Here is a 270,064-nt window from a genome sequence, read left to right as displayed (position 1 = left end):
AAACCATACCTGATCTTGTTGGACTTCCTGGAGAAGCTGGTCCTTGGCCTACTCTAGTGCTCACAACTCCCGTAGAAAGTAAACAGTTCGCAGCTAAACTGATGTCATTTCTAAAGAATGAAGGCAAGACCATGACTGATGTTCAAGGCCTACTCCGCCCTTCATCCCTTGACATGAACACTGCACTAATACATGCCATCAGTTCCTTAGTGGAAAAATGTAACACAGCGCCTGCTGATACCCATAGTTACCGAAAACTCCGCCTGTTCTCTGGAATAAAACCCACTCCTATTGGCGAAGAGTACGATGACTGGGCTGAGCAGACAATGAACTTGTTGGAAGAGTGGCAATGCAGTGACAATGTGAAGAAACAGAATAGTAGAATGCCTGAAAGGTCCCGCTGCTGACATAGTGAGGTTTCTAAGAGCACGGAACCCTGATACCACTTCATATGACTATATGCAAGCATTGGAAACAGCATTTGGAACAGAGTCCTGCTGACCTCCTCGTCAAGTTCAGACACACATACCAAAATGAGGGTGAAAAGCTGTCTACTTACCTGTTGAGGCTAGATAAACTGTTACACTGTGTTTTTAGGAAAGGAGGCGTGGAACTGTCCGACATGAATCGACTGCGCATCGAACAAGTTGTGAGAGGTTCATTGCAACAAGACATGATCGCACTTTGCATCCGTATGACACACAAACTGCGAGATCATCCCACTTTCAATGAGTTGTTGAAGGAGGTGAGAGAAGAGGATATGCTTCAAAGCAGAAATTATGCTAAGAGCACAGTGATGTCGAGGTCTGTAACGTCAGTTTCCAAGTCTACCCCTGAAAACAAAGTTAGTCCTGAAGTGGAGCAGTTGAAAGAAGACTTCAGTGTCATGAAAGATGAAATGCTCAGTCTCAAAGCTGCTACAGTGGTATCAGTCAGAAACCCACAGACCACAATCAGAAATCCCTGCCAAGACGATGGTGAAAGGGTTACAACTATCTGACTGATGTCAGATTTTCTCCTGCTGGATCCTGGATTTTGGTTAAAAAAAAAAGTTGCCCTTGTTTGCAAAAAATATCCTTATTTCCAGTCTTATTCAACACCACTAATGCATGTGAGAACTCCATCACATGTCAATAAACCCTGAACTGTGGTAGATCTACCCTCACAAATTCACCTTTTCAACCCACGTCACCTGGCCACCTCCATCCAGGACCATCCATCAGGAGTTCTCTCGTAACATCGAGCCCCCCCTCCACACCACCACTGGTGTCTAGGCTCTGGGGGGGAGGGGGGGTCCTGATTTATCGGATGGCTTGACTTAGTGGTGTACTTCCTGTTGGGGTCTAACAGCTACACACTGTTTTCTGTTTCACAACAAAATAAATCACATTAGTTTAATTCCAGTGTTCCTCTTTGAAGAGAGTCCTGAAAATGCAGGACCCCCCCTCCGCCCACGCCACATGTAGGTTTTACGGCAGGCTGAGCCTTTGGTTATTCCTCTGTATTTTACTGGAGCTGGAATTCATCTTGATTTTTTCATTGGTGTAGATGTGTGCTGGGTGTTGCTGTCTGCATTTTCTCAATACTCCTCTTCATCGCAACTCTGCTTTGTCTGATTTTCACTTGTTATTTTTTCCTTAGTTGAACAATTTCAGGCTTAGTTTTTACAGGCTACTCACTGAAATACAGTTCTTTCAAATTCAATAAAACATTTGACAATTTTTCCATAAATGCCTGTTAAAGGGTTAAAGGTTATTTATCTTAAAAGTTGGATTCTCGTTTTGGTGATACTTTACAGAAACAATATTATTACTCTAGAACAGTGGTTCTTAACTTGGGTTCAATCGAACCCTAGGGGTTCGGTGAGTCGGTCTCAGGGGTTCGGCGGAGACGGAGGTCAAGACAAAACACTCAACACGATGTGTCGGGTGTTTTTGCCGAAAATACACGAATCACTGTGTAAGAAAGTGGTCGGACGAATACGTGCAATGTGAATTTACATGTACTGTATAACGGAATGTGATGGGAGTCAGCGTTCTGCATGATTTGCAATGTCAAGTTGAGCAACTCTAGTCTGGCACTGGCAAAAATAAAGGAACACTTCCTTAAGCTGCATGGAAAACAACAGAAACAGACTTTGCTTTAAAAATGACATAAAAGTAGCACTTGCCAAGGTGAAACCACTCATATCTAAACTGGTCTCTCAATAACAACAGAAGTCACACTGATTTGCAGGTAGGTCATTTCATGTGAGTTCAAGCACTGTCTTGGTTTTTGTTCTTTGAAAAAGGTGACGTTAATGCACAATTCATTAAATACATCAGTAAAACATATACTTATGTCTTAAATTTGAAAAAAAAAATTTTTTTTACTGAAGAAGGGTTCGGTACCTCCAACAAGGTTAAGAACCACTGCTCTAGAACCTGACATTAGAATCACAGATGGTGAAACTAAAGCTGGTGATTTTGGCCTGTAGAGAGCTGATAGGCCGTCTACAGCAGGGGGTGTGGCCAGATTTACTGCTGCAAACCCTGATAATAAATGTATCATCAGTAAAGTAAAAACAATTCATTTTGAACGTCTCTTCAATCTTGACATGACACACCCTCCTCTGCCTCTGATACACACACTGGGATGCTTGTTCTCAAGTAGTCAAGTCTTTCATTGAGAGAAGCAGGCAATGAAGAGAACACACATTTCTGAAAACAAATCAAATAAAAGTAAAGTGTTATTTAATTCCAAAATGGACCAATGCTCCAAATTAAAAGCGATGATTTATTTGCCTATTTAGTCAAATTATGTTGAAAAAAAAATCACACAAATGATTGGAATGCTGTGTTTCAGTCTTATTCGATTTAAAATTGGATAGAAACAATTACTCTCCTCTGTCCTGCCTTCACTCTCTACTCCGGATAGGGCACCCCTTCAATTTAACTCTCTCACACATAGACAGACAGTTTCACCCTGAGTGGCTCAGGATATTACCTATCAACTCGAGCTTGATTCATTAGTTCTTAATTGGTTGTCATGTCACTGACCAATCGTGTGACAGCACCCCTGAGGGCCGGGTAAAACAGAGGACACCAGAGACAGATAGGGAGAGCAAATGTGTGTCCTGAAGGAGGAAAAGGATCTGAAGGAGCCAATACTTCACCTATAGGGCAGACACACACACACACACACACACACACACACACACACACGCACACACGCACACACACACACACACACACACACACACACACACACACACACAGAAGCTGTTTAAACGATCATATCTGTACAGGAAAGATATGGCTGTGATATGAGCAGAATCTTAACAAAAGCACGTTCTGCCCCTTCAATGAAAATGTGTTGTTGTTGTTTAACAGAAACTACTAGGACTACGTTTTTCTGATTATTCTAATGTTTATATGCATATTATGAGCCCTGACTTTTCTCATTAAAGCTCTTTGAGCTGCATTTGTTGAATTATTCATGAGTTGAACTTGAAGTAAAACAAAACTGGGTGTAAATTTCTATCCATCCATCCATCTATCCATCCATCCATCTATCCATCCATCCATCCATTCACATAGATCCAGGTCAGACTCACAGACGCAGCAGACACAATTTTTAGTTTGTTTAAAATGTAAGGAGGGAAAGAAGGCAAATTTTAAATTCTTAAAAAATATGAGGTCATAAAAAGTTTGTTATCCTAAAAGCTATAATTTAATCATGTCAAGAACAGTAACTGCACACACGCATGCACACGCACACAGACACACAATAATACATGTCTATATTAAAACCCGTATATTTGAGCGTAATGTGTAATGACCTTGAAGTGCTTTATGATTTATTTAAAGACCAATAGAATCAAAATAAGACATGTGAGATTGTTTCTATGAAAATTAAAAAAGTGAAAGTATTACAGCTGCACATTTATATCTATAGCTCCCTCCCATAGTGGACTGGGTAAGAGGTTGGAGTAGAAGTTTCGTGCCAGACTTTTGCTTAATTACCGGTAATTGCAGATAGACAGATGAAAGAAAAAGCACATTACTTGGGTGGCAAAGGGGATGAAATTGAGATGATGACCTTGACCTTGAGAAAACTAGGTCAAAGTCAAATTTCAACTTTTTTACACTCAGGAACAGGATAACATAGAAAGATGAGGGAGAAGGCCAGTGTGAGTAAGACCATAGATCAAGGCTAGTGCTTTTATCTATGAAAGTAGGTCAGGGTAAAATTTTGAATCAAGGTTGCTGTGGGATGTTGCAGTCCCTGACTGCCTTGGTTCTAGTTAGATTTGGAGCAAACAACAGTCAGACTAAGAGCATTGACCATGTTCAGGTTTGGTTGAACAGTCAGTCAGGGCCGAGGGGTCCAAGGATGTCTACACCTTCCTGTTTCTGTTTACGCGAGCCTTAAAAACAGATCTGCTTCTGTTTCAGTCTCTCTAACGTGTTTGTTTTTGCTGTTGAATATTTACCAGCAAACCAAAAAGTCCCACTGGAGCAGCAGTTCACTGAAAGGAGGCACAAACTCTACAATCCTGCAGTCAGTAATTATTAAGAAGTGACTTCCAAACTGTTGTGGTGGGGTTTCGTTTTTCTTAAGGACAGGAGACAGTGTAAAATACAAGATATTTATTTGTCAATTCAAATCATGTATAGTTTGAGAAGCAGTACAATAATATCATCCACAGGTTGAGTATGAGTCCAATAATATCGATGCTATTGACAGACAGACAGACAGGTTCAACAAACAGACAAGTTCAACAAATACTTATCTAAGCATGATGAGAGCTCTGGAGACGATGAAGAAGTCCTCCGGTGTGTTGTTGCAGAATATTCTGGGTACATGAAAAACTTTACAGACAAGAGCTGCAGCGGAGTTCCAGGTACAAAATATGAAAAGGATCACACATCATTTATACCCTAAAGGTGTGACTAGGGGGAGGTATTAACCTCGGCCCATCTGCTTTCAAACAGTTCTTTATGGGCTTTCAGTTGGTACATCATGACCTCCAGGCGTTACCAAAAATATCAAGTCGACAGTTTCACAAAACTATTTGATGACATAACATAATCAGTCACGTGAACCCTGTGAGGATCTGCTGCAGACATTCTCTGGATGACCCTGTGCAGAAACATACATTCTAATTTCAAGTACAGTATATGAAATGATCTGGCCAGCTGCTTCTGTCAGTGTCTAACTTCTTCAAGGATACCCACAGTCATGCAAGCATTTCCAATTATGGTCTAACAGGAATTATTTTCATGCAGCGTCTTCATGACCTCGAGACATCCTGACACACACAACAATCCAGATCTTTGGTTCAATTAAATGATATTATTTTATTATATTATTTTATTTTATTGTATTAAAACTTTCCACCACATACCCCCCTTCCATGGCTTTTAAGCCATGGACCAAAACTGGGAAATATAATAAAATGCAATAATCCAATTTTTAAAATATATGGCGCAGATCAATGGCTACTGTCTCACTATTCTTCACTACAGACGGAGGCGAAAACCCCAATGATTACATTCTTGGGGAACAATTCCTCCGTGACCCTCACTGAGCGATCGCTTTCTTAGCCTGCAGAGAAGACAATCCAAACTTAGTAGCCTCCAAAACATTTCAACATGAACATTTCATCTATAGATGTATCATTACTAAATTTTTAAATAATTCATTACTCATTTTATTTCATTATTTAAAAATAAGATTTTTAGAAGGATTTTAAACTACTTATAAATCAAGTAAACACACTTCTAATATGAATTATGACATTCTGACATCGGGACGAGTGGAATCTATACATCCACCCCCCTTTGCAGTCAGACTTCCCCTCACACCGGTGGGTGAGTTCTGGCAGGAGTCCCCATCGCCGCTGTGCACGTTGTAGAGGGACGCTTCACTCATTTCCGTCATCTTCATCACTGGAAGGCTCTCCTTTCGCTTCTCCCATGTCGGCGCAGTCAAGCACTGGATACAGGTCTGATATTATTTTATTATATTATTGTATTATTTTATTGTATTAAAACTTTCCACCACACTGTCAGTCACACACAAATGCTACAGGATGTACAAATACTTATAGATTCAGATATGACTTGCCTCTACCAATGTAAGTGTCCCATAAATGTATTGACAGAGGAATGGATCTGAAGGGGTTGGTATGTTCAAACAATTCATCCACAATGTACGCAGCCATGCTGATATTTTCAGTTCAAGACGGTTGTATCCGCTCAACAGCAAATCACAACCAATGTTTGGTGATGATGCTTTCCAAAAGAACATGTCTAAAGTATAGCTTGTCTCAAGAGTTTGCAGAGAGTACTGGCAGCACTGGCCATCTTTCTCTCAGTTCACTTTAAGTCAGCTTTAATTACAAACTCAGCAAACAAAAGGCACTCGTTTATACATCTATTTTAAATTTCACACACTTCTAAAAATGCTTGAAAAAATCGATACGTGTTGGGAGAAAACAGGGCATTGCCACAAACACTGTACCACAAGAATACAGTGCTGTTAACTGTGGCAGGAACACTTAGAAACACTAACATTATTTATGTCCACAATGGGGAGAACAGCACCAGGATAGAAACGGTGATGAGATGGTAGAGTGCATTCACAAATCACGACCCAGTGGTACAGGTGGACTTCACATTACAAACATAGAAGACTTCTCAGGGGAATATTTAGCAGCATCTCCATCAAAGTTCACTGCAACTAATAATAGCAGGGAAGGGCAAACTATTTGACAAGTTGTTTATTCCTAATTTTGGACGTTCCAAGTGGTTGAAACCCTCTTATGACAAATCTGAGTGTGTCCTTATCTGCCAATAAGAAGATGAGTATCCTGCATAAACAACTCATCTCTAAAACGATATCAAAGTGTCCTGTAGTCAATAACGTCAGTCCAGAAGGCCTCAGCTGATGCAAAAGGTGTAGGCCATCTCTAGAACAACCTGATTATGGGAGTGGAGAATAATTAATTATGGACTATTCTATTATGACAGACCATTAACAGACTGTGTCCACTCTTTTTACTTTGTTCAATAGCAGGTTGTTTCATGAAGACGGTTGCAAACCCGGATAGATGTTAAATTAATGATTTCATTTTCACAACATCAGGTGAGTTACCTGTGATGAGCTTTTGTGTTGTAGCCATCAAAATGAGTAGGTTCGTATTAAACTGGAATGCAAGGAATTACAGAGTTGAATTCAACAAAGTGACTCCTACTCTCTAGATAGATAGACTTTATTTATCCCAAACTGGGAAATTCAAAAATCATCCTTGTTGCTTGCCATTATGTTGATTTAAAAATGTATAATTTCAATTCCTGTGCCCATTTTTTAAGGTGGTCTTAAGAACGTGATACTGTAGTTTGTTTTGAGGTACATCAACACCATTTCATGAACATTTGTCAAAAACAATTTCAAAATTAATAGCCTTATGATGTACTCTGCAAAACGTAATTCACTTTCATCCATTTCACTTTCTACTAATATCAAAGCCTTTGTGAGGAACAGTTAATCTTAAATGATCAAGTAATCTCCCCACCAATATATGTGAATAAGCTCACTTGAAAACCTCACGCTGTCATGCTTTCCGGGTCTACCCGGAAGTTCGGGCCGCTAGACGAGTTAGCTCCGTTCTTCACATTTGTCCATTTCTCTCACTTTCGGAGCTGTTTTGGCTTTGTCAAGCATAGCGGTTTATATTCTTTGATTGTGACGGACCTCACGTTGTCATGTGGGGAACCCAGATGCTTTATTCACCAGGACCAAGCTCCTGTAACGGCGAAGTGGTCTTCGTCTTCTCGTTCGTCCGTCCCACACACACGGAGCCGTTAGGCTTCGTGGGACGCAGATTTTTTTTTTCTTGTGACGGCAAAGAAAAACTAGAAAACAAAGCACAATATTACTATTTTATTGTGGAATTTCCACAGGTTCCCGCTAGTGTTTGTTTAATTGAATGAACGGACAAATACTCAACCTAAACCATATTTCAAAAACCACTATTCAACACCACGATAAATATTAAATATGAATAATTTATCTTTTTATTTCAAATTCATGTATTGCTTCAATAATATTCATAGAATCAGGATCATAATACAAAAAGTAAACTATAAAATGTCTGCAAGGTTTGGCACATTTGAAGCTATTTTAAAAGCATCAAAGTCATTAATGCATTTATTCCTTTATTGTAAGCATTTGAACCAATTGACATTTCAATTGGAATAGATAAATAGATAGATATACTTTATTTATCCCAAACTGGGAAATTTAGGAATGTAATGAATGTAACACTTATCTGCTGTTAATAACCAATATAAGCACTTACTATTTATCATGTTTGCAAGATGAACTGAAACATGTTAACATGTTGAAACATGTTAAAAGCATCCAAACTCCACATTGCTTCATTGAGAATTGACTCCTTGTTCAATTAGTCAGACTTAATATACCACCATATCAGCCTTTAAGATAAACAGACCATAAATACTATGAACACATGTTGCCTAGTAGCAGGCAACATGAAGAGAGTGCTCTTTGGTACGAGCTGGTTTATGAGAGTCATGCCTATTTTTTGTCTTTAATCAGTGTTTTTATGCCTGTAATGAAAATGGCCCTGCAGGGAGGCATAAAGTCTATTGAAGTGAATTGAATTGTTCTCTGTGATCTCTGGCTACCAGGCACAGACAGGCCGTTAATAAAAAGGCTATTTGTCAGTCTGTCAGCGCTCGCTCCTCCAATCAATGAAGACTCAGAGTCAGGAAACGCAACTGCAGGAGGACGCAACAGCAAGGAGGAGACAACGAGGACAGGTCAAGAAGGACACAGTGAGAAAGAGTTGAGGATAGGGCACCAAGGAGCAACGAGGACAAGACAAAGAGACAGTGAAGAGGACACACCATGAAGTGTTCAACAAGGAGGAGACAATAGGGAGGAGAAACCATGAAGAGGCCAACAAAGATGGAGACAATGAGGAGAAGAAACCATGAGAGGTCAGTGAGGAAGACACCACAAGGAGAAGAAAGAAACCATGTAGAGGTCAACAATGAAGAGACAACGAAGACAATTCAATGAAGAGACAGTGAGGAGTAGGAAACACCATGAAGTGGTCATCAAGGTGGATCACTGTCACATTGTTTTTGCTGGCTACTTGCTCAAGGATGTTGATCTTGGCAGTGGTGAGACCTTCGAAATTGAGCTGGAGAAGCACTAGCACCGGAGCTGTGGTCGGTAGTCGTGAAGACATTAGTTTTGCTTAAGAGCATGCAACCTTGCAACTACTCTTTGGCTACTTGCTGGGGAGGCCACGTGGAGGCTGTCTTCTTCTCCCCCATCGAGGTGGAGACAAGGAGGAAATGCCATGAACAAAGAAAAACACTGAAGAAGTTAACAAGAAAGAGCCTCCAGGAAGGAGGCACCAGGAAGGAGTCCTGCCTCAAGCCCCCCCACCCCCCCACCCCCCAAGTGATCCAGGATCTTCATCTGCACCCAGCACCCATCTATTTAAAACTTAAACATGTCTCCAGTCCTCCTTTCTGCCATCATGCCAAAACTAAACATTCACCTAAAGCATGATAATCAAATGATCTCAAAGTTAGGATAAACAAAATATTGATTTCAACATATGTAATATATTAAAAAATACTTAAAGTAAAACGGTTTCCCCCAAAATTTAAAATAGAGCAAAGCTATAGATCATCATAGGGACGATAAAAAAAAAATGAAAATAAACGTTAAAATTCTGAAATGGAGGAGTTTACAGATGAATGGAGGGAGCAGCGAAGAGGAGGCAGAGGAGAGGAGGGCGGTCAGGAGAACAAACTGAGAGAAATCCCAGGAAGACTTTCTCTCATAATTAATAAATGAAAGATGTTGTTAGTGCATCTGATCAATAGAGTTGTTAGGGAGAAGGAGCGATTGATCGGGCGACGGGATGAGGGGATAGAGGGTGAGGGTGAGGCGGAGGGGGAGAGGTGGATTATGCTATTCACTCTTGTGGCTGTTTCGAATTTTCACCCTCATTGAGAACAAAGGAGTCTCCTGAGCCTCATCAGCACTGATAGACACTTAGCACCATCCTGACCTTAATAAGAGAGGGTGGGGGTGGGGTTGGGGGTGGGGGCGAAAAGGGAGGGATAGGGGACATGGGGGGGAAAACAAAGGGAGATTGACAATAGGAAAGGAGAATGGACAAATACAACAGTCAAAAGATTGATGGGAAAATAGGGACTGGAATGTGGGTAAAAGGGTCGTCAGACAAATAGAAGGAGGTGCAGATAGAGAAGAAGAGTGGAGAAAGGAGGGAGATGAAAATGGATGAAACAAAACTGCACAGCAGAGACGTGTGAAAGATGAAAGAAAGGAAAGAGGCAACAAGAAAGGAAAGCTGTGCAACGAGAAGACAAGAAATATGAACGAGAATACTGGAGAAGATAAAGTGACGAAATAAAAGAGGTAGAGTAAGATGTAATGAAATGGAGGAGGACACACCTCCATTTCATTACAGAAATGGAGGTGTGCAGAAGATGAGATTCTAGATTTTAGCAAGTTCCCTTCCAACTACCTGGAACACTGCTACTTCACCGTCTTTCAAGTCCAAAATGAAAGTTTTAAAGTTTCATTGCAGTGTATTAGTTCTCAACATTGTGTTTAAGTTATGAAATTAACTTTAATTTCTTGTTTGAACTTCATACTGCAAACAACAGATTATTTAACGTCAATGAAAGACTTTCAGTAACCTGAATTTGGAATTTGGACTTTCTGGATTAGGCCTTTTCCTTAAAGAAATATTTTCCTGTAAAATGTAAAATGTAAAACATGTAAAACATGTAAAATATATCAACATTATCCACATTATTATATGACACGTAAGGAATATGTTACAACACAGTTGTACTGTAGAGACAAACATCCTCTCTGGTACAGATACTTAAGAAAAGAAATTCCAAAATTCCTAGTCAGAGGGATAAAAAAATTCCATCAGAGATTTTAATGCCTAGTATTTTCATACATAAAACAACATTTTTTGGTGTTCACTGTATAACTGGTCTATAATTATGATTCAAACATCATGTTTTAAAGGAGAGGACAGGACAGGACAGGAGACAAGAGGAGAGGAGAGAAGGGTTTGAAAAATGGAGGAGAAAATTAAGCGTTAGGGTGTGGTGGAGGGGCAAAAGAAGGGGAGAGATTAGAGGATGCCAGAAAATGCCAGAGATGAGAGATAATTAAGAATGAAACAGAAGGAAAAAGATGCTTAAGAGTGAAAGAAGCGCAAGAGAAGAAAAAATGGAGATGTAACTGAGGGAGATGAAGAATGCAGAGGAAAACCTAAAAGTCAAGATAGGATAAGACGGGAGAGAAATTCATGCCTGGAGGTAGAAAAAGTAAATTATGTAGGTGCTGGTGGAATATTAAACATATGACCGTATTCTGTTTGCAGAAGGAAAGTCAACTTCCCTCTCTGATGGCTTCCACAGTAAATAGTTTGCCATGTCACTAGAATATGTTACTATACCATGTTACTATACCATGTTACTAATACCATGTTACAAGATCATGTCCCTATACTATGTTACTATACTATGTTACTATACTATAATTAAATCTTGCATTGTGATGCACTGTAAGGAAAAACAAGACGCTTCCAAAAAAATTCTTTCAAAAAGGATGGCTGACTCTGCAGATGGGAACCATCTATGGAGAGAGATAATGTGATCAGTTATTGCTGAGAGCCTGACTGGGACATGAGGAAACACGTTGTCTACCAGATGTTTAGCTAAATGTTCCAAACAAGAGGCGGCATCTGTGGGGGGAAAAAAGAAGATATTATTACCTTTAAAAATGTTGGTCTGAATCAAAACATCAGCTAAGAACGCAGACTTTTGCTATTGCTGAGGTGGGGCTTAGCAATCTACAAGATCACAAGTCAGGCGATCTTGTAGATTATCAACTGGATTGAAGGCTGGTTTTGTTTCTGTTAGCCCCTAAGTAGCCCCTGAGCCCCCTGAGTCCCTAAGGTCATCTCTGAATGGTTTTGCAGTGTAGTAGGGTCCATTGCGTAGTTGGGGTGGGGGAGGGCCTTCAGTTCTTAGGTGAATGATATGTGTCACAGAACATCATAAATGTCTGGAGAGGATTACAGCAGGAACTTCCTCGTGAGTAGGTCATCAGTGTCAGTGGTTTGACTGTTCGCCTATGGCTTACATGTTGTGGCTGATCAAAGTATTTACCTCTGATGCATTTATAAATTCTGTGCTTAAGTTGACTTTTTTGCCCATGTCTCTTCTTCCCCTCCTCTACCCATTCTTCCTCTTTACTTGATTATATTTTTAATTTTTTTGTGAATTAAAACTCCTCTTATTTTCATTTTAGTATACGTTCAAAACATCACAGCAGGTTCATGATGTATTCTGAAACTGTTTTAACTCAGTCTTCCACATGAACAACCTTAGAGACGCACTGTCAAGTTGTCAATATTTTCTAATGACACTCATGATCCCCAGAAGACAAATCTTATTGTTGTTGATGTCTTCTTTGTCTTTGGATAACTCAGAATATCTGGCGATGGACATTTTTACATCTGTATTTAAAAAGCTTATTATAAAGCTCCTTTTCTCAGTGCAGTTTTGTTCTCCACCTTTCCCACAAACATGAAGACAGTGTCCCAGTAGGAGGAGCGTCACTTTCATCTCATTTCAGGTCTCCACTTAAGAAGAAACTACAGGATTCAATCCTACTGTCTTCAGAATCAGAATACGTCATTGATCCCACGTGGGGGAAATTGCAGGGAGGATTTCCATTGGCGTTCAGTAGTACAGTACATTTCGTAAGGGTCATCTTACTACTGAATGAATTCCTATGTGCATTCGATGTTCTATACAGTGGGGGGTTGTCATTGTCCAAGATGGTCCTTAACTTGGAAAGTCCTCCTCCCCAACAACACAATAGTTCAATGATAGTACGGTAGTGCTACTACTACTACTAGTACTACTACTACTACTACTACTACCACCACTACTACTATGACTATTACTATGATACTACCCCTACTACTACCACTACTACTACTAGTCATAGTACTACTACTTTATCACTTTGAAAGACAGTTTGCCCTCAATGCCATCTGTGTTTATTTGTTTTTGTGTCTGTAGAATAAAGTGTAGGACTAGACTGCCTCTCTCATTAAAGCACTTTAGCCCTGCTGGCTAAAGGTGCTAGATAAACCAACAGAATTAAAGTGAATTGCATTTAAAATCGACAGAGATCATGAAGACAGTCTATAAACACTTTGAGGGACTTGAATGTGGCTCTGTGTCGGGCGTAAAACTTAACTGCAGGTGGAGTCACATGCTGCAAGAGCAGCCAGTAGTTTTATCGCAGAGTGGACCCTGGACGCGTGTCAACTCGAGACAGTCAAACCGCCATTGGATTTTGATGCTGCATGTAGGCTGGACAGGTCCAGGAGTCAAAACGTCAATACCAAGCATGAAGATGGAGCTTGCTCTCATCTGAAACATTCTACTCTCTTCAATGAGCTGTGGAACTATGGAAGTGTGTGTGTGTGTGTGTGTGTGTGTGTGTGTGTGTTTGTGTGTGTGTGTGTGTGTGTGTGTGTGTGTGTGTGTGTGTGTGTGTGTGTGTGTGTGTGTGTGTGTGTGTGTGTGTGTGTGAGAGAGAGAGAGAGAGAGAGAGAGAGAGAGAGACAGGGAGAGAGGAGGAAGAAGCCTGTAGTGAGGTTGTGTGTTTGTCCATTAACAGCTAATAGGAGCCCTGTTTCCCCATTATCACTAATGGATGGAACTCTCTTGACACACACACACACACACACACACACACACACACACACACACACACACACACACACACACACACACACACACACACACACACACACACACACACACACACATACACACTTTCTGTTGGGACCATTACTTACTCTCTCATTCCCATACTGTCAAAATTAGCCATTCAACATAAAAACTTACACACACAAATACACGCACGTACACACACACACAAACACACACACACACACACACACACACACACACACACACACACACACACACACTTCTAAACATCTCTGCAGACAGGACGTGAGGGCGGTAGGGTAAACAAGGAAGTGTTTCCCACGGCAACAAAAGAGCTTCGTGTCTGGCCTGTCTGTCTCAGCATGCCTGTAAAATGTGTGTGTGTGTGTGTGTGTGTGTGTGTGTGTGTGTGTGTGTGTGTGTGTGTGTGTGTGTGTGTGTGTGTGTGTGTGTGTGTGTGTGTGTATGTGTGTGTGTGTTGTAATGATGAGATGCCATCGGGGAATCCAAAGTGCCTGTTGACTGTTTTAATTGTCTTCTCACCTCCCTACCCGTCTCTCAACCTCCAGTCCATCCACCCATCCTTTCCATTCTCTCACTCTCGTTACTCATTCTTTCCTTTTTCATAGTGAACTCTTGTATTATCATCTCCATCATCCATTAACTGTTTCCCTCCCCTATCTCTTCTTCCTCCTTTATCTTCAATCCCTCCATTTGTCGTTGAAGAATGGAGGTGATTTCTGTCAGAACACTCTAAACCTTGGAGGTTAACTAGAGCTGAAAGCCCAATGCTAAGCTAACAGGTACAGCTGTATCCAGACAGAAACTGGAAACTGGGTACCCAGGAGAGACTGAGAATTGGCATGAGGACAAATGAAGAGATATTTTGATTTTTTAAATCATGTTTATTCACAAAAGTCAAAATACAAGATAGTCATGTTGACAAAAAATCCAAAAGAGATTCTTGCAAACAGGAACTCACATTTCAAAAACATACTATGTAGGAACATAAGCAAAATATACTAGAATTAAACCAACCACTACTGAACACAAGGTCCTTACTCAACACAGAACATAAGACCCCTCTGACACATCATAAGTTCGTAAAAGTCTAAATGATACATAGCTCTGAAATAGTTCAAATCGATTCTGATTCTTGTTTGACACATTCTTCTTAAAATGGCTTCTGCACCAGAGTCAGACGAACCTTCAACCTTTTTCTTCTTGCTTAAATAAAACGCATTCTGTGCTTGTCCCAGAAGAAAGTTTAGAATCTGCCGATCCTTTTTGTGATTCTTCCTGCGTTTCAAACCAATAATGTATACCTGTTTGTCAAAACCCGACCGAATGAGAGAAAGATTCTCTCTAAAAACAGGAACATATTGTCGAGTCTCTGACAGTCTAGGAAAATGTGGCAGATTTCATATCCCATTATTATGCAAATGCCATAAAAGAATAGTTACAAGACAGGAATTTGATAGTGAATCTCAAAATGTGTTTAAATTAAAATTTAATTCAAAAATCTATTAAAATGTAATAAAAACTTCAATTTAGTGCAGGTTATCCACGAATACATACCAGCAAAAGACCTTCATTCCTATCTGATTTCTTCAAGTACAGTTATTATAACTAATGTGTTTCATGGAGGCGACTCATTGGTGCAGTGGGTTACCTCAAAGCCAGAAGATTCTATGTTTACTTCCATTCTGTCTGCAGGTGTGAGTGTGTGTGTGTATGTGTTTTTGTCTTACATGTAGCTCCGCAATGAGCTGGTATCTTATCTGGGGTGTACCCCTCCTTTCACTCTTGGCCAGCTGGAATAAGCTTGAGCAGACCCATGCCCCACAAGGTGGGTAAGTGACTGTAGATGAGAAGATTATCATTGTTTCACCTACAAGAAAATTGATGTTGATGTTTCAGATTGAATTTTGAGTAAAGAATCATGATGTCAGAGAGAGCAGAATATCAATGCGACGTCTTCATCTCTAGCTCCTGCAGCCACATAGTCAGGAACAGAAAAGAAAAGCTGCTCAGACAAATGAAGAAAATCTGAAGAAAAGGATCCAAACAGTGCTGCAGGATGATTTTGAAGGATCAGCTCATTGGAGGAGCTGAAGTAGAGGCTGGGACCCTTGTGATAGTGACACAAAACACTGCATTTTCACTATGTGGTTCAAGCTCTACCCAACTCAAATACTGTAGAAAGTCTTCTGTAGAAAACTTTTTCCATTATTTCCTAGCCGAGCCTATCCAATGTGTCATTGGGGCACCACAGATGGCTGTCATCATATGGTGTGTCTTGGGCAATTGAGCCTGGCGGTGCCCATCTCTCTCCAGGTTGGATGCAGTTCAACGTCATACCCATGACAAAACCTCAGGGTAGCTCATCGTCATACGGGTTTCATTGACAAATCCATTGTGTCGTTCACAAGTCATCTGTATCACCATCAACAATAAAGGACACATAAGGGAGAGACATGAAAACGACGATGGTTGGGCTTCAATGGTGGGTGTGGCTTCAGATTCTCCTGCCTACTAACCAGGTAACCATACCTTTCGATTACGTTGCTCATGTAAGTGATGAATAGCTGTGTACATTCCTTTGAATGTAGCCCATCCAATCAGGGCCCTCCAACCTGCAGATTAGCATCAGTTTAAAGGAATGGCCTCTGTTTACTGCATACATATAAATAAATGGCGCAAACACAACCACTGGTGCTGGATGATGACGGCAGCGCTCAGAACATGGATCAATACTGAACACCACATGAATCCTATCAGATCGTCCCGATTGATTTCATATCACCACAATTCAAATTTGAATCAAATCCAGGACCACATATGAAAATGAATCTGATGGGAATAGATCTCAGAGTCACTTCAGTTTCAAAATGTGAATGCCAAAATATTTAGATAAGAGCTTAAGTGAAAAGCCTTACTTTTGTTAAAAGAAACACAAAGTCATCTGAATGTGAGCCTGTGGGGGATTGTAGTCTTTCTCACTGATCTGGGATCAGTTACAGCCTGAAGAAGCGTATTTATCAGCCATTTTTTAGTTATTGTCTCCATCTGTCTGCTTCACACTCGTCCTCCTCTTTCCGTCCTGTCTCTTCTGAACACTCTCACACACACACACACACACACACACACACACACATGCACACACAAAATCGCGCACACACACTATTCTTCCAGTTCACTGCTCCTCTCTGTCCAATCAATGCAATATTAACGAGCCACAGCCCTGCTGGCTACAATGGGAACTCTGTGTGTGTGTGTGTGTGTGTGTGTGTGAGTGTGTGCGCACGCGTGCATGTGCGTGTGTGTGTGTGTGTGTGAGAGTGTATGCATGTGTATGTTCCTCCAACCGAAGGACAAACCTAAGGCTAAAGTTCTGTGTCAAGGTCACACACACACACACACACACACACACACACACGCGCGCGCGCGCGCACACACACACGCGCGCGCGCGCGCACACACACACACACACACACTTTTAATACTTTTAATAAACACAGATAAAAAAAGGATTTTTTACTTTACCAGATGACATATATTTTAAAAGAGATTCTTCATGATAAGTTGTGACTATCAAACTGGAAGCTGGATTTTTCAGGCTTGATTCCACAGAGCCTCAGTGTCTGTCACCTTTACTCCTTTACATCCACAGCTTCTACACCAACAGTTTTGTGTAGATGTGTTTTATTTTGTAGCAGCAGAAAAAGAAAACCGCATTGATAAAAGAAGAAGAAGAGGAAGAAGAAGAGAACATCTTAGTACATCTTAGTAATGTTCTTTAATCCTGTTTATGTGTTGATTTGATACAAAAACAGAAAAGAGAGAATCTGATTTAATTTTCAGAGGAGCTCATAACACCAGTGTTTGTTGAGCAGGATGACCCCACAGTGTGGTGGAGGTATGAGGCATTGCCAGAGAGTATGTTTAGTGAGTATGGAGTGGGGTAGACCCAGATAATAATCCAGGTCTGAGAGACCTGGAGTATTATTTTTAGAAAAATGTATTTCATTATTTCACCCTTGTTTTTAAGATTTTATTTCCATCCGTCCATTTTCTAGTTGTTTCTCTGCAGCTTCTCTGTCTTGTGGGTCACTGGTCTGCTAGAGCTTAGGCTATGGGTGAGAGATGGGGTACACCCCGGATAAGATCCCAGCTCATCATGGGGTCACATGAAAGACAAAAAAACCCACTCATGCTCACAGTCACACCTACGGACAGTTTGTGAACAATTCACCTTAGCTGCATGTGGGAGGAAGCCAGACAACCCTGAATGCACACAATCATTCTTTGAAAACACAACATTTTGGCTACAGAAAGAGAACATGGTTCAAATTTAAGTTTATTTTCTGGGCCAAGGTCTTCTCATCATTTAGAAAACATTTTAAGGAACTGGGAGAAGAAGATCAGCATCTATGAAGGATTCTTCTGCCACTGCAGACCCTCCTCTTGAACTAGTAGACAGGAACTCAAATTACACTGATATAGAAATTAAAGCTTCTGATGGAGGTTCCTGTGGTGTGATCTACTCACCTTTATTCTCATAGGAGATCAGGATAAAGCTGTGGTGTGAATCAGTATAAAACAGTAAGTGTATGTTAGTTTCTTTGTGTTTTAAAATAACTCCCCATCACGTTTAGTTTTGGAGAAAGATGCATCGATCTTTTGCTGTAAAGCTCCAGAAATATTTAATAGAGTCAGAAACTTGCCTGAACTCTGCATCAACATGAGGGAGAGAAGAGAATAACTTTGACAAACTGTTTTTGAAAATCCGACGTGATAATTGGATTGGCTGCTCCTCATCGTTTCATACTTGTGTACCTCTGCGTTCAATCTTGACTTCTGAGTTCTCTGACACACAGACTAAATGAGAGGAACAGTAATCACAGGTCTGCTTCCTCCTGAGCGTCCAGCTCTCTGTCCAGTCTCCGAGCGTATTGATCCGTCCGCTCTCGCCAATCTTCAGCCTTAACCAGTCGATGCTGCTGCCGGTCACATCCTGCCTGCCGCCACCTCTCCTGCTCAACTTCCGGCTGTAATAGACCTGAGGAATCTGGTCTGGAGGCGATTTACTTCTGTCAGGTGACAAACTCGCTTTTCAGCGATGTGTCTGCTGCAGATGGGGTTTGTTAGTTTTTATTATTTGCTGTTAGGTTTGTTGTTTGTTTCTGGCTCTGAGATGGAATTACAAACGGATGTTAGAAGGGTCCAGACATGGGGGCATCACAGAATTGACATTTCCCATTTAACAGAGCGAAGATAAATCTCCTCTCTCTTCTTTTCACTGGATTTTTGAGCGCAAACCTGCAGCATCTTTCTCACCTCTTTCAACAAACTTCTTATTTGAAGGATTGTGCCGCTGTTTTTAGATGTTTGAAGTTAATCAGTAACATTCATTCATCTTTTTCAAGATTATAATTGCCTTGTCTTTAGCCGTTAATCCGAAATACGGGTCATGGGTTGAGCTCACCAGTCACCAGAGAGCAGAAATAAGGATTTACCGTATTTTCCGGACTATAAGCCGGTACTTTTTTCTTAGGTTTTGAACTGTGCGACTCATACAAAGGTGCGGCTATTCTGTAGTTTTTTCTTCCACCGATAGGGTCGCTCTAACCGGAACTAGAATTAAAATAGATGAAAAGTAAATGCAAAGAAGAATAGCCTACACTACTTTTTCTTTAACATATAGAACACGCTTGACATTTTCTTTAACGTATAGAACACGCACGACCTTTTATTTAGCAGATTGAACACGCACAAAAAATTACTAACTGGTAATTTGGAATCCTCGCCCCTTCAACATGGAAACTACACGAAGAAGTTCGTATGATGCAAGTTTTAAGTTGAAGGCCATCAAGCTTGCTATACAGGAAACGAAACCACGCTGCTGCGCGCAAGCTTAGCATCAATGAATGTATGGTGAGACGTTGGAGGTTGCAGCAGGAAGAGCTCATGCAATGCCAAAAATCACGAAAAGCTTTCAGAGGCCATAAAAGCAGGTGGCCTGAACTTGAAAATGTCCTGGAGGACTGGGTAAACACAGAGAGCAGGTGTCCGAGGTGAATCCACTGTACAGATCAGACTGGAAGCGAAAACAATCGCACGCGAACTGAATATTGAAAATTTCAAAGCTGGACGGTCATTGTGTTTCAGATTTATGAGACATAAAAACCTGTCCATCAGGGTGCGGACCACCCTCTATCAGAAACTCCCCCAAGACCATCAGGAAAAAACTTCCACAAATTCGTTGAAACAAAGAAAGAAGAAAACTCCCTCGGACCAGAGGACATCATAAATATGGATGAAGTCCCTTTGACGTTTGATCTGCCTCAGACCAGGACTGTTAACAAGACAGGTGCATCATCTGTGTTGTTGAAAACAACGGGCCACGAAAGGACGCACTTTACCTGCGTTCTGGCATGCATGGCATCTGGACAAAAACTTCCACCAAATGATAATTTTTAAACGCATAACTATGCCGAAAGAACAACTCCCAAAAGGCATAGTGGTCAAAGTTAACACCAAAGGGTGGATGATGGAAGGCCTACTGAAGGAATGGTTAACGGAGTGCTACGGCAAGCGCCCGGGAGGATTTTTTCATCGGAAAAAAGCACTGCTTGTTTTGGATAGCATGAGGGCCCACATCACAGATTCTGTCAAAGCAGCAATCAAGAAAAGAAACTCCATTCCAGCTGTGATTCCTGGAGGTACAACAAAGTATTTGCAGCCACTTGACATCAGTGTCAATCGGGCATTTAAAGCTGCACTCTGGGTTGAGTGGGAGACTTGGATGACAAGTGGTGAGAAGTCTTTCACCAATACTGGCCGCATGCGAAAAGCATCGTTTTCTGATGTATCTCAGTGGATCCTAACAGCGTGGAGAGCTGGGAAAGAATCCACCATTACTAACGGGTTCCGAAAGGCTGGACTGCTACGCGAAGAGAGCGGCGCACCTTCAGAGCCAACTTCACCTTCAGAGCCACTTCACCGGAGGAGGACAGTGACACGGAGAGCGAGACTGATGGAGACAGATATGATGAAGCGCTTTTGAGGCTGTTCAACTCCGACACTGAAGAAGAGGACTTCATGGGTTTCAGCGAAGTTAATTAAAGTGACTTGTGATTTCTAAACACAGGAGAAATTAAGGTAAAAAAATGCCGGTTATTTTATTTTGTGTCTGTTCCGTTTTAGGCAACAAAGTTGCTGCATGTTAAAAGGCACTGTTCGGAAAGGATCTGTTCAGGAACGTGTACATTTACAGTACAAAATCATTCTGCACATTCAATAAATATCTAATTTTTCAACGTAGATATCTGCGGCTTGTATATCTTTTTTTTTTTTTTAATTTTAAAAATAGAGCAGGTGTGGCCTATATAGAGATGCGGCTTATCGTCCAGAAAATACGGTTAATCTCACTGCTGGCAGTTTTCACCAATTTTAAAACAATTTCTTTGTCGGCATTCAAATCCCTTGAATCCTACAGATATTCTGACCCTGACGAACACAAACTGGTGCCAAGTGAGATCTGTAAGCTGGACAAGCAAGGTTTCCGCCTCTATTATTTCCCATGTATGGATCACAAGCTAAAGACAGGCAGCTGTCAATTATCTAAGAGGTAATTATGAGCAGCATTTCCGACTTGGAGAGCGGATGCTGCGCCACAAAACCAATTCATCACCCATCAGATACTCATAAACAATCCATCGATATCCTCGCTGTGATCATCTGAGTCCAGAATGAGTTCACAGCATCTCACACGTTGTTAGGGAGTCACTTATCGACACGCACAGAGATAAAATATTTATCATCAAGCAGCTCTTGGTTTGGAAACATGATCAATCTTTATGCCCTCTGGTGTACAAATCACGGCGGTTAAGTGTGGAATCATAGCGATGCTTGTTCAAGACATCAAACAACTTATTGATCTCCTTTTACAAGCTGAGCATGAATCTGATGCGAACATGGAGACGGGAGTTTATCTGATGCCTAGAATTAATAAAAAGGAATTTTAAACATTAGAGCTGTCTGGGCTTGTAAAAACTTTGTTTCAGTATCTTCTCCTTTCACAAGCAGGTCAAAGGTCAGGAGGCTCTTCGTCAATTTATAGACAAACACAGCAGCTTCATTCTATACACAAATACAAAGTCACATTCTGGGATTAACAAATGCTGTAGATATTTGGAGTTTTAGAAATTCATTGCCCGGACTGAATCAAAATGATGTGATTTTGACAGAGTGGTATTTGTGACGTCACAAAGGGCGCTCTGTGATTGGACAGAGTGATTGATGATATTGATTGGTTGACATGCCCAAGGGCGTGGCCATCCCCAAGGGGGAGTTTGTTCAGGCTATGATAGCATTGTGTGGTAATGTCTACCTCAAAGCTGAAAGTTCCTCAGAAGCTGTTGAATTCAGTTAGCATTTGGCTAACTAGTTAGGTCCACTTCAGTCATGTGTGTGAATGTGTGTGTGTCTGCGTGTTTACTCAGAACACTCTGAGTAATCCAGCAGATGATATAACCCGCGGACTCACTCTGCAAGAGATGGTACAGGATCATGGCTGGAACAAAGGTCCACATTTCCTCTACCTGCCTGAGACAGAGTTGCCCATCATGCCTTCATCTGAGATGGACCCGGACAACACTGAGTTAAGGAATTCTGCCTTTGTGGGAACTGTCAGCAGTACCTTGCCCACACAACATCCTGACCCCAGTAAGTTCTCCACCTGGAAAGAGCTTCTCCAGGAAATAGCTAGCTCCCTTCATGGGGCGGCTGATGCTAATAATACCTCAACCTGTTCAGCTGCCGATTTTCTGCAAGCAGAGAAACTGATGTTACAAAGCACTCAGGAAGACTGCTTTGCTGAGGAGATAAGAGCTCTCAAAGCTGGACGTGCTCTGCCTTCAGACAGTCGACTCACATCTCTGTCACCAGAGTACGAAGAAGCCACAGGTCTACTCAGAGTTGGTGGCAGGTTGCGGCATGCAGAAGGACTGGATCTGGATATGCTCTATACTGTTATCTTGGATCCAAGCCACCCTGTGACGAAGCTTATCATTAAGGACACTGATGAGTCACTACTGCACCCTGGGCCAGAACAAGTTCTTGCTGAGCTCAAACGCAGGTTTTGGATCATCCGAGGCAGAGAAGCCATTCGGAAGCATCAGCATTTGTGTCTGGAGTGTCGCCGATGGAGAGCGAAACCCGATGTTCCAAAGATGGCCGATTACCCATCTGCTCGACTACGACTCCATAAGCCACCGTTTTATTCAACTGGAGTTGATTGCTTCGGACCCTTTCAAATAAGGATTGGTAGCCGCACTGAAAAGAAATGGGGCATCATCTACAAATGCATGACAACTCGCTCGGCGCATCTGGAACTGTTAGAGAGCCTCGATACAGACGCTTTTCTGCTGGCATTGAGAAGGTTCATCTCCCGACGTGGCAAACCGTTTGAACTCTTCATGGACAATGGTACCAACTTTGTCGGTGGAGAGTGAGAGTTACGTGAATCAGTCGCTGCAATGGCACCTCAGTTGAGAGAGCAACTTGCTGAACACCAGATATCATTCGGATTCAATCCTCCAAGTGCGCCACACTTTGGTTGCACCTGGAAGAGGGAAGTGAAATCTATCAAGGCTGCACTTCGTGTCGTTCTCAAAGACCAGACTGTTCCTGAACCAGTGCTGCTGACAACTCTGGTGGAGGTTGAAGGGCATAATGAATGCTAAGCCCCTAGGCTACTTGTCTTCAGATGCCTCTGATCCAGACCCAGTCAAGCCTAACCTCCTCCTTATGGGCCGTCATGATTCGTCACTTCCTCAAGCAATCTACGATCACAGTGACCTTGGGAGAAGGCATTGGAGGCACAGCCAAGTCATTGCTGATCACTTCTATTCATCTTTCATCTTTCACTACTTGCCAGGGCTGCAAGAGCGCAATAAGTGGAGAAAGGATGGTAAGGCACTCTCCATCGGTGATGTTGTCTTAATAGTAGATCCTCAACTCCCTCGAGCGTCGTGGCCTGTAGGACGGATTACCAAGACCCATCCAGAAGTTGATGGATTTGTCCGAACTGCTAGCATTCAAGTGAAAAAACCGCACCTACGTTCGTCCAGTTGCCCGACTTATCCTGCTCCCAGCTCTTGAGGACACAGATGAGGAAGACGCCACCAAATAGATTTTCTCCTACTCTTCCAACTGCCATGTGGACAGTTGGGGGCGGCCTTGTCAGAAAGCCTATTGCTCAGTGCTAGTATTTACGAGATGCGCTTGAACTCCCCATCACGTGAACAGCAGATACAACGCGCTGCTAATGTGTTCATGCTCAGAGATGATGAAAGCAGACACGGAGAACTCTTGTTCTTAGTTTTGTGTGTGTAACCGGGATGAATGTTACTATGGTAATATTCAATGGTTATTTTGTTTATTATTAATATTTTGTGTATTATTAATATATCAAAGAACTTTAGGTTCCACACTACTGTGGAACTTCTTGTCACATGGTGTATGACATCACGCATTCACCTGTGGGGCTGCGGGTAGCTAATGATGTCACCCGCAATAAAAAGCCAGTGAGAAGACGGCGTTGGGGGGGTGTGTGTCTGCGAGAGAGAGAGAGAGATCCGGAAGCTCCGAGAGCAGCCAACATATGGATTTACCTGATTAGCCACAGGCTAACAGAACAGAAATACGTGGAGGAGTTATACAAACTATAACCAACACCGGGAATGATAAGTCGGTCACATTGAACATATTAAGGGATTTGGTCGGAGTGCCGGTGAGGACTCGACTAAATGATGGCGAGCTAGGACTCTGATTCGGAACAGAGACAACCGTTGCAGAGAACTTCACCTGGTCCAGTAGGAGGCTCTGGAAGCCGATACCCCACGTCACCTTCGGACACACCCACATACACACACGCACACACACACGCATTTGCCAACGGACAAATTACGGCTTGGATCTTGTCACTGGATTATTTTGGATAATCAGTGTTTGTTGATAAATATTGTGTGTAGTTTTATCATGATGCATCTGAAATGTACTTTACTTTAGTTAGTTTATTTTATTCCTTCTGCAGAGTGTAAATATTGGGGTTCACTGTCTATATTTTTTTTTTCACAAATTAATACAACGTACTATTTGAACTTAAAGTACTGTGTTTATGTGGTTCATTGCACCACTACCTCCATGAGTCGAATCGGTCTTCTGATTGACTAGTCCAAACGCTAATATCTTTAAATAATGTAGCCTGGAAACTCGCTGCATGTGCGTTTTATGGACACTGAACAACACACAATTTTTTTGAAAAATTATTTTGAAAAACTTGATTTATTTCAGTAATTGCAGTCAAAAGGTGTAACTTGTACATTATATGTATTCATTGCAAACAGACTGATGCATTCAAATGTGTAATTCATTTAATTGTGATGATTTGAAGTGGCAACAAATGAAAATCCAAAATTCCGTGTGTCACAACATTAGAATATTACTGAAGGCTAATACAAAAAAGGGATTTCTAGAAATGTTGGCCAACTGAAAAGTATGAAAATAAAAAAATATGAGCATGTACAATACTCAATACTTGGTTGGAGCTCCTTTTGCCTCAATTACTGCATTAATGCGGCGTGGCATGGAGTCGATGAGTTTCTGGCACTGCTCAGGTGTTATGAGAGCCCAGGTTGCTCTGATAGTGGCCTTCAACTCTTCTGCGTTTTTGGGTCTGGCATTCTGCATCTTCCTTTTCCCAATACCCCACAGATTTTCTATGGGGCTAAGGTCAGGGGAGTTGGCTTGCCAATTTAGAACAGAAATACCATGGTCCGTAAACCAGGCACGGGTAGATTTTGCGCTGTGTGCAGGTGCCAAGTCCTGTTGGAACTTGAAATCTCCATCTCCATAGAGCAGGTCAGCAGCAGGAAGCATGAAGTGCTCTAAAACTTGCTGGTAGACTGCTGCGTTGACCCTGGATCTCAGGAAACAGAGTGGACCGACACCAGCAGATGACATGGCACCCCAAACCATCACTGATGGTGGGAACTTTACACTAGACTTCAGGCAACGTGGATCCTGTGCCTCTCCTGTCCTCCTCCAGACTCTGGGACCTCGATTTCCAAAGGAAATGCAAAATTTGCTTTCGTCAGAAAACATGACTTTGGACCACTCAGCAGCAGTCCAGCTCTTTTTTTTCTCTTTTATGCGGCAGTTGAAACCCATGTCTTTCAAGCGTCTCTTGGTGGTGGATCTTGAAGCACTGACTCCAGCAGCTGTCCACTCCTTGTGAATCTCCATCACGTTTTTGAATGGGGTTTTTTTCACAATCCTGACCAGGGCGCGGTGATCCCTATCGCTTGTACACTTTTTCTTACCACAGTTTTTCCTTCCCTTTGCCTCTCCATTAATGTGTTTGGACACAGAGCTCTGAGAACAGCCAGCCTGTTCAGCAATAACCTTTTGTGTCCTTCCCTCCTTGTGCAATGTGTCGATGGTCGCCTTTTGGACAGCTGTCAAATCTGAAGTCTTCCCCATGTTTGTGTAGGCTTCAGAACTGGACTGAGAGACCATTTAAAGCCCTTTACAGGTGTTTAGTTAATCAGCTGATTAGTTTGTGGCACCAGGTGTCTTCAAAATTTAACCCTTACACAATATTCTAATGTTGTGACACACGGAATTTTGGATTTTCATTTGTTGCCACTTCAAATCATCACAATTAAATGAAATACACATTTGAATGCATCAGTCTGTGTGCAATGAATACATATAATGTACAAGTTACACCTTTTGACTGCAATTACTGAAATAAATAAAGTTTTTCAAAATATTCTAATTTACTGGCTTTTACCTGTATACCTGCTGCTCAGAATAAAGCTGATAAAAAGATTCTCTGGCTGGAATCTATCCTTAGTGTCTGCATCCCTAATTGAACCCTGTCCATGTTCTACACGAGGGGGAGGGAGATGTTGATGGAGGCACCTCAGAGTGGGGACAGGGGTTGAGATAGGAAGCTCAGAGCTGCGCCCATTAAAACAGAGCTTTTGGGGGTGGAGGAGAATTTATCAATATTCAATCAAAGATATTGAGGACCACTGATCACTTTGTAGCAAGACATTTCAAATACAGTGTAGTTGGACATCTGGCAGCTGAATAACATCAATTAAAAAAGCATAATATGGGACCTTAAAGATGGAATGGCTGTCGGAGTAAATGCAATTAGAACAAGCGGTGAAACTGGAAGAGATGTGTTCTTTTTTGAGAAAGTTCAGAGCAAGAAGCAGACAAAGCCATTAACCTGGACAAAGTTTACAACCACATGAAAAATAAGGTAAAATCTGTTACTACTAGATAATTTTGGGTAATATATATACTAATAAAAAAAGGATATAATTCAATATTTTACAGACAAAGAGTTACAGGCATTTACACTGTATCACAAGCAAGAGCACACGTCATCGTGCAAAATGTGAATGTTTTAATATGTACAAAGTGTTATGTCTGAAAGGTGACGTGTGTCATTTCTTCCTGAACAGGACCCTAAACCAGGCCACATCTGGACCTCATCGGCCAAAGCAGCTCTCTTCCCATGGCCAAAGCAGGACCCTCACATATAACATACTACACATCTCATGAAGAACACGATTTTTGTCTTTGTCATTTCAAGTGGGCCAAATCACTTATATTAAAAATAAACTATAGAAATTGCTACTGTAGTTTGACTCTTTTAATAAGCCATGTCATTTGCTATTATGATCCAAGGGTTTGAACAAATGTGATACTGGTGTGTGGCCACAGCGTGAAAATTTGATGTTGCTCATACTGGTCCTCAGTGTGCTTGGGAAGCTTGTGTGTTTGCCCAGACACATTAGAGGGAACATTGCTCAGGATTAAGGTCAATAAACTTGCATAGTTCAAACCGTAAGCTTTTCCAAATCCAAATGGGGTCTTTTTATTCAAAAATATTTGTTAAAGGCCTGCAGTGAGAGCTGAAAGAACTACACGCCTCTTTGATTTTATTGCACCATCTCATGAGATGACGCTCAAATCATTGTCAGCATGTACTGACAGAGTATGTTTGTTCTTTAAGTGCGATGGAAAAAATTACTCTACTTGCCAGCACGGGGTGGCAGTCTGTGTGCATCGATCAATCAGAGAAACAGGAAGAACACCAACTTGGCTGTTCTCTTAAAGCAGTAAATTATGTGACTCTTCTATCATTTCAGTTTGGATAGGAGGTTGGAGGTATGGTGCAAAAATGGACAGATTTGAGCTGACTTTAACAAAGATGGACCCTTCAATGACCTTGAGAGTTTGGTGGGGGTTGACACAATCCAGTCTCTAGTCTTCACATCTCTTCCTGTACACTTACTTCCTATTAGCTGAACAACCACTCAGTATCTTCCCTAAATAATAGCCTTGCCACCAATTAACATGTTTAATTAGATTGTTTAGTTTTTACTAATACAAATTTACTCATACGAATTACAAAATTATTCTACAAGTGAGGCTGCAAACATTCAATGTTTGGGATAGATTTTCCCATCGGTGCAAGTAAGACCAACTCTACAGATAAAATCTAATCCAACCCCCTCCACCCTTTACACCCTCCTCTTCCATGTGAGCTCCCTCCTCTTCCTCTCCCTGCTCTCTCTCCATCCTCCACAACTTTGACAACAAACTCTCAGATTGTCAGAACTAAACACACATATTGTCCCGTTTTTGATCTCCTTCTCACTCGGCACTTAACATCGACTTTCCTTCGTATCTTCTTTAAACGTTGACACCATCTACTTTGTCCCACGTTTAAGTATGCGCAGATACTTTCTCAGGATTAAAGTGAATTTAGCAGGTTGAAGGCTCTGAAGCTGAAATGTGCTGCTGCTGTCAGGAGACTCAGAGAGGCGAAACAGGAGGATAAGTAGACTACATAAAACAGCTTGTAGGGATAAAGGTCTGCAGGAGAGAAGTTTCCATCTCGAATCTGCATTCAAAACGGATTTGGAAAAAAAGAAAGGAAAATGAAGAAATAAGGTTAAAGCAGGGATACAGAGTTCTGCCAATGTTTTTCACATCCATTAAAAGAAACAACATGTTTAATAAGTTTTATAAATATTATGATATATTATCCAGCCACCAGCTGCTCGATGCCAGCGCTACCCACTACGCCATCGTGCGCCATGGTATATTATTTATGATTAATTACAATATTATTGATAATTGTTAATTACTGTAATAATAATATAGTTTACACTATTGTGTATATATAATAAGTATATATATATATATATATATATATATATATATATATATATATATATATACCTTCTTGCTGTGAGGTGAAAACACTACCCACTTAACACTGCGCTACTGTGTTCCCCAGATATATTCAGAATTGGTTTTCAATGAACATGAAACATGAAATGATAAGAGATGGGACAGGTACATGAGATGTATAGATTTAAGACAAATCAGGATAGCTGAAATTGGAAAGTGAAATAGATAAGATAGAATCTAAATCATTAATGTAAACCAAATTACATATTCATACACAATTGTGTGAAGGTAAAACCTTATGAGACATTGTTCATGAGGATATGACTTCATAATGAGAAACCTGGTAACTTTTTTCATACTAAGGTATTTTAGAAGGTAGGTAATTATTTTAAATCACTGCTAAAATGTGACTTTTTTACTCCATGTGAGTTTTAGACAGCCTCACACTCCCACCAGAACAAGATGAAATATCATGTACAGACTGGAGAACTTCTCATGATGATTTTAATACATTCAAAAATTAACAGTCATTTGAACAACTTGCACCATTATTATTGGACGTGTATAATGAGACTAACCCTTACCTTAAATCAGGTCATAGTCTGTCTTCTACTAAAAAAGGATAAATACTGTCTTCCTTGCTCATCATATTGCCCTATGATTTTGAATGTCGATTTCAAACTATTATCCAAAGTTCTGGCTTTGCGCTTTGAGACTGTTATGCCCACTGTAGTGGACCCAGATTAGACTGGGTTTATTCAGAATAGATACTTCTTTTCTATGATTTTATTTATTTATCAATTTTAATTTTATATACTTAATTAATCCCCAAAGGGAAATTAGTTGCACACCCTAGTTTGCGGTGACGTGCGGTGAGGTTCATGGCTGGTGAGGCACTGATTTCATCATAATTAGATTTATAAACATATGAACCTATAGTGTAGCTTATTCACCATTTAATAATGTACAGTGAGTGGGTTATTTTTGAAGTCTCAGAGCAGAATTATTTACACGTACAAACTGTAACACAAATAAGCACATTTGATTTAAAAGAAAAACGTTATGTTGTTACCTACATGTTTCTTTATATCTTACGTTTACTTTTAAATGAAGTCCATGCGCAGCTCCTTCTGAACAAAAGCAGCAAAAACAATTGATTTGAGATACGTAATCCTCCATTTTTGTCATAAGGGAAGGCGAGCGGAAAACAAATGAATGGCTGTACTTGACTTAATGACTGTAGATTGTAGTTTACTGTCACTTCTGCGGCCGAGGAAGAAGAATCCCCAGCCAAATCCCTGGGATCACCAGCGCCCCCTACCATGAGGCACGAAAACTGCGTGCCTTACTTTGTGCCTTTTCGCAGCAGTTTCAGGGCCGCTCAACTCAAGAAAGACGTTACAAACATGCAGCTGTTGACAAAAAAACACTGTACATTATATACATTAGCTACATAATGGAAATATACTTCATAAAGCAAACATTTCAATATTTTACTGGCGACATAGACAGAGATAGCATTACGGTCTCACTGTATAGCAAGCCAGCACAGCTAGTCAAGCTATTTCGCAATCCATGGTGAGGATTGGCTGGCTGGTGCCTCACCGCAGGTCTCTGCTCCGTATTTAAGCAGTAAATGTGAAAATTCAGGGACCTGTACGCGTGTAGGGGGGTAGAATTTCCTGAATTTCCCTTTGGATCATTAAAGTATCTATCTATCTATCTATCTATCTATCTATCTATCTATCTATCTATCTATCTATCTATCTATCTATCTATCTATCTATCTATCTATCTATCTATCTATCTATCTATCTATCTATCTATCTATCTATCTATCTATCTATCTATCTATCTATCTATCTATCTATCTATCTATCTATCTATCTATCTATCTATCTATCTAGAGCGGCGGGCAGGTCGTGCTTTGGTGTGCCCAAATGAGCAACATGTAAGGGGGGACGGCGACTTGCTCAAGGGTGCCTTGGCAGTGCTCCAGAGGTGAGCTGACACCTCCCACTGTCAGCTCACACTCTGAGTGTTTGTTTGTTTATTTTTTGTTGTTTTTTTTATTTTAATTTTAAAAAAAGGCAGCTTCACCTATACTTGCTGTATATATACATATACATTTTTATATATTGCACAGTATATATTAAGAAAAATTTATTAAATACAATTAACTTTTATCATAAATATTACTATGATTATGTTAGGTCAGCAGAGAAAGCCTTGCTGGCCCTGACTGCCAAACTCTGCCATTACTGTGACTTAGTATTGCAATATACACATCAGTGACATTAAAGTCAATCAATGAAACAGAACACATTTGCCTTGCAGACATCACCAGTTGGTTGATAATAAATTACTTAGTTTAATTCACATAAATCTAAAATTATCACCATAGGAACACTCATCAAAATTGCTCTTTTCCCCCAATCTTATTCTAAAAGAGAAGAGTGAACTACTCTTAAAGTTTCCTCATGAACATGAGAGAAAGCGATTAAGTGGAGCAGCTGATGAACTTTTCTTTGATACTTTATAATAAATAATGAGATTATTCCCATATAAAAAATGGCTTTGCTCCGTCTGAGTAGGTCTGAGCTGCGTTCGATGGACAGAAACCTTCACACCCACTGATGAAAGGACTTAAGGAAAGCAGGGCGAAGGAATGCAGCCTAAATTTGCTGAATAAGTAATTCTTGATCGATATGACATTAGAAAGTTTTGGTTCTGTTACCTTTCATCGAGAGAAGAGAGGACTTCCTCAGTACGGGGCCAGAACACTGCAAGAAGTGGCGAGGTCCAAAGATGTTCTGTAAGGCAGCATCATGGCCGTTTATCACAGTTATAGTGATGATTAAAAGTTCATGGAAATAGTCAACAGAGACTTAACATGAGACATGTTATAGCAATGTAGCATTTTATTTTAAAACAATTTATTTGTTTACGTGAAGGCCCCATATTATGCTTTTTTTTTAAATTAATGTCATAAAGCCAGATGTCCAACTAGAGTAGACTGTATTTGAAATGTCTTGCCTCAAACTAATCTGTGGTCCTCAATATTCATTCATTCATTCATTCGTCTTCTGTACCACTTCATCCTCTGTGGCGGCTCGCGGTGAGCTGGAGCCTATCCCAGCTGACTGTGGGTGTGGGGCAGGTGAAACTCCATGCCCGACACCAGTGGACCGCGCAGCCACACAGAAACACAGACAAACACGCATATGCACACACTCACTCCTACAGTCAATTTGGTAATAGCGAATTAACTTGAAGCATGAGTTGTCTTTTTGAAGCGAGGAGGAAGCCGGAGAACCCAGAGAGAACCCACACAGACAAGCGGGAAACATGCAAACTCGGCCCAGAGCGAGACTCGAACCCAGAACCACCTTACTGTGTGGCGACGGCGCTACCCTATGCGCCACCCTATGCGCCACCATGCTGCAGGTCCTCAATGTTCTCGACTGAATATTGATCAAATCTCTTCCGGTCCAGACGCTTCTTTTAAAGGGGCTGGCCTCTGAGCTCCCTCTGTTAACACCTGCCAAGGAGGAGGACGACAAATGGAAGCTAGGGCACGAAAAACTGTACATACCTCTGTATACATTTTTATTCTCTTACCTATTCTCTATTCAATACAATTTCTCTTTAGCTCTTCATTCTTAAATTCTCCTTATTCTGACATTCGCTATGGTTTTTTTCTGGAGCAGAACTATAACGAAATCCAATTCTCCCTTGGGATCAATGAAGTCTGAATCAATATAGCAGTTAACTCATATTCATAAGCAAATGTAAATAAGATTAAAAAATGTAATGTGTGTGTGTGTGTATGTGTGTGTGTGTGTGTTTGGTATGACACAGAGGATATGCCTTACGCAGGCACACACACACACACACACACACACACACACACACACACACACACACACACACACACGGCCTACGTCTGATTGAAGCGGAGCTAACTAGTTAGCCAAATGTTAGCTTTCTCAGTTGACGTTTTGTCGGAGAAGACAGTCAAATGGCTGGAGAGAAATCACAGCTCTGTTCTTTTATTGCCTTAAACATCACAATGAAAAAAAAAGTAAATTCAGTGTTTTTATCAACTTTCTGCCTCCTAAAGGTTGATCCACCGACAACCCAACCTGCCAAAGTCTGTTAAACACCTGAGGGGAACGCAGTTCACCAAAATTAGACCACTTGTTTTTGGATGGTGAGAGGATCATCATCATCATCATCATCATCATCATCATCATCATCATCATCATCATCATCATCATCTCCCTCTGGTGTCTCTCACCAGCGGAGGGACTCACTCCTTGAGTCTTTGGAGGTTCCTACCTTTCAAAGGCAGGATCTTCATCACCACCTTCCAAATGTTCTTACTCATGGGGGCTTGTTTGTTCTTATAAAGCCTCTAGAGATAACTTTTATTCTGATTGGGTGCTTTATAAATAAAATTAAGCAATAAACTAAAACTAAATGTTGACTTGATTTTAGGTGACCCCGTCTTTCCTTTTCAAACAACCATCAAATATTCTTATGTCGTATATTTTGTTTGCACATAGATGTTTTATGATGTGGATAATGAAACACTAACCTCTGAAGCCCTTTAGGACTTTTTACTCTGTGCTAATCATACCTAATAATAGAGCACAGTGAATCGATAAATGGGATTCTTTTAATGTAACCTGTCAACACCACTTTTGGATGTGAGCTATTTAGTAGCTCAAACCTCTGGAATGATAAAAGGTCCAAGTCTGACATAAAACAAGCACAGCCCTCACTTCTCTGAGTGTATTCAGGTCATCTCAATCCTCAACCCATTAAAACTTTGCACATCAAATTCCCTCTCCAATCCCACAAACCCCTGAGTCTTAACAGCCGTTAGTAACGTTAAGTCCGCTGTAAGCTGCAGCGCGGCCAAATGATGAATTGGTAATTGAAAAGTAAAGCGGCAAGTGATTCATTTTTAACAGTGTTGTGTTTTAAAGGCGGCAGCCCCTCCTCAAGCTGCAGGCATCATCAGGCTTCTACAGTTGATGTGAGAAAACCCGGTGAATCAAAGCTCCAGTTGGGCTCTCAGGGGTTTGCATCCATCCAACTCTCCATCCCTCCATCTCTCCATCGCTCGGTTGGGTTTTAATGCCTACCTGAGGGACTGCAGGGGAAGGAATCCAAAGGAAGCCGAGGTTCTCTGACTCCACGTCGATACTTTCTCTCTCCAGCTGAGCAGAATCACAGCCTCTCTGCTCTTAACTAATCGAAACCTTACTCTCACCCTCCTCTTCCGTGTGAGCTCCCTCCTCTTCCTCTCCCTGCTCTCTCTCCATCCTCCACAACTTTGACAACAAATTCTCAGCTTGTCAGAACTAAACACACATATTGTCCTGTTTTTGATCTCCTTCTCACTCAGCACTTAACATCGACTTTCCTTCGTATATTCTTTAAACGTTGACACCGTCTACTTTGTCCCACGTTTAAGTATGCGCAGATACTTTCTCAGGATTAAAGAGAACTTAGCAGGTTGAAGGCTCTGAAGCTCAAATGTGCTGCTGCTGTCAGGAAACATAAGTGAGGATAAGTGGACTACTTAAAACTGTTTGTAGGGATAAAGGTCTGCAGGAGAGAAGTTTCCATCTGGAATCTGCATTCAAAACATTTGAGTTACAATTGAGATGATTGAAGTGTCTTTAACACTAAGTGCTGCAAAACATGAGAAGATGCATGCAGTCAGTGGGCTGCCGATGCATCTCATTGACACACAGCAGGCCATCCTCTACATCAATGTAAAAGTCATTTTTCATCAAACCCTGATATAAAAACGGGGAGATATACAGTGGTACCTCTACTTACGAAATTAATTGGTTCTGGACGAAAATTCGTAAGTAGAAAATTTCTAAGTAGAGATGCGTTTTCCATGCAAATGCCCTAATCTATTCCAAGCCCCCAAAAATTCCTACATAAATGTTTTATAAAGCATAAAAATGCATCAAAACATGTCACAAATACATGTTAAAATTAGATTATTACACAATAAATGAGAGTTTTGCATAACATAAAAAAAACAAAGAATAGAAGAAAGAATAAAAATGATGGTCATTTACCTTAACTGCTGTCCTCATTGTTTTTTCTCCTCTTTGGTTCATGCGCTCTTGCCTCACGATGCCGAACTTACAGAGTGAATTCCAGTCCTCCTTTTGAACTTCTCCAAACACCCACGTGATGCCTTAAATTCCGTAAACTTCCTTTTCTTTTAGTAACGTGGCGATTGTAGATGCAGTACGACCATATTCTTTGGCGAGATCAACCAAACGCATCCCTTTCTCATGCTTTTCTATTATCACTTGCTTTATTTGTATGGACAAAAAAAACCTCTTCTTCATCTTTTCTTTTCCTCTTTTCTCTGTCACTTTCTTGGGGTCCATAGCGAATACTCAAAAAGTTAATATATTTACGTAAAACTATCAGAACACGTCATGGGTCGAGGGCCGAATGACGAGGACGCTGCATAGACACCTATCTAGCTCCACACAGAGGTCCCACTTAGCCAATGGGAGGTCAGGATACTCAGTAATAGCCAATGGCAGAGCAGCTATAAGAATGTTGCGTTCAGGAACCTTTGGGAGCTGCGTGTAGCAGCACATATTGTATTTTTTACCTTTCGTAACTTGAAATTTCCTTCGTATGTATGAGAAATTTCGTATGTAGAGACATTTGTAAGTAGAGGTACCACTGTAGTATCCCACCGGAGATGTAATCTTGTGCATGCATATACAACATTCATTCATCCATTTTCTAGAAGTCGAAACGATCAGGAATCGTCTCATCCTCATCCTCTTTATCCAAACTGGGTCACGGCTTTTTGCTGGAGTCCATCCCAGTTGACATCGTGCTGAAGGTGTTGTACTCCCTGGACAAGTCACCAGTGTTTGTCAGTAGCACATAGAAAGCCAAACACCCATCCACACCTAATTCACTGAAACTGCATGTTTTCGGTGGTGGGAGTAACCCACACTGACACAGGGAGAGCATAAACACTCTGCCCCGGGTAGAATTGAACAAACGACCTTCTTGTGAGGCATCAGTGCTACCCGCTGCACCACTGTGCTGCATTTGCATGAAATAAAACTAGAAAAACACTCTGAACTGCACACCTAAAGCTCTACAGGTTGAAAATTTCTACATTTCTGGTTGTCTTACCTGACCTAAGGGCCTCCTCCCCACCACAAGAATCTGTGGAAATGGTTCAATAGTTTTCATTAATCAGGAAAAAATTCCCATCTGGCAATGGATTGAAAAAAATATCTTTGGTGGAGGTGATGAACATATAGTTCACGTCCACTGACCCAACTGATTTTATAAACTGGGAGTGAGATCTCTTTCAGATCTTATTCCTTGTCATTCTTCATTCATCAGATCAATAAAAGACCAACACAGACTGCCTTAGTTCATCACAACAGCACTGCTGGTGTGTCTAAAACATAACCACATGTTTATACGTTATGATTCCAGTCATATATTGATGTGTTATTGTGGCATACTGTATGTATTTTAAATATTATTATTTATTTAAAATTCTTTTAATGGATTTTTCAACCTACTTCTACCACAACTATTCATAGATTTTAATATTAGACCTGTTAGCACATGTGTAACATTTTAGGCTTTGAATCCACTGTTATTTTTCACTATTAATCATGACGCTGTGTTTTTAATTTTTGATATTACTTGTGTTCAAAAATAAATTGTGGCCAGCAGAGTGACATTGAGTAACATCTACTCCTGCAGAAGCCATCAGGCTGATGCTTAAGGAGTAAAAACAGCACAATTGCTGGTAATGAGTCAGTATTTGGTAAAGAAAGATCAAATATCTAAGATGTCACACTGGAGATGGTAGATTATCAATCACATCTGTTACATAATATCACATGTAGTATTTAGTCTCCAAATAGGTGGTGGCTTCTGGATTCAACATTTATGGTGAGCGAAACGTTAAAATATTAAAGACCAGTGCCGGTCTTATTAAAATATATTAAGAGTGTTTTCTGTACTGTGTGAGGAACGGCATCTTCCGCAGTATAAACAGGTAAACTTTAGAGGACACTCTCTCTAGTTTGTTAGGATCTCTTTGGTAAAAACCTTTGCGGATGTTTTTCGTCTGGTTTTCCCACATGGAACTCTCTCCCATCCAGCTGTGAGATCCTATTGATTCTCAGCAACTACAGATCTTTTGATAATCTTTTTATCTTGAGAAAAAATAAATCACTTGCAGCTTAAATGCACGAACTTTTGGAAACATCAATAATGGATATAAACCCAAAACTGGAATAACGTGACTTTCTGATCTCGACTAAACTTTAACATCCAGAGCAACTAGACATTTTGATGTCCCCGTTTGCTGCTGTTGGAGAGGATCACCTCCAATATGACTCAATGAGAAAATTCAACAGAATATATAAACAGAAATGAGAGCTACAATGAATGTGAACAGAAAAAGGGAGAGAGAAAAATAGCAGGAGGAGAAAAATAACAGAAAATATTTTCTTGGCTTCACAGAATCAAAAATGTGACACCAAACAGACTGAACCCACTTAGACTTCTCATCTTTTCTTTATTCCATGACGACTCCTCCAGGAGGTACAAATAAAATATAAATAGAAGGAAAAAACTGTTGTGAATAATTTGACTTAAACTGTTTTCTCTCTTGTTTTTATGTCAGAGAGAAACAAATATTTTTGCAAGAATATCTTTCCGGATTCCTTTTTTTTAATTGTATGTGAAACAAATAGACAAAGTGTTGGGGTGGGTTGAATCGTGTCTCCCGCTCTGTATTATGGGTCTGGTTTTTATCTTGTCCTGGTTTAACCACCTGATCAGCAGATACGCTGCCTTTTTTTGACAGTTTGAAAGTTTTCAAACTTTCTAAAGGTCTTTAGGTCTTTCCTGGTTCCATGTGAAGGAATGTGAAGTTGAAGGAGAGGAAAGGAGAAAGAAGTTAGTATTGCTGGAGATTACAGCTCCTGATCGATGCCGTCAATACCTGGGGATGTTCTTATTGAGGACTGATAGGATGTAAAGGGGTGGGGAGAGGGAGAGAGATATTTTTATTTTTAAAATCACATTTATTCATGAAGTCAGTTTTACAAGATAGTTACTTTAACAAACATGTAACCGTTAACAAAATCTAAGAGAGATTCACTCAAACATGAATATACACTGTAAAAAAAGTCATTTGAAATGTAGGCAAAATATACTTGATTTAAACCAAACAGTGACTGAACATGAGTTCCTCATTGAACACGGAACATAATACACCTTTGACACACCATAGGCTTGTTAAAGTGTCTGAATCATTCATAGTGAGAGAGAGAGAGAGAGAGAGAGAGAGAGAGACAGAGAGAGAGAGAGAGAGAGAGAGAGAGAGAGAGAGAGCGAGAGCGAGAGAGAGAGAGAGAGAGAGCAAGAGAGAGAGAGAGAGAGAGAGAGAGAGAGAGAGAGAGAGAGAGATATGAAAGCCGTAAAGAACAGGAAGGTTAATAAAAGACGACTCAGAGCAGCGGAAAGGTAAAAAATGTGAAGATGAAGAATAAAGGAGTTCTCTGTGCTTTTCTTCTTAACTATTGTGATATTTTATTTACTTAATCATGAAAAACTGGGAGCGGCATGGTGCTGAAGTGGGTAGAGCTGTCGCCGCACAGCAAGGCGGTTCCGGGCTCGAGTCCCACTCTGTGCGGAGTTTGCATGTTCCCCCCACGTCTGCGTGGGTTCTCCGGCTTCCTCCCACCTCCAAAAAAACATGTGCTTCAGGTTAACTGGCCTTTCCAAATTGCCTCTATAAAACTGTAAGTTAATCATTGAAAGGAAGTTGTATCAATATGTGCAGCTGATTGTTTGGTGATGAATATTTATGTACACATAAAACAAATCTGAAATAAAGCAGTATCTGGTAGGAGAGTCACTTGTCCAGTGGAAAATTATTGTTTATTGCTCATTTTAATGATCACAACAATACCAACAATAAATTGATACCTGTATTATTGACTTGTTCAAAACAGTCCTGTGGCAATTCCCATTCAAGAAATGGCACTAAAATGAATTCTGTTCTTGAATTGTTAAAAGATAAAGTACTGTTAATGTACCTGATTGATAGGCAGTATCTTAACAGTAGCAGAACTGTTAAAATCTTAATGGGGTCCATCTGAAAGATCTGCATGCCTTCTCTGGTCAACAGTAATGTTTGACTTCTTCATAAATGTACAAACAAATCATCCACAACCACAATTTGTTCTGTTTGACATGTTAACATATATGAAAATGTAAAAAGTAACAAAAGATGAGATTAGAGGGCTGTTAAAGGACAATAATTGAGCAGTTTATTAGCATTACTGTTGTGGGACTGCGGTAGCTCAATCCACAAGGACTTGACTTGGGGGACTGGAGGTCAGCCGGGTCAACACCAAAGAGTGGAGTATGACCTGGTAGCTGGAGAGGTGTCAGTTCACCTCCTGAGATCTGCTGAGGAGCCCCTGAGCAAGACATGGAACCCCACAAGCTGCTCCTGGTGCGCTGCTGCGTCGTTTCCTGTCCCTCTACAATCTGTCTCCCTTAACTGCATGTTGTGCAGGACCTCGGACGTATGTATGTGTGTGTGTATGTGTGTGTGTGTCAAAATATATAGAGTGGAAAAAGGATGTTCTCCATTGAGGGGTTAACAAAGGAACTTTCTTCTTCTTCTAGTCACCTTAAACCTGGTCTTTAATTAAGACGAGAACATGAAGATCATTTCAAACACCAGAGTGAAACAAAAAGTCAGAACATTCAAGAAAGTCAGATTAAAGGAAGAGATTGATCTTCTTATGCTTGATCAGATACTTGTTAAAACACAGGTCATCTGAGCTCATCTGCTGAATTTAAGGTAGGAGGGTGTGTGTGTGTGTGTGTGTGTGTGTAACTTGAAACAAGTACTGGATTCCTTTACCGTGTTTTATGATGAAACGTTCAAAGGATTATAGTCTTTACATGCTGTATTTTTTCAAGAGATCCAGTTAAATTTCATCATGATTTAGTCAACATTTTCATTGCATAAAGTATGTTTAAACCACTTTAGGATTGCAGGGCATTTAAACAGATTTTTTTCTGCACTTTCTGTATGCAGCAGAACGAGTCTCCATCTTCAGTTGTTGATTAGAATACTGTACTGCTACACAAAGACACACAAAAACTATGACATCAAAACTGAGTTCCCATTAGAAGCACTTACTTAATATAGAGAATAAAATAATAAAAGGATATACCACACTTGCAGTCTTATTTTCATTTTTATTGGACACAGTCAATACTACATTTTAACACAACACCATTAATAAGATGCACACTAGATTCAACTTGTATGTTACTTCAAAGGACGCTTATATACATGCATAACAACACACACGCTTCAATATTATGTCTGGGTTTACACTATAAACACTAAATACAAAATCAAATCAATATGAGCTGATTACATTTAGCTGGAAACCTCTGAGAGGAATATGGAAAACTAAGCCAGCAAACACTCCTTTTGAAATCAATCTACCTGGTCATCACAAAGCAAACATTGTAAAATAAGGTTTTTCTGAGTCTGAGAGAGATGGGAGAAGCTGTTGTGCACTTAGAATTTTACAGAAAGTCAGTAACTAAAGGTAAATTATCACAGAACTCTGTCACAAACTGTCTTTGCAGCCATCAGATCACACATCTGCTCATCCGTCTTATCCTTCATGTTGCTAGAAGACAGGAGGTTCTTTAAATCCTTTCAGTTCACCATCTTCACTAGAAAACACTCTTTATGTGTGAAGGACCTGATTATCCTCACTTGTTACTTACTCTTCAGCTCCCTGCCCTCTTCATTTTCTCACCTTTCTGCCCCTAGGGGGCTACCAAAAAACATATTTTCTCAAACTGTACAGATGGTGGAGAAAAACGAAAGATTAAGATCTCAAAGCTGTCTGGACTTGACATGTGTGTGTGTGGGTGTGTGTTTTCAGAAACCCATCTGACCAGAGCTACTGGATTTTTTTTTTTCTTGGAAGAGATGAGGAACTTGTGAAAAGCTTTGACATGCTCTGGTTTACAGGTGTGTGACAGCGTTAGAAGCTTTCTGACAGCTCTAATAAAACTGACAGGAGATGAAGAAATGGGAGGAAGGAGTGAGGAGTGGAAGCTATAAAAATAAAGCAAGTGAAGTGTCACGTCAAAGTTGCTTGTGTCAAATTCTTAAAACATGTCATCAAAATGTCACAAAAACCAAAGTAAAAACATGTAAACTTAGACTGACAGAAGGCTGTCTGTCTGTCTCTCTCTCTATATATATCATACCATGATTCTATATCTGTATATCTGTATATATTTACCTTACCTACAAGATTTTAAGACATTTTAAAACAAAAGGATTAATGTGCAAAAAAGGCTCCCCAAACACAGCCATTCAAATCCCAAGTTCAAATGATAAAGCAGGAAGTGTGAATATCATCACATATGGTGATGTCATGGTGGAAGGCCACGCCCTCCATATCACTTTTCACCACCAGAGATTAAACAATAGGTTTTCACATGTTAGTCTTAAAGAAATTTTACCTGTTGGTATTCATCATTAGAGGCAATGCTATGGTTAGTTCTAGGGTAACAGCTAATTCATGTCTGCTGTCATTAATGAGGAATGCTAGTAACAAAGAACTGATGCAGCTTTATACTGCTAGAAAAAGAAAATGACATTCTTACACAGGTGCTATTATGCAAATAAGATTTTCAAATTACATTATTGTACTGCACAGTTTGAATTTTCTTAAATCGTTTTGAATATTAGATAATGTCTTATACTTCTTTTCTTATGTATTTAATAATTTTGAAAATGCAAAAGTAATCATATCTGTTACTGTCTGACGGTGAAAAAAATGTTTAAATGTGCAAAGGTTGAAATAGAAATAGCAAATTAATTCATTTGAAGAACTGGTCAGTGCCAGACACAAATACAAGACACGATCACTGTTCAGTGTACAAGATTAACGGACTAATATACTAAGCAACCATATATACTGCATATGTACACATGTATATCTAGCGATACCCTCCGAAATATCAGTGAGCTGGGTGAATCAAAAATAAAACCTGCAAGATCAGCTGGAGTCTTCACATCCGTCATTGAAATAAAAAGCATCATCATCTGCAAACACACACTCCCACAGAACACAAGCATGAGGAAACAAGGTGGGATGGGTAAATTAATCCTAACAGTAGCAGGTGCTGCAGTGACACAGAAACTAAACTCAGCTCAAACCAGAGTTGAGACCTGTACCACAAGACCAAAGTTACCAAAATGAAGAAATGGTAAAAGAAAAGTGAATGAATGGTTAGCATGAGAAAAAAAAAAATCCGTCTGGATTGTGGTATCACTACACTCTCATTATGTGCTCAATTAAAGTGGATGCTGAATCAAATAGTTCACTTAGTAAAATTTAATATAAAGCAGTCCAGTCGTTGACAGAATACTGAATGGAGGTTTTTATGCTGATCCAACCTCTTAGTAATGCGTTTAAAATGTGAACAACGTGTGTCAGTTTTTATGTGATTGAAAAAGTAAGTAATGCACCTCAATTGTCCAACAGTTTTGGTGATCTGATGTGATAATGTGTATTTGAGGTATAAACACATACGCACACATTTTTGCATGAAAAACAAGAAGAAAAAGCTTCCAAGCATTCACCATTAAAAAAAAAGACCAAATTGTTCACACACACACACACATACATTTTGGAAGTGTATACTTGTCTTGTACAAGGATCAGAGTGAGAGCAGTGGATTTATTTTAAAAACCTTCAATAGCCTACAAACGAAAACTCCTTCTGAAAACAGAAATGTGAGAAATCTACTACGATTGTTTCTTTTTTTTTTTTTTTACTCCAAACTTGAGCAGGGAATGGGAACAAAACAAAAAGGTTGATTTATTCTGAGTGTCTCTGTTAGATTCATTTGATGACAAGAATATAACAAAGGTCTTATTAAGCACTACAATAAATATAAAGAGGGAAATCAAATTGAACCAAACACAGCAAGATGGCATCCAGAAAATAAAGCAGCAAATAAATAGGAATGAAGAGAAGGGTTAAGAAATTAAAATAAACACAAATCACAATGTAAACAACTCTTGTGTTACGATTAAATAAATTACTCTATATTTCCTCACAATCACCACTATGGGAGATAAAAACATTACTCAATCCAGACCTGAACCTGAGTTGGGTTTTTACTTTCCTACCAAGCTGAATTCAATAGCGCAAGACTTTTTGTGGTAAAATATCTTTTCGCAGGACAAACCTTTGAATGAGTCCCAGGTACCACCTGAGCATCCCTTCCTCTGTGGCACTCAGCCGCTCAGGATCCATATCTAAAGCTTAAACGTTCTACAGTTTGTCAGATACTTCCTTGGTGCAAAAACCCTACAAAAGTCCGAGTCTCTCATACAGACACCACCCAGCTGGAGATATAGAGCTCTTTAGACCATGAAACGGTGTTCCTTGCCATCGTGGGCCATCAGGATGACGTTGCGGTTGGAGGTCCAGATGAGACGGGCCAGTTTAAGGTGGTTCTGGGAGCCTGGAGACGCCGGCTGCACAGGTGGAACCTGGTAGGTTTTAATGCAGCGGAGCTGAGGGGCTGAGTTCAGCATTCCAATGCTGCCGAGAAGACTTGTGTTCATCTAAAGAGAGCAAAGAACTGGTGAGACAAAGCAACTCAATGGAATATCTGTTAATCTGCTCTTCTGTGTAATCCCTTGCTATGCAGTCTGTAAAGTTCAACATTATTGGTACAGTCCATTAGGGTCTTCACACATTACGAAAAGAAGCAATTCTATCACTTAAAAGAGAAAAAAAAGTAACACTTTCAGGGCTGGCACTGACGTTTTCCAAGTAAATTAATATGTAGATTTTACACAATATCAATATATTATGAAAAAATATTATGATTAAAAAATGTATACCTAGCCCTCAGTGTGATGTAACTTTGTCTCCTGCTATGTGAGAGCCAATATGCCACTACAATATGAATGCCAATAGTTTCGGTTAGGGATGTGGCTCAGTGGTAGGGGCCCAAATGTAACTTACCTGTATTAATACAACTAAATGTAACTCAATGTAATGTAAAATAAATGTAAAATAAATGCAATAACTCCGTAACTTTTGATTTATTACTTATTCAAGTTACAAACATAGTTGCACAGAAAAAAATATGTTTGCTTGTTGCTCTGTTATAACATAAATCCTTTTAATTTGTCAGGTTATGAAACCCACATAATTCCTTCAATCAAGGATCAAACTATCCAACTGAACAAAGAAAAATAGCATTAAACACACGTTAAGACATTGACTTTGTTCAAAACATTTTTGTCAGTGTTAAAACGGACTTAATTACTTCATTGTGGGAAATGTTTTTGGTCAAAGCACACTTTTGACCAAAAATATTTTTAGACACTCTGACCTTTAAAGCTCTTGCGGGCCACTTACAATGATGTGGTGGGCCACATTTAGCCCCCGGAGCCTTGAGTTGGACACATGTGATCTAATGGGACATGCTGGAACTAAGTATGATAAAAATGCCAATAGTCTGGACTGGCTTTAAAGTTTCCACTCTTGAAGTTTTGATTTTGACTTCAAAAATTCTGATTGACCGTCAGGCTTCAACTTTCCCTAGTAAGTCATTGGCTGCTGTTGACCTCTCAAGGCATGAATTTGATTCCAACCATTGACTGCCATTGACTTAAATTATGTTTTTCAACATCACACTTTTAGACTAATGTAGTGTAGTAATGAACTGATCACCTGTAGGTGGCAGCAGTGCTGTTTTTGGGTGAGGGGTTAGTATTTATTACATGAGAAGAAGACAGGAGGAAGTTTAGAAGTTGGACAAATTCAGGCAGCTCACACTCGCACACAGAATGTGTAGCAGTCGTTTGGGGAGAAATAGTGTTGAGATCACAAAAGACGACAGATTATGGAGAGGATGAAGGGATGGAGGTTTCAGTCACATCTCCTTCACTGCAACCCCAGAAAAAGGTATTAACACACTATTTTACCTAATGAAAGAAGAGCGTCTACGCTTTCATTTGCTAGTTTCTGTGTTTATACAGTCATAAAAGAAAATATTTTGTGGGTTGTGAAAATCGGTTAAAGTGCTCTAAAACCTCTGGTAAAGTGGGGATCTCTGCTCTGAAAACTGAACTCATACAATGTTGAGGAAAGTTGTAAATTTGAATGGAACTGGATCTCATGTGGTCTCTGCCCCGTCCTCCCCACAGGTTTGGTGGGAAAGGGTCAGGATTGCTTCCATAATCAGGAGAAATACTAAAAAATGCCATATTCCTCTCATTGTTAAAGAAAAGAGACAAACAATCCAGGAAGTGTGAACCAGACCAGCTGTAAAAATGTCTTGTGCCCCACCCTACCACCCCCTGTCCACCCCCTCCATAACATGTTGTGAGACTTGGTTTCTAATGCTGTGAGTAATTGGTTGATTGGTGAAAACATCAGCCCCTCGTAAAAGACTGATCGCAGCTAAAGGTTCCCGTCACGTCTATCTGCTCCATCTTCCCTATCCTGCTGGGACCGTCTGAGCACACAAACGATGCTGTAGTGGTGAAAACGAGCCACTGATCATTTTGATAAGGAGAACCTCATTGGTAGTTCCTGTCAGTGATGAACAGCTGAACCTCTGAGGAAAGCCTGACGTTAACCTGTGTGGCTTTAGAACAGTCTGTGTGCATGAAAAAGGCAGCGAGTGGAAACTTTGTTTCCCAAGATACCCCATGCACGCGCTCGCACGCACACACACACACACACACACACACACACACACACACACACTCAGATAGACCGACAGAGCGTCTGCCAGCTCATTACCACAGCAGCCGTCCTGTCGGCGCACCAGCAGCGGTTTATGCTTACAGTAATGCCATTAGAGTGTGTCTGTGTGTGTGTGTGTGTGTGTGTGTGTGTGTGTGTGTGTGTGTGTGTGTGTGTGTGTGTGTGTCTGCAGACAGTTGTGTCAGAGGTCGTAAAGACCTTTCATTCAAAATAACAGTTCTGGGAAGAAGATGAGAAGTGTGTGTCTATCTGTGTGTGCGTGTGCGCATGTGTGTGTGTTTACCTGTGTGATTTGTTGGCTGTATTTTTTGTTCAAATGCACATTTTGGGGGGATTTGGGTTTATGTTTTTGCATTTAATTTACTTCCTTTACTTTCGCAAAAGAAGATTGTATAGAGGTGTAATGAATGTTTGATGTGCCTAAATAATAGAATGAAAAGCAACTGAATAGATGAACCCATGAGAAACTCCTCAGCATGTTGTTCATACAGTAGCTTCATATTTAAAACCAGATTGTGTTGAGGAATCCTCTGAAGAATTAAACCTCACATTGGTATTGATTTCCTCTTTGTTTCACAAACAGTGATAGTCTTTTTAACCACTGACTGTAACAGAAGTAAAAAAAAATCTCATTGCACAACTGCACTGAAAAAAGCCGTGAAAGTATCCTCACAATTTTTACTTTGTAAGAGAAATATTTGGTGAGAATTCATTTGGAGGAAAATGAAAGTCGCCTTTTGTCTTAAGGTTAAAAAAAACCAACTCTCCTGTTGTGTGTATCCTCTACAGTTAATAAACACACACAACTCTTACTCAATTAAAAACCATGTAAACTATGAATTATGGTTGGCAACTATAGTTCTGATGTAACAAACTGGCATTTCAGTGGATGAAATGAAGTGACACGAAAGAATGAACAGAGAATCGACTCCAATGCAAACAGAAATGTGATTTAACAGTAAAATATAAGCATCTCTGCCCTCCTGACTGTTCTAGTCACCAGCCAAAAGTCTAAAGATAAGAAAACACCAGAAAAACAGTCAAAAAGGAAACACAATTCAATCTACTAGCCCAATAAAATTGCAAAAAACAAAACCTCAACTAAATTCAGTAACAGACGAGATGGGAAGATAATGATGGAAGAGATGGCTTGTGGCTAATTTTAAAAATATTATTGACTCAAACTTTTCAAAAATGGTTCTTTTGTTCAGAACAAACAAAAGGCAAACTGACATTTCTAAAAGTAACTTGTGTGTAAAATGGTTATACTGTACAGTAATCCCTTGTTTTTCGCAAGGGTTATGTTCCAAAAAGAACCCGTGATAGGCAAAATCTGTGAAGTAGAAACCTTTATTTTTTTTAATAATTATTATACAATTAAATACTCTATGTTCATTGAAAAGAAAGAACAAACCATTTTAAAGGCTCAAACATTTGTTTCACAAATAAAAGTACTTCAGAAACATTTTTTCAAAAAATAATTTCTGCACTGTACTGTCAAATAATAATTTTAATCATCAATGTGAACAGAAGGCTTCAAATTGCGGAGATTAGCACCGCCCACCGCGACCCGAGTAATTGGATTATACGGGAGAAAATTTAAATGATTATGAAAAAAATACAAAGTACAGTCGGACAAATAGTGACTCAGGCGTATTTCATTGCTCTTCAGACTGAGTCGCTGCATCCTGTCTCCACTCTGCAGTGTTTTCTTCTTTTGAAGCCCGCGGTGCAGGTGTGTTTGTTCGGGAGAAGAACATAGTGATAGGCAGTTGTTGTTGCTCTTTTTTCTTCTTTGCAAAAAGATCCTTATACACCGACATGCCACCACCGATTATGTTGGAGAACTGTAACGTACACCTGTAATTTTTTTTTCCTGCAGTCATTAATCCACAGAGCTAATGCAGACACCATCCTTACCATGGTCTTGTTGCGGACAGTTGCAACCCTTTTTGCATCCTTATTAAAACTTATTGCTGCTGTCGTCCTTATGTTTTTTTCTTCCTTCTTTATGGAACGAACGGAAGATTCATTAATTCCGTAATGCCGACCTACAGCCGCATTGCTTTTACCTTCCCTTAGCATGTCCAGAAGTTTAACTTTATCTGCGATAGATAGCATCTTCCGCTGTCTTTTGGGTCCTGCCGCAGGTGCTTTTGTGGGTCCAGAGCATTTTGTCGACATTATGGGTTTTAGAGAAACTCGAAATTACAAGAGAATTTGCACGTACGTAATGTAAATTTGGCAAGCTGTTTTACGTATATGTGTACATATTAAACTGCAACATTATTGACGCACAGGTAGAGAAGAAGCGGAGTGACTTTTTAGCCAATCAGAATGCAGAACACAATGCACGATGCAAATCCGTGAAGTAGCGAAACTGTGAAAAGTAAACCGCGTTATCGCAAGGGATCACTGTATTAGTACTGTAATCAATGTGAACTCATTCTTCCACTCATTCTTCAACACTCACACGGTACCTGAAAACTCTGTTTCAAACCAAAATAAAACCTTGAAATATGAGGTGCTGAAAAAAAAGTTTAAGTATCAGTGACTCCATCAAATAAATCATATGAAAGCAGACAATCCAGCAGTGTTTACTAAAACATGAGTATGAAACTTTCTAAAATTATGTCTTGTCTGTGTGTGTGTCTGTGTCAATTACCTGCCAGAAGGAGATGTGGCTGTCAGCATTGGAGTACGTTGCCAGGTAACGGCCATCAGGGGCAAATGAGACTGCTGTGATTGGTCCCTTGTGACCGTGGATGTTCTACCAAGAAAGAGAGAAAGTATTTTAAAGGTCCAATATCACGCTTTTTAAAAAAAAAATTCACATCATTCAGCTGCCACGTGTCCAACTACACTGTATTTGAAATGTCTTGCCCTAAAGTGAGAGAGGGCAGTCCTGTCATAGTCCAACATGCACATGGAACAGGTCTGACTTATTGCCGGCAATGCGAACCAAACTCTGGACAGCCCTCAAGCAAAGGGCCCTGAACCCCATACTCCTGAAGCACTCCCCACAAGATCCCACGAGGGACATGATGGAATGCCTTCTCTCGATCCACAAAACACATGTGGACTGGTTGGGCAAACTCCCATGAACCCTCAAACACTCAGTGGAGAGTGTAGAACTGGGTCCAGTGTTCCGTGACCAGGAAGAAAACCGCATTGTTCCTCCTGAATCCGCAGTTCAACTATCGGTCTAATCCTCCTCTCCTTTACCTTGGAATAGACTTTCTGAGAAGTGTGATCCCCCTATAGTTGGAACACACCCTCCGGTCTCCCTTTTTGACAAGATGGACCACCGCCCCGGACTGCCAATCCAGGGGTACTGTCCCCGACTGCCATGCAATGTTACAGAGACGTGTCAACCATGACAGTCCCTGCACATCCAGAGACTTGAGGTACTCAGAACGAATCTCATCCACCCCCGCTGCTTTGCCACCGATGAGTTTGGGAACCAAATTTATGTTCCTGATCTAAAGTCAATAGTTCAATGATTGGCTGACCCTGAGTAAGACCCAAGACTCTGGAATCATATTGTACCACAGTCGTAATCGTGTCATCTTTTGACATTTATCCAAAAATACGAGTCACAGGTTGTGCTGGAATCTATTGAGCTGAAGACAGGTGAAAAGTAGGATACACCCTGGACAAGTCAACAGCTCATTGCAGCGCCATGAGGTTCATGTAATTATGAAAAATTGTATTTTTCAAACTTCAGTTTTCTTCAGCTCCTTCCAAGAAATATGGCCCACTTTTATAGTAAGCCATCAAGAACTTCATGTATTTTTAAAAAAAACCATCTCAAATGGCTTTGTCTTGACTCACAATTTCCAAACCAGTATTAAAAAAATCCCAACTATCCTGCTCCATCTAGATGCAGAATTTAATAGGTTCTAAAATATGTCCCCAAATTTGAAGAAAATCGGACAATGGCAAAAAAATTCATATCTTCTTGGCATAGGGAATTCTTTTTCATTAATTCATTCATTTACCACACCCACTGATGCTGGTTGTGTGCTGTTGGAGCCTATTCAACCCGACTGGGGTGTGAGGCAGGAGACGCTCCAGGCGCGACACAATGCACCACAAAGCCACATATAGACAAACAAGCACGCATACACTCACACCTACAGAAAATTTGAAGCCGGCCAATTAACCCAAAGTGCATGTTTTTGGAGGTGAGAGGAAGCCAGAGAACCAGGAAAGAACCCATGTAGACAAAGAACATGCAAGAACATGCAAACTCCGCATAGACCGGGACACGAACCACCTTGCCGTGTTGCAACAGCGCTACCCAATGTGCCTGTATGTCGCCCGATATAGGAAATTTGTTTTATTTTATTATTGATCCCAGACTTCTTGAGACTATTAGACTGATTCTTAACAGAATCATTCAAGATTTTTAAACCTATACCTCTGTAGTTCATCAGGCAAATGTTTTCTGTGAAGGAATATTTCAGAACACATGTTCTATACATCAACATCCATCAGTAAGAAGATAATGACTTAATTTAAGGATGAATTTTTCTTTGAAGTACTGTAAAACTGTGATAGGCTTGGGTCCTGTTTCGTCTATCATGCACTTCCCTGTACCACACCATCATGAGACTAGACATCTGTGACTTAATCATTATGCCCTCCAAGAAACCTGAGCTCTTCCTGCGTCATTCATTGTACTGAACGCAAACTGATTTCCTTGCCTTGCTGACCCGTCTGCAGTGAATAATATTTCACTGTACTCATGACTGTGGTGTTAATGGTTATTGACACACTATAAAAGGTGTATCTATACAAATATGTGTGCTGCTTTCTGTGGCCTAATTTTAAGCCACCATCTCATCCGTTTGTGAAGTATAAAGCAGCGTTATTGTGATTTTATTGAACATTTTCAAAGATAAAAACCAGACTGGAACAAACAACCATTATACAGTAGCAAATACTGTTTATAATAAACAACCAAAAAAAACTCCTCAAGCAGAACTTCCCTGTGAAGAATTATTGGACCGATTCCTAAATCTATTTTGAGGCGTGTCTCAAATGAAACTACATCTGATCATCCACTGAAACTGACCATGAAACAAAGACAGTCTGATTTTAATTTTATTCAATAAGGAAACATTATCTAACTCCTAAATCATTGGCTTTTAAAAGGTATTTCCTTATCAAATCAGATTATCAAATTAATCAGTCAAATCATCACTTATATAGATTATATCACAAGTACAATGTTGTCTAATACGTCTCATCTGTAGCAGACTAGGAAGAAAATCAGAAAGGATTTTTAAAAGATGAGGAAGCAGGTGTTTGAATCAGTCTGGGGAGGCTGCAGAGCTATTTCTTCCAGATCTGCAGTGAGACACATTATCTACAGTTGGAGGAGACTTTGAACAATGGTGACCTTCCCAGAAGTGTCCAACCCTCCAAAATACCAAGAATACGGCGAAGGTTCAGGGAGTCATTAATGATGAAAAGAAAACTTCTAAGGAGCCGCAGGCCTCTCTCACTTCCATAAAGGTCAGCGTTCACAGTTCCAATGACAAAAAAGGGGCTCCATGGAAGAGTGTCAAGAGAAAGACTCAGCTGGCCCAGTAGATCAGTGGTCCCAACCTTTTTTGCGCCACAGCCTTGTTTAACGTCAAACAATATTTTCACTTACGGTGTTTAAGGTGTGGCGGATAAATACAATAAAATAAATACAACAAATTAAAATGATACGACCAGCATAAAAACTGTTCTTTTCCGAAATCTAATAATAAATGTGAATCCAATGTGTATGCAACTTTGTTAGCAGCGTCCTTGTAACAATGTTTGTTTTCTGGTCGTTTTTCTATACTGGGAGTTTAAGTTTAGCGGTAATGTATTCTGTGTTAGCAGCCGGAGAAGCCACTTTGAGAAGGTAGTCATGTGACCAAGGCAAGCATCTTGACAGACATCAAGAGTAGTCATAGGCAAATGTGGGGGAGAGAATCTGGTAATTTTCTAAAACAAAACATAATTCAGAATCAGATGATTAATGAAACAAATAATGTTAGTTTTGTATTCTTTCTGTGAAAATGACCCCCTCCACCCGACCAAATGACCAATGGACTGGTACTGGGCCGCTTCCCTGGGGGTTGGAGACCACTGCAATAGATAATTAAGTCTCATCTAAATTTTACCACAACACATCCTGATGGCCCCAAATATTTAGAATTGCCAGTTGTACTAATATCCTGTGGGATGATGAGTCCAAAGCTACCTTTTGAAGACAGGGGTCCCGTTACCTCTCCTGGAGGACAAACAGTATTCCAGAATATCAGGTCAGCAGTCTGAGACCAGAAGCCTGTCATAAGAATAAATTAGTCTCTGAAGTACTCAAAAAGAATCAAATTAAAAATAATGAAATTAAAGCTTTTTTTAAAAATTCAGTTTAAAAGTGCCCAATGAAATTCAGACTTTAATCCAACTGAAAGTTTTTGGAGAGGACCTAAAAAAAACTAGTTCATTCTCACAAATCCTCAAATATGGCTAAAACTAAAACACAATTGGTCTACAGGAAAACAAGCTAGATACAGTAACCTCAAAAGAACTTCAAATCTTGCTAAATTCAGTTTTTTTCCAGCGAAACCAATGGTACTTTTACTATTGTTTTATTAAAAACTAACTGGATAAAATATTACTTGGAATTTGGAACAAGCAGTCTTTCTGGGCAGTGATCACATGGATTTACTGAGTGAAATTATATCACATTTAAATAAGAAAAAAACATATCTTGATACAGTAATGAGCACTGACATTTCCTGAATGATCCTTTCACAATCTGTCCTACAAGATTAATATGATCCTCCTGAAACAGTGATTCCATTTTGCAAGACCACTGATTGGTCAATAGATGATGCTGAACAGATTAGTCTTTCAGCACAAGTTCAGGAGCGGCAGTCGCTCAGTCCACTATGTCTGGGGCTGGGGATCGCGTGGACCAAATAGATCGGAGTGTTAGCTGGCAGTTGAGAGCCAGTTCACTTCGTGAGCACTGCAGAGGTGCACTGGACCAGGGCACCATCCCCTTCAAGTTGCTCATTGGTCGCAAGGATGCCTACTGCTGTACCTCTCACTATATACTTGCAGGTTTACAGGCCCCTTGTGTGCGTGTGTGTTACACACGTACACAACTGCGTGATAATAGACTAGGGTGAAAAAAAATAATTTACCCCAAGGAGGATCAATAAAGGATGTTTCTTCTTCAAGTTACCATGGCAATGATAAGGGAACTACCGCTAAAATAATGAAAACCCAGAGTTAACCCTGAAGTTACCTCGCTAACGGTAAGTCCTGTTTCACAGTCTGGGAAGTCAGTAGTCGGTATTATTCTATGTCACCATTTATCCGAAACCAACTCGCTCTTCATCACCCACTGCAGGTAAATGACAGGTAAATTTATGACTTCTCCACAAGATGATTCCAACACAGGAAGTCACATCATAGCAGCAGTTCAAGGTTGAAGGCCAAGACTTCAATAAACTGTGATAAATATGAGATGGGGGGAAAAAAGCTTCTTGTTGAAATATCGTAGAGTGAAACTCAGTGAAACTCGTTTTGTCGCCAAGATTTTCCTTGACAGTAAATGTTTGGTTTGAATGAGATAATTCCATCAGATGAGGGGCAGCTTCTGGTTCAACAGATGCTGCCATTCGCCTCCAGAACTCAGGGGACAAAATAAAATGACGCTTCGTGGAGCGTAACGCAATAAACTGTCCCACCAGATGCAGGGTGTGTAACATAATAAACGTCCTTCCAGAAGTCTCCACCCTGCTTCTGCTAGTGACTGGGATTACAATCTCTCGTCTCCAGATGAGATTACGACGCGTTGCTTTAGGCACCCAGACCCTGAAATAATAACATGTCGGTGACGATTAAAGCAGAAAAGAAAGAAAAAAAATAACGCAATGAAATGAAAATCTCATCTTTTTAATTCGTTCTCTCCCTCCTCCATTTCTGGAAAATCCTATTAGATTCCAGCAGAGTGCTGCGAAAAAAAGCGGAATTATTTCAATTTCTTTTCATCCTCCATCCTGTCTTTCTTTCCTCCCTCTCACTCTTCATCATCACCCATTTTTAAAATTCTTCATATCTTTCCCTTCTGTCTATCTTATGTTCCCCATTATTTTCTATTTGCGAGGGACGAAATATTTTATTTTCCTGAACTACTGTCATTAAAACAAAACGATCCACAGGTCAACTGTGCACTTGCAGTTTATCTTACATATATAGACTTAAATAAAACAATACAATGAGAATTAAACCCGAAACCTTCATTCACATCTTTGCTATTCAGGTTTGAAATGAATGAATGAAATGAAATCAAATGAAATGCACTTTAATAATCACCTTAGGGAAATTGGTATTTTTAGTTTTTGAATGAAATGAATCTTTAAATGGAATAATATTAACTGTAAATGCAAATAGTCTGTTAATAAATCATGATTACAAATTAAATAAACTTACTGTTTTGAAATACTGATTATATTTATGATTTGGCTATTATACAAAGCTGCCATATACAGTATTACACATACTGTACGTATTTTGGCAGCACATGCCAGGCTCCATGCAATCCCTCCATACAGAAAAGTATGATCAATATTACACTGAGCAGCAACATGAATGCTGTCGGCCAATCAGAGTGCAGGATTTCAAAAGATGCATGTTGAGAGCAAATGATTAAGCTCTGTGAAAGATGTATTATCAACGAAGACATCTAACAGAATTTATAGCATCTGGAATATGAGAGGCAATTTGAATGCAAGAACGTAACGATAACCAGACAGAGAATGGCAAAAGGAAAAAGAAAATGGTACATTAAAAAAATGGCGTAATTACAGATGGGTCTGACCTGCATGTATTAACAAACCCTCTTATTATCGAACCACACTGCTGGACAAATACAGTAAGTGATTTGCCATTCAACTTTATGTCATCAGTAAGCAGAAAACTGTATATTGTTCCATCACCCGCACGGACCTTTCAGATTTACTGATGTACAAGGCACCAATTCCACGGAAACTTAATGCTCATTTGAACTCAAAAATATATTTCTCAGTGGATGGACTGAACCTCCAAAGATAACCATCAAGAATGTTAAGCTTAAACAATAAACATGGTGATGGGAGAGGGGTTGGTGATAATACACATAATTAGATAACACAAAGTGTCTAAACGGAGGCAATGAAGTATTCAGAGGTGGTCTGTCAGACCGGTAAATGTATCGTGCAGTAGAATTGTTTAATGTGCATCAAATATCAATGCTTTTATGAACTGTATACATTATAATGTGTGTGTGTGTGCGTGTGTGTGTGTGTGTGTGTGTGTGTGTGTGTGTGTGTCCGTCCGTGAGCGTCTCACGGTGGACTGCCTACCAAATCAATCAGCCTATCAGAGAGCAGTGAAGCACAGTGAAACCATTTACAGCACTCTGTACTTCAATATACCTGACGCCCACAGACTCAGCTGTTTGCGTGTGTGTGTGTGTGTGTGTGTGTGTGTGTGTGTGTGTGTGTGTGTGTGTGTGTGTGTGTGTGTGTGTGTGTGTGTTAGAGAGAGAGGGGTGGGGGAAGAGGAGAGAGAGATACCAAAAAGAGCAGTCGCCTCCAAACAAACAACAAGCGTGACTCAATTTTGATCAGTAATACAGTATCACCATGGGGGAGTGCTATAATAACAACAAAAATATGTTGCCTAAAAACCTGTAAACAGTAGATAACATATTTATGTATGTTCCATTCGTTTGATCACTACATTGATTTGAAAGGCGGTAAAAACACACTGGTCAAGACTGGATTAGAGTCTGATGGGGGTCTTCATCAAGCACGGAATTAGTTCTAACCAAGCTACCAGCAAGCAATAAGCCACCTGTCAAGCCATTTTTCAAGAATGCAAAAACACTCACTACCCATGGGCAATTGAAATTTACCCCCGTAGGGTTTCCCATGGCAAAGGGGCTCTTGGTGATTGGACAGACAAAGTGAGTTCAGGGGGATTTCCAATGACAAGTGCCCAAATAGATGAGTAGACCAGATATGTAAAGATAACGAGGCACAATCTGGAGCCATGCTCAGGATGGGGCCCACAAATATGTGCCAGGCGGTCTGGCCTTCACCCATGAGGTGTGGTCAAACTCAGCCCATAACAGTGACATGGATACATCCTGCCATGGGCCCACCACCCACAAAATGAGTCACAGGGATCTGGTGCAGCATGGATTGGGCAGCAGTAAAAGGCAGGCACCTTGGAAGTAAAATGCAAAAGTTGACTACATGGACATGAAATGTCCCGGACAGGAGTTTGAAAGGTTCCATTTAGATAAAGTTAGGCTCACTTCTATGAACAGCTGTGGTTCTGGAACCACACCCCTATAGGGACTCCATTCTTCTGCGAGGGGACTTCTTTCCTCAAGTGTGAAGAACAGCTTAACCTGGAGGGATGGGATTTGGAGCAAAGGCTTGCTTGATCTCAACCCAAATGGTGTTCAGTTGTTGGGGTTCTATGTTATCAACAGTTTGTCTATAACTTACACCACGTCAAGCATAAAGGTGTCCACCGATGCCCTTGGCACCAGGACACTTTGGGTCGAAGATCAATGGTTGACTTTGCAGTCATATCAGCCAGTTTACGGCCATATGCTATTGAGACTCGTAAAGTGAGATCCTGAGCTGTCATCTGATCACCATCTGGTGGTCAGTTGGACTAGGTACTGGGGGGGGGACACCAGACAGACCTGGGAGGTCCAAACGTATAGTGAGTGTCCACTAAGAATCTCTGGCAGAGGACCCGATCAAGTTGGTCTATAACTGTCACCTTTGACAAAGGCTTGATTATGTTCTTGGGGTGGAAGGGGACATGATATCTCAATGGTCCATGTTCCATGCTGCAACTGCCTGACAAGGCTGCTGGAACTGCAGTCATAAGACCGGCAGTGTTGATCGTAGCTGTAATCACTGAACCTGTCTCTTCTCTTTGCAGTTGATACCTGATCATACTGCGACCTCCAACTCGAACTGCAGTGGTTTGCAGCCATGTGTAAAGTGGTTGGGATGAAGATGATCTTCATCACAGCCCAATCTGAGCAAACTGAATTTGCTCAGATTGGGCTGAGCAAATAGTCTTTGCTCAGGTTTGCCTGGGATCCTTCGCCAGGAGTTGGTGGAAGTACAGTAGCTGGGGTGTAGAGTACCTGGGTTTCCCTGCCCAAATTGCTGCCCCTGCAACCTGGTCCTGGACAAGCGGCTAAAGATGAGACACGTCGAGACCCCAATGATTTGTTTTCCAGACTGGGTCAAGCTCACAAAGCCTCAAATAATTTAAATAAACCAAAACAGTTCTATAAATAAGATTGTGCCAGAATGTCCAACTGTCGAAAAAGTCAAAAGTTACAGATGTTATAGTTGGGTAACAAAGTTGTGCATTTTATGGTAGTTTGAGCAGTTGGATATACTTCTTTCTAATTTAGTCAACTCAAAGACAATAAATACATATAATAAATACTAAGAAGATAAAAGATCAGAGTGTCTTTTGTTGCTAATGTTCAAACCCCTTCTAGTTACACTGACTATACTAACAACAGAGACAACGTGCAATTAAGTCCCACCCACCCCAGAGGGCAAAACAATTCATCTCCTTCCATTGACCTTAGACTGCTTGAAGGGTCCTCTTTGTCTCTTCTGTCTGCTAGAAAACAAGAGACAATTGTCTTAAAGCTGCAGTGTAGTGTGATAGACTAACTCCAGGGTACAAAAGCCCCAATCCTATGAATTAAGTTTTCGTAAGATGCCATGCGGAAATATTAAGGACAAAAATGAAAAACAACTGGGTGATGATGATATTCTGTATGTTTATAACTGTAACAAGGGTTTTAATTTGGAATGAGTTCAGCTGAAATACTATGATACGTTTATTAAGTAATATAAGTCATTTCCACAAGTAATATGTAGTCTAGAAGGAATCCAAATTAAATTCATGTACTATCATGACGATTTTACAATGATTTACTCTTATTTGTTGAATTCAGGTTTCTTTAACCAGTTTCAAAAGAACTTTACATGCATATCAAAAGCAGAAATATTTCAAAACCTAAGTGATAGGCATCTATGAAGAACCCAAAAGTAATAACAGAATATACAGTAAAAGCGTACACAAGGATTGAGTTTTGCCAATAGTGCAATATGAAAACTAAAAAAATTTTTTTTTAAGTTTATCATTTTTATTAATAACAGAACTGTTTAAGCAAATTGAAAAAAGAGTGAAGTTGTATAAGATTTATTAAAATATTAAAGGCTGGTAGTCATTTAAAAAGCAGTTTTCACTTTTGATTTTCACTCAATAGTTTTCTTTGCCTTTATTTCATATATCGTATTCTCCTGTGGGCATTGCCCCTTGTTGTGTAAAATGAGCAGACGCCGTGTTGCCATTTGGTCAATTTTAATAAGGCAGAATCACGCTGGTGAGTCTCATAACGAGAAACTTGTGCGAGGTCAAAACACAATGGCAATTTCCGGGTTTGAAATTTAAGTGTAGAAAGGGAAAAATTGTGAATATTTTTGTTGAATGAACGTGCATTTAAAGCTTGGGTCCCACGGACGCACGCTGCCTGACAATTGACGCACACTAAGAACGCACACAAACGAGAACATTGTAATAATTGTACAATAATTATTAACCCATATTACGGATTTCTTGAGCTGTTGATTGACACTCGATAACCTCAAAAAAGATGCAGGACGTAACTGCCTCAGTGACTTTGTTTCTTCCGGTATCAGTAGTTAGAGAAAGAAACAGATGCAGATGTAGAGAAACATCAGATTGTTTCTTTGTGTTCAATTAGTAGACTCAGTAGTCTGTTAAAAAAGCAAGCCAGCAGCTGGGCACACACAGAGAGTAATGCAGCTGACAAAGAGCTGTTCATGGAGGCTGATCAAAGCTGTGGCAGATGGTCATGCAGGGAAGAGCTAGCTACGGTTGGACACACACACGCACACACAGACGTGTGTGGGTGCGTACCCACACACGTCTGCCCTCTTCCTTCTTTTCTTCTCTTATTCTGTCACCTCATATTTTTGACAACATTTCTACCTAAACCTGAAAGTATTTACCTAAATCAGTAAAAAAAAAAGAAAAAAAAAACAAGATTATAAAACATATATTACATACATTTCTCCCTGCTACATTTCATACTGCTCTGGTATATTAAAGGCGATCAAGTTCAGGAGATAACCAAAACTGCACTTATAATGCACTAATAGAGCCGCAGTCAACTCGAAGACTCAGTGTGGATGAACACTTCACTGAGAGTATAGCTGCTGGCTATTGTGCACAGCAGCTTGATGAGAGGAAATAATTCTCCATGCCAGCAGGTAGCAATCGTCTGTAGGTCGATCAGATGGGTAACCAGACGACCGAGCACCAAAGACATACAAACGATGTTTCCCTCTCTTCGGTCTCTCGTGTCATCAGCTGACCTTTTCCTAGGTGAACAACCATCACAGTGGCTCCTCTCACCAACAGGGTCCAATTCTGATTCAAGATGTACGACTGACACTCACTGACAGCCTGACAGTGATGACACAGTCACCGAGTGTGTCAATCAACTCAAGACTGAAAGCATCTTCCACTGTATTGGACTGGGGTTCGGTGCTGGTAATTATGGTGGGACTGTATAAAATTCATTTTAAATTCTGTAAAGATATTTCATCCCTACGGTATGGCACAATTTTATTATATGTAAAACTGGCGGGAACCCATGGAGATTCCACGGTAAAACAATAATATCAGATTTCGTTTGTTTTGTTTTTTGTCTTCACTGTCACAAGAAAACAAATCGCTGTGTCTGATGAAGCCGTAACGGCTCCGTGTGTGGGATGGACAGATGCGAAGACAAAGGCCGCTTCGGTGTTAGGGTCTGGCCATTCAGGTAGACGCCAGCTTCGTGAGTTCGGTCCTGGTGAATAAAGCATCGGGTTTCCCCACACGACAACATGAGGTCCGTCACAATCAAGGAATATAAACCGCTGTGTTTGATGAAGCCAAAACAGCTCCGTAAGTGAGAGACATGGACAAATGTGAAGACCGTAGCTAACTCGGCAAAGTGGCCCGAACTTCCGGGTGGATGCCGGAAGCGTGACAGCATGAGGTTTTGAAGTGAGCTTATTCAAATACAGTGCGCCCTCGTTCTTTGCGGTCAATGCGTTCCAGGAACCACACGCGATTGAGGAATCCACGATTGAGATCACAATCTGTTTATTTTATTATTTACGGTAAATTACACGTTTATTAACCCTCCCCATACTGATATTAAACCACGTTCTATATGTATTACCTTTTTCCACACTCTGATAGACTGTTTAAAGCACTTTTATGTCTCACAGAAGTCCGAGACTGACAGACAGAGTGCACTTCCGGATTTCGTCAGCCAACAAAACGTGCGTACGGTATTGCATGACTGCCTACTAACAAATCCGCGACGTGGTGAAGTTGCAATCGTTGATGCGAGAATGCGCACTGTACATAGGTGGGGATCTTCTTACAACGTATTTTCTTTTCCATCAAAATGAAATTACTTGCAAAAATGAAGTAGGAGCCCGGACCCGGGTTCGAATCCCGTTCTGTGCGGAGTTCGCATGCTCTCCCTGTGTCTGCGTGGGTTCTCTCCGGGTTCTCCGGCTTCCTCCAACCTCCAAAAGCATGTTCTTCAGGTTGATTGGCCATTCCAAATTGCCCGTGGGAATGAGTGTGTGTGTGCATGGTTGTATGTCTTTGTATGTGGCTCCGCGGTGCACTGGCATCGTGCCCGGAGTGTCCCCCGCCTCACGCCCTATGCCGCCAAGATAGGCTCCCCGTCACCCGCTGCGGCAGATACAGCGGTGGTAATCTGAAGATGACTGACTGACTGAAGTAGGAGCCAATAAATGCCGCAATCAATAGTGAGTATTAGCTAACATTTGAAGACACACATGCACACACATACACACGCACTCGCGCCGCACACCATTCTCATCTATTACATGTTAATTACAACACATAACGCACAAAGGCAAAAGTGTACATGTACACAGAAACATTAACACCTAAACACACAGACACACAATCAAAATGAATGTCGGGTGAACAGGGGCCAGTGCTGTTATCAGATATAAATGACCCCCTCCACCCGACTAGACTGCTCAGGTTACTGCAAATCAATAAGCTGCAAATTACCAACACAGAAATACACACAGGCAAGCAACACACAAATACACACATTTACCAGTCTCATGCACAATCAAACATAAAGCATGATGAAAGGCAAAAATGTTTTTAACAGAGTAACTACTTCATCATTAATCAAACTAAAGAACTGATGGGGTTAACAAACCCCTCTCCCACTTCCCTGTCTTATTCTTTTTTAACGCTCTTTACTTCTACTACTCTAGCTCACCTTCTTATTCTTCACTGTCAGTATAGGCAACGTGTCATCTTCATGGATGGACAAGGAAATGCATAAAGATGAATGAATCATGAACAGAACAATGGAGATACATGGATGAAATAACGAAGATTAACAAGTCAGTGGTTGGAGATAAATGCGGCATGGATTGAGTGAATGGGAGAAGGATGGGTGGGTGGGTGGGTGTGTGTATGTATGTATGTATGTATGTATGTATGTATGTATGTATGTATGTATGTATGTATGTATGTATGGATGGATGGATGGATGGATGGATGGATGGATGGATGGATGGATGGATGGATGGATGGATGGATAGATTGATGGATGGATAGATTGAGGTGAAAGAGTGACTCTGGTGTCAGTCACAGATCGATCATTTCTTGGGCATTCCCCTGCCGCTGCGATCAAACAACAGATCCACTGAAATGAATATTGTTCCCACGGTACCTGACATTTTCCAGTACGAACGTCGTAGAGAGCCACTGAACCCTGGCGAGCTCCAACAGCAATACGGTGACTACGGTCACAGTAACCAACCATGTAGAACCTGAACAAGTAGACAACAAACACACAATAACACTGTGACATTCAACGTAGCATTCGAGCAAAGAAGTAATGATTTCCAGATACAATTTAAACATTAAGTGCTATGATGTGTTCGCACAAAATTTCAAAGTAGAATGCTAGAAACAGGTGGGCAACTGTATGTCAGTAGAAGTAGAACAGAAATACGACTGCATTGAGATAAAGCAAAGCCCTGATCTTTCAAAGGTAAAGACGCTTCACACAGAAAATGCTTGGTAGCAAATCTTATGAATGCATTTCAAATACACAAATATGAATATTTGTAAACAATCCAAGAAGATAAGGCCACCAGGCCACCAATCAAACTGTTTACTGGAGGGTGAAACACACGTTCTGACATCAGAATTATGATGTCAAAACCATTCCAGCATTCACAACAAGTCCAGTTAGTGACGAGCCCAGTGTACGGACACACAAAACTCTGGTGTTATCGTTTGAACCGATCAATAAAAACGTACTTGCAAATAGCGGGGAAACACTCCTGCAGTCCTTTCTTTTTCACCAGAGAACCCTCAATACAGTACATGATGATGTCCATCACCTGAAGATGAGGTCGATAAGGAAGGAGACAAAATGTGGGGGAGGGAGATGAGGAGAGAGAGCAGGAAAAGTAGTAAGCCATGGCCACATGGTAGATATTTTTAGTGATTAGTTTTCCTCTATCTATGGAAAGAAATTTTGACTCTCTAGAGTCAAATATGGCCGTGGATCAGTCACTGATATCCAGAGTTACTAATATTACTCACCTCAACCAGCAGATCCACAACGTCTCCTGGCATCTTCTCTATCAGAATGTCAATTACTCGCAATATCTCAGTTTTTGCTCTGGCCAGAGTGGTGGTGTGAACGTTCTGCTGCGACTGTGAGTTTGCTTGAGCTGCATTGTACCGATGAACCTGCCAAAGAAAAATATAACCTTGTTATGGCTGAAGGAAGATTGTCTGATGCAAACATGACTTTGATGTGTGTGAAGTCAGAGGGTGTACATAAAAGCTTAATTTTAGTAGTATTTTAGTTAGTATTTCTATCAAAATAGCATGTTTACCACTGATAATGTTTTTTTTCTTCATACTTTATGAAGAAAAATATCAAAATGGTTTTCTAAAAAATTATTTTCCCTCCAAGGTCTTAAACAATTCCATGTACATATGACTGCTTTGGAATTTTGTATCCCTAAAAAGATTATCTGACAGATTGTCATTCCATGTGCAGTTTTTCCAAGCAATGTGATTTCCCTATTTATCGTAGTCAGATCTTTGATCTGAAGAAGTCTTTTGGATGGCAGTCGACTTTATTCAACACAGAGATTATATAATAATCTGGATTACTGAGAATCAGAATTAAGTCAAAAGACACAAGTCTGTCCATTAAGACTAGAGCATGAAGATCTCTATTGAATTAATAGAGATCCCATTTGGAACTCAATCCAATTCAACATTAAATCACATTTGATTAATATGCAAATGAGTCAGAAGACGAAGCTGGTGTTTGGGCGTGGATGAAGACGTTTCGAGCAGTTTAGTTTCACCTCTCTTGCGATGGTGGTGATGAAGGCTGGTGGGCGGGCTGTAGCAATCAGAGACAGGGCATGGCGGGCGGAGCGAGCAGAATCTGCTGGCGGATTGAGCGGTAGCCCCATGGTAATACTGTGGAGAAAGAAAGCGAGAGAGTTTGAACGTTGATTTAAGTCCCATAAATAATTACAGATCCAAGCCAAAGCAGAGTAACCCCAAGATAACATATCCTCCACAAACTTACAACATATACCTTATTTGAAAATTTTATACAATGTCCTCCCAGAGTAGTGGACACTGTTGAAAAAGGACAAACCAACAGAGTCGGTTTAATATCTTTCTACAGAAAACTCAAGCAAACTAGGAGCACTTTACCAAAGCACATAAAAGAACTACCTTTTCCTCCTGGTATTTATCCAGTATTTATTTATATAGTATTTATGTATTTTGTATGTATGTACGTATGGATGTATGGATGTATGTATGTATGGATGGATGTATGGATGGATCTATCTATCAATATCTATCTACTTGAGAACATAATTGTTCAGAACCATGTTTGGTCTGTCTGCTTGTCAGCTCAGGGCTCGAAATTAACTTTCTTTCTTGGTAGCACTGGTGCTCCCAAATTTAGAAGTTGGTAGCACCAGTAAAGACTTTAGAAGCACCTACCCAAAAGCAAGGCAGTGACGGAGCGATAGAGACCGCTCCGTCCATCTCCGTTCCGCGTGCCTCTCTCCCTCGCCCAGGAGAGCAGCCGCAGCTGCGCTCTCATTGTTTCCTGGCAGGACCGCAGGAGCGCGGTTTCACAAAAAAAGGGGACCGGTGCTCCCAAATATATTCAATAGTCGCATTGATAAAAATTTGTGCGCATATGCTACCAAAATGGTCTCAATTTCGAGCCCTGCAGATATAGGTACGTTTCAATCCTTCTCCTGAAACCTGATTGGCTGCCGTTGGACAGATTGAAAGTCTATACCTGGAACATTGTTTTCGAACAAAGAATTTGTGAGGTCTGAGGATTAAATGAAGTCAGTCCAATTTAATTACTAAAACCCAAGTGAAGTGATGTGCTACTGCTCATTAAAACATTTGTGATATTTTGAGTCGTGGATTAATCCACATTTGACGCTTCAATTACAATTTGGGGCAGTAAAATGGTGTTTGTAGGATAGAATGAATATAAACTACAGCGTGTTTTAATAGTAATGAAGAAACTTGTTATCATTACAGCTTATTGATATGTTTTGATAAATGTTGGACAACAACTGAGCTCTAGGGCGCAGAGGAAGAAGGTAAATTGAGCAATAATTCTTTAGATTATTATTTTTTGTAATGATCCAGAGGGAGGGAGGCATTTGGATTGACAATTTAATGGAGAGAGGAGGAAAACGTAATAAAACAGAGGAAAATGGCAGAAATCGAGCCTTACTAATATATGGAGTGAAGAGATTAGTGGGCAGCTTATAATGTCAAGGCCGAGTCAATGGGAGCCATTCACCAGACGATGGCATAATGGACTCCCACAATGCAACAGGAATTAGACACACACACACCCTAACAGCTGGCAACACACCCCAGTGTGTGTGAGTGAGGGGTGTGTGTGTGTGTGTGTGTGTGTGTAGGTGGGTGGATGTGGAGAGGGGGGTTACCTTGTTAAGAAATGACTCTAAGGGAGAGACAGAGGAATAGGGACACAAGGAGGGAGCGATGGGTGGACGGATGGCTGCGCTGAACGATTCATCTCTGATTACTGATCACAGCTACAGAACCTGTAATTAATGCTGGTAATATATTGGCAATATATCAGCAATACTGAAATGTTTAATTTCATTTGGAGGGGTCGCTGTAATTGGAAACAGTCATCATGCTGATATAAGGTGGTACAAGTGCAAAGAGCTAATTGTACTCACAAGCACTGAGGTTAATAACCAACATTTAGAACATGTAATGAAATAATCTGGATTATTATTACTGTTAGAGGTCGACTGCTACCGGAACTTTAAAAGCCAATGGAGTAATGATAATTCAGGATTGGAAAAATCTGAAAGTCAATTAATCAGGTGATAAAAAAAAAGACACTCTTAGAAACGGTGGGTGTGTGTGTGTGTGTGTGTGTGTGTGTGTGTGTGCGTGCGTGCGTGCGTGCGTACAAATGTGTGTATGAGAGAGAGAGAGAGAGAGAGAGAGAGAGAGAGAGAGAGAGAGAGAGAGAGAGAGAGAGAGAGAGAGAGAAGTCTTTAGGGACAAACACCAAAAGCTCAGTTGGGCTACGACATCTTCCCTCCAAAGCTCCCAACAAAGAAGAATGTAGAATGCATCAATGAAGAATTGACTAATCTTTTACTTCAATTAAAGGGTCACTGACATACATGTGCAAAAGACTGAAATAATATGTGATCATTCAGCAGCTTTTCAGGTTTTGGATATAAAGTCAGAGAGGCCAGACTGAGATGGTTTGGACATGTCCAGAGGAGAGATAGTGAATATATTGGTAGAAGGATGCTGAGTTTTGAACTGCCAGGCAGGAGGCCTAGAGGAAGAACAAAGAGGAGGTTTATGGATGTAGTGAAAGAGAACATGAATGTAGTTGGTGTTAGAGAAGAGGATGCAGAAGACAGAGTTAGATGGAGGCAACTGATTTGCTGTGGCGACCCCTGAAGGGAAAGCCGAAAGGAAAAGAAGAAAAATATGTATATACTGAGCGTAATTATTTATAATTATATTACAACTAGCGGGTACCCATGGAAATTCCACGATAAAAGAATAATATCGGACTTCATACCAAACATGTGAAAACAAATGTATTGGTATTATAAATCAAGCGCACCCAACGTAGTAACGACTTTGTGTTGGTAAATTGTGTTGGCAAATCATGGATTGCGCTGGGTGGGCATTGTGAAGCCGTAGATGAATGTGAGCAGGCTAACTGGAGAAAGAAAGCTAACTAATCGTGAGATTGGGAAAGGAGCTAACGTTAAAGGAAAAGCACCTGTCAAAAGAGCAAGTGGAAAAGAAATTTTAAAGAAGTGATAGTTCTGTTAGCGGACTACATGAACACAACTGTATGTAGTAACCTAAAGAGTGTTTTCCTCAGATGCCCAAGGAGGATTTTGGATACTACATCGATTGTCCCATTCACGCTAGCCAGCTAGTTTCACTCAGAATTAGTTTCTGTTTCATGTGTTGTTCCTGCTGTTTGGACTTTCTGCTCAAAACCATGAAAATTGTTGGAACATTTATGACACTCTAAAATTATGTTAACTGGGATGCCCATGTATAGTTAATGATGGTCAGATGAAGCCCCATGAGGCATTGAAGCATTTCATCCCAAATCATCACAGAGTTCTTCCACCAGCAGGCAGCGCATCCTGGTCTGACCCAGAATATGGCGAGGAACATGAATGAATGAATAAAATAAATAAACTTTATGACTCATAAAGAAAGAAACAGACTAACAAATATCCAACTGTCAGCATGTTTATCAACGCGTCTTTGACGTGGAGCTGTTATATGTCAGAAAATAGCCAATTTTAACTGTCCATTCTGTGTGTACATGTAGACACGGGTCACACACACTAACGTCACAGCAGTTTTTGTCACAGAGAGACGCCCCCCCGGATAGAAAAAGTTTCGGTTACAGCATCAACATGTCAACGCATACCCGGCGTTTTCAAAAAACTTCACTTTGGCCAGTGTTTTAGTACCCAATATCTGCGCTGTTGGGTGGACGAAAGGCGTCACCGCAACAAAAAGCCTTGCTGCCCGATGCCTTATGCCATATTGTTCACGTGATTCCTTCCGGTAGATGCGGCGTGATTGGTTGGGCACCGTGATTGGTTGGGCACCGTGATTGGTTGGGCACCGTGATTGGTTGGGCACTGTGATTGGTTGGGCGTGTGTCAGCGTGAGACTTTTCAGTGAGCTTATTCAAACATATAGCTGGGGATTATAATTATAAGTAAACCAATTATAGCCAGATGTAGCTCATTTTTGCTTTGCTGTCCTGTGATCAATACACAACAAAAAGATAAAAATAGAAAATACTTTGTAAACCTTAAACTGTATCACAGTGAATAAAAAGAAGTTAATTATTCCGATCAACTTTACGGTATGTGGAGCTGACAAAAAACTCAAACACATGGTTCGCTGTGTGTGAACTTGACAACATGACTGCAATCACAGCCAGTATCACGCTGACATTATCCAGTCAATACTCAGTCACAAACACAGATAGTAACAGTCACACACTGTGAGGATTGGAGGTATTGATTTTTGTGTGCGAGGTAGGGGTGAATAACCTCCGTCCTTTGATGACAGTCACTGGTGCAAGAAATCAAGACTGTATGTATATGACAGAATGTGCATGGGTGGACATAGCATGTACATGTTTTATGTAAACACGTGTAAACCTGATGAAGAGAGCCGACTAACTCCTTTGCAGTTGACTGTTTCTTTGTTTTTTGATCCGTTACTGGCCAATGGCTGACCAGCCCCTATCACAACATTCTCAACTGGTATTAGTGACTTTGAGGATAAATGATGGATCAAAAATTTTGAATGACCCACACATGGATTTTTTATGGTTGGTTTGATAAATGCCATATCCAGCATTTTATTGCTTTAAGTCAGGTGTTCTGTTACATATTGATCTTTTTTATTTCTTAGCTGTGGTTGATCAGTTGAACACGTGTTCAGTCTTTAATGAAGTCAAAGGTTGTTAAGTTCCAACAGTGTCGCAGAGGTGTGGGGTCAATATCAGCTGATTAACCTGTATTGATTTGTTTGCTACAAACTACCATTCATTCATGCATGCTATCTAAAATCAAACGCCATCCACACCTAAGACACATCCCCTCCACTCCTTTGCTGAACCAAGAGTACCTGTTATGGAGATGATGATCAACGTTAAAATCAGTGACCTTAAAATCCTCATCTGATGGAAAATGTATTTTTTAAAAAGTACATTTGTGGACAAACAACAGAAAGACACATGCCTGAAACATTGATTTAGCTCTTTCACACTGAAAAAATCATAATGTAAACCCATGTATTTATCCCAGTATGTGACAATTCTCCTTTTTTCTATTTCATGCACCCTTAGTAAAAGACACGTTTATCCCTGTGGTGGTGATTACCAGCATTTGTCTGATCGAGTGAGAGCAGAGAGGAAATGCTGATAGGTCAGGACATCTGAGACCATGTTGTTGATAGACTGAGAGCCAAAATAAAGTTGCTAAAAGTTACAGATGCTTTCTTTAGCAGTTTGACACTATTTAAAAATATTAACAACCAGTTTGGCTTTCTGTTGTAAAAACCTCAAAATACACATTTACATCAAAATTTGATAATAAATTTGTTCAAATCCATAAAATTGATCACATTATCTCGCATATTTAATTTTACATATATATTATGTTAAATGTGGTGATAAATTTTGTATTCCTCTTTATGCAAAGTGAAAATCAAAACAAGACATTTTTAGGCTGCTGAGACACATTTATATTGTTCTGCAGGAATGCAGACCTGGTTCTGTGCTTCGACATGCTAAATGATTTTGTTTGTGTTTAGGTGATGATTATAAACTAATCAAATTCAACACACTGTAGCAAAAGACCACATGTCACCCCGTATTCTTATATGAATGGTGTTCATGGGGTTCTATAAATCTGCTTCCTGCTTGTGAAAGAATACACAGTGTGTCTGAATAGCATGTTTTCCCTTTAAGAGCTGGTGTCTTGAAGGCCCTGAGTAGCAGATAGAAGACAAAAAAGCACACCTTAGTAATGGTGTATTTTCTTTTTTTTATTTCCACCTGCATCAAAAAGTCTTCAACACCAGGAGCTTTTTTCAAATCTCTGTGTTTTGAAAGGGGAGTAACACACTCATACACCGACACAGACACACATACACGTGCAGTAAGGTGTATTGACAACTGGTTGGGCGTCTCAGGGACAGAGACTCTCAGCTGCATTGAAATACATCCTGTGTGTGTAGTACACTTTTCTTCTCTTTGTACAGTATGAAGTGGCATGTGTGCATGTTTGAGTGAATGTGAATGTAAATGTGTGTTGAAATTGGATAAACGTAGGTATTTTATCTCCATCCCAAATTTGACTTTCTTCAGACATTTTAGCAATGCTTCCACCTTATTGTGGTTGGGGAATGTGAGTGCCAGAACGATCCCAGGAGCTACGTTGTCAGGGACTTTATGCTCCTGCTAGGGTTTCCCTTGGCAAAAAGGTCCTGGGTGATGGGCCAGACTAAGAGCAGTAACAAAACTACTATGGCAAGTAAAACAACTCAGCCGTCATATGTTGGAGTTCACCCCAATGAATGAGAGGGTTGCGCCCCTATGCCTTCGGGTTGGGGACAGGTGTCTCACTGTTGTTTCGGCCTACGGGCCAAACAGCAATGCGGAATACCCGGCCTTCTTGGAGTCACTGGGAGGGGTACTGAATAGTGCTCCAACTGCGGACTCCATTGTTCTGCTTGGGGACTTCAATGCTCATGTGGGCAATGACAGTGAGACCTGGAAAGGGGTGACTGGGATGAACGGCCTCCCTGATCTGAATACGAGTGGTGTTTTGTTATTGGACTTTTGTGCTAGTCACAGTTTGTCCATAACAAACACCTTGTTCTCACCACAGGGATGTCCATAAGTGCACATGGCACAAGCACAACCTAGGCCAGAGATGGATGATCCACTTCATTGTCGTATCATCAAACCTCCGACCGTGTGTGTTGGACACTCTGGTGAAGAGAGTAGTAGAGCTGTCAACCGATCGCTACCTGGTGGTGAGCTGGATCCGCTGGGAGAGCAGGTGGGCGGGAGAGACTCGGCAGGCCCAAAACAGTTTTGAGAGTCCGTTGGGAACGTCTGGTAGAACCCTCTTTCAGTGAGGTCTTCAGCTCCCACCTGCAGGAGAGCTTCTATCAGATCCCACAGGAGGCTGGGCATATTCAGAGTGGACAATATTCTCCACCTCCATTGTCGAAGCGGCTGGTCGGAGCTTAGGTTGCAAGGTCTCTGGTGCCTGTCGTGGCAGTAACCCCCGAACCCGGTAGTGGACAATGGAAGTAAGAGGTGCCATTAAGCTGAAGAAGGAGTCCTATCAAATCTTGATGAATTGTGGGACTCCGGAGGCAGTTGGCATGTGCAGGCAGGTCAGGCGTACTGCAGCTCGAGTAGTCGCGGAAGCAAAAACTCAGGTCTGGGAGGAGTTTGGGGAAGACATGGAGGAGTGGGATGAGGATCAGCACCTCTAAATCTGAAGCCATGGTTCTCGACTGGAAAAGGGTGGTATGCCCTCTTCAGGTCGGTGGAGAGTCTTTGCCCCAAGTGGAGGAGTTTAAATATCTTGGGGTTTTGTTCAAGAGTGAGGGAAGGATGGAGAGTGAGATTGACAGATGGATCGGTGCAGCTTTCGCAGTGATGCGGTCACTGTAGGGGTCTGTCGTGGTGAAGAAGGAGCTGAGTCGCAAGACGAAGATCTCGATTTACCAATCAATTTACGTTCCTACTCTCACCTATAGTCATGAGCTTTGGGTCGTGACCGAAAGGATAAGATCCCCGATACAAGCAGCTGAAATGAGTTTCCTCTGTAGAGTGGCTGGGCACACCCTTAGAGATAGGGTGAAAAACTCAGTCACCAGGGAGGAGCTTGGAGTAGAGCAGTTGGTCCTCCACCTCGAGCGAAGCCAGCTGAGGTGGCTCGGGCATGTGTTTCGGCCTCCCTGGGGAGGTCTTCTGGGCATGTCCTACCGGGGGAGACCTTGGGGAAAACCTAGGACACGCTGGAGGGACTATGTCTCTCAACAGGCCTGGGAAAGCCACGGAATCCCCCCGGAGGAGCTGGAAGAGGTGTCTGGGGAGAGGGAAGTATGGGCATCCCTCCTGAGACTGTTGGCACCCGGCCCCTGATAAGCGGTTGAGGGTGGGACGGATGGATGGGTTTTAACAGTGGCTGAATGGAATCCTTACTGATAGGAGTCAAAGGTAAATAGATTTATACATCATCTATGAAGCAATGAAAGGAAATATATTTCCTAAATTATTTATCCTAATATCAGAAAAAAGATTACAAATAAAAATAGGATCAAAATTGACCCTCGGGGAACCCTGGTAGTAAGGGACGCGTATTGAGGAATATTCCCCATGGTGACCTGGAAAGGTCTCATGATTCCAACATATTCTACATAACTGGATCCATGAGTCAAAGGCCATTGCATGGGTTCGCGGATAAAATTAGTTAAAAACTCTTAGCAAGGTTGTTTTGGTGCTATGATGTGGTTTAAAAGTAGACCTGCGCTTTTCGTAAATGCCATGTTCTAGCAGGACAGATTGCAGCTGCATTACAAACCACTTCCTCTCAGACCTAATATATGAATAGCCGTTTAGATATTCGTCTAACGGGGATCAAGATTTTTTTAAAGACAGGTTTGTCCACTGCATGCTTAAGAAGAGACGAAACACACCATGAGCTAAGCATGGAGTTTATAACAGCATTTATTGTACCCATAAAACAAAAAGCATCCTTCAAGAGAAAAGAAGAGATGGGGTCAGAGGGACAGCTTGTAGGCCTCAGTAGCTTAACTATGTTGAGGAGTCAGGAGAGAGCTATAGGTTCAAACTGGTGGAGGATAGCAGCAAGTGAGGAGCAAAGAGGTCAGGTACAGGGCCAGGTGTAGTGAGAGAGGCGCTTGTCTTACTTCCACTTTCTCTCAGCATGTCTTCATGAGCGTCTGATAGTATATGTGGGGTAATTTTCCTAAATTTCCCAGTTTGGGATAAATAAAGTATATCTATCTATCTATCTATCTATCTATCTATCAAATACTGTATATTCACAGCTCTGTAAATGCTTTCATACACCTTGTTTTAAAAGATGCAATATTGTCCCTGCGACCTAGGTTTACAAAAAACATAAAGCTCCCCAGTACAAACAGCGGAATTATTGTCTGCTCTAGCATTTAGAAGCACAGATTTTCATCCTTGAGAATGGAATAGAAACAGTGTATTAAATAGGCAGATGGTCTGAGATCGTTCAATCAACTTTTATTTGTATAGTGCTTCATCACGTCAGCAGACATTTTAAAGCGCTTTAACAGAGAAAGAAACCTAGTAGAACCCCTCCAGAGCAAGCATAAGCAACAGTGCTTATGCTGTTGCTTATGCAAACTCCCTCACTGAGGAAGAAACTTTAAGTGGAGTCAGATCACTATCCAAAATAAGAGTGTTGATACATGTTAAGCTGGGCGTAGACTTAGATTTCAGAATTATGTTCTATTCCATCTCATTCTGTATGAGGAAATCCTCTGTGATCTAAGGTTCAAAATATTTATGTGAAAATAGGCCCATCAGTCACTGATGACCCATGTGACTATTTACAACTAAGGACAGATTTGAAAGCTCCTGAAAGTTTCAGACTTGGTTTTATGTCTGGCTGAGATCAACCCCCTGTGCAGACATGACCGTTCAGACAAACAAACAAGAAAAAATTGAGTATTTCCTCGGAAAACATGTAGGGTGGGGTGTGTTGATTTTGACACTTTGACCACTGAGAAAAATAGTCTGCTGTGAGGAGCTCCTCACAGCTCTGCTTTAAGGAGGAGTAGATTGTCTAAACTTCTGGAAGTTATTTTTCATTCAGTCAGAGGCAGTTTATCAAGGTATGATCACACTGGTGGTGTGGAAGTGGTTAGCTGTACACTGCACAACTAAAAATGCCTGACAAAGCTGGAAAACAGGCTGACACTGACATATGTCCTGTAATTTGATTTCATAGGACCAAAGTGAACAATGTACAACCAGCTTGAGCCATAAGACAATCCTTTCTTTTTTCATCATTTTCTACTCTACTAATAATGCTTCCCGTTGTAATTGAATTATGTTTTCTTTCTCATCTGTGCACACACACCCAGTGGCAGCAGACATATCTATACTCATTTGACCAGACTGACCCAGCTCAGGTTTCAGCCTTAATAGGATCAACTCACATCAGCCAGTTAGATGTCACACACACACACACACACACACACACACACACACACACACACACACACACACACATGCAGGATTGTGCACCATACATATGAAGATGCTGCTGAATAACCTTGTATTTATGACCTCTGACCTTTTCTCAAATTCTGCACTACCCTGAAGACAACCACCGCTTTGACTGTGTTTGACCTGCTCACTGCTGGCAGCAATGATAGTGAGGTGAAGCGAACCAACACCAACTCAGTCACCAATGAATGACTGTGCTATCTCAAGCTGCAGTCAAACTATTTTAGGAGTCATAGCATCTGATGAAAGACACATGATTAAATAAACACTTCAAAAGAGCCAAGCCTTAAAACCCCCTTACAATAAATTATTAAAATAAAAGAAACATTTCTGTTGTAGCATTTCTGTTACATTAATTTGAGTTTGTGTGAAATTTGGGAGAACTTAAACCCTTTAAGTCTAAAATAAAGCGTTCTAATGCGAGAATTTGAGGACAAAGAATTCCTGTGACAAGCGCACAGTCACAGAGATTACGAACTACTGCCCAAAGCTATTGGTAAACTTTGATTACAACCATGGTGAAACCATTGGGGCCACTGACTCCGCCCTGGATTCTCCAAAGGCATATAAACGTGTATCTCAACTGAGGGAATGTGAAGTGCACAATAAAATCAAAACTTAATCCTTTGAAGACCAACCAATCATGTGACAAGATGTATGTAGTTGTCTGGATGGGTACTGCTATGTAAGAGTACTGGCGAGACAGAAAAAAACCTTATCCACATGAGTACTGACATGCGACTAACATGTCAGAGCAACACAGACAATGTTGCATCATCATAATGCCCTGGAATTACATTAGAACCCTGCTTCCATAACTCAGTATTACAGTTCTATGTCAGAGAGAGAGAGAGAGAGAGAGAGAGAGAGAGAGAGAGAGACAGAGAGACAGAGAGACAGAGAGACAGAGAGACAGAGAGACAGAGAGACAGAGAGACAGAGAGACAGAGAGACAGAGAGACAGAGAGACAGAGAGACAGAGAGACAGAGAGACAGAGAGACAGAGAGAGCGTGAAAGAGCGCTCTTTGGCTGCTGTTTGGGTCATCTGAAGTTATTATATTCGAAGTGGAGCTTGTGCAACTCTGGTCAGCTAAAGAAAGGAATACACTAGAAGAAAAATGGAACTGAGAGGCGCAAGCAAAAAGCTGAAGTCTCTGAAGGCTCTTTTCAATCAGCGTGCCTAATATGCATATGCTCAAAAAGTCAAGCCGTTTTCTAAAATTCTATCTAGAGTTGGTCTGATTTTGGTTTCAGTGACATTTGATGACGAAATTCTTATTTTCTTATGAATATTTACATTCATTTTCATCCTAAATTTAAGCACCAAGATAATCTTAATGATCTCTTTCAGGTATGAAATGGATCATATTAACCATTTATCAAAAATGACAAATTTAAATCGGCCTGTGTTCACAGTAGGCGACTCACTTGGCTAGCTGCTTCTCGGCCTCAGCGCACAGCTCCAGAAGTCCCATGAGAACCGCCGACACGTCCATGTAGGGCTCCCAGACGGTGAAGCCCCGGCCAATCAAATCGATGGCAGTGCGGCGGATGGTGCTGTGAGGAGGCAGCTTGGGGCTGGGAGGCTGCAGCAGCAGGAAGGTTAGTGCCTTACCTACAAATAGTTAGAAACCATAGAATCAGTGTAAAAAAAGGAGTCGATGGGGCTATGAGACAAAAAGCTGCACATCTCAAACTTTAAATAAAGCTGTATGTAAGCGATAACTATACCGATAATTGGTTTAAAAGTGTCATGCCTGAATGACATTTTGTATGTTTTTTGTTCTTTTTCTTGAACATTATATTTAATAAACTGTTAAGGGTGCTTATTTTGTTTCTTTTCTCAATCAGTCACCAGTCAGTCAAGTCTCTCAAGGATCTTCTTGGAGTGGAACACCTAAAAACTGATATACAAGAAGAACCAGTCCTAGTTAATAATAAGTACAATCTTAAAATGAAGAAGTTCAACAACACCAAACATTACAGTACATTAATGTGATTATTCAGCTCTCACTTCACATGTTCCTTCACTTCTTTTGATACAGGAATGAATATCATAACAAAGAAAAATTAGATGTTCACATTCAAAATTCCATATTTTGCTTTGTAGTAGTTGCCTCCAAACACTTTCATTTCAGTGAAGATATAAACATAAAAACATTTTAAATACAGTGCGCCCTTGCGCACTGTATTTAAAATGCAAAGCACCTTCCTCCCCTGCAAGATGCTCATTTGGGGTGCACCCCGAAGTTGCGACCCGTCACTCTGCCTCCCCAGTCCTGCTTGGACTAATTGCATGCCTGCAGGCCCCCAGTGTGTTTTGCTTCAGGGGCCTGTACACAACATCATGTGTGCTTTGACTAACACATTACATGCATGTACTGTGATTGTAAAGATAATTTCCCCACAGGGGATTAATAAAGTGATTTAAATCTTTAATCTTTAATTTAAGAATTCAAATGTTTCAAATGATGTTTTAGTAAAAATTATTATACGTTAGTGCAACCACACACACACACACACACACACACACACACACACACACACACACACACACACACACACACACACACACACACACACGATAAAGACAGCTAGTGGGATAGAGGTCACTCCATAGCTGACCTGACATTTGAGCCAGTCTCTGTGGGGACAGACTGACCATTTAGACTTCAGAAAATATGCCCATCCTCAATCAAACCCCCTCCCCCAACACACACACACACACACACACACACACACACACACAGGTTTCTGTCAGTTGTGTTCTGTCTAAACCGCTGAATTCGGAGGTCCACAGCTTTTAGTAGATTCGTTGCCAAGTGCTTCAAAAAGATGGAGTGGGAGGAAAATCAGGACAGAGGTTAAACGTCTGATATACAGCTTTGTAAACATTCAGAAATTTTGACAAAAATGATGGGAAACCTTATGAGTCTCTTACTGTGAGGTTTGTTTAATCTCTTTTTATAATCCAGTAATCAGAATTTACCTGATAATGTATTCATCTATTTAAATTAATGAGGTTTGCACTGATCTGATCAGACATTGACTATGAAGCTGTGACTCTGTCATCTATGTCACTGTTGAAAAAATGTATTTTACTGCATTAACATCAAGAAGGGTTTTGGTTCTTCCATTGTTTGATTTCACTAACAGATCAATAAAGTTCATTGTAATTGAAATGCTACTCAGTCCTAATATGAAAAACATTATATAAAACAGATCATTTGCTTTAAGTATTTATGATGCTGTGGTGGCTCTAAAGGTCGTTCAGTCTCCAGGCACACAGCTAATCTCATCATCTGGATCTGCTGGCATTTCATCATGAGCCCACCTTAAATGGCAAAACCTCTTCTTTATTGGTTTATATCCACACACAGACACACATACACTGCCTGTATGTGGTCCTATGAAGGATATAGCGGGAGGGTAACAGTGTTAGCATTACTAAGTAAAAACACTGTAACATATACCTCAAGTCACAAATTGTAACAGTAAACTGTCTTAGCATTATTGAGCTACGATGTCCTGGGTGATCTGACATGACTGTAAGAGATGTGCTGACGTTGTTAGCAGCTATTTTACAGTATGTCTGTAGGAGTCAAAACTGCAGTGTGTGTGTTGTTAGTCTGCTGAGAACACAACAGGAATAGGTTAGTGAACTCTCACCCCAACTGGTGATCAACAGAATGTGAAGAAAGCGTAGTAACAGAAAAAAATCAATCATGTTTTTATTACATACATCAATATACATAAAACAGCAGACTATAAATATCAATTCTGATGTAGGGTTGGATGAACTTTGACCTCCACTTTGTGATTATTACAAATCATTGAGGCACCAATAAAAATCAATTACAATCCCAATTATACTATCCCTTTATGGTTTTATCACCCAGTTCTTTTTAGAATGTACACCAGTTTGATGGTTGACTATGAAAAAAATGATCATTTGTCATAATTACTATGATCAAAAAAAAATAGCATGCAATGTTTTTGGTCCCTTTTATTTGTCCCTTTCTACTGCAGTAATAATATCTGAAAGCATACTAATAGGGTGAGCACTTTTGAAGTATAAGCAATACTTGTTTTTGTTCCACAAAAAATCCTACATTTATGAATTCTTGCTTGCAATACTGTTAGATTAGCTTTAAAGTGCACCTAAATCTAGGTGTATAGTCTGCAAAAAAAAAAAGCAAAAGATTATTTTTCTAACAAGACAATATGTGAGGAAGGACACGGATGCCCTAACACTTGTGTTGATGTGGATAGACCACAAACTCAATCAAAGGTCAATTTGAACCACATGTATCAAAATTTAGCCACACAGTAGGACAATTATAACTGAATCAAGTGTGTTTTATTTTAATCATTAAAAAAATATTGAATCAGCTTTCTATTTTGGAAAATTTAAACAAATTCATTCCCATTCTTTTTTTTTGCATGATTAAAAAATTACCATCATACTAATAGCTATGCTTGTATGAAATGTGTGTAAGATTTGCAAAAAGCCAGTGGCATCTTTACAATCCTTATGAGTAATCAGCTTCATATGAGGTCCAAAGGAACTTTGTGGGTGGCTGTGTGGGAGGACTTGGGAGGGTGTGACTCAGGTAAAATGGAGCAAAAGGTCACCATTTGAATTGAAATCTAACATTTTTAATGAATGCTCGTGTTTTTCGCGAGAGTGACCCGATGAATGCCCTGAACACAGAAACCTTAGAGGTCATGAGGTTAAAAGTCTTTATTCAATGTGAGCAGTGACAGTGACTGTGGGTGGGCAGGGGTGTGTGTGTGTGTGTGTGTGTGTGTGTGTGTGTGTGTGTGTGTGTGTGTGTGTGTGTGTGCGTGTGTGTGTGTGCGTGCGTGCGTGCGTGCGTGCGTGTGTGTGTGTCCAACGAACATGATAGTGGGTTAATGTGACCACTACATAACTATTTCAATATTTATTTTCATGGACATTAACAATCATTGCTGTAAATTGCTGATAACATTTTAAATCCACAGCCTGTCCCACCTAAGGTGATAGGAAGGGAGAAAGGTTAAGACTAAGGTCCATTTCTCATGGTGGACATCTTTGTTTAAAGGCAGCCCAGTACCCAAATGAACCAAGAGCTATTGACAAAGCATCAGCTGCCCATAATGAGCTGTTCCTTAGAGCAGTAAACATGTCACAGAGATGGTGATTAGAGCTGGAGGAGGTGGGAGGTAGTCAGGAGGGAAACACAGAGTGTGAAATAGTGACAAATTAGTGACGTTTCAAGTTTACCATGTCAAGTGGACTGCAGGCAGGCTTTCTACTTTTTTTTCCCTCCATCTGCCCTGCACCCTTTTCTCTCTCGTCCTCCATTTGAGCTTAAACTGAGGTGAAAGTAAATCAATGCCGGTTACTAGTTTAGCAGACAAGAGCTGGATGAGACTGGCTCCAAATGGAGGAAAGAGAAGGAAATGTTAAAAAAAGGGGAGCAATGAAAGCCAGTTTGAAATAAATGGTGAAGGGGTTCTTGAATATATCGTGAAAAACTAATACAAAAATAGCATTAGGAAACAAGAATTTTGTCTTCAAGAACTGCATACATGAATGGTATGTAATGTAACGATCCACAGCTAAATTGAAGGCAGCAAACACGCAAGATTGGCTAACTGTTAAACTGTGTGACACAACCAGGTCCCTGACCAGATAGCATGTCAGTGATTGAACTGCTACTAGCTATAGTTTGCCAATGACCCCCACAAGCAGCCCCCGTGTCTGCTTGGTTTTATTCTGGGCAGATTTTCAAATGGCCAATTTATTAGATGACCAAACATTTAAATTCACACTTCACTAACAAATTATAAATTTCGAAAAAGACGCTTGTGCTCAAGTTCAAGTTACTGATTGTTAATCTGAGCGTAATATTATTAGAATTATTGTACAGTAATGTTATAATTATATTGACTGATGTACCGAATTGTCAGCACAAGGACATAAACTTTTTTTATATTGATTGGGAGATTTGACTTTTTAAAACACATATACCTATTGTCAACGTTTTGTGATTTTTAACACATTAAAACAACAAAAAAACAAGTGGAGGTGGGGGACATTCTGTGCATGGCACCAGTGCACCACAGAGCCACAGCTGGGATAGATTCCTGCTCACTATGACACGCGACAGTGGATGAAGCGGTTAGAAAATGAATGAATGAAAACCAAGTGGAAACGGCAAAAGATTCACGAGGTTTGAATGTTTACAAAACTAGGCAGCAGACAATCATTGAAAGTCATCTTCAAACTTCATCTTGTTCCATGAAAAAATGCGTTTACCTTCATTTTACAGCTGGAAGCTTAGTAGCTTCCATGACTTGGGTGTGCCTATTCAATTTAACACAAAACAAAACTCGATTTTCCAAACAGCTCTCATGAATGTTTTAAAATGCCATTGTTCACAGTGAGTTGGCCTCAGAAGAGGCTTGAGGTATTTTGACATTTACAGTTAGCATTATTGTCATTGTCCAGAGATGGTGCACTGATGCACAATTAGTCTTTCTGATCTTGTCCAACCAAATCTTTCTTTCCATCTGATATCATCTGTCTTTCCCTCCTTCCTTTCTCTATCCTTGAGCTGAATGCTCATCTCCTATTCCCTACATTTCCTTCCTCACCATATGAAAACATCAATCTATACTATCCTGTATAGACTACTGTACCCTCCCTCTCTCTGCATGGACAGCTCTCATTCATCACACACAGAGCAAAATGCCAACAACACCAATCCATCTTTCAATTTCATAACAGGAGAAGGGGGAGATGGAGAGTGGAAGGACAGAGTAAAACAACAGGCCAAATGAAAGCTGGAAAAAAAGGGAAATGAGGACGAGGATAAAACAGAAGAAGCCTGAATAAAACTGGGATAACACATGTGAAACAAACAAAGAAGAGAGCATCAAAAATGTCCCTAAGCTTGTTACAGTCATCTGTAACTTGAGAATTTTATTAAGTAATAACACATCTTAAAAGGTTGAGACCAGTGTTCCCTCTAAGGTGTGCGCCTGCATAATTGTGCACCTCTCGCACAGTCTCGGCGCATAAGAAATTCCATGCTGCTTATAAAATAAAATTTGATAGAAGCGTATTGTGATATCCCGTGTGCGGTTACTGTTATGTGTTGCTGCCCTGAGTTGTTCTGCGCGTGTGTGAGTTGTGCATGAGTTGGTGAGACTTGGGAGGGTGGGAGGTGTTAGTCTATAAAGTGAGTGCTGAGCGGAAGTTGAGAGGGGTTCTGGTTTGTTGATTGTTAAGGCTGGACGCCAAAATGAAGCTTGCCAAAAGATGTCCGAGGTTGTCATCCTTGCCCACATTACACGACACTGGGGGTGTCACAGTATTAAATACAGTAATATCTAATATTAGATCTAATCTTGGCTAATTAATTAGACCAATACGATTGTTTTCTGCATCGTTTTGCATTGTAACTCAGTGAGTGACAAGTGTCCAGCCAATGATACGATAGGTTCACTTGCACTACGCAGCCAATCAGAGCATTGATGATGCTGCATCTGCTCCCAGCTATAAGCGGCATGCAGGTTAGCTCGATGAACGATCGGTGACACATCCATTCATCATGCCAAAGTAAAAAAGAAAAGCAGTTCCTTTAAGTTGGAATGGCTGATTGAGTATATGCAATAAAAGAACAATGTGGACAGCTATTATTGTTTGATTCTGAAACTGAGTGAGATTTTTTTTCTTTCTGAGAAAGTTTAAAGCAAGGAGTAGACGAAGCCATTAACCTGGACAAAGTCCACAACCACGTGAACAATCAGGTAAAATTTATGTCAGATTTGTGCATATTCTAATGACATGTATAAAGACTATTTTTTTATTTATGGATATTAATCATTAAAAGCTGTTACTACTAGATAATTTATGGGTAATAGAAATGCTAATAAAAAAAGGAGTAATTAGATATTTTACAAAGAGTTACAGACATTTACACTGTATTACAAGCAACAACACACGTCATTGTGCAAAAAGTGAACGTTTTAATGTGAACAAAATGTTATGTCTGAAAGGTGTATGCAGTATGTATTATTTCGTCCAAAATAGGACCGTAAGCCAGAGCACAACTGGACCTCACCGAGGCCAAAGCAAGACCCTCACATATAACATACTACACATCGTATAAGGAACAAGATTTTTGTCTTTTTCATTTCAAGTAGGCCAAATCACTTATATTAAAATTAAAAGTAAACTAATGAAAATTGCTACCGCAGTTTGATTATTTTAATAAGCCATGTATTCTATGATCCAAGGTTTTGAAGTTTGATACTGATGTGCGGCCACATCTGATGTTACTCACAGTAGTCCTCAGTGCCCTCAAAACACATGAAAAATTAGAGGGAACATTGGTTGAGACTCCACGTGGGGTGAGGTAAAGAAGCAGGTCCTTGTCTTGGCTGGCCTCTAATGAAGGCTATAGTATCAGTCTTTTGTCCAAATATCATGACCTATGTTAAGTGACATGGACCTCTAGTGGCCATGAGAATTATGACTGGCACAAAAACAGAAGTAGTGTGACTTAACAGCCTCGTGGCAGAGGTCAGTCTGAATGAGGGAGTAAACAGAACGTTTCATTCTGTTCATGATTTACTTCAAGAAAACTGTCACGTCTTTGTCATTATCAAATGGGAAACTGTATTTTTCAAACGATAGGCCATGATAATTCAGTGCTCATCAACCCTTGAGCTGAATTTAGAGTGAAAACAACAAAGGCAAGCATCACATCTCTGGTAGTCTTTCCAGTCAAGAAAGGTTCAGAGTATATCTGTCTGACATTAAGACCTGATTAAATATTGTTTATTCAATTAGGTGAAAAAAATAGCTCCCACCTCATCACAATATCCACCAATCACCCAGGCTGCGGGTTCAGCAAAGGGTGGTAAGTAAGCGACATAAAATAAACCTTGAGTTGTTTTCATAAGACATGAATGTCAAGCTTTTCCAAGTTGAAGTGTGCTTTTGTCGGTTTGCATGCACAGGTGAGTTCCCCACTGTGGTTGAGGTGTAACTAAGCACCATCGTGCACCACGTCCTATCAGTAAGAGCACAGGCCCTGTGTTCAGGTGGACGCCCCCCCAGAGGCAGCCAATCAGACCTCGGAAGCAGCAGGATGGAAGAGCGGCTCTTCTTAGCGCAGGTTTGATGCCCACCACGGTTCATCACTGCAGGCTGTGTGGCACACTAGGCTCAGACTGTGTGTGTACGTGTGTTTGCCAAAGTCAGCATCAAGCTCCTTAAGGTGTCAAGCTTGGTGGGTGAAAATCAATGCCATCTCTCTGCTCACCTCTAATCCAACCCTGAAGTTGATTCTTTATCAGTTGAGTATTTCTGAGTGGAGTTTGTGAAGAGAACACAGGATTTAGTGATGATTTCAGTATTTGTCTTGAGTGTACATCTGTTGACTAGTTGAGTAGATATAACTTAAAGTAATGACGGCAATTTAAAACACACACAACAGGTAACGCCATTTTGCAGCCATTTAGAGCTTATGTCATTACATGACCTGCAAAAGTGAAGGAAGCAGAACTAGAGAAAGAATGAATGAAAATACTACATGCTGAGTTTCGGAGGTAACCTTAACTATGATTTCAGCAACTTATCGTTTGTTTACCCTATACAAGACAACAACAGAACAACACTGATCTCTTTTGTGATTTTAAATTGTGAACATTACGTTTAAGATAGTTGTCATCCAGTGTGACTTCCTGCTTATGAACTGGACAAAGAAAGTAATAACGCAGTGAAAACATTCACCTTCTTGATACTTGGGAGCTAATCTGATCCTCCAACTGGAGGAAAAAGAGTTCCCCAATTCGAAAATACGTTTTCATCTATCAGATTTCAAGTAGTTGACCTCTGGTCTAGTCACATCTGGTCAAAGTACAGCAGTGGACATCCAGAACATCCAAACGGTAATGAGTGTGTTATTTCTGTGCTTACATGTGTGTCTGGCCAGAGAATAGTTGGATGAACTTCCACTTGTCAGCCCAAAGCCTTCAGGCGCCTGGCCACAAGCTCGAGCCCGTCCCGACCCTTTGGGAGGTTCGATCTCAGCGCCAAATTCTGCCCCAATGACCCCCAGAAGAACGATGGCTGTAGCCTGTTTACGGCGCTCTTCGTATGAGTTGGAGATCTTCTTGGCATTTGGTGGAAGGTTGGACAGACAGCCTGGTAAAAGACACAAACACACAAGAGCATCATAATCCAGTACCGGTTCCAGCTTATTGAAGACTTCTACAAAACGTAGACAACAATTGTCAGATATATTTAATAACTTGTATTGTACATAACTGACTCATGTAAATTGAGCAGACCTGTTCATCTCCAAGAACCTCTTGAAAAGGTTGTAAGATATTGTCTGTTTAATGTCTGTCCGACAAATTAAGTCTAATCTAAACAAACCTGAAGGACAAAAACAAAGATTAACTGTAAATCCTCATCCACAGATAAACATCACTGCTTTAGGTAACATAAAACAATTATTGTGACTTCTTAGTTTAATTTGAAAAAAAAAGTTTAATTCTTATATTTAATTCATTATTTTACTTCTTTTCACTGTGAAAAGTGGTTAAAAAAGCAGCAGGAGTCGATAACACTAGAGCAGGCACACTTCTATTGTCCTGGTATTAACGATTACTTACACACACACACACACACACACACACACACACACACACCCCTCTGGAGGGATTTTGGATATGAGCAAGTGGAACCTCTTTTGTTGTGTCTGTGTGTGTGTGTCTGTGTGTGTGTGTGTGTGTGTGTGTGTGTGTGTGTGTGTGTGTGTGTGTGTGTGTTGTATGTGTGTGTGTTCAGTGTGTTCTTCAGACGACACAATAACCTGTATTGTATACATTTGTGTGTAACAGGGTTCACACAGTGGGAAACTGCTGTAGCCCTGAACAGGATCACACCATCAGTGAGTAAGAGTGTTTTTGTGTGTGTGTGTGTGTGTGTGTGTGTGTGTGTGTGTGTGTGTGTGTGTGTGTGTGTGTGTGTGTGTGTGTGTGTATCAGAGTGGGCGATGAGACCTTGAAAAATGCTTTAAAATCTGTGTGCATGTGTCCGACTACAGTGCGCACACGCACACACACACACACACACACACACACACACACACCTTCCCAGTGCCTCTACCCCTTGATTTCTATTTTTTTTCTTTGTCTGTGGATGAGTGAGCACAGTATTATTATGGATTTGTATTGCAAGAGAACAATAGGTCACACACAATACGTATATATGGACACACACACACACACACACACACACACACACACACAATATTGAACAGTGTGGAGTGATAGAACTCCCTGTGAGATGAATAAAAGGATTGTATCCCACTGCCAAGTGTGCTTCAGGTTAATCTTGATGGAGATTTCTCTTGCTGCGCTGGATTTGTTAAAATAAATGATGGGAGGATTAAACTATAAAAATATAATTATTGCTTGAGTGAATTTAGAAACTTGAGACTGCACTGATAGCACAAAGTTATCAGCCTGGATGAATATCAGCATTAGTGTTCTTTTCTGACTCAAAAAAAATAATATCTGAACAAGTGTCGTCTGAATATGTCATGTCTTCTCTGTAGGCAAACACACGGACACAAGGACATCAGTGTAAGAATATCTTCCATTCATTTGATTGACACACAACTTTGGAGATGCGACTTTGGAGATATGTTCTCAACAAAACAAAACAAAAACACCATTCAGATAAACTATCACTGGTATGTAAAGACATAGTGAGGTATGTTACAGTTCTTCAAAATAATGTCAATATTATTTTCTATTTTCATTTGAAATAAAGTGAAAAGAATAAAAGTAATAAAACAATAATAATAATAATAATAACAATAATAACAATTATATTATATTATTATTATTATTATTATTATTATAAAAAAGAACACTAAAGAACCAAATCCCCTTTTGAAGTCATCAGAACATGAATATTGGTATTGCCCAGTAATGTAACCATTACCCTCTTAAATTATTATTTTGTAATACTTTGTTTATTTTGTGTCACATCTGAAGTCCATTTTCTATACCCTTATTTACAAGACTCAGCTGCCTCCCAATATTTCCATACTATATTCTGGTTCTTTTTATAATGAGATTGCTTAAGGCTAGCTGTCATTTGGACGATGGCCTGGCTGACGGCTCTGATAAATGGATTAGAGATGGCATCCATCTCCAGGCCAGACTGGGCCAGTAGATAACAGAATTAGAGATAGACTCCAAGCAGAATCACTAAAAAGTTTGGATTTACACAGAAAGACAGTCAAGAGAGAAACTAATGCAGAGGGATGGAAGGTTTCAGAGACTAAATCCAGACATTAAGTGGTATATTAAACTGTCTTTCACTGACAGAAGCTCGCAACACAACAAAATGTGGAGCTATGATAGTTTATTCTAAAGTGTCAGGAAAGATGGGTTGGATTGGAATTAATTTTTGAAAGCACTTCAGAGGAGAGAATAGTGTATCTGGATTCATTTATGACCCGAAGTCAATGGAAACAGAGACCAGCACATCATAGTTTTAATACAGACACACTGGAGAGAAATGGTATGGGTGTCATAATATGCATCCAGGGGCTATTAAATGACTGGGGGAAAAAAATACAAGTTGAAGTTTGTTACTCTTCTCTTTTCTCACTTTTTAGTTTTAACCAGCTGTTTCTTGATTTAAAGTCAAGAGACTCATGCTTGATGTCTTTCAGCCAACATCACAGAGATATGCTCCAGAAATTAAAACATCAAACGATTCAGCTAACAGTTGATGAGCAAATTCTTCCATTGATGTTTACTTTCAAGCTACATGCTAGTGAATAACTGACTCTGCAACAAACCATCACAAAAGTATTTTAAGTTGAATTTGAAAGTACATATGCTGAAATAACAAGTTTAACACATTCTAGTATTTCAGCTGAGCTGCAGAAATAAGTGTGCAGCAGTGTCACAAGACCCTACAGCTTGTATTCATTTATTTTTGTTTTTTTGTAAGTATCAGATTTTCTGTTTGGCAAGTTATAAGAATTTAGTTGGTTATTTTCCCTGTTGGTGGTTCATCCAAACACAGGTGTTTGTTTTGGGGGTTTTTTGTAGCATTTTTGCTACATTTTTGTTTGCTAGCAGAGAAAATCAATAGGAAGGAAATGTGATGTAACACAGTTCAGAGGAGGGGACTTAAGGGAGAGGCAGACAGCAATGACACATTTAGTTTCTAATATTTATAAACTAATCTGTTCTAGTATTTTTTTTTATTACTGGGTATCAAGATTGATAAGGGGTGGTCAATTTCTATTTACACTTTATTTTAAAGCATAATGTAAATCTCTTCTGACAGCTCTTCTCTGCAAAAAAGTAAAATCTTTTTTGATTTGTATGAATGGCATGACTCTTAGTAGCTTAGTTTGTGTTTCTTTCTGGTAAAACAACATTTCAGCACAACGCAAGAAAAAATTCTTTGACCGAATCCGATTCCCACTCATTTTATGATGTGAACATTGATTTTCCACATGTTTTTTGTATTTCAAGTATCACAATTTTCCTTTACAAGAAAAACTAAGATAGTAAATTGTACCGACACTCATGGTATGTTGGAATTTTTGACAGATTCATTCAAGAAATTCAACCTAAGCCAAGTCAAGGAGATTTCCAAAGCTATCAAATAAGACAGCAGTAAAGGCCGACTTGCAGATACCATGAAAAACAATCAATTGTGTGATGTGAGGTTTTCTTCAGACATTCGTCAAGTAGCATCACTTCTCTCAGTGTGAGCTTGCTGCCTGTAGACTCATGCGAACAGGCTGATTGATTTTTGAAGCCTATCGATCTGCTTCTTTCACGACCGGGAGATCTATTATAATGACATTGTATCCAAATCCTATTTGTTGGCCAACCTGCTCCAAAAACATAACCCAATAAACTAAGGAGAGGAACGGACGAGCTCCCCTTTGAGCTTGCCTCAGCTCAGCTAAATCTTCATAAAAACCATGGATGGATCAGAATAAAAAGGCTATCTGGCTGAAATGAAATTATCTATATAGGAAGGAATCTTTTTTTTTTTTTAAAAAGGATGGTTTAATGCAACAACCTGTGGAGTCCATGCAATCACTGTAAAAAATATGGACATGTCATTAAAAAAAACAGAAATCCTTGACCTTAACACAAAATACAAAGATACACGAACAAAGAGTGCTTTTAATTTCTTCCAAAAAAAAGAAGCTATGTCACCAATGTAATGTCTGTTTTTGTTGGTTTGGTTGTTAACAGGATTGTGAGAAAAATAAAGGTTTGGAAACAAGATGTCATGCATGTTGAATTCAGCAAGATAATGAATCCACAATTTTCTGCCCTATACAGTATAAGATGGCTTTAGATCAGTGATTCTATAATAGTGGGGCATGCCCTCCAAGGGATACTCAAAAAGCATCAAAATTTTCCTTTGAGCTTGCCTCCATGGTGGATATCCAGTGTAATTAGACATCCACTACAGTAGATGGCAGAGACATTTTCAAGTCTACATGTAATTTTCCATTAACTTAAATTAATACAGCATATGTGGGGAGTATTTACTCCTCTGCTATGGTGTAGGTTTTTTTTTTTTAACAGAGCATGCACGCACGCACACACAAACATACACAAACACCAAAGAGCTTTTATGGCAGAGGGTTGGAGGGCATACAATGCTTGTTTCTTTCTAGGGGGGACTTCACAAAAACACAACAGAAGCAGTAGCTTTACATTTAGAATCCAGGCTCTAGACCAGTCAATGAAGATGTATGATGAAGTACCAAATACAACAATGGAGGCAGTTAGTGTAGCAACAATTAGCTTAGCCTCTTCCCTAAACTAAAAAAAGTAATGTAAGACAACGATAAATGATTCTGTCTCAAATTACACTGCTTGGAAAATGAAGGGAACACTAATTTATCACAACCAAGTCATATGAATTTCAAACCATCTATCTGTCCATTTATTTAAGTGATTGTGAGATAGTTTCATCTGCTTTGTTGCAAATGAAGGTGACAACATGTGAAGTGGAAAGACAAAGCAAGACCGCATTCAGAGTGTTTTACAAGTAGAGAGATCATAAACCTTCCACATGATTCTTCTCTAGCTTTGGGTTTTGCTAGTGTCTTTCAATATTGGTAGCATGAGGTGGTATCTGCAGCCCAATCTGGTAGGCCATCTCCTCTAGGATGGCAACGTCCATACACATGTATGGACCTTTTTACGTGCATACATGTGTATAGATGTGCAAAAGTCCATACATATGTTGCTCTATTTCCAAGTCAGTCTCAAGAGCATGGATGAGATACCAGGGGATCAGACATCATACAAAAAGTGCTGAACAGGGATGATCAGGGAAGCAGCAGAGCATCAACCCAGCACCACAATCTGCTTCTATGTGCATTTCTGGCCAAACTATCAGAAACACACTCTATGAAGAGACGTGTTCACAGACTAACACAATACACCTCAATACACCTTCGTGACCAAAGATCACAGTTGGCAGGTCTCACACTGGCACGCTAGTAAGTGCTTGTCACAGGTGAGAGCAGGAGCGTACCGAGATGTGGTCAGGAGTGTAGAGAGGCACGTGGCTCTGAAACACACCCCTTTCTGACATTAGGAATTGCTCCAGGGAAAAATAAAGTTATGCAAGTTGGATCAGACTGTGATTAAATGTTTTAACTTGATTGTACTATTATGAATCCAGCTGTCAATGGGTTGCTGATTTTGGCTTCTAATAACCAATGAGATAGGCTCCAGCAACATCCGTGACCCGCAAGGCAGAACACCGGATGGTTGGTTGGTTGGAAGGATTGATGGATAACCGCTGTCATGTCACCAACTTGAACACTACATTTTGTCTTGTGTTAGTTGTTTATTCAACTGCATTTAGTTTAAGAAGGATTAGCAAATCAATGTATTTTGTTTCTTTGACATTTTACATGATGTAATAATTTTGGGCAAATTAGGGCTTTATATGTCTTACCAATACATCTAGATCAAAATACAGGAGAAAAAAAATACATGCATTAGTAAATTAATTTAAAAAAGTTTAAATTATACGTTTAGATTTCTGTCATGACAAAAACAGTAAATACCTTGTTTTCTAATAATTCCACTTTGGAAATCAAACCAACAACCTTCCCATCCACCCCGTTTAAGCTGCAGCTTCTTTACCTTCCCATGATGCACCTCAACTCTGCCTCTATTGGAAATCAATGAAAGACTGGTAAAACCTGATCACCAGGGAGTCAGGAATGAGATCAATATCAGCAGGAAACTGATGTGAGAATGAAGGATGGAGAATGAAAAATTGAACGACACAGCAAAGTGTGAGATTTTGTGAGAAAAGGTAAGAAAAAAAAAACACATTCAAAAAATTGAATTCGACCACAGCATTGGGCATGAGAAAACCCTTTAAATTTCAATGGCTCCAGAAATAACGTTTCACGTTACTAAATTTAAGATTGCTGGTGCTTAGCGGGAGTTGGGGGGTACACCCTGTCATTAAAGTAAATGTCAGGAGACAGGAAATCTGGTGAAATAATTGAAAAACACAATTAAGTTGATAGAGAAAAAAGATCTGAGTACTGAAATAGTGGATGCCCTTCCAAGCGTTCCCTGTCCATCTGAAGGTTAAGTGTATTTTACTGTCTTAAGACACTGACAGAGGAGCTATCTGTGCTCGATGGATATACAGCGCTTCAATTAGTCGAATAGGAGGGAGGGGCGTCCGCATGAGATACCGCCAACCAACTGGATAAGTTTGGGAGAGCAGACAAAACAACCTGCTGGCGTTATTAGTCCTTTAGATACAGTCTTGATTGTACATCTCCTTGTGCATTAGCTTGCTACCTGACATCGCTGACCTTTAAGTCAACAGTAAATACAGTTCAAAACGAAGATAGAAAAGATAAGTTTCATCAAAATTGTGTCAGAATAAACTGTTCTGTGAAAACCACAATGTTTTGTAGTAAGTAATAAGAAAAGAGTCTAAACTGTGTGAAGTGACAGTTAGCACCCAAGTACAACTGTTTAACATATTCCAATGAGCAAAGACATAGAAAATTCACTGGAATCTCTGGATTATGGTTGTAACCTGATGACAAGGACTAAGATGGGGGGGTTTTTCGCAACAGGCAAATGATTTGGTTTGACTGTAAAGTTAGCGTACAGATCTCTTTCTCGTCACAAAAATTGTAATTCTCAAATGTTTAAAACAAGACCCAATGAGAAATGTTTAAGTTCAATTACCAATTGAGCAAAACAAAACAGCTTTATCAGTGACTTGTATTTCTTCATAGACCAGTTTTCCTTTGTTTGAGCTGACAGATGCATTGACACACTGTATATACAAGTTAAAGCAGCCAAGGTAATTGGAATGAGGATAAATTTTGCTGCTTGCAACTCCAAATATGATGGGAGCACGATGCAAATGTTTGGGTTTGTTTTTTTGTTTTGTTTTTTCAGAAAAGTAGGGACATAAGACAGACATTTAAAAGGGCTCCAACACCTAACCTCAATCGATGAGCTCTCTTAAACTCAGGTCTACCATGCGAGGACACATCCTGGCAATATGAAAGTCTGATGTCTTGTTTTTTTCACCTGCTATCTATAAAGTGTTTGTTTTGCAGTTTATCTGACAGGTTTTTAATACAAACAATATTTTTGCCATGCCTTGGCTGTCAGATTGATGCTGTAAATGGAGTGATCTGAAAAATGATTCTGGATGTTAATTTCCCTAATTCAGCAACAATGGAGAGGCTCCATCACACCGCCTCTTCATAAAGAAGAATTATTTCTATTAAAGCCACCACAGCTTAGTCACACTCTCCTCTTACTCACACGAGAATCACAACAATCTGAAAGAATTTGATTTCATTTGCACCAAACGAAGATTCACAATTTAGAGTGAGAGTGAATCAAATAAGGAGTCAGTGAGGGGAACGATAGAAGGTTATAAAAGGACAATAACCTGGGGCAGGATAATTAAGTTCGAATAATCTCACAACATAATTCTTATTTCTAACCAGGGCTTTGAACCGGTTCATAGAACGAAAACCGGAAACTTTTGGTATTTTGGCAGGAATGAAACCGAAAACTTTAAATTTTTTAATGTTCCGGAACAGAATCGGAACAGAAAATAATTGTAAACAGGTTAATACCGTTTTTTTTTTCATTCTTGAAAAAAATATTGACCTCATGTGTCACTTCCTGTCATTCACTGGACACGGGATGGGAGCGGAGAGAAGTAGCGGCTATCAGCAGCAGTTAGGAAAAGGGCAGTCTCCCAGTCACCATTTAATCATAACAGGTAAACACTGCAGTATATCAATCTTAAAAATGTATGATTTAGACATGAACTCATTGGCTGCAGTCATTTTCAGTGCAGTGTGTTCCCGTACTGCCAGCGCTTTGTAGTAACACTGAGCTATGGGAGAAGCACAATGAAGATCTGTTGTTCAGCAATAAATGACATGGTGGAAGTTATCCTTGTCCTTATTTCATGTAGTGCCTAAGTAGGAGGCATAAGCCTAAACTACAGTGATATAACTGTCATAAAGCTACTGTTTACTGTACGGCACCTACATATAAATATTTACAAGAAACGTTATTAACCGGTTCAGGAACTTTATTTTTTTTGTTCTAATCGGTTCAGGAACTTCATTTTTTTTGTTCTAACCGGTTCAGGAACATCAGTTTATGGGTGGAACGCAAAACCGGAAACGTTATAATTCCGTTTCTGTTCAGAACGAACCGATTGGCAAAAAATTCTGGTTCAAAGCCCTGTTTCTAACACATTTAATTTCAGTTTGGATGAAGAAGTAAAAAAGATAGTATCACCTTTAATTAACACATCACTATTATTCACTCTTCTTTTTAAGGCACCTGTATTTCATCGGTTTGAGATGTATAGGAAAGTGTTGTCACTTCGTGTGGTCTTTGTTCTGGTCATGTGACCTCTAGCCTGATCTCATCTGAGGTTGGTAAGGTTTGATCATAAAAACTACCTTGGCAGGTCTGGACTATAGGAAATCCATTGTTTTAGATTGTATAATTTAAATTAAATGAAATTCAACCGAAGGCTGTGTGTTACTTTCAGTATCACTGGGTCGGACTGCTGATGTCCTGGTTTTAAGTTCTGACCCATCCTCCGAAACCAAAGAAATATAGAAAGAAAAAACAAAACAAAAAAGAAACACTGTTTTTGCCTGAAATAGCGCCAAAAACTAAACTTATTTGTATATTTCATGTTATCAGAATGACTATGCACGTATAACAGGGAGGACATTTTTCAAGTTTTCAAGCAACGCAAATTATTGTTCATAAGATCTTGCAAAGACACTCATCACAAGTAGCATTGTGCTGATAGATTGATTACTAATTAGGTTTATATCTGTTTGATGTAAAATTTTACCTATATTTTAATAACCTTACTTTCATGGCAGCTCCAAGAACAGACTGAGCATCTTTATGACAGCTTAGTCTGCCTGACTTTGAAATTTGCTTCATTAATGTGGAACTCTGGTGTCCAGCACAGGGCACATGCTACAAAGACGGAGGATGAGGAACAAAAACGTGTGGAAGGATGAAAGACATGATGGCCTTCGGGTGAATGTATCTTACTTTACATCAGAGAAAACATCTGCATTGATTTATCCTCACTAACTTTCAATAAAAGCCTTCTGTTAATGACATCCATGCAGCCATCTGACGAACACAGGGCTCGTACTGATATAATCAGACAGACAGCTTGACCAATATTTTTATGATCAACCTTTATGATATTATACCACCTCCTCCTCCCCGCCTTCTTAGTTTGTTGATCTCTCATTTCATCTTATTTATACATCAGGCCAAGAAAGTTTGTTGAGGAACATTCGAGGGCACCAACAAACCATTTACACATGGTTTCATAACAGGATATAAATGCAAATCCGTCCTAAACCCTCTAGGATTCTGAGGTGGCGTCAAATCCACCCCAAGATGATTATTTTTCATGTTTTTAATAAAATAAAGGTAGAAAACGAACTTTTGTAAACTGGTGGTAGGGATTAATGTTGCCTGTATGTTGTCTGGGAAATTCTGTATATTTTGTTCCCATTCGCAAAATGCAGCAACAGAATATATTAATTATATCAAATGAATGCATTGCCACTTTGTCCCAGGGTGTTGTGGTGTGAGCCTGCCGACGCTCTGTAATTACATAAAATCAAATCAGACGCAGTGATGACTGCAATGCAAACACCATTCACAACTGTTAATAAGAACACACCATTCATTTACTGTTTGTGTGTCTTTCATGTTCAATCTGCTCTATTGAACGGCATGTTTTAGTGTTTTATAATACAGATTAGATGTAGAATCAGATATTAGAGGAATTTCTCCTTCAGACTTGTTTGTGTGCTCTTCAAATGTAAATTAATATTTTAAGTTATCTTAAGGTGATAGGATACTCTGACACATTGAGAGTAATGTGCAAACATCCATAGCAATATTGTGAATATACTTTAGTTTGTCATGCCTATGCACACCACCACAGTTGCTACAAATCGATAATGCTGAGAGTGGACTTCTACATTATTCACCTTATTTTCTGCATGGATGTTTTTATTGTTTTAATTGAGTTTAAATTCAAGAATCTACCTTTATTTTTTTGTGTATTTCCACAAACATTGGAAAAATATTTATTTGAAATGTACAACTTTTTACCACCTTACAAATTAGATTGTAAGATGAGTAGAAAACATCCTCTATTCATACAAACATTTAAACTGTCAAATCACCACACTGTTAAACGGCTTTCTGGAACGAGGTTCCATCTGACAGATGAGACCAGCAAACTAGCCAATCAGCTTGTTTTCAACCGAGCGCATGACTTGACAGTCGAACAGCCAATCAGGTCACAATTTGGTCAGCTAGTAATCAAACAGCATAATGGACATTCAAACAGTGACTCAGTGATTTCCATCTGTCACCATGAAGCTCCTCCAACCCCCCTCCACATCCTCACACACACACACGCATGCACGCACACACACACACACTCACACACACACACATCCAAACCAAACACATACACACACGCCTAAGGCCAGTGCTTTATCGTTGTGACACGTTCATAAACCCTGACACTCACAATCATCCTCTCTGCCCATCCCCCTTCACACGATCAGACAATCCATTCAACCATAAGACAGGTGTGTGTGTGTGCAGCAGCAGCTCACGGTCTTCTCAGACACGCGCACCCACACACACCTGTCTTATGGTTGAATGGACTCACACACACACACGTATATATATATATATATATATATATATATATATATATATATTCGTGTGTGTGTGTGTAAGTAAATATAATGTAATTCAATTGATATAACACACAGCTGTCAACCATTCCTGAACAACTATCTAAGATATTGCCATTTCTTTACCAGAGAGATACATTCCTGTACATTAATTACATCTGGACAATAACTACACTCTCCTGTCTGTCTTCTGTAATAAAATAATATTCCCATAGACCAGCTGGGTCCACTCACCATGTCAAAAAGGCAGAGACACAACCAGAAGAAACAATCAGAGTGTTTGGAGTCACAGCTCTGACCATTTATCTCCCCATAAGTTCAATCTGTTGTGAGTAGAAATGTGATCTGACCCAAACGACCTCCGAGCTCTGATATTAGATTAGCAGGGGAGGCTCGCATTTCAGCTAACCAAATCACAACCAAGCTAATGACACAAAGAGGTGAGGGTCACCCTGACCATTGACCTCTGACCTCTATCTGAGCTGCGTGAACTGCTGGCAAAGCCGCTCCTTCCTTTCTTTCCTCCAACAAACAGAAAGAGGAACTGATTTTAAATCTAAAATAGTCCCACAATCCAAATCTATCACTTACCTCTATGTGTTTTCACTTGAATTAATAATGCAATAATTTCTGTTAGCCTCCAAATCCTGTAGAAGACCAAATATTCTCCATAATCAAGGAAATATGAGGCAGTGTGTGTGTTTCAGTGTGTGAGGTAGGGGGTGTCTAGCAGATACCTTTGACCTCACTGGGGTCAGCTCTTCCATCAGAGGCCAAGAGGAGTTGCTCCCACTCTTACCCCATGTGTGGAAACAAACCCCATAAAAACTCAAGTCCACATTAAAAGAAGAGCTAATGGTCACTGGTGGAAAGACCTCTATAGCTAAAGAAAAATAATTTACCATGCTTTACTTTACTACAGCGTAGCCACACTGAATATTTATATTGCTAATGTCTAGAGTTTTGCATGGTGTTTACTTACAGTCTGACTGACGACACTGAATTACATGTCCTCCATATCAAACATAAGAAAGTCTATTCCTCATGCAGATCAGTACTTAATTTATTGTATACATCATTCTCTTACACTCTCTCTACTACTGCAGTTTCTGTTTTACTAATACATTTAGCATATTATTTATTTGCTTTGTTTAAAACAAGCAACACGTAATCTTTCAAAACAGCATGCCACTGGAATTAAAAAAAATTAGGAATGTTTGTGTGTGAGTGAAAGAGAGAGAGAGAGAGAGAGAGAGAGAGAGAGAGAGAGAGAGAGAGAGAGAGAGAGAGAGAGAGAGAGAGAGAGAGAGAGAGAGAGAGAGAGAGAGAGAGAGAGAGAGAGAGAGAGAGAGAGAGAGAGAGAGAGAGAGAGAGAGAGAGAGAGAGAGAGAGAGAGAGAGAGAGAGAGAGAGAGAGAGAGAGAGAGAGAGAGAGAGAGAGAGAGAGAGAGAGAGAGAGAGAGAGAGAGAGAGAGAGAGAGAGAGAGAGAGAGAGAGAGAGAGAGAGAGAGAGAGAGAGAGAGAGAGAGAGAGAGAGAGAGAGAGAGAGAGAGAGAGAGAGAGAGAGAGAGAGAGAGAGAGAGAGAGAGAGAGAGAGAGGAGGGGGAGGGAGAAAGCTTCTGGAAAGCAAACAGATACAAACTTTTGTGAGGTGAAAGACGTAAAAGCAGAAATAGATTTTACAGAATATGATTCAAATCAATGGAACTCTGGGTGACGCTGCAGCTGACACACTGTGTGTGTCAGCTTTGGTCTGGGAGGTGTTGCAGCTGTGGCACAGCGTAACTGTAGTCACCTGAGCGTCCTGAACTCTGTGTGTGTGTGTGTGTGTGTGTGTGTGTGTGTGTGTGTGTGTGTGTGTGTGTGTACTCAGGTGATGAGTCTATCACCGTGGTAACAGCCTGCAGCCAAGTGATCCTGTGGCTTTTACTGTGTTTCTTCTTTGTCTCCTCTCCTCCTCTCCGTTGGCTCTTCTCTACTTTCCCATTTTTGTCCTCTGGTGGTCTTTCACCGTCTTCTGTTCTACTTTCTCTCTTCTTTCAAAGCTTTCTTCACCCCATGTCATTACCAAACTGATTTTTGATTTTCACCCCAGAAACTCTCAGCTGAGTAAAATCTCACTCACGTGACGACTTTAACTCGCAACCATGGAAACTAAAATAAATAGATGAATAAAACAATTTAAAAAATCCTTACCAGCAAAAGAGGCCACTTTAATTTGAGGCAGTTGGGTGAAGTGTTAAATAAAAAATAGTTTAAAAAAATAGTTTAGTTTTGGGGTTACTAAATGTGACAGAAATGGGATGATGGATGGAATCTATTCCTTCATCCTCTTCCTCAGATTTGATTTAATCTCTGTGAGGAAACCGTCTTGGAAATAACATTGTGATGATCATACAAATCATTTACCTGTGAATTCATTTGGTTTCGATGGATAATCTGAATCAAGTCGATTAGCGGTCACCCCCATCAGTATCAACAAAACAAATCAAGACAAGGGAGTTAACAGCTTGACAGTGCGTCATTCAGGACTTTCATGATGGATGCATCAGAAGAAAATACATTAAGGAAAAAAAAGGAAACAAAGTGAGAGAAAGGTTCAAAACTACACAGCAAAGAATCAGTGTCCTTGTTTGCAGTCTGTTGGCAGAATTTAATACTGCAGGACTGAATAAAAACACTGTTGTCAATATGAGAAAAATGAGCTGTGAGAAATGATAAATTGTCACACACATCTGTGGTATTGACTGGAATGAGAGGGATGAAGGGAGGAAGAATGAGAGGGGGTGATCGTGTTTTTAGAACAGGGGTGGGGGAATATACATTTCCCTTTAATAACCATTGCAGTCAAAGGGGAGAGGATGATTAGCTGCTGCAGCAGGAAGTAGAGGAGCTAATATTACCAGCAGAGTTCGAGGATAAATAATCACTGGAAAGGAAAAATAAATAATAAAAAATACCATCTATCAACAAGACCTGTGAGTTTGCCAGTCAAACTTCAGGGAAATGTGATAAAAGCTAAATGGACTGAAGAAGAATGTGTGTGTCCTACCTGGGTGACTTGTGTCAGATGTTTCATACAAAGAAATGTTTTTCATCGTGTGTGTGTGTGTGTGTGTGTGTGTGTGTGTGTGTGTGTGTGTGTGTGTGTGTGTGTGTGTGTGTGTGTGTGTGTGTGTGAGAGAGAGAGAAACAACAAATTGCTTTTAACACCATGCAGGTCATAGCACACTGCCATTACACATAGGCAGTGTGATACTGATTAGAAAACACACACACACACACACACACACACACACACACACACACACACACACACATTTCAAGTCATCAGAGCAAGATTCCTTCATCCAGCCACAAATGAATTAAAAAAGTTTCAGTGTTTCTCGTATCAAACCAGATGAGGCTACTGGGGGGAATTCATTTCACACCTTAATGTTTCACTTCAATTTTTAAATGCTAACAGAACAGCAGCAGGTGCTTCTAGTAATGATTTACTTTCACCTCCGGCCTACTGAGAACACTCTGAAACCAGAAGTGACTTACCCTGAAGACGGGTTCGTTGGGCTGTTTGTGAACACAGAATCACGTCAGGATGTTAGACAACACAAAGAGGTTGTGATCACCAACAGAGGGAAGCCTCTAGCCAGACCATTTCATGACTGCTTATGTGAGATCCTAAACTATGTTGCTGCTAAATCTGATTAAGAATCAATCTCAAACATATATTTGTGTCAATCATTAGGTAAACGTATGCAGGTCAAGCATGGTTGTTTTCACTGTTTTCCTGTGCTTGTCTTCTACGTCAAGTAGGATATGTCAGTTTTTTTTGTGCCTACCTGCTGTAATGTCATCATCTGTGACGTCCAGTTCCTCCTCAGGAACCTTGGCTTCTATTGGCTGAGTCTCAGGAGGGGGTGGGGCAGGCGGGGAGGCCTCAGTTGTTGTCCCAGCTGAGGAGAGAGACAAAACAGCTGTGTTAAGGTGTGTGTGTGTGTGTGTGTGTGTGTGTGTGTGTGTGTGTGTGTGTGTGTGTGTGTGTGTGTGTGTGTGTGTGTTAGTGTGTGTGTGTGTATGTGTGTGTGCGTGCGTGCGTGCCGCAGGAGAGATCCATCCATCCGATTACTGCTGTCTAGCCGGCAGCTGATTTTTGGCGGATCACGGGTGTGGCTGGAGCCTATCCCAGCTGACTACAGGCGAAAGGCGGGGTTCACTACGTGATGGACACACACAAACTCACACCTACAGTCAATTTAGAGTGAACAATTCACCTCAGATGCATGCAAAGAAGAAGGAAAATGTCTTCAAATCAGGAACGTAGTGAGAGTTGCGGGAGCTCCTTACCCTCCAAGGAGAGAGTGAGATCGTAACGGTGAGAGTTAATGGTGTTATTTCCATGTGGGGAGTGAGCTCATCACACCAGGTTCCTGTCTTCATCTTTGGCTAAATATTCTGGTTAAGCAGCTAATATAGGTTCATTGTGCCTCCCTGTTATCTAAAGCATTATTGGAAACACACACACACACACACACACCTGCTCCCCCACCTCCCCTATATTTAGTGTTTTCATTTAGCCTTTATCTCTCTATTGCCAATTAAGAGTGGCTTTTCATTAGCTGCTGGGTTAATGAATGATGCTGCACTAATGAAAGAAGGAACAAAAGGTAAGAGAGCTTGGACTCTGCTAATCCCGGGGAAAACAGCCTCATTAATAAGTTACACACACGCAAACACACACAGACCCACATTTTTTCTTGTCAGTGTTCCCTTGTGTCCAGAAAAATACAATAAAATCTCAATATTCAGAAATGATTTTGTGAGAAAAGGTTAACAGTAATCATGAGAATAAATCACACAATCGTCATCGCACAAGTTCCTAAGGAAACCCTGAGCACACAATAAAAAATGTGATTACACTGTGTGTAATTACATTGATTCATCCCGTTTAACATTGTGCTTCATGTTCCAATTAACCTGCTCACACACACAGCTGACAGCTCAACATAATGACAACACACACACACACACACACACACACACACACACGCACATCCTGGTTGGTGATTATCATCTGGAACGTTAAAGTGATAAAAACTTAATTGAACTTAATTAAAACACAATTGATGTTTGACTGTGATTGGACAAAGCCACTGATGTTCCGACGTAATCGGACGCCCCCCCACCCCCCCATCCAATCCCCACATGAGCTTCACTGACTGGCTGGACAGTAGAGTTCAAAGCCATAACATCACACATGAACACCAGCTCATCTGAACACACACATGATGAACGATTTTTTTTCTGATTGATTGGAGGATGTCATAATGTCATGTTTGTGTAAAGAGGTGTCAGCTTCTGGGATGCCTGTCGAGGCATAAACAGCGCTGAAACTGATGTGTTTGGGAATGGGTGTGACACTGCAGTCATGTGCTCAGCTGGGCGACCAACCAGAGGGATTTAAACATAAGGTACAGGTACCCATTGTTTGAAAAACAAGACCAGAAAGGGACCGCTAAACTAAGCAGATAGTCAAATATGTTGGCTCTTATACTCGCTGTTGAACTGAACGACAAAGAGGTGGCGCAGTGTCACCTTGGGTTGGACCACTCAGAACAGAAATAGGTCACAAAGAAGGGATTTGGTTTCATTGCTGTGAATTAAAGAACTTTGATTGAACGTTGCAAGAAAACATCTACACACTTATTGTGATGTTTTCTTTCATACTAAAACAAATCAAATTCTTTGTGTTAACTTTAGAACTGGTAATTTACACACAAACATTAATTGCAGTGATTCATTTTGTGTTTAAAATCTTGGTTGCAAGGAAGAGGTGTGGTAATCTATCTTTAGCCAATACATGTATACAGTAGAATATGTAGGAATTGACCAAATCTTGATAAATGTATCGTGACACACAGTGTCACTACATGTCATCATCAAATTATGGTGCAGACCACAGATTTTTGCCGAGTATTTTAGTGTAGTGACACAGGTAGATGAGTAGAGTAGAATAGAGTAGGGTAGGGAAGGATAGTTACCACAGAGGATGGTTTCAAGCTAAGCTACACGCCAAACATTGTAAACAACATCAGGGAAGACTTCCACATCAGTACTCATTCAGGGATGATCAAAAACATCAGTCAAACAAATTGTTAGGGTAGTACCCATGGTACCAAAATAAGCTAATCGACTGACAAATATAGAGATTGAGAAAAGAGTGAGGCTGCCACCATTCTGCTGTTAAACACATTCACACTAGTAGCGTCCCTGCTAAACTTTACACTAGAAATTGTCATGGTAAATAAACCCCGGGTGAGGTACAGTAAGGAAGAGGAATCCATTACATGTAACAAAAAGCAAAAAAGTTAGTGAATTTTAGAAATGGATCACAGATCAATAGATCGGTGACAACATGACTGACAAACTCCACCAAGACCAACTCACCCTCATCTGATGTCTAGTTGTGATTAAATAAATGTAACAACTACAGTTGTGTTAATAATTATAACAACTGCTGAGAGATTTGGCTTACGTGCACTGTTAAATGTGGTTCATGTCCACACACACAGACACACAGACACACAGACACACAGACACACAGACACACAGACACACAGACACACAGACACACAGACACACAGACACACAGACACACACACACACACACACACACACACACACACACACACACACACACAGAGAAAAACACAAACACTAACTCTGTTCTCCCAGAGATGAGAGAGGGCAAAGCAGGAGCTGAGGGAGAAAGAGAGAGGAAGGTGGAAGAAAGGGGGATGACAGGGGGGAGTGGGGTGGGAGGAGGGGGCGTTCTGCCCTGCTCCAAGGTCAAGCTTGTCATGTCAGCCATGACACATAGCTCCCAGCATGCCTTGTTAACCTCCAGGATCTCATGGTCCTCTCATCTGTCTGTTACTCTGTGAGTCACTGATACTCTTCTTCTTTAAGGTGATTCTCTTCTTCATTGTGATAATTTATTTCTTTTGCTGCATTTCATTCGTTTTTGAAACTATGATGGAAGGAGGATGTGAACATTGTTTTAGAAATTAAACTTGAATTATATTTGACTGTTTCCACCAGCTATGCTGACTGATGCAAATGTAAAATATGTTTTCACAGTTTGATTGAGAGAAGACCTTCAGAACTTATTTTTGAACAAAATGAACGATGAAAAAAAAAATTTAATCAGGGCCCACTATAGGTCCAGGCCATTCTCTCTATGCCTCATTGACCTGGAAAAGGAAACCTGATTGGGCGAACGAGGCAGCTAGTAACCTACAGACAAAAAAAAGAAAAAAAAAGAAATGGTAACTGATGTTCAGTGATCAAAGAAACAGCTGCTACACACTCATGCAGCTTGACCCTCAAAATGGTGTGTGTTTATGTGTGTGTGATGTGAACAATGCTGGGAACTTCAATTAAGAGTGTGAATATGAGAATATACTGAGACCACCCCCACACGTAGACTCTTTCTCCCTACCTATCCTTGTAAGCGCTCTACCGGTTCTCCCCTGACTCCTTTTGTCCCCCCCTGCAGCTCTGGAAGCCTTTCACTGCAAAGATTAAAGCTTCATGCTGATTGTCTTCCATTGTCTGTCAGTACTATATCTTGACGATCTGTGCAGCGAGTCCAGCTGGCACAGGTTGCTGAGTTATAGTCACCGCTCCTGGTAGTAGTTGTTCAGAAAACAGGTTGTTCTTCAATTATGAATGTGAAAGGTGTTGACATTTAAACTCTGGATGGAGTTAGTCAAGAAACTTTATCCCGTTGTTGATCTGTTCTCAGAAAAAACATGCCCTCTCCATAGATATGAGATTGCTGTTTTCTCTGTCACAAAAAAGGTTCCCAAAATGTTGACCTGCTGCCTGAAGATAAAGACCAGCTGATTAGACATTACCCTCAAAGATCGTCATGGTCTTCCTCCCAATCTCTACTGATTAGAACAGGTCAACAATTCCAGCTTACCCATCTTTCTTTATGCCTCTTAAACAATTCCAGTAGAGCTGGAAAGGTCATGGCCGCTGCTGTGTGTATGTGTTGTCTGGTAAGCTGCCAGCTGCGACATTGGGACTGACTGACTCAGTGACATTTCCTCTAGACTTAAACCTAATGGATAAATACAGGCCTCCTCCTTCAAACCCCAACCTCTGCTGCTGGAGCAAGACGAACAGCGAGAGAATGTGTGAGAGAGAGCAACAAACCATTGTGACGGTGTCAACAGTGTGTAATAAATCCTTTTACTCCACTTGTGTTATCTTCCCACATGTAGAACAACAAAGTGTGTTGTGTACAGTACGGGATGCAGCACATTATAGTATGTAGAATATTATGTCTATGAAAATACCCTCCTCTGAAACATGACACAATATGTCCTCATCTACAACCGTACTGTCTGCTGTAGAAGAGCACAATAATGCACTGCAGCCTCAACACAAAACCCCATAATGCACTTCAACTTTACACCAAGAGGACAGATATTACAAATTCTTTAAGAAACTGCTTCACGATTTATTTGGGGACATTGTTTTTGGAATATTTCTAAGATGAAGATGCTAAAAGACCAGTTCTGATTCTCTCTGTTTAAAGTCATGTTTACGGTGTATCCAAGTGTGCTACTGCTGTTTTTGAGGGACTGCTCAGTCAAAATAAATGTTGATGGAACTCCATACGTCTGCCAGGGAGGTGGATGGTAGATGGTTTGTCCCTCTGTTATCAGCCATCATGAGATAATGGCTCGAACCCTAAGAAATTCACCGTTAGACACATAATATTGTTCTAACAGCACTATTAAATTACTTATTAGTGAATTAATTTGAATTTAGAGAAAATAGAACTACACCGCAATCTAAAACCACAGCTGACACTGTTTGGTCAGTGAATCACTTTAAATCATTTCATTTCATGCCTCCATCATTCAGTGACCTGTAGGATAGAGACCTGTACATGACAGGCGGTCTCATCAAGTGCACCAGGATACTCATGGAGGAAAGGCATCAAATTGATAATCCCCTGCTTGGCAACTTTTTCAGTCTCATCATATTGTCTTTGTTTTGTCCCAGGTGACCTTGTTTGAAGATGGTTCATCGTCTGCAGTTAATGTCAACTTGACTGCTGTTTCACAGACCAAACCTCTGTGTTTGCTATTGTAGAAAAGAACTCAGGATTCTCTGCATTATTTTACCAAAAACTAAACGCAACAAAACTAAATATAACTACATCCATATATTTATCTATATCTAACTCTATCTATCTATAGCTACCTATTTATATCTGTCTATCTATATCTGTATATCTGTATCTATATATATCTATATCCCTCCCTATATATTTGAATAAGCTCACTAGAAAAGTCTCACGCTGTCCCACTGTCACCAACTCCACCCACTACCAGTCAATCAAGCGCCCAGCCGATCACGCCGCATCTCAAAGTCAAAGTCAAATTGCAGTCCTCTCTGACCCACAGTAGACAGTACAACAGGCAGTACAACACAGACAATACAACAGGCAGTACAACACAGGCAGTACAACACAGGCAGGACAACACAGGCAGGACAACACAGGCAGTGCAACAAGCAGTACAACACAGGCAGTACAACACAAACAGTACAACACAGACAGTACAACACAGGCAGTACAACACAGACAGTACATCAGACAGTACAGCACGAAGTATAAAACGAACCACAAGGGATGGTTAACATCTCTATACACTCTAATTTCATTGGGGAAGTGACGTGTGCGTAGTCCCCGAGTTGACGGGGGGAGGGAGAGATAGGTAGTCAGGTGCTGGGGGGAGGGCATGGGTTGTGAGGGTAGAGTTCAAGGCTATGGCAGGGGGCAGAGCAGGGAGGGAGTTGAGCCTCCTGTCCGCCTGGTGAAAGACTTGAGCCTGCTGGTTCTGGCCCGCAGACTCTGCAGTCTCCTACCTGATGGCAGCAGGCTGAAAAGGCTGTGAGAGGGGTGGGTGGGATCACCTGCAATGCTGATGGCTTTGCTGGTGAGGCAGGTGTTATAAATGTCTGTAAGGGAAGGGAGAGAGACACCAGTGATCTTTTCAGCTGCTCTCGCAATGCGCTGCAGGGTCTTACGGCAGGAAACAGTGCAGGCGCCATACCACACGGTGATGCAGCTGGTCAGGATGCTCTCGATGGTGCCTCTGTAGAAAGTCAGCATAATGGGGGGTGGGGCTCTTGCTCTCCTCAGTTTGCGGAGGAAGTAGAGGCATTGTTGGGCTTTTTTGGCCAGCGATGCAGTGTTGTGGTCCCAGGACAGGTCCTCAGAGATGTGCACACCCAGGAACTTGGTGCTGCTGACCCTTTCCACTGCAGCACCATCGATGATTAGTGGAGCATGCTAGGTGCGTGCTCTCCTGAAGTCCACAACAATCTCCTTCGTCTTCTCCACATTCAGATGGAGATTGTTCTTGCACCACATAGCCAGGAGGCCCACCTCATTCCTGTAGGCTGTCTCATCGTTGTTGTTGATGAGACCTACCACAGTCGTGTCGTCTGAAAACTTGACGAAGAGGTTGGAGCTGAAAGTTGGTGTGCAGTCGTGGGTCAACAGAGTGAAGAGGAGGGGGCTCAGAACACATCCTTGGGGGGCTCCCGTGTTCAGCGTGATGGTGCCGGAGGTGTTGTTACCAACTCGAACTGCCTGCGGTCTCCCTGTCAGGAAGTCCAGCAGCCAGTTGCATATGGAGGTGTTGAGTCCAAGCTGGTCCAGTTTATAGATGAGCTGCTGGGGGATGATTGTGTTGAATGCTGAGCTGACCGGTAAGCAAACTGAAAAGGGTCCAGGGTTGAAGGGAGGGCAGACTTGATGTGCTGCATTACTAGCCGCTCGTAGCACTTCATGAGGATGGGAGTGAGTGCAACTGGGCGGTCATCGTTGAAGCCGGATGGGGGCGACTTCTTTGGGACTGGGATAATGGTGGTGGCTTTGAGACAGGTAGGGACAACAGCCTGGTTCAGGGAGATGTTGAAGATGTCTGTGAAGACATCTGTGAGCTCATCAGCACAGTCTCTCAGGACACGACCAGGAATGTTGTATGGACCTGGGGCTTTCCGTGCATTGGTCCTTCTGAGGACTTGCCTCATGCTGTCCGGAGAAAGCGTCAACACCTGGTCCCCAGGAGGGGGTGGAGCCTTCTGTGCCGGGATGCCGTTGTCTGCCTCAAAGCGCGCAAAGAAGTCATTCAGCTGATTCAGCAGAGTGGTGGAGCTGTCGCAGGACTACGGAAGGGGCTTGTAGTCCGTAATGGACTGAATCCCCTGCCACGGGTTCCTGGTATCTCTGATGTCGCTGAAGTGGGTGGCGATCCTCCTGAAGTACTGTCTCTTGGCCACTCGGATGTCTCGTGACAGGTTGGCCCTAGCTGTCCTTAGGCCTATCTCGTCCCCAGCTCTGAAGGCTGGGAGCCTGTGGACTTCACGGCCTGTGGACTTCCCCAGCTCTGTGCCTTCAGGAGCCTGTGGACTTCACCTGTCAGCCAAGGCTTCTGGTTGGCTCGAACGGAGATCGTTCTGGTGACCGTGACATCATCCATGCATTTTCTCATGTATGCAGTGACGGTCTCCGTGTACTCCTGGAGGTCTGTGGTGTTGTTGTGGGTGGCTACGTCTTTAAATACGCTCCAGTCTGTGGTTGAAAAGCAATCCTGGAGTGCCTCTGATGACCCATCAGGCCACACCCATATCTGCCTTTTCACAGGTCTGACAACTCTAACAAGCGGTCTGTATGCGGGCGTTAGCATAACAGTGGTGTGGTCTGACGCCCCAAGGTGGGGGAGGGCGCAGGCCTTGTAGGCATCTTTATGTGTCATGTAGACATTGTCCAGGATGTTAGCTCCTCTGGTGGCAAAGTTGATATGTCTTTGTAATTTCGGAAACACACTCTTGGGGTTTGCATGGTTAAAGTCCCCTGCCAAAATGAGGACTGTCTGCTGCTCACTTATGTGATGGTAGAGATCATTCAGTGCCTCACTCCTATTGTTGCTGGAGGTGGGAGGGATATATACTGCCACCAGTAATATGGCAGAAAACTCCCTGGGCAGGTAGAATGGCTGGAATCTGATAATCATAAGCTCCACCAGAGGAGAACAGTGTGAGCAAACCACAGCAGCGTCGCGGCACCAACCATCCCTGATGTAAACACAGAGTCCCCCGCCGCGGGTCTTCCCCCACTCGACGAATGCTCTGACAGCCCGGTAACATGTTAGCCGGTCCAGCTGAATGGCACAGTCCGGGACGCTGTCAGTGAGCCATGTTTCCACAAATACGAAGACACAACACTCCTCCACAGACTTAGTTGATGATCGTAGCAGGCGGATGTAGTCCAGTTTATTGTCCAGCGAAGGTACGTTGGCGAGTGTGATGGTCGGGATAGCCGGCCGGTGAGAGCCAGCCGCTAGCCTCCGCGCTTGCCCCACTTCTGCTTTCGCATGTTCCGCTTGTGGCGCTTCCACTGCGGGCGGGGAGCAGGAGTGGGGTCGGTGGTTGAGCAGGCCTCCAGAGCAGACCGCACTCGTGCAGCACTTCCGCATCAGCTGGGTCTAAATCCAATAAAGTTGTTCTGCGCATGTCGAGCAGAAACTCACGGGAGTATGAGCGCCTTGGGGTAAGAAGACATGACGAAGATGGACGTGACAAAGATGGACAAAGACACAAAAAACACGAAAAAACCGCTGTATCGGGAGAGAGAGGATTCGTTGCGTGTGCACGCGCCGCCATCCTCTATCTGCCAGAAGGAATCACGTGAACAATATGGCATAAGGCATCTGGCAACGAGGCTTTTTGTTGCGGTTACGCCTTTCGTCCACACAACAACGCAGATATCCGGGACGAAAACGCCGGCCAAAGTGAAGTTTTTTTGAAAACGCCGGGGCTGCGTTGTCGTGTGGACGCTGAAACCAAAACATTTTCTATCAGGAGGGCGTCTCACTGTGACGAAAACCGCTGTGAGGTATGTGTGACCATGTCTACGTGTACACAAAGAATGGACGGAGTTAAAACCGGGTATTTTCTGACGTATACCAGCTCCACATCGAAGACGCGTTGATAAACATGCTGGTATTTTATGAAGTCTGATATTTTTGTTTTATCCTGGAAGTTCCATGTGTGTGTGTGTGTATATATATATATATATATATATATATATATATATATATATATATATATATATATATATATATATATATCTTTATTTATATCTCTATATCTCCCCGCAGTATTTTCTTTCATTGCTGTAACTCAGTTGAGTGAAGACAATTAGTCCTGCTTCTGTCCTCTCAGCTCCTCAGGTGCCGAGCTGCCGACAGGGCTACCGCCTCAGAGAACAATGAAGCTGTAATAGAGGTCAGGGATGGTGCAGATCGAAAGGACGGGTGCTTCAGTATAGCTTACACAACACTGAGCCAAATTCTGAGGCAAATTCACAGTAACAGGACACTTAGAAACATTGGTGGACAAACACTAAAAATAAGTTTAACATAGCCTTTATAATTACTATCATTTGTTTTGTCTTAATGTGAGAGTAATAGATTCAGACATGTTACAGGTGGAGGTGCTGGGTTGGGTTTAGCATGTAATGTTTAAGTGGGAGTACAAAGTGGTGAAGGAGAATTTCAGGACCAAAACATGGGGTCACAAACATCAGCCGTACCCCACTTAAATGGAAAGATAAAGGTTGTACTTTTAGTTTTAAATGTGTGGAAATGACATATTTAGGGTTTCAGACTGTACACACTCAAAAACTCCCTCGGGTTTAAAGGACTCCCCCTGAGGATTCAACACATTCCTGACTTTGCCATGATATTCTAGGATTTCCAGGACCAGGAGGAATCAACTTACTGTTGGTTCCAGCACTGCTGTGCAGCACACAGATCAAATTCAATGACCCTTTAACCTCAGTCCATCTCCCTCCCTCTCTATTCCCACCTCCCTCCCATCCTCCCTTGTCCCCTGAGGTCACCGGCCCATCACTCCTCCTTCCTCCCTCACTAGCTTGCGGTACTGCTGCAGTAACACAACACTGACTGGGGCCCGTTTCTATGGCAACTGTTCCCCTGAGAAAAACCCAGCATCCTCAGCAACCACAGGGCGACTCCTGAGCGTGCACACAATATTTCAGGAGGCTGTTTCTAGTAAAAGAAAGTGGAGCTTCACCTTTCTTCCCATCAGCAGGTCTAACTATAGACTTAGAGGGAGACTAGGGAATATACAGAAAACAGAGAGGGAAAAAAAGAATGTAAGAAAGTGTATGAATATATGAAGCTGTATGAATGTATTGTGATAATTCAGATTGGTTCAAATATAATTTAACCCATTAAAGCTTCTGGTTTAACACCTGACAGCTACATTTGTGGGTGAGATGGAAGCAAGTTAAGTCACATTCCTTTAAAGTCAGCGTTATATTCCTTTCCTAGAATGCAATTGTATTAATCCAGTTAATCCAAAAAACACAGTGAATAATATGAAAATAAATCAGTCGTTATTTAGGTGTTAAAAAAGAAAATTTTTAATTCCAATATTTTTAACAGTTGTTTTTTTTTAGAAAACACACATGCATAGACTGACACGACTCATTCCTACATCTCACCCTGTTGGTGAGAAGAACAAAAACTTGGTTAAGTTTTAATGGCTGAGTATGTTTCCAACATTTCGAAGGGCAAATTATTCAGACGACAAACTGCGACTACCGAGGCAGTTTTTCATGTTCACATAATACTTGCTACCCATTCAAATCAGCTGTTGCATTGAGTGTGTACGTTTTGGAGGTTAAAGACAATGCAGACCACCAATTCACAATTAATTCTGTCAGCACAATGGGAGATTTAAGCATTATAATAAAATAAAGCCTCTGTGTTTTTTGCGTAAATGGCACAGCCGATAGAATTCTTTCTGCTGCTAGGGATTCACAGAATGTAATGTACTAATCCATTACCAAAAATGTTGGGATGCTGTTGCAACACGTAAATAAAAACCAATGATTTGAAAATCATTTAAAACCTGTATGTGACAGCAAATGACACAAAGACATTTCAAATGTTGAAACTGAAAAATGCAATTGTTGTTGAAAACTGTATCTTAATTAAAATTTTATGCCAGCAGCACACTTCATCGTTACCACTGTGTTGCATTCCTCTTTCTTTTAACAACACTTAACATTTGGTAGCTGAGGAGACCAATTGGTACCATTTTGTCAAACTCACCAAACTGACTGCAACTCAGGGACAGTTTCTAATCGCAGTTACAGTACTAATCAGAATGTTTCAGAGAAGAGCGAAAAATAAGAGTACTTACGGGAGCTCACGGCATCCACATACTGAGGCAGGTAGGGAGCCCACATGTCGATGGTGTCTTTACGTCCTGATTGGCCAATCCTTCTTAATTCAGCTAACAGGAGAGCTTGTGCTGCTTCACGCACCTAAAGCCATTAAGAATTATGACTACTTTTATATTCATTATTCAGACGTAAGCAGACATTGTCGATTGGTTGTGTGGCTAATTGCGATGGAAATGTAACACGTCGATTGTGATGTTTTTGATACATACTTATTCTGAATATTTGCAACATTGAAGATAGATTCAGTGAAATACATACAGTATACATCATGATGTAATAATATGAAATAAGTTACTCCAGACTGATTACAGAATGACTACAGATGGGTGGACACATGTCTCTTTTTTTTTTTTTTGGTTTGACAATTACTGACATCGGTGTCAAGTCACTGTTAATGAAATGGGACCCCATACATAATGACTCCTCCAAAAAAATAGATTAGCCGTCGAGTCCTAAATTCAATTGTTCATAGTGTTACAAAATCAGTCTAAATCAGATATTTCTAATATGATTGATTAGTTATTATTTTTCTTGATTTCTTGAAAGAAACTGGTGTGTTACCTCCAGACAGCGGTCCTGCCATCTCCTCGCCAACATTTCCAGCAGAGGAGGTCTGAATTTATCCAGGCCGAGAAGATCGGGGAGCATCACACAATGCATGGCTGCAAGCTGACTCCAACCTGCACACAAAGACACACACAGTCAGAAAAAAAGGGCCAACTGTCACTGTCTCAAAGCCTGCTACACACTTAGACATACACCTGACTATCACATAGACAATATAAAAGTGTTGGTGAAATTCAAACAACATGATGGTGAAGCCTTTCTTATAGCCCTAGCAGTATGGTTTTCTGACCTTTGATTTTATTCTCATGGTGGTGCTACAAAAAAAAGCGGTACAAATATGATGAGATTGAATCCTCTCTGGATAAAAAAGCAACAATCAGTTTCACTGGTATTTATATATTGTTAACAAGCACATGACTTTCAGTACGTCATGTGATATACAATGGTGGAAATTAAAAATTTGCCCTGAAAAGAGTTGGTTCCTGAAAAACACTGTGCACCTCCTGAGATAATGTCCTAGAAGTTTGACTGATCAATTCTGACTTGAAAAGAAAGCAGTTCACGCTTTTTCATTCCTTTCAGAGCAATAGAAAATTGTTTTGCCCGATTGCAGTGACTTATTGCAGTGAGTTCTTTGTGTCCTTGCACACACTCACAAAAACTACTTTTGTACTGTATAATGACAAGACATTATGTTATTATTATTATTATTATTATTAGTGGTTTTGGTTAAAGCAAAAGTATTATTTCTGTGAACCAAGGTCTGCTTGATGGCATTAAAGACGTGATTAACACTTCAAACTGGATGGACAAACACCTCATATAAAAATGAATGTGGACATTTTACTGAAAAACAAAAAACTTTGTTTGCTTCTACAATAAATAAATGAATAAATAAATGTACTTATTTTATTTTGATTGATGAAGAAAAGCAACATTCAAACAATACTTGTACAACTATAAGGCTTGAATGAGGATCTACAACACATGACTATATTTAATATAGAAAATATTTGCATATATTTGAGTTTTACGATAACATGCATTTGGTCTGGGGAAAAAAAGGATTGATATCTTTAATTCAATGATACTCAACATAAACCAGTTCACATATGTATGTTGAATATATGGTTTCCAGTGAAGATGCATGTATGAAAGACACACTTAAGTAAACTGATTTACTTTTGAGCAGCAAAGAAATACAATGTTAATTTCTTTGCTGATGTACCATGTAAACTTACCTCTGCCATTGAAATACACGGGAAAAAACTGAAATTGTTAGGTGCGTGAAGAAGATATTGTGTTCAAGAATATTTCATGCCAATGTTGACAGCTGTATAGAGATTTATATCCTAGAAAAATATATATTTTCTTTTTTTTTTATTTCTGCCCCATATCGTAATTTTAAAGATGTCTCACTATTAGCATTTGGAAGAATCACATATAAGCCAAACTCTGTATCCATCATATCTACAGTACTGTCATGCAGAAACTTAAAAAGACATAAATAAATAATAGGGAGTGTTAACTTACTTTCTAAAATAAAATTCAGACCTACTGACTGTCACCACCTCTAATCTTAACCCCACTTTCAAGATTTAGAGATAAATTTGTATCTAAAACAGATAGAAACTGGAGAAGATGAAAAATTATTTAAAGAGTATGTATCTATATCTATCTGGTCAATTAACTGTACATTGAGACTGAAGTACCCAACATTTGTCTTTGCAGCTTGACGTCTAAAACACGACAGCTCCAAACCTCTTATCATAAGACAGCTGAGTGTGTCTGTGGCATGAAATGAGTAGAACTGGATATGGATTGGCTTTTCCAATGCTTTGCCTCATATGTGTGGACAGGACAGAGCTTCCTGGATGTATAAAGTCCACTATGACATCATAATCTCCCTTAGAACTTAACAGTGTTTCACAGGAATTATTTTCTAATACATGTTGCCCGTGACTTTTACTTGAGTTGAATATTCTTTTTGATAAATGGACAAAAATCAAGTGAGAGAAAACATAAGCATTGAAAACTAAAATTTGCATTAAAAAACAATTAAAAATTGAAAAGGAAAAATTGGCATTTGTATTTGAAAAGGTTGTACTGGCACAAAGACACTGGCATCATTGAAATGTCCTTGGAAGAAACTTGAAAAATTAAAAAATCAAAAGACCAAAGAAAAAATTAAAAATCAATTGAACAATATTATAGTCAGTACTCTGAGGGTATGGTTTCCAACTGTTGTCAACCTTACCCATTACATTAAGAGAAAACTTAACAGCCCCTATCCCACAATGGTAAAGAACCATTCAAGCAAATTCACACCAACAATCTCATGGTTATTTATTGGACCCTATGTAGTCAAGAAAGATATTAAAAATCTATTGAGAGATTTTTGAGTAATCCAGCAAAAAGAGAAATTAACAATCCACAAAACAAAAACATCAGCGACTTGTAGTTTATAAAACAATTTTCAAAAATGTAGTTTATTTTCTTCACTTCCAAATAGATAAAGTACCAATACAACATTTTCAGATACAAAGCTTTACAAAGCTTTTCCATTAAGGGTCAAAATTTTCCTTTAATTTCCAGGTTTCCATCTCATCTCTATTTTAATTCCAAGTCTAACAGCATTAACAAACTATGCTGTTAGAAACTGGTGCTGCTACTGGTCAGCTGCTACCGGTCAGCTGCTACCAGCTACAGCTACATCAACACCAACAAATAACTAGTGTTACTACTACCTACTAAAATTAGTAATACTTTCTTCCAGTACATGCTAATGCTTAGAACTATGTTGCTATTAACAATGATAGAAAGATTGCTGCTACCACTGATGTCACAAATTATGTTTCTATATTTTTCCTATTTATTATAACAGGTAAGTCTGATTGAAGCTGAAAGCCTGGATAGAAGTTGGAAAACAATCCAAAGTCAGACAACTAACAAAACAAAACCTAAACCAGACCATAAAAAAGAGGCTGAAAATGGTGGTGAAAAGTAAAGAATTGAAAGATGATGGATATTTAATATAACGGTTTTCAGTATAAAATATGACGCATTTGTGATGGAATGAAAACAGAAGAAAAAAAATTCCATTCCTGTTTTCAGCAGCTGCTGTATGACTGCAGGTTACTCTGATTCCTGAGAGAATACAGTACTGATGCTTCAGTTTCTGCGATTCACACGAGGAAAATGATCTCAACGCTATTATCAACATGTTCGACTTTTTCTTAATCGGAATTCAGATGTAAGTAATCTTGCTTGTTGGAACACAGCATGCATGCAGAAAAATAAAATCTGTTTGTTTTTTCAATATACCAGTTATGTAAGGCACTTTCATTCTCCTTAGACACCACTTGAAATGGTTTAAATAATCTGAGAATACATTCATTGCGTGGGTCGACCAGACATAAAACCTCCATGGTAAAGCTGAACACCCTGTTAAAATCAAATTTAAGAAACAAGGGTGATAGCTGTTAAGGGAAACAAAACAGTACAAGGCTCCGCAGAATCTTTTATCCATTAACATGCAGTCTATGTATTCCTCATAAAAACTGGAAGTACTGTACCAGATGGATGTGTTGCCAAGAAAAAAACAACAACAACTACATAGGGTAATCAGACACTAGAAAGTTGCGAGAGCTGCTATGTGCAGGGTTTTTTTTTTTGTTTTTTTTTTAATCTGTCTGTTCAAATTCTTAGCTGTATTTTTTCCCCTCTAGACACAAATCTCATTGGATAAAGTGGAAATAAGAAGCATGCAAACAGTGATCACTGAGACACTGGAACATTAGCTGACATGGACACATTGAGACATGTAGACAGAAAACACAGGGAAGGACTGCACAACACTGCTAAACAACTGGGGAGAAAAACAAGACTAGGGCACATAAACTCAGGTCAATACACTCTCAAATCAATCAGATCATCAGTCAAGTGTTTTAGTTTGCTGATGACACAGCGCTTTATGTCATCAAACTGTGCTGTGCTAGTAAAATATTTCACAGGACTTGAAGTGAACATAACTGCTGATGCATTACAGACACCCAACAGCCTCTTGTTATGTATTTTATCAGATTATTGTGGTTGAACATGATTACATTTATAACAGATTAGCTGCATTTATAAATTTTCTAAACCTTTACCAATCACAGCTGAGAAAAACAAAATGGTGATTGACATCCTGAGAGCAGTAGTCGAGATTGAAAAATTGGGTTTGATATGTCATGCAAATATTGCACAGCTCTTTCAATTTCAAATGAGTGTTTTACATTTAGACCAATTCCTTCAGCTGACTGCTTTAAAAGTGGACTGAACTCAGCAATGACAGCCTGGAAAATAAACAGACAGACCTGTCGACACTACAAACAAAAAGGCACAGCAAAAAACTGGAGGAGACATCGGAGATGAAAATCTAGCAGTGGCTGTGGGGGGGGGGGGGGGGGACTACATTGGGGAAGGTGAAATATTGTGACTAATTCAGTTCAAAAAAATAAAAACAGACAGATGGGAAGCCAGGATGGAAGATATAAAGACAGGAAAATCTAGACAGAAGATCTAGAAAGGATCTTTTAAACAAAGACAAGGAACAAAAAAAAAAATAGTATGGCTGTTTTTCCCTAAGTGGTACACGTCAGTTCAGTCTGTACCTTCATTGACTGAGGGGATGTTATGAGAAGCAGGACCAGGGCTGGGGGAGCCAGGGACACCCTGAGGATGGCCCCCAGGGGCCCCTGGAGTCCCACCAGTAGCTGTTGTAACAGCACCTGTGTTGGCTGTGGCAGCTAGAGCAGCTTGTAAAGGAAGAGAAGGAGAGAAATAGTCAAGAGGGAAAGAACAGGTTAGGAAGATATAAATATCAAGAGCAGCAAACAGCAAGACAATCAGACAGGAAGAGAAGAAGAAAATATGTTTAATACAAACACATGTCCACAAAAAGGGAAAATAAAGACACCACAAAGCATAAAGTTCAAAGAAACAAATATTTTTGCACATTGTTCAAACCACAAAATTAAACATATCTTAAGACAGTTGTTCATTGGTTAAGGTTAAAGTAAAGTTGAAGACGAGGTGTGATCTGCAGAAGTCAGACACACTAGGGACACATCCATTATCTTCTGCAAACTCATTTCATACCTGTGTATATAAACAGCACATTGAATTATCACTGGGCAGACGATGAGGAGCCAACCAAAATAATATTATTAACCAAAATAATAAAAATCATTCCTGTTGGAATTGCAAAGGATTACCTGTTGACAAATGTCTTTCACTAATGCCATTAGCTTTGTCAGACTTTCCTCCAAACAAACACGCCAAAAAATACGTATATCACTGCGTGGTCAAACAGCTGACATTCTACATTTAGACTAAAAGACAATTAGGATAAAATGATCACATTGGCAAATTGTGGAGTTAAAAATAGTCAGGCTTATCACAGACTAATACGAGCTAAAAAAATTATTTTGATTTGTAGAATACAAACATGTTTTATGCTGTAACATAATCTTAAATATACAAAAGATTTTCTCATGTTATGGGATAGCAAATACAGAAATTCTCTCAGTTACAATTAGTGTCTGAGACCCTGATCTGCCTACAGTTCAGGTATTTAACAACTTATGTGGACATTTACTACTCTGTGTCGGTCAAGACCAGGTTCACAGACAATGTTTCATATATTTTATTTCACCATCTGGTTTCAGCTACTCCAGTAGTCTCTGGACAGTAAATTCTCTCTAGACGTCATTGTTTAAATCAGCCTCCATGAAGCCAAGTTAAAGAAAACAATATTCATGCGGAGCATTAAACAAAATACCTGCAAGACAATGAAGTAATCTAAAACTAATAACGTCCAATTGGAAAACAAACCCAAAACAGACAGTAAGACTTCTATGTGGAGAAATGTGAGGCAGTTTAAAAAGAGTACAGTACATTAATGGCACAAAAATATCAATATACAACTATAACGGAACTTCATTTCACAACAAGCACATGGCTAGAGAAAATCAGCAGTTAGTTTAAACATTAAAAAAAATAATAAAGAACAAATCCAAAACAGCTACACAAGAGCACAAGACCAGGAGACAAAGGTTTCAGATTGCTGCTGTAGCATTTTATCAAACAGGATCCAGAAGCACAAGGACACCTCACGTTTCATCCCATTTTAGATTAGTTTCTTTATGCTAGGGCCACAAACCTGAAACCCTTACTCTGAGACCAAATAGTAAAGAACACAGTACATAAAACATTTTTTTCCCACAGAAGTTAACTTGTTTTAAACATATATAATAATACATATATAACTTAATATAGTACATATCAATACTGCAACAAACTGAGCAGGGAAATGTGACAGGAACAAATTGAAAAGGTGCTTGAAGCCATGCAGCGAAACAGTGTGATGATGAGGAGAGAGAAAGATATCAAGAGAAAGAGACAAAGAGAACCAGAAAAGGGGTGAGGAAGAAATTAAACAGAAAAGATGGCTGAGGGCAGTCGTCAGCAGTTCATCAGCTTTAGTGCAGGTTAACCAAAAATTTCAATAGAAACTTGGGATTTTTGAGAAGGTTTAATATTATTTTAGGTTCTGGGATGAACCTTTCAGGTCAGCACCATCTGAAAAGAGGCATGATGGCAACACCATGAAATAGTTCCATGTAAGAGGTGTAAACTTATTTCTAATATCAACTGGGTGTCTGACAAGTGGTAAATGAAAGGAGTTGGTAACCGTGTTACTGTAAGACTATTTAGGTGTTCTTTGACTGCTGAAAACATACAGAGGGTGGAAGGTTCATTGAAAAAAATCTGCAGTTGTTTTTCTTATGCAGTGTTTCTCCTCACAGTTAACACCCCCTCAGACCCTTTATGGCTTTGTCCTACTGCTGCTGACAATTATGTTTATAATTCTAGACATAGGACAAAGCTCAAAACTTTTATTATAGGAAAAAAAAGGAAGCAAAGCTAATGTTGAAACTCTAGGTTTTAATAGTAATAATAAAGATGAAACAATCGAAAGTTGAGAAATTGACTCATTACTAGTAACTATAGTTAATTAGAACACATACCATCTATATTGATACACTGATTCTAGTTTCTCAGTTAACTGCCTACAAAATCTTGGGAAAAAATTTCCATCATATTTTTGAGAAGCTGAAGGTGGTATCTTAAACTCCCAGTCAAAAACAAAAAGGTGAATTGGTCACTGTAACAAACAACAATGATTTTGAAACTGTCAAGAACAGTAATTTTCCTTTGTGTGTAACACTGGACACAGACCCGCTGCTTTGTTCGTATCACTGTAAATACTGAGGTGAATTAGAGGGGCCTCATTTATTTCCATGTGAAAAGAGACGGTGAGCAGGGTGGAGAACTCACAAAGGAAAGTGTGTGAACACACACGCACACGCACGCACGTACACACACACACAGACACACAAACACACACACACACACACACACACACACACACACACACACACACACACACACACGGTGTTGGGGTAGCTAGCTGAGGTCATGGCCAGTCGTTTCACCCATTCACCAACTGAATCGTGGTGAATAGGCATGTGGCATGAATAAGTCCACACGCTTGTCACGCTTGGCCTCTATTAACGCGTGACAATAGCACTAAAAACCTCCCCCCAACTCCAGGGTACGACGTGTGTGTGTGTGTGTGTAAGGCAGATGGTTATGGCTGGTTATAACGCCCCCTGCAGTGAGCCCACGCAGGTTGTTCAGTGTGAAGAAAGACTTCAAACTTCCACCTCTTCTCACCTCAGGAGTGGTTTTATTCCGTCTCTATTTGTGTTCCTCCTACTTGTTTCTTTGTGTGTACAGATGTTTGCATTCATCTCTCCCTTGATATTCCACTCAAACTTTTATTTAAGATTGTGTTTAAATTCCCATTAAAAAACCGTATGTCATATATCGGGCAGCGTTTCTATTCACAGAGGGTCTGATGCTGTCCGCACATGTTTTCTGTTGAGTACTTTGCGACATTCTTTTTTTCAGCATCATTATTTGGGCAAGTTCAATGGCAAGTTCCAATGTCAGTAGTCAATAAGATCAAGAACAAACATAATGTCTACCCTGTCAGAGCAGAGGCATCCAGTGGACAGGAGGAACATGCATGTTCCTTGTGTTTAAAATACAACTAAAGTGAAATAGAGACATCTATGTTCTGACTGGCTGCTGTGCTCTCCATTACACTATTCCTCTCGTTCAGTGTGGCTCCAGTGTGTGCTGCACTCTCAGAAACAGATTGCCTGACTCAACTTTGGTGTCAGGCACTTTTCCAGGGGTTGTTTTCCATTAGAGGATAGGACCACCTCAATGTAATTGGTCGTCATAGCAATGCTGCAAGAAACAGGCGTGGTCTAATCTTCAAAGCAACACCCACCACTCGTGATCATCTTCCTCGGCTATCAAAGACTAGAACATCTGCACCTCCTCAACAAAGGCGCTTGCAATTCTGCAAAAAGTTAGAGCTAAAGGTGTTGAAAACTGGAGGGCCTTTGTTTAATGCTCTGTAGGAAATTCCATGTGTGACAGGCAGTGATGATGCAATGACCTTTTACTACCTGGTCTGCCTTGTTCGAACTGCAAGTAAAAAAAAGAACAATACCCAATACTTTTAATCTAATGGAAAATAGACGGAAGAGAATGTAGTCCAGCCGACACCACATAGAGAACATGTGTCTGATGCTGGACTCTCCTTTGAACCCAGCAGGCTGATGGCTCAGGTTCACTGTTAGAATACACCATACAGTATGTGTGTAGAAAGGCCTCAGGGTGAATAGGTATTTGTAGGTCAAGCTACTTGTTTGTGTAATTATTTGTTGGATTTGATGTGAATGTGAATCCTGCTGGGTGTCAGTGAGAAAGGCACAGAACCCCATAAACCCAAATGTGAGTCCCCAAATTAACATGACAATATATATTTTTTATCTTCCTAAACTAATATTGTCGGTAAAAAACAAGTCTGAGCATCTCAAGGGAAGCTGGAGAAACAGCACAAACAGCAGAACATCCCTTTAAAGACTTGTTGACCAAAAAAATTAATAAATCAGCAGCACCAGGTTCCTCCTGTGATATTTAAGTTTTTCTTTTTATAACTCTCTGTGGGTTTTATTGCCAGTGGGCTGCATTATCAAAGCCACACCTCTCCTCCCTCCCAGCCTTCCCACAGGGTCCTGGGGGTGTGTGAGGCGGGTGACCCCTCCTTTTGTAGTTACCTTGTTTGATCTGGGCCTGTAGCACCGGGTTGGAAGGCTGAGGGGGGGCAACAACAGTCCTACGAAGAGTCTCAGGGGTTCCGCCTGGTCTGGGCGGCCTAGAGGAGGATCACAAGGAGGAGGCATGAAATATTAACAGGGAGGGGAGGAGAGAGGGGGAAGAATAAACCCCCAACACACATTCGTTTACTTGGGTCACTTTTGGGAACATTCAATTGACATTCATTTCCTGGAGACTAACCCTCACCTCAACCTGAAACCAAGTCTCCACCTGAAAATTTAATGATTTGTGTTATGGGGACTTGCATTTGTCCCCAGGAGGAAGACTAGTCTCTGTAAACAGATTTTTAGTCCAACCCCACCCCCACCCCCTCCACATCAACACAGATGCACAGAAACACACTCGTAGAAGAAACTAGAAATCCAGTGTGTGTGTGTGTGTGTGTGTGTGTGTGTGTGTGTGTGTGTGTGTGTGTGTGTGTGTGTGTGTGCGCGCGCTCCAGTCCACTGAATTTGGAGGACACACTCTTGACCAAACAGACTGGAGGTATGTGACTTTCAGAGACACAAAAACACTTCCAATACAACAATCAATAAATCAGAATCAGAATCCTTTAATAATCCCCAAAGCGGAAACGGCTTCAATAGTGATCAATAACTGTTGCTTAACAAACAATTACTGCAAGCAAACTCTTTAATTACCATTTGGATAGCCTGAAAAATTAACTGTAAGGTTATGACGGTGAATATACTAGACTGTTGCATTGCATTTAGCAATTGACTGCACTCAGTAGAAAACACATTCTATTTTTTTCGCTATGGTCTCAAAGGGTCGTTCAATAATTTAGAGGTAGCAGGATTTCTTGAACTCTGACATTGTCAGCAGAGCAAACTACAGAAAGGAATTAAATTTGAAAGACGTTTGTATCACATACAAGTGTATATTTCCATTTTCTAAATATTTCCGTTTATTTAGAAGCATCTGTTTACTTATAAACCTGTTTCAAGTTGCAGTTGCTGAAAACTCAACAGGAGATGAGCCTGTTGCTTTGAAAAGTTATAGTCATCAACAGAGTGTTCAAAACAGAGACCGGTAAAGAAATCAGGCTGCAACACAAATATAAGGAGAACATATATTTTATCTGTTCAATCTAATCTGATGCATAATGTAGCCACAAGAGGACACAAGCAAGTGTCTTATTGTGCCGGTCCCAAGCCCGGATAAATACAGAGGGTTGCGTCAGGAAGGGCATCCGGCATAAAACTTTTGCCAAATCAAAGATGCGACTCAAACCTATGACTTCCATACCGGATTTGTCGAGGCCCAGTTTAACAACGACTGCCATCGGCGCTGTTGACCTACAGGGCGCCGGTGGAAATTGGCCTACTGTTGGTCGAAGAAGAATCTAATCTGATGCATGCACCAAGTACGAGTTTGGAAAATAAAACTAATTTGGAAATAGTGGTGCAACACGCTACAGCCTATCATGGGTTGTGGCGACCAAAGCCCCAAACCACATCTGTTCTTTAGTCGTCAGACCGGTGAGTCAGGATTAAATCAGCCTGAAAATCTTGGAGGTCCGAGCCAGGCTTTTAGAGCAAGTCACATCTTACACTGTTACTCTTATTTCCTTTATTCAGGAAAAAAAAACTATTAGTGAAAACCTTTATTATTTATTGTTTTCAATTATTTTTCAATCAATGTTACGCTAACAACAGCGAACTTCAAGACCTCATGCAAAAATAACCTGAGCTACAGGATTAGATTACCTGAAAACCCAGTAGACAAGTACGTAATGCGTGGAACAGAAAAGAACCACCAATTCAGTATTAACAAAAAGACATGGAGGCATATTTCACCAGGAACATTCTGAACGTCACAAAATAACAAAACAAAACAAAAAACTACGGTGAAATAGTTAATCTGTAACGTTATCAGCTCACACACTGAGCTACTTTGCTCTATAGAGAACTTCTAGTGGAAAAATTTAGAGCAGCAGAGCAAAAGAACACCTGCACCAACCCCCCACCGTACCCCCACCCGACTCACAAACCTGCTCTCACAGCCTTTCACTGAAACACACACACACACACCAAACACAAACACAGTCTCTCTCTCTCACGTACATGCACACGCGCACACACACACTTTTGTGTCAGTGTGGACACAGAAAAGAGACATCTAACAAGCACAAAGCCGGTTCGACACAAATTCCAATGAAGAATTTATATAATTTAACAAGCTGCTATTTTCCTACAAATACAATACTTGCATGTCATCCTTTAGTCACAGTCAAGTTATTGATCACTAGTGATACAAATATCGATAGTTTTTTTTTTTTGTCTTCCTGATTTGTCTTACCCATTTGGGTAATGGAAGTAAGAACCCACAGTGTCACTCTGTTAGCAGGAATTCTAAACCAGTAGATTAGTTCAGATTAGTCGAGAGGGTTTCTTCTAAACCTGTGGGACAAACTCTGTTCGGTTTTCCGTTGACAGGCCACACACTCCTTTTATTGTAGCACAACCTAAACCACAGGAAGCAGTAAGAAGAGCTGGAGAACTCAGAGGGAACCATAGCAGACAATGGGGAGGACATACAAACTCCCAGAAGACCGTCTTCCTGTGAATGAAGAGCCCTACTCTGGGCCGTCCAGCGGAGAGAACAACAAACCAAACAGATCTGTTAACTGTTTGGTATGGAGCTGATCAGGTAAAATAAGGAGACTTTATTCATCCCTAATATGTAGTTGTCTCAGCTCACAATGATGTTGCACAGTGTATAAAGTCATGCTTCCTTGATTTCATAACTTGAAACTGGTGAAATATAGACAACCCCCTTTATGCTTTTTGTTTGTACCTCTGAGGGTTTTTTTTTAAATATAAAGGACTTTCCCAGTGACAAGCAAGAGTCCTCAGCCAGAATTGGCAAACGAGACATTGCTGTGATAAAACACTACAAAACAAAAAGTCAGGAACTCTTCATTTCAAACTCCAGCTCACAGGGTGGAAACCTCCAGTCATAAAAGCAAGATGAGAATATGAAACAGTCTAAAAAACACATTCAGTACTTTTCACTGCTCGTCTAGAGTACTGAAGTGGAAGCAGAAAAGAAAAGTTTGTTGTTTTGGTTCATAAATAAGTTTTCAGCTTCCATCTGTGGATGTACAATCCCTTTCTCTGCCCTTTCAAAGTGAGTAAAATAAGTTCTGATTAATCTTCAATATGGCTAACTCATAATTTGTGACTGGTGAACTATGACAAAATGAAAGATTTGACCACAGGCACTCAGTGTGACTTTAAGGTCCAATCTCATTTTGTTTTTTTAACAGGTGTCTCACTCCCACAGCAATTTGGAAGTACTTTTTTTTTCTGCTGGAAATTGGATCAGATGCCCTGTTTGCTCAGGCATCCCTTGAAAACATGAAAGTACTCTGGTTCTATACGAGCCAGGTGCTGCTACAGAAACCAACTAGTGACAAATCTTATATCAATTACAGGACAGAACAAAAGAATAGGTGAAAATAACACAAAATACATGCAAAAATACTTGTTTACTGTACAAAAAATAAAAATAGTAGGTAAATACATGAGAATAGGGATTTTTCTGAAATGTGCATTACAACACTCCAATTACATATTCATTTACATCTATATTAATCAGATATTCCTACTATTTGGTTTTGGGTTTGTTTACAATTTTGCACAGCTATTTGAGAAGATATATAACATTTATGCACGTCTTACACAGGAATGTTAGCATCTTTCATTTATGTGACCTTTGAGCGCAAAGAATTTGGGGATTTAATTTGGTTGAAATCTTTTTCAGAATGACATTTAAATTCCAAAATACCACCCCAGTCATGGTAGAATCCGACACATCCAGCTGGTACATTTGTTTGTTATGTGTAGAAAGTTTCATGAAACAACAGTTATGAGGTAGATTTTGAAAACATGACAGCCATAAATACAGTCCTCCTTTTTTCATCCTGTCTTCATTCACTGAGGGGATAAAAACATGGAACAGAGGAGTGCAGCTGTAAGAAGCCAGGCTTTGAGACATGCTCACTGTAGCATGGACAGACCATAATGAGCAGCTACTACTGGATGCTCCGCTGGAGAGCCAGAGAGACTGCTGGAGCTGTCACAGTCGATAGAAGCGTGTATATACACGTCTGAGAACCTCTGAATGAATATGGGTGTTGTAGTTGGAGTAGCATCTCTGACAAACAAGTTGTTGCTATGTACAAAGAACAGTTGCTGCTGGGCCTTCGTTCCCTGTTTAGAGACTATGAAGCTTCAAACCAGATTTCAAACAAAATGAATCTCAAAGGGGGAAACTTTTTTTTACATCATATGCATATAGTAATATACATAATTAACTGTTTGTAAAACATAAGTCATTATTGTGCATCGTGTCCCTTCCTGAAAATAGTTCAGACACTAAATGATCAAATTGACATTCTCTTAAGTACTGATGGCTCTAACAGCTCTTAATATAGACCTATTAATTACTCTACTCAAAGACAAAACTAAAGAACGGATGCCCAATCTATCCTGAACTCATTTTGCAATAACCTTTGGAGATGTTTAAGTGTCTTTTAAGTGACTGTATGAAATTAACTTGAGGGCAGTGAATGGCTGAACCAGAAAAAGGCCAGATAACACATAGAAATTATTTTACTGGATATTTTATCATTTATTTTACAGAGGTGTTCAAACACATATGAGACTTTATGAAGAAAAAAAATAGAGCATGTTGGATAAATATGTTTGTACACCTTTCTCTCCCTCTCTCCTTTTCCTCACTGACACTCCCTGAAGGGTTATTCTGAAGAAAGGCTGAAGATGAAATGTGTTGGTGTTACAGAAGCAGGACCTCGACCTCTGTGTTAAATCTTTCAAGTTAAAATGAGAGCACAGACTAAACACACACACATACACACACACACCTCCTGACAGTAGTTGAACTTCAGCTGCTACTGATACCTTTGTGTATTTGAACAGCCTCTGTGTTTTCTGTGCTTTGAATTCAATTACTGCTTTTGCTTCTTTGGGTTGTTTGTTTTTCAGCTGGAATCACTGATGGTGGATCAGGGGTGTGTACTTCTGCCTGGAGAATGTTGACCTCAGGTTAAGATTTTTATTTTTCGTATCTTTTAGATTTAGGAAAGGGTGATTATTGGATCAGCTGTTCAGCATTTTTCTGATTATCAATACAGTGACATGTGATTCCCCAATTTCTAATAAATTTGTGACAAAAATTCTGAATTTGAAATGTCACTAGTTATTTAAGTCTTAAGTAATGAAATGCATGTGATGCAGTCTCAAGCACAATATTTTTCTCCAGCATCTAAAGCAAATGTGTAAAAACTCAAGGCCTGGGGGCCACATGTGGCCCGCCACATCATTTTATGTGGCCCACGAGAGCATAAAGGGTCAGAGTGTCCAACAATTAATTGGTCAAAAGTGTGCTTTGACCAAAAACTACATCTCCCACATTGCCCATTTTAAGACTGACAAAAATGTTTTGAACAAATTTAATGTCCTAACTTGTGTTTGATGTTATTTTTCTTTATTCCCTTGGATAGTTTGATCCTTGATTGATGGAGTTCTGTGGGTTTCATAACCTCACAAATTAAAAGGATTTATGTTATAACAGAGAAACAAACAAACATGTTTTTCTGTGCAACTATAATGTTTGTAACTTGAATAAGTAATAAATTCACAGTTATTTAACATTGAGGAATGGTTATATTTTTCATTACATTGAGTTATATTTAGTTACATTAATAAGTTACATGTGGCTCTTTGAGGACAGCCGTTACGCTGATGTGGCCCTCGGTGAAAAAGAGTATGACACCCCTGATCTAGAGCCTGAATAGAGCACAAATAAATCAGAACTATGTTTAGGTTTAGCATTTGGGATGATTATACTCAGTTACTGTTAATTCCAAATCTGGTCATCACCTCAATCAAGGGGAAAAAGTTTTCCCCTGTGTTGGTTGGTTGGTCAGCAGGATTACTCAAAAGATTTCAACAAACCTTTTACAAGGATGGAGATCCAAGGACAGATCCAGAACAGAGACGTGTTCCTCAACCAGTCAGAGATGAAGAGTATTCAAGTGTAAAAACATTGCCTCAAATAAAATCCCCAAACGTTTTGATAAAGTTTCATTAGAAGAATTTTTTGGTGTTGGAGACCTTGACCACAAATATGCTGATCCTGACAGACCCTTTGATATATACAATTATAATGTACAGTATGTGACACCAACACACACAAAGCAACATCATCTTGCTGGACATCTGTAGTGGTCACTGCCTACTCCAAACTAAAATCAAGAAAATGTGTAATAGGAAAGCATATTCTGACTGTGTAATCTCTGGGTACCTGGCCGGTGCTTTCTTCATGTGTTCACCAACAAACGTTGCATTGGTCATGCCCATCAGGGTGTTGGCCAGTGAAATCACAGACAGCAGGTGCTGTGTGGTGACCGCCCTCGACACGCCATAGGTCCCTTTCCCCACGATGTCTGTCAGGGTCAGCTTCAGACCCGTTGCCAGGGACAACTGCCGCAGCAAAGACTCCTAGGAAACAGAGGTCAACAAATAAGGCAGGGATGTTGGAAAGTGGACATCTTAAACTCTGAGGGATGCTTTGTGCTACCAGACTAGACCCTTCAAAATGTCTCAGTTCACTATTTATTGTTCGTATTGACAGTTAAAGTACTTTATGACGCTCAGTTGATAAAAGTGCTACAGAAACATCTGTCACTGACTGACTGTGTGGTCTTGAGTTTCATTGCAATCATCAAGAGAAGAAAACAGCTAACAATGGTTCTTTTTATTTTATTTGTTTCTAATGCACTTGTCATTTTTTGGTGATTTTTTTGAGTATTTGAAGTGAAAGGTTTTTTGTCAATTTAAAAAATGCTTGAATCATAATATTTTGAAAGTGACAATATACAATACAATCTATGAAATAGTATAGAAGACAAAAATATATCTTGAAACTTGTTATTTTTCTATTCTTGTGAGATAATAATATTTAGGACACACCAAATCAATTTTAAAATCAATTAACAGACTTGTCTTTAAAGTAACAACAAACAAAAAAAACATATCACAAAAGCAAAAAAGTGGTGCTGTTACTGTTAAGTAAAATTCAAGACTACTTTAAACAAGAAAAGGAATCGTCTTAAAGTGACTTAACTTCAAATAATAAATTTAATGGAGTGAATTGATAATCAAAATGACCATGAAATTAATTTGTCAAATATTGATTGTTGTCCTGTATTGACATCGCCACGTCAAGCTGTAACACATTACATGACGGTTTATTGTTGTTTTTGTTTTTAAGTAAAACATTTCTCTGTTTTTACAGCGTTGTAACTTGTTTTGCAATATTGTAATATTTTTGTAATGTTTCAAAAGACTTAATTTTTTTATGTGTAAGTCTAATTTAACAGTGAGATCTCATCTTGGATATCAGACCAGCAGCAGAGTGTGAAGACAGAACTGTTTTGTTATCCACAGTCCCAGGTCAACATGACAAACACTGGTCAGAGTGACCCTGAAGCCCCGGTGTCAGGTACCTTGAAGGTGGGCAGCATGAGGGACATGTGACCTCCTCTGGAGATGAGGCCGAAGGAGATGGGGCAGTGTGGTCTGAGCATGCCCAGTCGGTCCAGACAGATACTGTCCAGCTGTTCGTTGAGGCCCCAGGCGTGCAGGCAGGACATGAAGAGTTTGGCTGTGTCCATCGTCAGGTTATACTCCAGAAGACTGAGAGACTTGGACTTCTCCTCCCGCCTCCTCATCTCCTCCTCCTCCTCCTCATCTTCATCCAACAGGTGCTCTTTGATAGTCTCCTTCATTGTCTCCTTCACCTGGTAGTTGAAATGAAAAATAAGAAAAAAGGGGGTAAATCTTAAGAAGAAGAAGAAAGGTAAATAATACAGAAAAGGTTTATGCAATCACTCATTGCAAATTGAAATATTCTAATCTTATTTGCAAAGTCCTGATTGATTGTTTACAACTGTGATTGGCTCGTGTTGACTGACCTGTTTGAAGATCTTATTGGCCAGGAAAGACCCCCCTTTGTCAGCCCCAGCCTGGCTCTTCTGCAGCGTCTCTGGTGACACCAGCGTGGGGTTGGGTCTCTGGGCCTCCTCAGTCAGCAGCTGGATGATCACCGCCTCCACGTCGAAGAACAGCACGTGCATGTCAGGATCAGTCAGGTTGGTCTTCATTGCCTGGACCACTAGAGCATTGTGGGAATATTTCGGCAGATTTCCCTGGATGACAGACAGAGAGAGAGAGAGCAATATCAAAAATGAGGCTTGAGGGATACAGTGAGGAAAGTTATTAAAGCACCATTTTGTTATTTCATCCAAAAAAAAGTGATCCAGATGTTCATCAGGCAGCAGCAGGTACTGTTAAAGAGCAAGTGTTCATTAATTCTCTCTAATCCTATGAATGCATGAATGTTGTGTAAACTCATTCATTCATTCATTCATCTTCCAACCCGCATTATCCGCTAACGCGGGTCGCGGGGTAGCCAGTGCCTATCCTGGCAGTCTCAGGGCGTGAGGCGGGGGACACTCCGGGCACGACGCCAGTGTACCGCGGGTTGTGTAAACTTTACTGTAGAATGTGCGTGAAATAAATTAAATGATAAACGTGAGATAAAATTTCTGCTCCGACTCCAGATTTCTTCAGCACAGAGCAACTGACCCACACAGTAAATGCAAATTGTGCAACGAAATAATCAGAACACATTTTTGTAAAGAAAAAAACAACTGAAGAGAGTGATTTAAATTAGTAATCTATTAAATCACAAACTCGACACACCATTAGCTGTAATAACCACCACCAGAAACACACTCGATTTTAATTGTGTCAGCAGAGACACCTGCACAGAGCTGTTTGGATACATGCTAATGGGCTAATGGATGCGATCACAACCATGATCCCGTTAGTGTCTCCCTCCAAGGGGGGAGGGAAGGCTGATTAAAGGAAGACTGACAGGAACCATCATTCTGTGAGGTAAAAAGGTTCTGGGTTTGATTTTTTTTTTTGTCCTTTTGGAGTTTGTATGTTCTGTCCGTGTTTGTGAGGGTTTGCTTTGCCTAAATTGTCAATCTTTACCTCTATTGGTGAGATTGGTTGAATTTCTAGCAGGCTTTAAATTTTGTTCAGTTTGTTTCAATGTTTTTGGAGATATCTTGCCCTTACTTCAACTAAAATCATGTTTCTCAGGTAGTGATGAAGAGTGAAAACTCCACCCAGGCCAAGCAATCCAACAATTCTTTGTATTTAATGTGGTTCAATAGTGACACTGGCAGTCCAGCCTATGTCCAAAAAAACTAATCTATTCAGATACGCATAAAATTTGACATTGGAATGGTCCTGGTTTGTGTATTTCACCTAAATTTCTGTCCAAACAAATTACCAAACAAAAAAAGCAAAAACTGAGGGCGATAAATAAGGTCCTGGTAGCATGTGTGGCTCTCTGTTATGGTGTTTTTATGAGTCAAAGCGGACTTGCACACATAATTTTTTAATTAGTCAAAGGTGAACACACAGGTGAACTGGTGTGTTAGCGTTGCATCAATGTCAAAGCAAAACCAGCTGAATCTGGAAGAAACATTTTCTGTAGCTCTTCTCATACACAAATGTCTTTTAGACAAAGATTTTGAAGTTGATGCTAATTTTTGTATGGCTTGCTGATTGTTTCCACTCTATGTATATGAAACACTTCAGATTTAGGCATGTTTTCTGTATTTTAAATATTATTATTGTTAGTCAAGTCTTCCAGATTTTTTTGATGGACCTTCTACTTTTGAAAACGCTGTTCTCGAGCCTTCTGCACCATTAAACCTCCACTGTATGTGACTGAGAGGCAGAGAGAACAATAATTAGCTGTGGAGACTCCTGACTGACCGAGAGACACAATACACCTGCAGCTGGGAGACACGCACACATACACACACACACACACACACACACACACACACACACACACACACACACACACACACACACACACACACAAATACCCCGGGGGAAGAATTTCCTGTCAAAGCAATGACGATGCTGCTGTGCGTGCCTGCATGTGTGTTTGTGTGTGTAAATGGTGTAAAAGGGTGTAAAAACTCCATCTACATTTGTGTGTGTAACAAAAGGTGTGTGTGTGTGTGTGTGTGTGTGTGTGTGTGTGTGTGTGTGTGTGTGTGTGTGTGTGTGTGTGTGTGTGTGTGTGAAAGCAGCTACGACAAACCATTTCTTCACCTCCTGCACAGACAGCTAACTTATTAATGCATTCCACAAGCTGTTTGATTCCAGGTCAAATCTTTTCCACAAATACTGCCAACAGAATGATTTCACTGCAAGATGATAAATGGAGGTCATGGACACGTCAGCCATGAACACAATAAAGGCTTTTGTCAGTTTACGTGCGTTTGTAAAATGCCTGATATTTGTATTTCATCCATATGTTTCATTGGACCTCTGTGTGTGTGTGTGTGTGTGTGTGTGTGTGTGTGTGTGCTGGTGGGGAGGTAGTGTGTTGTTTTGGTAGATGAACACTGCCACCTAAAGGTAAACAGTGACATTACATCCACATTAAAACACTGCTGAAGATGCTTCATGACTGACCTGATGCTAAATGTTTCCTCAGGCTGAAGGAACACAAATACACACACACCTACACACACACACACACACACACACACACACACACACACACACACACACACACACACACACACACACACACACACACACACACACACACACACACACACACACACACACACACACACACACACACACACACACACACACACACACACACACACACACACACACTGCCCTATAGCTCCTGGGCAGTATGTCTAAAGGTCACTGTCCTGCAGGGCCCTCTTGGCAAACACTACCGGAGTCCAAAACACATTTACACATACAAGCACAATCACTAGCACACACACACACCTAACCTTAACTCACTATTCTCAATAATACATTCTTTTTCCACCTAGAGAATATCTCTAAAATTCTTAACTACATTTAATTTCAATTGTGAATGGAACAGAGGTGATTAGTTACTAAATCATTCTAGATCAAAGATTTTCCAGAAAACTTTCCAGAAAACCCCAGCAGTTTTTCAACAAGAAACTCTTTAGTAACACATTTGCCCTTAAACTAAAACACTTTGGTTTGTACCGTGATGGGAAATGTAGACCCGTTCCTGGTTTCTGTCATTTTTCTTTTAATCCAATAGTAACTAAACTCTTAATACATAATACAACACTCAACAAACATGCAAACAAAAACATTTCAATGATAATTTCATTCAACAAGTCAAAGGGTAAATCCAGTGTCCAAAACTGAAAACATATGAATGCCCGGAGCTTAACAATCTGATCTCTAAAGCTCTGATTCTGCTTTCCTCCTCTTTACAGATCAATTGAAGTTGTGCCTTTGTCATCAGCCTAAATTTAGAAAAAATAAAATAAAAACATGTGCCTGAAAAAATCCAAATAAAAGTTTGTTACATCTAGAGTCTTTGATTAAAAGATAAAGTCAAGATTGAAATGCCCAGTATTGTTACAAAAATCACATTATCTAAGCTGAAAGTAATTGGCTTTTAGTTTGAGTTTCAACTGGTGACTTTTCTGATTATTTATTTATGCTTACGACAAAATTAGAACAACATATAAAAACAGTGTCTTTGGAGAAAAAGAAAAACAGTGATTTTTTTTTTCTAAAAGTATTGTTAGTCCAAAGCCAAAGATTCATTCATTCATTCATTTTCATGTACCGCCGCTGTATCCGCTGTAGTTGGTCATGGGGAGCTGGAGCCTATCCCCCCTGGCAAGGGGGCGTGAGGCAGGGGACACTCTGGGCACGACACCAGCGCACCGCGGAGCCACATACAAAGACATACAAACACGCACACACACACTCACTCCTATGGGCAATTTGGGACCGGCTAATCAACCTGAAGCGCATGCTTTTGGCGGTGGGAGGGAGCCGGAGAACCCGGAGAGAACCCACGCAGACACGGGGAGAGCATGCAAACGCCGCACAGAGCGGGACTCGAACCCGGACCCGCCGTGTTGTGAGGCGACAGCGCTAACCACTGTGCCACCGTGCCGCCCCAAAGCGAAAGATTTTAAATGAAAAATTCAAGAAAATCTTTGGCCCATTTAGTGGATTGACTTGTTGCTGATCAACTTTCTGTCAATCAAATAATTGTTTCATTTTTCTCCTTTGCGCGACAAACAGGTTTACCAGTCAGCAGGTGCAGCAAACCTGCTGGAGGACGAACCCAAAGTCACACATCAACAACAACAATGGCAAACATCAGCTGTAAACGCACACACACACACACACACACACACACACACACACACACACACACACACACACACACACACACACACACACACACACACCTCAGATTCTAAATTATTCACAACAACTGGTTTGCTTGCAGGGTCCAGGTGGGTGGAGGTTACTCTGTCACAGCAGAGGTGATAATCTACGTCTAACAAGTTAACTTCTGATTCCACATAGACGAGATGCACAACAAAACATCTGCAGAGTGAACAAGCAATCTGGTTGGTGACATATCAATCTCATAAGTCAACACGTTTCACCGTCGTGATGATAGAGGGCTCGCTTCTCTTAAACAGAATCCTCTGCTGTACTCTGGAGCAACAAACACTCCATTTTTTTTCTCTCATTTTGACATTTATCATCCTTCACTGTCACACACCAGTGGTCGTACACACACACACACACATACGCAGTGGCTGCAGTGTTGACCTTTGGTTTTTCTCCTGCAGAGTTTTAATTGGTCTTTGACTTTTAGACAGATATCTGACCAGGATGACCAGTTACTACTTTCTGTGTGTGTGTGTGTGTGTGTGTGTGTGTGTGTGTGTGTGTGTGTGTGTGTGTGTGTGTGTGTGTGTGTGTGTGTGTGTGTGTGTGTGTGTGTGTGTGTGTGTGTGTGTGTGTGGTTCTATGGATGCCTGATTTACTAATCACTATAGCCAATGTAGAGAATATGAGGAGGAACAAACAAACAAATGTTAAATCACATTAAACCAAACTGGTTTGCTTGCAGTCGAGTCTTCAGTCTGGTCAAAGTAATCTTGCTGTGTTTTGTTTTTGATCATATTTGGAAAAATGATCATAGAGAGTCATTATTTCACACGCTTATGGATTACATTATATTTTTAAAATTTAACAGATGAGCAGGTTAAATTCCTCTGTGTAGAATTTTGGTTCCTAGATCACCACCACTGAGGACATAAAGTCTAGAGGTGGCAAAACACACACCAGTAGTGTATCTCTACATGTGTCACAACTTAATGAGGATTTGGACCCTTCATCAGTGACAAGAATTTGACCAAAGCCTTGAAACTGTTCTGCATCTACAAATAATCAATGAACTCGATTTGAAGTACAACCTAGAGATAGATGTCTTTTGTTCACAATCCAGCATCACTGTTCACTTTCCATAGATAAACACATCCCCAAGTTAAAACCAACATCACCTGTCTGCTTAGGGGTAAAACTTAAAGTAAGCAGAAGTTATGGTAGAAACGGCAACATAATAACTGAAAAAATAGCAAATCTGGTATTTCTTCCTTGTCTTTGGATGAAGCATACAGACGGTAATGTGGTGTCCTGCTGCCCCCCAGTGTTCACTATTTCCAGTTATGTACATATTGTAGTTGAACAAATGTTTCACTGGTAATTCATCCACCTCTTCATTCTAAACCTAATAATGTGATAAATTAAATAAGTGGAAAAACATCAACACACTTTCTTTTTTTTTCTTTTATATATTTTAATGCACCTGACCCTCACCGGTCCTCTCTGGGAACTAAGTTGTCAGTCTTTATTGGAATTTCCCATTGTGAGCCAGAGAGGGAAGAACTGCACGTCTGCGAGTTAAGGGGGGAAAGAAAAGGAGACAGGGAGAGAAAACACAAACAAGGTAATGGATAGACAGGCAGTGCTGTTAGAGTGATAGAGGTTTGAGCTGTTTTATTATATCCCACAACTGATACCTTAATACCAGTGTTATAGAACACCAGATTAGTGGAGGTCCTGACAGTATAGAATAGACCACCAGAGGAAAACGGTGCAGAAGGAAGATGTAGGGCATGAGATTGTGATGTCTGAGGCGACTCATCACGTTCTGACGGGACCCAACGGTTCTCAACAACTGGACTCAACAGAAGCTGGTAAGCCCTGAACCAACATGCATGTGTGATGGAAACCAACGCCCAGAGAGGCTACTAGAACCCAACAGGGCCAGGCTAGCAGAGCACCCCCAACCCCCATGGCAGCCAGGACCATCCAGAAGCCATCACCTGAAGAGCCACTGAGGGCACCGAGAACCACGTAGACCCAGAGACCAAGAGTCGGCAGTGGCTGCCACCGCCAGGGCGCCCAGGGAGCATGGGGTAAAGAGACCCACCCGCCACCCCACCAAACCCCCCTCCACCCCACCCTCATCCGCCACAGCCACATCCCACCTAATTTCCCATCCCCAGGAGACAGGAAGGCCCCCCGCAGTCCATGGGGCCAGCAACATGGACCGAGCAACATGTGACCCAGCTCCCTCCATAGCCCCCCAACCTGAGTACAGGGTCTCGCCTCCCCACATGCTCATCCGGCAAGCCTGGACAGACCAGCGATAGGGGCCTCACCAACCCACCTGATACAGCGGAGATCTCAAGCTGGACGTAAGCCCCCCCCCCCCGTGTCGCCACCCACAAAGGAAAGCCGACCAGAGGTGGTCAACCCCAACACACCGCCGGCCATCCCAGCCAGCCCATGCCAGGCCCCAGAGGTCCACCACAGCCAACTCGAGCCCCGCCTATAGCCCAGGTTTATTGGAATGGACCGACAGGCCAGCAGACGATCGGTGCAGCACCCAAACCTAATCAGGAGACAAGGTCCGCGGGAGAGAAACCGAGCTGCCCAGCAACCATCCCATCCCCAAACGTAGCGATGACTCCGCACCAGCCAATCCCCCTACATTCCCGAGCCACCCCCCTCAAAACATCATTTCAACAGCTCACTCTTAACAGATTGATTCTTTCAACATTATGGAAGGACTGACATATTTCACTGATATATTTGGTGTGGCGTTCTATAGAGACAAAGTCTAGAGCCCTCACAAACTTGAGTCACTGATGCTTTTTTATTTTAACTAGCATTTTTATTCATCAACTGCACTGGAGACTTTGTTTTTAAAACTACTAGGGAATATGTGTATTACGATATTTAATTTGTGTTTTTTTGCCCTTTCCACATTTAATTTTCTCAATCTGCCCCCCAAACGGTACATGGAAAAATAAAGATGAACTGAATTTAATATTTTAAAAATAAAATTGCATTACAGATCGTCAAGCAGCTGAAAACATCATTGGGTACCAATGGAGACACCAACCATCTAATGGTTCACTTCCCTATCCTGTGTGACACAGAGCAGATTATTTTATTGGTGTTTCTTATTATATCATTGCTAGAAGACACCTGAATTTCCCTTATCTAGAGTAACCAGTAGCTATTTTTCTCGTACCTTGTCGGCATTGTCTGCAGCCAGCAGGTTGGTGGCAAGCGTCTGCAGTTTGTGCTGGGCCATGTTCTTCAGCGCTGCCAGGCTGCGGCGAGTCATTGCCTGCTTCAGGTTCACCGCTGAATGGCTCAGGGCGTCCACGGTGGCCGGAGCCAGCTCGTCACAGGCGTTTAGGATCTCCACAGCAGTTATACCCATCACACAGCGGTCCAAGGCTCCTGGAAACACAAACAAATTTATGAGCATAACTCTTCAGTGGCTGGTCTTTCACATGACCGTGTTATTGTTTCATTAAATGAAGAACAACCTGATAAATTCCATTATTTTTTATTTTGGTTCCGGTGTTGACTCTGTAGCTTTGTTATTATTTTTTTTAATTTCACTGTATTGACTCTTACTTTGATCCTCAAGATGTTGTTGTAGATCTGAAAAAGCTATAAATGATCAGAAACAGCTACCCTTAACTCTGAGGAGGTGAATCTTGATGATTTTGGTGACCTCCTGAACTTTCTGTCTCGTGCCACATTTTTTTCATAAAGGCACAAGGAAAAGATACATAACTGTTTGAGATTACCGTTTCAATTTGGGGAATTCTCTTGCACTCATGTTTGTAAATCTAGAAACACCCTGAAACAGAGGCTTAAGTGTGAGAGGCTTAAGTGTGTGAGTAACTCATATGTCTTAACTTCTAAGATTAGGACAGGACAGTATCACTGATAACTCTGCATTCTTGTGATTATTCTGGCTGTCATGACCAAATGGAGTAAGATTTATGAACGACTCTGGACTGGACTATTGGCATATATTCCACCCGAAAAAAGATAGTAAAGTTTTAATGAAGGTGTCAGGCCTTGAACCACAAGAGCCAGATCTGTTTTACAGCAGCAGGAGCAGCATGTCATGTTTAGTTCTCACATATTATAAATATTTTTATACATCTGCATACTTTTTGCAAAGTGTGGATCAAGATTTGAGCCCAGGCTCTGGAAGAAGATACACTTCTTCTTGGACTGTTTTCATATCAGTTTGATTCCGTTTTTCTTTATTTCTTCATCTATTGTCTCTGAGTGCAGCTCACAGATCCAGATTCTTCATGTCTGACAGCAACAGTTTCTCATGTACCTGGTGGTGTGTTGGGGGGGGGGGGTCACGCGTCTGTATACACAGAGTCCTAAATTTCACACTCAGCTACCCTGCAATCACTCAGCACTACAGCTCAATCAAGCTACAACACACTTCAGGGCTACGTGATAATGGAAAATAAATGCCATTGCAATGCTTTTCTTTTCTCAAATACACAATGTATCACAACATGAAAAGAAAAATCAGGAATTTTCAACAGATCACATTCAAATTAAAGTACAGTACTTTCTATTGGCAACAGATTATAGAACTCTTTATAGATGGTTTGACTGTTTCAGATGAAAAGGGCTCCCTTTCAAAACCAAATACAAATAAAAAGTGTAAGACAACTACATATTTGTAAATAAACTAAAGCAGTCCAGAAAAGAAAATTGACATCGATATTTGTAACGTTTAATTTCTCCTACTTATTCTTTTACTTTCAGCTTTTCCCTTCAGGGGTCGCCACAGCAAATCAATTGTCTCCATCTAACCCTGTCTTCTGCATCCTCTTCTCTCACACCAACTACCTTCATGTCCTCTTTCACCACATCCATAAACCTCGTCTTTGGTCTTCTTCTAGGCCTCCTGCCTGGCAGTTCAAAACAATTTGGACAATGAAGTTAGGAATATAGGAAGCCCATCTGCCTTTAAAAAAGCATATAAAGACTTGACACTGCAAGGTTACAGAACGGATGGAAGTGTTGGTTATCTCTTGATATGGTTATTGGATAATAAGTGAATGGTTGTTTGTGTTTCGTGTGGTCCTACAATGAGCTGGCGTCTCATCCAGCGTGTACCCCATCTATTGCCAGTGGCCGGCTGAGATAGGCTCCAAGAAAACCTGTAACTCACAACTCCGGCAAAACACCTCATGAAGAAACAATTACAGTTGTCTCGTCTTCAAGAATATCAATGAATGGATTAAAATCAGAAAAGAATCTGCTGATAAGCTGAAACTTGCCAATTAGCTCTTGTTCAGCTCAACGTGAAGCTGCAGAAGTCATGTTGCCATCACAAGGCTCTCACCTGTATCCATCTGCCAGACGTAGACGGAGCCATCTGAGCATCCGACCACCAGGTAGTCGTCTGCTGGACGCCACTTGATGACTTGGATGGGAAAAAGGTGTCGCGATGCCAGCATGATGCACTTCCTTTCCCTGAGACTGAGTAGGCCGACGGAGTGGTCGCTGGCCACAGAGCAGACGCAGTGTTGGACACGGGTCTGCAGAGCAAACAGAGGAAACTAATAATCAGATGAGAACGAGGAGCTGAGGACACAACAGAATACCACAGAGTTTAGTGGAGGACCAGACCGGACCAAATTCTCACATTTAAATTGCAATCCTTTAATGTACAGTATATTGGTCATTTTGGATCATTTCTGACTTTGGGATGGGTGTTATCGGGTGTAATTGACTGGATAGAGCATTAGTTGAATGTCAGATTCCCTCAAGCTAAAGCCTGGAGCCAAACAAAAGTGAAAGCTTTATGTTAAAAAGATAGAATCCCCTCCACCGATGCAAGACGTATTGAATTTGTGGGAACAGCATATTGATGTAACATTTATTAAAACTGATTATACAAATCAGTCCTATGTACTGTATCAGCAATAATTAAAGTTGTATTTAATAGAGATCAGCTCCTTGACAAATAATTGCACACTTTTAGTACATTCATCACACACTTAAGCAATCAAAGCAACAACTGTGGAAAATGGAGACGCCAACAAAGCATGCATCTCAACAATAGTGGGCAAAGATAGACAAAAAAAAGAAAGACAAAGTCAACAGTCAGGCGTCTTACGCTGCAGTTTTCAGGCGGGACAATGAGTTGGGTGATCTCTCCACCATGAACACAGAAAATGTGCTTCATCTCTCCAGTGAAAATATCCCAGACGATGACGGAGAAGTCCACTCCTCCAGACACCAGGGAGCGCTGGTCATAGCGGGGGGAGATCTGGTACGGATACAGGACGCAGGTCACCTTGTTCCGGTGGCCTCTCAGAGTACGATGGGGCGGCCAGCCTGCATGATGAGAATCACAATTCTGAAGTCATCAGCAGGCCGAGAATGACAAGACGGCAGATTCTCTCTGAGAGAATTTGACTGATTGGTGAAGAAATACAGTACTTCACTACACAGAACTAACTTAATATAGTTAGAAAATAGACACTGTAAATTAACTAAAATGCGCTGTTATTCCAACAAGTTTCATTTCCTCATCATCAGTGACACATACGCAGATCATAAAAAACGACTAAATAAACCAGAAGAACGAAAGAACAGCATGATCATGATCTTTAAGTTTAGTGATGAAGTATTGCCCCGACAGTCCAATTAGTGGGTAACCTGTACGTACACAGCTCTTACTCTGTGATAAACATAGTGCGCAAACAAAAGGTGGATCACTAAAAAAAAGAACAACTAAATTCAGGAAATTCAGCTGTCAAGCAGGGCTGATCGGTAACAACAGCAGAAATGACCAAACCCAAAGCCCGACCCTTCCTCCCTCACCTCTCCGTAGCATGTGCTCTCCCTGCAGGAGCTGAACGATGGCCGTCTGGGTGGCAGGAACGAGGATGATGCTACCGTCTTCTCTGCCACAAACCAGGCGGCCCTGAGAGGGTATGTAAACGCTGGCCGTAACCTGAGGAGTCAAAGCACACGTGGTCAGTATTATTCAAATTTCATTTGTTTGTGTACTAAAAACACGACTGTGTCCGGACCTTAATAGGGGCTTCTTTGCCAGGGAGGACACTGAGCTGATCGATAATCCCAGCAGACACGGGGGACAACTTATCAAACGCCTCCTGCAGGCTGATGGTGAACGACACCTGCAGCTCTACAGAGACAGGAAGACAGTCCAAAAAAGAGGGAAGACGCTTAATAGATTAGAACACAAACTAACTATAGCAAGAATAGCCGCAACTAACATTTACTTTAAGCCAGAGAAGTGGGACAAAGACAAGTTCACATCGCAAATGCTTATATTTCATACTTAATGACAGGAATTATAAGCGACGCCAACATCTGGTAACTGCACGTGAGACGAGAACTAAATCATCCCACTATCTGACACGTTTGATTTTAGATCAGTCCCAGTGACTGTTCAGAGCAGTACACTTTCTCTGAGACAATAATTCTGTCTAGTCTGTCTTGCCATTTTTACCTGATGTGGTGGAGGTCGGCTTTGGAGGCGCGGCATCCGGGATGCTCCACAGGGACAGTCTGCCTGCCGAGTCTCCCTGGATCAGCAGCTTATGGAAGGGCTCCCGTCGGCCGAAGAAAAACCGAGTCACAGGAGGACAAATCAGGAGCTGTAGGACAGTGGGGGGGGGGGACATATGAACTCCTGAAAAAGAGAATTCCTGGGACACTCAGATTCATGTTAAATCTGAGTATTTTCTGTCTGAAGGCGTCACCACACGACTGTGGCTGTGAACACATCAACAACACACTGCATGAAAACAGAGCCACACAACACTGCTTCACCTGGACTCCTGTACAGGCTGAGTAACAGAAGTCATTGCAGATTAATAATACAGATCAAATGTTTTTCAAGGAAGAAATGTGCCTTTGCCCCACAAATGACAACCATGATGGAAAATAGGTGAATAAAGTCAAATGATGCAGCTCTTAATTGCTGTTAAAGTAGGAAACAGAGCTGCTGCACCTAAACATGGCATCAATGAATTGATAGTGGGATGTTGGAGATGGTTGCATGAGGAACTGACTCAATCAAAATACAGTAATCCCTCGTTGCTCGCGGTTAATGCATTCCAGGACCACGCGTGAAAAACAAAATTCCGAGATATATCGACAAACTATTTTATTATTTACAATAATTTAAACATTTATGAACCCTCCCCACACTGATATGAAACCACCTTATATCTGTATTATGTTTTCCCACACTCTGATACTGTTTAAAGCACTGTGCGCTGCGTTCCGTGAGCCTCAGAACACAACGCACACCCAGATACCGTGAGCGAATAGCATGCGTGTACGGTATCACGTGACTACCTACTAAACATCCACAATGTAGTGAAGCCGTACATCTTCAAGTGCGAATAAGCGAGGGATTACTGTATCTCATGTTACAACACCTGGACACCTTATTGACAAGTGCAGCTTATGTGTACAAATTCCTTTTTTTATATAGTTGGTGTGGCTTCCATTCAGGTTCACTCAATATTTTAGAAATTATGAAAAACTTCAAAAACAGTGCATGAAACTGCATTAATATTTTTCTGGTGTGCACCAAAATTATGCAGTCAAATCTTGTTACTTTACTTCATCATGTTCTATTCTGAATGAAGTTTTTCTTTAATTAAATAATATACACTGTATTAGGCGAATGGAAATTCAAATCAAATATGAATTTGGCAAACTTTCAGGTTCTGATCATTCAGTTTAATCGTTCAGTGTAACAAGTTTACACTAAACCTGTGACTAAAATGAAGGACTGACCTGTTTGTCTGAGTAGTTTGAAATTCTGTAGATCAGCGGAGGGATCGAGCCTTCTTTGGTTTTCCCAACATCAATACGGAAATGTTCACTAGCAGGAAGACAACTGTAGAATATACACACACTTAGTTTACACAAAAAGCCAGAGTAATATTTTTCTGTTTGCACATTTATCATGAATCCAACTGAGCACTGCCTCAGAGCAGGGATATCCGAGCCGGGGCAGCAGCAGGTTTACCTGGCTGGTAGTTTGTAGATGTAGCTGCAGCCGTCTTCGGTCCATATGATCACTTTATCAGCAGCAATAAACTCTCCTCCAGTCCAGGTCTGATCACCGTCACTGGGCACCGAGCAGAGCAGCGAGTAGTCACCTGCGTCAAACACCTGACACACACAGAGAAAAGAGATGGAAACACATTCATTGATGTGGCTCAGACTCGGACCAGAACAGTACTCTGCCTCCGTATGGATCGGTAGTAATTACTGCAAGTGTAAACCCAGTGGGTTACTCATTTGTTTGCTGACTGGCATTTTGAGGCCTCAAGAATACCACTTTTTTGTGGGAGCCAGACAGGATCACATTTGGTTGAGAAAGCAGACCAGAGGACACTGACGGAACTTAAACTGAGTACCTGTGGAAACGCTGTGGTCTACTTTTCAATCCTAAAGTACTATAAGCACACCCCAGACCATATCCTTCTGGGTCAATCTGACTGCTAAAATCAGGGCACAATGTTGGTAACTCAATAGAAATTAAGGTTTGATACACCTCCAGATTAGTTTCTGTCAGTATTGTAGATCTTTTAAGTTTGCAGACTCAAACTGGTCTGGACCAAATTTTAAGTCACCCATGTAAGCGTTGATATGACCACATTTCAAGTACACAATTTCCTGCTATGATAAGGGTGTGCAGTGTCAAGGAACCACGTCTTCCAAAATGGTTTCATTTTGTTGACAATGAAGACATCTTGCTGCTGAGACAGAAAAAACATTAAAACCTAGATAGCATCTCAATAACAAACCCATATTCATCTTTGGCCCTCTGAAGGATTGTCACTATTAACTTGATTCTAAAGAAAAACAATGGCTGTCCAAGGAACAGAGTCTACTGCAGCAACTAAACATGCAGCCAAGGACTCGAATGGTAACCACATATAAAAGCAGTGAAAGTCAGCTTTGTTAGGGAAAAGAAACATTTTGAATTTTTTTTTTTTCAGGAAATGTACCGTTGGAGCAGAGAATCCTGGAGGAATGTGGACAGTTCTGCTCATGACTGTCTGACATTATTTTTATTAAGGCTTGATTTCATTGCTAGTTTGAAGGCATTTCTAAACCAAATAATAAACAAATACATTAGAAAATGTTTAATAAGAGAGCTTGTAGGTAACATGTTTTTGGTCTTACACCTATAGTTGGCCCTTTGAGGTCAACCAACATGCTGATGTGACTCATTTCAAGCAGTCCCCGGAGGTGATAATGTCGTTCTTACCCTCCAATACTTGGAGCAGACAACCAGCAAGCTGCTCTGGGTGAAGGTACAGAAAGAAATACTCTGACAGCCCTGACAGTAGACGGGTTTGGACTCTTCCTCAAAGACAGGGTCCAGGTCCTGAACAAGCATCACAAACAAACAAACAAAAATCAATGTTTGACACTCAAGAGAAGAAACAGAGCTATATCAGTTGACAGCTGTCTGAGATCTCAGATTATATTGAGGTGCACTGTCTATTGATGAGTGTCCGATGAGATAAAATTTTAGAATAAATATCGATATATTCGATAAAGGTAAAGCAATGCTTTTGAGGTCTGTGTTGCCTTCAAAGTGTGTTAACAAAACATCTGCACAAAACAGATGTTATGTTAGCGTTCTGTATGGTGTGTACCTGCATCCTGCTGACCTCAGCTGTGATAATCCAGACCTTCAAAATCCCTGTCACTGACACCGCCACCACTGTGTCCTCTACGAAGAGATGGAGTCAAAGTTAGTTAGCACTTTGTAGTCCATCACACAAACTTGCCTGCTCACAGTTGAGTACCTGTGGAAATGACATCACTAACATCTGGACATTTTACATTCCTAAAAACCTTCACATACCTGGAAGCATTTATCAAAAAGGACAACCATTAAGCTATAGCTTGACTAGCTAAGGTGCTCAGCTATCTTGTGTCTCCAGCTAACTAGAAGCATGATGCTAGCCGTCTCCACAAATACTTCACAAATGTTTGTCCACTCAATTCCCATAAAACTAAAGAGGTTGAAACATATACAAAAACCACGAACCTACTAATGCTAATGCCAAATACAATGTGCTGTAGTATTACACAAATATTCTGAACCTTCCCCAAAAAAGGAAATCTCATCCATTCATACTTTTCTTTTTGTCCAGCGCCCCCTACGTGCCTCACCTTGTGTTCTGTGGGATCGGATGATGCTCATGGAGCTGATCCAGTCAGGGGAGATCTTGGACACCAGAGAGTACAGGACCTCCAGGCTGGTGGCATCCACCACAAGGATTTCTGGGTAATGCCCATTGCAAAGCAGACGTCCCTCCCTCTGAGTGCCAATAGTAAACTGGTAGAACTGGAGAATCATTTACAAGCACAAAGGAGAGACCACAATGAAAACCACCAAGAGGTGATCATGAAAACAACAATTCTTGGCCTTCCAGAAACTGAAAGGGTCAAACTCCTCCCAGCCCTGGTTTTTTCTTAAAATGACAAAATACGCTAAATCAATATGCAAAGATCGACGACAGGACTGTTCACCCTCCAGGTGGCTGGCTGCAGTACAACAACACCCTCCGCTTGACATGAAAAGCTCATGAAAGAGGCAAAGCTTAAAATCCCCATGTGGAATATTTCACTCAAAGATGATTCATGCCTTGTTAGGTGATGCTTATGAACCAAAAATTAACTGAGAAAATTTTTAGTGTCAAAATCCCATTTGATCTTTAATTCCTGGGTATTTTGAGTCTTTATAGCAATTAAATTACACACAAAATATAATGCTGGGAGAAACATTTAATAAAGTGAACAAGTGCAGAGGCAATCAGACCTTACATGTTGGTGCCCGTGTGATTTTTTTACTATTCAGGTATGTGATCGTATATTACCTGGATGCCAGTGTGAGCACAGGCCAGCTTGGTGAACTCAATACAGCGTCCATCATTCACATCCCACAAGCACATCTCTCTGGAAGGATTGACAGATTTACATAAGACACGAAGGACAAGGAACTCCTCTGCAGTTGTTCTTACATCCTCAAGTTTACATTTTAAACTAGTCTGTCAACTCTGTTTATATGAGCTTTAGGTGTGTGAGATGGAACCTTACATTTCCAACAATAAATTTGGAATCCATCTGAAGGAATACATTCCACATGCAAAATTGCCTATGAACATCTAATAATCTCAACAAAAGAAACACCAAAGCAGCTCAATGTGCATGGTTATTATTTTTAATGTTTGGCCATAGAAAACAATGCTTTATGCATTCACAAGATGAGGTAGTAAAACGGTGCTCCTTTTATTTCATATGGAAATTTTAACATTTATAATTAATAAACTAAAAATATAAAATATAAATATAACAATAATATAAATATAACATAAAATGTAAAATAATAATTAAATTAAAAGCATCTGAAAATTATTTCAATCCTGCCCTTCATTCTGGGACAGAGTCAGATCTTGGGGGTTCTTGTTGATATTGTTTGAAATTGCTGCATTAAATTTGTTATTTGAGCAAAAATATAGCAATTTATGTAAACTGGTCACTCTAAATTTTCAGTAAGTATGACCGTTAATGGTTGTCTGAGCTGCCATCTCATCTGGGGTGTACCCCACCTTTTACCCATAACCAGCTGAGATGGGCTCCAGGTTAATGAACAGGTTATTCATTAACCTGTTCTTCTTGACTGAAAGAAGTAGAAGGTTGTTGGTCCATTTTGTGTGAGAGTCAAATTATGCACCAAACAGAGGAAGTATGTGAGGAAATAAACAGCAGTCTGGGTTATCAAAGACAACCGCTCATTACCTCTGACTGGTTTAGAATTTATCACGCCAACCAATTCAAATATAGTCAGGCCTGATTTCACAAACAATCTGGTTCTTAAAATTAGAATTCCATATTATTTAGCCATTTCAAGCAGTCTGTCACCTTGTAATGGATGCCAGAGTGATAACAGTTTACTCACCCACTCTCCGATGCACTGACAATGTATTGTTTGTCACTGCATGCACTGGCTTTGGACAGACAGGTGATGGAGGCGGTGTGACCAAACAGCATGGCCCTGGGACAAAGCTGGGTCGAAGCAGAAAGGGACATGAGGGTGGGAGATGAGTGACCCGACAAACACACAACGACACATTACCATCATCACCAGTAAAATCTTGAAGCTCGCCGTACCTGAAGCTCTGGAGTCATGTCCCAGAGGCAGATTTGTCCATCATGGCACCCAGTGATGATGGTGTTGAAGTCGTCCATCACCAGGAGACTGCTAATACAGTGGGTGGGAGCCATGCGGCCCCACAGCACTATGGGTAGAACCAAATTGTTCCCCGACATTATGTTGATGTGTCTAGGAGGAGAGAAGGCCAGTTAAGGAAGAAAGATACAGAGATAGGAAACAAGAAGAGCAGGAAAAATGATGTAAAGGTGTTTTCATATTCATTTGATGTGTGTGAATGAATGGTCTGTAAATGGTCTAATGCTTCACATGTGCACATAGGCTGACACTGTGATGCCAAAGTCCTGAACATCACAACATCATCAGAATTATTTAAAAAAATAAATACATTTCTTCGCATCATAAATATAATATCTAGTTCTAAAAAAAAAAATTGGGGGGCGGCAGTGGCTCAATGGTAGAGCGGGTGGTAGAGCAGGCCGTCCAATGTTCCAAGATAGGCGGTTGGATTGCCGCTCCCGCCCAATTAAACACCCGGTGTGTCAGCTGACAGTGGGAGGTGTCAGCTCACCTCCCTAACACTGCTGAGGCGCCCATGAGCAAGGCGCCATCCCCCCTTACAAGTTGCTCATTTGGGTGCACCAAGCAAGAGCTGGCCGCCACTCTAGCTCCTCCTGCATCCATACAGGCCCCCTGTGTTTGTGTGTTCAGGGTCTGCACACACAAATATACATATGCATGTGGCTAATATACATATGCATGTTGCTTATATACAGTAATATATAGATATATAGATATAGATATATATATACTGTGTATATATATTATAAAATCAACATTGTCACGTTGATTCACATAGATGATAAAAAGAATAAGACATTTTATAACCTTTTAGCAAAACCAATGGATTACAAAAATATCACATATTCCCAATTCAAGTCAATCAACAATCAACACAACACAAATGTACAGTATACAGTACTGTCCTCCTCACATCAGCCTTAATCATACTGTCCAACCACACCGTGATGACCGATGATTCTATTCGGGTGTTTTGAGGTTTACACGACCTTAACTCTAACCCGCTTTTATAGACCATCACAAACCACATCGGACCATGAAGGCCTGAACAGAAGAAAACCATAGTGACAGTCCACGCTTACATTTCAAAAACTCAAAGCTCTACGTCTCCGTGCTTCACTAAAATAATTAGAATGACTTAGCGTTAACGATGTATTACAGACTGCGCATCAAGGTTAATGTACATAATTCACAGTGAACTGTACGACTGTCACTAATGACACCAGGGAGAAAGAAACCATCACTGAAGACGTCCCTAGAAATCGTAACTAACAGATTCCTGTCAACGACTGTCAGCTGTCAGGTTAGTGGGCAGTCATCTGTGAAGCTAACGCTAAGCTGCACCGCAGCGTCGCGACAACCCGGTTAGCAACATGGCTAACAGAACCAAAACAAACTCTCATACAATCGTATATACGCACCTGAGAAATAGTCCTACTAGTACATTTCCTTCTAATGTCAGGCGTATCGAAGAATGATTCCCTCCGAGGAAAATTACTTTTGTCCTCGTTTGGGGCTTGTCTTTTACCTGCTTGTCCTCCTGACAAACCGATCTGTTCGGTCAGCTGATCACACGACAACTTAGAGCTGATTCTTCTTCTTCTGTTTTATCTTCTGCTTATCCTGGTTCACTGTTAGATTGCCACCTATCGGACATAAATGTACTTGCAGGTGTGAACAGATAGTCATACAAGGAGTCATGGTCAACTTTATTGTCAAATGTACCATATATGCACGACATACAGCACAGTTGAAATTAAAGTCCTCTCAGACCCAAAGTCAGTAAAAAAAACATGAAAGAACTGCTCTAGCGGGGGGGGGAGAGGAGCCACTGCGTGTGCATGCGCCGCCATCCTATCCTATCCCAAATTGGTTTGCCGCGGTGAAACCCAACAGAACCCTCCGGAGCAAGAATAAGCAACGGTGGCGGGGAAAAACTCCCTCATTGAGGAAGAAACTCCGGGCAGGAGCCAGACTCTGGAGGGCGGTCATCTACCTTGACTGGTTGGGTGGGAAAAGGAAAATATACTGGGGATAGAGACAGGGCAAGGAAAAGAGAGACAGACAGAGAGTGGCAGATAGGCCAGATAGAATTTGCAGTTCAAATTGAGCAGTAGTTGCTGAAGTGGGAGTGGGATTTTCAGGCTTTTGGATTTCTTGTCCTCCATAATTGTTCCCTACCTGTCGAGCAGAAGCACAAAAACAGCGGCAGTATCTTGCGTGGAAAAAGCCTCCAAACCCCTCATCAATTAGCTTCCATAACAGGAACTGTACAAAAGTTATCAGAGTAGAAGTGGGGGTTAAACATAACCAAACAAGGCAGTCAGAGACTTCAACATCACCTCTGAATTCAAAATTGTACCCTGACCTACTTTCATAGGTCAGGGTCATTTAATAAAAGACCCATGACTGGTGCATGCTATTTGTCATGAGATTTCAGAGATGTGTACCTAAAAAGATATAAAAGTGAAAATGTGACCTTGACCTATTTTTCAAGGTCACAGTTGTGATCTAATTTTCCTCCCCTTGCCTCCCTGAATTTGTTTTGTCTTTCTATCTTATACGGTTCTTGAGATATGTGCCAAAATATCTCAGGATAGACTAGAACCAAGGCAGTCACAGACTGCAACATCCCGCGCATTCCTGAATTAGGTAGATCAAAGCACTAGCTATGATCTATGGTCTTACTCACATTGGCCTTCTCCCTTGTCTTTTTATCTTATCTAGTTCCTGAGTGTATAAAAGTTGAAATTTGACCTTGACCTAGTTTTCTCAAGGTCAAGGTCATCATCTCATTTTCATCCCCTTTGCCGCCCAAGTAATGACCTTTTTGTTTCATCTTCCTATCTGCAACGGTTGTGTGGTGGGGGTTTCGTTTCTCTTAAGGACAGGAGACAGTGTATAAAATATAAGATATTTATTTGTCAATTCAAATCATGTATAGGTTGAGTAGCAGTACAATAATATCATTCACAGGTTGAGTATGAGTCCAATAATGTCATTGATGATATTGACAAACAGACAGGTTCAACAAACAGACATTTTCCACAAATACTTATCTAAGCATGATGAGAGCTCTGGAGACGATGAAAAAGTCCTCCGATGTGTTGTTACAGAATATTCTGGTTACAGGAAAAAACTTCAAGTACAAACTAGGAAATGGATCACATATCTTTATATACTCTAAAGGTGTAACTAGGGGCAGGTATTAACCTCGGCCCATCTGCTTTCAACCAGTTCTTTACAGGCTTTCAGTTTGTACGTCATGACCTCCAGACGTTACCAAAATTATCAAGTCGACAGTTTCACAAAACTATTTGATGACATAATATAATCAGTCACGTGAACCCTGTGAGGATCTGCTGCAGACATTCTTTGGATGACCCTGTGCAGAAACATACATTCTAATTTCAAGTACAGTATATGAAATGATCTGGCTAGCTGCTTCTGTCAGTGTCTAACTTCTTCCAAGGATACCCACAGTCATGCAAGCATTTCCAAATATGGTCTAACAGTAATTATTTTCATGCAGCGTCTTCATGACCTCGAGACATCCTGGGGCCACCTTCACAAGCGCTGAATAATTTGACACACACAACAATCCAAATCTTTGGTTCTATGAAATGAAATTATTTTATTATATTATTTTATTCTATTATTTTATTGTATTTAAAAACTTTCCACCACAGTTGCGAAGATATTTGGTAGACTAACGGACGAGCGGAGGAACAGACAAATGGATGGACGAACACACGAACACTGACAATTACAACTAGAACCAAGGCAGTCACAGACTGCAACATCCCATGTTTTACCCTGACCTACTTTCAGGGTAGGTCCAGGTACCCTGAAAGTAGCACTTCACTAGTGTATAGCTTTAATCTTTCAGGGTAGGTCAAAGCTATGCACTAGCTAGTGCAAGTCGCCACCTTGAATATAACGCCTTTTGTTTCGTCTTTCTATCTAATCCAGTTCCTGAGATATGTGCCAAGAAAATGTACAAAAGTTGAAATTTGACCTTGACCTAGTTGGGGTGCTCCCCACCTCTGGAACTCACTACCACTCCAACTTAGAAACATGGATTCACTCCTCCAACTTCAAAGCACAACTGAAAACACAAAGACTGCTTATTGACTTAATGTGTTAAGACTGCTTAACACATTAAGACTGCTTATTCCAGCTGAAATTTGTTTCTCTTTTTATTGATTTATTTTTATTGTTGATTCTTAAATGGACTTTGTGTAATTCTGTACGGTGTCCTTGAGTGTCAAGAAAGGCGGCTGTAAATAAAATGTGTTATTATTATTATTATTATTATTATTATTATTATTATTATTATTATTATTATTATTATTATTATTATTATTATTATCATCCATACCAATCCAACCCATCCTTCACACATGTTTCAAGAAATCAGCTCAGAGATTTTTCGTGTAATCTTTCTGAGAAACAGTGAAATGAGACAAATTATTTTGTATATTACATACATTTCCTGGAATAAAACGTATATCCGGTACATGCATTAGCCTTCAAAATAAAATCAAAAACAGTACTGCTTGTGCTATAGTCAACGTCTCTGGAAACAATTCCATACACATTGAAGTTGAATAAGAAAGTGTTAAATATATTTATTTATTTTAAATGTTATCCAGCATTCGTATTTTTGCCTAAAAGTTCGTCAAACATGTCCTATCGAGTGACACGTTTGACGAACTTCCGGATAGACGGAAGTCTATCCGGAAGTCACGCTGCTTTTCCGACACAGCGTCACCGTAGTTTTACTGGCTGGGAGTCTGCAATGCGTACTGCACGTGTTCGGTGTTCACAACACAATTTGAACCATTTTACTTCAATTTTGGACCTTTTTGGACTATACCGATGGTGCTGTGGCGTGCAGATCGTGGTCTGAATTGATACGCGCATGTCATCGCGATTAGAGGAATGGAAACGTGTCTAGCTAACGGCGTGGACCGTGAGCTAACATTAGCTGAGAACAACATGTCCAGACCTGTTCGCAGATACTGGGAGAGGGAAGGGACAGTGACACATGGACACAAATTAGACAAATCGAAAGCTGATGTGGTTGATGACAGATAAAATGGATTACCAGTTCCCTTCGCAGCTTTTTCCTTCGTTTTACAACAGCGGGCCGCCGGACTCGGTCCAGTGTGCTACGAACTGGGGCAGCTACAACCAAGTCAAAGTCCAGGTGGGTCAGCTGTTCTCACAACCTCGACTAGTAATAATCAATGGGTTACCTCGAAACCAATGCCACTTCGTCATGTTAGTATCACAATCGGGGTCCAGGACTTGATTTGTTAGCCCTCTAACTTGAAATATGACGTCACTTTATAGATATGAAGAATTTTCATTAATTGTATGCTTTTTTTATTCTGCATTGCAAACACAACTGTTAAAATGATTTACTGGAAGCATTATATATATATATATATATATATATATATATATATATATATATATAATTTTCTTGTATGTCATGTAATAGTGTATTTATCTAAGCGTTATTGCTATTTTTAAGTTATCCACATGTCATATCTTTGGTCGAATAAGGGCTATCAGGAATAATCAATTTTAACAGATTAAATTCAGGTAAAGTAAATATAACTCATGCAAAAGGAAGGGATAAATATTTCGTCACGAGTTGAATCTTCTACCAGTTTAGATCGTGACACCAGATAGTTATTTCTTACTTAAATTTACAGTTAAGACCAGGAGTCAGCACCCCAAAATGTTCAAAGAGCCATATTGGAGCAGAAAAGTCAAATCAAGTCTGTCTGGAGCGGCAAAATATTAAAAGCCTTATAAGCCTTAAATGAAGGCAACACAGGCTGGAAGTGTATATTACTGTACAGTATATATTTTTTAAAATATTTTTTTATTGACGGAAATGTTGAAATACAGTATTGGCCAAATACAGTAATATTTTTTTAAAAAGTGTTATTAAAATTTTTTTAAAAAGTTTTGTAAGGATTTTTAGCTATGAGTATTATTTTTCTTTTCAGCATTATTTTTTTCATTTTGTGAATAATCTCCAGGGAACCACTAGGAGGCGCTAAAGAGCCGCTTGCAGCTCCAGTGACCCGGGTTGCAGAGACCTGGTTTAGACCAACATGATGTACTTTTGGCTTCTGGGGTTGGAGTCCATTTGTTTTGATGGACTAGATTAGCAGATTATTTCATTTCCTTGTGTTCCTGGTTTTAGGATGGCTCTGGTCCTCACTCCCGTTGGACGTTCACGTCCAGTCATCAAGCCAAAGGAGAGACTTGGCATCTCCAGGAGCCACTACCACTCCCTCTGCTGTCCCCCCAAAACTGTGAGTCGCAGTGTGCCACAAGGCTGATCATCCTCCAGTGAGGTCTAGCTAATAATACCCTCGACAGGGGACATGGCAACAATCAATGTTAACTTATAGTGCATGGCAGTAAGTGTTTAAATAAATGAATAAAATAAATGTTTAGAATAAAGAATGGAAAAGAAATAGGAATAAATGAAAAAATATAAAGGTATATACAGTTATGTACTGTTTTTTGTGTCCACTTCCACTGAAATGTTGGGGGGGGATTGCCGTGTGAATAAACCTCCATCTAATACAGTACACCTTAAAACTGTGAGTGAATCAATAACTGTCTGATTGAAGAATAAATGCACAAGATGATGAACATATGCATGCATGTGTAATTCCTACATGTTATTTTCAGCCGTTCTTTGGTCACAGAAACCTCCAGACCCGATGGACTTCACAGAGCATGTGAGTACCAGCGGTCGCTGTTTAAAGCACAAATGTTCGCCTCAAATGGAATAATGTGTGCAGTGTGTCTGGTTTAACCCTGAGGACTTTTGTGAACCACTACTTGGGAGCAAACAATTAACATTTTGTCTGTGTTTTACAAGGGCTCTGAAAATTTTATGTCATACATGAAGAAAATTATTAAATAGTATTTATTTGTGCATTTATTTGTGCATTTATTTTACTTCATAATGTCGAAGTAAGTGTGAGGTTTTATGTGCAGTGTGTTTCAGAACTGATTTAGACCAGACCTGAATGCATCTCAGCTCTGCAGTTTTGGATCTGCAATATTTTGTCGTTGTGTTTTGTGTTTTGAGGTCTATAATCAGGTTTTGTTTTTAGATGCAGAACTTCTTTTTGGATCACAGCCTGGATGCCTTTGGGTGCATGGCGGAGATTGTAGGAGAAAATTTTTACTTCAAGCAAGGATCGAAGAGTGTAAGTAGTACAAGAGGACTGTAATATAGTTTATTTTAATTACATCCCGCTTCAAAGCAGTGTTGTATTGTAATTGTTTGTACGTCCATCTGTCCGTCCGTCCGCCTGTCTGTTCGATTGTCCACCAAATGTCTTTGCAACCGTTGCAGATAGAAAGATGAAATAACAAAAAGCACATTACTAGAGCGGCAAAGGGGGTGAAAATGAGATGATGACCTTGAGAAAACTCAGTCGAGGTCAAATTTCAACTTTGTACACTCATGAACTGGATAAGATAAAAACACGAGAGAAGACCAGTGTGAGACCATAGATCAAAGCTGGTGCTTTGATCTACCTATGCACTGACTTTAATCTATGGACAAAGCTAGTGCATAGCTTTGACCTACCCTGAAGGGTCAAAGCTATGCATTAGTCAGGTACTACTTTCAGGGTACCCTGATGAATTGTAATTGTCAGTGTTTGTGTGTTTGTCCATCCGTCCACCAAATATCTTCACAACCGTTGCAGAGAGAAATATGAAACAAAAAGCACATTTACTCGGGCGGCAAAGGGAATGAAAATTAAATGATGACTTTGACCTTGAAAAAAATAGGCCAACTTTTGTACAATTCTTTGCACATATCTCAGGAACCAGATAGGATAGAAAAACGAAACAAAAGGGGTTATACTTATACTCTTCTTTACCTGTTTGAATGTGTATTACATAAAGGAAACAGACAACCGAACAAACATGATCAATTAATGTGCATGTAAAAGTTGATTTTGTCAGAGTGGGTGGCAGCGAACGAACACTCAATTTCATTTGACTCCAAATCTACACTTGAACAGAGATTCCAGTTAATGTTACTTTATGTTTAAAACCAAACATAAATGAAGCCTATGCAATGAAAGATGATGTCTTATCTGCACAGACAGAAGGATAAAATAGTCCCCATATGCAGCTGTGGTATTATGTCAAAAGGTGCTTTTACATATGAACTAATTACTGTTCAGTCATTGATAGATAATTAAAACATGTAAAGGAGCAGTAGACACTGTTCGCTTGTTCTGCTGACACCAGTGTGTACTTCTGTTTTGTTGTTTTGCAGAAAACTCGTAAGGATTCTGTCAACATGTGGAAGGTGAAAAGTTCCCTCGACATGCTAAACTTTAAAATGTGAGTAGCTCTGACCAGCAGCTGGGAAAGTGGGCGTCTGTGGAAACCCGAAATCCATTGTCATCATATTTTGTTTTTGTTCCAGATGTCACAGGACATATTCTTCTCAGCAGCTGGACACCTACGGCGCTCTCATGTCGGACGTGGTGCACGCCGTTCCTACCGTGCTGTTAGGCGCCCTGCTTCACGAGGAGCTGACGGAGCAGAGGGACCGCCTGCTGTTCGCTGAAGGAGCCACAGGAGGCGCGTTGGCCTTCGTTCCCTTTGCAGGAAGCAGCAGGCGATCTGAGCTGGGATGCCTCCTCTACCCTGGAAACAAGGCTCTGGATTGCCTCAGTATCCTCCAGACTCTTTTAAAATGGACACAGTTGTTTTCCAGTGAAGATTCTTCTGCAAACCATCTCTGTTTTATGTCCCTTCCCTGGGTTGTTTCTTAACGCAGTACCACAGACTTCCACAGGGTGGAGCTGCAGCAGCATAATGTGGACACCAGCAGCAGTGACCCCTTCAGCTTTCAGCTGAAAGGCCCCATCAGACAGATCAGCACTTCGTCCCTGTTAGACGACTGTAAGGAGAAAAACATGTTTAGAGATGTTAACCTTGGCGTGTTAACTTTAACGTGTTTGTCGGCCGTTTGCAGATTCTGTTGCCGTGAGGTCAGATTACTTTTGTGGAGTTTGGCACTTCGGTGAAAGCAGCGAACCTCGTCTGCTGCAAGTCGCCGCCACCAAAGAGGTCGCAACCTGCGTCAACATCAGGTGAGTGATGGACAGAGAGGAAAATCAAGGTTATTGAGTTGCGGCCGAAGCTGGTAAAGGAGCGTCTCCTGCGCTGTGTTGTCAGTCCTCATGTCTTAGGTGAAGTCCTGGTGGTGAGTGAGAGCGGAGCGGCAAACCTGTGGACTGTTGGCAGAGGGTGAGGAAGGGGTTTTTATTGATGCAGATCCAGCTGTAGTTCATTCAGAAGTCAAAGTGTATTTGAACCTGTCCCATCAGGATGCAGAAGGTTCGCCAGGAAGACTGCAATCTGTACTTCAATGCCCTGTCGTCGTGGCGATGGTGTGAGTTTTCTGCTCATCCGAGGGTGGTGCTTTATGCGGACAGGACAGGGGTGGAGCTCACCGACATCAGGGTGAGACAGAAAGGATGTTGGGTGTCATCCTGATAGATCGATGTAAAGCAAACGACTTTCACCCTCCCATCTTTAACTTCTCGCTCACATCTCACCTCCTTCCTGTCTGTCCGTTACCCCTCCTATCTCATCCTGAATGTCCTCTCTCACTCCAGGTCCGTCCTGCTGTCGGTCACACTCTGTTTCACATCAGCAGAATCCCAGAGTGTCGCAGAGGAGAGAGGCTAATTCTGACGCGCTATTTAGGAGACGTGCACTCCTTCCACCACCTCATCACCACACAGGTACTTCATCCTGAGCTGCTTCAAACCCACCATGGTGTGGTTGTCATTCTTGCACAGACCTCAGGTCACAAGTAAAGGCTTTTGCAGGCGGCGTCACAACTGGCGGGTTGATGGAGAAAACGTCATCTCCTCCAGAGGTGTTCAGTTTCTCCTCCTCTCTCTCTCTCAGTACTCGGTCTACATCATGGATGAGCGTTTCCCTCACGTCCCCATGGTCAAGTGGGATCACATGATGCAGTCTCCGCCTATGTTTTGTCACGTTCCTGCTTCCTCCTCCTGTGGCTCGACAGTGGGCGGGGCTAGAACCACAAAGGTCCTTCTGGGCTCCCAAAGGTCTCAGGAAATCACACTGCTGCAGTACTCAGGTCAGTCAGCAGGATCCAGTTCATTTAGTGACGTCTTCGTAAGGCAGTCGCATCCCAGTTTGACCACCGAGCAACTGATTGTGTTCAGGAGGCAGAGTGGAGGCCTGTTCCAGCCGAGGGCCCCCCCAGTCTCTCCTCAGACCCAAAGACAGTCTGAAACACCTTCCTCTCCCGATTCCCCACCACCTGGATGCGGTGACTGACAGATTGTCCTCACCTGCTACAGGTAGGACCATGCCATGGGGGGTGGGGGGCTTGTGTACGATTCAATATGTAATGCAAACAGTGATCCAGGTGATTCAGAATTCCGGGTGACCATTACAGTATTTTCTGCACCATAAGACGCACTGGACTATAAGGCGCACCTTCAATGAATGGCCTATTTTAAACCCTTTTCATATAAAAGGTGCACTGGATTAAAAGGTGCATCTGATTGTAGGGTGCACCTTCAATGAATGGCCTATTTCAAAAGATTTTTTCACAAATAAGGCCCACTGGATTATAAGGTGCACTGTCAGTTTTTGAGAAAATTAAAGGCTTTTAGGTGCACCTTATAGTGCGGAAAATACTTTAATTTGAGCATGCATTCAGTGCGTGCGCGCAAAAGTCATTCAAAATGACCAAATGTGATGTTAAGATGATTTTTATTTGCTTTGGTTTAGGTCTGACTTGTATCCAGACAACATGTGGAAGAGAAACGGTTGGGGAGGAGTGTATTTGTGTCCTGCAGCTAACGGAGGCAGGAGATATCTTCTACCAGCTCCTCCAGTACAACCACGAAGATGGCTGTGAAGCTCCGGCAGCAGCAGAACAGTTTCTATCAGACCCCCAGCTGGTCGCGTCAGATACTTCAAGCGATGACGACCTAATCGGACCCACTCACAGCCAGGGGTTTGTGGGTGAAACGCTGCAGAGGGAACTACGAGAGATGGAGACACACTCCGCCTCTTCTTCTGAGGATTCAGAATCGGCAAAAAAAGGATGGACCCTGAATCAGTCAAGGCCACAGGTTGTTGTCAACAATCCTGATGAAGCTGTTACCGCTGATGGACCGGGTGGCATCAGGGAAAAGGTCAGAGGCTCCAGCAACTTGAGCAACACGACCACCTTAAAAATCAGTGACAGCGCTCTTATCATATGGAAACATTGGCTTGAAAATTTAATAGAAAATATTTGCACAAAGCCGCCCCGCCCACAGCGCCTGCAGCACTTGACTACTGAAACCAAAAGACTCGACAACCTTTCCGGCGACGAACGGCATCCCACCGACGAAGAGCACGTTCAGAGCTTGAGGCATCACCTGAGGGCCTGCATGTCGACACGCTCGCTGCTGCTTCACCCCCCCGCCCTCCGGCCTCTGGAAGTACTACCAGTTCCAAACCAGGTGGACACAGACCAATGGACCGACCCGCTGAATCAGCGCTTGACAGTGTCCTGGCAGGGCGACGAGGCGTGGCAGACGTGGTGGGAGGACGAGCTGGGGATGAACAGGGAGAAGAAATTGGATGCTCTGAGGAGGAAGAGGAGGAGGGAGAAGAAGGCGAGGAGAGCCAGAGGGAAGGACCGGGGTCTGCTGGGGAGTTTTACCTCTACTGTCAGCTACCAGTCAGAGCTGGATGATTTCTCTGACGTAACGGCCTTGTCCCCCGCCCCAAGTCATATGGCGTGGTCAGACTCCGAAAGTATGGCGTCCAATGTTGAGAAGCCAAGAGCCGCAACGCCTTCTTTTCTGAAAACAGACCATCCAGTTTGCTCACAGCCTTGTACCCCTCAAAGATTTGAAGATGGCCAACGGACTCCCAGCAAACCCCCGACCTTCTCTGTGTCCCAGTCCCCAAAACCTTCCTCTGTGACCGGCAGTCAGAGGAAGAACAAGCGTCCACTCCAGAACTACCTCAGCTCTCTGTTGGAACCCGAGGTAAGAGGAAGGCGGTGGGTTCAGGAACACGGTGGTCACGGTTCATCATTCCTCCAAAAATGCTGTTGGTTTATTGTTGACACAGCAAAACAGAACACTAAGTTAACTTCTATTGAAAAATGCTAAGATGATGCCTGCTAACAATAAAGATCATGTCTGACTGGACGGACACACAGGCTCTCTTTTATATGGAAAATGTGCCATATGCTTTTGTCAGACAAACATCATCTTAAAGTCATTTGAAAATAATAAAAAAATAATATTTTTAGATAATGTAAAATAGTATATGTTTTTCCATCAAGAAATTATTGATCCTGATTCCGGTGGTTTTTCCTGTCATGTTATTACATTTTAAGAAGACGACCAGCGACAGTCAGTCAGTAGCTGGTGCTAGAGGGTTATCTTTTTTATTGGTTTAGGTTTTTATTTTTCCATCTATATGTATGGCATCACATGCTAAATGCTAGTCTACTTAATATCTGACAGAAGTTTGGATATTTAAACATTTAGGGATGCTAGCAAGCCATACATGAACCGTTCACTCAAAAGCACACGTACAGGATGAATAACTTTATTAATAACTTTGTTCTTTTTCACACTCATTGTTGGAAAACAAATAATAAAAATGAAATTTGATGAATTACGTGGCAAAAAAACTGCACATGGCTGTAAGTCAGGCTGAGACTGTTTAAGAGCAAACCAAAAGTAATGGTGACATTGTCAAGAGGTTCTGGGTTTCGATCCCAACCTGGGGCCTGTGTGGTTTCCTTCTGGGTGTTTCAGCTTCTTCCACTTTCTTAAACACTTGGTGGATCTGTTGCTATGAATTGTTGAATTACAACATAAATTGTGTGATAGTTTTGTGTCTGTGTGTCAGGCCTGTGGTTCAGCTAGAACACACCTTTCACTTTAGATTTTTTTCTACTTCTTTGCAGGAGGACACTTTTCAACTCAACAGTTACTTTCCAGAAGAGGGGGAGCCGGTGCGTACCTCCCAGCAGCCTGTGGCCTCTTCCTCTCAGCTCCGCAGCTCCCAGTCGCTCCCATCCAGGAGCCTCTTTGCCTTGTCATCCTTCTCCCAGTCCTCCCAGTCCCAGAGTTCACAGGGTCGACTGGGACTGTCCCAGGCATCGCAACCCAAAAAGAAGATGAGCCGAATGGGATTCTGATTTGCTCCTCACACATTCGTGGAACGTTTCATCTGGATTACCTGTTGGATACAACTAGAGGCTGCATTACCTCAGATTAACAGGTTTTCTGATTTGTTGGGTTTCTCCAGGATTTAAAATGGATCCATAATTTCAGTGGGATTGTATTTTCAAAAGAAAGGAACCGTGAAGTTGGGATTTTATGGTGGACAAACAGACTGCCTGTTGGAACATGATCTTTCCCAGAGTTAGAGATCACTGATGACGTCTGCTGACCGGTTTGGTAGGACCGAGCTGCATTTATTATCTCTGTTTTGTGAGTGTGTGTGCATGGGTGTGTGTGTGTGTGTGTGTGTGTGTGTGTGTGTGTCCTTGGCAGTGGATTTGTCTGACATATGAGTGCCACAGCTGACGCCTCCAGAACTGTAGCATCTCATGATGTGAAAATGATCATTATTTATCTCATGTCAGAAACGAAATGTTGAACAATTGACTGAGAAAACTTTATTTGGTGGAACTGAAGGGACATCTGTTTTTTGTTGTTTTTTTTATGTTGCCAGACTGATTTACTGGAATCTGGTACTGTTGGTGTTACCAGGTTCTAATGCCTGGTAATAATACTCTTAATTGAATATTGGTTCACGTCTCAGAGGACACCGAGGGTCAGATTATCAGCAGTGTGTCTGAGATTACTTTCAGTGTCACATTTCATCGGCGACAGCAGTCAGCTTGGTGCAGTCGAGGACTAAAGCAGTCTCCTGTTAGAACAACAGCATCTTATTTTTAGCTTCCTTAGGTCGCGTTGGGTTTATGTCCCTAAATGTGAGGTCTGCAGTGTTTTATTTTTACTGCTAGATTTTATTTTTATACATTTGTGAAACTTTTCAGATAGTAAAGCTTCACAGCAGCAGGTATTCTTAGGATTTTTGCAATGGTGGAATCATTTTGACAGATGTCTTGTTTTCTGAATAAAGATGTATTTCTTACGTGATAAAGATGATCATAGCCTGGAGTCGTGAACGTTTATATTCATGGAAGCGGTTTGGAGTGAATGTCTGTGTCAACCTGCTCTGTCAGCAGATTAAAACTAATGATCATTGTGATGACCCACGAACGGGTTGAACCGGCCCGTCAGCTCCAGACATCATGTTGTGCAGTTTTCATCATTTCATGCGGGAAAAAAACGAAACCTTACACACACACGCAAATAGTTTACATGACACGCATACACAGGGTTTTTGTTTTTCGTTTTACAAACCCACTGCTGCTCTTCTCAGAATCTTTTTGGATTAAATTATCAAAGTAAATGGAGCCATTGGTGGATTACATGTTGGATGAATGTACAGGTAGTTTTATTTATTAAAAGAAGAATAATTTTTTTAAAAATCTCTTAAAATGAGTGTCAATCCAAATTGATCTTGTGTAGTGAATAATTCAGTGTGGACACAGTGTGATGAGAAACGTGGCATCAGCATGGCTGCTGGAACCTTTTTGCTCCATTTCTTAGAGTACACATCCAAACTGGAACGCTGTACAACAGTTGTTTTTTCTCTGCCTCTAACACTGTCTCACAAAAAGCTAATCAATCTGAGCGAGCATTAACAGTGTTGGGGTCTTTATCAGCTTGTCTCAGTTTTATGTGAAAGAATCAGAGCTGCTGGTCATTGTTTCAAACACGAAGTAAACACACTCCATTTTTAAAAAGAACAAACATTTTTATAAGATTTTCATTTTTTTTAGTACAGGTGACAAAAATTATAAATAACTTACTATCTACAAAGAACTATTAACATTTTTTTGTACATCATTTACAGTTTTTACATGTTTTTGTATTGACATTTTAGATTTTTTTTGACACTGTCAGCAATATTTTGTTCATAAAATATCCTCTGAACAGTTTGAGAAACACCAACATCTTTATAAGATTATAGAATTGGCTATTTCAAATGTAAAACAGCATCCTACAAACACATTTAAAGGTTCTACCTGAAACACCCAGTGGTGTCAGCAGGGTATGAATCTAACAGAAAAAGTTAAGTGCTCCTTCAGCGATAAGTGAACGCATCAGTTTCTATTCAGATGCAAACCTCTAATCTGCCATATAATATTCAAAGTTAGCAAATGAAACGTCATTACAGAAGATGAGAACAGCTGCAGCCATTGGTGGTTGAGGGCTGGTGTCACCGGTTATTGCTCCTGTTGAAAATAAGGCATCTTAGATTGAAGCCTCTGCCGCCACTGATTTAATCATTTGAATCAAAAATAAAAAAAAAGAATGGAACCTCGGTCGTGGTTCAACACTTTTATCACACACCCCCATAAGATTTATTAAGATTCATCTTTTAAAATGTGGAAATAAGTTTGAAACAAAAAAAGTCACCCCTGCGTGCAACATGAGACCAAACTTGTGACGTAAGTTGAACAACTTGTCAATTTGCTTTACCTTATAAATAAACACCCAAAGCTGGCAGAGGCTCTCATCCTAAGATGATGTCACTGACACCTTCACCCAGGTAACGACGCTGCAGCTGTACTCAGAATCTGTCCATCTGTACCCTCAATAAAACAGTCTTAAAATATTAACAGTCATGATAACATCCATTAGAAACACGTCTTGGCACATTACACGTCTCGCCATTGATTTCTTTTTTTTCTCTAAATCTAACCACAGCTGCTAACTCACCATTCTCAGCACATGCCAACTGAATTTTTCATAAAAATGCTTGAAAATCTTTTAACATCTTGCGTCCTGGAATGTGACATCTCAACATGCACCAACACAGCTACTAAGAAAATCTACAAAAGTCTACCAGGAAGAGTTGGGACTGCTCAGCTGCCAGTTGTTGTGCAAAATCTCCACCAGCACCAAAGATAATTAAACAATAAATAAAGAGTTTAGAGGTGGGCTTTTTAGCGATGACGAGGCACACAGCGTTTGGGAACTTCAGGCATGGAGGTGTTTTTGGCGTCGCAGGTGCAGAGGGAAGAAGGGCCCTTCAGCGTCGCTACCCAGAGAACTGCTGAGAGACTCCTCGCCTGAACTCATCATGTCCTCACATGAGTCCTCACTGTAGACACAAACATAGATGCACCGTTATTACAGTCGTACAGACAGCTGGGTAAATCACACGACGTCTGGATCCTGTTTCACAGCCTTTCTTGTGTTTCAGCTTTACATCCAGTCCATCTAAGACTCGTCTGTGGAGAGGAAACACGGACCCCTTCACCTCATCACCCCACAAATGACTAAGAGCAGAGTAGAAATGGTTTAAAAGCCTCAACAAACATTTCTGTTTTCAGTACTTTGTCATAATTAAGTCGACATCAATACTGAAAGGTCTTCAGACTCACATAATAGATTACAGAAAACAAACCTTTATAAAAATTAATGACAGAGCAAGTATAGTATTGGAAGTGTTGAGACATTCTAATGAGGAAATATTATATTATTGTCAGCTACCTGCAGATCAGAGCAGCAACATTAGAAGTTTCAAGTTTATTTATTCTTTTAAAGCCCAGATTTACAGAAATGTCTCAAAGGGCTTCAAAATCTGCACATGGACGATATCCCTCTGACCTTTGTGTACTGCAAGCAGTATGACCCTCACATCAGATAAGGAACGACTCCCCCCAAAACCCTTTTAACAGGGGAAAAAATGGATGGGAGAAACCTCAGGAAGACTACAGGGGAGGGAGCCCTTTTCCAGAAGCGGACAGATGAAGCAATACATCTAAATACATTATTTAAATGTAATAAATTTACTTTGAGCTTTCGTCAGCTTTGATCAGGTAAAGTCAGACGATTTGGTGAAAGTTTTTGCAGACTTTCACATATAAAGAGATAACATGAAAATGGCTAAGAGTTATGAATTAACCAGTTGTTAATCTTTGTCCTCATAGGAGCTTTTATTTATAATGTTTATGTGTCACAGCAGACTTGGACTTGATCAATACATTGGAATGATCTTTGGGCTCCGTTTCATACTATGATGTAACATTCATCAAGGTGACATGTTGCCTCATAGATCAGTGTTAGCTTTGCTTTGTTTTGCCGATCTCAGTTGACTTCTGCTCAGTAAAAGATTCACATACACAGGAAAGGAACATCCCAGCCAACTGGTGTTTTTAGAATCACTGAATGACTGCCAAATAATTTTACAACTAAAGTGTTTGCTGAAGAAAGACGAGTATTAAAACTCTGTGTTTCACTCTGTGCTGGCGTCAGTCAGCTCGCCTCGTGTTGTGACTTGTGACAGTGTGTGACTCAGCTGACTGCTGGTGTTTGGCCGTCTGCTGATGCTGATAAACTATGAAAACAAGTTGGTTAATGTTCACTGACAGCTGGAAAATAAGTTTGCTCTTCCTTCAACGCACTGACTCAGTGAGGCCTTATGACGTCATGGAAACATCCGTGTCAATGGGACGTGACCAGTGACTTGCACACATTCAGTGCTACTGGAGATATGGAAGGCCCTGATAGAGGCTCATGTGTGACGTGTCACAACACAACAGAGTGTTTGTTGGAGACTAATCGTTATTCATAGGAAGAATGTCTGAAATTCGGCTGAATTCATGAAATCAGCTACAAAATGCAGGACAATTTTTGTGTTGCATAAAAATTTAAATGTTCAAAGTGCTTGTGGATCTTTTAGTTTTGAAATGCCTCAGTTCTCCAAGAATTCTTGGTATTTTCCAGCAGATCATACCTGCTCTGAACTTAACATGATGCCTGTCTGACAGCTGCATCAAGATCAAAACTGAATCCAACACGATGTGTGTTCAGAGAAGAATCGGAAGCGTTGTAGATCACGCTACAATAAGCAGTCCTCCATATTTCCACAACCAGCAGAATTAGCTCAATGAAACCTTTGGAGAGCATGGAGCACATGAATGACATGGTAGCACACATTGCTGAACAGCAACAGTTTGTCGACATAACTTGTCAATGCTAAATTGAAATTTTGGTAAAAGGGATTAAAACTTCTAAAGAATCTGTTAGAAAATATTTGTTTGGGTCCTTAGTCTTATTATTTTTAGGTCTTAAATGTCCTTATTTTGATTTTGTCAGTTTTGGGTTTTTTTGGTCTGACAGAGGCTTCTTGAATTTTTAGTAGAGCTAAGTGCTGATATTGAAGTTGCTCTTCTGACAGGTGTGTTTTGGGTCTTGGCTGTGTTAGAAGGGTTTCTGTGTTTGTTCGGGGCTCTGACCTCTCACTCTCATCCCAGCAGCCCTCTGGAATGGTGGGCAGCTCGGGGACACTGCGGTGGCTGTGCAGGTTCTGGGCGGTCCGCCGCGACACGATCCACTGCAGCTTCCTGTGGTTGGGTTTGCTGCATTCAGGAGAGGCGTAGTCCAACAAGCACAGAGCCACACGCTTGCGCCAATGGAGGAGCTCCCCGTCTGCGATCTGAAACCACACAGCAGTCCATTTGAACCGTTTGATCCTCTGACCTGTTTATTCATGTCTGACACCAGAGTATTTAAAGTAATCTAATTACTTAACAGTTAGCAGTGTTACTATGAAAGGGGCCCCTTGTAAACAGAAACCTGGTTTCTTTTTCAGGTCTGGAGGGTAAGAGGAACCAGGATCCAGGTTGTAGCAGTTTCTGAAACCTGATCAGCTGGTCATGAAAGACAAACATACTGGAAGATGAACTTTAAATTTAGCGTAAGTGTAATCCTCCATTTAGGGTGGAAACACTCAGATTACACAGGTAAAATATTTTTTGAAAAGTAGGAACATAATTGTACCAGATGACATGAGTAATAAAGAAGGGGGAAATATAAGGGGCATTCTCATTTAGGTAAAGAAGAACGGACAAGCCTGAAAATATAAGCTCTTAAATCACAACAACTGGATGATATCAGAAATCCCATCATAACAATATGGATTTGGATATATATATGGATATATCCTTTAATGTGTGAAGTCCAGCAGCCACAACACCAGACAGCAGGTTACATAACTACAGTCGGCAAGAGAAAAAAGTTTGAACCAGGGCTAATAACCAGAGCTGTGCGGAATATGAGTTTGTATACTGAATGTCTGTGCTGTGTTCGTTTCCCTACTTATCAGCCAGAAACTTGATTCTGTCAGTGTAGAAGTGGTACCCTGTATAATTCCCTAAAAGGCTTCCTGGCTTTAATCATCTGATGCCTTCATTAAAGCAGATGAATCCTTTGACATTAAACCTTTAGGCTCTGAAATACTCTACTACTGTGGAAAATTAGTTACAATCAGTTACATCATCTTCCACAGATGTCACTTTTCTCTCCCTGGAGGAGGACGTATGATAGTTTAGCATGTCTACCTTCAAGTGTCTCTGGATACGATAGGCTATCTCCAGCATGACCTCCAACTGATTGGCTTCTATCTCCTGCCTCAGAAGAGACAAGGCTAGGACAGACGGCTGGGTAGACAAAAAGAAAACAGGGGTGAAGGATTTAACACTTTACCAGAATCAAATAACAGCAACATTAAAGAAAATGTTTCTCAAAATTGAGTGATTAGACTGGTGAGCTTGAGCTTTGACTCTGGGAGTTACTTCCTACCTTTGCTTTAGAGAAGGAGATTCGACACAGGCAGGCTTTGAGCTGAGCCTCAAGCTTCTCCAGATTTAGAGTCTCCTTCCTGTTCGTACAGACACACACACACATGCAGGCTCAGGTGTGTGATTTCAGGTCAGTGTTGTTTTCCAGATGGACAGATTTCACTAGTCCCAGTATAACCATTGACTCATCCCTCAAATTATTTGCTGTTAAAACTGCAAACACTAAATAATGTAAGCTGTATGCTTTGGGGTTTTTTAACACAACACAGTGTCAGGGTTATTAAAGTGCGAGGAGTTGGTGCCAGCGCACAACAGATCTTATCCGTGCCCTTTGGTCAGACGGTGAAGTCGGCCAACAGCTGACTGCTGCCCTACTTCTACATGAGCTGCTGCCTCAAACAGTCCTCAGCCAATCAAACCATAGAGAAGCCTTTGGGTTCACATGTCTATTTGAACTTATGTAACTGAAATCTGACATTTGACATTTTGAAGTGAAATTCTCCTCAATAAATGTACCATCTAAAAAAGTTGACCTGAAAGGAAGCAACAGTAGCCTGATGGATTTTTGATCCATTCTGCTACTGTTAGATCCCATAGAAATAAATTACCCAAGGTTCATGTACTGTAGTTTACAGTAAAATTTAAACACTTTCAACTCTGTCTTAAGTTTCCGGATGGTCACATCTAAATTTTAATTATAAATATTATGAGCAGAATTCCTTAATTTGCAAATCAATTACTATATTTTGTCACTATGTTCATTTTACCAGCTATTGAGGTTAATTTGAAAGTTTTAATCATAATTATTTCAGTTATAATGATTTTAATACCAAGAGGGATTGTTTGAAATCAAAAATTAAATGGTTATTTGTTTACACACAGTATTGTGGGTGAAAATTTTTCTACAAGTCAAGCTCTTCTCATGTGTCATTTTGAAAACACCTTCCAAACCTTTAAAAAAATTGCTGTTAAAATGAAACAAACTTTAAGGATTTTTTACAAGGCCGTACAAAATTAATCTAATCTAAAAATTAAGTGAAAGATTGTGAGGTTTGTATGTGATGGTCTGACCTGTCTGTGGAGTGTGAAAGTGCGATCTGGTGGTACAGGTGCAGAAAGGTTAAGGCAGTGATGGCTTTGGACTTGAAGTTCAGCTTCTCTGCAACAATCTTCTCCATGCGCCCAAGATCGGAGACGGTGAATCTGCACTGTCCAATACGGATGAGCTCGTCGGTAGACGTCAGGTTACACTCCTCCTCCATAACTTTGGCAGCCATGTTGAGGCAGCTGAGGCTAACGCAGGACAGGTGCTTTGGCTGGATCTGAGGTGGACAGTATGCAAATAAAGATAGTTTGAAAATGGCCGGTCACATCACACTTCCCTCAGTTTAATATTCTGCTTAATGTGTTACAAGATCAACAACAAATTTACATGGATTTTTTCCGAATTCATTTTTATTTACCCTCATCATTGCCAGGAATCTGTCCAACAGGTTAACAGCTAGGACAAAGGTCTGTGTCGTATAACCAAAGAAGCTGGTCAGACTCCACAGGTCCTCCACTTTGGCATCTCTGGACTTGGCTGAGATCCGACTGTCATCCTGGAAAACAAATATGTACCTTTGATTAACCTGGTTTATCAGATCACTGATGATTAACTAAATTCATAAAAAGACCTGTTATGCATGTTTACACTCCAGAAATGGGAATAACTTATTTAAGCCCATAAAATAAGCTAATTTTGGGTTGTTGTTTTTTAATATGCTCACCTGCAGTGTTGATTCAATGAGGCTCAACCCGGTCTCCTTCGGCAAATAATGAACCTCCTGCTCACGGTTCACCCTCAGTTCCTTCATCAGCTTGAAGGCATCCATACCTCTGGAGCAAGTGATCTCTTCTTGTCACCACAGTATATCACTGCAAGATAGGAAAGCATCTCTAAGTGTTCATTTTAGTGACCAGCCCACAATGCTCAACTGCATTTTGACAGTATCTTGCTCGAATTGTGGTTTAGCATTTACTGTTCTATTTGTATTACAGTGCTTATCAATGATTTCCTAACTCAGTGTCAGTGTATTTTATCAGAAAGACAAAAAAAATCCCTAGTTTGACTGTAAGAGTGAGATGTTTGGGTTTTGACCTGTAATTTATTTTTTATCCCCTAATTTAAAAAGAAAAATATGTGCCATCAAGATAAAAATCTCCGCAAAATGTCCCTACATCCATGTCAGGAAATTGAACGAGTAATTCAAGTCAGAGGACCTGACGAAACACCTGAGCTGATGCAACGAAAAAAAATATACACTATCCAGCAGTAGCAGCATCACAGATGTGTGGAAATGCAAAATTAAATGTAAAGCTTTCAAAAGACTCATTATTTATTCAGTTTATTATTAATCTTCATTATTTGTAGTCCTGCTGTTCTGAGTTTCCTGGCCTGCAGCTCTCAGCCCTGACGGGTCACAGCTCAGCTCAGCCCACTTCCCTCAGCTGGGCTCCGGTGTCAGATTTCCCCTGGTAGACGCCTTCCCCGTCCCCTTGACCGAATAACAACTGCCCTTTCACGGTCCTGTCTGTTAATAAACAATCTAAAACACAGTAAATCATAAATCCCAGGGCTGGAAATCACCTATTTTACCGTTTTAGTTGATTACTGGAAAGCTAACGTCAAAGGCAGCTAGCTAACGTTTTAAATCCTCTCGGAGAGGGGGAGGGGAGGAGTATTTCTCATACGATCAGCGGAATTACACCGATCAAAAACGTTTTGCTTTAAAAACAATATTTTATAGGATATCGCGGAGTGAAAATTCACTAAACATTCTAAAATGTGTGTGTGGTGGTTTATCCTGAATTTAAGCGTTTAATAAAACAAGACTTCAAACAGGAGACAGATGCAGAGGGACAACAACAAACAAGACATTTACCAAGTAGGAAGGAAATGTCACAGCTAGACAACCGAATCATAGACGACGGCAAAAAAAGTCACTATATGCATTTACACCACCTCCTAATTCGGAACTACGATCACCTGATTAACAATACCCTATATATCACAGCATACTAAAAACATTTTAAACGTTCCCGGAAAAAGTTATGTTTGCTAAAAAAAAAGATTTGAATTTATTAGAAAATAAAACACAAAATATTACTATCGACCAGTCGCTTGCTTTTGTACTATTTAAAATTATAGATAAATAAAGGTCACTATTCTCTTCTTCGGAGTGAAGTGTATAGTTAATATAAAGTAATTACGTCTAATATGTGCAATACATGAATAGTTTAAATATATTTATAAAGGTTTACTCTACCTGTAACCTCAGGTTAAATCCGCATATCTATTTCTCTTCTGTCCTCGGCTTCTCTTGTCTTTCTCTTCTCTCCTTTTCTCTTTTGTTGATGTTCACAACGCTCACGCCCATATAGTGACGTCATGGGAAAGCACCCAATCAGCGTCCAGGGCTCAAGAACAAGAACGGAATAGAATTCAACGTCTGTTGCGTATAACGGAACAAAATGGTTGTTATAATCAAAGATTTACTCTATTTCTTTTACTTAATTCCTAGTATTAACAAATCTGTTCCAGATACGAATAATAGATCTTCTTTTTACCGATAAATGCCACCGAAGTCGTAATTCTGTCTGTCCATTCTAAGGACTATTCACCGCTAATTGATGTTTCCATTAGCCAATCAGCTAGTGACAATTTGGTGCGTTCAAATAGTCCGCCCAAAATGGAATGGTTTGATTGGCTCATGGATAGAGGGCTCCCAACGCAATGTTACAATTACGTAGTGGGGTTTTAATTGTCTTTCACAAATGTTTGACAAACGTCTCCAAATGTTGAAAATCCTGTTGCAACGTTACTGTGGTAGTACTGTAGTACTACAACGTCAATATATATGCACAGTCGAATAATGGTACAACAAAACTGAGAAGACTATTTCTATACTACAGTATATGGATATACAGTATGCTTCCAGAAAACAATAAAATCGGTATAATCACTGGAATGTTCATGAAGAGATACTGTTGTAAAATTCAGATTTGACGTCTGTAACAAGGAACTACAGCCACATCCCCAAATGTACATGTTGAAATAGCAGATTCCTGAATTACGTCATTGTCAAACTCACAAATTAGGTCAATGTAAATTTGATACTTTTTAACGTATCATAACTCAATTTTCTTCTTTTGATTTACAGAGAATTACATGAGAAAGACAGAAACATGCCGTGATGAAACAATGTCCATGGAGGCGCATGTGTCACTGGTGACTTCGTCTTGTCCTTTTGGCTTTTCCCTTCAGGGGTCACCACAGCAAATCAGTCGCTTCCATTTCACCTTATCTTCTGCATCCTCTCCTCTCACACCAACTACCTCCATGTCCTCTTTCACTACATCCATGAACCTCCTCTTTGGTGTTCAGTATTTTACTGATTTGACTATTTTACTGCTTTTACCGCTTTTTATACGCCATGGTCAGGGGACTATAGATGAAAACTAGTCTTCTGGCTAAATCTGGCTTTTTAAACCATGTATAATCATGTGTTTTATGAAATTGCATTGTCCCCTTCAAATTAACTAAGTACTTAAAATCCTCAACCTTCTTGATCTCTTCTCCCTGTAACCTCACTTTTCCACTTGGGTCCCTCTCATTCACACACATGTACTCTTATCTTGCTGTGGCTACCCTTCATTCCTCTCCTATCCAGGACAAACCTCCACCTATCTAACTTGTCCTCCACCTGTTCCCTGCTCTCGCTACAGATCACAACGTCATCTGCAAACATCATAGTCCATGGAGATTCCTGTCTAACCTCGTCTGTCAGCCTGTCCATCACCATAGCAAACAAGAAGGGGCTCAGAGCTGATCCCTGATACAGTCCCACCTTCACCTTGAACTCCTCTGTCACACCTACAGCACACCTCACCACTGTCTTACAGTCCTCATACATGTCCTGCACCATTCTAACATACTTCTCTGCCACTCCAAACTTCCTCATGCAATACCACAGTTCCTCTCTGGACACCCTGTCATAAGCTTTCTCCAGATCTACAAAAGCACAATGCAGCTCCCTCTGGCCTTCTCTGTACTTCTCTATCAACATCCTCAAAGCAAATACTGCATCTGTAGTACTCTTTTTTTGGCATGAAACCATACTGCTGCTCACAAATGTTCACTTCTACCCTTAGTCTAGCTTCCACTACTCTTTCCCATAACTTCAATGTATGGCTCACCAGCTTTATTCCTCTGTAGTTGCCACAATTCTGCACATCTCCCTTGTTCCAAAAAATGGGCACCAGCACACTTTTCCTCCATTCCTCAGGCATCTTTTCACTTAGATCTTGTTGAACAATCCAGTCAGAAACTCTACTGCCATCTCTCCTGTACACTATCATCAGGACCAAGTGCCTTTCCACTTTTCATCCTCTTCAATTCCCTCCTCACTTCATCTTGACTAATCTTTGCTACTTCCTGGTCCACAACAGCCACCTCTTCTAGTCTTTGTTCTCTCTCATTTTACTCGTTCATCAACTCTTCAAAATACTCTTTCCATCTTCCCATCACACTACTGGCACCTGTCAATACTCTTCCCTCCCTATACTAAATCACCCTAACCTGCTGCACGTCCTTCCTATCTCTGTCTCTCTGTCTTGCCAACCTGTATAGATCAGCCTCTCCCTCCTTACTGTCAAACCTAGCACACAGGTCTTAATAAGTTCCTTGTTTGGCCTTTTCTACGTCTACTTTCACCTTATGCTGCATCTCCCTGTACTCCTGTCCACTCGCCTCAGTCCTCTCAGTGTCCCACTTCTTCTTAGCTAACCTCTTTCTCTGTATACACTCTATCTCCTCATTCCACCACCAAGTCTCCTTTCCTTCTTCCTTTCCTACTTTCCTTCCAGATGACACACCAAGTACTCTCCTACTTGTCTCCATGATCAAATTAGCTGTAGTTGTCCAGTCATCTGGAAGCACCTCCTGACCACCCAGAGTCTGTCTTAACTCCATCCTAAAAGTCATGCAACACTCTTCTATTTTCAGCTTCCACCATTTTGTCTTCCGCTCTGCTTTTGCCCTCTTCATCTTTCTCAAAACCAGAGTCATCCTACACTCCACCATCCTATGCTGTTCGGCTACGCTCTCGCCTACCACTACTTTGCAGTCACTGATCTCCTTCAGATTACACTGTCTACACAAGATGTATTCTACCTGTGTGCTCCTACCTCCACTCTTATAGGTCACCCTATGTTCCTGCCACTTCTGGAAGAAAGTATTCACTATAGCCATTTCCATCCTTTTTGCAGTCAACCACCATCTGTCCTTCTGTATTCCTCTTCTGGATACCAAACCTGCCCATCACCTCCCCATTACCTCTGTTTCCTGCACCAACATTTCAACTGAAGTCTGCACCAATGACAACTCTCTCACTTCTGGGTATGCTCTGCATCACCTCATCAAAGTAGTTCCGGAATTTCTCCTTCTCCTCCAGCTCACATCCTACCTGTGGAGCATAGTAGGATGTGAGCTGTGGAGCATAGTACACTCCACAGGTATTTGACACTCTTTTTACCTCCAATAAAAACTCCTTCAAGATTACTCCTATTCCTAACTCTCTTCCTATCTACACCATGATAGAACAACTTGAACCCTGCTCCTAAACTTCTAGCCTTGTTACCTTTCCACCTGGTCTCCTGGACACACAGTATGTCTACATTCCTCCTCTATATCATGTCAACCAACTCCCTTTTCCTGTCATAGCTCCAACATCCAACGTTAAAACTCTCAGTCCTATACTCTTGCCGTTCCTCTTCTCTCTTCCTACAAACATACTTTCCTCGTCTCCTTCTTCGACCAACTGTAGTCCAATTTCCACTGGCACCCTGTAGGTAAACGGCACCAATGGCGGCTGTTGTTAAGCCGGGCCTCGACCAATCCGGTATGGAAGTCATAGATTTGATTCGCATGTTTGATTTGGCAAAAGTTTTACGTCGGATGCCCATTTTGACACAACCCTCTGTATTTATCCGGGTTAGGACCGACACAATAAGACACTGGCTTCTGCCCTCTTGCAGCTACATTTTCCATCTTGCCCCTACATTAATTGCATATTAATTAATTAATAATTACATAAACTACATAAATTCCCAAAATAATAACTTCATAAAATTCTATGAAAACATAAATGCTGCAAAGTAATACTACGTCAGTGACGCCATTTCGGCCATAGTCAACAAGAGATCCGGTGAAATACTTGGTTAATTTTCTTGTGATAATGCAGGGGTTATTAACGATTACATTCAATACCGGTACATGTTGTTGTAAAACAAGTCAACGAGAGGCTATATTTAATATGGTAAGTGTAGTCTGGCGTGACGTCACTCGGCCTTCTGTCCTGTCTGAAGGTGGGCGGGGCTTGGTCGACAGCTCTCTTCCCCTCGTCCCGTTATCGGAAGTAGACATATCTGTCTATATTCCGTTCCTTTATTTTTATATATTTTTGCAACACCCCCCTTTCCCCTGTAATTAGCACCATGGACGCCAAGATGGACGAATAAACCAATTTTACCCCTTTATTTATCCTTGGACTGAGTGGACCGGATGAAATCCAACTGTGGTTTTCGCCAGTTCGCAGGGGAGGTAAGGCTGCGAATACTTACCGAATTCGGTCCTTCAGGTATGGATTTAATAGAGTTATAATCGTCTTTACGCTTTTTTCCCTTTGTCTTTCATGACACGGGTGTATTGCGTCATGATTTCAGCTTTCAGTTACAAGTTTGACACGTTTGACACGTAACATTTTATGCGCGATGTCATGTCAGCTAGCTATTTGCTAACAACGTTAGCCTGTCTATTAGCTGGGTTTCAAGGATTAGTCGGATTCATAAATGGAAGGACACTGTCGCTAAGGCACCTGCTGTTGGTTAAAGGTGAGCTCCCAAATAAATAAGGAGTATTAAGGTTTCATTCTGTCAGTCATATGACGGTGATTGATTTGTTTACAGCGACTTCAATTCAAACTTAACTATTACTTTGTTCATATGTAAATTTAACCGCTGGTAACTGGTTACAAAACGTAAGTAAATACTGCGACGATGAGCAGCGAACAGATGTAGCTTTACTGTGTGAGGGGTTACAACAGTAATAGACTGTTACATTCACATGAAGTGGATCTTTTAATCTTAACTGTGTATTATTTCATATAAAATATTATGTCATGAATTCAACCTGTACTGTTCCGTGGAATTGCTCGATGCTCGCAGGTTTGATGTGATTTGCTGTGTGTCTGTAGGTAGCTGTATCCAGTGGGGAGGTGGGCTCAACCAGGGGAGGACAAAATGAAGTTCTTCAAACCCTTGGGATGCCAGAGGCTGTCTTTTCTTCTGGAAAAGGCAACCTCCAGGGAAGCCAAGATGTGGAGGATCTATGTGCCAAAGAAGCCCTCCTCACTGGTAATGATTGGACTCTTAACTGCATCTGTTCAGGAGCTAAATAAGCACAACTGTCTCCATCCATCTATCCATTTCCTTGTAGACGAGATGATCGTAATTGTCCCGTCTACAGCCACTTTTTCCACTTTGCGGGTCACGGGTAATCGTGGAACCTATCCTATCTCACTACGGGCGAGAGGCGGGGTACACTCTGGACCCGTTGCCAGCACTTTGTGGAGCTACAGGATAGACTTATTATGTTTAGGCTAAACTACATTAAATTGTGTTACTATACTAACTCTTTGTTCCTGAAATAGTGTACAGAAAGCCCCCCCAATAAAAAAGAAATTTAACTTAACCCCATACTTGCTGACATAGTTTACTAAAAGCTAAGCAATGCACTGTTGTACAGGGTCAACAGTAATATATGCATTAACTACTTGAAAAAGCTATTATATTTTTTTTTCCATTTTATTTTTTAATATACTCACGTTAAGTCACACTTTCACTTCATTCTCCTACACTGATTCTCGTATTGACTCTCTTAATTAGAATTAGTATGGGTTTGCATTTCTTTACCTTTCTCCACAATGTTTTTGGAATTTAAACATTTATGACGGATGGATGGATGAAAGGAAGGAAGGAAACAAGCAAACACACAAGTACTGTATTCAGTAGAGTCTGATGAATGGCAGGTAGCTGCTTCTGGCATTTTGGAGTGATCAGTCTGTCTGAAGCAGCTCCTTTAGACAGAGACATGGTTGTTTGTAGTCTGGAGGAGATTCTCTGAGTTGTGTCCAGTGGAGCTCATTTTGTGCTGACTTCAATTTTCTGTCTGTTAAAAAATGCATTTATTCCATTTTGTCGACTGCCCAACTGTGAAACCTTAAACGCCAAAAGTGATGGAACTTGAAAGTTTAATTTATTCATAATGAAAATAATGATTAGTTAATTGAAACAAGTTTTCCAGTTTCATTAAAATAAGGGCTTCAAACCACATGACAGTATTCGCTGAGGTGGACCTTTTCTTTCATCCCAGCTCTGGTTCAGCAGAGACATGAGGACATAGTCGTTATGAAATTCGCTCATATTAGTCATCCAGCTAGTCAGTAAAGAAAGCTTCCACTGAAACAATCCTGCGTTTCATCACGTCACCCGCTGGTATCGCCCAGTCTGCACATCTCAAGATGCTTTCTTATATGATGTCACAAGTATGTTGTCTAGTCACACCTTTATGTGCGTCTTCTCCCAAAGCAAACACCTGTGGAAGTACTGAAAGCCACTTGTTTACATGAGTCATTCATTATAAGTTATTTCAATCAGATATTTTAATCAGATATCCAACAATCTTAACAGTTGTGTCAAGGTTTGTCCTCTGTATTACTTTAAGGTTTCTGTTCATTTTAACTTGAGTTCTCTGTCCTGTTAATCCTGTCAGTCATCTTTGGTATTGAGCCAGACAGTCTAGTCTTAAATCTGAAAGAGAAACATTCAGTCCTGCAGTTACTCCGGTGAGTAAACACTCATGATCATAGAATTAATTGAAAATTAGATTTTTGTTTTCTGGATGCATCAACTGCCAAAATTTGTTGCCACAGTTTTGATATACTGATTATAACAAAGACACTTTTTCATGCTATAAACAGTGAAAACAGAACATAGATGATACTTAGTTTATCTTAAGCATCATCCTAAATTAACTGAAGACTAATCTTTGGAAAAATAATTTCCTGGCTGTATCCAAAGATTAATAAAAGCCGTAATCAAGCCTCTTCAAATGCCCTTTTACACTCGAGTGTTTACAATGTTAAAGATCATAAATGACACATTTATGAAACTTTTTGCTGCCCTAGGCCCCAGGTATCCACACAACGCTCCACCTGTTGAGGTAAATGAGCTCTTCGTCTCCTTAGAGACAAAAACAAAAGCAGTGCTGCTGCACAAAACTGATTCCTGTATGTGTAATGCTTGTCAGAGTTGAATGAAATGGTTTTGTAGTTATTTGCCGTAGTTCCCCAAACTGAAAGACCCTAAAGCAATGGCATGTCGTGTCAGGATTCCCCAGAAAAAGCGGAAGAAAGTTGCTCAGGAACAGAACTCTGAAGTACCGAAGCCTCCTGTTTCTGGACCTGGAGAAACCATGGAAGCAGAGCAGTTGTTTTTAGTTTGCGCAGCTACAACTGAGAGTCTGACCGGGGTCATGTTACAGATTAGTTAGCTAACAGGGTCAGTCACCCTTTGCCCTTTGACTCCAGTCAGAGCTTTCTGACCCTTCAACCCATTGCACTCAGTGAACCAGTGACTGTACTTGTGAAACACACCAAGAATGGAAAATTTAAGGTGGAATTTTGAAGCCTGAAATTTAGGGCACCTTGTTTTATGAGAAATTTCTAGAACTACACTTTGGTTATATAATTTTATGTTTACAGGCAGCCTTGGTTCCATTTATTTTGCCTTCTAGTCAGAGCTTTGACTCATAACAGCCGAGTCCTGGTCAGTTTTGTCAGCAGTATTTTCTGACACGTAACCAACTATTATATGGACAGCATTTGGCTTGTAAAGCTTTTGGTGGTTGATAGAATTGTGAATTCATCTTATAATTTGGCGTTAACAGCAGCTTTGGGGAAAACGGCTGATGGTTTGGGTTTGAGCAAAAACAAAAGAAACATGAGTATGAAAGCGAGATATTTTTCAGACCTGTATGAATTATTATTATTTAGTTCCGTCATCCAGCTTGAGTGGAGATGGACTGGTGTAACCTTTCCTGTATTTACTAGTCCTTATCATATCTCCAAGTATAATAAAAAAAGAAAGAAATTCTGGATCTACCCCCCTACCTGAATTCACACCAAAATTTAATGAGTTGTATTTTGGATCACGATTCTACAGCCCACCAATTTTTTTTTAGAAATCTGTCCAACTGAACTTGTGTAATACTTTTGGTAATAGTACCTCACGACTGTGTAGTAAGATTGCATCTGCTGTCAAATCCTATAAGCAACTAATCGTTACAAAACTCCGTTGTGACTTGTGAAAACCCAGTGAAACCCTCAGACTAGTATCAAATGTTGGTCCTTAGTTTCGAATAACACCTTGCTCATTGTAAACAGGACTTAACCCAAAGGCATCATTTGCTTAACAAAAAATATTCCAGGCTTTGTCCAGTTGTCAGGCTCATTCAGGACAATCCAGTTTGTTCTTTTACTGGACGTGTGTGAGTCACAGACGGGTCCAGAAAGGTTTCAATATCCCTCCTAAACGCGGTCCTTCAGGTGAATACAGTCAGGTTCTGTCTAAGAGTACATGACCCAGTTGTGGAAACTAGGCTAAGTATTTCCTCGGTGTACTGTAGAAAGAACTGTTGTGTGTCTGGTTTGCCCTGAACAAATTCCTCTCTTGGTATAGGCCTGAATTACCTGTTGGGATTGATCATAAACTGAATTACTGTATTTATTGCATCTGTATATTTTTTTAGTTATTTACTTTTCAGACTAAAGTAATAGGTTGAGCAAAGGAAAATACTTCTTCTACATAAAGTCTTTATTCGGATCTCAGACAGGTAATATGAAATGAGATGAGCTGCTGCTTTTTTTAAAGGGACAGTAACGTTAATTTTAAGTGACATGTATGTTATTCTTCGTTGTGAAAAAAAGAAGAATTTAAAAAAAAAATGTGTGTAGCATCATCCGTTTGGTCAAAAAAGCTTAAAATCTGCGCCGCAGCAGCTTCCGCATCCAGTGGTCACGTGGGCGTCATACGTCACTGGGGCCAAACATAGCTTAGCAGTAACAATGCAATTCTAGACGTGATTAACACCAAAAGTATCATGGCTACCTGCGCGGTGAATGGCTGTGTCAACAGAACAGCAAAAGACCCGAAGACAAGGACCTGTTGTTCTTTAGAATACTGTACCTTCTGGGAACGTATCCTGCTAAAAATGCTAATGCCCTTGCCCTTCAGTGGGATTGTCCATATTATGTTAGCACTGAGCTAACCGCGCTTTTTATTACTATTGAATTAATAACAATTTTAGTTGTTATTTATTCCACAGTGAATTTATTTGAAAGTCGCGTCTTTTTGCTGTTCTGTTGACACAAACGTTCACTGCACAGGTAACCATGATACTTTTGGTGTTAATCGCATCTAGAATTGCATTGTTTCTTATGGCCGCTAAGCTATGTTTGGCCCCAGTGACGTATGATGTCCACGTGACCACTGAATGCCGAAGCTGCTGCGGCGCAGATTTTAAGCTTTTTTGACCAAATCGATGATGCTACGCATATAAAATTTATTTTTTCTTCTATTTTTCATAATGATGAATAACATGTCACTTAAAATTAACTTTACTGTCCCTTTAATATCATAGTCAATTGAACCTCTCTGGATTTTTGACAATAAAATAAAAAACTAAACTAGAATGTCACTTCCTATAACACATTCTAACATGTGTCTCTTTAGCTGACCTGACCCATGTCTCACCCATCCCAAATATTTTGTGGAAATCCACCCAGAGGATTTTGCGTAATCCTGACAAACACACCGACGAGGCAACCAATGGACACCGTTGAAAACATATCCGCCTCCTAGACACACACAGAAAGCAAAACCTCTGAAATAAAGAAACAACAACAAAAAGACTGCAAGATTGTCTGCATCAAAAGATATTGACACATTACCTGTTTTTTAGAGTAATCAAATATCTTGACACACCATGACACATTTCATCTTGATCATGAGGAAACATTTTTCATTATTCCTTATCCTCAACACAACAGCATTTGTGATTACAGACGAAAAGAAACTCGTGTTCCTTTGTTAACGTCACATGACAGAACCGATCCTAAACCTAAACACTAGGTGACAGACAGAAAATGATTACACCCGTTGATGACATCTGCATCCTCATCGTCGTTTTATTGCAGGATACAGACATCTCTCCGGCCCAGCGGGATGAGGCTGTGCGCTGGTTGACGGAGCTCCATGGCAGACTGCAGCTGTACCCAGAGAGCCTGGTGTTAGCTGTTAGCATCCTGGACCGCTTCCTCGCTCCCATCAAGGTAAAAAATTGAGGAATTTCCCAGTTTGGAAAAATTTTGGGATCCATAAAGTATATCCAAAAAAAAAAGAGCTACCAATCCTAATTCAAATGAGAAATATGCTGCATTACCAATGTTGGTGCGTTTTTGTTATATGTATTGTATCCTGATTGGGCATCATGCATTGAGGTAACTAATTGTACTAGAAGGTTGTACAATGATTAAATAGGGCATTTTAAAGGTAAAAAAAAAAATACTTTCTGTGTTATACATCAGGTCCAAATTGGACAGTATAATGATGACTATTATGAAAGGTCAAATTGAATTATGTCTGTGAAAGGATACGATTGAACCGTGAAAAAGAACCTTCATTCAGATTATACTCATTTGTTTGTTGGGTTGAGATTCACACAAATACAGTAATTCATTTAATGGAGCTCCTATCAGATGTTAATGTGTTACTTTAACCTTGTAGGGTTTTTTTTTTCTTCTGTGGCATTGGCTCAGAGTTCTTCTCTAAATGACTGAACAGAAACAAAATACTGATTCCTTCGAATGTAAGCTTGGTGAGCTCCACACTCCTGAAAAACCTATGATGATGATGATGCTTCGGGCTGTCGGCCTGCGCTTCCACTTGAAAAGGGCATGTTTGTTCTGAACGTCCTGTCAGTTCAGAGCAACATGCCACACTGCAGACTGGGGTCAGTGTGTTTAGCTGAGGAATAACACGTTCCAGGATCATCAGGACCTCATTCATTTTGTAATCTCAACCCTTAAACTGATATGTTTTTCTGACTGTGCTGCTTTACTTCTCTCAGTCTTCCACAAAAATGCCGACTCGTGTTTAAAACTGTCTGAAAAAAATGCCTTGCAGGCATGAGTGAAAACCAGTGCTCTAAACGTTGATATTGATCGGTGCAACTCTGCAAAGGAGAAGGAACTAAATAACCAAGCACATGTGGCACTTTTTTCATTTGTATAAATAAGTTTTCCACTTTCTGTTTTGAGTAACCTACAGTTGTGTTCAAAATAATAGCAGTCCAACATGAATAACCTGTTTTTGGTAGAAATTATATTACTGCATGGCAAATAATTTACCAGTTGCTGTAGTAGGGTCATAGAAAACCAACAGAGCCAACATTCATGATATGTATGCTCCTGAGTCTGTGTAATTGAATAATGCTACACACTGCTATTCAAAAAAATAGCAGTGTGGAGTTCAATTAATGAAGTCATTCAATCTGTAAAAAAACCGGTGTCAATCAGGTGGCCCTATATAAGGATGAAGCCAGCACATGTTGCTCATGCATTTCTCTCTGAAAACCTGAGAAAAATGGGTCGTTCCAGAAATTGTTCAGAAGAAAAACGTATTTTGATTAAAGTGTTGATTAATGAAGGGAAAACGTATAAAGAAGTGCAGAAAATGATGGGCTGCTTGGCTAAAATGATCACCAATGCTTTAAAATGGAAAGCAAAACCAGAGAGACGTGGAAGAAAACGGGAGACTACCATTCGAGTGGAGCGAAGAATAGCCAGAATGATGAAAACTCAGCCAATGATCAGCTCCAGGATGATCAAAGACAGTCTGAAGTTACCTGTGAGTACTGTGACAATTAGAAGACGCCTGTGTGAAGCTAATCTATCAGCAAGAAGCCCCCGCAAAGTCCCACTGTTAAAAAAAAGACATGTGCTGAAGAGGATACAATTTGCCAAAGAACACATTGGCTGGCCAAAAGAGAAATGGAGAAACATTTTGTGGATGGATGAGAGCAAGATTGTTCTCATTGGGTCTAAGGGCCGCAGACAGTTTGACAGACAACCCCAAAACACTAAATTCAAGCCACAGTACACTCTGAAGACAGTGAAGCATGGTGGTGCAAGCATCATGATATGGGGATGTTTCTCTTACTATGGTGTCGGGCCAATTTATCGCATACCAGGGATCATGGATCAGTTTGGATACATCAAAAATACTTGAAGAGGTCATGTTGCCTTATGCTGAAGAGGAAATGCCCTTGAAACGGGTGTTTCAACAAGACAACGACCCCAAACACACCAGTAAGCGAGCAGCTTCTTGGTTCCAGACCAACAAAATTAAAGTCATGGAGTGGCCAGCCCAATCCCCGGACCTTAATCCGATAGAAAACTTGTGGGGTGACATTAAAAATGCTGTTTCTGAGGCAAAACCAAGAAATGCAGAGGAATTATGGAACGTTGTCAAATCATCCTGGGCTGGAATACCTGTTCACAGATGCCAGAAGTTGGTCGACTCCATACAACACAGATGTGAAGCGGTTCTCAGAAACAGTGGCTATACAACTAAATATTAGTTTAGTGATTCATAGAAATGCTGAATCCTAGATATTTTTCAGTTTATACAGTAAATATTTGAGTATGTAAAGTAAAATGCAGACACTGCTATTTTTTGAACAGCCCAATGTTCATTTTTCTTCATTTTCTGTAATGTAATTAAATTTCTGCTTTTTTTCTTCATGTTTTGATTTAGAATATAATGTGCAGTGTTCCCAATGCATGGAATTAAAAACCGTTATAAGGATTTTGGGCTTTACTCAATTTTTTAAACAGATTGCTATTATTTTGAACACAACTGTAAGTTGCAATGGTAAAGAAAGACAAACTAGAATTAGGATGACCATTTACTTATATTCTAAAGGAGGTATTATGCAGCTTAAGCTGTGAATTTAGACCCAGAGCAGGTGGAAGGGCCTCATTTCTAAATGAATAATTTTAAGCCTGAGTATGGTTTAAGCAGAATGTCAGTTAAAAGTAAGTTTGACATCTTATGTCAATAGGAAATTATTTTATCTCAATGTCTATTTGTGTTAGAAATGATCATTTATAAAGGTATGTTGAATTTTCATTTTTAATTGCTTCACTGCATAAGGTGAAAAATCACTCCGTACTATCAATTTGATATTTATTGATCATATAGCACGTGTCACTAAAGTGAATCACAAACCTGGATGTTTTTTTATGCCCATTAATAAATGAAATGGAGAAATACCATCAGATATTATCTTTAAACTATTTGAAAGTTTCACTCTAAGAAAGTTTTAGTAAATAGTTCTGAGAATCTGTGACACCATACAGCACCTGACTGTCATGAACACAACATGCTGTCATTGAACGATCCCTGCCCACGTACCCTGTCAATGATTTTGTTCTTTTGTCTGATTTTCTGTGTTCAGGCCCGTCCAAAGTACCTGCGCTGCATCGCCATTGCCTGCTTCTTCCTGGCTGCTAAGACTTGTGAGGAGGATGAGGTGAACAAAAATAACTAAATAAACACAAAGCACTGCAAAACACCAGTGTTCAAGTAAAGATGACATCATGTTGATGTGTGTGTGCATATGTCTGTGTCTGTGTGTCTGTGTCAGCATGTGCCCTCTCTGAAGGAGCTGGCTGCCTCCAGCAGCTGTGGCTGCTCACCATCAGAGATCCTGAGGATGGAGAGGATCATCCTGGACAAACTGAACTGGGATCTGCACACCGCCACAGCACTGGAATTCCTACACATTGTATATTACACACACATGCACGCACACACACGCACGCATTCAGAGTTAAGTGTGTCGGATGCTTATTTGGTAAATTCTCAGTGAACTTTTCCAACTTCACAGGTTCGGATAAGTCACGTTCCTAGATAGTGACACCTGCTGGCAAAAAGCTGTTACTACATGCCTTCTTTCAGTTCTGGATGGACCTGATGCGTTTTTTTTAACTTTGATATCTTTCACTTATTACTGAAGAGTTTTTTTCTATTAATGCTGTGGTATCTCAGTGAAAAAGTAATTGGAACTGCTGGTCATTTATAGATCATCTGCAGATGTTACATTACTTAATAACATGTCAATAACTCTCTGGCCCAGATCCACCAGCATGAGTAGTGATATAAAATACTTTATTTCTTTAATATACTTTTGAAGACAGTTTACTAGATGGGAGAATGCCGGTTCTCCTCATTTGTGGAGTAATGAAAAAGCATCTGGATCTGGACCTACAACGTGCAAACTATTGTGAATAGTTTAGTTTTGCATCTAAATTTTAAAAGGTGCAGCTTTTACACCTTTTTTGGCACAACTCAAGAGTGTTACAGCTATCCAGAAGTATGTCCAGGGGTTACCTGCTTTGCGTTAAAATTGTCTTTGACACTAAGATGTAAAAGAGACAAAGTGTTTTGATGCAGATCATTGCTGTCCGTGTCATGTAGTTCCATGCGATGGTGTCGTCTTGTCGTTCTGGGCTTCTGGACTCCATGTTGGGATTGAACCGCTCTCAGCACCTCGCCTTGCTCACTCGCCGACTCTACCATTGTCTGGGGGACCACAAACTCGTTCAGGTACTCGGTCTTACTTAGCTTCACACCTTAGTGACATTTTTGTGCTCCCCAGTGATTACATGATAGTGATTGTTTTTAAACACATTCTGTTTCCAAACGCTTTCAGGAAACCAGTGCCCACTGTATGACAGGTTATCAGAGATGTGGACTTACGGCGTGTCTGACGTTTGTCCCATGTGTTTCTTTGTAGTTGAGGGGGTCCATGCTTGCCTTGGCTCTCATCACCCTGGAGCTGGAGACCTGCTGTCCTGACTGGTTGGCCCTTACCCTTGACCTGCTGAGAAAGGCACAGGTAACAAATCTCTTTTATTCAGTACATTTTGTGATCAAGATTTCACTGCCTTCTGTGGATTACATGACCAACAGAAAATAAATGTTTTTCAGTAGAGGGTGCAGCATAACACCATAACAAAGCTTCTTCATTATGGCATGCTTGTTTTTTTGAAATACTAACTTAAAACACTGTGAACAGCTAAAAGTAAGTTAAAAGAATTACAATACTGTAGTTTAGAGAAATGGCCATGTGCAGAAGGTGCAGCTGGTTCTTCTCTGATGCTGAGGAAGTTGAATTTAATCTACTGTGGATTTAATCTACTGTCTTCTACCGTTCCCCACGTTTCTCCTTATCCCTTGCAGATCGACAGCTCTGAGTTGATTCGGAGTCGAGAGCTGGTGGCTCGTAGTCTGTCCACACTGAGAGCTTCCACGCCTCACAACACTGTCTACATCTACCAACCCCTGCAGGTCCAAACCACCCTGCAGCAGGACCCCATAGCCCCCTCAAGCACTTTAGGTAAGCTCAAGTGTGGTTCATGTCATGTGGCTCTGGAGGGAGGCGATTCAGATGTCCGTGGTTCATCAGCATTTAGAGCTACACACACGCACGATGTACAGTGGTGAACAGTCACAGAAATATTTAGAAGCATCTGTCTTTATAGGAACTATTGCCAATTAACTATTTTCTTTACAAATTAATCATTTATAAATGAATGGACCAAGTTGCACAATAATTACATCCCACAAAGCGGTGATGTATTCCGAGTGTCAGTGTTTGTGTGTTTGTCCGTCCATCCACCAAATATATCTTCACAACTGTTGCAGATAGAAAATGAAACAAAAACACATTACTCTGGCGGCAAAGGGGATGAAAATGACATGATGACCTTGAGAAAACTAGGTCAAGGTCAAACTTCAACTTTTGTACACTCAGGAACTGGGTAAGATAGAAAGACAAGGGAGAAGGCCAGTGTGAGTAAGACCATAGACCGTATGGTCAGAGATATTTTCTATCCTGATATATTTTTGCACATATCTCAGGAACCGGTAAGATAGAAAGACGAAACAAAAGGCGTTATATTCAGGGAGGCTAGGGGATATAAATAAGATCACAACCTTGACCTTGAAAAACTAGGTCAAGGTCACATTTTCACTTTTATATCTTTTTAGGTACACATCTCTGAAATCTCATTACAAATAGAATGCACTAGCTATTTTACCCTGACCTTCGAAAGTATGTCAGGGTAAAATTTTATTATTATTATTGAACAATTTAATGGGCAGTACCTGTACAAGCACACCACAGATAACATTTAAAAATGAATTAATTCAGGGGTAAATATTGGAATTTAAAATTGCTTTATCGCTTTAATGGGGCTTGAAAAAAAGAGGAAAGCTTTTTAATTTTCAGACAGTACTAACCCATCAACTCCATATGGCCCTACATGAACCCTCATTAGCCCGTGTCTGTGGTGTTAAAGCATTCTGTAACTTTTCAGGGACGCTCGCCTCCACCCTCGGGTCTTCCAGGGCCCTTGTCTCCACCTCTCAAGCCCAGCCGCAGACACCTGCTGGTGTGGAGGAGGGGAGCCAACAGGCCTGGAGCTCTGAGTCCTCTTCCTTCACCAACAACAACGTCCCAGCTTTCCTGTCTCCAACCAAACACCTTCACCATCATAATCAGCTGCAGAAAATCACCCTGCGTTGCAAGGCCTCCACCAAGCGCAAGGTAACACCACCTCACTCCCTACTTTTAAACATGAAAGAGAATAGATTTGCAGCAGTTTTAAGTAAGTCCCCGTCTTGCTCAGTTTGAAATGTGTCGTGGTTGGAAAGCTGTAGTCTGAGAAAGGAGGGATTAAATACATGTTTGTGTTCAGGTGGAGGAGATGGAGGTGGACGACTTCTACGATGGCATCAAACGCCTCTACAACGAAGACATCCCCACCACTGCCGCAGTTCAGGATGGGACAACACCCAATATGGGGGCAATAATGTCAGATGAAGGAGGCCCTGCTCTGCTGTGCCAACAGGAGGGCAGCTTCTCCCCCAACTCCTCCCCCTGCCCTCCTTTGCAGCCAGTCAGCGCTTCTTAGGGACCAAACAGCAGCCTGTTCACCAAAACCACCTTCACTCTGAGGTCACTTCAACATTTACCTCCAAATCAAACCAGTGAGGGAGAAATTCCTCAGCTGTAGGCAACAAATTCAGAAAAAAATGCATTCAATGTTCCAGTTTGCATTAAAAAAAAAAAAAAAAAAAGCAATATAAGGCAGCTGTTCTGGAAATGTTGCCTTCTGTTGTGAGGGAAATTTCTCCGTGACATTGATGACAGACAAGAAGATACAAGATGTTGCAATAGAATTAAAGGAGTTAAACTGGTGACTTCAGTTGTTTAGATGGTTTTGGTTTCATTGCAAACAAGCCTAAGGTGACCGAGCCGTCCAGCAGTCCTGAAGTCAGTTCCCATCATTTCCTGCAGCGGGACAACGGAGCCCAAAAAAAATTAAACATTGAAAAAGTAAAAAAGCTGCTGCTGCTATCTTACACGTTCTATTTGTTCAACATGAATACAGCGTTACAAAATGTTCAAAAAAATAATAAATATAAAAGTAACTTTAAAAAAACACAACCTTGATTTGACTTCTAGCCATTGTCTCCCTCATTGTCTTTGTCAGCTTATATTTGTTGTTCACACCTTTGGCTGATTTCTATATGTTTACTTCTATCGCTGCATGTTTTCACTCCTATTTATAACCTTTTCATGGAGTCTAAATCAAATGTTGGAATGTGTCTGGATTTGTCTTACTTTCCCAGATAAAAATTTCTGCATTTTTTTTGTTAATGATAAGAAAATATAAACCTAATGTGATCCTATGAAATACACACACACACACACACACACACACACACCACCCAGCTTGTTTTGACATCTAAACTGAATTAAAGTTCTTCAGGTTGTTTAAATCTGCTTCACCCGCCCCCCTATCAACTTGAAAGTAGTGGTACTGCTAGTTCTGAAGTATTCCTATGGTACTTGGCAAGTTATTATTTAAGACATCAAAGCTAGCGTGATGATATAAACCTTGCTGTTGAATGTAGGGAATGATTCTCAGTTTCTACATCATTTCATCGAAAACTTTAATTCTTGTTCGCCATGTACTAATACAGGCACATGATGTTTTTCAAAACATTTTAATATTAAGCCAAGACAAATAGTATTTCTGATTTTTTTTGTCTGAGCAACTGAAGGAAGTGAGTGATGACTTTCACTTCATTGTTTAGAGGGAAAATCTAAAACTTTGCTGTTATGATCTGTTGAAGTTCAGTCTCATATATTTGTACTCCTGCAAAAAACTCTGTTGTTCTGCTGTTGGACTCTTGGTGGCTGCTCCAGGTCTCTGAGCGCACCGTGGCGACAATAAATGAAAGACTATGAAACTGAGCAAGTGTGTTGTCCCCAGTTTGTCATGCTGGTATGGTTAGCTGTCCTGTCTGCCTGTGTGCCCTGGCTCTGGTCTGTCAGGCTGTTCATGTGCTGGCAAGACACACACACACACACACACACATATATATATATATATACACACACACACTGTACATATAAAATTTACTGTACTATTCAGGCCGTCTGTCGCTCCAAGAGGTCATGGTTGGCTAACTTGTCAAGTAAAAGTAAATTGTAGAAACTTCAGTGATCTGTCTCCCCTGTGAAAATAACTTCAAAGATTGGACGTGGGAGGAGACATCCTTTTTTACATTACGAGTCAACCCAAAGCATTCCCATCACTAATCCTAAACTATACTGCTGGGGAACTTCTTGTGAACTTTTGCCTGTACTTCAGAAAAAGCTGTAACTCAGCATCTTCTTGTGTCATCATACTGAACCCCATCATGTCTCCCAACCTTAAAGTGAAGACTTGTCGGCAGCATCCTTGTGTTTGACATGAATTACATCCATAAGATAGCACTAGAATCAAACTAACACATGCTTTTACCTCCTGTTTGAGGATTGTTAAAGCAACAAGCAAGCTTTTCTACACCTTGACGATATAAACTCTCAGAGGCGAGTAGGCTAATGAGCGCCACTCTGGAAAAACAAACAAACTGCCTGTTACAATTGAAATGAGCAGAGATGTCTCAAGGGAATACAAAAAAGTTTTTGCATCAGATTACAGTATGTATTTTTTTCTGGAACTATGAGTGACTGGATTTAACAGGAAATTGTACTGGTGTTTCCAGATCATCTGCTGGACTGTAATTGATTTTGTGAAATGATTGATAAGAACTTGAGTCCTGTTTCATTCCGTTCTTGATACATGTTCAGTTCTTCCACTTAATGAATAATGTGAATGAATAGCAATTACTGGTGAGAATTAAGTTTTTTTACATATACTGTTAAAATCCCCAAGGGGAAATTAGTGGCACGCTCTAGTGTTAGTAATTCACGCACGCATGTTTTTGGGTGGGAGCGGGAATTGAACCGCCAACCTTAAAACATTGGATGACCCGCCCTATCGCTGAGTCACTGCCGCCCCAAGTTGCTGGGTTCCATTCCACCATCCAACAGGGACTAGTTTCAACCATGGGTATCATGAAAATGGATATAACACCAGACAATCCTCATTACTGAATACTGATAAATGACAAAAACTAGAACTAGAACACCTCCTCTTCTACCCCTGACATCACAAGGTGACGGGGAACAGGTGCACCCTGTCAGGGTGCTAGTGCACCCTTTAATTATAAAGGATTTTTTTTTTTCACTGAAGAGGCAAATACATGATTTTTGCTTATAATTTCATGGCTAATGTTAAAATGTGTGGATGGCTTCCATCCGTCGTTGTAAAGATTAATCCACAGATTATTTATTATTGTCATGCACTGCTGTTCAAACTTGTTGGCTCGACATTTATAATTTGGCAGGTCATGGGGAGATGGAGTCTATCCCAGCTGACTGAGGCCTTGAGGCGGGGGAAACTCATTATTATTATTTTTTTAGATGTACATGTTCTTTGTACAAGTTGAGTGCAGTAGATTTCTCATTATGGTGACATACTTACACATTATGTGGTTTCTGTTGATATTTTTGTTCAATTATCTATTATCTATCCAGATTGTGGGGTAGGTTTTAACAAAGGACCACATTTCACAAAGTGCGCAATATTTTTGGAGGTTTGAATTAGTGTAATTTATAGTTCAGAAATTTTGGACAGTATATAAATAGTTTACAACTTAAGCTCAAACATTCTGTGAATTTCAGAGATCTAGAGCGTTACAACTGAGGCTTGTGGCATTTAAGGTGGAAAACAATGACCACAGACCAATAAATCAGCTAACATACTGACTTCAAAGAAGTCACATGCAGCTAAACCACTTTTAATTCATTTTATGAATTATGTATAAATCAGGCAATTTGGAAAATGTTATAAGATGAAACACAAAGGTGTGTAAGAAAAGAAAAACCTTGATGTGGGCTGAGGGTGGCTTGTCGGATGGCTCCACAGTTTTCCATTGGGGGTTGCTGTTGCAACTCTCATAGTACCGAACCTTTCAGTCCCTGGCATTACTTCATCTTCTTCCTTGAAGTTATACTACATGTGGTGGAATATGTTTCTCCTGATAGTCAGATAATTTACATTTTCATCAATTTGTTTCCTTCTTGCCTTCTAGAGTTATTTATCCTTGCAGAAAATTCTCTATTCTTCACCCTCCGCCTTCTTCTTTATTCCTCTTTTATCTTTCCCCTAAATATTTTGTTCATCCCCTCTCTGTGGGCCAGAGTTCAAGTTCTTCAGTTTGTTTTGAAACACTAACGGGGGACAGACTGCCTGCCTCCAGTCAGCTATCTTAAGGCCATTAGATAAGAGCTCAGTCTTCAAAGATTCAACACATAACCTTTGTCACATTTGTCTCTGGTACAGCTGTGAGTGGGCAGATCAGCTGATTTGAGCTTGATGCTTCAGAGAATTTGGCTGCTCTACTGTATATAGTGGTATATATACACACTATATACCATTTTATAGTGATATACATCTTTTTTCAGCTGTCATTATACCTTTAAAATTTACATTCCTCTAAATTGCAAAATTATAATAATCTGATAAATTTGGAGAAAACCAACCACATGCTGTCTTTCCTTAAATTACCCATACTTGAGTTCAGCAAAAGATTGGTTTGACTAACCCTAACCCTAACCCTAACCCTAACCCAAATCAAAGTTCATATTAATGTGTTCTTTCATGTAAGTGTCGTCTGTGTGAGTAAGACCTCCATGAGACTATTTTTGTCTGGATGATGTTTGCTTCAGGGTTGTCATCCATCTGAAGGTTTCTCTGACATCACTGTTTTTTACTTGGGTGTAGAACCATATTCACGCTGCCGTCATCAAACGCCAATATTATGAAAGGAAGAGCCACGACATGGTGACACAGGAACAACAAAGTTTAATGTCTGAGCCACTTTTAGCTACAGGAAGGCTGACAAGTTTTCAATATTACCTTAAACATTTCACTGTTTTTCTAGTTTGCAGCTGACATGTAAGAAAAGTTTATTTATTATTTGTTCTTTTCGGCACAGTTAATTTGCAGTACTTAAAAACCTTTCTGAGTGAGAGTGGATCGCTCCAGTCATTGTTGATGCAGCTGTGCTTATCAGACAAAGTCAGAATCTGACCTCAGAGCTGCTGGGAGCCTCTCAGACACCTAAAACAAACAGACGGAAAGGCATCTTTCTATTTGCATTTATTGCACACATCAGCGCTAAATTAAATTTGAATGTGCTGCTCCTCATTCCTCATAATGGATCATTGTGTTCTACTCTCATCATTCTTTACAGTGATGCTGCCCAGATGCATATGACCGAATGTTTACTTGTTATTATTTACAATAAAGTTGATTATAGCATTTAAAGCAAAGACTTTTTGTAATGTTGAGTTAGTAAAATAAATAAACAGAAGGCATTAATGAAATAAGGTTAATGCATTAATACATTATAGCATTAACCTTATGTGTCTATTTAATTTTTGTAATATACAGACAAGTGGAATTTCTTTTCAGATATAACTCCTGTTAGTGTTGGTAGTTAGTCATATTTGTTAATGTTATGTATTTTTGTTTTATTCAATACATAACCTTCTGTCTGTTTATGCATAAATATCAGTTTGCATCAAATTAAAAATGAATATCACCAAACCTGAATAGAACATACCTGTTTCTCCAGGTAATTATTGTGCTGCAGGCCTCTGACAATCTGTCTGTGTCGGGCTGCAGCCTCCGAGGTCAGACTGGAGAGCTGTCCGGTCCGTTTATTGGTGATAATCTACAACACATCAGAGATACCCAATTTTCATTGTTTGGTGCCACAACACCAAAAATAAATGTCAATTAGTAGTTAAGTTCTGGAGTTACGTTCACCTTCATGGTGCTAACACTACGCTGAGTTTGCGTCCCTGAGCTTGGCTGGGTCAGGTTCTTCAGTCTCTGGAGGATCTGGTTCATGCGGCGCTGCATGACTCCCTGCTCCGTATCCAGATCCTCCAGGCCTCTCTGAAGATCTTTGACTGCCCTCCAGACCCTGTCCCCACTGGCACTCAGAACCTGTACGTCGTTTCTCACCTGAGAATCAGTGTCAACAGACATTATTCGCAGGAATACTTCACCCAATATTTCTCAGTTTAATGCTCCCCATCTGTTATTCTTTGCACTCAGTGTAATTTGAATTTCATATAATTTCATTAGGAAACTTATCATTTTTAGCAGGAGGCTCTTGTTCAAAGCAGTTTCAATAAAATCAAGAAAATGTGGAATCAGTGCCAATCAAGCACATTGTTTACAGATGTACGATCAATGGTTCAAACATTCTAGACATAATGCAGTGGAATCTTAATTTCCCTTTGGGGATTAATACAGTTAATACTTTTTTTTTTAAATCAAGGAATTAGTCAGTTTCATACAATGTATGTATAATGTCAATGTATGAAAATATAGAGTATTTAAATTATCAAAGACAAATTGAAAAAAGATGGAAGTCAAATCAAAAAGTTAGATTGAACTTATAGTTATCAACATATTCAGCCACTGAAAGGTGACTTATTGAAAGTATATTGGAAAACTGACCTCTAAATGAGGTGCAGAAACAAGAGGAATTCATTCCTATAACTTTTATAACTTTTATTTTATTTGCTTCAAAAGACAAATGAAAGCAGAAAAAGTTCAAAAAATGTGTTTCAATCTTGTCTGTTATGTAGAAAAACATAAAAATAAATGTTACATGTTTTACAGCCAACCTCCCAGAGTGTATAAACTTGCAGAGGAGTTTGTCTGTCTGAATTACAGATGATTAACTTTCCAAAAATGAGTCTTCCTCACCTGCTTGTGAGTCTGTCCCTCCTGGAGTCGGTGCTTGTGAAGGCTTTCCAGGCTCTTCGTGGCTTCGTCCAGCTCTGCTGCCACCTGCTCTCCCCACTGCTCCACCTGCTTGGCATTCTTCTCCACCTCCTGCAGCAGGTAACTTAGTCCCAGAGAGAGCATCCTCACTTGGTACACTGGGACCTTATCTGCCCCCTGTGATGAAGAGGGCTCATCTGGTGGATGGGCAGAGTGCACTTCACAGAGACACAAAATTAGAAAGGACAGCTGCAACGCTCCTTTCACCCTCATCCTCCAGGATTGTTTTTCAGGTGAACTCTGAGTCCCTCTCTGAAGGCCCACAGACCTAGATCCTGGAACCTGAGACCCCAGAACCAGATGTGATCTATAAACTAGATTTATGGCTCCAGTCGGTGACTGGGAAACAGCTGAGATGAATTTGCCGACCCTCTATCATCCTCATGTGCCCCGGAAATTTAAGAATAGTGAAGGAAGCAAGATCAAGAGGAGGAGGAGAGTCAGTAAAAGAGAAGGGGGGGATGTCCAGATTGACTCAAAAGACGGTAAACTTGGTAAATTTAAACTGTTACGAATTGAGATCAATTGAAATCCAAACTCAAACTCATCCCTGATCACATTTGATGATGAAACACTGTTCAAACAAGTGAATTGTGAGGGATTTGATTGAGGTGTGTATTGGTGATTAATGGTGACAAAGTGTGAAAGTAAGAGCCTTTCTTATGAACTTTGGACTTCTACCTCCTTTTGTTAGCGATCCTGCAATTAGATCTGAACATGAGAGTGGAGCAAGAGAGATATCTGCTGGCAGTAAGGACAACTGCAACATGCTTCACTTGTTCTGGAAGTAACCTGAAAACAAAAGGACTTGTTAAATCTGGCCCTTCCAACACATTTTACAATAAAATTCACTCGATACTGTTTTCCATTTTTGTATTTTTTTGTCAAAATATTTGGAGGTTTTTTGTGATTCCAAGCTATAAGGGCGGCAGTGGCTCAGTGGCATAGCGGATCGTCCAATCATCACAAGATTGGCGGTTCGATTCCCTCTCCCGCCCAGCCACCCGGAGTGTGAGCTGACAGTGGGAGGTGTCGGCTCACCTCCCGAGCACTGCCGAGGCGCTATCCCCCTTTACAAGTTGCTCATTAGGGTGCACTAGGAATGAGATGGCGGCCACTCTAGTCCCACTGCAAGCTTACAGGCCGCTTCTGTGTGTGTAATACAGGGGCCTGTACACACTAACGTATACAGTATATATGCATGCAATTGACAGATTACTAGAGTGTGCTATTAATTTCCCTTTGGGGATTACAACAGCATATAATATTTAAAAAATCAAATAAAGCATGTGAAGAGTGCTCTCTCGGATTTATGTACTTTTATGTTCATTTCAAGCCCCTGCGTTTGCAGAATTGATAACCTTCATCTCAGTAGATGGGCACCAAAAGCATGATGAAGCACTAAATATGACTTAAGACGCACCAGAAGCAGAAAACAGGACTTAATCCACAATATTTTGACCTCAGGAAACCCAATATAATACAGTAGCACAAAAAAGTATTTAATAAGCCACCATGCCGCCTGCAAGTGGTGGCATGGTGGCGCAGTGGGTAGCGCTGTCACTGCACAGCAAAGCGGTTCCAGGTTCACGTCCCACCTCCAAAAACATGCGTTTCAGGTAAAGTGGCTGTTCCAAATTGTCTGTAGTGTGTGAGTGTGTACGTGCGTGTTTGTCTGTGTCTCTGTGTGGCTCCACAGTGCACTGAGGTTAAGCCCAGAGTTTCCCCTACCTCACACCCTCAGTCTGCTGGGATAGGCTCCAGCTCCCCGTGACCCGCTACGGCGGATAAAGCGGAAGAAGATGAATGACTGAATTATAAGATTTTTATTGAGTTTCTTTGTAAATTTTGGTGGAAAATAAGTATTTGGTCAATAACAAACAAACAAGCTTTCTGGCTCTCACAGACCTGTAACTTTTTTTTAAGATTCTCTTCTGTCCTTCACTTAGTGGCACCTGTTTGAACTGGATATCTGTATAAAAGACTCCTGCTCACAGCCCCAAACAGGCAGGCTCCAAACTCAATCATGGCCAAGTCCAAAGAGCTGTCAAAAACACCAGGAACAAAATAAACCTGCAACAGGCAAGCAGGTTGATGTGAAGAAATCAAATGTGAGAGCAACTGTAAGAAAATGGAAGATGTATAAGACCAGACCTTCCTCAGTCTGGGGCTCCATGCAATACCTCATCGCGTGGGGTCAAAATTATCGTGAAAATGGTGAGAAAAAAAATCCCAGAACTACTAGGAGGGACCTGATGAATGACCTGCGGAGAGTTGGGACTAAAGTGGGAAAGGCTACCTCAAATCCTGCAGTGTCAGGCATGTCCCCCTGCTGGACAGTACATGTTTAGGCACATCTGAAGTGAGCCAGAGAGCATGTAGATGATCAAGAAGAGGATGGAAGAATTTTTGGTTAAAACTCAACTAGTCGTGTTTGGAAGAAGAATGCTGAGTTGTATCCCAAGAACATGATACTTACTGTGAAGAATGGGGTGGACACATCGTGCTCTGGGGCTGTTATTCTGCAAAGGGGACAGGATGACTGATCCGTTGTTAAGGGAGCAATAAACGGAGCCATTTATGGTGAGGTTATAAGCCAAAACATCCTTCCATCAGTGAGAGCATTGAAGATTGGACGAGGCTGGGTCTTCCAGAATGACAGTGATCTCAAACACAACACTTGGGTAACGAAGGAGTGGCTCTGTAAAAAGCATTTCAAGGTCCTGGAGTGACCAGTCACCAGAGCTCACCCCCACAGAAAATTTGTGGAGACAGTTAAACATCAGTGTAACACATCGACAGCCCAAAAACATCACTGCTCTAGAGAAGATCTGCAGGTATGAATGGGCCAAAATACCAGCTACACTACAGTGTGTGCAAATCTGATATAGACTTACAGGAAATGTTTCACCTCAGTCATTGCCAACAAAAGATATGTTACAAAGTATTGAGCTGAACTTTTGTCATTGACCAAATACTTATTCTCCACCATAATTTACAAATAAATTCTTTGAAAATCCTACAATGTGATTTCCTGGACTTTTCCCCCTCATTTTGCCTCCTATAGTTTAAGTGTACCTATAATGAATATTTCAAACCTCTGTCATCTTTCTAAGAAGGATAATATACACAATCAGTGGCTGACTAAATACTTTTTTGCCCCACTGTAGGTTGTCATGTATGCTACATTCCTTTTTCACTGTTTGAGGTTCCACTTCCCTCAAAAGGCAGCCTCTAAATTTTGTTGGAGCTGACAGGATCGTTACCTTAGCTTATATGTATAATACACACTATATAAATATCTTTGACATGGATACAAGCCTGACGACTATGTGCCTAGTAAAAACCAAATCTACAAAACCCCCCAAAAACAAATCAATGCAGAACAGTGACGTTTAAACTTCAGAAATATGTCTAACCCATTGTCAATTAAAATATACAATCACAATACTTCAGTCATTAGATACATGATGAGAGTAATGAAAAAACAATAGATTCAGTTACCTAGACCGTGTTCATTGTGTTTTCATGTATTCACAGTATGTCTCATGAAAATGCCAGTACTGCTTTGCTGAACTGAATTGGATTAAGACAAAACATGACTTCCTACGGTTGGACTCTGGATGAAAGGCTGCTTTGTGACAACCAGGGACAGACCAAGAAACTGTCCTTTGAATTGTTGGGGCAGGCCTAAGGCACAAACGACACTATGTCAACTCATAAAGCCTGATTTGTAAAAGGACAGGCGTCACTCTCAGCCCACTTCTTCCTGTTGGCATTCAGGGTTCACAAGAGAGAGACTGGGAGGCAAAGGCACTGGGACACCACGTGAACAAGGCTGCAGACCAGAGTAGAGTAAGTCAGCATGGTTTCATTGTTTTAAGAGGCAATATTGAGGAAAGCAATATCAAGGGTAATCAGTGGTTACATGATAAAAGGGATACTATTTCCATGCGAGTCCGTTAGGTGCTGAAATCAGTAGCTAATTGCCTTAGCTTAGCATGTAGACTAGATGGAGAGGAATTTACATAACTGTATGTCCACAGTCACAAAGGAAAACAAATGTACCCATCGAAAAAGCTAGATTACAGTTCAGCAATGGACATGTTGGATTACATAAATGAAAGAATATCATATTGTGGTTTAGCTAGTTCTTTGCATGTGTTTCCTTTGCCTTCAGTCTTCATACTGCACATCTAAGCAGACTTGAGCTGACAACACCCCTGTTTCATTTAAACACACTTAGGGAGGTTTTTTAAATTGTTGCAAAAATGATGAAAACAACACTTCTTCTATTCAGTTCTGCGAAAAAGGAAACACCGAGCAGAAGATTAATTAAAGTCAACATTAAAGACCCTTTGTTGATGCAACGAGGGAGCCTAGCTCCAAAAAGTATTGGACAGATAAAACATTCATTTGAAATAGCAATGAAGACATCATGCTCGTGTTTATTTTGCCAAGGCTAACTGATGTCAAGTAAACCTTATGAATGAAGCACATGTGCAGTTTGATAAGGTACCACTATGTCTACGCTAGTGCAGAATGAGGCAACAAAAAGCTAGCCAAAAATCTTGTAGAACAAAATCTGCAATCTAATATTTTCTGGCCCTAATTAGATCTTATACTTCAAAAAAGTGTTTCACTATATTTTTGTCTTTGTGACAAACAATGTTTAATTAAATTTGATAAAAGCACTATTATAAAGACAGCTACGAGATTTTGGATCATCATTGTTTACATGGAGGTGGTTTCAGTTCAGCTGTTTGTGGCTCAAAGGATTGGTTACCATTAAAGCAGCGGTTCCCAACCTTTTTTGCACCAGGGACCGGTTTCATCTAAGACAATATTTTCACAGACAGGTCTTCACAGGTCTTCATTTGGTCAATAATCGTTAATGACACCAGGACATGTAGCCTAATAATAAATAATCCGCAGTGGTTTTATGTAAAATGCAGACATCAACAGACAATAAACAACCTTTATTCATAAATTGATTATCAACATCTCTGTAAACAAAATAATTTTAAAAAATAATTATATTAAAACTCGATTGAATTGACAGCACTGATGAGGTTTATTTTGAAATATAGCGACTTACAAACAGTGCATTCAATGTAGGAGAAATACTGATCATTTCCAATAGAAGGGTTAACAAGTCAATCAAGTAATAATAATTACAATGATGAGAATCAGGGGTTGGGGACCGCTGATCTAGGGGTAAAGGGAGACAATGACACCTGAAGTGTGTTCCGGACGTCTGGTCTACTGCACTGTGTGGTTTTCTTTACAGTCACTGCAGAAAATCTCGCTTCACAAAGACAGGAGGTTGGAAACAGAAGCAGGGTTTTCGATACTTTTTGGGCGATCTCAGGATAAAATGCCTTGACTTTAATCCAGAACACTGGCACGGTTGTGGGCATTTAATTTAGGGGTAACGGCTTGTAACCTGTCACGTGACCGAGACCTGTCAAGCGGGACAGACGCATGCATTTGTCTGTGCGTCATTCCGCACAGACGTCACTTTTCAACATAAAACATCTTTCAGACTCTGAAATAAATAAAATGGAAGTAATGTAAATTATTTTTTCTTTCTGTCCGGCCCAGTACCAAATGACCCACGGACCGGTACTGGTCCAGGGCCTGTGGGTTGGGGACCACTGAATTAACAGATCACCAAGCCATCTGTCCATCCATCTTTTTGTTAAAGTGACGACTGTCCACAGCCACTTATCCTCCTCCTCAACTTACCATCTGATACCCCAAGTAAATGTGACTCTTTGGATCTTTGAAACAGAAACAGGACAGGAAGAGGAATTTTTCACTAAGACTAAACTTTTACCTTTGGGATTGCTGGACTTTCTGTTTTATCATGACAACAACTTTTACTCACAGTTGCGTTATTCTCATTATCATGGTGGCATGTGCTGAGGGAATCCGACCATTTGAAGCTGCTCCTCTCCCACAGTGTTTTCATGTCTCTAATACAATCCCCCACTCACCAGGGCTCCACCTGTCATAAAACCATCCACCAGCTCAAGCGTGATTTGCCTTTGTCTCCCCGGGGGTGTGGAGGTCAGATGTAGTGTCTGAGCAGCTGCTAGGGTCAGATGCCAGGATCACGCTTGGTATGTCATGTCTCTGTAGATCCGTAGATGCAAAAACTGAAACCACAGCAAGCAAGATGGAGCATGTTATTGTAGTGTGATTCCCATTAAGTCAGCTCCAGCGGTTAACCCACCCTGAACCAGTCAACATACCGCTGGACGGTGATATAGTTTAGCGCGAGCCTGAGCACATTATGTTCAATTGAAATTTGAAAATGCAACACCCAGAACAAGATGTCCTGCAGAGACTGAGTAAGAACTGAGAAGTGATGATAATCATTTGAAAATCTGTTTTGAGTGGCAGTTTTAAGAGACAGTTGTGGCATGCAGCAGGCAGCCATAAATCATCAGTTCAGAACAATCTGAATGTCTTGCGAAGTGTTTGCTCCAATATTTAGCTCAAAGCCAAAACCGATATTCATGTTACCCCTAAAGAAACAAGTCCTCACATGCAACCTGCAAAACCGTGCATTTGGTTCTGTATGTTTGTCTGCATTTTCATGTTTTTGTAATTGTATGTGTGCATCCAAAGGCACAACATGTGGATTATTGACAGAAAAAGATTAACATACTGAAAGAACAAACCAACAGCAAACCGTAAACCACACCAGGAGATTATTCACTGATACTGTACGACGTAAATCTTTCCCTCCAAGATTAAAAGAGTTTAAATAAATGTAGCTGCAGGATCAAGCTGATAGGGGCAGCACGGTGGTGCAGTGGGTAGCGCTGTCGCCGCACCACATGGCGGTTCCAGATTCGAGTCCCGCTCTGTGCAGAGTTTGCTTGTTCTCCCCCGTGTCTGTGTGGGTTCTCTCCGGGTTCTCCGGCTTCCTCCCACTTCCAAAAATATGCGCTTCAGGGTAACCGGCTGCCTTCAAATTGTCCAAAGGTGTGAGTGTGTGTGTGTGTGTGTGTGTGTGTGGTTTTTTTGTCTCGATGCCAGGGCTCTGCGGTGCCCTGGCATCCTACCCAAAGTGTCTCCCGTGTCACGCCCCCTGTCAGCTGGGATAGGCTCCAGCAACCCTAGATCTGCGACGGCGGAAGAAGCTGGTACAGAAATTGCCCGTAGGAATGAGTGTGTGTGTGTGCATGGTTGTCTGTCTTTGTGTGTGGCTCCGTGGCGCACTGGCGTCGTGCCTGGAGTGTCCCCCGCCTCACGCCCTATGCAAGCCTGTGATAGGCTCCAGATCCCCGTGACATGTTGCGGTGGATAGGGAGGCAGAAAATGGGTGGATGGATGGATCAAGCTGACTGTGATTACAAGCTGGAACAAACATCTTGGACTCAGTTTATACCCTACTATGGTCACCTTCTAGGTTCCAGGTTATGCTACAGTCAGAGCTTCGTCACTGAAAATAGCTGCCCAAAGAACTGTATCTCACAGTGACACGATGATGTAGCACTGAGACCATGTGTCATGGTTCAGTGCTGGTGCTCTGTTGCTCTGCCGTGCTGGGGTGTGGCAGGAGGAGAGGCCGAACACGTGGGCGGAGCCTCATCTTCACACCTGTGGTTCCTCTCAACACCTGGACTTGATTATCCTGAGGCTTCTTAAGCCTGGATCGCTTTCGGTATTGGGCCAGATTGTTTTGTACTCATGCCCTTGCCATTAGGTTTTGGAATTCTTGAGACTTCTTGTGTTTCCCAGATTTTTTGCATTGCTTGAATAAAATATGGAGGAAAACTTCTCTACCAGTGTCCTACGTCTGGGTCCTAATACTGTTCCTGACCCCATGCAACACTCATGTTCTCATTAGCACCAACATTAGGTGTGTTCTAGAACCCAAACGGGAACTGAATAGACATAGTGTTCCTCAAGTGGACACAAACATGACTTCAAATGATGACATCAACATATTAGTGTTATCAGAGTGACGATGTTAACAGGCTGATAGTTGTCCAGGAAGGGCATCCGGCGTAAAACTTTTGCCAAATCAAAGATGCGAATCAAACCTATGACTTCAATACCGGATCGGTCGAGGCCCAGGTTAACAACGACCACTATCGGCGCTGTTGACCTACAGGGCGCCAGTGGAAATTGGACTACTGTTGGTTGAAGAAAGAGAGGAGGAAAGTGGGCTCGCATGAAGAGAGAGGAGGGGAGCCCCAAGAGTATAGGACTGAGAGTAGGGACGTTGAATGTTGGAACTATGACAGGAAAAGGTAGAAAGTTGGTTGACATGATGCAGAGGAGGAAGGTAGACATACTGTGTGTCCAGGAGACCAGGTGGAAAGGTAGCAAGGCTAGAAGTTTAGGAGCAGGGTTCAAGTTGTTCTATCATGGTGTAGATGGGAAGAGAAATGGAGTAGGAGTTATCTTGAAGGAGGAGTTTGTTAGGAATGTCCTGGAGGTAAAAAGAGTGTCGGATAGAGTGATGAGTCTAAAGCTAGAAATAGAAGGTGTGATGTTCAATGTTGTTAGTGGGTATGCTCCACAGGTAGGATGTGAGCTGTAGGAGAAGGAGAAATTCTGGCTGGACTTTGATGAAGTGATGCAGAGCATACCTAGACGTGAGACAGTTGTCATTGGTGCAGACTTCAATGGACATGTTGGTGCAGGTAACAGAGGTGATGAGGAGGTGATGGGCAGGTTTGGTATCCAGGAGAGGAACGCAGAAGGACAGATGGTAGTTGACTTTGCAAAAGGATGGAAATGGCTATAGTGAATACTTTCTTCCAGAAGAGGAAGGAACACAGGGTGACCTATAAGAGTGGTGGTAGGAGCACACAGGTAGACTACATCTTGTGTAGACGGTGTAACCTGAAAGAGATCAGTGACTGCAAAGTAGTGGTAGGCGAGAGTGTAGCCAAACAGGATAGGATGGTGGTGTGCAGGATGACTCTGGTGGTGAGGAAGATGAAGAGGGCAAAGGCAGAGCAGAAGATGAAATGGTGGAAGCTGAAAAAGGAAGAGTGTTGCATGACTTTTAGGAAGGAGTTAAGACAGGCTCTGGGTGGTCAGGAGGTGCTTCCAGATGACTGGAAAACTACAGCTAATGTGATCAGGGAGACAGGTAGGAGAGTACTGGGTGTGTCATCTGGAAGGAAAGTAGATAAGGAGACTTGGTGGTGGAATGAGGAGGTACAGGAGTGTATACAGAGAAAGAGGTTAGCCAAGAGGAAGTGGGACACTGAGAGGACTGAGGAGAGTAGACAGGAGTACAGGGAGATGCAGCGTAAGGTGAAGGTAGCGATAACACAGGCCAAACAAGAAGCTTATTATGACTTGTATGCTAGGTTGGACAGTAAGGAGGGAGAGACTGATCTATACAGGTTGGCAAGACAGAGAGATAGAGATGGGAAGGACGTGCAGCAGTTGGGGTGATTAAGGATAGGGAAGGAAGCTTATTGACAGGTGCCAGTAGTGTGATGGGAAAATGGAAAGAGTACTTTGAAGAGTTGATGAATGTGGAAAATGAGAGAGAACAAAGACTAGAAGAGGGGACTGTTGTGGACCAGGATGTAGCAAAGATCAGTCAGGACGAAGTGAGGAGGGCACTGAAGAGGATGAAGAGTGGAGGCAGTCCGTCCTGATGATATACCTGTAGAGGTATGGAAGTGTCTAGGAGAGGAGGCAGTAGAGTTTCTGACTGGGTTGTTCAACAAGATCTAAGTGAAAAGATGCCTGAGGAATGGAGGAAAAGTGTGCTGGTGCCCATTTTTAAGAACAAGGGAGATGTGCAGAATTGTGGCAACTACAGAGGAATAAAGCTGGTGAGCCATACGTTGAAGTTATGGGAAAGAGTAGTTAAAGCTAGACTAAGGGCAGAAGTAGTATTTGTGAGCAGCAGTATGGTTTCATGCCAAAAAAGACTACTACAGATGCAGTATTTGCTTTGAGGATGTTAATAGAGAAGTACAGAGACGGCCAAACAGAGCTGCATTGTGTTTTTGTAGATCTGGAGAAAGCTGATGACAGGGTGCCCAGAGAGGAACTGTGGTATTGTATGAGGAAGTCTGGAGTGGCAGAGAAGTATGTTAGAGCAGTGCAGGACATGTATGAGGACTGTAAGACAGTGGTGAGGTGTGCTGTAGGTGTGACAGAGGAGTTCAAGGTGGAGGTGGGACTGCATCAGGGATCAGCTCTGAGCCCCTTCTTGTTCGCTATGGTGATGGACAGGCTGACAGACGAGGTTAGACAGGAATCTCCATGGACTATGATGTTTGCAGATGACATTGTGATCTGCAGTGAGAGCAGGGAAGAGGTGGAGGAGAAGCTAGAGAGGTGGAGGTTTGTCCTGGAAAGGAGAGGAATGAAGGTTAGCTGCAGTAAGACAGAGTACATGTGTGTGAATGAGAGGGACCCAAGTGGAAGAGTGAGGTTACAGGGAAAAGAGATCAAGAAGGTGGAGGATTTTAAGTACTTATAGTCAACAGTCCAGAGCAATGGAGAGTGCAGAAAAGATGTGAAGAAGTGTGTACAGGCAGGATGGAACGGGTGGAGGAAAGTGTCAGGTGTGATGTGTGATAGAAGAGTTTCAGCTAAAATGAAAGGAAAGGTGTACAAAACTGTGGTGAGACCAGCGATGTTGTTTGGTCTAGAGACAGTGTCACTGAGGAAAAGAAAGGAGACAGAGCTGGAGGTAGCAGAGATGAAGATGCTGAAGTCCTCTGTGGGAGTGATGAGGAAGGATAGGATCAGGAATGAGTACATCAGAGGGACAGCACATGTTAGAGGTTTTGGAGATAAAGTCAGAGAGGCCAGACTGAGATGGTTTGGACATGTCCAGAGGAGAGATAGTGAATATATTGGTAGAGGGATGCTGAGTTTTGAACTGCCAGGCAGGAGGCCTAGAGGAAGACCAAAGAGGAGGTTTATGGATATAATGAGGGAGGACATGAAGGTAGTTGGTGTGAGAGAAGAGGATGCAAAGGACAGGGTTAGATGGAGGCAATTGATTCGCTATGGCGACCCCAGAAGGGAAAAGCCGAAAGGAAAAGAAGAAGAGTCTTCACTGAAAAGTTTCCAGGACTCTTTCTTCCTTTGTGGAGCTTCTCGATGTCTGTGGCCTGGAAAGCTTCTTGTGAATGTTTCATATTTATTTATTCATTCATGTATTATTTATTTATTTATTACCTTTCTTGATTTCAAACTCTCACATGAATCTTCTCTTTGACATTGTCTGTCTTTATGGTCTGATATAATGTGAGGACTCGTCATCATTATATTCATACTAACTGTAACTCTAGGCTTGATCTCATAAGTTCACTACCTATTTTCAGAGGGTAAAATGGGGCTTGGCTGTTGGGGAAAGTCTAGTGGCAAAAGCCAATCCACAGGTAATATGTAATTTCATAATTAAGTCGTTTACGCAAACCCAAACCTAAAAGCTTAGCTCAAAGGTAAACTCCCTAAAGTAATCAAAATTAATACATTACACATTACACTCAGATAAAAAGATCTCACATTTGATCCAGATCCAACAGTTTTAATCAAATTAATATCCAAAAAGATATGTATGGAATTAAAAGTCTGCCCTCTAGGTTCTGGCAGTGTCACAGGAATGAAAAAAAAAATCGACCAGATATTTATCGGAATCTACTCCAAAAGGCAATGTTGTTCCCTTGAGCACATGCCCCACCAAACCAGTTCTATAATAATTGCCCCAGGTGCAATATTCCTGGATCTGCCCCCTTCGATGGGATCCACTTTCAAATTGAGCTGGCTTTTCATTTCATGATGACCGACCCTCCTATCAAGTTTCATGAGGATCTGAAGAGCAGTTTTCACACAATCCTGTAAAAAGCCAGCGACAATGTGACCTCCTTTATGGAGTTACGACAGGTAAAGCTAAAAGGATTTCTCTTTTAGTCTAGCATGTTTAAGCAAGAGTCCCTGAATGCGCCCACACCTGCAGGAGACCTGCCCATCCAGTGACAGGGGTAATTTCCATCAGTTACTATCACAGGAGCACGCTGTCATTTTCTGTCAGACAGAGACGTCCCTGGGCCTCTCTGGAGTTCCTGATATAGGCGTAGCAGCTAATGAGGGAAATACCCAAAGTTAAACCAAGCATGGGAGTCTGAGAGGGGAGCGTGGGGGAGGAAGGACGAGGGAGACTGAAACGTGAGAGAAAAAAGTATCCGGGGAGCAGAGCCAGGAGAGCAGTGCTTCCTCTGGATGGAGAGGAGTGTGCTGTGGCTGTGTGGGTCTCTGGCATGATGATTTGGGACAGAAAATAAAAATCACATTGCCAGGGATTACTACACTGCTACGGTGTCTGCTACTGCTGTGTATGGACCTGGAGGAGGAGGACGAGGAGGAGGAGGCTCTTTTCAAACTCAAGGACACAAGTTTTGTCAAGTCGTCAATTTGTGAATTGCGCTGAAAGAATGACCTATTTGAGGCAAGATCAGTGGATCAGTGTATTTGTGTCATGTCGAGTGTATCTGCTGTTTCTGATCAGGTGCAGAATTTGGTCGACTGCTGAACAGGGAATCTTACTGTTTTGTTCACAGTGGCTAAGTTCTTCACTTGTACAGAAAGGATTGGGATGTGTGGTGAAAATTCTTACCGACTGAAGATGCATATTCTTGTTCAAACATATTTCAAACAGAAACAGCATATGGTTCTGAGCTGACTGCAACATTCTGTTGTCTTTCTGGTGAGCAGCTATAGTTTCTTTCTCTAGACCTCTTTCTACCAGTTTAAAGGAGCATGTCCTACTTAAAACAGTCTTTGCATTGTGAACCTGACTTCTACCTGGAACTCCAGTCTTGCTCTAAAACTGTTTTAACTATGGCATTGGCTGACTTGTTGCTTAACATGAACACAGACTCATTGTACCGCTGCAGATAGACAACCTTGTTTAAATCTTCTGCTGAGCATCAGTCAACACTCTTGTAGTCTTATTCTGGAGGAGCCTTAACTAAACTGGTAAAAATGTGTGCTCTACTGACTTTTGGTTTGACTAAAAGAATAATAAATGATGATATGATATGAAGATAAGTTGTAAAAATAGAGGCACTGGCCTTGACTTTTAATTAGCTCTCAATTCCAATAAACTAATGTCCACTGAAGGCTCTGAATGACCCTGCTACTATTTATTTTTTTGTGATTGTCTGATTATTTTATACAATAGTTTCTAAAGAGAAGCTACATTAAGAAATGCTTAGAAATATCAGTTATTATTAAATGATTATCAAAATGTCAGTTTTCAGTTTACCTGAATATTTTTTATGACTGGTATTAACGTTTGTTAAAAAAGACATAAGTATGGATTCACATGAGCACATCTGGAGCTGACTGAGAAAACATTTGTGTATTTTCTCACTACGTTCCAGTGAGTAAATGTAAGTCTGACATCGTTTCTATCATCTGTCTTCCAGTAAACCCCAAATTGACAATGAAGACAGGGGAAACCTGCACCTACAGGTTTTTCGGTTTTTATCTTGTATCTTGTAACTCTGACCTTGTTGTAAAGAATGATTGACAATTTGAAACATTGCCAATTGAACATATATGTAGAAGTTTAGAAGACAAGATATTTTGTCCTTGGCACTCAATGAGTGCCAAAAAAAAAAAAATTAAAAAAAGTTTAATTAAATTTCCCCAAGCAATAAACCACATATATTTTCCTAGGGCTGATGTCAACAGATAAAACTAGAACCATCGCAGTCACAGTCTGCAACATCTGTGACACCCCTGAATTCAAGATTTTACCCTGACCTACTTGCATAGATCAAAGATCAAAGCTAGTGCTCATCATCTCAGTTTTATCCCCTTTGCCACCCGAGTAATGTGCTTTTTGTTTCATCTTTCTATCTGCAACAGTTGCAAAGTTATTTGGTGGACTAACAAATGGATGGACGGACGGACGAACTAACACACAAACACTGACAATACATCACTGCTTTGTAGCATTATGTAATAAAAACAGGTCAAAATACACGTCAATAATGAGAAGACTATTTGATGTTTAGTTGCCTGCAAGTAGTTGCAATGAAAGTACAGCGTTTTACATGGAAATAAATGTTTTTGTGTTTTGACAAATTCACACTTTTCTCATCAGGTTTAAATGGAGCCACCTGAAGGTCTCATGTGGAACCTCCTTGTCCTGGTCTGGACTCCAGTGAAACATGACCTTCCTCATGTTTCTTCTGAGCTGACAGCAGTTTGATCACACACACTGGCTCAGTTCAGCAGGAACAAGAGTCAAGTCAACACACAACATTTCATGAACAACAAGCACATCTTGAAACCACGATGTGAGTTCAGTCTACTTACCTCTAGTGATCATATTGTGGAACTACAAATGCACTTTTATTTCGTGTCTACTGCGTCAGAAGGTTTTTTTGGGCATTTGGTGCAGCTATCCATAAGTAAACCACACTCCAGACAAAAATGACAACACATGAAAATAGAAGTCTGTTTCTGTTTTCTGATTTTGAGATTTGATCATTTGACTCCATAGACGAACCGTTTATCTTTTGTGTTCTAGAACAATCAGGATTTGTATTTACTGCATGCCGACAGGCACCTCGTGTGTGTTTGGTTTATTCAAGGGCCTGTACACACATATATGCATGTTTATTAACACACTAAAATCCATGAGTGAAAACATATCATTTCCCCAAGTGGATCATTAAAGTGTACAGTATTTTTTTCTTTCTTTCTGTGTTAAATGAGAAACTCATGTTCAGTCGCTGTTGAGTTTAATTCAAGTATATTTTCCCCACATTTCTAATGACAGTTTTTTTAAGTGTGTGTTCATGTTTGAGTGAATCTCTCTTAGATGTTGTTAACGATTAGATTTTTGTTAACGTAACTATCTTGTAATACCGACTTCATAAATAAATGTGATTTTAAAAATAAGAATAAATAAATCAAAAATCAAATCTTCTCTTTTATTCAAATCAATCACACTCCAGGCCAGCAGGTGGCGGACATACGCAGCAGAAGCTGCTATAGTTTAGCCATAGAAAACATAAAAAGAAGAAGAGGAACCAGCGCCTCTGAAACGTAAACAAGGCCGCCAGCTGTCTGTCGAGCATGTTCCCCCTGCAGACTATCGAGATTCAGGTTTACGCTGTAATGGAGACTCTAATGAAGGCGGCCGTGACGGAGCTCGGCACAGTTCTGGACAAGTGCTTGGATAACGCCGTGGCCGCTCAACGCTCCAGGACTCCATCAATGTTTGTCGAGGATGAAGAGGAGGAGAGCGAAGCGACTCCAGCAGGGTTTAATGAAGCACTGACGGTAACCTGAACTCACTGTCGACTAGCTAGAGAGCAGCACTAATTAGCGGCAGCTAAGGTGACGTCATCGCTTATCGGGGGAATTGTTAATGTAAACTACACTACCCATGAGCCCTCCGGGTTGTTAACTAGCAAAGGACACCAAGAACAGCTTGGTGTTCAGAGTCACTGCTGTTCGTCTGTTTTCTGTGTCTTTTGTAGCATCGTTAAACAAATAGTGTTTGAGCAATAATGTTCACCCCCCACCACACCAGAACACATGTGTCAAACTCGAGGCCCGGGGGCCAAAAGTGGCCCGTGAGAGCTTAAAAGGTCAGTATCTCTAAAAGTAAATACAGTTGGTCAAAAGTGTGGTTTGGGCTAAACTACATTTTCCACAATGCAGCAATTAAGCCCATTTTAACATTGACCAAACGTTTTGAACAAAGTTATTGCCCTGACTTGTGTTTGGACATTTTTTTTATTCACTTGGATAGTTTGATGCTCCATTGATGGAATTATGTGAGTTTCATAACCTGACAAATTAAAAGGATTTATGCTATAAATGAGAAATGGATATTTTTTGCTGTGCAATTGTAATGTTTGTAACTTGAACAGGTAATAAATTTATTTATCATTAAGGAGTAGTACATTTATTTTATGTGACATTGAGTTACATTTATAAGTTACATCTGGCTCTAGTGAACAGCCGTTATGCTCATATGGCCCTCGGTAAAAAGGAGTTTGACACCCCTGCACTAGAACATGAAATGCTTCTAATAACCTCTGTAGTCTCACTGTTTTTCAGTCTCCTGAATGTCATTCATTCATTCATTCATTCATTCATTCATTCATTCATCTAAACCCATTTCATCTCTGTCTGTATGTGGCTCTGCGGTGCACTGGTGTCGTGCCAGGAGTGTACCCTGCCTGACGCCCCCAGTCGACTAGGATAGACTCCTGAATATCAACCTTTATGAATGCACATATTCACAGATCGGATGTTAAGACATGGCACCAGCCTTCAGAGACTTACTTTAACTTAAGGTCTACACTGATATCAGGTCTCTGTATCGGAAGTTCAAGACGTTTAGTCAAGAAAGGTCAGCTCTGGGAGTTTAGAGCCATCGAGAGGAGGCAAACGGTTGGATGCAGGTCTTTGGAGAAACCAAACTGCTTTCTGGGTCAGCGGTGTGTCAGGATGGATGAAGCTGATGCTGAAAAGAAGTGAAGCATGGCGGTGGCTCGATGATGCTCCGGAGACGCTTTATTCCTCAGGCATTGGAAACCATATCTTATTGGATTTTAATTTAATTGCCTTCACACATTTACAGCATGTAAGAAGGTAACACATGCTGTGTCTATGTGCGCCTACTATCAAAATAACTAAGTAGGCTACAGATACAGTTCCTGAATACATCTTCCAATGCAAGTGAGCACATCATCAGTAACAAAACATGGTATCATTGGGTGTTTTCCATCGGGTGTCCATAGCGTCTCCCTGCCTCTCACCAGTAGGTTCGCTGGATTAGGCACTAGCAACAACTGTGATTCGCAAAAGTGGAGGAAGCGTAACAGAAAATGAATGAATGAATGAATGAATGAACTGGTCAGAGTATCTTCATTCATATTAAATTTGGAAAATGGTGATGGGCTGCAAGCACTTTTCTCTATCAAAAGAGTTAATAATTAATATTATTGTGTTCACTCAATAAACCAGTGAGTTGACGAGCTTCTCCCGGTGGTCTGACTTCACAGAAACAGTTTGCATCTCTGATGGAGGTCTGGGTCAGAGCTGCTGTAGAGAAAATTTTGCTGATGTTCAAAGTGTCTGAGTGTGAAGCGGAGGAAGAGCTTGCTGCACAGCAGGGGGCCGGACTGAGTGGCAAGACGGAGCAGAAGAGCTCCAAACCAGCAGCTGGGCGAGTGAACGGCCTCCAAAACCGTTAGTCAAAGGCTTTCTTGGTTTTTAACACACAGGCTGGTGTTTGTTTTCTGTTAATCAAGGTTTCTCTGTGTTTCAGAATCCCCATCTAAGAGATCTTCTCAGACAGAAAAGAAAAATGCAGGAGAACTTAATCCATGTACAAGAAAAGATCACATCTATTACCGAGGTATTTATCCAGGTCATAACATTTTTAATAAAATCCTTGTGAAATACCAACCGAATATTTCAGGTCACTCCCAGATAAGTAAAAGCTACATGTTAACAGTTTCTGCTACCATGTTACATTAATAATAAAGGTAAGCATAACATTAATAATGGTGAGTGGTGGCGGGTGAGCCTCCTGATAAACTAAATCCTTCAGTAACTTCTCTGCTGTGAGGCAGTGAAACTTGTCTTACTTTTCCAAACTAACAAGGGGCGGCAGTGACTCAGTGGTTGAGCGGGTCGTTCAATGTTCACGAGATCGGTTGTTCGATTCCCACTCCTGCCCAGCCACCTTGAGTGTGAGCTGACAGTGGGAGGTGTCTGCTCATCTCCCGAGCACTGCCGAGGTGCCCTTGACAAATTGCTCATTTGGGGCTCACCAGGAAGGAGCTGCTCGCCACTCTACCTCCCATTGCATGCTTACAGGCCCCCTTGTGTGTGTGTGTGTGTGTGTGTGTGTGTGTGTGTGTGTGTTACAGGGGCCTGTACATACTAATATACATTATATATATGCGTGCGTTTGGTTGAAGAATTACTACTAGAGTGTGCTCTTAATTTCCCTTTGGGGATCAAAACAGTATACAAAATAAATTTAAAAAAATAACAAAAATGTAGAAATTTTCCTTGAATTTGTTTGAAGTGGCAGTGTTGTGAAGCTATCTTGCGTTTCAGCCGATGAAGCCATGCACGAAGAAGCTGAAGGGACGCCAACACAGTCCATGTCACGGCTGGTCAGGAAAGACGCGGTCAAGGAGGACTCCGACGCTACGACTTCAGTGTTGAAGATTAAAACGAAGAGGACAGTGGAGTCTTTCAGATGTCCTTCCTGTGACAAATCCTTTGCTCTGAAGTGTCTGATGGACAGACACTACTTGACACACTCCAAACCTCACGTTTGCTCTGAGTGCGGCAAATGTTTTGCGGGACTCGCAGGACTGGCCGCTCACTCCAGACGTCACACCGGAGAGAAGCTGTACAGGTGTTCCGACTGTGGGACGGAGTTTGCTTATAAGTACACCCTCGACAGACACATGCGTCGGCACAGCCTGAAGAGACCGCTCACTCACACGTGCACGCTGTGTGAGAATCAGTTCACCGGGCTGTTGGCGCTCCAGCGGCACAGATGCTGCGCCTTGAAAAAGACGTTTGTCTGTTCACTGTGCCCAGACACGTTTGAGTGCCGGCAGCGTTTGGCCGATCACGAGAACCTCCATTCGGGAGACCGAGATTTTATCTGTGAAATGTGTGGTGAGACTTTCTTCTCATTGTCATCCTTGGCCACACACAGGGTGACTCACACGCAAAAAGAAAACTGCTGTGACTTGCTTGGCGTTGGAATGAGTGATCCGAGGGTCCTCAAAAATCACATGAGTAAACACACCGGAGTAAAACTTTTCTCCTGTGAGGTTTGCGGTAAAGGTTGCAGTCACCAGAGTGCTCTCAAACACCACATGCTGACCCACACGGGAGAAAGGCCGTACATCTGCGAGACCTGTGGAAAGCGCTGTAGCCACGCCAGCGCGCTTCAGAACCACATGAGGATCCACACGGGGAAGAAAGTGGGGCAGCCAGTCTGCAGCGTCTGTGGGAAGAAATTCCGCCGAACGGTCAGTCTAAAATACCACATGAGCGTCCACACGGGGGTGAAGCCCTACGCTTGTGATCAGTGTGATAAAAAGTTCAGCAGTCCCAGCAACCTCAAGTTACACATGATCATTCACTCTGGGGAGAAGATGTACGGCTGCAACATCTGTGGAAGGAGGTTCACGCAGTCCAGCAGCCTCAAGCTGCACAGGAGGATCCACACGGGAGAACGACCGTATCGCTGCTCGGCCTGCGGGAACGGATTCATGTACAGCACCGAGCTCAAGAAACATCAGAGGAGTCACCTGCCAGATGGCGATGCACCGTCTGAACAGCAGTGAGGATGGGAAGCATCACACCATGTGGACGCCATCTCTAAGTTTACTCATTGAACACTAGAGATACAGCTGTGATGATGCAACAGCCAGTCCTTTTATAGCCATTAATTCTAGGTCTTTCTTCTAAGTTGCACATCTGGTTAAAGTGGGGACTGGCATTCTTCATGCAGCGAGCATCCCCTGAAAAAATATTTATATTATAAATATGATTCTTAACAACTTCAATGCCAAAGAAAAATTATGAAAAATGTCAACAATTAGCAAATGTTTTATACAAAAGTGACTGAAAAGAAACTAAATTCTGTTTGAATAAATCCGTTCCCATTCTAAATTTGATTGCTTTCAAAATGTTTCATGTTAATGGTTGTGTTAAGTCACCATCAATTAATAAGTGTTTGGGAAGAGAGGACATGAAGTTTTTCAAGGAGAATTTGCCCTTATTTTGAGAAGTCTGCAGCCGCTCTCAGATGGACTTGGGTTCAGAGGAGGAGTTGGCGTTCTGGCGTTTGTGGTGGGGTTTCGTTTCTCTTAAGGACAGGAGACAGTGTTTAAAATACAAGATATTTATTTGTCAATTCAAATCGTGTATAGGTTGAGTAGCAGTACAATAATATCATTCACAGGTTGAGTATGAGTCCAATAATATCATCGATGATATTGACAGACACACAGGTTCAACAAATACTTATCTAAGCATGATGAGAGCTCTGGAGACGATGAAAAAGTCCTCCGATGTGTTGTTACAGAATATTCTGGTTACAGGAAAAAACTTCAAGTACAAACTAGGAAATGGATCACATATCTTTATATACTCTAAAGGCGTGACTAGGGGGAGGTATTAACCTCGACCCATCTGCTTTCAACCAGTTCTTTACGGGCTTTCAGTTGGTACGTCATGACCTCCAGACGTTACCAAAAATATCAAGTCGACAGTTTCACAAAACTTTTTGATGACATAATCAGTCACGCGACCCTGTGCAGAAACATACATTATAATTTCAAGTACATTATATGAAATGATCTGGCTAGCTGCTTCTGTCAGTGTCTAACTTCTTTCAAGGATACCCACAGTCATGCAAGCATTTCCAATTATGGTCCAACAGTAATTATTTTCATGCAGCGTCTTCATGACCTCGAGACATCCTGGGGCCACCTTCACGAGCGCTGAATAATTTGACACACAACAATCCGGATCTTTGGTTCCATGAAATGATATCATATTATTATGTTATTTTATTGTATTATTTTATTGTATTTAAAACTTTCCACCACACGGTAGCTCACTGTTTATGCGTCACGCGCTCAAGGCCTTCATGTGCGGATGGAGTGGACGCTGTGTTTAGTACTTCATGGATTCTCGTCTACTTTCAATACTAAGTCGTTTGAGGGCCAAAGGTCCCAATCACCCAGTCATGATCCTGTTACCAGTGAACCTTTTATTCTGTACAGCATCATCCCACCACTTCCCACTCTTTTTTTGAATTTCGGCCATTCATTGACACTTGATCCATCGTTTGTCGCTGGTCGGTTCTTTGGTTGTTTTGTCAATAACCCAGCAATCCTTGCCAACGCCCTGACCCTGCCATCATGGCATGCTTTGTAAGGGCTTTGCTTTTACTTTGTTAAACCTGCTGTATGTTAACCAACAATAAATAATTCCACATCTTTTTTAACGTGGTAAAGCAGCACTTCAAAACGAGGTTGTAATTATTTCAAATGAATATTGACAAATTATTGTTACAAATAATATTCATAATTATTTCGCGGGATAGAATTAGCATTTTTTAAAAATTGATCAATTTGGTTGGTTCTGTTGGTTCTGCTCTTGTGTTGCTATGGTGATGTTATAAGGGCCACAATGATGCTGGATGATGCGAGAAGACACTTCTCACAATGTTTGTACTTTGGGAATGAAATGTGCTGCTAATTTTAGTTTATGAACTGGTAAGGTCTCATGTCTGACATATTTTTAAAAAAAATTAATTTAGTAATCGTCAACAATTATTCTATAGATGATGGTAGTTATTTGTTTCCTCTATCCCATTGTTTTTTTCAAGGGTTATCATGAAATTCAGATTTTGACCTATTTTCACAAATTAATGAAGTTGAGCAGTTAAATTGAAAATATTTAGGAATATATCACATTTTTTTACATCAAGTTACAACTTTTTAAAAATGGTGTAATACTTAATACTGACTGTATGCAATTATAACAAGAAAAAACAGTGTCAAAAGTTACTTATATGTCTTTTAAATTTGTTCCCTGATGTTAGTATCAAGCTGTTCATCGAAAGTGTTTTTATTTCCACATGAGCAGCTCCACTGGAATCACACAAAAGTAATTTCCTTTGTTGTTAAACAAAGGAAAGTGAGCAGACAGTAAATTAGATCAAACAGAAAGTAATTAACGTTAAATTGTGCCTTTTACATTACAAATTTGTCAAATCCATCAGTGTGTGGGCGACGGCACCATCTTATCTGTTCACTCTATGTCGTTTTAACAGTCATTTATTTACAACTGAGAACTAAAACATCACCACTGAGGTTAGAGTGAATGTTTGGACCTTTAGTTTGAGGTGATTTACACCAGCAAGCAGCCGGATCGCTTATCTGAAGAATGAAGACTATAAATGAGGAGACAGCAAGCTGGTCATTCGCCAAAGGTAATGAAATCCACATTCTTGCACCTCATTAATATTCTTTAATCCAGCAGGAGTCCAGCACACACACTTCTATTTGTTTTACCTCATAGTTCTATGTAGTATGTACAAGACTTACAACTACTTGTTTGTATTAGATTTGTGTTACCTAGTAAGATTTAAGCTTATTTATGACAGTGTGTAACACTTTGTGATATAACACTTGCATCCAATCATCTTAAAAAAACAAGACTAGGTCTTAATTTACTGTGATGTCTTCAAACTAAACCTTAAAACCTTTATCCTAGTAACAGTGCATTTGCTTTTTTGCCTCTCACAGAGACTTGGAACGCTAGGAAGGAGGTCTGTGAGCGTGACTTTTCTAAACACAGAAATGAGTCATCATTGAATTAAAATTAAAAACCTTTTTCTTTAGCTTTTGCACTGAAGAAGTTTCAAATTAAATATGTTGGTGGAGATCACAGATGACTTTTTTATCAGCGAGCGGGGTTCACTCCATTCTCTCCTGTGAAGGCCTCCACTAGATGGCGGTATGTTGTCAGCAGAGGAGAGTTAAAGAGGCACTCAACATGCATTAATGCTGACAGTCATCTCTTATTTATGTTTCATTTTTACAAAATACATTCCTCAGACATGTAAAGCTCCAGAATTCCGTTTAAAGGATGTTTGAAAGAAGAGTTTGAGTTTTAAAGTATGTTGCCTTAAAACCTGAAGTTGGTTATAAAAAAACAAACAAGGCAGAGACTGCAACATCCAGCGAAGGGTAGGTCAGGGTACCCTGAAAGTAGTACTTGACAAGTGCATAGCTTTGACCTTTTAGGGTAGTTCAAAGCTCACGCTTGGAGGGTTCAGTCTGTTAAAGTGCTTTGTAATGTCTGTTGCCATGATTAAGCGCTATACAAATAAAACTTGATTGATTGATTGACACACGAACGAACAAACGAATACACTGATAATTACAATACATCACTGCTTTGAAGTGGGATGTAAAAAAACACACCAGTTAACAGCTAAGCCAACATCTAGACACATAAAGCTATCACAATAATGAAGGAAGAAGGGAAAATGCATTATAAAAGTCATGTTAAAAAGGCTGCTTAGATGAAACATTTCATGAGAGCCTTTTGAATTAGAAATGATTAATAAAACATTTGAAAAGAGACATTAACCCTTTGAAGTGCTCAATGTTATTTGGCAGCTGATACTCTTCTTCTGTGGCTCCATCCCAGCTACATGAAGACACATAATAAAGTGATGCTAATGTCACTTTATTGAATTTAGGATTACCTTAAAGCCAGCTGAACATAATGCCGCCTATTTAGGTTCCGGTTAGACTGTAACACTCAGTGATTAAAGTCAGGATGACAAAGAAATATATACAGTATATATTTTCCTTTAATATTGATTATATCTTGATAATGGAAAACCTCTGTGTTAAGTGACGCTCTTATTTTGGGACTTCCTATTGTGCCCGGAAGTTGTTCTATGTGGATGTAGTACTCTTGTTCGATTGAGTATGACATGTGTAATATACAATATACTGTATATATGAGTGTTCAGGTGAGTGTGGCGGGCTCCGGTCTAATAAAGAGAACATAAACTTGACGTTCTGCTTGTTGTTCGCTACGCGGATTCCATATGAGCATTTCTGATATGCTAACACTCTGGGTTCACTTTTAGAATTAAGACTCAGAAGAACCTCATTAAAATATCTTTACAGTCATGAGTTGAACAAACAAAGAGTCTAACAGGTCTGAACCACAGCGGGTGTCCCTCAGGGCATTAAAGGCATTCTGACAACACCCTTGGTTTGATGTTTGTGTGACTGGAGTAAACCCAGAGGCTTTTCTTTGTCAACAGCTGACCAGTTTAAATGTTCCATTCAGCCAGAGGTTACTGCTCCATAACCATGAGCATCCGGTGATCCACATTGTCGCTAAATTACTGTTCAGAGCATTTGTGGTAGTCTTAGATAATGATCTCTGATATCAGGTTGAAAATTGGTGTTGACAGCGGTCACTGTGTTTTGATCTTCCTAATCTATTCTCCTTGCCTTTTTAATGAAGCATGTTGTCAGAGGTGCAACTGGTGTATAATATCATTAATTAGTAACTGCTGCTATGTAGAAAAAAAACTCATTGGATTTATTTGAGACTTCTAGAGCTGATAACTCATCATTGCATGAGAAAACTGTGACAGGAGTGTTATCTCAGAAGCAGCAGCAACCTCGATACCATCGACCAACCCGCTGCCGCCCTGAAAGACCTCCAGCAGCTTTAATTTTTTTGTCTGACTTTGATTAATGAAATACGGTTTCAGGGGTTACTAACCTGACTGTCAGCTAGGGCCATGAGACGAGTCAGAGTGTCACCCACTGCCGTGATGAACTGCAGGGACAGAGAACAGGCAATGAGAAAATGAGAATGCAGAGGTGTCTTTGACCCGATTGTTCCATCGGAGGCCTGGTTTTCATGCATATACTTTTCTATCCTCTGAGAGCTGAGAATATAACTGTGCATGTGTCTCTGGCAGCAAAGCTGAAGTCTTGCACTAATGCGATCATCAGCCTGATACAGTTAATTCTATATGGACTTTTTTTTTTTTTTTTTAATTTGCAGGGAAAAAAACCCAAACAAACAAGACAGTTGTGATTGATACCTCCACTGAGTCCTGTGCTCTTTTATCTGCCAGTAGGGGCTGCAAGTGATCAACAACGGCTTCAGTTTGTCCCACTTTCATTTGCTTTATTTTTTTAACTTTAAAGGTCGCTTCGAAAGGTGTTCTGAAATATGATGTGAAATAATTCACAACTGTGTTAATTGACAATTAAATCAGAAGGAAGGATGAATAATCAAGTGGATAAAAAGAATGGATGGATGATAGAAAGTATGATGATAAAGAATGGATGGGTGGAAACGGATGGGTAAGTGATAAGGAACAAATGGATGATTAATATGTGAAAATGAATACATGTGGATGGATGGATGAATAGATGGATACATACATGGATGGATGGATAGATGATGGATACAGTAGATCGATGGATGATGGATGGGTAATGAATGAATGGATGGGTGGATAATGTTGGATGGATGGATGGATGGATGGATGGATGGATGGGGGGAGATTATGAACGACTTCATGAATGGATGGATGGATGTGGGATGGAGGGATGATGGATAAATAACAGATGGATGAAGGGATGGATGAATGACAGATATGTGGATGAATGATGATGGATGGATGAATGATGATGCAGGGATGGAAGGATGGATGGATGGATGGACGATGTATGTATGTATGTATGTATGTATGTATGTATGTATGTATGTATGGATGGATGGATGGATGGATGGATGGATGGATGGATGAATGATGATGAATGATGGATGGATGGATGACAAATGGATGGATGAAGGGGTGACATTCCACAGACCCGGACATGTGACAGAATGTGATCAATCTCAGGGCCACAACTCGCTGACATGATGACTCTGACCTTGGATAGAGGTCGTTAATTAAACTCTGCTGAGCCCCCATCAGTCACCACCCCTCATGTGGACGGACCATCAGTCAGCAGCAGCTGGTTGTCAGCGGCGACCAGGATCGTGGGTGTTCAGTGTGCTTACATCGCTGTTTAGCGCTACATTGTCAGTGTGGGTCAAACTGTGAGCAGCTGGTTGGTTTCTCAGCTAAACTGGTGTCAGGACAAGAGAACGATAACTGTCGCTTGACAAACCAGGATGTTCATGTATACAACAGTGGCACTCATGACAGCTCAAACTTACACACACTGGTTTAGGTTGTTTGATATATGCCCCCTTAATGTATGAATATTTTATGGATTATTTCCTGTTCTGTATAACATTGAAAATGTTTGGTAGTTTTTGCACAATTATAGAAAAATCCAGAGTTAACCACTAACTCCAGTATGTCTGATATGTAATGGTGAGAAGACTAGTCATTGGAGAAACACCTTTGTCCGAACTATTTGCACATCCTCTCTTCAGTGATCTCTGCTGCAGTGGTCATTTAGTTCAGCATTTGTTTTATTCTGCGTTATTTTAGCAGAAGGTGAGCTAAGTGTTAACCTCTGCTTCCACATCTTTAAGGTGATTGAACAGGATCATGTCCACCTTATGATGCGCATGTCAGGCCGAAGCATTTGTAAGCATTATCTGAGCTACACAACAGTGCTTCTCTGAGCCGGTTAGTTGCGACGGAGGAACTCCAATAACATGACTTTTATCTGAGAATAATCTTTCTGTTCTATATGTTCACCTTATGATCTGACTCCACATCATATTGCACATGGTAATCCATGAGAGGTCACCTCGCTGACATATCTCGCTACGTATCCCTTGTTTTCATCATATAATGAATATTACAGTACTTTACAAGGTATCTATGAAAATGTCGACAAATGCACATGGATCTTGCAATACTGAAGAAAAGAGACAAGGAACTAAAAACCCATTCTGATCAATTTTGTAAGATGAATATATCGATTAACAACCAGTCGACACAGACGAACGTGACAAAATCACCTCACCACACCGTAGTGAAACCAATTAACTGTATGTCAGTGATGAAGCCATTCTGAATCAATGATTTTATAGCAAATGTGCAGCAGCAGCAAATGATGCATTAATTTTTCCTGTGAGGCCTCTTGATGAAAGGAGGATTCATTTTATTGACTGACAGGGAAAAGGTCAGGGTGGGGGAACAGCACCCCAGGGCCTTTAAAGATGGAGTGATATTTCGTGCGAGGAAATCAAAACAAGACGTCTAAATGGAGCCAATGGGGAAGTGAGACCCATCTGCACTCATGACAGGAGGAGAAGAAGAAGAAATGAAGGGGCTTCCTCAGAGATGAGAGCCACAGAGGGATCAAGTCCAACATTCTGCCTGCCATTTAATTGATTCCCCACTTGATTTGTATTTTCATCTACCTGGAGAACCCCGATATGTCCATCATGCAAGTAAATAAAAAACAGTACAGAGTGGCAGATCATTATAAACAAATTCTGCCCTTATATGTTTAAAATTTGGATCATGAAGCATAATTGAGCAGACAATATGGAGTGTATGGGCGGCACGGTGGCGCAGTGGGTAGCACTGTCGCCTCACAGCGGACTCGGGTTCGAGTCCCGCTCTGTGCGGAGTTCGCATGCTCTCCCCGTGTCTGCGTGGGTTCTCTCCGGGTTCTCCGGCTTCCTCCCACCTCCAAAAGCATGCGCTTCAGGTTTATTGGCCGGTCCCAAGCTGCCCGTAGGAGTAAGTGTGTGTGTGAGTGGTTGTATGTCTTTGTGTGTGGCTCCGCGGTGCACTGGCGTCGTGCCCGGAGTGTCCCCCGCCTCACGCCCTATGCCACTGGGATAGGCTCCAGCTCCCCGTGACCCGGTGCGGCGGATATAGCGGTGGTAATATGAAAATATGGAGAGTACATAAGAGTAAATAAGAGTAAATAAGACAGAGTAAATAAGACAGAGTACATGTGTGTGAATGAGAGGGACCCAAGTGGAATAGTGAGGTTAGAGGGAGAAGAGATCAAGAAGGTGGAGGATTTTAAGTACTTAGGCTCAACAGTCCAGAGCAATGGAGAGTGTGGAAAAGAGGTGAAGAAGCGTGTCCAGGCAGGATGGAACGGGTGGAGGAAAGTGTCAGGTGTGATGTGTGATAGAAGAGTTTCAGCTAAAATGAAGGGAAAGGTGTACAAAACTGTGGTGAGACCAGCGATGTTGTTTGGTCTAGAGACAGTGTCACTGAGGAAAAGACAGGAGACAGAGCTGGAGGTAGCAGAGATGAAGATGCTGAGGTTCTCTCTGGGAGTGACCAGGAAGGATAGGATCAGGAATGAGTACATCAGAGGGACAGCACATGTTAAAGGTTCTGGAGATAAAGTCAGAGAGGCCAGACTGAGATGGTTTGGACATGTCCAGAGGAGAGATAGTGAATATATTGGTAGAAGGATGCTGAGTTCTGAACTGCCAGGCAGGAGGCCTAGAGGAAGACCAAAGAGGAGGTTTATGGATGTAATGAGGGAAGACATGAAGGTAGTTGGTGTGAGAGAAGAGGATTCAAAGGACAGGGCTAGATGGAGGAAATTGATTCGCTGTGGCGACCCCTGAAGGGAAAAGCCGAAAGGAAAAGAAGAAGAAGAAGAAGAAGAATATGAAAATATGGAGTGTGTAAGATGAGGTACTCAATTCAAAACTATGATGAACTCCCAATCACTGTGTTTTCAATTTGAAGACATCCTCTGTTGATTTTCTTTGACTTTGTTGCCCACTGCCACAAACAGATCTTACAGGCTTTGGTTTTGGGCCAAACTCAAAGCAGGTTGTCAAAATGTCACAAAATGCTGAAAAGCTTTAACATCTGACACATTTTATTTAATAGGATGAAGAGTCATGTGAGTGTTTTCCTGGTTAATTACTAAATTAATGACAGGGAAGCTTTGGTGAATTGGATAGGTACAATGAATCTACCAAAGCACCATAGGAATTGAAATTTTGGTGATGAAAGTGATTGAAGAAAATTAAGTTCTGTGTGAAATGTCATGGCAATCCATCCAGAAGTGATATTTCACTCTAACTCAAAGCGGCGTTCCCCATGTCTGTGCATTATAATGAACCTGTTCGAACATGAGTTTCATGCAGACATAACTTTGTAAAAATAGACAGACTTAATTTCTTAGTGTATAGATACATACATACAGTATATATATAATTTATCAATTTAATAAATTCATCATTTTTCTGAATTCTAATCACCTGTGTAGAACAAACACCTACAAGTTCTTATTTTGGTGTGTAAGAAACAAATTACCTTGAATCCTTGAACATTACAAGCATGTCAAGGGAAATGCTGTAAAAGGTGTTGAATGCTTGGTTAATTAAAGCAAATGAAGCAGGGATTTCTACTTCATTATTATTTCAGAGAAGAACATTAGCACAGTTGATTGAGAGCAGAGGCTGTACGACATGTGTAGGAAGACCCTGTAATTAAAGAGAACCCAATGAGAAGAACAATTAAAATATATAAATACAACCCTTATTTAATATTGACAAGGATATTAATGTGTAACTCCATGTTTAGTGCAACACTATTATTATTGCAGTCAAAATGTTTAGGTGTAATTCAGCTACAATTCAAACAGCGCAAGACACAACAAATAACTCTTCTTCCTTATGTCTCTGCATGTATAATGTCTCACCAACAAGAACACCAAGTTTTTTGTATTTCATTTCAATTTTTATAAAATCCCAGCCTCTTCTACACATCCAACATATTTGTTGTGGTGAAAACATTTCATTTAGACCCTTCACTGCCCTCCTCCTGATGTATTAGTGTAACAGAAGCATGGGTGTGTGACGGACTGATATCTTTCCGTTTATGTAAATAAAACATGAACCTGAACATCATCTCTGTGACAGATACCTGATGTATTTATTCATTCAAGCCTGGGGAGTCAGTGTCCTTAGAATTTTATTTTTTCCTTGAATGTTTTAACTTTTTTCATAAGAAGCATTTACAGAATTCTCCGAGAGTCCCTTTTCCTACACTTCCAGTATGGAGAAATAACATTGTGTCGTTGTTATAACATCATATAGATGCTCTGTGACTCAAACCTGTTTCTTTTGTACATGTTACAGATGATTCTGTACCTCTGTTTCTGAAAACAGACAGAACTATGTTTGACTTTTTCTACACCAGTGACCTCAACCATCTGGGGGAGCATTTCTGAGCAACATAGGCTCGCAGAATGGTTATGATTTTATAAATCCCACTCTAACAATACATGTGTAGGTAATGATTGTGTTTCTATCTCCACTGCTGTTAAATAAGTTCCTGATTTGTTCTATCACTTGTCTTTTTCTGTCTCTGTTTGATTACCTCAGAGATAATACAATTAGTCAGTTATGAAATTCTTCTACATATTAAAGCCACAGAGGAAAAATACTTTTTCAGACTCCTCAGACCTTTTCTGAAATTTCTCCTAGGTTTCATCTTTGTTTTTCTCTTTCCAACAGCATTCACAGCATGATTGTGTAACTTATTGTGAGTGCATGGGAGTGTGCCTACTTGTGTGACTAATCAGACTGCTCTAATGGCACCATTAGTGTTTCAACGGGACTCAAATAGGCTGCGGCTTCTCCTTAATGGAGACTACGTAGCTCAAAGCTGAGAGCACAGTCCAGTGGCTGGAGAAGGACATTTAGTTCTACCAATAATAAGGCATAACAAGATCTGCAAAGTGTTCAGATGGCAAAATCAATACAAAACTGAAATGTTGCTATGGACACATGGTAGCTAGTTGAGGCGCCACTGATCTGGAATATTAGGGAACATTGATGCTAAGTGTTGAATGGCTCTTCTTCGACGATGGAACAAGAAAAATGAGTGACCATAAAAGTGTAAAGGTGGTTTATAAATATCCATCCATCCATTTTCTGTACCAGCTTCTTCTGCTGTCGCAGATCTAGGGTTGCTGGAGCCTATCCCAGCTGACAGGGGGCATGACACGGGAGACACTCGTGTGCACCACAGAGGCACAAAGAGACAAAAAACCACGCACACACACACACACACACGCACGCACGCACACACACACGCACACACACACACACACACACACACACACACACACACACACACACACACACACACACACACACACACACACACACACACACACACACACACTCACACCTTTGGACAACTTGAAGCCCGCCAGTTAACCTGAGATGCATGTTTTTGGAGGTGGGAGGAAGCTGGAGGACCCGGAGAGAACTCAGCAGACATGGGGAGAACATGCAAACTGTGCACAGAGCGGGACTCGAACCTGGAACTGCCTTGCTGTGCTTCGACAGCGCTACCCACTGCACCACCATGCTGCCCTGGTCCAGAAAATAAAATTTTACATTTTATACATTTTTATATGGACATACAAATTTATGAAATTAAATTTCATATTTAATGCAAACCTCTATCAGTTTTGAAAGACAACAAAACCAAGGTTGTTAATATTTACCAGCACTTCATCCTTTGGTCATTACTGTACTATGGTTGTAATAACCAAAGGTTGAAGGAAAAATAGCACAGTAGTGCAATGAAAAACTTGTAATTGCACATTGTGCAATATGGATGATGTGGATACACAACAAGCTTTCAAGGTACCATTATTTATTATTATTAAATTATTAAAATGGTCTGTGTCCTGAGGGTTTAGGGATGAAGCTGGAGATCTGTTTATGTGGGGCCAATCTAACCCCACAATGCAAAGGACATATTAACAGAAAAGGAAGCAGTCAAAATCTTTATAAAATATCTTGAATGCCTCTCTCAAGCAAACAGCAAAGGTAAAAACACCTAAAAATCTCTTATGGGGAGGAAGAAACTAAATACTTTTAATACAGGAAGAGGCACGTGATCAAAAAAAAAACATGGACAGAATTGGGAAAGATGAGGCAGCAGGAGCTCGCTACAGACAGATGAAGATACTGGATATTCAGGACAAGTAAAGGAAACCAACAACAAACCAACAAGCGACTGACAAAACAAAAGTCTCAAGAATCTGTCAGAGTAGCTATCACGAAACGAAACAGAAGATGATGAATCTTGGAAGTTCAGTTGGTGTCTAAATGCTGTGAGGAGAAATGGGTTTTACTGGGATGATGACTGGCAGGTGTTACTTGAAGAAGATAAAAGTGGAAAGTTAACCATGCCCAACTGCTATGGAAACAGATACAGAGTGGAAGAAATGACAGGGGGAGGGAAAACATGGGAAACACGAGGAATCACAGCTCCTATACAGAGGTTAAAGCTTCAACTCATTAGCTTTACTTTATGTCTGAATACACCTTATTATTCTGAAATGGGATTCAACATTTAAAAAAACACAGCAAACTTTAAGACCAAATCCTGTCACTCAACCAATAAGTTTAAAATATTCTCTCTTTAATTGAATGCTGTTCCTAGACAATTATGTTATTATTTTTTGTTATTTATGTTAAATCCAAAGATAAACTCACTTTTTCTGAATTGCAAAAGTCAAGGCTGCAACAAAGACCTTGTGTCTTCCTCTCCCTTTCTCCACAGTCTTTAGTAGAATTGTTTCTTTCTGTCTTTTTTGAATTTGTATGAATCATCCAAATAGAAATAATGATGAGTCCTTTCAAAAAGGTCTTTGCTCCAAGGCAGTTATTGTGCAATAAGGGATGAAGGCTTTGTGTGTGGATAATAAACAAAGAAAGCTCGGGCTGGTTTAAATCCACCAAATGAACTATCAGACTCCACCTGATGCTGCCGTCGGTGAAGGCTGTTCCACATGTATTGAGACACTGCAACAATGATTTTCTCTGAAACAAGCATTTACCCAACAACCAACAGCATGTTTCGTTGGCAGAATAAGAGTGGAGTTGTATTTTCTGTACGGATTTTAGTTTAATTTAAAGACCTTTACTCCAATAATAAATGTCGGTGTAGATTCTCAGTAGTCCAGGTCATGGTTTGGATATCCAAACATAAATGTACTTTAAAGTATTTAAACTTAAAAACAGTACAACTCCTTAGTTTCTGAACTAAAAACTTTTAGAGTATTGGTTGATTATTTAGGGTTTCAGTTGAACACAGAAATGCCACAACTGAGAATTACGTCTAACTATGTAGTTAATCAACAGACACAGGAGAGGAGGACACCCCCCAAAGAAACACAACCTGAACACCACTGTAAGAAATGCTGTAGACTCAAGTTGAAGGTGAAAGCGAGTCACTGTGGAGTGGTGTTTTCCATTTCTCTCCTGCTCAGAATGTCAGGTACTCCAATAATGAGAAAGGCGCGGATGTCAGAGGCTGGACTCTTGAGTAGCTCTAATCCGTCTCCAAGGAAACAAGTAACACTCTCTGGTCATGGACAACCATCACCACGGCTTCAATATGCAGGAAAATCACTCTTCATCTTCTCTACATATTGATTAAAGATATTTCCAAGAATCAGAATATGATGCTTTATTATATTTTACAGTATGGAATCAGTGTATAAACATTCACTCAATGTTATACAAATGTCCAATCCCATGATGATAATTTTACACTGGCTTTACAATTAATTTCTGAGTATCATCTGTCAAGTCAGATTGCCCTATCTTTACTTTTCAAATCTCAGTGTTTTACTGTCAGGATTAAGCCACTAAAGCGATTTGTACTGTACCTGTATGAGAAGGAAGGCTGTGACTATGGACCATGTTCATGAGCTGTTAACGTCATATTCTTATAATTTGGTGCTTAAAGGCTTGAGTAGATTAAAAAAAAATTTCTTGGCTTGACCTCTCAGTACAGAAGCTTACTGACAGGAAATGTGTGGATCTTAGACAAGACTTAAATTTCTTTTTTATGAGAAATAAAGCTTGAAAATCAAAGCTATCTGTGATTTACGTTGGCACAATTTAAAGCTAACTAGGTAGCCATTGAAATGACAAGAGAATTTGCTCATATCTGTTGTCGTTCCAACGTGCTTTGTGGAGACAGACAAAAGATGGTAGAGACAGGTAAACTGTTAATTCCTGCTTCATCACTCTGATCTGTTGTGTTTTCAATGTTGAGAGTGTACACTGCCACCTAATTGCAATCATTTTGAAAAAGTGGCTCAACATCCAAATGAACATTGACTCATATGCTTTAGTTGACATGTCCTACTGTGATGATGCCACGATCCATCTTCTCTGCCTTTGATTGGCTTGGCGTGATGATGATGGCTCTCACAGCCCCTCCCTGTCTTATCTCAGCATTAACAGATGGTAAACCAGACTCTTTCAGCTCGAGGTGCTTCAATGACACAACAACTATCCCAATGTTGTTCAATTTCTGTCTTCAATTTACTCATATTTATACTTTAAACTGACTTTTCCTGTCATTATCTTATTATACTGCTTTGATAGAAGCTATGATCTGGCTTTTACAATGGCTGGGCCATCTCTGTCCTTGGATACAAACTTTTTTGGCTACCTTTACTTTGTTATTTCAGTATTTCCACACAATTGCAGCCTCACAGAGCCTCTGGCATGACTATAAACACCTCATATTATCCAGTGCACTCGGCTCCTGAGTCAGATCCCCCTCTGCTTCATTAGCATCTGCAGGATTCTCTACAGTCACAATTGACCAGCTGTTCTATGAAGAACTCTGTTGCCTGGAGTGCAGTCAGAGAAGAGAGAAAGCCATTTCGTTCTCCTTATTCCCTGATGTCCTCCCGACTCGTTCTTTTCGTCACCATTTCCATTCATTCTACACCATACCGGGATCAGTCTCAAGCTTATCCTCTAACTGCAGGTGTGTGTGTGTGTGAGAATGAGAGGCTCAAAGAATCTGTTGTATTGATTCAGATGCTGGGTAAACCTCTCAGCAGTCTTGAGCTCCTGTGTACAGGACAGGGGCTAAAAGGAGATAGATTTCTGAGTCATAGCTTACATTGGATTTATTCAGGCTTCTTCTGTGGGCTTTCAGCCTTCAGTCACATTAATGCAACCCTGAAATGCCTTCAGAATCTTTTTTTTATTCCCTAAACATGCATGAAAATATCATGCAGAAAAATAATAGTGACTATAATTTTAAAAATGTCTTATTGGATAATTGCTTGAAAGGGTCAAATTACACTATACTTCCTTAATTTCTTCACATACTATTACTACGCTAGCACATTGAAGAGTGTGCAAGATGTCCCAAAAGAACACAGAACGTCTAAAGAACTGCAGAGCTCACCTCCCTCGGTTCATGATTCCTCAGTAAAAAAGAGAGTAGGCAACAATTGCATATATAAACGAGTTCCAAATTGAAAACCATTGACAAACTACAAAGGTACCATATTTGTCAAAAAGAACACATTTGTGGTGATATTTAAGACTTTTGGGAAAATGTCCTGACAAACCTTTTCGAAGATCTGTTCACGTACATCTGGAATAAAACTACTGTAACTGCATTTAATGAAAAACACAACATACCAGCAGTGATGGTGCTGCCAGTCTGTGGCTGCTTTGCTTTTGAATAACATTTTACTCTCATTGAATGGAATGTGGGGGAGGCGGTGGCGCAGTGGGAGCATTATTGCTTGGATTTGAGTCCTTTCCGTGTGGAGTTAGTATGTTCTCTCTGTGTCTGTGTGGGTTATCTCCAGGTTTTCTAGCTTCCCCACACCTCCAAATTGATCAAACCAAATTGTCCATAGGTGTGATTGTGAGTGTGAATGGTTGTTCGTATTTCATGTGGCCCTGCAATAAGCTGGTGTCTCATCAGGGTGTTCCCCACCTCTCGCCTGTAGTCAGCTGGGATAGGCTTCAGCAGAGTTTTTTTAAACTCAGTTTGGATTTAGTTGTATGTGTGTTTGTGTGTGTGTTGTTTTTTTGTTTGTATGTGTGTTTGTGTGTGTGTGTGTGTGTGTGTGTGTGTGTGTGTGTGTGTGTGTGTCCACGCTACAACATATATGTGTGTTTTTAATATATTCAGTGAAAAAAATAATTTTCCCACTAGAGATTAATAAAGTTACTTATATCTTAAAATTTTATAATTGTTAAATTGTCCATTAACATAACTTAATTAAATTTTACATTGTCAGCTTTCTGTTTAATAATTTAATGAATGTTTCACCTCTTAAAAACAAACTCGCCGACATCTGACTCACTCCAGCAGCACAAAGGAGCATCATCGCCACACAGATCGCTGTCAGGGCTGATTTATCTGATGTAATCTTGGCTGACTCATGGAACACCATTTGCCAAGAAGAAGCGCTGCAACAGAGCTTTTCAAATTTCGCTAATCAATTTTTCTTGTCTGGAGAACGGCTCGGCTGAATATCTTAACCTTCATGAATACATCCTTCAGCACAGACTCATCCCATTACACCTAAACGCTATTGTTATTTAGATTTCCTCTTCTTCAGTTCCCTTTAATGAAAACAGATGCTTAACACTATTAATAATGTAGACTATGGACATTAATAATAACGATTAGGGAAACTGCCACTGATCAGAATGATTGCTAAAAAGGGGCGGCAGTGGCTCAGTGATAGAGCAGGTCGTCCAGTGTTCCAAGATCGGCGGTTCGATTCCCCCCCCCAGAAAAACACCCTGACAGTGGGAGGTGTCAGCTCACCTCTGTTGCACTGCTGAGGGACCCTTGAGCAAGGCGCTGTCCCCCTTACAATTTGCTCATTTGGGCGCACCACGAAGGAGCTGCCCACCACTCTACCTCCAGCTGCATGCGTACAGGCCCCCTCCCTGCGTGTGTGTGTTTGTGCTTGTTTAACTAAACATTAATGTGCATCCCAGCAGCCTCCCCCAGTAGCAGCTCATGATCCAGGTGATTAAGGTCTATGGAGGTGGTGACTTTGTTAGGAGGTTAATGAAAACCGAAGACAAAAAGAGCCAGAAAACCAAATCACTTTTAAACATTGATTATAACTAGAACCAGGCAGTCACAGACTGAAACATCCTGATTCAAAATTTTACCCTGACCTACTGGCATAGGTCAAAGATCAAAGTTAGTGCTTTGCTTTTACTTTCATAGATCAAAGCACTAGCTTTAATCTAGTCTTACTCACACTGGCCTCCTCCCTCGTCTTCCTATCTTATCCTGTTCCTGATTGTACAAAATTTTTAATTTGACCTTGAGCTACTCTTCTCAAGGTCATCATCTTTATTTTCATCCCCTTTGCCGCCTGAGAAATGTGCTTTTTAAAAAAAAATTTCTAGCTGCAACGGTTGCGAAGATATTTGGTGGACAAACGAACGAACGAACAAACGGACGAACACACGAACACTGACAATTACAATACATCACCGCTTTAAGGAGGGATGTAATCATGCATTCACCCTTGTCCTGCGCACTTATCCTACGGAATGCTGCAGGTGGGACCTTTGGTTGAGAGGCAGGTCAAACAAACAGACAAAGAACTATGTGCACGAGTTTTTCGTACCTATGGGTAATTTAGACTCACCATTTCACAGATATTGTATGTTTTTGGCGGCAGGAAGAAGCCATGGGGAGAACAGGTGGATTTAACCCCGGAACTGCTGTGAGGAAACAGCGCTATTCCGCTGGGCCCCCCTCCAAAGCACACAATCACTCTCAAGGTGAAAAGAAGATTCACTCTAATAATGGTATGTTCCACATCCATCATAGAGGGAATTTTGCTCAGCTATTTCCTGGCAATTCAGTGTATTTACCAGAATTGTACTCTCAGCTAATGATTATTATAATCAGTGATTCATTATTTAAGTCATTTATCATGTGAAAATATCACACAACCAGTCCAACTTCTTGTTTTTTGTTTAACAGGACAATACATTGAATTTATGCATTTTTAATGCCAATTTGGGCTCAATTTGTGTCTGTCTGCACAGCATGAAAGTAAAGGAGCTAAAACAAAGCAGGAGCAACTGAAAAATGAGATCAGTTTTTAAAAAAATAAACAGTTTTAATTTACATTACTTTGTTATCGAGGAAAAATTTAGAACAATTTGATTATTTATCTGCTTTGGCAGGACTTTATGCAGATTGTTCTTTACACAGAGCCCAGCATGTGGTGGGCGAATGATGTTTGTTAGTTTGGTCGTGCGGCTGACTGTCAGCACGGTGAATCCATGGATCGCAGTGGGACACAAGTACGACTGCTTGCAGACGGTCTCCCGCCGTCCCTGAGATGAGAGCTGCTGTGATGTTGTCTCAAAATTAAAAGACAGATTGTTGGTGCCTTAGCAGGAGCGAGATAAGCCTGTTAAACAAAACACCGGTGGTATTATACGCCTGTGATGGTGAGCCGTACGCATACACGCTAAGGCCTAGGAATCATGTTGTAACTGAGTTTTTTGTGCCACAGTTTTGTGTGTGTGTGTGTGTGTGTGTGTGTGTGTGTGTGTGTGTGTGTGTGTGTGTGTGTGTGTGTGTGTGTGTATGCTGATTTGATGCTTTATCTTTTTATATAAGTGAGACAACTGTGAAAGGTTTAACAGAGAAACCAGGCCTGCAGTTAATATTTGGTCATTTATTTTAATTACCGAGCAGAGTGGCAGACGGCCGGGCTTCTGGTGGCAGATGGAGGAGTCTGGTGGCCTGACGTGGTGCGATTCACTCCTCTGAGTTGTATGACTTCTCCACTTCCTCCTGCAACTCCTCCTCCCATCAACCTGCGGGGTCGCGAAGGAGACGAGTGAGAAATGTAAGATGACGCCGTTACACTGTGGTGAAGATTCCTCTATGATGTGAAGATATAATCAACCCCTGACAGCTGCTCAGAAAACGACAAATTGTTGGTTCTTAAATCTTCATTAGTCAACAGTAAATGAGGTTTGTTTTACACCACACACACACACACACAAACACACACACACTGGCCGTGTGCATATCCATTACGCCTCAACTGAGAACCATGGTAATGGTGTCTATTGATTTCCTTTCTCTCCTGGACTAGTCAAGCATGGAGACTTTGGATGCTGGGTAATGAAATTACCTTCACTATGGAGGGTGTCGTGAGAATGCTACAGCTGGAAAGAGGCCCCTCGCTGAGCGCGGGCAGTAAACACAGCACCTGTTTGCGTGCTCTTAATTCAAAGCCAACGGCAGGGCTTCCTGTCTCAATCAAGTCTTTTATTTCCTGCTCCCATTGCAGCGCTAATTCATTTATTATTCATCTCATCAGTACCACTAAATGATGTAAATGACCTTCTCTGAACTGTATGGGAGTCCATTTGGACACTGTCGAACACCATTAGAGATTCAGCCCCCGGCCGCTCCAGAGGGTCACGCCTCTGAGCTCAACACTGACAGATTAAGTGTGACTGGGCTTTGTGTGTATGAACACACCTGGGATCAAATGGACGCACAGGTATTGAGTGTGTGTGTGTGTGTGTGTGTGTGTGTGTGTATGAGTGTGTGTGTGTGTGAGTGTGTGCTCATACTCTTCTGCCTGATGTGTGCTTTTAAATCTTATTAAAGATTTTTGATGTCATCCCTAAGAGAAACACGGTCGCAGAAATGGTGAAAAATGTTGTGAACCCACGACGCACAAGTGCATGCATGGCTCAGCGTGTGGCTGGAATCTTCAGTTGAAAAGGATGTGTATTTGTGTGTGTGTGTGTGTTTTATGTTTGTCCCCGCCTAAGCTCAACACTCTCAGTCAGTAAACACAAAAGTGCTTTTAATTAGCTCCACAGTTCTAAATTGATTAAAATCCCCTGCAGTGCAATTATCCGATTTCATAGACATGTTCTCCTTTTCTCTCTTCGCCGTCTGCTTTGTTGCATTTTCCTGTCTTCTGTCGACTGTGTGTTTGACTTCAACGCCTCTTCTGTCCAGACGGATGGGTCAGCTCAAAGGGGAATTGCTTACTCCTTATGGGTGGTGTTTCTACAGCATATCAAAGGTTAAAGGTCATCAGTCTGGATGTTTGTGTGCACTAACTTAAAGTTGACTGTGAAGCTACGACTCAGTTGATCAGTGTAACAAAGATCTGAAAAATGATTTTCAGTCCTCCAATAAGTTTACCCACAAGTCATTGCAGTCACAAATATGAACAAGTGGGCCTTTAAATTTAAGTTATGTAATAATTTATCGTTAGTTCTTGGGAAGCAATTGCTATTAAATAAAAAACTATTCAATTACTTATTTCATTATGTTTGTTTTATGGGATGGCGCGGGGGTGCAGTGGATAGCGCTGTCGCCGCACAGCAAGGCTGTTTCGGGTTCAAGTTCTGCTCTGTGCGGCATTTGCATGTTCTCCCCGTGTCCGCGTGGGTTCTCTCTTGGTTCTCTTGCTTCCTCCGACCTCCAAAAACATGCACTTCAGGTTAATTGGCCGGTCACAAATTGACTGTAGGTGTGAGTGTGTGCAATGGCGTATCACCCGGAGTTTCCCCCACCTCAGGCCCTTAGTCAGCTGGGATAAGCTCCGGCTCCCCGCTACAGCGGATGAAGTGGTTGAAAATGGATGGATGGATGGTTTGTTTTATCTGTAAAGGTAACAATGTTGATGGCAATAGTTTGAACAAAATTTCCCCATAATTTCATGCACCTTTCAGATAATTCTATCAACATGTGTCATCGAACAGATGAGTAAACTTCACCAAAAGTCAAATGGTTTGATTTACTCGAATTTAAATGATGTCAATTTTCAATGCATTTATTTTGGTTTTATTCTTTAATTTCTCTATGATTTCTGGGGTTCGGGCTTCAGGCCTCAAACTTAAGGCTCATACCAAAACTGCTGTTTGCTTTGAAATGGAATGGAGCCCAAATGTTCATCAACTAAATCCTGATGTAATATAATAGCATGTGAAACAGTTAAAGTGTATGCAATAAACTTGTTAATTCTTATATAAACACTGTCTGCTGAAAGAGGTGAATATGAACATTATATTCTCGTTGAGAACATTGGCCATTTAAAAAAAATAAATGTATACACTGTTATAATCCCGGAAGGGAAATTAAGAACGCACACTCTAGTTTTTGTTAGTCAATCAATCACACACATGCATATTAGTGTGTACAGGCCCCTGTAATTCACACAACCACACACAGGGGGGCCTGTAGGCATGCAGGGGAGGCAGCTCTTTCGTGGTGCGCCCAAAATGAGCAGCTTGTGAGGGGGGACGGCGCCTTGCTGAAGGGGGCCTCAGCAGTGCTCCGGAGGTGAGCTGACACCTCCCACTGTCAGCTCACCTCCAGTTGTTATTTTTTGGGCTGGAGCGGGAATCGAACCGACAATCTCAGAACACTGGACGACCTGCTGTTATACACTGTTATAATCCCCGAAGGGAAATAAAGAATTTCCAAGGTCAACTCGGAAACTTGTTGTTTTGACCATCTATGATGTTAACAAACCTTGTGTTCCTAGGAAGAATGTAAACATGGTTATGCTCTAAGATAAAAGGCTAATATCTGGAAGTTGATAAGAGAATGAACATTTGTCAAATTACAGTGGATGACATATTGTAATGAGAGAGGATGGGGATGGGAATTTCACAAGCCTACTGGCTTCCACCCGTCAGCCCTTTTTTTCCCGGATGTTGTTGATGAAGGTGTGAAGTCTGTTATATTAACATGTCCAAATAAAACCAACTACATAAATAAATTAAAATTTTAGCAACTTATAACTGACATTTGTGAAGGTTTCCGGGGCGTGTCCTTTTCTGAAGCTGTCCGTATTTCTGATGTTGTTTTTTTTCGATAAAATAGATAAAACACATCCTAGTCAAATGCTAGTTAGCTCTGAGCTGCTGTCAGAAATGTCAGGAAATTCACCAAGATTAATTTATGGAATTTTATATACACAGCCTCAACAGTCGTCAGTTCTGATTGTGTGTGTGTGTGTGTGTGTGTGTGTGTGTGTATTCATACACATCAAATGGATACTTCATCATAATTCTGGGGGGTGTTTCCATGTTCCCAGCAGTGTGGCATCTCACTGGACTGGTATTATTGGGAGGGAAAGGCCCATCATGAGACACCATTTCAGTCCACTGACATAACCCTCAGGAAAATGACTCTGAACCTGACTACAGGCTTAAGAGCCAGAATGGCAGAGTAGCAATAAAGAATCCTCGAACATGTTGTGCCAGCTTATGAATACCAATGAGGAGTAGGGCACAATAAGGGTGACAGTCTTGAACAATGGGGAAGGAAAGTAAGTCTTTCTGTGCCTTCTTCATTAGTTCTTGTTCCTCACACATGTATACAGGTAATTAACAGAGTCAGCACGCTTCTGAGAGAACACAAGGTCAGGATCTGTTGGCTGCTGATGTTGTGGGATTAAAGGCTTTTTGATTTTATCTGAATACCAAGGTAATGAGACATTTATAATAAAAAGAAACACAATGTTAACAACAGCACTACAGGGCATTAATGTGTTTTTCCAGTATGTGTATTAAAAACAACAAGACATATAACACAAAGGAGTCGTGGCCTAATTTATTAGGTTTGTTTTTAGCCTGAGGGGATGTTCTCTGTCATTGCTCTAATCCATGATAATGTGCATATAATTGGTTAAGGCCTGGTATTTGGTTAAGGTTAGTGGACTGATTGGGGTTAGACATGTGGTGATTGGGCTTCAGGTTGAGGAAAATCTCCAAGGACCTAATTAAAGCTTATGAAATACTCTCTTAAAGTTCCACTTTGCAGGATTTGGGGGCAGAAATGGAGCTTAATAAGCATAATCCTGATTTCACTGGTGTACATTCAGGTAAATTTAAGGATTTTTGAGTTTTTGTTGCCTTTGAATGTGTCTTTTATGAAGAAAAAGGGATCAGGTCCTCAATAGTCCGCTGTGCGGCTACACAATGTTTATTTGCTATGGTAGCCCACAAAGGATAAACCAACCGCTGGTTTCACAGAGAGCCTGTTAACGTTCATATAAGGGCTACCACAGAAAGGGGCGAAAAGAGTTCAGTTGGTTTCAATGAGCAACAGCAACATTGGATTCCTCTAAAGAATTATAAAAAACTTCAAAGGTAAGAAATAATTTATGGACCTAACATACTGTATGCTGTAGGTAGCAAAGGACACACAAGTCAGTTTAATACTGCTGTTGGTGGTCTTCATTAAAAGCCAAAATTACAGTCATCATCTGAACGACCACACTTTACTTTGTCTTCACTGACATTCACATTAAGCACCCCTCTTCACTTATCTGTGCAACTTCTGTTAGTTGTGAGGTGGCGGGTGAGCCAGTGGGTGGAGCTGGGGGTGGAAGTGGGGGTTGGGGGTGGGGGAGTTGTTTAATAACCAAAGAAAACAAGAGAACCTGGTATCCCTTTACACCAAACTGAATCAGGAGTTACAAAAAAAGCACACCTGTTACGTAAATGACTTCTGACACCAACACACACACTCTTTGTCTCTCACATACACACATATACAAAACATCTTATTAAGATATATGACTGCCTGACACAAATGCCTTACTGGCAACAAAATTGACAATAAAATCAAGGATTCATTCTCAGAGTCAATCTGGAGACATTTTATATCTGTCACACAAAAGCCATCCATACTTCCTCCTCCTTTAAAAGTTGACCAAACATTCAAGTTATTTCTTTTCTATGTGCAACAATACCCAAACAAACAAACAAACAAACAAACAAACAAACAAACAAACAAAATGTACTTCTTTAACCTGACTCACTGTGCCTGGTCTGGGCAGGACACATCCTGTCCCCCATCAAAGCCTCAGCGAGACAAGGAGTGTGTCATACAGACCCAGCAAAACGACACCAGTTAGTCACTCCATGCTCACATTGCTTTCCTCATCAAAACTCAGAATGCTCATAATTACTTGGAAATAATAGTAATTGAATCAGTTTATCAATTAGTTCGGGATTTTGTGTTTTTGTGTTGGGATTGCTGTGGACTAAAATGCTGCTATTGCTGAAGCCTTTTGCATTAAAACATCAACAGTTGGACATATAACTTGTTAGTAAAAGAGTAAGCCAGTTTATAAATGACATAGAGTGACGTAATGATCTTCATCTTCAACATTAGTCAGATACATTTTCTGTGAAAGTCATAGGTTTGATTCGCATGTTTGATTTGGCAAACATCTTAAGCTGGATGCCCTTCCCGATACAACCCTCTGTATTTATCCGGGCTTGCGACCAGCACATTAAGACACTGGCTTGTGCCCTCTTGTGGCTACATTCAGATACATTTTCTGTGGACTGTAACAAATTCAATATTGCAAAGCCCCTAATGGCTAATAAGATATTTTAGTCAAAAAAGACAGGAGGCAGAGCTGGAGGTAGCAGGGATGAAGATGCTGAGGTTCTCTTTGGGAGTGACCAGGAAGGATAGGATCAGGAATGAGTACATCAGAGGGACAGCACATGTTAGAGGTTTTGGAGAAGTCAGAGAGGCCAGACTGAGATGGTTTGGACATGTCCAGAGGAGAGATAGTGAATATATTGGTAGAAGGATGCTGACTTTTGAACTGCCAGGCAGGAGGCCTAGCGGAAGACCAAAGAGGAGGTTTATGGATGTAGTGAAAGAAGACATGAAGGTAGTTGGTGTGAGAGAAGAGGATGCAGAAGACAGGGTTAGATGGAGGCAATTGATTCGCTGTGGCGACCCCTGAAGGGAAAAGCCGAAAGGAAAAGAAGAAGTCAAAATTAAAGTGGACCAATAACTGGCAGGCTGACAAATCTATTTGAATTACTGCACAACGTTGGATTTAATATTTTAACTGTTTTCATACAGGAAATATGAGACGTGGGAGTCCACCCTCTGCTGTGAGCTTGACATTATCTGCTGTTTGTAACATAAAGAACAGACTGTTAAGGTACAACTCAGACAATGACCAAACTCTTCTTTTAATGTCTTCTGTGATTAATGAGATGCTCCAGAGTCGTGGAGGCCTAAACTCTGAGGAAATGAAAGTGTTTTTTGATAGCTGAGCTCATCGACTCCCCTCTAAAGCTCCTTTAAGAGACTTTTTGATCAGGTTCAGCCCAAAGCATTTCCTTTATACACAGCCAGCTCACTTGGAAAGGCTTAAAAAAACTCATCATTCTTTGATTCTCTTCTCTAAATATTGTTTTAGCCAGCGCTCATTCCAGGGAAGTTCATCAAAAAGCTGTTGTGGAGGAAGTTTTATGTTTTCTCTGATGATCAGTGAGGGATGTTCGAGGCTGCAGATGATAACAGCAGCCTTTCTGTACAGTATCTGACCCGACTGACCTTGTATTGGGTCAGACTTAAGGTGTGGCTAATCTCTTTATCGGTCTGCATGTAAAAACACAGCTGGACTAGTTCATATCCCAACATGCCTCAGTTCACATTCTTTTCTGGCTAAAACCAAATGTTTCTGTACGTTGTCAGAAATAACTCAGACACAGCATGGCGTTTAGCATAGGGAGAAAAGATATTGGATTTCTAATTAAATTAGAAACTAAACTCAACGACTTAGTCCAGCCCTTTCCCTGTTTTTAATTTAAGATTAAATAAATTCCTCTTACTATTCCTTCCTCTGAGGGGCGGCACTGTGGTGCAGTGGGTAGCACTGTCGCCACACGGCAAGGCGGTTCTGGGTTTGCGTCCTGCTCCGTGCGGAATTTGCATGTTCTCCCCGTGTCTCCGTGGGTTCTCTCCGGGTTCTCCGGCTTCCTCCCACCTTCAAAAACAGGTTAATTGGACAGTCCCGATTAGACCGTAGGAGTGAGTGTGTGCGTGTGTGTTTGTCTGCGTCTATATGTGGCTCCGTGGTGCATTGGCATCGTGCCTGGAGTTACCCCCGCCTCATGGCCTCAGTCAGCTGGGATAGGATCCAGCCCCCCATGACCCACTACAGCAGATGAAGTGGTTGACAATGAAAGAATGAATGAATAAATTCCTCCTTCAGGTCAATTTTCAAAATTCCTGATAGGTCAGTGCCGGCCTGGTTTGATAAGGATGGCATTGACGTAATTTACACAGTCATATTATCCACATAATTTTTTCTCTCTTCTTTATTCTTAAACATAAATTTTGTTTCCCTTTAATGATATTTTTTGAAACATTCTTTTTGAACAAATAGAGCCAGAAATATTTTCACCCTCTCATTAAAGATTTATTCTTGGAGAAAAGATGAACAGACCACCAAGTCTAACTTTTAAAAAGTATAAAAGTATTTATTTCTGGTTCAGTGTTCCATGCATCAACAGATGGCAGTCCTTTAGGGAGCCCAGCGTGTGCCTTTCAATGACCTGTAGCATTTCCTAACAAGTTCATTTAGTTCCAGGCATGTGTTTGGCTGGGTGCCTCAACCTGGCTGGACCCTTCAGGGCTGCCAAGACCCACAGGACCAGTCTTATTATTCCCCTCTTGCTCTGACTGTGTAATTTGATCAAGTTATTCATAACATTTCAGCTGACGCCTCTCCCTAGAGTTAGCGTGACATTGCTATTTGCTGAGGATAAATGCATTATAAGATGGCGCACTGCTGGGAAATTGAACATTAATATTTGCTCTTGATGTGATGTATATAAACAGAAAGATTTGGCCACTCTTGGCTTCTCTATTGACATCCCATGAGGGAAGGTGGCTGAATTGTTTTGGACTGAGTTCAGAGGCAGCAGATAGGAATATACTACTACTACTACTACTACTACTACTACTACTACTACTACTGCTACTACTACTACTACTACTACTACTAATAATAATAATAATAGCAACACTTATACTAATATTTCATGTTTTGTCTTTATCTGTTTGAAAGTCAGCCCTCTGCTTCTCATCCCAGCAGTTTACACTTGAGGTGTTTTGACAGGGGTGCACATCAGTTGTCACACTGAGCTAATTTTACTTCGAAAGCATGCAAATGCAGCCAGAGAGGGAAAATGCATATGAAAGCAGCAGCAGAGGGACGGACCACTGGGATCATCCCTCGAATTCAATCAGGCCTGTTCAAATCGATGCAGCCATTTCTCTCTGAACACCAAAACCGAAACCTGTGACGCACTGAAAGCATTTATTTTCTGGGCGGCCTTCAAGGCTTCTAATCTCTCTATGAATCCATTCAAATACAACAATAAAAGTCAAAACACATTCCTAACACATAAGAGCCCTTCCTAAGGCCTGTGAGGAAGAGCGGTTATCCTGGGATGGAGTCCGTCAACAAAGTCACTTCCTTAGGTTAGCCTTGGAGAGTAAATAATGCTGTCTGACACAGGTTTATGGAAGTCCCGAATCCAGTTAGAAGTGTGTAAGAGTGCATCGCTTTAATCATATCACTGCTCTAAACTTCTTTTAGACACTGTTTTATCATGCTCTTTGCATGGAAACAGACTATGATTCCATCCCGCGAAGGGGATGTATTGTAATTGTCAGTGTTTGTCTGTTCATCCATCCGTTAGTCCGCCAAATATCTTCCCAACCGTTGGAAATAGAAAAATGAAAAACAATCACATTACTAGGGCAGCAAAGGGGATGAAAATGAGATGATGACCTTGACCTTGGGAAAACTAGGTCAAGGTCAAATTTAACTTTATTACTCTCAGGAACTGGATAAGATAGAAACACGAGGGAGAAGGCCAGTGTGAGTAAGATCATAGATCAAAGCTAGTGCTTTGATCTATGCTAGTGCTTTGATCTTTGATCTAAGCTAGTGCTTTGATCTACCTATGCTTTGATTTACCCTGACCTATGAAAGTAGGTCAGCGTAATATTTTGAATTCAGAGACTGCAACATCCCAGTCTCTGGACATAGATTGTTTGGTCCATGTCCACAGAAACCAAGAAATTTAATTTATCCTTTTGTGATGAAGGAAAGTGTAATAAGCATTTTTTTTCTAAATTTAATTCATTTTTTAATGGATAAACTGCTGTGTGATGAAAAACTGTGTAAGTCCAAATTTTTTCAGCTTGACACTGGTTGTACATATTGGTGCTTCAGTGTGATTTTATTTTATATATAAGGCGCACCGGATTATAAGGCGCACGCAATAAAAATAAATAAAATGTATTTGATACACTGCATCGGCTGTACTTGCACAATCCGTCCACTAGATAGAGCCACGCTGCTCAGGCAGTCATGATTGTATTAATGACTTCCTGACTACCTTTGAATGGCCCCTGTTGTTATGTCAATAAGCTATTCTGAGCCTCATCAAGGAAACCTGATCACTTGATCATTTTGCCATCTTAGAAAGAAGTCAACACGCATATTAAAAAACATGACATTAAAAACTGGTTAAATTCATTACGAGTGCAGTCAGTGCGAATTATTTCCTGATCTTAAGGTCGAAGCAGAAATTTAAGGTCCGACGTTGGTCTTCGTTTATTAATTAAATATTGTTTCGATCGATCGGTAGTCCAGTCGGAGGTGAGGTGCAGCTATTTGCTGCTGTGTGTCCTAAACAATCTTTTAAGTAGTTTTTAATGTCAGGCTGCTAATTTACTGGCAAATATGACGCTGTTTTACTCCTAGAACTGACTTCAACGTTGGTGTCTCACCGCCGTGAATCTCACCGCCGTGAATCTCACGAACGTCGCTGAAGACAGAATACACAAGCCTGAGTGCGCCCCTCCACCGCCCGCCCAGACCTATCAACTACATTTGTAAATCAATTGCAGCACACCCCTTGGCACCTTTGTCTAGCAGTGATTCTGCTCTTGAAATTTCAGAAAAGGCTGGAAGTTCATCTTTGAGGGTCTTTCATTCACCTTTATGCCAGTTTCTCCGTGTGTTTCCACAGACTAACAGAATGGACCGTCACTAGATTCCAGATGACAGCACAATGGCATTTTTAAGACCAATTAAGTTTAAAGTGGGTTATTTCCGACGCCAAATAGTTAGGAAATACTGAGATCAGTCAGTCAATCAAACTCTATTAATAGAATTGTTAAAAGTTCCTTATGTTTCTCTACGTAATCACCGTGTTCCTCCAGTCTGCTCTACCGTCTGAGAGCAGCTCAGTCAGAGCCGGGACTTCGGTGACGCCCTTTGACTACCGTTGTTAGGGGGCGTGGGCCCGAGTGCCTTGTGAGGGGGCCCCTCTGGTGGCGGAGTGCGGCATAACTGGCGGCCAGACTGCTGCTTTTTTTCAGCGATCATGTTTTTAACCAATATTAATATTAATCCATATATAAGACGCACCAGATTATAAGGCGCACTACGGGTTTATGAGAAAATTTTAGGCTTTTAGGTGCGTCTTATAGTGCGGAAAATACGGTAATTTGATTCTATTTGATTAGATTTTTTGTTCAGTTTTGAGTTGTCTAGTTTCTGAGCAAAGGAAATCTCAGTGCGCCCTTGCGCATTCGGGCATCAACAGTCGACACTTCACCTCATGGCAGATTTTTGGTAGGCAGTCACGTGATACTGTACACACATTCTATTGGCTGACAGCAAACGGAAGTGCTCCCCGTTCCGTGAGTCTTGGAAGACACAAAAAGTTCTTTAAACAGTCTATCAGAGTGTGGGAAAAGGTAATACAGTTTAATATCAGTATGGGGAGGGTTCATAAACTTTTAAATCACCGTAAATTGTAAAATATAAATAATTTTTCGCTATCTCACGAGTAACGAGGGCACACTGTATATTTAAAATTTGACATATATGTGGGGTTGGAAACAAATATGGATGCAGAATAAATTTCTCCATTATGGTCCGTTTTACTGGCTACCAACAGTTATTGTCAGACTTCACACTCTAAATCAGTGGTCCCCAACCCCCGGCCCGTGGGCCGGTACCGGTCCGTGGGTCATTTGGTACTGGGCCGCGCAGAAAGAAAAATAAATTACATCCATTTTACTTATTTAGTTTTATTTTGAATAATTACCCGATTCTCTGTTAGATCCGTCTATGTCAGTGGTCCCAAACCACCGGGTCGTGACCCGGTACCTGGTCGCGGGACATTAGATACCGGGTGGCACAGAATTTTTTTTATTGGTTACCACACTAAGATGTTTTATTTTGAAAAGTGACGTCTATGCGAAATAACGCACAGACGAACGCGTGCGTCCGTCCCACTTGACAGGTCCCTGTCACGTGACAGATTACCAGCCAACCCACAAATGCGCCAGTGTCCTGGATTAAAGTCAAGGCAGATTATCCTGAGATCGCCCAAAAAGTTTCTTTAACCCTGCTTCTATTTCCAACCTCCAGTCTTTATGAAGCGGGATTTTCTGCAGTGATCGTAAAGAAAACCAAACTACAGAGTAAAACGGACGTCTGGAACACACTTCAGGTGTCATTGTCTCCCGTTACCCCTAGATCAGCGGTCCCCAACCACTAATTCTCATTATTGTAATTATAATTATTGTTATTTGATTGACTTGTTCACCCTTTTATTGGAAATTATCAGTATTTCTCCTACGTTGAATGCATTGTTTGTAAGTCGCTATATTTCAAAATAAACCTCATTAGTGCTGTCACTTGAGTCGAGTCTTCAATATAATTATTTCTTACAACTATTTGTGTTGACTATCAATTTATGAAAAAAAAGTTGTTTTTTTGTCTGTTGATGTCTGCATTTTACATAAAACCACTGCGGATAAATTAGACCACAGCTGTTCTGGCGTCATTAACGATTATCGAGCAAATGAAGGCAGGTCCGTGAAAAGGTCCATGGCGCAAAAAAGGCTGGGAAGCACTGCTCTAACTAAGAAAAAAAAATCTTTAATAGAACTTCTGATGCATTTTCCTTGTTAGTATAATTCATTTGCGTTAGAGTTAGGGTTAATCAGTTTCTGGTGTGGAGGATTAACTAACTAAAAACAAAGCCTGAAACCCTTCTGTTCATTTCTGGTATGAAAGCAATAACTAAAACCCAACCACAGGTATATTTGACTGCAGATGGGATTTTAGTATGAACATAAGCAATAAAATACTATTAAATTTAAATGGTGATTGTGAAATATTCAAGAAACTATCTGGAGCACTAACTGATATGCAGGCCAAGCATTAAGTTTCTCCTTCTATGGTATATCTCTAAAAGTAGCAGTGAAATCATTCATGCTATTTGTTTGTATTTACGCATTAGGTCTGTAGCATTAGCATTAGGTCTGGGATAATACCAGATGTCTTCGTAGGGCCACGAGCATCACCCCACCCACAGCTGTTCTCACAGTTGGCCTCTGGGAAGAGGTGCAGGTCCATCAAGGCACGGACATCCACACTGACCAACACGTTTTACTCGAGTGCGATCAGAGTACTGAGCACAGTACTCCGAAAGTAAGGGTTTACTTGTTGGAAGTCTGCCCCAGTTAGGAACCTAGTGGAATGTCCTCGTCCCAATGGCTGCTACCGAGTCCTCTGCTGAACAGGACACAATCTTGAGGGCTCATAAATATTGTCATAATTGCTTGTTTTTTGTACCTGTGACTTGTTTTTGTTGTTTGGTTTTTCTTGTTTTACATTTGCAGTTATTTTATACTTGAACCTTATGCACAGAGTTGTCGAAGAATTTCGTTGTACACTTGTGTATAATGACATTAAAGGAATTCTATTCTATTCTATTCTATTCTATTCTATTCTATTCTATATTAGTTTTGTCTGTTCATTCTATAGGTTGTCGTATTACAAAGTGTCAAGTTGCTGTCAAATAAAAGCCTACTGTGCTTATCATTAGCCTTTTCTTGAAATAACAGCTGAGAATATAAATATACAAATTACATGCATTGAGGAGCTACTGGCCTGCAGCACATCGGATTTCTTGATGAGGCTGTTTGTGAAGTTCCATGTTTAGTCCTTTTAGCTAATATCAGAGTGATGACATATCTCTAAGAGGCCCCTCTGATGGGATCCGTAGTACAAGAACAGTGGATTTTTTTTTTTTTTGCATAAATATATGGTGAGTCAAGAGTGCCTTCACCGTTTGGACAATGAACCAATTGACAAAAGTATTTTCTATTATAATTATTTTCAGTAAAAAAGCTTCTAAAAATCATTCTATAAAAAGGAATAAAACAGACACAAATGTTCATTGAGGTGAGGTGATGTGATGTTGCTCTCGGACCACTTGCCAGCTTACACTGTACTACATCAACATTCCTATTATTGGTAATGCACAAAAAAGAAATAATTAGTTCTTGAGGAGATCCGCAGTCATTGGTTTACTCTGTCTCATGTATCATTATTACTTTTGTTTGAATCAAGTAAATTGAACTGCAGGTATGAAACCATTCGGACCATATGTATAATAGAATGAAATACAACAGTCTTTGATACCATCAGACAGGTACTTTTCCTTCTTCATGTATATTATTCAAGTCACAGTAAGTTATAAAATTACAAAGGTATTTCTTTATAGATGTCATAAATGGACTGGACAAAATAAAATAAATCTCTAACTAAGATACAATCCAGTTCAGCAGCAAAGATGATTTACACCTCAGTAATAAATAACTTGGTAAATTAATACCTCACAGACAGAATCAATCAATAAGGAACAGTTTTTTTCTTTTCAAGACACAATTTATTGTGAAGCTGCTGTATTGTATTGCATCTAATTACATGAGTGAACCAAGCAGGCAAAGAACAGGAAATAAGTTCATAAGCAAAAAGAACATGCAGATGATGAATGGATGTTGAGAGTATGTACGTACAAGAGAAAACAGGAACTTTCAGGTCGATGAGAAGCTACCATCACGACGGAGGGAAATGAAGAGATAGGATGGGGAGATGCACTAGTAGATGGAAAGAAATGCATTGGAAAAAAGACTATAGGGAAAGAGACAACGGCCAGATCAGGAAGAGTCAAGTAAGGAGGGTAATTTGCCAAACAAAAGTGGACCATGAACCACGCTTGTTCTGCATCACAGTAAGCTCTCTTTGGCAAACATGTGTGCAGCTAGTGTCCAATTTGGCTTTATTTTGGGATGTAGAAAAAACAGGTTGAGCCGGTCCAGACATGGACATGCCACAAAAAGTGAATTACGCAAAATGTAGCTTGTCAAATCATGTAGATGAGACTGTAATCGAGAGAGGTCCAATGGTAGTTTGCACTTCCTGATTGCCCTCCTGGGGGCGGAAAATGGCCTTAAATTACAATGAGCTGACCAGCAGGCCTTGAAGTAATTGGCACATGGCAAGGCTTTCAACCACTCTTCTTTATTAAATCGAACGCTAATGTAACATTACATTGGCTTTTGCCATTAGACCAGTGAAGCAACACAGCCTTTTGCTATCAATGCTAATGGCTCTGTTGTTCATTGATTTGACAAATCTGCCAATAAATTCGCTGCTCCATGTTGCTCTCATTACCTTGCCAAGATCTTCAGAGTTGTGTAGCATCTAATGGGTTGAAGTGAAGTGTTGTTTAAGTGTTGTTACTTCCCATCGGATGACAGTTGCATTTCTAACAATGCCCTTGATACACCCCACTTGCCCTCTCGCCTTGTTGCTCGGTTGAGCTTCTGTAAACAAAAAGCAGTTGAAGCCAGAAAGGTGAAAGTCTGCTGTTGGCAATGTTTCCAGTCAAGGGAGATGTTCTCTAGATGTGAGGATTGGCCTTCACGGATTATGAGTGATAATTTTCCGTATTTGAGAAGTTTAAATAACAGAAGTTATACAGGTGATGAACTGCGTCCTCGTTCTCCTGCAGTGTTTCGGGGCTCCAAGATGGCTTAATAGGTAAAACGAGCATCCTTGTCAAGCTATTTGTTTGAAAGACATTGAATCCCTCTGGTGGTGCCATCACACCAGAGGGATTCACAAATTTACAGTCACAAATTCAAATGGAAATGTGTGTTACTTATTTTCTTTTCACTCAGATGTTTGAGATCCCCTAAGTAGAAAGATGGATAAGCAGCGATCGACAAAGAAGGCTGATTCCACTTATGGAAGAGACAAAATTTTAGACCTGCATCTTTGATTCACAAGTTAGAAATCCAACAGGGAACTTCTGTAATTGTGAAGAGGACACCATCAAAACACAAACCCTGAGAATGAAACAATGAAATCTAAAACAACAACAACAACAAAAATATTTTACATTTTTATAACTGTTTGATGCAGTTGAAATAAATTTGCAGAGAGAGCCGCTGATAAAAATCCATTCCAGCAAGTAGCCACCTAACATACATTACTGAATAGTCTACATTCAAAACTTTGATTTAACAGCCAAGTTGAGTCAAAGTTTCAGAAAAGCTGAGCAGGTACTCAAAGGTGAAAACGCTGCAAAACACAAACTGTTCACAGGAAATCATAACTGTATACCCTGCAAATCACAAGCTCATACTGGAATACAACCTCAACCCCCCCCTCCCCAAAGCTTTAGGTTGAGTATAAAGTAATATTCTTTGAATATTCTCATTAAATTCATATTATTCCATACTTAATTCATGTTTTTTTGAAGATATTATCTTCTTCACAGTTTCCCCTGATTACAGGCAGGAAATTATGTGCCACTGTCTTACCCACAGTTTTCCCCTGGGCAACATTAAAGTTTTATCGCTTGTAATAAGTGGTAATTTCAAAGGGTAATGTAAAATCAAAGTTAAGGGTGAAGGCTTGGTGCCCAAACAACTCTCCAAGTTTTGGTCTGTAATTTTGCACTGTGATCCAAATCTCATTTTTTAGTCAGGCCAGTGTGCGACTGAGATGATGCTGCAACAGGGGAGGAAACCCATTGATCAAGAGCCAGAAGTTCAAGGTATCCACATAAATGTTAACTGGGCAACAACTGCAATCTGAAAACCAAGATTTCACTAGGTGTGTGCATGCCTGTTTGGGATTGGGGTATGACAATTCAAGGGCAAACTCTGATTGATCGGGTTATGTCTCTCCTTTGGCATGTTATAAATCAAACCAAATTGTCCTTTTTTTCAGTCTGTGTTAAACCATGTATGACCATCATCCACTCTGCATGGACCATATGCTGACTGTTACATTGATCTGTGTGGATGTCATACAGAAATTGCCGGGGCTTTTTCCTGTATCTGAGCTGATGATGACAGTGTGAACAGCGGGAGAAGAGAAAGAAGGAGCGTGCAGCATGAAATAACTTATAAGTCACATGTTTTAAGACATACATTTCCCGTAAATGAGTAAATCAGAAAGGATTTTAGGAAAGATCCAGAGCATCAAGCTATCATGGCCACAGATTACCTGGATGACCACTTCATTTTATAACTCACTTAGCCGTCAGGACAGTATTTCTCTAATGCATCTTTTTTTATATTATTTATTTCATAGTTTGCAATAACCACATATTATGTGGCCATTTTATATTGGACAAATTAAAACTATGGACCCAGTGAAGATGCTAATTGAGTCAGGGGACAAATATATTTTTCCTTGTAATTCATAACTGTGAGAGTAAATGGTGAACATTGTGCTAAACCACCCAGAACCGATGGGCCATTTCACAAGATAAGGGAAATCTTTAACATGCTAATGGTCCAACCACAAGTATCCATGACGATAGAAGTCTGTTCCGAAAGTCATCTCAATTTGTCCAAAGAACTCACGGGCTGACGTCACCATCCCTGAGGGCCAAGTTGACTTATTTCAGCAGACACAACCAGTAAAATCAAAGGTGACACGGAATTACAATCTCATTCAGTGATTCGTTGTCTCATCTAGATCACGTATACTTGAACACTGTATTGAGATCTGGTAGTTTTTAGTCTCATAAATCTATAGAGCCGAAATACCAGAGACCGCATGGATTGAGAGGTTTCTCATTAATATCCAATCCAGTCTGCAGCAGAACACACATCCATTAGATAGATAGATAGATAGATAGATAGATAGATAGATAGATAGATAGATAGATAGATAGATAGATAGATAGATAGATAGATAGATAGATAGATAGATAGATAGATAGATAGATAGATAGATAGATAGATAGATAGATAGATAGATAATTTAATAATCCCGGAGGAAATTGCATATATCCACTGCTCGGGCTTTACATAACAAATAATACTGGATAAACACCAGGAGACAAAGAAACACTGACATCACAGGACATACCACAAGACATACACTACACTAACAGACAGACACATGCAGCACTAACAGGACTTATATACTAAACTATAACTAAAATATAAACAGTATAAAATTTAAAAATATTACAGTATTAAAATATTAACAGTATAAAATAAAATCTAAACAGTATAAAATTGAATTGAAATATAAAACAGTATAAAAAATAAATAAATTATATATATATATATATATATATATATAAACAGTATAAAATTAATAAAATCAAATTTAAATTAAATTAAATTAAATTAAATTAAATCCATTTTCAACCCCGTGCTGACCTCGCCACCCCCCCCCCCCGCTCCTCCTGAGAGAGTCATTGTATCCCCTGATGGCACGGGGCACGAAGGAGGACCTCAGCCTCTCTGTGGAGGCGCTGTGTGACAGCAGTCTGCCGCTGAAGGTGCTTCTCTGCTGGGAGAAGGTGGTGTGTAGGGGGTGGCTGGTGTTGTTCATGATAGCCTTAATTTTAGACATGGTCCTGCTCCCCAGAACTGTCTCCACAGAGTCCAGGCTCAGCCCGACCACTGAGCCCGCTCTGCGGATGAGTCTGTTCAGACGGTCCATATCTCTTTTCCTGGCCCCCCCACCCCAACACACAATGGCGTATGACAGCACACTGGAGACTACGGACTGATAGAACATGAGAAGGAGCTTAGGACAGATGTTGAAGGAGGCCAGCCTCCTCAGGAAGTACATCCTGCTCTGCCCCTTCTTGTACACACAGTCCGAGTTGAGTGACCAGTCCAGTCTGCTGTCTAGCTGCAGTCCCAGGTACTTATAGTTTCCTATCACCTCCACTTCACTGCCTTTGATGATCACCGGCTGTGGAGAGGGAGGTGCCCGCCGGAAATCCAGGACCATCTCCTTTGTCTTGGAGACGTTGAGCTGGAGCTGGTTCTGTTGGCACCACTCCACGAAGTCAGCCACCAATGCCCTGTACCCCCCCTCATCACCCTCCCGGATACATGCCACTATCGCGGTGTCATCGGAGTACTTCTGTATGTGGCATGTATCAGAGTTGTGCTTGAAGTCTGATGTGTAGAGGGTGAAGACAATGGGGGATAGAACGGTCCCCTGTGGCGCCCCCGTGCTGCTGGTCACCATAGAAGACAAACAGTCCCCCATACGGATGTACTGGGGTCTGTCCGTTAGGTAGTCCGTGATCCAGCTCACGAGGTAGGGGTCCACAGCCATGGAGCTCAGTTTATCCTGCAGGAGCCGGGGCTGGATGGTGTTGAAGGCACTCGAAAAGTCGAAGAAGAGCACTCTGACGGCACAGCCCCCGGCGTCCAGGTAGGAGAGTATGCGGTGGAGGAGGTACAAGACAGCGTCGTCAACCCCAACCTTGGCCTGATAGGTGAACTGGAGAGGGTCCATAGCACCCTGCACCTGTGGACGCATGAGCTCCAGGACCAGTCGCTCTAGGGTCTTCATTACGTGGGAGGTAAGAGCGACTGGTCGGTGGTCGTTGAGCTCAGTAGGGCGTCCTTTCTTGGGTATGGGACCCTCCCCAGCCGCAGACTGAGGTTGAACAATTGTTGCAGGGGGTCCCCTAGTTCCGAAGCACAGGCTCGGAGGAGTCTTGGGGAGACCTTATCGGGTCCAGCCGCCTTGTAGGGACGGAGCCTCCTCAGCGTTGTCGTCACCAGGTCTGCAGTGATGATGGTCTCCGTCGTGGTGGGAGCAGGTGGTTGTGGCGAGGTTGGAAGTCCAGTGGTTGAGGTGGGGCCACTGAGCTTCGCAGTTCTTGGAGTGGGCTCGGGAGAAGTGGCAGGGGTGGAAGGAGGGGAAGCACAGGAGGAGGGAGCATAAGTGGAGCGGTTTGCATAACCTAAAGCTAATACCCTAAAGAGCCTTATATTGAACTGATAAGAACTGACACATAAACCAACTGTACACATTATGTTCATTTATATTTTTCCAATTCAAGTAAATATCTGTTCAATTCATTATAACTTTTATTATTTGGTGAAAAAAAAAACAGAAGAATGCCAAGAAAATGTTGATTTCACTTTATTAAATAACTGTACAACAAATAAAGTACCAGCATCTTCAAGGCTGTTTCATTTAATGAGTTCAGTTTTTTTAAACAGAAATGTAGCTGCAAGAGGGCACAAGCCAGTGTCTTATTGTGCCAGTCCCAAGCCTGGATTAATACAGAGGATTGTGTCGGAAAGGGCATCCAACGTAAAACTCTTGACAAATCAAACATGCGAATCAAATCTATGACTTCCATACTGGATCGGTCAAGGCCCTGGTTAACAACAATCGCCATCGGTGCTGTTGACCTACAGGGTGCCAGTGGAAATTGGACTATCCAATTAAAACATGCATATGAACCTGACATGTGAACACTTGATGTATTTATTTATATTGCGTGTGTTGACATGCAGATACTGTAGTTCTGTAGGATTTGGTGGGGTTAGGGAGGACCACTATGTATATGTAGAGACCTGAAAAAATGTGTTATTCATAATAGGACCCCTTTAATAAGATAGAAATGATTCTGTCTGATTAACAGAATGCTATCATCTCCATGACAGAAATTTTGATAACTGCTAAATGTATGTTAGCAGTTATGTAGCTTGAAAAGGCTTCTGATACTCAGTAAAATAAATCAGTCGTATTAAGGCGGTCAGGTGATTTTTTACCTTCGTGGATAAGTTTTATTCAATGTTCTCTTTAGGGGCAAACAGAATACTATGCTGTACTTTGTTCTTTGTTACTTTACTTTGTTGTACTAAGTCATTTGATTCTTGGTCAGAAGCTTCTCTCCTATTGACTCTCCATTCAATGAAAACTTTAAAGTTACATGTTCTCTTGATATTTTCAAAGTCTGGTAGATGAGAAATTATACCTTTCGTAGCTCAAAAGTTGTGATTATCTCATTTTCAAGGAGATGAAAGAATGAAAATCAGCTAATAAAAACTATGAATGAATACATGTATGAACTAGAAGGGAACTGTGGAAGTCAGTCAGTCTTGCCCCATGGCTGAATCTGAACTTAACGTCCACTTTAAATAACCATAGATGACAACATGGCTGCAGAGTGTGTTAATTCTTTTCATATTTTGCTCAGGCCTTCACTGATAGCACAAAATTGGACTACTATTGGTCTAAGAAGAAGAGGAGGAAAGTGTTTTTGTAGGAAGAAAAAGGAATGCTAAGAGTATAGAACTGAGAGTAGGGACTTTGAATATTGGAACTATGACAGGAAAAGGTATAGAGTTGGTTGACATGATGCAGAGGAGGAAGGTAAACATACTGTGTGTCCAGGAGATCAGGTGGAAAGGTAGCAAGGCTAGAAGTTTAGGAGCAGGGTTATATCATGGTGTAGATAGGAAGAGAAATGGAGTAGGAGTTCTTGATCTTGAGGAAGGAATTCGTTAGGAAGGTAAAAAGAGTGTCAGATAGAGTGATGAGTCTGAAGCTAGAAATCAAAGGTGTGATGTTCAATGTTGTGGGTATGCTCCACAGGTAGGATGTGAGCTGGAGGAGAAGGATACATTCTGGTTGGACTTTGATGAAGTGATGCAGAGCATACCTTAAAGTGAGAGAGTTGTCATTGGTGCATACTTCAATGGACATGTTGGTGCAGGAAACAGAGGTGATTAGGAGGTGATGGGCAGGTTTGGTATCCAGGGGAGGAATGCAGAAGGACAGATGGCGGTTGACTTTGCAAAAAGGATGGAAATGGCTATAGTGAATACTTTCTTCCAGAAGAGGCAGGGACATAGGGTGACTTATAAGAGTGGAGGTAGAAGCACACAGGTAGACTACATCTTGTGTAGACGGTGTGATCTGAAGGAGATCAGTGACTGCAAATTAGTGGTAGTCGAGAGTGTAGCCAAACAGGAGTAGACAGGAGTACAGGGAGATGTAGCGTAAGGTGAAAGTAGAGGTAGCACAGGCCAAACAATGGGCTTATGATGACTTGTATGCTAAGTTGGACAGTAAGGAGGGAGAGACTGATCTATACAGGTTGGCAAGTAAGAAATACAGAGATGGGAAGGATATGCAGCAGGTTAGGGTGATTAAGTATAGGGACGAAAGTGTATTTACAGGTGCCAGTAGTGTGATGGGATGATGGAAACAGTACTGTACTTTGAAGAGTTGATGAACAAGGAAAATGAGAGAGAACAAAGACCAAAAGAGGTGGCTGTTGTAGACCAGGAAGTAGCAAAGATAAGTCAGGATGAAGTGAGGAGGTCATTGAAGAGGATGAAGAATGGAAAGACACTCGGTCCTGATGATATACCTGTAGAGGTTTGGAACTGCCTAGGAGAGGTGGTAGTAAAGTTTCTGACTGGGTTTTTCAACAGGATCTTAGATAGTGAGAAGATGCCTGAGGAATGGAGGAGAAGTGTGCTGGTGCCCATTCTTAAGAACAAGACAGATGTGCAACTACAGAGGAATAAAGCTGACGAGCCATACAATGAAGTCATGGGAAAGAGTAGTTGAAGCTAGACAGAAGTCAGCATTTGTGAGCAGCAGTGGTTTCTTGCCGAAAAAGAGTACCTTATTTTCCGCACTATAAGGCGCACCTAAAAGCCTAAAATTTTTGTCATAAACCCATAGTGCGCCTTATAATCCGGTACGTTTTATATAAGGATTAATATTCATATTGATATTGGTTAAAAACATCATCACTGAAAAAAAGCCGGGAGTCTGGCCGCCAGTCATGCCACACTCTGCCACCAGAGGAGCCCCCTCACAAGGCACTCGAGCCCACGCCCCCTAACAACGGTAGTCAAAGGGCGTCACCGAAGTCCTGGCTCTGACTAAGCTGCTCTCAGACGGTAGAGCAGACTGTAGGAGCACCGGTGATTACTTAGCAAAACATAAGGAACTTTCATCAATTCTATTAATAAGGTTTGGCTGACTGACTGATCTCAGTATTTCCTAACTATTTGGCGTCGGAAATAACCCACTTTAAACTGAATTGGTCTAAAAAATGCCATTGTGCTGTCATCTGGAATCTAGTGACGGTCCATTCTATTAGTCTGTGGAAACACTCGGAGAAACTGGCATAAAGATGAATGAAAGACTCTCAAAGTTGAACTTCCAGCCTTTTCTGAAATTTCAAGAGCAGAGTCACTGCTAAACAAAGGTGTCTACTGTACTGCAATTGATTTACAAATGTAGTTGATAGGTCTGGGCGGGCGGTGGAGGGGCGCACTCAGGCTTGTGTATTCTGTCTGCAGCGACGTTCGGTGAGATTCACGGCGGTGAGACACCGACGTTAAAGTCAGTTCTAGGAGTAAAACAGCGTCAAATGTGCCAGTTTATTAGCAGCCTGACATTAAAAACTAGTTTAAAAATTGTTTAGGACACACAGCAGCAAATAGCTGCACCTCACCTCTGACTGGACTACCGATCGATCGAAACAATATTTAATTAATAAATGAAGACGAACGTCGGAGCTTAAATGTCTGCTTCGAACTTCAGATCAGGAAATAATCCGCTCTGTTCGCATTGACTGCACTCGTAATGAATTTAACCAGTTTTTAATGCCAGGTTTTTTAATATGCGTTTTGACTTCTTTCTAAGGCCCCGTACACACAATAACGGATTTTTTTAAAACGCAACTTATTTGTTGCATTTACGCCTTCCATCCACACGACAACGCAGGTATCCGGAACGAAAACGCAACTTTTCGAAAACGTTAGCCGAGGTGGATTTTTTTTAAAACGCTGGGTCTGCGTTGTCGTGTGGACGGCGTATCCCCGGGACTTTTTAAAAACGCTGACGTCTTGCCTGCGACGAAAACTGCTGTGACGTCATATTTATGGGCCCATGTGTTGTGACAACAAAACACGGAGGATTCCTATTGTATAAAATTTGACTAAATACTGCCACCACATGGTTTGGCATGCTTGTAGGCGTCTTCGAAAACGCACTGGTGCATTTACGTGTGGACGGAGATTTTTGAAAAAACACTGTCGTGTGGACGCAAATCGTTTTCGATGCGTTTTTAAAAAGTTCCGTTTTTAAAAAAATCCATCATCGTGTGGACGGGGCCTAAGATGGCAAAGTGATCAAGTGATCAGGTTTCCTTGATGAGGCTCAGAATGTTTTATTGACATAACAGTAGGGGCCATTCAAAGGTAGTCAGTCATGAATGCAATCATGACTGCCTGAGCAACGCGGCTCTTTCTAGTGGACGGATTGCGCAACTACATACGCTTCAGTTTATCAAATAAATTTTATTTATTTTTATTGCGTGCGCCTTATAATCCGGTGTGCCTTATATATGAAATAAATTATAAAACAAACAGATTATTGAGGGTGCGCCTTATAGTCCAGTGCGCCTTATAATGCGGAAAATACTGTACTACAGATACAGTATATGCTTTGAAGATGTTGATAGAGAAATACAGAGAAGGCCAGAGGGAGCTGCATTGTGACGGGGCTAGATAGGAATCTCAATGGATTATGATGTTTACAGATGATATTTTGATCTGTAGTGAGAACAAGGAACAAGTGGAGGAGAAGTTGAAGATATGGCGGTTTTTCCTCAAAAGGAGAGGAATGAAGGTTAGCCGCAGCAAGACAAAGTACATATGTCTGAATGAGAGAGACCCAAGTGGAAGAGTGAGATTGCAGGAGACTACTTAGGGTCAACAGTCCAGAGCAATAGAGAGTGTGGAAAAGAGGTGAAGAAGCGTGTGCAGGCAGAAAGGAACAGGTGGAGAAAAGTGTCAGGTGTGATGTGTGATAGAAGAGTTTCAGCTAAAATGAAAGGAAAGGTGTGCCAAACTGTGGTAGGACCAGCGATGTTGTTTGGTCTACAGACAGTGTCATTGAGGAAAAGACAGCAGACAGAGCTGTAGGTAGCAGAGATGAAGATGTGGAGGTTGTCATTGGGAGTGACCAGGTTGGATAGGATCAGGAATGAGTACATCAGAGGGACAGCACATTTTAGAGGTTTTGGAGATAAAGTCAGAAGCCAGATTAAGATGGTTTGGACATATCCAGGACATGTCCATGTCCTGAGTTTTGAAATGCCAGGAGGCCTAGAGGACGACCAAAGAGGAGGTTTATGGATGTAGTGAAAGACACATGAAAGACATGAAGGTAGTTGGTGTGAGAGCAGAGGATGCAGAAGACAGGGTTAGATGGAGGCAACTGATTCGTTGTGGCGACCCCTGAAGGGAAAAGCCGGAAGGAAAAGAAGAAGTTTTTTTTAAACAGAAACAGAATCTTCATTTGTCTTCTAATGTTCCTGACTAACAAACTATATATGCAGGACAGATATGTGTATACACCAGTGTGTTTGGCGTCTATATAATCTCATAGCTGATTATAGGCTTTTCAGACAGCAGAACTTCTGTTGGACAGCAACTTCTATTGGACACCAGTTAATGCAACAATAACATGAACTCTCTAAGGTCCCGCAGAGGCTGTGCTGACTCTGAAACCAGATCAAACTACATTTGTCCAATTAATTTTAATATTTTTATTTAAAAAATCCAGAAGTGACCAACCAGTTTTTACGATCAAAGAGGTTTTTAGAAACTAATGACAAAAGTAAAAAGCATGATTGAGGAGAATGATCAGTTGTTTTTTGTATTTTGTCTGCTTTTTTTAAAAACATGTTTTTTAGTACTTAGAAAGTAAATAGAGCAGAGGACATGGATACAAGAGCCTCTGTTTTTGGTTTAATGTTAAAAAAGTTAGTTTTCTTGGTTCAGAAAACACACAGTACTGTTGAAAATGGTACCATTTTCAACAATGTTTTTTTTGCATGAATCTCTTGGATTTTGTGTCAACGTTGTGGTATCGTGCAATACACTCCCCATCCAGCTGTGGCACTGCACTACCGTATTGAAGGTGAAAAATGCATGAAGAAGAAGAAGTAAACACGTTGTGAAAGTTACGGATTGTGTCTGTCCTGCTATCTACTTCCCTCGATCTACATACACAACATATTGGCGACGAGAATGGCTTGTATCGGAATCTCACAACCTCCTGCTTTGCTTGAAACCCCGGGTGAGCCTACAATGCTGTATATGACGTGGATACAGATGTTCGAAAATTACCTGCTAGCACTGACTAATAATGACATGCAGGACAAACGAAAGCACGCACTGCTGCTTCACTGTTTAGGCACGGAAGGTCAGTGGATTTTTCTTTCCCTCCCCAACACTGGCACTTCTTACAAATCCGCCTGTGATGCGCTTAAAACTTTCTTTGTGCCGAAGGTGAATGTCGTAGCTCTGAGGAGCAAGTTCCGTCAGCGTGCACAGAGACCTGGCGAAACGACAGTACAGTACATTGCTGCATTGAGGGATTTAGTAGTTAACTGTGACTTTGGTACGTTTGCTGATGATATGATTAGGGATCAATTCATTGAGAAGACGTCCTCTACGAGGATCAGAGAACGCTTGCTGTTGGAAACGGACTTAAAGCTAGAGAAGGCGATCGCTATTGCTACACAAATTGAATCAGCGATGGCAGAAGCTAAGGCTATCGCCCATGTGCACGTTCACGACGCTACTGTGAAACTCGTGCAGCCGAGAGGTGATGGTGCACACAAAACGCGTCGTGGCAAAGGCAAGTCTCAATCCACAGTTCAGAACAAAACCTGCTACCGTTGTGGATCCAACTCTCACCTAGCAAACAACCCCGAATGCCCTGCTAAAAAGGCAAAATGTAATCACTGTGGGAAAATGGGACATTTTAGTAAAGTGTGCCGCAGTGTAGTCCCTACACAATCAGTGCGTGAAGTTGCTGTTCTAGACCTTACCTTACCTTGCATGTAGCCCCTACAGCTGCAGCCTCAAAGCACCTTACCTGTACAGTTGCTCTTCATGTTAAGGATGAACAGTCTCTTAATACTGAGCTGCTTGTGGACACTGGTTCAGCTGTCTCCATTCTTCCAGAGAGCACCTACAGACAGTCTTTCATGCATGTGCCCCTCTCAAAGCCTACTGTACACCTGGTGACCTACATGAAGAAGCCGATTCCAGTACTGGGCTGTCTTAAACTTACTGCCACATTCTGCAACCAGAGCGCACAAACCGACTTCTACATTGTTCCCGATGGCAAACCACTGCTCGGAATGGACCTGTTCACTGCCCTGCGCCTTCACATTCACGATGGGCAGATTGCATCACCTGCTGCATCTGTGGTGAGTCACGCCGTCAACGCCGCCAGTGCTTTAGGCGTTGCCTAAATGAAACATACACAAAGTTAAGGTACGTGCAGATGTGCCTCCAGTCCAGCAGAAGCTACGCAGGCTCCCATATGCTGTGCGTGACAAGGTGTCGGAGGAGCTGCAGAGACTCGAAACCGATGGCATCATTGAGAGAGTGGACTCATCTGCCTGGGTGTCGCCTCTGGTGATCGTGAGCAAGAAGACAGGTGACCTTCGTGTTTGTGTGGACTTACATGAACCTAACAGGGCTGTGGTGATCGACAGTCACCCGCTGCCACACATTGAGGAAGTTTTCACTGAGCTCCGTGGCGCTACAATGTTCTCCACGATTGACCTACAAAATGCATACCACCAAGTGCAGTTACATCCAAGCAGCAGAGATCTTACCGCTTTTATAACACAAGATTTTCGTTTCTGGCCTCAGCACCCAGTGCCTTCCAACGCATGATGTCTCAGATCCTGGCTGGTCAAAAAGGTGTACAGTGCTATCTGGACGACATCATCGTCAGTGGGGAAACGCCTGAAATACATGACACCAGATTGAATGCCGTTCTTCACTGCTTACAGGAGAGTGGGCTGAAGCTCAATGCAAAATAAAGCCACTTCAGACAGACCGAGCTGTCCTCCCTTGGGCATCTCATCTCTGCTTCTGGCCTTCATCCAGACCCTAGCCACGTACTGGCTGTGGTTGAAGCTCCCCCTCCACACGACGCTCAATCTCTGCGGTCTTTCCTAGGCCTGACTGCGTGGTATTCGAAGTTCATTCCCAACTATTCCATGCTTGTGGAACCTCTCCGTGCTCTACTCAGACAGTCTTTCCGCTACTTTCCACTGGTCTGAGGAGGCGCAAGTGAACTTCTGCAAAGTAAAAGAAATCATCACTACCAGCTCTGCGCTTGCCTTGTGCGACCCTTCCCTGCCAACTGTCGTGACAACAGATGCATCAGACTATGGCATCGGTGCTGTGCTGACACAAAAGAAAGGCGACACTGTACAGACCATTGCATTCGCTTCCAGAACACTTACTGCATGTGAGCGCAACTACTCAACAGTTGAAAAAGAGGCTTTGGCATGCGTCTGGGCGACTGAAAAGTAGCGTACTTACCTCTGGGGCCGTCACTTCACTTTACGGACTGATCATAGCCCTTTGACCACTCTACTTACAACCAAAGGCCTTGGACGCGCAGGCATGAGAATAGCTCGCTGGTCTGCTCGCCTGCTGTGTTTTAACTACACCATCGAATACAAACCGGGCCATGACAATGTTACTGCAGATTGCTTGTCACGCTTGCCTCTTCCCATCACAGATGACCACGAGGAGATGGAGCTGGAAATGGTGGCTGCTGTGTCCCCTGACTTCGCTGCAGTCACAGCTGATGAGCTCTCCAGTGCCTGTGATACATGCCCTGTGCTACAGCAAGTGCACCACTACATGCAAAAGGGATGGCCTCATACTGCAAAAGGCCTTGACCCCCTCATCGTGCCAAACTTCCGTGTGCAGAACGAGCTGGCTGTGCAGAACAGTGTCATTGTGCGTGGCACTCACCGTGTTGTCGTACCGCAACAGCTACAGGAAAAGATGATCCAGCTTGCTCATGCTACACACCAAGGGATCGTTCGCACCAAACATTGACTGAGAGACTTGTACTGGTGGCCTGGAATGGATGTTCAGGTTGAGTCCGCCATCAAATCATGCGCCACCTGTCTGCAGCATGATAAAACTGCAACCACCCGTACTGCCCCCTTACAGCCGGTGCCTACCCCAACTGCAGCCTGGGAAAAGGTTGCTGTGGACATTGTCGGTCCCATTCACACCGTGCCTGCTGACTGCCGCTTTGCCATCACTCTCATTGACTATTACAGTCAATTTTGTCGAGTTTGAAGCCTTCCTTAGTGACAGGAACATCCAGCACTGTCGCAGCTCTGTGTACTACCCACAGGCCAACGGTGAAATCGAGCGTTTCAACAGAGTCTTCAAGGACGGCCTGCAAACCGCCAACATCGAAGGTAAATCACTGAAAACCTTCTTTACTGAGTTTTTACACACATACAGAGCCACACCACATGCCGTTACTTCAGTGTCCCCAGCTGAACTGTTGCATGGTAGACCACTGAATACCAAGCTTCACATCACAGGTCTGCACTCCATGCGCCCCTGCTCTGAGAAAGCCAACATGCTACAAAACATCCAAAACAGACAACAGAAGTCGAAAAAATACACAGACAAACGTCGTGGTGCAAAATCACCAAGCTTCCAGATTGGCTCTGCTGTCCGCATCCGCAAACCTGGAATCATTGCCAAAGGACACTCAAAGTTTACCCAACCACTGACAGTGATAGCCCAAAAGGGTCCTGCCACTTACTTGCTGTCCGATGGAAAAGTGTGGAATGCCTTCCACCTTGCCCCCTCTTCTTCCACCTGTGCTGCTGCTCCAGCATCACTGCCTGCAGATGCTTGTCTCCTGCCAAGTGACCAAGGTGCTGAGCCACCTGAACCTGAAACTGCGCCTTCACCGCATCAGTTTCCAAGTGTACCGAGAGTACGACATGCTCCCGCATGGTTTAAGGATTATGTGACTTAAAAAAAAAAGAAAAAAAGGGAGAGAAATGATGTGGAAATGTCCTTGAAATGTCCTTGAAATGTCATTATACTGTTTGTTTATGACTTGTGATCTTCATACAGTATGCTTACGTTCATGTTTACAATAGGCCTATGGCTTAACTTTGATAAATACTTACCTGCAATTTGGTAATGAATATGACACTAATGTTTTCTATTTGTTGATACTTACTGGGTTACTGCTTATTTTACAGATTAATGGTAATCTACTTGTTATTTCTTCTTGCTAATGGAGTAGATTCTTATGTTACTGTTCGAAGGTTTATTCTAACAAAAGAGGAATATGTGGTATCGTGCAATACACTCCCCATCCAGCTGTGGCACTGCACTACCGTATTGAAGGTGAAAAATGCATGAATAAGATGAAGTAAACACGTTGTGAAAGTTATGGATTGTGTCTGTCCTGCTATCTACTTCCCTCGATCTACATACACAACAAACGTGATTATTAATAAGCTGGCTTTTATGAATAAACATATTTTTTTAAATCAAAATCAAATCACTCTCTCTCCCTCTCTCTCTCTCTCTCTCTCTCTCTTCTCTCTCTCTCTCTCTCTCTCTCTCTCTCTCTCTCTCTCTCTCTCTCATCCTTTTAAGTGCCACATTTTAATGTTAGTAAACTGAATTATTGTTATTACTCTTTGCTGAAAAACTCATGCACATCAGGAAAATATTACAGAAAGTAAAAGAAATAAAACTCCCAGGTCTGTCCTCAGAATCCAGTCACCTGTCCAAAGACTGATTGGTTAGAGACGTTCTGGTTTGGACAAACAAAAACAAACACGCAGACAGACCACAGTGATGTAAAATGTAAAAGCTTTTTGTGGAGGTAATAAAATGAGGATAATTTGTTCTGTCAACATCTCAGACTTGTCTTGAGTATTTATAGAGGACAGTGACGCTCCCTTATTTTCGATATTAAGTTCCACTATAATTTGACTTTCCTATAATCTGGAGACTTTCCTGGATTCCACCGCTGTAGGGGGAAACGCCTCCTATCTCTACATCAAATTGTTTTTAAGAACAAAGAAATAAATCCTTTTATTCCCCACTGGGTGTCATTTGTATTAAATTATTCTTCAGATGTCAGAGGTTATTGTCACAACTAAAGGTCATGGAACACGCCTGTTTTCTTTTTACACGTTTTTTTACCCACTTGAAGAGATGGTGGACGCCGTGCTTCTGCCAGCAGCGATTTCCCTGTGTGTTCAGACTGACATAAAATGATAGAATTTGACAGCTAGAATTTCAGGTCCTTACTTGAACAGACAACTATATTTATTGCCTTACTAAAAATCAGCAAAAAAAACTCACTTATTTGCTAAGACGCCAAAGATAGATTTTTACCATAAACCATCCAGGTAAAATCTTATCTTTCCAACGAATTCAAATTTTTGGTCTGATTAACAACATTTTTCCAGGACATTAGAGTACAATCTGTGTTGGTCTTTAGTTAAATCCCTTTGGCACATACTTTTTATGGTTTGACATAATTCCCTTGAAAACTTAAAATAATGTGCAGCAATCTGGCTAATTTTTTGATGTTCAGAATGTTTATATTTTACTTATAATGAAGTGTAGGATTGTAGGTGGACCCATTCAGGGAATGGTTGATGAACTGAAGGTGAACTGCCTGAGGCGGTTCTGGTTTGTGCTGATATTCGTCACAAACCAGCGGTTGAATGGGTGGCTTGCCCAGACACACTTATTTATGGGACAGCTCTATGTGGGACGGTGTGGTTACCCTTCATCTGTGGGTGTCCTTCCAAGTTTCTGTTTATAATGTTGAAAATGGCCTCTGACGTCAGCATGTCTAATGCATACTGTCTCTGTCAGATTGTGTAGTGTGATGTACCTGCTCACTGTGGAGTGACCTTCTATTGATATCATCCTACAACTTCCTGTGAGCTAAACCCAGGCTAATTATCACAGTCAAGGGTAAATGTGATCTTGATTTAAGGAGAATAATCCTTTCATGGTCAGAGACATAGACTCAGGTCTTGAACCTCAATTCATGAATAATAGGAGCGAAAACAACTTTCCTTAAAATGGAGAAAAGAAGGAAAGAGGAAAAAAAGGAAGTTAGATAGTTAGATGGATGGATGGATGGATGGATGGATGGATGGATGGATGGACGGATGGATGGATGAGGGATGGATGGATAGATAGATACTGTACATAGATAGATCAAAAGATAAACAGAGAGATGATGATACACAGAGACAGACAGATGGGCGTACAGACAGACTGACAGACGGACAGGTGGCTATAGAACACAGTAACAATACTAACATTCAGCTGCAGAAAATTGTTATCCATCCATCCATCCATCTTCTACCTCTTATCCGTAGTCGGGTTGTGGGAACAACAGCTTCAACAGGGACCTCCAAACTTCCGTTTCCCCAGCCACACCTACCAGCTCTGACTGGGGGATCCCAAGGCCAGCATTGATTTATAATCCCTCAATCTGGTCCTGGTTCTGTCCTGAGGTCTCCTCCCAGCTGGACGTGCCTGGAACACCTCCCTAGGGAGGCACCCCGGAGGCATCCGCACCAGATGCCCAAACCACCTCAGCTGACTCCTTTTGACTCAAAGGAGCAGTAACTCTACTCTGAGCCCCTCGCGAATAGCAGTGTTTCTCACCCTCTCTAAGGGAGACACCAGCTATCCACCTGAGAAAGCCCATTTCCGCCAGTTGTGTTGTTATTCTTTCGGTCACGACCCATCGCTCATGACCATAGGAGAGGGTAGAAAGGAGGATTGAACGCTAGATAGAGAGCTTTTGCCTCTTGGCTTAGCTCTGTCTTTGTGGCAACAGTGCAGTAAAGCGACTTCAATACTGCTCCTGCTGCCCTAATTCTCCCTCCAATCTCATGTTCCATTGTTCCGTCACTCGTCAGTTGTGGAAGGACCTCATTTCCCACCGGCTTCCTGCTAACGACCATTCCCTCAAGTTTTGGTGGTGCTGATCCTCATCCCCGCTGCTACACACTCGGCTGCAAACCGGACCAGTGAAAGCTGCAGGTCACAGGCCAATGATGCAAAAAGGACCACATCATCTGCAAAAAGCAGAATCTTCAGCCCACCAAACTGTAAACCCTCCTCACCACGACAATGCCTTGATATCCTGTCCATGAAAATCACAAACAGAATTGGTGACAAAGCGCAGCCCTGGCGAAGTCCAACTTACTGCCGAAAACCCGAACGCAGCTCTCACTTTGGGCATACAGGGATTGGATGGCCCTGAGGAGAGGCCCCGTCACCCCATTCTCCCACAGTACCTCCCACAGTAAGTCCCTGGGGACCCGATCATATGCCACCTCCAAGTCCACAAAACACACAGACTAGATGGGTATACTCCCAAGCCCCCTCTAGGATCCCTGAGAGAGAAAAGAGCTGGTCCGTTGTTCCACGACCAGGACGGAACCTCAATCTGAGGTTGGACAATCGGCCGGACCCTCCTTTCCAGCACCTTAGAGTAAATTTTCCCAGCGAGGGTGAGGAGTGTGATGCCCCTGTAGTTGGCACCCACCCTTTGGTCTCCCCTTTTAAAAAGATGAACCACCACCCCAGTTTGCCACTCTTTTGGCACTGTCCCAGACTTCATAGCAGTGTTAAAGAGGCATGTCATTGTGCTGGAAAGTCAATCAAATACAATGAATACAATGAAAATGAATACAATGAATACAATGAAAATACAATCAAATAATACAATCAAATAATATAATAAAATGATAACATTTCATAGAACCAAAGATCTGGATTGTAGTGTGTGTCAAATTATTCAGCGCTCGTGAAGGTGGCCCCAGGATGTCTCGAGGTCATGAAGACGCTGCATGAAAATAATTACTGTTAGACCATATTTGGAAATGCTTGCATGACTGTCGGTATCCTTGGAAGAAGTTAGACACTGACAGAAGCAGCTGGCCAGATCATTTCATATACTTTACCTGAAATTAGAATGTATGTTTCTGCACAGGGTCATCCAAAGAATGTCTGCAGCAGATCCTCACAGGGTTCGCGTGACTGATTATATTATGTCATCAAATAGTTCTGTGAAAGTGTCGACTTGATATTTTTGGTAATGTCTGGAGGTCATGACGTACCAACTGAAAGCCCGTAAAGAACTGGTTGAAAGCAGATGGGCCGAGGTTAATACCTCCCCCTAGTCACACCTTTAGAGTATATAAAGATATGTGATCCATTTCCTAGTTTGTACTTGAAGTTTTTTCCTGCATCCAGAATATTCTGTAACAACACACCGGAGCTTAGATAAGTATTTGTTGAAATTGTCTGTTTGTTGAACCAGTCTGTTTGTCAATGTCATCGATGATATTATTACTCATAGTCAACCTGTGAATGATATTATTGTACTGCTACTCAACCTATACATGATTTGAATTGACAAATAAATATCTTGTATTTTATACACTGTCTCCTGTCCTTAAGAGGAACAAAACCCCCACCACATCATCCATGACAGCCCCTCAACACCCAGAGCTTTCAGCATTTCCGGGCGAATCTCATCAACACCTGAGGCTTTGTCACCGCAAAGTTTTTTAACCCCATAAGTGACTTTGCCCTGAAAAATTGATTCAAATCCCTCATCATCCTCCAGCTCTGCCTCTGCAACAGCGGACGGGTCAGTTGGGGTAGTTGGATTCAGGAGTTCCTCAAAGTGTTCCTTCCACTGGATGACAACCTCCTCAGTCGAAGTCAACAGTGTCCCATCCTTGCCGTATACAGTTTGGATGATCTCTTGTTTCCCCCCTCCTGAGATGTCGGACAGTCCTCCAGAACAACTTTGGTGCCGTCCGAAATTCCTTCTCCATGGCCTCTTTGAACTCTTCCCACACCCTCTGTTTTTCCTCCATCACAGTGAAGGCTGCAGTCCTTCTGGCCTGTTGGTACCCTGCAACTGCCTCAGGAGTCCGTAGAGACAACATGCCCCTGAAAGCCTCCTTCTGCAGTCGAACGTTCAAGTTTTACCACCCCTTGAGGCACCCAAGACCTTGAGATCACAGTTCTCAGCTGCAGCTTCAGCAATGGAAGCTTTGAACATCGACCATTCAGGTTCAATGGAGAACACAACAATAATAACATTAACAGTAACAATAATAACGTTCAGCTGCATAAAATTGTTACACCTTGATAATTTGAAGGTGATTATAGAATAATGGTTTTGATCTCTTCTAAATATATTTCAGGGAGAAATTGTGATCAAGGATAAAGTCAGTGTTTTGCTCCTGACAAAAGATCCAAATAAAATAATTGCACCCCCACCCCCCCTTTTCACAAGATTACCTCTTGATATATTCTGCTGCGCATTTGTCTTATTGGGCCATCCTGGGGACCTTTGAACATGTAGCAGTCATATTATTCTTCTTTGTCTCACAAAACCATCTTCGACAGTTGCTACTGTCATAAAAAATATCCCAGCTCTTCATGTTTCTGACTGTTTGATTTTTCTGTTGTTTTATTGGCTGATAACTAATTAAGGAAATGGGTTTCTGTGGCACATGCTGAGGGACTCCATTGTTGGCTGGCAGTTGTTTTTTGATGTTTTGTGACTATGCCATCCCTAAAAAGAAAAAGATTAAAAAAAGAGAATTGATTCCTTTGTTTACTTCTTAGTGACTGCTGTCACAAACTGTCATTTTTTCCATATTCATATGGTTTATTCAGCATCTGAGTCTCTCTAGCATTGACATTTGCACAGAAACTCTCCTTTTCTTGTGCTACTGCATGTTTTCACTTAAGAGACAAAAACATATTTGTTTGCATCATTTATGAGCTTAGAAAATGCAACAGCTCGAATAAAATTGTCTCAACAGAAGTCTGACAGTCTGAGTTGTTTCCAGTGTTCTGGTGACAACAGGCTTTGTGCTAGAACGTCATTGTTCAGCAGAGTGAAATATCAGAGCATGAGGACCGAGACAAATCTATATATTTTGTCATAATATCTCCCAGCTCTAGAATATAAGACAGTTTACAGAAAATTATTGGGACTGAGTTTTTTAAAGTACATTTAAGTGAATTGTAAACAAAAAAAATCTTTAAAACGCTTTTGACTGAAGTCTTGCACCTTAAGGTGGTCTCAGACCAACAGGAAGGAAAATCTGTGTCTCATTGTGTGGATAAAATGACCCACGGGAGTGTTTATTTTGTCTGTTTACTACCTACAATTTTCACAGATGTGACAAAGCAGGCATTAGCTGTTCCTGTCAATGACACCCTCAGACTGACATGAAGTATTATCAAAAATCCCAGCAGATCCTCTAATCCTTCTCCTGATGTCGCTCAACATTACACATGTTTGGAAGATTTAAAATGTTTTATATAATAAAGACATATAAAACTATTAGAAATAGAATTCATGTTGTAACTTTAGATGGTGTCATATTTCATTGTAAAACGTCAATGTAAATTGTTTTTCTTTGTGCCGCATCAAAGCCAAAATGAGCAGTTTGAAGGGTTGCATTTCCAGCAGAGAGCAGCCTAAAGATGCTAAAGTAGATGCAAAGCTGTGAGAAGGCACAAGAGAGATTTCCCCCTATTTTCTTTAAGATTACAAAGCATTACCATTGCTGAAATGAAAACAATGATTCCAATCACCAATTCAATCAATGTCCAATCACTGCCTGCAGGCCTCTCATGATAAACTAGTTATTGTTGTGTAGTAACATGCAATGAGGTTTATGGCTGGTGAGGCACTGATTTCATAATTATTAGATATGAAAACATGAACCTACAGTGTAGCTTATTCACCATTTAATTAGAAACAGTGAGAAGGTTATTTTTAAAGTCTCAGAGCAGAATTATTTGCACATACAAACTGTAACGCACAAATAAGCACATTTGATTAAAAAACGTTACTTTGTTACCTACATATGTGTTTATATGTTTCGTTTATTCATAAATATAAAGTCCACGTGCCGCTCCTTCTGAAAAAATTTTGAGTTGAGATATGTAATCCTTCATTTTATAGTAAGGCAAGGTGAACGGAAAACAAATGAATGGCTGCCCTTGACTCGCTGACTACAGATTGTCAGCCACTCACTCGGCCGAATCCTTGGGATCACCAGTGCCCCCTACCATGAGGCACGAGAACTGCGAACCTCACTTTGTGCCTTTCTCCAGTCATCTCGGGATCGCTCAACTCAAGGAAGACGTCACAGACATACAGTTGTTGACAAAAAACACTATACATTATATACATAAGCAAAATTATCTAAATTTAGTTCATAGAGCAAACATGTTTCAACATCTTAATTAGGGTTGAGCTGGGTACTCATTCCAGACGAGTATCCGGTACAGGTAACGCATTTTTGACAAGTACGAGCATGCTACGAGTAAAACTCGTCAATACTCATGCACGTTCATTCATTCATTCATTTTCCTTACAGCTTCATCCACTTGCATGGGTCATGGGGAGCTGGAGCCTATCCCAGCTGGCATAGCTGAAGGAAAATCCTCAGAACTGACTGTCTTCACGCTCTGTGATCAGCCAGTCACACACAGTGCCCGCTCCTCTCTACATAGACACATCAGATGTCACTTTAACCAGAGTGCTGGTCTGGTGATGCCCCACTATTGCACAAACAGACATTGACTGATCTCTCCGTGCGTGGCTGCGCTTTAGCTCACTCTGCTTTCCTTAGGTTTTCTTCAGCTTTCCTCTATTTCGGTCTATTTAATGTCACTTGGTGAACTTGGTTCTAGTTTTGTTTTATATTTGGTGCATTTAACCAGACAGAGCTGAAACTGCTCATGTCGCATCGGTCACTGCCTCCACACCAGTCGTTTTTTTGTTGTTGTTTTTTTTACCTGCTTGCTCTTCGTTTGACACTTTCTCACTTCAGTTCAAATTAATAATGTATATACTGTATAGATATTTTAACTATTACATAGCATGCACACACACGCGCACACACACACACACACACACACACACACACACACACACACACACACACACACACACACACACACACACACACACACACATTAATAAACTTTGTGTGAAAAAAAATGGCAAGAACATTAGGGGATAAAAATAATGGGAAAAAAACAGTTGGTTCATAAAAATTAAAAAAAAAATTAAAAAGAAAAGAAAAAAATTAGAAATTTGTGTTGAGTATGACAATTCTTGTTCATGCATACTTTGTAGTTCATAATTTCCTATTGCATGCATTGTATTCATTAATGCGCTTCATGTTCTGAGTTTATAAAAAACTTGTTCCGTAAATAGTTCCTTTACTCTTGTGATCAAAAGCATTCCTGTACTATTGTGATCTCAATTCTGAGGCTGTACTGTGAATTGTTTTAAAATAAACAATAAATATAGGAACTTCTGATTAATACATATCAATTTCAGACTTAAAATAATGTACTGATGTAAGCCCCACCCATTTCTGGTCAAATCACAACCACTTCCGGTTTAAGTCCCGTAAGTGGTTGTTGAAGTGGTATCCGTATCTGAGTACAGATACGGATACGGATAATTTAGATGGTTGAACAGTTACAGATACAGATACAGAAAGCGGTGTACTCGCTCATCCCTAATTTTAATAGCTACATATAGAAAGACAGCATTACAGTATAGCATGCCAGCACAGCTAGCTGAGCCATTGCACAATGCATGGTGAGGATTGGTTGGCTGGTGCCTCACCACAGGTCTCTTTGTATTTCAGCGGTAAATGTAACAATTGAGTGATTTTGAGTAAAAATGGGTGCCGTTAAACGGAAAATAACTTTATAATACACACTAGGTGGAACCCGTGGAAATTCCACGATAAAAAAATAATATCAGACTTCATACCAAACATATGAAAAGAATAAATAGCTACCTTGTTCTATGGAGCTAATGCTACACTGCTAGCGTGGAGAGCTCCAGCTAAACAATAGACAACTGATGCTAGACGAGCTTTTGCTGCAACACAACATGAGACACGGTGATGTCATGTATGCAAGCACATATTCTTTCTAGATTACTTTACTACCTGAACATTGGTTTCTTTATCTTATTAGAGTAAAAAAAGTTTAAGTTTTTGATGATGTAACTTTCCAGAGTTGGAAACATCCTGTTGCGAGCGTTGGACACCAGGCACCAAAACCAGCATGACGGCCATTACAGTGCAGACGCCATCCTGATCTCCGCTGAGTCTGTAATCTGGTGGAGAGACTTTTCAAAATCATCCGTACAGAATGAGATCACAGTAGGGATTCAGTTCGTCTTCATCGGAGGAGCATTAGTAAACTCAACAAAGTCTGCAACAGAAACATAACTGGATGGTCTGATGATTTTCCCTTGTTGTTTTGTGGTGGAAAGTTTTTAATACAATAAAATAATATAGTAAAACAATATCATCTAAGTGAACCAAAGATCTGGATTGTTGTGTGTGTCATATTATTCAGCGCTTGTGAAGGTGGCCCCAGAATGTCTCGAGGTCATGAAGACGCTGCATGAAAATAATTCCTGTTAGACCATATTTGGAAATGCTTGCATGACTGTGGGTATCCTTGGAAGAAGTTAGACACTGACAGAAGCAGCTGGCCAGATCATTTCATACACTGTACCTGAAATTACAATGTACTGTATGTTTCTGCACAGGGTCATCCAGAGAATGTCTGCAGCAGATCCTCACAGGGTTCATGTGACTGATTATATTATGTCATCACATAGTTTTGTGAAAGTGTCGACTTGATATTTTTGGTAACGTCTGGAGGTCTTGAAGTACCAACTGAAAGCCCGTAAAGAACTGGTTGAAAGCAGATGGGCCGAGGTTAATACCTCCCCATAGTCACACCTTTAGGGTATAAAAAGAGATGTGATCCATTTTTTAGTTTGTACTTGAAGTTTTTCCTGTACCCAGAGTACTCTGCAACAACACACCGGAGGACTTTTTCATCGTCCCCAGACCTCTCATCATGCTTGGATAAGTATTTGTTGAACCTGTCTGTCTGTCAATATCATCGATGATGTTATTGGACTCATACTCAACCTATTGACGATATTATTGTACTGCTACTCAACCTATACATGATTTGAATGGACAAATAAATATCTTGTATTTTACACTGTCTCCTGTCCTTAAGAAAAACGAAACCCCCACCACAGTTTTGGCCATAGATTGGCTGCGTATATGAGCAGGGCTGGAAGGAAACTTAATAAACTTGCAAAGCAAAGCTTTGATTTCATCCTTTTCAGCTGAGTTTTTCCCATTTTTTTGATGACAGTACGACAGCACTTAGAAAAGTTTTCACCCCCTGCTGTTCGCAAACGGACGGATGACCTTTTTGGCCGAAGCAGTCCTTTTGTAAACGGACATACTTTTTGTATTCCCCACATTCATTGGCTCTGGCTAAGTATTACTTTTCTTTTTGTGACGCAATCCTTTCCTCTCTTTCAGTCGGAGTTTCACTCAGAATTCGTTGCCGTTTTCTGTCTCGTTCTTGCTGTTTGGACTCCGCTTAAAAACATGAAAACTGTTGGAACAGTCATAACACTGTAAAATTATGTTAAGTGGGAACTCCATATATAGTTATTTCTTCT

The 270,064-nt window shown here is 40.9% G+C and overlaps 5 protein-coding genes across 7 annotated transcripts; 3 read left to right on the top strand and 2 right to left on the bottom strand.

Annotated features, from left to right (window-relative positions):
- Nucleotides 1-40,431: 40,431 nt before the first annotated feature.
- LOC137608280 (WD repeat-containing protein 7) lies at nt 40,432-147,450 on the bottom strand. 3 transcript variants are annotated; one of them, XM_068334535.1, is made up of 31 exons: nt 147,311-147,450; nt 145,808-145,979; nt 145,596-145,702; nt 144,514-144,592; nt 143,807-143,981; nt 143,284-143,360; nt 142,890-143,009; nt 141,639-141,784; nt 141,404-141,506; nt 140,103-140,250; nt 139,660-139,775; nt 139,448-139,580; nt 138,738-138,958; nt 137,961-138,156; nt 135,813-136,027; nt 128,263-128,496; nt 127,795-128,088; nt 126,591-126,787; nt 120,197-120,294; nt 110,949-111,067; nt 110,345-110,468; nt 98,863-98,976; nt 98,570-98,590; nt 83,636-83,863; nt 75,085-75,271; nt 63,601-63,718; nt 62,819-62,968; nt 62,531-62,613; nt 61,935-62,034; nt 48,687-48,791; nt 40,432-43,860 (listed from the first exon to the last, which is right to left on the bottom strand). In XM_068334535.1, exons 2-31 carry the CDS (start codon nt 145,964-145,966, stop codon nt 43,657-43,659), a joined length of 4,371 nt encoding a protein of 1,456 aa, XP_068190636.1. In that variant the 5' UTR covers nt 145,967-145,979; nt 147,311-147,450; the 3' UTR covers nt 40,432-43,656. The 3 variants fall into 3 exon arrangements, with proteins under 3 accessions (XP_068190636.1, XP_068190637.1, XP_068190638.1); XM_068334536.1 differs by having other exon boundaries at nt 143,299-143,360; XM_068334537.1 differs by lacking the exon at nt 98,570-98,590.
- Nucleotides 147,451-150,668: 3,218 nt separating this feature from the next.
- On the top strand, nt 150,669-160,430 carry taf1c (TATA-box binding protein associated factor, RNA polymerase I subunit C). Its single transcript, XM_068335283.1, has 15 exons — nt 150,669-151,101; nt 152,116-152,227; nt 152,613-152,662; nt 153,044-153,139; nt 154,228-154,295; nt 154,381-154,631; nt 154,746-154,862; nt 154,936-155,053; nt 155,139-155,210; nt 155,291-155,426; nt 155,582-155,710; nt 155,880-156,075; nt 156,164-156,301; nt 156,738-157,993; nt 158,929-160,430. The coding sequence occupies exons 1-15, from the start codon at nt 150,970-150,972 to the stop codon at nt 159,160-159,162; spliced, it is 3,105 nt and encodes a 1,034-aa protein (XP_068191384.1). The 5' UTR covers nt 150,669-150,969; the 3' UTR covers nt 159,163-160,430.
- Nucleotides 160,431-160,835: 405 nt separating this feature from the next.
- ccng2 (cyclin G2) lies at nt 160,836-169,079 on the bottom strand. The gene is made up of 8 exons (XM_068334950.1): nt 169,002-169,079; nt 167,463-167,610; nt 167,157-167,294; nt 166,765-167,015; nt 165,695-165,773; nt 165,454-165,552; nt 164,350-164,549; nt 160,836-162,209 (listed from the first exon to the last, which is right to left on the bottom strand). The coding sequence occupies exons 2-8, from the start codon at nt 167,565-167,567 to the stop codon at nt 162,086-162,088; spliced, it is 996 nt and encodes a 331-aa protein (XP_068191051.1). The 5' UTR covers nt 167,568-167,610; nt 169,002-169,079; the 3' UTR covers nt 160,836-162,085.
- A 4,028-nt stretch (nt 169,080-173,107) lies between these two features.
- ccni (cyclin I) lies at nt 173,108-187,243 on the top strand. The gene is made up of 10 exons (XM_068334511.1): nt 173,108-173,335; nt 173,988-174,147; nt 179,049-179,183; nt 182,372-182,446; nt 182,561-182,701; nt 183,394-183,522; nt 183,713-183,814; nt 184,159-184,315; nt 185,298-185,527; nt 185,679-187,243. Exons 2-10 carry the CDS (start codon nt 174,034-174,036, stop codon nt 185,892-185,894), a joined length of 1,299 nt encoding a protein of 432 aa, XP_068190612.1. The 5' UTR covers nt 173,108-173,335; nt 173,988-174,033; the 3' UTR covers nt 185,895-187,243.
- A 20,055-nt stretch (nt 187,244-207,298) lies between these two features.
- Nucleotides 207,299-212,209, top strand: LOC137608526 (zinc finger protein 345-like). Its single transcript, XM_068334972.1, has 4 exons — nt 207,299-207,551; nt 209,288-209,474; nt 209,554-209,643; nt 210,354-212,209. Exons 1-4 carry the CDS (start codon nt 207,345-207,347, stop codon nt 211,604-211,606), a joined length of 1,737 nt encoding a protein of 578 aa, XP_068191073.1. The 5' UTR covers nt 207,299-207,344; the 3' UTR covers nt 211,607-212,209.
- Nucleotides 212,210-270,064: the final 57,855 nt, after the last annotated feature.

Source organism: Antennarius striatus, chromosome 15, assembly GCF_040054535.1.
Source record: "Antennarius striatus isolate MH-2024 chromosome 15, ASM4005453v1, whole genome shotgun sequence".
In the NCBI taxonomy this organism is placed as follows: Eukaryota; Metazoa; Chordata; class Actinopteri; order Lophiiformes; family Antennariidae; genus Antennarius; species Antennarius striatus.
This window is presented reverse-complemented; position numbering and strand designations above follow the sequence as displayed.

Bases quoted from the DNA above. Each gene is read 5' to 3' on its own strand.
- LOC137608280 (XM_068334535.1), bottom strand. From the start codon at position 145,966: ATGTCGGGGAACAATTTGGTTCTACCCATAGTGCTGTGGGGCCGCATG. The intron at 144,593-145,595 runs GTGAGTAAACTG...CAATCCTTCCAG, and splicing joins GTCAGTGCATCGGAGAGTGG to AGAGATGTGCTTGTGGGATG. The intron at 136,028-137,960 runs GTGAGAGCCTTG...TTGTGTTTCCAG, and splicing joins CGTCTGGCAGATGGATACAG to GAGCCTTGGACCGCTGTGTG.
- taf1c (XM_068335283.1), top strand. From the start codon at position 150,970: ATGTGGTTGATGACAGATAAAATGGATTACCAGTTCCCTTCGCAGCTT. The intron at 155,427-155,581 runs GTGAGACAGAAA...CTCTCACTCCAG, and splicing joins TGGAGCTCACCGACATCAGG to GTCCGTCCTGCTGTCGGTCA. The intron at 157,994-158,928 runs GTAAGAGGAAGG...ACTTCTTTGCAG, and splicing joins GCTCTCTGTTGGAACCCGAG to GAGGACACTTTTCAACTCAA.
- ccng2 (XM_068334950.1), bottom strand. From the start codon at position 167,567: ATGGATGCCTTCAAGCTGATGAAGGAACTGAGGGTGAACCGTGAGCAG. The intron at 165,774-166,764 runs GTCAGACCATCA...CTGTACGAACAG, and splicing joins CTTTCACACTCCACAGACAG to GAAGGAGACTCTAAATCTGG. The intron at 164,550-165,453 runs GTAGACATGCTA...GTGTGGTTTCAG, and splicing joins GTATCCAGAGACACTTGAAG to ATCGCAGACGGGGAGCTCCT.
- ccni (XM_068334511.1), top strand. From the start codon at position 174,034: ATGAAGTTCTTCAAACCCTTGGGATGCCAGAGGCTGTCTTTTCTTCTG. The intron at 183,523-183,712 runs GTACTCGGTCTT...GTTTCTTTGTAG, and splicing joins GGGACCACAAACTCGTTCAG to TTGAGGGGGTCCATGCTTGC. The intron at 183,815-184,158 runs GTAACAAATCTC...TATCCCTTGCAG, and splicing joins ACCTGCTGAGAAAGGCACAG to ATCGACAGCTCTGAGTTGAT.
- LOC137608526 (XM_068334972.1), top strand. From the start codon at position 207,345: ATGTTCCCCCTGCAGACTATCGAGATTCAGGTTTACGCTGTAATGGAG. The intron at 207,552-209,287 runs GTAACCTGAACT...CTGACTTCACAG, and splicing joins GGTTTAATGAAGCACTGACG to AAACAGTTTGCATCTCTGAT. The intron at 209,475-209,553 runs GTTAGTCAAAGG...TCTGTGTTTCAG, and splicing joins AGTGAACGGCCTCCAAAACC to AATCCCCATCTAAGAGATCT.